The 272,832-nt window shown below is 40.0% G+C and overlaps 1 protein-coding gene and 3 long non-coding RNA genes across 5 annotated transcripts; 1 reads left to right on the forward strand and 3 right to left on the reverse strand.

Moving 5' to 3' along the window:
* Positions 1 to 19,607: 19,607 nt before the first annotated feature.
* tsnare1 (T-SNARE Domain Containing 1) lies at positions 19,608 to 202,259 on the reverse strand. The gene is made up of 12 exons (XM_038712303.1): positions 202,156 to 202,259; positions 167,852 to 167,973; positions 136,208 to 136,285; positions 135,053 to 135,122; positions 114,881 to 114,971; positions 114,699 to 114,773; positions 114,418 to 114,474; positions 110,353 to 110,508; positions 90,912 to 90,984; positions 84,073 to 84,155; positions 60,075 to 60,184; positions 19,608 to 20,247 (listed from the first exon to the last, which is right to left on the reverse strand). Exons 2-11 carry the CDS (start codon positions 167,934 to 167,936, stop codon positions 60,089 to 60,091), a joined length of 864 nt encoding a protein of 287 aa, XP_038568231.1. The 5' UTR covers positions 167,937 to 167,973; positions 202,156 to 202,259; the 3' UTR covers positions 19,608 to 20,247; positions 60,075 to 60,088.
* Positions 37,276 to 38,058, forward strand: LOC119898134. The gene is made up of 3 exons (XR_005443493.1): positions 37,276 to 37,318; positions 37,691 to 37,793; positions 37,895 to 38,058. It is a non-coding gene; the product is annotated as an uncharacterized LOC119898134 (long non-coding RNA).
* Positions 202,260 to 209,304: 7,045 nt separating the features above from the next.
* On the reverse strand, positions 209,305 to 210,411 carry LOC119896879. Its single transcript, XR_005443308.1, has 3 exons — positions 210,243 to 210,411; positions 209,881 to 209,972; positions 209,305 to 209,780 (listed from the first exon to the last, which is right to left on the reverse strand). It is a non-coding gene; the product is annotated as an uncharacterized LOC119896879 (long non-coding RNA).
* A 7,962-nt stretch (positions 210,412 to 218,373) lies between these two features.
* On the reverse strand, positions 218,374 to 226,076 carry LOC119896880. 2 transcript variants are annotated; one of them, XR_005443309.1, is made up of 2 exons: positions 225,958 to 226,076; positions 218,374 to 218,573 (listed from the first exon to the last, which is right to left on the reverse strand). It is a non-coding gene; the product is annotated as an uncharacterized LOC119896880 (long non-coding RNA). The 2 variants fall into 2 exon arrangements; XR_005443310.1 differs by having other exon boundaries at positions 225,844 to 226,076.
* Positions 226,077 to 272,832: the final 46,756 nt, after the last annotated feature.

A 272,832-nucleotide genomic window follows, 5' to 3' on the forward strand; every position in this document is an offset into this window, starting at 1 on the left:
TCCAGCTAGGTGTCGTGCCAGGTAAGCTGGCAACATAACTGGGCTCAGCAGCCTCTATGGACATAATGTTAACTAATGGCAGAGGCAAAGAGACCGAAGAAGACACTGACGACAGACAGTGTGACAAAGCAAGAGGCTTCTGGATGTTGGTGATAACTTTGTAAATAAAAGATAGGTGCCGAGCTGGCATTCTTTCTGTGGGACTAGTAAGTAATAACTTATTATATGAAGAAAATACTTGTATTCTGGGAACGGCCAAGGGGTGAAATGGGATTTAGCCTTAACCTACGGCTAACGACTTAACAATCCAGAGGGGAATGGATGTCTGGCCTCTCCTTAAGAAGCGGTAGGAATGGCTGATCCGGCATAGGTGTGTGATTCCCCTTTTGCATCATTTATTGACGTTAAGGTCTCCGTAGTCAAGTTAGCAGCACTTTGCAACAATACATATGCAACGTACGCTTAGACTTTCAAAATAAAACGCTGGCCTTTTGAAACATCACCATTTTGAAACGGCACGTTATTAAAGTCGTGAAACATTGCAGTTTGGTTTAGGCACAGAAAGTACTTGGTTATGGTTAGGAAAAGATCTTGATTTAGATTAAAATAACTACGTCAGTTAACACGTAAGTTAACTATCATCACTTACTCAATTTACTGAACTTGTGTAAATAAAAATATTTAATGCTGACTTTTTGTTTCAAGCGGGACAAAGTCGGGGTTCTGGCCCTCGATCCACCACCTCACTCAGTCTTTTCTGTTAAATATCTACTCAGGCGCATAAAATGACATTGACCTCAATGACCTTACCATGGTGCTGTAACAATCAAGTTTATGTTCTTGCATTCATTAGAGTTTATTTTTCATTTTAATCTCTCAAGGTTATTTGCATCTGGTTCGGCGCTGAAAATGTCAAATAATGTGGTTTTTGGGAATCTACATAGACAGCAAGCAGAATTATCTACAGACTTCACTGATCTAAAGGCATCAAAGGAATTTTGATACAAAATTCTGTTTTGAAATTTTCATGTACATAAATTAATCAAATAATATCGGATTTGTATTTGACCCCACCTTGATTAAAAAGTAAGTCTAGATTGAGTCTAAATTAAAGCAATGTATCCATTATTGGTTTGGGTGGAAATGAATAGTGGAAATAGAACAGGAGGTTTTAACAGTGAAGCAATACAAGTTAGAATTGCATTTGGCTACACTGCATTATTTTTAGTACAAACTGGAGGTTGGTCATATAATGTGAATGGGCCCAGATTAGTTAGTTTTAAAGTTACAATTTAAAAAGCTTAAATGCTCCCTTAGGCCATTAGAAAGCAGTTTGGAGATTCAGCTTGTCCAGTCACGAAGGTGCCACCAGGCTTCAATATCCAATCATGAGGTAAATATGGAACACTGGTCAAGCTTTATCCAGCACTGCTCAATTAATGGGTAAAAACTGATGAAAATGTACTGAAGAGGAATCTCACAGCATGTGTCAATGTCATACTGAAAACTTTAAAACTCTTTAGCCTAAAACCTATTTGTTCACATGTTGGGAAGTCTGTACCATGTGATGATTGATTGGATTGAATGATTTCTTTCATTACCAAAGAAAAGGTCTGAATGTGATTTGACAATTAAGTGCTGCATACATTATTTGACCATACCTGACAAAAAGGCCAATATTTTTATTTCATTTCACAGACACACACACACTTACAGTATAAGACATGTCAGTGGCAGAGCACCCTGTTAGCTGGAGTCATACAGAGGGTCACTGATAGAAATCCAGGGAAACCACAAGGAAGATGAAAAGAATTCCAAATGAGGGACATCCACACAGGGAAATGTTTACCCTTAGAGAAAGCAGACGCCTGTAAGTATGACATGAAATTGGAACATCTTTGATGTTGTGAGTAACAATAATATCTTTTTTTGGAACCACTTCCATTTCTTTTAAAAGTCTGACCCTGGCACTTAGTAGCTGGAAGCTCTATCGTAATGATGTAGCCTTGTGCGGAGGAACCTGATGGATGAAAAGACCTGGACAGCCCATTAATGCTGACCGCTGAACCACAGAGACCTTTAATGTGCTGTCGCCAGCTAGCTGCACAGCTTTGTCTTGCCAGCAATTTCTCAGGAAAGATATCACTCTAATTGTGTAAAGCAGATCGATGTGCAATGATATGGCTGAATTAAGTGGCAATCCATCATGTGTTTGTGCATGTAGACGGTTGTAATTCCTGCATTGTTTTGGTTTTATTTTGCCTTCATAATCATTTCTTTAATGCTGTGTTAGTGTGTCGATTACGATTGAGTTTCTGTATTTGGCACTCATTTCTTGCTTCTGTTCATGCTGGATCCTCACTTCTTATTTGTTTAATGCTATTCCAAACTAACTGGACACACAAATTAAATATTTTTCTTTACACTAAAGTTCTGTTTACTTCAAAAAAAGCAGCTTTTCCGCATTACCAAAATGTAGGAGATTTTTTGCTAAATGTATGCAGCTTGTTGTGTCGTCTTCTAGTGATTTCAACAGTGAATGTGAAGATTTAATGTTTAACGGTGTTGCTCCACAATGCACTGATGGGTGTTTGGAACAATTCAGTATTCATATACAGTACACCTCTGCGTTGTAGGGATTTCGTTTACATGCTCATTCACCAATTGCCACCCCAGCATCCACTGACCCCACAGTTTCCGTGGACAGCTCCCCAGCCTATGCAGGCCCAGGTTTTGAATGTGCTCCAAGAGCAGAGCCACATGATGGTGGCATTGCTCCTCGGACACGACACAGACCAGCCAAGCTTCAAGGTAATTGATAATCCTGAGCTCTTGCTGTGTTATGGGTGCAAAGACTGCATCCACACATTGGATGTATGGCCGAGGAGCCAGTGATATGCTGATTGGCAAGACCTGAAACTTGGAGTAATCTGCCATGTAAGCTTAACCTCAGGAAACCCCAGTGTCCCTGCTCGATGGGTATTTGGAAGTACACATCCCCTGCAGTGATGGCCTGTCTCACCTTGGGGACCGTCAACATTCTGTATATCCGGCGTTGAAGTTACTTGTGGAGGCCCCTGAGATCCTGAAAGGGATGAAGTCCCCATCCCACTTGGGGACCAAGAAATAGCAGAAGTAAACGTTTATCCAAAAGGGTGGACAGTTCTGGCACTGGACTAACTGGGACAAAAAGTGCTCTGCAGTCGTCAGCAGCGAAATAGGGGTGCAATGCAATCTGTCCACTAAAGTGCTTGTTTTTTTTCCATTGAGTGGAGAAAATTATCCTATTAACCATCATATTAATCATACCAATACCTTATTAAACCCATTGGCATATTTCTCTGTTACCTTTTGAACAACCATATTCTGACTCCAATCTAATATTTGACATTGTGGAAATTCAGGCTGTCCACTCCAATGACTTTTCACATTTATTAAATTGAGTTGTGAGCAACCATATACTAAAACACATGACAGAATGTTTCTAAGATAAAAGGAAAAAGCAATCCATTGTGAAAATATGTATGTTAAAATAGCATAGCTTTAAATATTGGAATATAGAGAAAAAAAATTATTTCAAAATTATGAATAAATAATACCTCCAAAAGATAATATTTTAACTTAATAGGAACATGTTATTCCCACAAGTCAGCTGCACCATGTCTTTTATTGATGATTGAAGCTAAAACCCTTTCATTTTTCTTAATCTGATAATAATCAACAGTGCCTATACAGTAAAAAATCTTATTTTATATGTTTTGCAGATGATTGTTTTTAATTAAATGTTCCTTCTGAACTAAACTTCTGTCTTTGGATATACCATATGTCGTTGCTCTTTTAAAAGAGGACTGGAGAATGTGTAAGTCAGTGTGTCTGGGACAAGGCTGGCAGGCAGGAATCACAGTGGCAAAACTAATGCTAATTTCCTACTTCCCCTTCCATATTTAAACCAGTGTTCAAACAGTGGTTTAAATAGCTGCAGTAGTACATCATTAGCTCCTCTCCAGGCTCAATGTGCAGAGCTGTAGGAAAGGGAAATAAATCAACATTTTATAGCTCCTAGGGGCTCCGTGGATCAGACTAAGCTCTGCAGTGAGAAATTAAAGGCTTCTTAATGGGCCACACAGCTGAAACATATTACTGTATCTGAGAACACAGTGACGTCCTCTTATATTCTCATACGTAAAAACATAAGAGAGTTCTTTTGTCAGAACAGACAAATGTAAAGCTACCAACATCTACAAAATAGAGATGTAGTGAATAGTAATTTGTGAAATACTGTTTTAGTTCAGCTAGGAAGACCCTCTCTCCCTATCAGATTTTCCCACAGCACAGCCAATCATGTAGAAACTATTCAACTTTAAAAGCCGTTCTCTCCTCTGCTATCAGTTGTTATTCAGTGTGAATCACTGTGACCCTCCTCTACCCCATTCACCTCCTGCTCATCAGATCCAGGCCCAGTTCAAGCTCAGCAGAAGTCACCTCCTCATCACATCCAGATCCTTAGCATTTTCTTCATGCCATCATCACCTCCACCAGTGTCGAGACTCCATCGGAGGGGAGTTCTAAACCTCTACGGCTTCACCGCCCCCTTGAAACACCTTGTTATCACAATGGCGTCAAATCACTAAAGGCTTTTCACATCCTCATATATATGTCAATAAATTGTTGTTTTTCACTCAGTCACAGTCTTTGGCTTCACTTACCATCAAGCGATCAATTGCAATTCAGATAAGCAGTCACACGAAGCCGGTTGTCAATTTGGTAATTCAGACATGAGCACGTTCACACAGAAGAGGCGATGTTAGCAGCAGATGACCAATCACAAACGTGGACAGGTCTACTGGCAGCAGAGTGGCTTATCTTACAAACAGAGATAACTGTAATATTAGACAAATAGACATTGTTTAAGTAGCACAGCTGCAGCTGATACATGCAGGAAGACAGAAAATCAGAGACAGAGTGAATGCCTAAATGAACAGGCGTAAAATGTGAATGTGTTGATTTGATGTGTTCTCATGGTGTGTATGACAATTTTAGCCTTATTCTTTCAGCTCGGCTGTGTGTTGAAAATCCTCTGGCACTCAAAAAGGGTCGGTCCAAATGACTTAAGAACTTCAACCTACAACAAGTAGTAGCCTACAAGGCTTTAGTATCCTCAGTTTCTGTAGGATGATATTGCTGTACAAAAGTTTCTCTGCGTCAACATAAAAGCAGCCTATAAAATAGTCTGTGGTAGCTTACGGATGGTGATGTCATTTCTGGTGGTGATGACAAAAGAGCTGATTGGTAAGTAAGCAGTGTTTTAAGAGTATCTCTTGTTTGTAACATAACTGCTCGCTGTGGTACTGAAAACCCAGGGTTAACCCCGAAGTTATCTCGATAAGCTCAGATCCTCCTTCGTGCTACAGGCCTCTAGTGATAAGTGAAAATCCTTTATTCACTAACTCAAGTGTTAACATGTGAATGAAATGAAATAATTGCGGTATGAATACAAATAAAATGCAAGAGATCAAGATACAGACTATTAGGGTTTGAATGGCAAGTTAGGAACTGTTCTGTTTGGCTACAGTGTGACGCTCCTCCCACTGTCTTGGAGGTTGTCTTGGCCAACCTCAGTGGGCAATTGGCTTGGGAGGGTCATCAGCTGATTGAGTTCATCTGAGCCCATGGGCTATAAAAGCTGGCCCATGCATTCAGTCCAGGCTCTGCCTTTCTGCAGCTTACATCCATGCTGTAGCACCTTCTTTTACACTTGTCTTTACTTTAGTTTAATAAATTATACTTGTCTTAAGTAAGTACTTCCTGTGGACTCCCTCCATGTCACATTCCCTGGGCCAGTTTGTTCACAATACTGAAAGGGACTAACTGATTTCAGGTATTATGAGTAACAAATGGATGCAGATCAGATATATTCTTTAAGTACTAAACCTAGACCTAGCATAAGCGCAGGTAGCGTGGGTGCATGGGGGTGGCCAATCCAGGGCCCTGGCTGATAGGGGGGCCCTTACATGTGAATGAAATTTAGCTCAGATGATTTTTGTGCTGTACCGGGGAAAATCAGCAGCTCTCCACCACAAGAATGACAATTAACGTTACCAACAAAAACCACTATATTCTAAGGAGATACGTTTACTCCCTTCACTCTCATGCATCATGGGAATTCTGAGGGACGGACGTAGGCTGCGTGTGCGCAGTGGTTATATTTACAGTGTCAATGGAAGCCTCTCAGAAGTGTTTCAGCAGCGGAGCGTGTAGCTGCCCCGCGTTAATGACTTGTTTTTAATATGTCCTTTTTGTGCTTCTACTACCTTCTTCACTGCTCTCTGTGGCCCACTTTAGTTCCTTGTCTTGATGGGTCCATCTAGCAACTACCACAGGGAGCATTTCAGAATAAGAGTGTTTGCCAACACGTTTAGATTTTGTTGATTTGGTGATTAGTGCTTTCTTTTTGTACCTCTACTTATGAGTAGGCTACGTAGTTAAATTGTTTCTCTTCTGTTTGATTTAACTGTGTTTATTCTTGATATACGATCAGAAGTCTGTCCCAGATATTTTATTTAGAAAATTGACAGGGTTTTCTGCCGTTTCTGTGTCTGACTTCCTGCCCGGTTCATCTGCTCTGTGCTGCTTGACGCTTGCATCTGAGCTACTGTGCTGCGATCAGCTCCGACAGCAGCGACGCAGACGGACTCAGCGGACTTCTGGTCATGTAAACTTACTTGTTCAGCTCACATTTATTTACATGTCCGCTCTGGTTTAATCATTTCAGACTTCAACTGTAACTACAGACAAATGGCTCGCAGATATTTTTAAAATACACTATACTATATACATATACACTATAAACACTATAGTTTAACTGCTCATTACCACGTTAGCGCTCCTCCACTGATAAACACGGCATTAGCTTTGTGTCTAATTTAGCAACAGGCAGCGTTAGCTGCTGTAAGCAATGTTAGGGAATATTTAGAAGTGATGAACTAGGGAGAAATGAGAGGACCGTTCACTAGAACTGCCACAATGTTTCAGAAATAAATCTACAATCATGTCAACAGCGTAGTCTCCACCACTCAACTAATGTAACATTAAACATAATGCTACTGCTGTGAACCAGGAGGAAGACGAGAGAGTGCAATGAAAAACAGGAGAGTTATCAGGTCATGAATTTTTTTAGGAGAGGAGAAGTGCTGGGGCTGTTTTTATTATAATTTAAGTCATGTGATTAATGTGACAAATGACCAACTCACCAGTAAAACAGCCACTCTACCGGTTGTTTCTACAGGCTCCGGTAGGCTCCGGTCAGCTGATAACTTCCACACCTACGATATGTTTTAGCGTGTCTGGCTGTGACAATAGCCAGTTACTGTTTGTGCCGCTGTGCGCATGACATGAAACACTGCGCAGCGCTCTATGGCAGTGCAGCGTGCATGTAATATTCAATGTGACAGGCAAATCTTTGGGTCACTGACCGATTAAGCTGAAAACCAGCCTATTCCAGTCCCCAGCCTTAGCTATTGTGGGTAACTTTGGCCTACTATTAAACAAACTATGTAATGTTATATTAGCTAACATAATGGACTCATGGAAAAATACATTGGTTATGATGATTTTTTGTCATGATTAATTTAGTAATGCATAAGCATCATCCGACCCCCCAGACTCCCCTGCGATTTCCGCCTTTGACTGTATGCCAGTAATGATGCTGGAGACGAGTCTGTCCACTGTTGTAAGTACAAATTCTTTCTCTGGGTTTTTCTGCTGTAAAAAACCTTCGTTAACATTCCAGACATTGACCAGAGGTGATAACCACTCCACCTGGCATTGAAATTCCCCTCAGCCTGCATTTCCTGGGAGCTTTATCCCCTTGTTCATGCTGTATTTACAGAGGTAGCAGCCTATCAGACAGTAAACCGCTGTGAGCAATCAAGACTATGGTTAAGTTTGTCCAGCAACCTGAACAGAATTAAATCTAGATTCAGCACCTTAAGGTGGGAAAACCTGATTGCTTTTTTATAAATGTTTCAGAATGTTTTGAACTGCTATTTTCCTATTGTTACTATTACTGCATTTTCAATGAATTGATAAATGTGGGCAATATAACCATATATATATATATAATATATATACTTTTTCCACAATAACAATGCAAAAGGACCTGAGACCAAAGGACCAATACAAGCTTTCCCCTTTTGTTTCATATCTTTGTTTCATTTCTTTGTCTATTAAAAATCCAAAGCTTGAGCGCCGGTGAGTCACTATGATTTAAGGGAAATATTACTGATTGAAGTGCGTAGGTACTTTCAGAACCAAATAATTCCAAAACATCGTGAAAGAGATCAGCAATGATGGACAAATCTGACAGAAAAAGCTAACATTTTTAGCACCACTGGTGGTGCTCCCCATGCTAGAAATGTGATGCAATGCTCCAGGCAACCAAAAACATGTAACGTATGGGTCACATTTTCTCTGCTTTGATGAGTGTGAATCTATGAGTGTGCATTTGCGTAGACAAGTGACTAAAAAAAGTCAGCTGCACAATATTCTCATGAATCAGAATACAGGGAGGAGATGGAAAAGAAACCATGGTGAGAGAATCATTTCTGAGCAAAATAAAATACAGCGATGTAGACAGTATGTAGAACTACTACCACCTACTACCACCATGAGACATTCAGGAACTCAATACAGTGGAAACGGCCCAGACAATGGCTTCACCTTGAGTTACTTGTCCTGTTGCAGAGAGAGTGGGATCGGCAGCTGCCGGTGCTTCCTTCAGGGCAGCCAACCTGTTATCTGGGTGAGAACTGATCTGGAGCAAGTCTCTCATTATCTCCTTTTGATTTATTCTGTCAACCTCCTACTGCTGGTGAAGCCCTTCTGTTCATTTAACGATACTGACGGTTAAATGTCATCACCTGTAAATGTAAAAGAAAATCTGCACCCAGCACACTTGCCTACTAAGCAGCGCATAAAAATGACGACGTTTATTCTCGTGTCGCCTTTTGAATTATGTATATCCAGCAAGTTCTGGTCTGTAAAACACAGTACAAAACCAAGAACCAAGACCATAGAAGCTCTTATGCGTTTATGTTATGGGAAGCTCGGGGGTTACAGGTCATTAAGTTCTTGTAGTGGAAAAGAGCTAAATTGTAAGTAAATAATATAGTAACACTTTAAACTGGGAAGTTAAATTTATGCTTGACACAACGATAGTCCTGCTGTTGATACCCATGCTGTACGTTCTGATTTATGTCAGTATAGGATTTTTTGTTACACATTATAAGCACCACCACAACACTAGAGGCCTTTCTCATTTCTAGGTTTGTACCTTCTTGCCTGCTCGCCTTAAATCCCTTCCGCCAAACAGGAGGAGCTGAGGCTGAGGGCGGAGTGGCGACAAAGAAGCTGCTGTCAGTCTTTTTTATGTTTCCATGTGTGCAGTAATATAACATATTACAACAATACTTTGGGGCTTTTAAGCAGCAAAACTAAAAACTGTGATTATAAACATGACAGGACAGAGGAAACTCTTCGGATGGACCAGAATTCAACTTTTAGCTTCTGAAAGATAGTTTTAGCTGTGATGGAGCTCAGGATTGATCAGAAGGACGGCTGCAATTTCTCTGTATGAATCCGGGCTGTGTGTGAGACCTCTGAATTACATTTACAGTACAAAAAAGTACACAGGTACATTTACAGTAATTACATTACCATTACATTAACATGAATTAACATTAGATTTGTCCAATCCTGTTGGGAGATTTAAATAATAAATGAAGTCACTCTGCTGTGCCCCGTGCGTAAATGCATGCAGCCTCTCTCTTAATGAGGAAATGCTATTTCACTCACCTGCAGCCCACCATACCTCTTATACTTCATGGGTGCCGAAAAGACTTACACAAAGCATACACTAGTGAATCCTCGCTGATAGCGCCTACGGTAAGCCTCCTCCCTCCTCTCTTTCTGGGTCACCGGCAGGAGGACAGAGGAGACAGGAGAAGAGAAGGCACAAAATAGAGAAATGAGAAGATGTACAGCATGTCTACAATCTAATTATATTGTATTATATTCTCCACAATAAATGTGTTTATGTCCATTCATTCAATTGTGATATAGAGTGTTACAACCCTGGCTCAAGTGAAGCAACATAAAAGATAAAACACAAATAAACAAACCAAATTCTGAGTTTATTAAATCAACTAAAAAAAAGAGTGGACAAAGTGGTGTGCTCCTGCAGAGTCTGCTGGCTGAGAGAGAGAGAGAAAGAGAGAGCGAGACTGCTGCTAGCTGAAAGAGGCTTTTGAAGGTGTGGCTGCACAATTGGTTCACCTGCAACCAAAAAGAACAAACAAAGGACTGATGTCTTTGCTACGTGTGTTTTTGTTGTTACGTGTGCCACTGAAAATGAGGTTACTGAACCTTTGTTCAAACTGTTTTTCACCAGAAAATTGAAAAAACACAAACAACCCAAGTTGACCAATCACAGTTCTTGTTGTCCCCAGCGTGGTAGCTCTATAGTTGCCGTAGCCCCAATATATGTTTATATTTTTGAGGAGGCACTTGTCAGGTGTAGCTGAGGCTGTGTGTAGTCTCTTTAGCACCATAACCACCTAATGCAAATCTATAAATCTTCCTTAAATCCCTTTTGGATTCATAATTTTCCTTATTTATGTGCTGATTCTATATATATAATTACATATAATTATATATAAAGATGTATAATGAAGTACTGATTTCTGAGTAAATTATATTCACTGCCTTGCTTAGATCTTAATACAAATGCATGAACTTGATTAATCTAGGCCATCATAAATGAAAGGAACACTCAATATGCTGTCTTACCCACATGTCTCCTAAGGTAGAAACACACTAGGCCAGACAAAAATTCATATCGATCTTCTCAACTGACTCTAGTATAGATAGTTACTGAGCATATGTCTCAATTTTGTGACTTCTCTTTAAAGTTTCTAATAGGCTATTGACTGCTGCCCCAAATTCAAACAGAGAGGTCTCGGCAAAACTTGACCTCTGCTACAAAATCACATCAGAGCCTCAACACTCAGCTATGGGGCTTGCTATGTGAGAAAAAATGGTAAAAGGTCTGTGCTCTTGAATTCAGGCTTCTTCAGCTGTGCAGAGCCAAGGTAAACACACCCATCACATGAAGAAAGAAATGCCCGCGTACTGAGAAACGACTTTAAGAGGCTAGAAACGTGAACAAAAGTCACATAATATTTAGTGAATATTTCAGTCTTAAGACCATCGTCAGCACTATTTACAACCAAAATACTTTAAACACATCTCAGGCTCAACTTTTGTACCTTAACACAGACACTGTCTGCCAATAGTAACACTTTGTCAGTCATTATAAAATGGCCGTAACAAGAAGTAGCATTACAGGTAGTGTCATAGTGTCAGTAATGTCTTTGTAAAAGTATATTTTATTTATTTAAGGAGCATAAACCAAATTCCATTACAAAAACAATGTCTTTTCTTAGTTGCATGGATTGTGCTACCTTACAGTAAACGTCACAGAAATTAATCAGAAATGCTGCAATACGCTTTAACAAATTTCCCCTAGAGGACCAATAAAGTATTTCTGATTCTGAATAAACTTTATTATAATTCCAAGTGCACAAAATGAATGTAATGTAATCCCAGTAATACAATAGAAAAAAACCCTCAGACTGGGCCAGAGGCCTTGTCAGGTGTAGCTGAGACGATGAAATTGACACATTTGTTAAATAGTGTGACACCAACCATCTAATTTTAAACACCCAAAAATACAGGAGATGGTCTCTGACCCGAGGCAAGTTAACCAGGAAGTAACTCAGGTGTCCTCATACAAATATTTAGGTGTCCACATTGACAGTCTTCTTTGCTGGAATACACATGTTGACAACTTGGGTAACAAATTGCAGCAGAGGCTTTATTTTTTAAGGCTTCTAAGGTTGTATGGTGTGCAATCTTAGAGAGTGTCATCAGACATGGAATTACATCATGGCAATTTAACAGTTGAGTTGAAAAACAAGCTTGCCAAAATGCACAAACCAGCCATAAAAATGATAGGGAGGAGAGACGACAAGCCTATACAGAGCCTGTATGACCAGGCAGTTATCACACAGGCTAGGAGAATTAAATCAGACCCTCAACATCCCCTCTTCCCTGAATACGAAACCCTGCCATCAGGAAGAAGACTCCGTGTACCAAATTGCAAACCCAATCGCCTAAAATTATTATTTGTGCCAGCCTCCATTAAGCTGCTGAACAATGTAAAATAGTGCTGTATCAAATAAATATGTAAGCACTTCAGCCCTTCAATTGTTATCTCAGTGCAATAGGGCAACATGCAATAAACATACTAGCACCTTAGCATATGCACTTGACACAAACTTCAGTTCAGTAATGTGCAACAACCACACTAGCAGTTTAGCACTTGCACTTTAATCCATGGAACTATGTTTTTCTTCTGTGTTTATATTTAAGTACAACATGTCAATGCTTCTCGTGTTCTTGTTGATGTCTTTTGTGATGTTTTTTATGAAGCAACACTGCACTGTGCCCAAGCAGAATATCCTCTTGTGGACAATAAAGTTACCTAACTTAACCAAATGCATGAACCAATCTGTTGGTCAACATGAACACATGCACACAGGTTTGTGTGCTGTATCACATGTTGACCTTCAGAGTTGCAGCCTCCTCACAAGGACCCCTTTGTGTTTATAAAGTGAGTCTTCTTCCCTTATCAGGCTCTCCTTACCCGGGCCTTCTATGTTTATAAATCCTAGTTTACTCCTATTGATCCTGGCTCCAGGTGCTATCAACTTTATGTGAGAATCCAACAAGGCCTCATTGTCTCCCGTTTTGGATGTCTAATTACTTTTGAATCATGGTCGTCACCCTAACTTCCCCTCCGACAGTGCACGGCTGCTCTTCTGGCTTCGAGGGAGACCACCCTGTGCCTTTCTTCATCTTTCTGAGGGGACTGCCAAAAACCTATACTCGTAATACCATGGTACAGCCTTCACTCAATGGCCATGCTGTCCACACAAGGTTGTGGGCTTATGATGCAATATTTTGTTCAGTATGAAATCTAGGCAGACATGCTAACACACGCATGCAATGCAAACACACACTTACCCTCTCTCTTTCTCTCTCTCTCTCTTTACTGGTAGAAGCAATCCTCTCTGTCATTAGTAAGTGTTTTGTGGAGTCATGCTGTTTGTTGACGTGGAAAAAAACACAGTAGCAAGAGATAGTATTGCAGTTTTACTGGTATGTAGCCTCCAGTAGTGCTCCCAATGTTTACATACAACAACCAAAAACCCTGGTTCACAGCGAATCTCAGGCAGCTTCGTCAGGCCAAGGAGGAGGCCTTCAGAAGTGGGGACAGAGTCCTGTACAACAAGGCCAGGAACACGCTGACTAAGGAGATCAAAGTAGCAAAGAGGCGCTATGCTGAAAAGCTAAATAACAGCTTTGCAGCCAACGACCCTGCGTCAGTGTGGAGAGGCCTACGGACACTCACCAACTATAGGAGACCATCCCCCAACACTGCTGGTACCCAACGACTGGCAGACGAGCTGAATGGCTTTTATTGTAGGTTTGAAAAGCCCACAGTCACACCTCTCCCCCACTCCAACACCATCTTCAAACAGTCACCTTCCCCCTCTGACACATTGCCACCCCACCCCTCTGATCCCTCACCTGCACTAAAGATCGGTGAAGAGGACGTGAGCCACCTCTTCCAAAGGCAGAAGATCAGGAAGGCTCCTGGCCCAGACGGTGTGTTTTCCATCATGCTTGAAAATCTGTGCAGACCAGCTGGCCCCCATCTTCACACAGATCTTCAACAGATCACTGGAGCTGTGTGAAGTTCCCTCCTGCTTCAAACGCTCCACAATCATCCCAGTCCCCAAAAAACCCTCCATCTCTGGACTAAATGACTATAGGCCTGTCGTCCTGACATCTGTAGTCATGAAGTCCTTTGAAAGACTGGTGTTGGCCCACCTGAACAACATTACAGGCCCCTTGCTGGACCCCCTGCAGTTTGCCAAACAGGGTTAACAGGTCAGTGGATATTGCAGTCAACATGGGACTGCATTACATCCTGCAACAACTCGACGCTCCAGGGACATATGCAAGGATCCTGTTTGTGGACTTCAGCTCAGCGTTCAACACCATCATCCTGTACATCCTCAGCACCAAACTCACCCAGCTCACTGTGCCAGCCTCCACCTGTCAGTGGATCACAAACTTCCTGACTGACAGGAGTCAGCAGGTGAGGCTGGGGAACATCACATCCAGCACCTGGACTATCAGCACTGGCGCCCCCCAGGGTGCGTGCTCTCACTACTGCTCTTCTCCCTCTACACCAACAACTGCACCTCAAGAGACCCATCTGTCAAACTCCTGAAGTTTGCTGACGACACAACGGTCATCGGTCTCATCCGGGACGGTGATGAGTCGGCCTACAGACATTGATCAGCTGGCTCTCTGGTGCGGTCAGAACAACCTGGAGCTTATCACACTCAAAACTGTGGAGATGATTGTGGACTTCAGGAGGAGCCCCCCCCCCACTCTGCCCCCCATCACCATACTCAACAGCCCTGTGTCTGCTGTGGAATCCTTCAGGTTTCTGGGATCCACTATTTCCCAGGACCTGAAGTGGGAGCCCAACGCAGACACCATCATCAAGAAGGCCCAGCAGAGGATGTACTTCCTGCGTCAGCTCAGGAAGCTCAACCTGCCTAAGGAGCTGCTGATCCACTTCTACACAGCCATCATCCAGTCTGTCCTCTGCACGTCCATCACTGTCTGGTTTGGATCTGCCACCAAAAAGGAAAGGAGCAGACTACAACGGACAGTCAGGACTACAGAAAAGATCATCGGTGCCAACCTGCCCTCCATTCAGGACTTGTACATTTCCAGAGTGAGGAAACGGGCAGGAAACATCATTGCAGATCCATCTCACCCCGGACACAACCTGTTCTAGCTTCTTCCCTCTGGTAGGCGCTACAGAGCACTGTACGCCAAAACCAACAGACTCAGGAACAGTTTCTTCCCACAAGCCATCACTCTGATGAACAGCTGACTTCTGACTCACAGTGTCAGGAGCAATTCTTGTGCAATAACCCAGTAACTCTGCTTCAAATCAGCCACCTGTTTACTGGTCACCACTTATTATTTAGTCACCATTCTCTATTTCACTGCTGTTCATACTGTTATATTGTCATATTGTAGATACTGTATACCAAATCCACCTACCTCATGTCATGTCATTACTCCTGCACAAAATACTTATTCCAGCATCCTTTGCACTATGCTTCATTGCTCTGTGTACATGTACTGTGTATGCACTTGTAAATCACATCCACCTCCGACATGTACATACTCCTGCATCCTTTGCACTCTGCTCACTGCACTATTTGTCAATTTGTCTATATTGTTTTTGTTCATAGTGTGTATATTTGTGTTGTCTACACTGAAGTCTGTGTCTGATTTTATTTTATTTTTATTATTGTGATTTTGTATTTTTGTATGAGTAAGCACATCGTGAGCAATGTACAATCCAGAATCAAATTCCTCGTATGTGTACACACACCTGGCAATAAAAGCTGATTCTGATATAAATTCTGGTCAAATCTGTGGTTAAAAGGTGGGATATTTCAAGGATAACTATCCCAGTTGTTTACAACAAGAATAACACCAAACTAATAAAATAGTATGGTTATTAAATACTTACACAACTCTATACAGTAACATATTGTATATTTCTATTTCTTGTTATTATATAGGCTAATATATAAATATTTATGCTCTGTGATGTCTATAATGTTGAATTGGCTTGTTCCCAGAAATTGTTTGGTTGCTCCCAGTCAGTGCACTCCTTCAAATAAAAGCTATATATTTGTCTTTTTAAGAAAAAAGGCCAACTATCCCATTTAAAGAACAATTAATTGCCTAACACATGCAGGTACATAACATATTAAAACAGGATTTTATGGAACTCAAAATGTTAACTGAACTGGTTTGCACGGGGACATTTTCTGGGGGCGACACCGTCAATATGACGGTGGCTTGTGTCAAGCTGTGTCTGTGGGCTTTCCCGAAACTAGACCCTCGCCACTTCCACTCCAACAGGGAGTGAACTCTGGTTGGAGTAACCAAGCCAAATCGAGCTCCCTGCGTAGGGTTTAAATACAGTGAGAACCTTCGGACAAACTACCCTTTCTCCCCAGCATAAATAGGATCTGGCGTTACCGCTGCACTCACTGCTATAATGCGTGTATCAAATAAACAACAGTGGTATTAAGATTCAGGATTGATGTTGAGGAAAAATGTGTTTTTTGCAATAACGAAACTGAAAGAATTTGTCATTCATTTTGTGTTTGTGTCGAATATTTCTTTAAGAACATTACTTTTATATTATATTCTTTTATGAAAAGATATGAAAATACATAATCATAATCATACATTATATTGAAGCATTATAGGCTATAGTATGGAGAATTAAATATATAAAGACTTAGGCTAACTATTTTTCTTTAATGCCTTTGTTGCTTGTTACGTAGCCTAATCCCCCTGTGTATCCCGTTGTGTCGTTCTATTATTAAAATTTTCGTGTAAGATGAATACGATTCAATAAAAATAACCTTTGTATTGTCTATCAGACAAGAGCATTTTTTTTATTAAACACAATATAACCTCAACCTGTCCAGGGTGTACCCCGCCTTTCGCCCGATGTAAGCTGGGATTGGCTCCAGCCCCCCACGACCCTGTACGCAGGATAAGCGGTTGATGATGGATGGATGGATGGATGGACAATATAACCTTTGGGCTACGTTGTTAACCTGTAAATGGTGATGTGACATGCAATGTTAGTGTAGTTTCAAAATAAAAATCCTACATGTTAACCGGCGAAGTCACACGGAACGCAAATTGAAAGAAAGGTCCCCCGTAGTCCAGCAAAGGGTGTTACACACCTTCAACAATCCACTACCACTCCGCCCTCATTGGTTTCGGATGGCACTCAATGTGGCGGACCCTCCGCTTGAACGCGCAAACGGAGAGGAAGTAAGTAGGGAGAGGGAGTAGCGAGCAGTTTCGGAAAGGCCTTGTGTGTGTAGGAGACGCTAAGCCCCGCCCTCGCTGAGAGGACAGAAGCAGCGCCTGTAATGTTAAACAACAGAACAACTTTCCACAACTACAGTTAAAATTAATTGAACTTTTGAGGTGACGAGTGAGAAGCGAATTGCCTGCGTGTGTTAAAAAATAGCCTAATTATATATTTTTGCCATTTTTTCAGGAGGGGCGAGGGGTCGTTTTGGGTAGACGGGCCGCCCCCTTAAAACAAGGTCACTCATCACCCTCCAGACGTTATGCACGTGTTGTCATCACAACCTGGCCAAGCAGTTATAAAGAAAACCCCGCCATCCTGCCTGACAATGCCTTAAGGAGCCCGAGCCCCTGGAAGCTCCACAGGAGGAAGTCAGTTAACCACAGTTCTCTGTGGGACTAAATGCATCCGAGCATGCCTCAGAGCACCCCACAGAGAAACAGCATGCTTCTCTTCCCAAAATCCAAAGCAACTTCTCCCCTGGTCAACTATAACTGATAATAGGATGAAAAGGAGACATACGGTATTTCACTCAAGCTGGCCGCAGCATAGCAGGTGGCTGTTAGGAGGAGAGCCCCATGTAACATTAGGGGGGGGGCTAACTTGGTCAGGGAGACCCAGGTAGGGATGGGCTGTGTAGTTGGTGAGATTTGAACATGTTTTCTATTATCTTTTTTACATACGTGTGCACAAAATAATATGAATGCAACAACTGTATTGAGTTATGTTTTGTTTAGTTTGGGTTGCAGGTAGTGAGCCGCTGTCTTGGTGGTTTTCTTTTCCTTGTTTTGTTCTGTTCTGATGGTCTGGCTTAGTGCTCATCCTGCCTGCGTGATAAACTTGCTCCTAATACATTGATTGTGAGCTCCCCTTGCACTGAGTTAACGTGTCTGCTGGTCATTATATTTACTGTTTTATGGGCTCATTAATATCTCAGCCAACCTGTCTCTTTGTGCTTCACGTTGTTTTAATACCTAGTTTTTGATTAATAAAGGTTTAGATTTTAATATAACTGCTTTCCAGTCGTACTTGCCTTCAGCATGGCAAGAGACTGTACTTGTATTTTATGTTTTGTGAAAAAACTAAACTGAACTGAACTCGGTGGAAATCTTGCAGCGATAAAGACTACAACTAACACTAAGCATTTTCAAAAAAAAAAAAAAAAACTAAACTAGCAAACCCACGTTAAAAACCTATTAAAACTAAACTGAAATTGAAAAAGAAAAGTCAGAACTAATGAAAAATCCAAAACTATAATAACCTTGGTTGTGTGTCTAGTAAGTAGTTTAATAAACATTTAATTTATAAAGAACTTGCTTATTTTAAGGTTTGTTTGTATGGAGAGTAGACGAGAAATCTAGCAACTTCAAATTGAGACTAAATTGATAAATTGGCTTTTGATTTTGCCTTCTGTGAAGGGACGGTGCCCTGAGGGGTATTTAACATGAGTTAAATTCAGTTATCTTTCAATGTGAATATTTATTTCTTCTCATAGCCAAAGGTGAGTGTGAATCTGCTTCTTTCTCTGACCACATTAAAGGTCACTCGTTGTGACCAGTTAAAATGCATGTTAGTGTTTAGTATAGAGGCAGATTACTACAGTTCAGATCATTTTCATACATTTCTAAAAGTTCAAATGTTACACCATGGTGCTATCTTAAGCGTCAGACTAATGTGATTGTGCAATTTAAATTAAATGTGTTTTATGTCAGAAAGGAGATCATCTGATAAACTGGAGATGTCAGTTCACAGGAGCCATATGAATTCACTCCCACCCATCCAGTATATATATATATAATTTGTCAGTAATTTAGGCAGGTGGACACAAGTGAAACTTCATTTGAGTGAAAGATAAGTCACAGACAAAGCAAACAAATAAGTTTCATGGCATAATAAGTTAGGCCTATTTTATTAAAATGTTATGTACAGTTGTAACAAAACAGATATTTTTTGTGATCTGAATTATTTTTAATTCAGATCACAGCAGTTGTCTGAACTGGAAAATCTCAAATCTTGCAACATTTTCTGAGAATGGGGGGGTGCTCTCTGAGCTAGTAACCCCGGTTAGCATGCAAGCTTACTGTTAGTTAACTGTCTGCAAGCATTGCTCTTTTGCTGACAGAGAAGGTGAAGTTAAGTTGGATGTTGACACAGCTAATAGGTTATTATAGCTTCCTCTGTTTTAGACTTTTTGGAATACAGTTTCACTTTGTCCCCATGAGCACTTATCTCTGGGGATTCCATTGAAATGAAATGATTTTACGACATGACATTTCACAGTTTTAAATGTGAGGCATGACTGGGCCTTTAAGGTACGGTATCATACATCCAGATTAGCTGCAGTTTAGCTGTGCTCATTTTAACAGATCAATCAGGTTAAACTTAACATGCAGCTGCGTTCAAACACCTTAAAGTTCTGGTTGTAGAGTAGTAGAGTTGAACTATTAATATTTTGTCCTGACAAAACACAGACACAGCCAGGACATTCTGTTGCTCTTCAACTTGGACTTTTATTTGGGAAGATATACTTGGTCAAACAATATTTACCAATATCAACAAACGCTACATTTTAATACTGATTCAATTACACTACAAGCTGATAAATATTAAGTTAATTTCAGTAAAAGGAAAGAGAGCATACAGTACAGCAGTGAAGACAGTAAAGCTCTAGCTGCCTTGTCTCACTCTGAATCTTCTGCTCCACCATCATCTGGTTTTCACCACACTTAGGAACTGAAAGTGTGTGATATACAACAGTAATCCCTCACACCCAAGACGGAAAACACCCCAGCTTGTGCCTCTGATGTAATCACTAAATTCACATTTGTGACTTCAGCTGTGATAATAACATTCGAGTCACAGAACAGCCATGGCAAAAAATAATAAATAAATGAATAAACATAACAAGGATTACATGAGAGGCTCAGACCGGGGCTTCCTCCTGACAAATTGGTATGCGGAAAAAAGGCCCCCATGACCATAATGATGCGCATGTAAACAGAGGCAGGGATGATGGAGTAGAGATATTGTTGCAAGGCAGCACCCTCCCACTGGAAGCCAGCTGCTCAGGTCAGGGATCAGACTGGGCAGGAGCACAGCGGTGACACTGTAATGACAGCAGCTACCTGTAAAACACAAGCAGAGCAGACAACAGGCATCAATCACCCAGCAGACAACCACCTCCACCGCCGCACGCTTAGCAATGGCGCTGTCAGCCTTCACAAAGCACATGGAGGATGCAGGACTCTTATAGGAGCCCTGCCTCGGGCTTGTTATTCCCTTTCATTTGTGAATTATTAATTGGTAAGAAACCAATTTGTTCTTTTTATTCTGAAAATGTCACAGGTTGTGGGAAGTAATTTATGATTGGTGGTCAACGGCTGAGTTTTAATTAAGTCCGGGCCAGAGTTCACAGTGCTGGAGATGGAAGTGGTTCATTAATCACCAACTAGCAGACTAGCCCAGTACATGAAAGGCCAAAGCGCATCACTTTTATCTGAATTACAGTTAATAGTCAGCCAACAGGAAACATGCAAGTGAATTAAGCCCTGCGAAGGAAGAGGATAATGAGGATCATGTTGGCGTTTCATGAACAGACATAGGTTGAAAACTGATCAAAATATGGATTTAGAATCAATTCAGGGGCTTTCCAATCTGAGTATTAATTAATATGTCATCAGCAAACAGAAAGAGACTAACTGTTTGACTCTCAAATTGAAGGTTAATTGGTTTATTGATTCAATCCTTGACAAGGAATAAATGCAAGGAAACTTCTAAGGATCAAAGTGCTGTATTTGAAAGGTTTTAGTTCAAGTCAATGGATTTAAAGTCCTCTAAAACTCAAGTAAGCATTAATGTCAGTTAATACAAAATGCTGTCAAGAGTTAAAAGGAAACAGTTGTTAGCCAGAAAAAAAAGCCCCCCAAAAATACAACACTGAGACTTGAAGAGCATCAAACGTGTTGTGAAATGGCAATATTTGGAGCCTGAGAAATTATTTTCCTTTTCATCAAACTAGCTGTAGAATCAGTGGACTTTACATTAAGTTCACCCAAACTAGTTTATCAAACCTAACAGGACCAAAACCTTTTAGCGATCCTGTCTTCTTCAGGAGGTTGTCTGAGGCTGTTTCTGATTTCCTTTTTTAGTCCATTCAAGTCCACTGATCAGTCATGTGATAGATAAATAACCATATGTTCAAGGTATACATCATCATTTTCTTAAAAAATACTATTTACAATGCACCATTACTCTTAATGGATGCAATCATTTACAAGAGAAATCTAAATTACCATAAATACAAAACATTTGACAAAAAGCTATATTTGGTTAATTATAATGCATTTACACAAATATTTAAAACGTTTTAGAGTACAGGCCAGTAAAGACCAACAGTGTAAATTGTTTGCTCCTGTCCTATGTTTGTCAGCATGGAATGAGCTTGAGTGTTGTATGTATGCAGTTGCAGAAAAAGCACAAGAAAAGAAGAATCAATAAGTCAGTGAACTGACTCGGTAATGTCAGTTACACAACACTATTATCTAAACCAAGGAAGGTTAAAATCAAGGGCAACTTCTATGGCAACCGGCAGCGCTTGCAGAAGCAGCAGCCGGTAGCTCCTTCAAACTTTGCTACACTTTGTTCTTCATTTTGTTTTGTTTTTTCCAGCTTTATTGCCGAAACACGTGTTACCTCTGATATAAATAGAGTCATTGGAAGACGAAGACGGGGTTTTTGGATTGAAAGAACAGTGGACCACGATCCACCCAGAATTGTTTTATTTTATGTTAACATAATTTATTATACACTTAATTATATGTTGTGTGTGTAGCATAAAGGGACTACACATTTTGTTATGCAGCAATGTGCTGTATAATAACAAATTAACAACCTTGTACCTTGTAACTGGATGTGGTTGAAGGTAGGGTAGGGAATCCCAGCCATTTAACCTCTTGGTTTGTTAGTGCTCATGGATGTTGTAATGACAGTTGCTGTGGTCTTGAGGTTAAGTCTGAATGACGGTCATTAGTCACATGAGGCCAAATAAACTGAAAAAGCCCTGATGAAAGTTTGCTAACATTAGCCACCAGAAGTTACAGGTCATACCAGATAATGTAAGGCGGTAGCAACAAAACCCCTGAGGGTGTTGGATTGAGCAAGTGTGTGGTCTTTTTTGCTTTTTGAAGTCAACTGTTCATTGATAAAAAGTACAGGTTTGTTATCCCCTCTTTCAGAAGTTACATATAGTCTATAAAGTTGGAAAAATCATCTTCCTCCACTCTGTCTGACTTTATATGTTGTGTAACAGTTTGTTCCAATCCTGTGGATTGAGGCTACTGGATGATTACACTGAGTGAACACTGAGTGAAATATTCAAACACAAGTAACAAGACTCTAGTTTTTGTTTTGTGTATGTCAAAGTCACTTCTGACGAATAATAACTATGGTTTAGTATCTCAGTCTAGTCAAGCCCCACAAAGCATAAATTAAATAACAAAACCAATAGAAGCCAAATCAAATTTCAGTAATTAAATACATGGCAACCAGAATCAGCACAATGATGCAGCAATAAGCAAACAGACAATAATTCAGTTCAAATGACACACAACACAATTGGATGTCTACTTGTAAATCTGATATCTCCTCTGACCAAACGTCACTGATGGCTCTGAGTCATAGTAATATTCCTAGAGCAGTGTTAACACATAGGAAACTGTAGGAAACATCAATAAACCATTCACAGCAGTGACCCAATTCTAACATCTAAGAATAATTCGGCCACAATGTCTTGCTTATCAATTTACCCAAAGTTCCCCAAAAATCAGTGTGACACATTGACATGTTGTCTTTGGAACATTTTGGATCTTCACTCACTCACACACAGTGGATCAATTACAGTTTTTATGATTGCTTAAGCCCGATTTTGGAGACATTTTGTCAAGGATTTGGTTTAGGGAAGGACGAGTATGGTGGGAGGTACTGGAGTGAAAATTGTGGATAATGATGAAACCAGTTTTGGACCAGGGTAATGGTCTCATTTCTAAATGGTGCGTACGTACGTCACTTCCCAAGCAAAGGTTGTGATCTATAAAAAAATTTAAACTTGATGGGAGAATGTGCAGTCCTCCAATCAAACTCTGAACCATGCGTACGCACATAACGAGGAAAAATGAGAAAAGGCGACTCACATGGCAGAAGGATGAAATGATTTGAAATGAACAGGCCTACTATTGTGTAAAATAAATCGAATTACCTCTGAGTATTGTAGGCTTAAAGCTTTTCTGAATAAACAAACACCCGTTTGATTGATTTTCCCTGAAGTGTGCACAAAAAACATAATTTAAGATCATTTGCAGTGCACACAAACATGCAGTGCAATTTATTGTTATAAATAAGGTGAACGGGAGGAAAAATTACATTTATATTGATGCCGTTTTCAGTGTGTCAGTCAAGCAAATACCAGAGCATAGTTCTATATATTGTTATCACATGTTCGTTGCCTTATTGAGGCAAACGCTGTGCGCCAGCATGTGGATGTGATGCGCTGCTTGTAAAAACATGGAAAATATAACACTATTTTATTAAGTAAATCTTTCAGCTTATGTCACATAAAACAAGTCATATTTCTTTTAACTCATTGGCAGCTTCTTTAAGTGAGTGGACTGTTTGTGTAGCCTAAATAAATGTTTAAACACAGGTGGAATGCATTTGGTTTACTCTCTTTTCAAATGGGAATCCAAATTAGTACCTGTGTCATCCCGTCTTGCATGTGTGTCCCCCTACAGCCAGTGACGTCTCTACTCAGGAGGGATACCCTTCCTGCAGATCGGTTTAAGGGGGTGGAGCTCCGGTGCACAAGCGTTGCATGAAAGTGTGTTTTTTACCCACTAAACAACTTCAGTTTCACCAAAAGGAACGTCAGTGTTAAATTTCGTTTTGTAGCTTTTCTCTCAAAATTAGCCCCCTTTTCTTCTGAATTCAGGACTTATTAATATTAATGAGGGGCATTTCACTGACCGTTTATAGGCAACTATGGGCGTTTGAAGGGTCGGACATGGAGCTCCCTCACATGCGCCATATTTCAAGTTGATTGTGATTTATAAAGGGAACATTAGTTCAAAGTATGCATACGCACGGTTTTATAAGTCTGAATATTTTTTGCTTTTGGGCGTACATACACTTTTAGTGATGATTCTACGTGCAGTTTTATAAATGAGGCCCCTAATCAGTGGAAAGATACAGTGTCCCAAATGACAATGTATCTCATCTACTCATCCATGGAGATAAGTTCATGTTGGAGTGCATTCTCTTCCTTTTGTAAAACTTTATGTAGGCCTAGTATGAATGTACATCTAAAATGTTCTGTGTGCCATGCACAAAACTGAAGCGTACATTTCTTACCTCCACATACTCATGCCACAGGTCTTTTACTCTCTCAGAATTTCTTTTAAAGGGCAAATGGTAGTGTTGTCATCAGTCCATTATGTTTTTCAAAGTTTCTCCCCAGTGTTGCATGACAGACCTGATGGACATTATTTAAATCTGTGTGGTCAATAAGAATGTTGAATTTCTCTTAGACTTATCATGTTATTGGCCAAAACCATGTTTAAAATAGCTCTGTCTTGTTCCTCTGAAGATATGTGGCCTCTTCCTCCTTGACATTCTTGACCCTTAATCCTACGTAGACTGATCAACATATAAAATGTTTTTGATTCGATTTGATTACGATTATCTTGTCTTCGATTCGATATTTCAATGCATCCCGATGTGTCACCTCTAGGCATGGGAATTTCTAGGCACCTCATTACGATGCGATTGTAAAACAAATAGCATAAAGATGTATTTTTCTCACTGTGTGCCTACTTGGTACGTTTATAGCAAAGTCACGTAGCTGTCCTTTGAAGAAGGAGGAGCTAGCTAAGCGTTACCTTGCTGCACAGTGTGCAGGTGAAAATCTTCAATCTTAGTTGCGTGTTGATTTTATTGATCATGTGAAAGTTTAGTAGTGGCAGTCATTCAACAGCTGCCTGCCTTGCCGAACAGGGAGACACGGCATTTCAGAGTTTCGCCTCTGTTGTTCCATCAACATTACGTTGTCAACTAACCTCTGGATAATCGATTCTTGACATTTGTGAATCGATTCAGAATCATCCAAGTCTGCATCACAATGCATCTAAGAATCAATTATTTTCCACACCCCTAGAATGGGTACCAAACAGTACTGATGTAGTGCAAGTAGGCTACATTGTACTGATTTTAGACTGATCTAGACAGTAGAGAAAAGTGGTTTTTCACCTGTGCTCGAGTTGAAATGTTTGTCGTGAAATGAGCAGAATGCTATCAAGCACGGTGCCAAGTGTCATTGCTGGTCTAAAGTCAATGTCTCAGTATTTCCCTGCTATTTAAAGTGTGCATGATTTCCAAGAGGAAGATGCTCCCCATTAAGAGACACTGTGTGCATTTACGCACGAGGCAAAGCAACGTAACTTCACTGGTTATTTAAATGTCCTGACGCTCTGACAGGATCGGTCAAGATGCACTGACAGCCTCTCTAATCATTAAGGTAAATTGTTAAAGAAAACACTCGGACGTCAATACAACACACAGTAAATTAATCCCCTGGAAGACAGATATAGGCTAATAGTGCAGAACAGTGAGGATAGAGACGTCTGTCTGTCTCTGTTAACAATGACTCCAGTCTGCAGTGTAGTTCCTACTCTTCACTGATAAACCACAGAACTGGATAGTAACATTAGCCTTCATGATCAAAAAAAGATTTTTTTTTATCACGTCCACACTTCAGTCATACTCGCACTCACTGTCTCTTGTTTGTCCACATGAGCTCTCTCTCGCTTCTGCGAGTATGCAGACATTTTTTAAATTTATTTCTAATTTATTATGGTTTTTATAGTGCGCCATTAATACGTAATTTAAATAGCAATGCGGCAGGTGAAAACACAAAGCCAAGATCGGATCATTTATAATCCGGATACAGATCGCATTTTAGGGTCCTCGCTAAGCAGCTATGGTTGATGGCGATCTACTGTATCATATAATCAACCTAAAACTTTGTGTGATACATTTTACACTCTTTTTTTCTTCAGCCTATAATCTCCAATCAGACACTTCCAGATCACTCCAATCACTGAATGAGCCGCCTGCAGCAACGACTCATCTTTTATCACTGTGGGTTTGTGTGGTCAGTCTCAGACAGTTACAGACCTCAGCAGCACACACTTATAAAATGAAAGAGAGAGAGCTAGAGGGAGAGGTGCCGCAAAAACAGACAACCACATGCGTTATATTGTAAAGTATTTTTTATGTAGCAGATATTTTCATTTTTATTTCGATACTGAGAACAAAAAGCAACAAAACTATTAAACAATACTGCTAAAGCCTACTCCCATACAAACAGACATAATGCAACTAGACAAACCAACAGGCTGGTAGATTGTATCAAAAATCCTCTCAAATACCAGACACATGGCTTTCATTTAGTTTTCATCTGCAGCTATCATAGACAGAGACTGTTAGGGGAATATATAAAATAATTATCGAACCATCGAAGTGAGAGGGGATCACTGAGAGTGACCCAGGAAAGGTAAGTATGAGGAAGGGAAAATGCAGCGAGAGGGAGCGAATAGAGAGAGAAAGAGTGATGAGAGGACTATGAAGTTTGACAGCAGGATGAACATGACTACACTGCAGAGCTCGTCAATGAAAAGACCTAAGGCGTCCGTCAGAGCGCTGATTCTGTGCCCATCTGCACAATGTTCCAATCCTGACCAACTGGAAGGACGCCAGTTTAGGAGGAGAGGAGGTGGATAGAGCTGATTTATATCAAGGAAGATATGCGCGCGCGCGTGTGTGTGTGTGTGTGTGTGTGTGTGTGTGTGTGTGTGTGTGTGTGTGTGTGTGTGTGTATATATATAAAAATAAGAGAGAGAGAGAGATGGAAATACTTGGATTAATCACTTTTGTGAATTATACAGTAATATTACAAAAATGATGATCAGTACAAGATATTCACAAAATGGAAAACTCTGGAGGTGGTGATAAAAAACAACCAAAACCCTCTAGATTACCCTGTAACAGAACAAGAATTAACAGAAGTCATCCAGTCCTTGAAAGGTATGGAGGCTTGTGATATTGATGGAATCCTCAATGAAATGATCAAATACTCAGATCATAAAATCAGATTGGCTATACTAAAACTATTCAATACTATTCTAGCAACTGGAACTTTTTCAGACATCTGGAACAAAGGTTTAATAACCCCAATTCATAAATCTGGAGATAAATTTGACCCAGATAACTACAGAGGAATATGTGTATCCAGTAACCTGGGAATAAAATATTCTGCAACATCATAAATAAATGACTTGTCAACTTTCTTGATGACCTCAATATTCTGCATAAATGCCAAATATTTTCTTTTGCCAAATTGCTGCACAACGGACCATATATTTACCCTCCAGACTTTAATTGATCAAGAATTAAACATTAAGAAAAGAAAGGTATATGCCTGTTTTGTTGACTTACAAAAAGCCTTTGATTCCATCTGGCACAAGGGCCTTTTCTATAGGCTACTTCAGAACAGCGTTCTTCTCCCAGGGCCGGGGAGTGAGGCAGGGATGCAATCTCAGTCCAATTCTCTTCAATCTATATATCAATGAATTTGTGAACCAATTAGAGCATTCCACAGCACCTGACCTCATCCTGAACGACACAGAGATCAGAGGTCTGCTGTATGCAGATGACTTAGTGTTGCTCTCACCTACTAAAGAAGGTTTGCAGCAGCACCTTAATCTCCTACAGAGATTCTGTCAGACCTGGGCCCTGACAGTAAAGACAGCAAAGACTAAGATAATGATCTTTCAGAAACAATACAGAAATCAGGTTACGCACAATTTCTATTCAGACACCACTAAATTACAACATACAAAAAACTACACTTACCTTTGCCTTAACATTACATACATAGGAAACCTCAACATGGCTGTGAAAGATCTGAGGGACAATACAAAGAGCTTTCTATGCAATAAAAAGAAACATTAAAATCTATATTCCAATTGAAATCTGGCTTCCAGTTTGTACTAGAACCAATAATTCTATATGGTAGCGAAATTTGGGGGCCAAAACTAAATAATGAATTTGACAAATGGGAGAAAACAATCATAGAATCTTTCCATACCGAGTTCTGTAAGAGCATCCTGCAGGTGCAGAGAAAGACACCAAATAACCTGTGCAGAGCAGAGCTCGGCCAATACACCCTCTTACTAAAAATACAGAAAAGATCAATTACATTTTACAGTCACTTAAAATCAGTTAACCCCAGACATACCATCACAAAGCCGTAACATACCAGGATCTGAAACCAGAGAAGAGTCCCCTCAGCCAGCTGACCCTGAGGCTCTCTGCAGTAACAAGTCCCCAACAACCTCAGGACAGCAAGCAGACCAAACCAAATGATCAACAAGCAGAAAGAGAAATATATTGAATACTGGAAAGAAACGACCAAAACACAAAATAAATTCCAATGTTATCTAACCCTAAAAAGAGAATTCACACTAGCAAACTATCTGAGCATAATAAAATGTCCTAAACTAAGAAAAATGTTGACAACATACAGACTGAGTGAACACAGCCTGGCCATAGAAAGGGTCGCCCCAGACAGAGCTGGCTACCACAAGAGGAGAGACTCTGCTCCCAGTGTGACACAGGACAGGTAGAGACAGAGCTGCACTTTCTAACCTCATGCCCTAAATATAAAACACTAAGACAAAAACACTTTGCAAACATTTCCCAAATATACCCCGAATTCAAATTTATATCAGACAGACAGAAAATTATTATTTTTTAATCAATTAATGAATTTTTTATTTTTTGTCTATTAATATACACACACACACGTTTACGGTATTATTTATTTTATTGTTTAATTTTTTTTTACACACACACACACACACACACACACACACACACGCTTACTGTTTTATTTATTTATTGTATTTTTAATATATTTAAATTTTTTTACACACACACACACACACACACACACGCTTACTGTTTTATTTATTTATTTATGCCATTTGAATGTTTTTTTTTTTTTAACACAAACACACACGATTTAATTAATTCACGCTTTAATTTGTTGTTTAATGAAATGTATGGGGTTGATTGTTTTTATGTAGTTTGATGCTTTGGCAATATTGTTGTTACACATTCATGTCAATAAAGCTAATTTGAATTGAATTGGGGAGAGAGAGAGAGAGAGCTAGAGAGAGAGCGAGATGTAAAGGTAGTTCTTTGTAGATATCAGAGGCTGTGTCTGCTTGGCTCACACAGTCAGAGAGTGTTGCCAGTCATGGCCACATCAAAGCTCTGCCACCACAGAGAGCATCCCCCTCTGCATCCGGAACACACACACACACACACACACACACACACACACTTGTATGTCTACATTTATTCAGCAGCCCATAATCTTGCTGTCAACCTTGGACCACTATTGGATCTTTGTCCTTTACCTTAGTCATGATGCCTTTAATACAGCTTATTTTCAAAGTTTTGAACATCATTTCTATCAGTTATGACATCTGGGCAAGAAACCCAAACAGTCAGATGATCAGACAGGCTATAAACAAGCCAACATTTCTCCAGATTATCTAAACAACTTTATGTGAAAGCGAAACTCCTGCGACAGTTACGTTACCAACAAAGCTAGCCAATCTAGCACTAGCGTTACACCTTTTATTTGTCTTTCACATAAGTTTAGACTAACTTTTGATTAGTCTTTTACTATATTTAGACTTGACTCTTACAAAATGATTCATTGACAAAAGAAAACTTTCAAGATTGCGACATCGATTTTTACAATTCTCCTTTATCCTTTGATGAATCATAATGAGCAACTGCCAGCCACAGGTGTGTGACATCTGTGTGACTTTTGTTGCCAGTAGTTTGGACATTAATGGCTATGTGATGTGTTATTTTGAGGGGACAGCAAATTTCCACTGTTATACAAGCTGTACACTCACTACTTTACATTGTAGCAAAGTGTCATTTCTTCTGTGTTGTCACATGAAAAAATATAATCAAACATTTACAACAATGTGAGGGGTGTACTCACTTTTTTGAGATACTGTAAATGCTCAGTTGTTTGGCAAGAATATGAATATTGAATTTCTTCCTGGAGCTTGGCAAAGCTAGTTCTGTGATTTAAAACAAATGTGGCCAGTGGCGTAAAGTGTGTGTGTGTGTGTGTGTGTGTGTGTGTGTGTGTGTGTGTGTGTGTGTGTGTGTGTGTGTGTGTGTGTGTGTGTGTGTGTGTGGTGTGGGGGGGGGGGGGGTCAATGGTCCCTTCTCTTCTTTTGCACTTCTTGCCTCAGATCACACCCATTTTCGAACTCTGCCTTCATTTTGATCTAATATACACACCTGTTTCATGCACAGCGTCCAGATGCAGTGAGCTAATAGCCCATATCAATCACAGCCAAAACCGGCTGTGACGGAAATGGGCTATTCACCAAACTCTCTATAAGTTGCAAATTACTCATTTCACTTATTCACAAAAGTGTTTCCAAAGAGTATAAAGAATGTCACACCAAACTCCACATAAAACTTAAAATCCAGCTTCAGCAGACAAAAAAATATTAAATGCAACAGTATTTGGGAAACCAACAAAATGTGAATTTATTAATACAGCTGTCAACAAGTCATCAAAGCTAAGCATTGTGAGAGAAACTGTAAAGAGCATTTTCCTAACAACTGAACTGTAGCCTATATGTTTCCATGTCAAAATAGGGCTATGCCAAGTAATTCAATCACCTTGCAGTATATTGGCAAGCCATGATCATGATGCTGAAGTGAATATTCATTTTGCTTCATCTTGCAATATTCATTCAAGTTTATTTTAGTTAGTTTTTTATCTTATCCTGTCCTATCTTAGATGATTTTCATTCTAGAGTCAAACAAGTGTTTTTTGGAAAGAACACTGGAAAGAAACAACCAAAACACAATGTAAATTCCAATGTTATCTGACCCTAAAAAGAGAATTCACACTGGCAAACTACCTGAGCACAACAAAATGTCCTAAACTAAGAAAAATGTAAAGGTAGTTCAAAGGTAGTTTGACAACATACAGACTGAGTGGAACACAGCATGGCCATAGAAAAGGGTTCGCCACAGACAGAGCTGGCTATCACAAGAGGAGAGACTCTGCTCCCAGTGTGACACAGGACAGGTAGAGACAGAGCTGCACTTTCTAACCTCATGCCCTAAATATAAAACACTAAGACAAAAACACTTTGCAAACATTTCCCAAATTTAAATTTGTATCAGACACACAGAAACTCTCCTATATACTGGGAGAAATGCCCATGCCCAAATGTCAAATAATTGCTGCAAAATATCTCCTCATGCCATGAAGTGAGGACAACCAGTGGAAACTCAAGGCAAGGCAAGTTTATTTGTATAGCACATTTTAACAACAGGGTAATTCAATATGCTTTACATAAAACATAAAAGCAACAGGGAAATATGTAAAAGTTTAAAAGCAACATAAAATATAATAGTTACAGTGTTACAATCAGGGTTAAAAGAGTTAAATGGAAAATAAAAACAGGCTGAGGGGTTGAGCAAATAATTAAGTTACAATGAAAAACTCAGACTGATAAATAATTGTACTCATTTTCAAATTATTATTATTTAGATTTTTTTATATTTTAGTAACTTGTTTTTTTAGTCTTTTTCAAAATTTCCCCCCTATTAATACACACATATATACAGTTTTATCTATTCATTTTATTTAAATTTTTTATATATTTTTATAATAACACACATTACTGTGTCATTTACTGAAATTTTAATTTTATTTTTTTTATACACACACACACACACACACACACACACACACACACTGTTTTATTTATTTACTTTTTTATATTTCTTTATATTTTATATATTATTTTATTTTGTATTAACACACACAAACAACTTGCTGTTTTATTTTCTTATCTAATGAAACATATGAAATTAATTGTCCTTATGTACTTTATATATAGCTTTGGCAATATTGTTGCTATACATTCATGCCAATAAAGATCATTTGAATTTGGTACCCACAACAATGAGAAAGATCTTTAGGAGATCTTTTATTCCCTCCTCTGTCATCTTACCAAACAAATTACTTTTTAGTAGATATACTGCTATCATTATGTCTATTTAAGATACAGTATGTATTTATGGTTATTATTTTAGTACTTTCATCCCAACCGTTTGTTATTACAGGCCCACTTCTTGTCTTTATCTCATGTATTTTAAGTGTATAAATTTCTGTGAAGCCAAAGACGAATTTACATGTGAGTGGAGATTGTATTCTATGAGTGGCTCTTGCATGAGGCAAATTAGAACACATTTGCAAAACACAATACCTAGTTTATAGTTGTTCACATTAAGGAGTTCTGAGAAGTAGTGAGTCACATAATCGCCCAATCAGTACCCCTAAGTTCTCGAGACCTTTAATAGGCTACATCAAAAATTCTAATACTAAACATTTTGATTCACTGTATATCTGAGTGAGATAGTTACAGTGGTTTGTCCAGAGTGTTGGGAGATTTAGAGGTTTCAATGTAGTCTAGATCAATACAGACTCATTGGGTGGGTCAGCACTGCCCTGCCCCATTTCCAGAAGACAGCGTCCAGATGAAGGAAGCTAATAGCCCGTATCATCTTATCAATCACAGGCAAAACCAGTTCTATGGCACTGCCATTGATTGTCAGTCAGTTACAGGATGAATGGCATCTCTGTAATCATGTGGAAACCAAGCCAGCAGGGTCTGTGTAGTAGAGTAGTGAACTGTCTAGGGGACTGAAAGCTTTATTGGTGAATGTGTATCCTTAATCAATCACAATAAGTATTTCAAAGGACTAGTATAGTAGGATGTATAAAAAACAAAAACCCTCATAAACAACGTTTATTTTGGAAGATGTAATGAGTGTTTCTGTTCTAATTATTCTGAACTATACACAAAGGTGTTCCTATTATTTAGTCTACTATTGGCTTCATTGATTTTTGAAATGGGGCAGAAAAATAGAGTAATAGAAAGATGTATCAGTAAAGGTAAGCTCTTACCATTCCTGTGAAATTAATTTTAAACACTTATTCAAGGTATATCCAAAGTTAATTGAATGCAGTTCTTGAACCATTTGGAATAAATGCATGGTTTTGGGGCTTCTCTGAAAGATAAAACTCTGAAGTGTCTAACCCAAAAGTCAGAATCACTGTTACTTGAATTGCTACTGGAATTGATTAATATAAGTTTAAACACACTAAAAGTAATATATTCTTCGTTTCCCCTTGAAAAAGCTCGCTAACAAATGCCTGCAGATAACTATAGCTGGGACTTATTAGCTGGAAAACACTGTGGGGCCACAGGATAAAGCCTTCCTTAGTCAAATTTTTAATTTTATATCAATACCATGAGAAATTAATATTTTACACATGTTTTTCTAAGGGTACATTTCAGCATTTTTTTTTTTCCAAAAACAGCACTACCCCTTCACGGCAAGGGGCAGCTGCTGCATCAGTCTATGATCACACCATAGACTGACACAGATGTGTTTGTTTGTTAGTAGATCATGAACTTCCTACTTAAAGCTGGATATCGTTATTTCCAGAATTTTATTGGCTACACAAAGTGCCAGTCATTGGCATAATTGGTTGCAATTGGCTAGACCCACCCACTAAGTAGGGGCTGGCCCTTCCGTACAGCGCGGGCTCTCGTTGGCTGTTGTAGGCTGTGTATGGGACATGTAAGCTCCTATTGGGTCGAATTAGCTGTCAGTCGAAAGGTCAGAGTTCAGCCGCTTATTTTAATACAAGATATCACATTTGTTTACATCCAAATCTGAGTTATTACTGTTATAATGACAAATTAGCTACGTCTGCTGGCAAATATGAAACAATGCCTCTGCAGTCCCTGGGGATTTATTGATGGAACAATGTGTTTTGGACTAAATGTTTTTACTGGATTGGATCATCTGGACCTTTGACAAAGTAACAAGACCATTTTAGTTGGAATTTAATCGATCGATGGATTAAGTTACTATGAGGCTTTCAGTGGCTTTTTGAGTGTTTTAGCTTTAATACGGTGTAGCAGTTATAGGCACATAACAAGAGCTGTCATCAGGACCTGTTAAGAGGTTTTCACATAAAGTTACAAACTGCAGCCAAACAACTGGGTGTAGCTTAAACTTAACGTTAGCTTTCTATGCATTCGACAAGCCTATGATTAAGCTAAAAAGCTAACTTATGACGCATTAAGTTGGATGTTGTGGTGGTCGTGTCGCTGATTTTTGAGCTGCAGACCTTGCACACCGCTGTTCTTTTCTTCCTAACGTCATGACAACATAATCCTTCAATATATGTGTTGTACTAGCATTACACGTAACGGTCTTTTTCATAGTTACGGAGATCCGGACTGCTATGTGAAAGCACACATGGTTGCAGGATTATCCGCAAATGTTGGAATGAGCGAATGCAAGTATTTAATAAAAAAAAAATCAAGTCATTTTCAGGTCATCTGTCTCAAGTCTAAATGAAGTCTCAAGTCATGAACACCAAGTCAAAGTCAAGTAGAGATATTTGTCTGTTTTAGTCAAGCAAGTCTCAAGTCTTCAAATTTGCGACTTGAGTCTGACTAGAGTCAAGTCATGTGACTCGAGTCCCCCACCTCTGCTATCAAGTGTTGATGTAATTAATTCTAAACTGTCTGCTGACCACCCAATCAGTAATGTAAAAAAACTGTAAACATACGAAACGTCCCTTCTTTAGTTGCCATCTGCAACTTTATCCAAAGTGCTTCTTCGGAAATCAGGAAAACTCATAACACTATTAAGTGTATGATTTGCGATGGCAAATGGCTGTCAGTTCCAAATCAATATCTTCCTTCATTCACTGTGCGGTCTGTTGCCAAGATACAACTCAAAAAACAGTAACACCTTATTACAGTGATCTCAGAAGCATTCTGCGTTGAGCCAGCATTTATGAAATCTCTTATTTCAACAGCCAGTGCCTCTCTTTGTCACTTCAAATACACATATAAACAGTTACAGACTGAACGACTAAACTGTAATCACAACTGTCATTATTTTCACCACCCACATGCCCCATCTTAGCCATTCTGTCTCTGTCTGCTGGTTACTGTTTTTCTTGTTTCTGTGTTGCTAATACCTGATCTCATGTCGCATTCTTTGTCACTTATTGTTTTGGATCTGTGAAGTGCTTTGATGTCTGAAGAAAAGGAGCGTGGTATTGTGAGAAAAAAAAGATTTTTTAATTAACTAAGCTGGCCTTTTAACATGTTTATTTTACCTGTCCCTTTTGTACATAAACTGAAACTTAACTGAAACAAATGGCAAAAACTGGTAGAAAACATTTAAACAATAGTGGAAAGTGCTTTCGCTTTTTAATTCTCAGGACCTCAGGGCAGCACATTGTCAGGTCAGACCCGAGTGTCAGTTTGAGCTTCGAAGCTTCGACAGTAATTAACAGCGAATAATTGAAGCTTCAACGGCGGCTTACAGCTGCTTACGCCAACTGTAAGCAGGATGAAATTTCATGAGATACAGCTATGTATTTCATAGATTGAAGCAGAACAGGAGAATTAATGCCCAAGAAGTTCTGGCAATGACATGAGTGAGGGTGAAACCTGACGGGGGAAGAGATAAGGGCGGTCTCTGACTATGTGTGCGTATGTGAGAGAGAGAGCGGCCCGTTTCTTTATTTACACATGTAGGCTGTATAATAACAGCATGTTATTATTACCAAAAGGTTGTGTTTAACTTCTCTCGCGGCTAGGCTATTAGTCCCACGTGCAGGACTAAGAGAGGGAGGAGACTGAAGATAGATAAAAAAGGATATTTATCGTGGTGTTGAAGTGATCGGAAATTGATCCAGGGAAGAGCGAGGCAGACTGGAAGACTAGATGCTGCAGGCCAGGTTGGTGGCTGCTGACAGTGGCGGAAACACATTATTATGTAATATTCGTTTTTACCTTTTTTTTAGAGCCTCCTAAATGTTCTTAAACCCCATAACTGCCCCACTGCCATTGTCATCACTCAGTTTAAAGTGCTCCCACAGAGCTGAAGGCCTCATTTTGTTTTCCCTTTGATGTGAACTGGAGCGTTAAGTTCACCGCTGTGAGGTCAGGCGTGCAAACCCCCCCCCCCCAAAAAAAACAAAATCAATAAAATAATCAATATTCCAATCCCAAAACTGAAAATCGAATGTGTACCCAACGTTCGAATATCTACCTCGTAGACAGACCATCATTGAAAGGATTCATTCTCTGGAGAGCATGCATGTGCTCAGCAAAGAGGACAGGTCACTGTTACTTTGTGATTGTGAAGCAGGGCATTCTTGTAAAAGGAGCATTCATTGTTAGTGAAACTGCGCTAGACAAAGAATTATTAATTAAAAAAAAAAGTGCTTGCACAGTGACCTTAAGCAAAAGTAATTTTTTTCTAAGAATATTATTTCCATATCATGTACTTAAATGAAACATTCTCTGTTGCAATGGTGTGGATTCCACCATAGTCCTGGGCAGAGACAGTCCTGCCTGCATTCTTCCCTTAATCACACTGTAATCTTTAGCCCCATAGGGGCAGGAGACGTGGACTCAGGAGCTCTTCACCTGGTGCTTCAATTTATTTCTTCAGACACGTGGAAAGCGCAGTAGTGCAAGTGTGAATTATCACAAAAATATTTCAAAAACAAACAACAAGGAAACTAAGTACAAACTGATATTAAACAACACCAAAAGAAAAACCCTATATCAGGCCCTGACTATTGAGCTCTAGTACATGTTCTGCCAAGAGGAACCGCTGCCTCCTTCCTTTATACCAGAAGCCCCTCCTACAAGACAAACCAAAGTTAATTGGAAAAATATTTCCAATTATATCCAAAATATTTCTGGCTACATCAATATACAATATATCAACTATAAAACCAGAAATGAAATGTTACATGCTGAACAAAGCTTCTCAAAACAGCAACTTTAGATACTGCAGTACACCCCTCAATACTGGCTCACACTTGGACCATTACAGGTCTTCCCCCCTATAAATTACTCCACACTCCATCACTTCTTGTTTGCCACTTTGACCCAGATGCCTGCTTGAGGATGAGAACAGGTGAATGAAACACACAGTTCATTTCAAGTCATTTATTTTAGCTTATTGGATTTATTTATTTTTTTAAGATCATCCAAATGTTTGTATAAGTGTTGTATTTATCTAATCCTGATTTCAACTCTTTCGACTAGTACTTAAATGAACTGAAATGAAATGACATGAAATGACAAGCCATGTGTCCGTTGATGCTAGCCCATATGCTAAGGTAATGCTAAAAGTCCTATGCTAATGCTCAGCTAAGGTTAGCTTAGCATGCTAAGACCAATGCTACCGCTGGCTTAAATGGGGTAGCCCCATGACACACAATTTGTCATAGTTCAGTACTTCCCACTGTCTTTTCTGTCTGTTTCCCCTGTGTGTGCTTGGTTTTAGCTGGGCGTGTTCTTTTCCTTGGCTCCTGCGCTGAGGTTATCCACACACCTGCATCTCATCACAATCACCTGCCTGCAGAAAATCAACCCTGAGTATCAATATGGTACACGTCACGGCCAAACTAGTTTCCTAGAGAGAGCGATCCTAATTGTGTATTTTTTTCCCTCCACATATAGCCCTTGTTTGTTTTTCCTTGTTCCCCAGGATTTTGGACACCCCTGCCCACCTGCCTGCCTCGCTCTGGTCTGCTCTCAACATAGCCACTAGCTGCCTGGATTGGATTCACTTCTCTGGCCCCCAACACTCCGAAGAGGATTGTACATTCCATCTCTGTAATAAAACTCACTTTTGAAACACATATTTTTAAACAGTGACCTGTAATTAGGGAAAGCACAGAAAATGTTTTATGTAACACCAGCTTGATGATGGGGTTTAAGTAAATTGTCTAGACAACTATTAGATAGAGATTCATGTTCCCACAGGATGAATATTAATAACTTTGGTGATACTCTCATTTGTCCTCCAGCGTCATCATCGGGTCAAAATGTCACTCAAAAACTTCCAACCTCTTACTAGAAAACGTACAGTGGAATGTCGCTCACTGCAAAAACTAAACTCTTAGTAAGATTAATTATGTTAATTGAAGGCAAAATATACTTGTTTTTGGTGTATTTCTTCTTACCAGGTGGCATTTGTTAGAGATTTTCACTTCACTTCAAGTTTATTTGGCTTTAAGTGAAATATTCTTGTTCTGTTGGCAGATAATTTTAAGTAAAATTTCCCCCATTTTAATGCTTTTTTCCCTTGTTTTTGAGAGCTCAGTTTTTGCAATGCTCAAAGTCCCATTTGTGAATCCATCTACTGACTTTATGAAGAGGCAATTGTCTGATATCACAACAATTGCAGCACTCATGGAAGCGTATATTGGAAATGGTAAACCAACTAAAAGGCAACATAGTATATTTGCCTGTTTTTAAATTAATAATACATCCTACAGTAAAACCTGTTCTGTATGTAAAAGTATTTTAACATGTCACCAATGTTATAAAGGTGGGAAAAATTGTCACTTGTCGTCATTAAAACGGCTATATTAATTAACACCAAGGGCACTGCTGAGGGTTCAATTGTGTATACATGTGACAAATATACATACAAATGTCAGTTTGTCAGGGTCAGCAATGTGTTTTGTTCACATATGGCATCTTGCACCTGAAATGCTTTGAGGTCGCAAGTCAGAAATTTACACTAGGGTATTCCAATCTCCAACTGTGACTGGAACACAGAAGTAATCAACACTTATTTCAGTTTTGTCAGTGTGGTGGGTCAGTCAAAATTACTTTATCCAGACCAAGGTTATTATAGTTTCAGATTTTCCATTAGTTTTTATTTTAATTTCGTTTTGACTTTTTGCTTTAAATTTCAGTTTAGTTTTAATTACTTTTTAACATGGGTTTGCTAGTTTAGTTTCTTTTTTGAAAATGCTTAGTTTTAGTCTTTGTCGCTGCAGGATGCCGAGCTCAGTCCAGTTTAGTTTTTTCACAAAACATTAAAAACAAGTACAATCATTAGAAATAATGCAGATTTGTGAAAAGGAACCCCCTTTTTAAGCTATCTGAAGCTTGTGCACAGGGGCCCAAACACTAAGTGCTAACACACTGTCTAAATAAATACTACAAATAAATGAAGCAAATGCAATCTACAGTATCATATCTATGTTACATACAGAAACCCTAAAAGCAAAATACCCTAATCCTCCTACCCAATGGTCCCAAGAAATTCATTACATCAGTCTCTAGCTCTATCATTCTTAGTTAAATAGGTGAAATACAATTGATGGACAGCTAAGAAATTGGATTGGAAAAGATTGTGGCTCCAACGGGGCCTACAATAACAGGTCCTTAACACCCCGAAGGCAAGTACGACTGGAAAGCAGTTATATTCAAATCTAAACCTTAAAAAAAAAAACTACGTATTAAAACAAAGAGACAGGTTGGCTGAGATATCAACGAGCCCATAAAACACATACTGGCTGACATCCAGTAAATATAATGACCAGCAGACACGTTAACTCAGCGCAAGGGGAGCTCACAATCAATGTACATGGGGCAAGTTCATCACACAGGCAGGATGAGCACTAAGACAGAACAAAACAAGGAAAAGAAAACCACCAAGACAGCGGCTCACTACCTGCAACACAACTCTATACAGTTGTTGCATTCCTATTATTTTGTACACGTATGTATAAAAGATAACAGAAAACATTTTCAACCAGCAGCTACGCAGCCGATCACTACCTGAGTAAGTTAGCCATTACTTAACAGTAATTCTGTGGTATTTCACTCAAATTCTCTTGTTGACTACCATGACTGCTGTGATCCTTTTTGTCGAGTCAGTCAGTGCATAACTGTAAAAAGCACTAAAACATTTTCAAACACCTCCAATATGTCACTGAGTTGAGTCCCATGACAGTCCTGATGTGACCCAGCACTAAGCCCTCCACTAGAGGATGGCACTCATTTAACCTGTTAAGGAAATCAGTCAGCTTTAGGTAAAGTCAGATCTTCTGGAGAGCTGTTAGCAGTGCATGCTGGGAGCTGAGCAGACAAACAGGCAGTGGGGTGTTTGCTTGTGTTCTGCAGTGGAGGGAAGTGTGGCATTTTGATTTGATTGGGGATTAAAGGTCATGAGGAAGTATTTAAACGCTCCTGCTCAACTTTGGGCTAATCATTCCCCCACAGCTGTGACTTGGAAGAGTCGGCAGCGCTCTCAGATCACCGTTGTCACAGTGTGTTGTCTCCCACTTTGCGGTGACAGAGCCATACCCACCCAGCCAGTAATCCCCTGCAGCAAAGTTGGAGTAAGCTGACGGCATGGAAAAAGATAAATACGGATTTTCATTTTTTACCCTGTAATGAAAAATTGCATGGCACTTCCTCTCCCCGCTGCATTTATCTCTAATACAGTTTTCGATATTGCTGTAATTTACCACAATGCACAAAAACTTTTCAGCTTGGGTTTTTAACAGCCCAAACAACTGAAACTTATTTAAGATAATTATTTCTTACTTCCAGACTAATCATACAGACATTTAACATCTGCTAAGCTTACCAGCTATTTCACCAGCGCCAGGCTGAGTAAGTAACACATCTATACGCAGAAGAAACTTCTCCCACTTAGAGAAGAGAGATTGAGGACGTCAGTGACAAATGTCTTGCATTAACTTTGTTGTTTATTTTCCCCCCGGAAGATGTGAAATAACCCTATTAAATCAAGTAGTCACTTGGCCATTAATCTCAATGCAGCTGACTAGTCCCTCAAAGCAAATGGGGTTTAGAATTTGCATGAGGCAAGTTTACCCACAAAGCTTTGCCTAAGAGGATTGCTGTTCAGACAGAGAGCTTATTGTCACACTTGTTCATAGACATGGATTAACGATACCAGGCCCAAAGAACTCCACTAACTGTGGCAGCAACGCACAAGTTCCCCTTCACTGGCTCAGATCTCTGTTTCAGAGGGACAGAGATTCAGACAATCTGAAGCATGCATGGCAAAATACCTCATATTTTTTAATTTAAACAAACACTTGTCCAGTTCCAGTTTGTTAAGCATCCACCAAAATAACGCCCTCAAGCATATAATGCTCGTTAAAGCTATAACAGTACAGAGAAAGCCAAATATGATTATTGTTTTTACATTCCTGTTTGAAATTATTCCCTAAAACTTACCTTCCTGCTTTTTAAATATGCTTCTCTTTCAATATTTATTTTTTTGTCATAACATCACAGAGTTGCAGAGCTCCTGAATTCCCGCTCTGTGTTGTCAACTTAGCTTTTTACATCATTTGAATAAGCCTCTTTCAGTGTGAGCATGTGTGCTGTGTTTCATAGTGACTAAAGCAGCTTTGGAGTCTAAATATAGCATGTATCCACTGCATTAATTCATTAATATTTATCAGAGGCGGGAAAAAAGGTGCTTGAAATATGGCATATATCTGTGTTTAAAATTCAGTAAGAAAACAACGAAAAGAAAAAAAAAATGTTGTACTCAACTTCTGACACAGTTTGATCAACACAAACACACACTGCACCTCCAGGACAGCACAAATCCTTCAATATCCTTTTGGAGAAAAAAAAAACACTATCTTGTCTGCCACTGCCCACATTGTGTTACTGATCCACAGTGTGAATTACAATAGCAATCTGAGCACTGACTCTCACTTGTATGATAGCTGCTCAAGAGTGACAACAGGCTGTTAAGCTACATCAAAACTGCAGTTTATCCCCTTGGGTAAAGTGGCGTGTCAGGGATGTGTAGCACATCATAGCCACAGTGTAATCCAACTCTGCAGTTAATATACAGATAGAGTTGTGAGGTGACAGCATTTGAAGGCAGAGAGCTAAGGAACAACTTTTGTGTCTCACTTTGCTGTAGGTGAAGAAGAGCTTTGAGATGGAGAGCACCTACTGTAGAGACGACACGTAACAGATTGTTAAATCTGCTTCTGAGACCATGGGACAGTTACACTTTGAACCCTGGGCTGTTGTATGGAATAGTTACTACTAGGTGTGGGAATCACCAGAGGCCCCACGATACAATATTATCAAGATACGATATTTTACAATATATGAAATTTATTACCTTTTTTCCAATTTCAAATTGTGTCCCCAAAGAAAAAACGAGGACTGAAAAATCAACTGACCTTATTATTATAGTACCAAAAGTAAAATTCTCATGTACAATTTATAAAAGATCGATATTTGGCGTCCGTGTATCGATACGATATTGTCATATAAAATATCGCGATACTATGCTGTATCTAGTTACTACATGTCTTAACTTTAGGATCTTATCTAATCTTTAGGATAAGTTGTGTCACTTGGAAATGTCATCAAATGGCATGTGAGGGGTACTATACATGTTTGGGCACAGGTTTTATGAACAAACGTTTTAGAGAGTTTTACCTCTTGACTTTTAGTTTTTACCTGTTTTTCTACCAGTTTTCAACACACCAAAAATGTCTGTATACATTATGATGCCCTCCTCCCGAATCCCATTCTGAAACGTGTCAAAAACAAACAAAAAACTCATGATTTTGTCCCTGTTATTGTTTGTTTTTTTTTGTTTTTTTACCTCTGTTTGGAATAAACTAGCTCAAAATGTGGCTTCGGTTATACAAAAAAAAGCATTTTGTTGCCACGAAGCCCTGTTATTTTAAGTCTATGTGTGTTTACATTTTGGCAAACCTGCACAATAAAAACTCATGCCATGTTTTGTATTAACTCTGGTGAAATAAGAATCTCTTATCTGTTTAAACCCATGTTCTTGACCAGTTAATCACCTTAAGAAACTATCGCCTTTCAGAGCAAAAAAAGTTTAGAACTATACTGCTATATGATTCTCATATGTTGAAAATGTTTGAATTGCAGTGCTGAAGATCTATTTACAGTGTGTGTGAGAAAAGAACAGTTTGTTAGCAGTGCCTGTACTCCTCCTTTTATGCTGAGGAAAAAGTCCATTAACTTCCTTAAACCTTTGCCACTATGTTGGAAGAACACTATTGTCAAGATTATTATTGTAGTAATTGTAGATTTCCTCAAATAGGAACCATAAAAGGTCCGTTTCTATCCACCAATTTTTAGAGACTGAGTAGAAACGTTGAAAATTGAACATCTCAAAAATATCATAAAAACATTTTTACGCTTGGCTGATGTGGAAAAAGTTGGTTTATTGGTAAAAGCAAAATGCGACAACATGCAATGGAAACCAACTTATTTAATTATATCAATCTTCTTGTTGCTTCCTCATCTTATGCAATGGTTTAATGGTATCCAACTGGAAAATCAGTGCCACCAGCTGTTTCTCTCAACAAACCATTTCCTAATAATGGCATAAAGGCAGTGGAGGAAAACATTATTTATTTGCATTTGCATGTACATTTGCATTTGTGGACTGCCATGACAAATTAGTGAGATTGACATTCAAGCTATCAGGGAATGAACTTGTAGAATTTTAATGAACCTATGTTTTTTCCTGTAGCGCCAACCTCAGGCCAAATGTCCCATATTCAGCCACACTACCGGTAAGGCTCTGTGAATAACACAGTTGTCAGTATGTTGGTCAGTCTAACACTGTAACACTTATGGGCTGCAATATGAATATTAGAACATCTTGTGGCCACTAACAGTGCTTAATGTATCAAATTAATTGTGATATCTGTATGTTTCCTTAAACACACGATGCCAGTGTGATGACAGTAACCTTGTGTCACTGATATTTCGGTCTTCTGTTCCTCCACATTAAGACTATTACTCATCTCACACTCATATTCATACTTCTTTTACATTACTGCATGGATTTCCTGAGATGTGGAGAATCTAAAGACCTTTGACCACTGTCTATCCCTGTTACAATGACATGATATCTTTAGGTCACACAATTTGAGGACTAGCGGTCACCAAATGTCTATTGAAGTCTGTGGGCTGAATACTTCAGGCAGGTTAAATATTTCTGAAAGAATTTAAGACTCGACCAGAAAATCAGACGGTTAAAGTGTCTGGTGTATACACCAAAGTGTGTCCTGTAACTGTAGGCTACTAAATGGACAGTATGTAAGAGGATGACTGACAAAGTGTGTAGCATATGTGTCCCTTATTTGAACACTTTGATTATGGGTTGAGGAGCTCACCCATTATCTTCTATCCTCTAATATGTGTGAAGCCAGGTATGTACTCAAATCTCTGGTCTTGTTTTAATAGCGTGTGTTAAGTCCATACACAGAACCCTCAGGTTTCTGGATTAATGGATGCTTATGCTACTGGAGAGCAAACTCTGCTCCTGATGCTAGTCCAGTCAGAGACACGCGTGTAAAATAATAAATTAATTCAAATGAATTGACCAATACAATTTTTCTGGTGAAGTCTCCAAAGAAAGTGCAACAATAAAAAATAAAAGCCATAATGTTCACCTAAACACTGGTGTCTTTTTATAAAATATACCATCAAATTTGCAGATCTTACTTACTTAGTCAGCCCATGTGCATCATATTGTACTTGTAGTTTTGTGTGCCAGCTTGAGTTAAATTAAAATATTTGGCATTAACAAGTTCTTCTTTAAATGTGATGCATCTGTCTCTGAAATGGTCACATCACCCAAATCAAAGAATAACTAACACTTTTTCCCATTAACCCCTAGCAGCGTCCAGTCATGCAGATACTTTTTTTACTATAGATTTTTAACAGTAAAAGAAATTAAATATGACATTTGAAAAAGCAACATGCCTCTAATAACTCTAAGTCATATAACTGTTGCTTCTAACTGCTTACCATACTAAACAAGGCAATGTATCAGAATAGTTTTGTTCTATTCTTGTACTTAAATGGAAATCATACATGTGGTCGACATTATGATGCCCTCCTCCTGACTCCCCAGTTGTACTTCTCTGCTTAAATTATGTAACTTTTAAATGTACAAAAGTAAATTAGAGTTAGATGAATGTACCACACACACACACACACACACAAACTTCTGTTAATGATGGTGTTCCTCTTTCATTGTTTTAGTGTTACGGAAATGCTCTATATTTGTATATAGAGCACATATGTATATGTATTTGTCTTTGCAGCCACTGAAAGCGCTTTCGCATTCACCATTCACACACACATTCATACACGGACCCTAAAGCTTGATTTATACTCCTGCGTAGGGTCAGCCAGGCATTTATACTTGTGCGTCAGTGTGTCCGTCAATATGTAATTAAACCCCCAAACGCTAGTTGGCGGTAGCGCTACAGTGTCCACTTTGTTGACTTTTGCCGGCTGGGCCGGCTAACTTCCAGTTTTGCCCTCCGTTAAGGTGAATGGGGGTAAAATTGTAAACGTATGGCTGGTGCGGGCTTTTCAAATGTTATCGATTACATTTGAGGAGGTGCACGTCAGGGTACGCCGTAGGTGACGGCATAGGGTAGGGGGCTACGCAGAGGCTACACCATCGATTCGAAGTATAAGGGGGCTTTCACACCTGAAAGTCCGCACCAAGGTCCGAACCAAAGTTCATGTTTTGATACATTCGGTTAGTTTTGGTTTGGTTTCACACTGCAATTCTGCGACCGCACTTCAGGACTTTACATGACACACTTGTGTCCTGTCGTCATCATCTATGTGGGCTGCGTCTCCCTATACTTGACATTGATTGGTTTATTAAATCGTTGAGCGGGTACCTTTGACAAGAATGAATGAAGAAAAAATGAACATATGCATATTTGCCACCACTATATTGTTATTATTATGGCATTACTACCTACAGCACCAACGATATTGAAGGCTAGTCGAAATTAAATATTCTCGTTGTGCGAACATTATAACGTCGCCGACAGGACAGGAGGAGAAGACGGCAAGCAATCCTTCTGCTCCTACATTTGAGGAGAGACCAAAGGGATGGGTGGCAGTGTGCTTCTATAATGGCCCTCTGTTTGAAAAGAGGATCTGTCACGAGAGATTTATAATTGTGTCCTCATTTCTCCGTGCATTTGTTTGTTTCCGGTTTATACGGCAAACGCTGAACTTCCTGTAAATGGTCTGAAAGTCCGAACCATCCAAAAAATGCTTTCACACCAGAAATGAACCCAACCACGGTTCGGTTTGATCCGGAACCGAGACTACCTTTTTTCATCGGACCAAATTTCATCTGTTTGATCCGGACTGTGGTCCAGGGGAGGTTTCGCACCTGTATTTTTGGTTCGGACCAAACTGAAAAGTCCGAAAGTCCGGACCAAACGAGGTAGGTGTGAAAGCCCCCTTAATTGCACTTAAGGGCTCAGTGTGGAACAGCCACCAGGGGCAATTCGGGGTTCAGTATCATGCCCAAGGACACTTCAACATGCAGCCTGGAAGAGCCAGAGATTGAACCGCCAATCTTCTGATTAACAGCCAACCCGCTCTACCTTCTGAGCCACAGCCGCCCCTAATGACATAAAACCTTTGTAGATTGTATCCATTCACTGCTGGCCAAAATCCACATGCTAGTGGATAGAAGTTGACTATTACACCTGATTCACAGTATGAAAGCATTAGGAGTAAACCTTTGTTCCCCAGGTTTTGTCTCAGGCTGCATATAGTCTGTCCTACCTTCTGATTAATAGAGGTTGTCACTGCAGGCTGAGTGTAAGACCTGCAGGAACTACTTTGACCTTGTAAAATTACTGCCAACTCCTATAAACATTTTTCAGAGGAAAAAAAAGTATTTATATGTATCATTTTTCGTCAGTATTCTCCTAAAAATTGAAAAATCAAAGATAAGACATTACATCTTCGTATTAGCAAAAACAATCCCCCCACACATCTGAAACAAAACATCTAACCTTGGCCGCTACAGCCCATTTTTCTAAAGTGATTGCGTGCCGGTTGAAAGTAGCATAACATCCGTGTTCCTAAGCAACAAGATGTAAACAAAAGGTTCTGAGTGAAAAGCACTAAAGACACACTCCATAGCAGTGGGTTCAGTAGTGAGTCACTTCATTGTTTGCCAGCCACCATAAAACAAAATGAACAAGAAGAAAAGTGACCATCCACCAGAGCGTTACAAGCAAGAAGAAAAGATCAGAGGGTCAGCATACCAGAAACGAAAATGACAAACAACAGTGTAAGACAACAATAACCCTTGGTCCAACAATCACATTATGGAAAGAAGCAATGCAACAGCTGGGTTCCTGAAAAGACTCGGAAATGGCGTCTGCTTTACTCGACTGGTAACTTCAATCATGGGCTTCTGCTCTACTATGTTAAAGTGCTACAAAGTAAATTAACATTATAGCTAGTAGTTAGTAGTAGTTTTATTCTGTGGAAGCACAGGTAACACTAAGCTCCACATACTACCTCTTAGTCTAGCATAGCCCAGTTTATTATTTGTCACAATATTAATACTGACCAAGTCAAGACAAAGGCTACTGAATCCACTTGCGTGGTGTTATGGCTGCGTCGTGGTTGCTGAAGCTAATGGCGGCTATTCCAGTCACCACCACGCCGCCCCAGGTATATATCATATTAGGCTTTTATAACCCCCCTTTGCCCCAGTCAGGTAATAGCTGGGCTGGGATGACTCAGGACTGAAGAGTCTTAATGGAGATTCTACTTTGTAAAAATCATTAGGTGAACAAAAGTGGCACAATTCAAATCTACTGATTTTGAAATGTGACGGGTTATTATTTCAACCTTTACAGTGGACATAGTTTTTCTGTGCTGTCACTTATAAGAACAGGAAACCCAGCAACCCCAACACAGTGCATAGTGTGTAGTTTTAGCACATGTCACTGACATGCATATAGAGAAATCTCACTCCCCAAATGACTTTGTAAACAAGATGTGAGGGCAGTGCCAGTAACATAATTCGTATAGGAATAAGTGTCAGGGTGCAGTTATTGCATTATTTAGAGTGCCATAAAGAGCCAGGCTATTGATGTGAGAGCAGAAGCGGCTGAGCAGTTATTTCTGTCATTGTCACCCTCATTAAACTGATTTATGGGACTTGCTGCTCTCCTTTCTGCCCCTCTTACTTCTGTTCTCCATCGCTCTTTCACTTACTTTTTATGCACTCTGTCTGGCTGGATGTCTGTTCTGGAAAAAAAAAAATAGCGAGGAACACACTTGTTGCCATTAACAGCGATTTAAACTGTGTATTTGGATCACTGATGAAAGATATGTGCAACACCTTTCACAATTCTTGATATCCCTTTGCTAGTTAGTTACCTCTGCTATTGAACATGTATACTACCCATATTACACTGCTCAAAAAAAATAAAAGGAACACTTAAACAACACAATGTAACTCCAAGTCAGTCACACTCCTGTGAAATCAAACTGTCCATTTAGGAAGCAACACTGATTGACAATCAGTTTCACATGCTGTTGTGCAAATGGAATAGACAGTAGGTGGAAATTATAGGCAATTAGCAAGACACCCCAAATAAAGGAGTGGTTCTGCAGGTGGTGACCACTGACTGAATCCAACTGAGCACATCTGGGACATCATGTCTCGCTCCATCCACCAACGCCACGTTGCACCACAGACTGTCCAGGAGTTGGCGGATGCTTTAGTCCAGGTCTGGGAGGAGATCCCTCAGGAGACCATCCGCCACCTCATCAGGAGCATGCCCAGGCGTTGTAGGGAGGTCATACAGGCACGTGGAGGCCACACACACTACTGAGCCTCATTTTGACTTGTTTTAAGGACATTACATCAAAGTTGGATCGGCCTGTAGTCTGGTTTTCCACTTTGATTTTGAGAGTGACTCCAAATCCAGACCTCCATGGTTTGATAAATTTGATTTCCATTGATAATTTTTGTGTGATTCTGTTGTCAGCACATTCAACTATGTAAAGAAAGGAGTATTTAATGAGATCATTTCATTCATTCAGATCTAGAATGTGTTATTTTAGTGTTCCTTTTATTTTTTGGAGCAGTGTATTTTAGTTAAGTTAAATATTAAACACAAAGCTGAGTCTAAAAGGAATGTTGTGTTTTGCCTGTGTTTGATCATTTAATCATTAATGTATTACAGGCAATTGAAATTTTGATGATGCAAGGTGAAAAGTCAGGGGATCACCAAAGTCATTAGGGATCAATAATTGCTGAGATATTTCACTCAGGACAGGAGTGGTGGACAGACCGACCAATCGACTGACTGACAGACCCACACTGCCATCCCATGAGCCCCGCCACTCTCATGGATAACAGTGTCAATGCTTGATATTGATAATAAATTGATATTGACCACCTCATATTAAGTCAAACAGCTCTGAGTAATGCTGCGGTCAGAGTGGGTTTATTTTGATCCCATTTGAATTGTGCCCTGAATTACACACATGTTTGTGTCAGGGTCGAGGGTGCGCAAAGCAGGAGAGAGCCCACGACACTGAGAGCAGAAAATACAGTTCCAGGGTCTTTAATCCAAATACACCAGGCAAAACAGACCTCACGGGTACAGGAAACAGGTAATATCCAACATGCAGCAACTGGTAGTCCATAGGGCTGGGCGGTATGAGGTATACCGATATAATTTCTAAAGATTAGACAATACCGTTTATACCAATAGTTTGATGTTAAGTTAATTAATGTTTCCGTAAAGTCCTGCCAGCGTTTGCTCCTCTCTTTCTCTCAGCCCCACCCTCTGCATCTGCACGCCGCTGTCTACTCACAAAGTCTCTAACAAGATGGAGGGAGACACAGTGATGGTCGACACTGTTAAAGACCTGGCTTGTAAAAAGAAAAACACGGTTCATTCAGTGTTTCCCCACATGTAGACTTTACTTCGGTGGTCCGCCCAGGTTAGGCGACACATAGTAGCATTTATCAGAGAAACACAGTGATTATGTTACTAAGACACTGTGGATATTTTACAAGAGAGGACCGGGTAAAGCGACAGTGAACACACACCAGTCAGATGTTATTCGTTAGCTAGCTAGGGGAGAGAGAGAGAGAAAAAAAAGCCCCTTTTCAACTGCACGGTACCAGCTTGACTCGCCTCGACTCTATTGGCCTTTTTTAGATTTTCCATAGTGTAAAAGTTGTACTAGTTTTTTTTCGTATCACCTCCATCTTATCCGTCTTTACATTCTGAGTAATGTTGAAACGTTTTAACTTAAATCAAGAGACAGCTGTGTGTGGTTTGCATCTCTGTTTTCCATTGCAGATGGTACACAGAGGATGGCCAAACCAAGTCAAGGCGAGCTGAGCTGGCACTGGCGGGGAATGCGGACGTGTTTGCAGCAGAGGTACGTTAGGTCTGTGAGTATGAAGAGAACTGAAGGAGGCAAATTTAAGTGAGTGATACTTAAGATGAAGAATAAAGTACAATTAAAAACAGTGAAAAAAGAAATAAGCTACGTTACTAAAAATAGTAAAAACAGAAACCCCAGCCACTTAGCTAAAAATACCGATATTTTATTTATCTGCCTGACAGTACTGGGATATGACTTTTTGGCCATATAGCCCAGCCCTATTACACACACACACACACACACACACACACACACGACAATGACCAGACGGGGACTAAACAGAAACACCAAACATATATACACACAGGGACTAACTAGCAGGGTGGGAGCAACGCAGGTGACAGGGATCAGGACTAATGAGGCACAGGCAGGCAGAGAGACAACAGGGGAAAACAGAGGGAGACAGTGAGGCAGATGGATTACTGGGGGAACAGACAGAAAACCTGTTACAAAATATCAACCGAGACAAAAACAGACAAAACCTAAACAGAACTAGTCCACAGAGGAGCGAGTAGAAATCATCATAACGGGGCAAGGCAGGACTAAAACTAGGATTAGACAGAACACCAGACAATTACAGAATAAGACAGGAACTAAGGCAAGCACAAATCAAAACCAAAAGACAGGTAACAGTAAATAAACTAACGCTGGGCAGAACACAAGACAGGACTGAACACCAAAACAGAGACCTTACTGACAGATACAGAACTGACAAATAAATAAACTCAGAGAAACTCAGGACATCTCAGGATTGTAACAGTTTGTCAGTTTAAATGAGTCAGTTTGTTGTAAAACTGTCAAAGTATAGGCCTGTGAAAATACGTCATTAGATGGAGTCTAAAACCCAAACGTTGCATATTTGACGTTGCATAACTTTTTCTCTAAGTGACAAAAAGCTAACTTTACTGAACGCCTGTCTAAACGGAACACTATCATGCCAGTGTGTTGTGTACCACAATGTAAACATACAAGCAAGGGGCCTTGCTTCTTTCGCTTTATGGCTGATGAAAGGACAAGGAGTAGAGACTTGTAATGATTTTAACCATCAGCTGGTGAGATAAATATTATGTGTGGTCTTCCATTTGTCATAATTTCACTTCTTTTCTTACTTCTAATAAACCAGATGACGATAACTACTATTACAATTACTACTACTACTACTACTTCCTTCTGCTTCGTACATATTCAACATAGTGACAAAACAAGCTCTGCAGAGCAGTTTGTTTGGGATACTGTAGAAACATGGCAGCGCAACATGGCATCGTCCATGTAAGAGGACCTGCGGTGTATGTACATAGAAATGGCTCATTCTGAGATAATAAAAACAATGTTTCATTATGTAAGGTCTTTATACACCACTGAAAACATAGTTATGGATCTTATATTGCATTTCTATCAATAGATCCTCCTAAATATTACTCACAGAACCTTGCAGCCTAAAATATCATATTTCTTTGGCCACTTGGGGGTAGCAGAAAAAAGTTGTGATCACAACACTGATACGTCATGACAAGCTGAACCTGTTGTTGCTTATTTTCACATCCAGCAGATCCAGTGCAACATTGTGATTTATTTTAAGTCATGTTTCTGGCCTGTCATTGTAGGATTCTGGCTGTGACACCCACTTAGCCAACTGTAATATGCTGTCAATCAAAGACTGCAGTTTCTAACTAGAGGCTGCATCTACTAAATAACATGATTGACCCATGATTGACTTCCGCAAAGCAATGAACATTTTTACAGGTTTCATACACTTTAACTGTTCCATTTATGTGAGGCTGTAATATGCCCTTTTGGCTACACAGTTGGAGTCCTCAGAGTTAAACTAAATTCAAATAAAATAAGAGCCAATAAAAGGAAAGATCACTGCTTACTTAATGAACTGTACATTGAAAGTAGCGATATGCAAGTCTCCTCAAATGAGCATTTTACCATCAGATCATTTACTGCTCACAAGTTTACTGTTTTGATTCACTCTCAGGCTTCTCATCGGCCTCGTTTCTTGGCTCCAACAGGAAGCAGTTTTCAGTGAAAAAGCACCAGACAGCTGACAGACAAAGTTAGTCACTCGCTAGTGAACACAGAGAAGCATTTATGGATGGAAATTGATAATCTTAGATTAGAGTGGTACGCAAAGAACAACCTACGGCTCAACATCAGCAAAACTAAAGGAGCTGATCCTTGATTTAAGGAAAAAAGGAGATAAAGACACACTCCTGTCAACATCAGTGGAGCTGAGGTGGAACCGTTTCAGGTTCCTGTGAATAAGCATCACAGAGACCCTGACATGGTCATCTCACATCTCCACACTGGTGAAGAAAGAAACGCCTGTATTTCTTGAGGAAGGTTAAGAAGTCCAAATTTCCGTGCGAAGTTCTTGTCAGCTTTTACAGAGGAGCAATAACATCACTAACTGTTTCAGACCACTGCAGACAGTTTTGGAGATGTTCTGAGCCAGTTCTCAGGCCATCACAATTTGGCCTTTCTCAAAGTCGCTCAAATCCTTACTGTTGCCCATTTCTCCAGCTTTTGAGGACTTATTGTACACTTTGTGTCTAATATGTTTCACACACGGCTGTGTTATTATCTTCACCTGTGTTACGACCCAGCTCGTTAAGGTAAGGCAGTAACAAGTGATTTGGGATTGAAATGAAGGTGGTAAAGGACAACTAACAGGGTACGCAACCGACAGCAAGGCGAACTGATCACTGGCTCACATTCACCCCAAACTGTGGACACACAAACTATTTGTAGTCCAGCTGGTGTTGATTGGAGAATCCTGGTTGGCAGGTTCGGTCGAGTCACAGCCACACCAATCACCGACGCCAGCGAGCAGCAACCAAGAAGTAGGCGGTCCCAGCTCCAGAGGAACCAATCCTCAACAGGGACTCACACAGCTGGGATTTGCATGACTGTCAGAAGCACTCAGGAACACAATAATTACTTTAAGGCAGCCAACGGCGGCCGTAACACCTGTCATTGGTCATAATGTTATGGCTGATCAGTTTAAATGCCAATAGCTTGTGTCCATGTCCAATCTGCCACTGAGAAATTTAACTTGATGGTAATTGTCATCACGAGTCAAGACAAGATCTGGATGACCAATGACAGTCTTTGCTGGTAAATCTGCTCATTAAAAGGTGGACTTACTATGTTATAACATTATAATATATGGTTTTATCACATATGGTGCATCAGTATTGTCTTATTAAAAATCATTTTACCTAATGTATAATTTCAAAGACACTGTAATCACATAATTTCATCACTCATCCACAAGGTTGAACAACCTCATGGATGACTCCAACCTGACCTATCACCTGCCTTTGACACAGTCAATCACATTGTGGCGGTTCTGGTTTTAATATACACAACAACTCAGCGTCAGTCAACTCGCCTGTCAGTCAAGGCAGCTCCGGACGGCTTACACGAGATTTGCGGAGCCATACTTCCGATCCACCGATCACGTCATTTTCCCTCAACAGACAAATGATGGGAGGTCAGACTGTCACAACATGATCCTGCTATCCACACTCTCAGCAATGGGCATATGGGGCAAAGCACTCCTGTGGTTCAAATCCTCTTGCGGCGCCTACAATGTTTTGTGGCAATGACAATTATCTTCCTCCCACTGCCTCTCCATAGTGGTGCCCCAAGGCTCGGTGCAAGGGCCCCTTCTCTCCTCAATTTACACCACCTCACTGGGGCCAATCATTTGCTCGCATAGCTTCTCTTACCACTGCTATGCAGACGACATGCAACTCTACCTATCCTTCCCGCCAGACGCCCCCACCGTCTCGGCGCGGATCATGGACTGTCTCTCGAACATATTCACATGGATGAAGGCTTGCCCCCTTCAACTAAACCTCTCTAAGACTGAACTCTTGGTCATTCCAGCCAAGCACTTTTTCTTTGGAACAAGCTACCACACACCATCAGAGCAGGGGTGTCCCTATCTAACTCCAAGAAGCTCATGAACTCATCTCTTCAGAGAACACTTTCTCTTTCACCTCTAACCCCTAACCTCTAACATGCACTTCCTGTGCTCTTCTTCTTCTATCCCCTTACAATTCTCTTGTATTGATTGCACTTTTTTGTTAACCCTTACTTCCTTCCCTAGGTATTTACCCCATTAATGCCATATTAGCTCTTACTAGTATTTATTGCTACCCTTCCTCAAATGTAAGTGGCTTTGGATAAAAGTGTCTGCCAAATGAGTATGTAAATGTAAATGTAATGTTTTAATGCTAGCATGAGCTACACAGGTACTTCACTGGAATGATTTCATATAAGAGCAATCACTGTATCCAAATACACAATTAGGTCATCATTCTTTTTTCATTATTATTTTTCTTATTTCTCTACTAAAGTAATTAGATAAACAGTCATTGAAATCAGTCAATTTATGGTGAACTTGTTTATTCCTCTATTAGTCATTTACCAGTATTTATTCCCATCCTATTCTTCTCTCATTCACCAATTCTTCCATCATTATATATGGCCAACTATCTTTCTGCCTTTGTTCCTTGAACCAATGGGATGCTGCTCTCTAAAGCTAGTTTGACATTTTGTGGAATACGCTTATTTGCTCTCTTGCTGAGAGTAAAATGGGAACCTACACAACCTCTGCACCACCATATAACCTTCAGGATGTTCAGAGAAATTCAACTGAGAAGTCTTGGGAAATCTTTTACTGACGTTACCTCAATATGGTAAATAGCTCAACACTTCTAATTGATCTTTCCTTTTTAAAATAAAGCAAAGAGACATCTGTCTCTGTTTACTGCATGGCTTATGTGACTTCCTGTTTTTTCTCCCCATCTGTCCATTCTGTTTGCTGCTGTGGATGGTGACACCCTCCCTTAAAGAAAATGGGCAAAAATTTGACGCTGTTGAGGCTGTTTTACTGTTATGCTTGCAACTGTAAATGTTATGTATTAGTTATGTATAAATATTTTATAGGAAAGGCGATACAATACTTTATATATTAAAATATTTATCTGTGCCAATATGTGTTTTATAGAAGAGGACAGTCACTTCAACTTAAATAACCTAAATAATTAGAAAATGGTTGGGCAGTTGAGTTTTTTCAGACAGCAAAATGTTTGATGTAGCTGAAGCCAAGTGTTTTCATTTAGATCTTTAGTACAAGAACTTGTTGACTTTGCTAGGCTTATGACTGCTCTGCTGTGAACAAATAAAACCACTATCTACTTTTAAACTCAAATAGTATAGTACTATAATTGTATTTCTCTACAGTGGGAATAAGGATAGTTAGTCATTCATACACATACGCACAAAGAACGGTTAGCAATCCTTCCTCATCTGCTAAAACAAAGATTTTGGTTTATTTCCATAAACATGAAAAGCTACTACTCTGAGATCCGAGTAAATATAGTAGAGGGATATTTCTGCTGGAAATGTATGCATGTGCCAGAAAGTAATCTACAACAGGGATACAACATTATATCTGATGGGTTTTTTTCCTAGTGGACAATAAAATTCAAAAAGTCAGAGGAAATATATAATTGGGTAAGGCCAGGTTAATGTTGTGAGATCAGCTATACAGATATTTAAAATGAGTGATGACAGAGAAGGTTAGAAGCAACGAAAGGCTCATATACAAGTGCGCCCACAAAGCATCTGTTTCCATCTAATTGACCTTCAAATGTGTAATTATGCTTGTAAAACACAACAAATGTCAGCAAACCAACTCTAAACTATGTTACAGATGTAGTTGCTGAAGGACAACTGGGTCTCTGCTTCCAAAACGTTTCCAGTAGACATCAAAACCATGACAGAACTGTGTTTAAGTTAAAGTGAAGGGAACACAAAAGTTGATAGGATTAATTCTTTGGGGATAAGGATGTGTTGTGTACTCTCCACCTAAGTCATACTCATAAGTATCTGCTGCTAACCGCTGAGTTAGCTCAGTTAGCTGACCAGCTACCTTAGCGGTCCTGTTAGCTGAGTCCTGAAGGGCAACACGACTGGAGCTGGCTGAGCAAGCAATGGAACCGGCCTCCCAATGATCCAAGACCGAATATACCCTTTAAGACCGACGGAAGCCAATCTGAAAACAGGTAATACTATAATTCCAGACCTATGGTCTAAATTGGGTATTTGAGGCTGTTATGTTAATTGTGTGAAGGCCTTGCATATATTGTCAACGTGTTTTTTTTGTTTGTTCCCCCCAAAGAGCATCATTTATCAATGTATATTATCGTTGTAAAAATTTGTGTTTATTGTGGGTGAAAGTGAAATTAAGTTAAAGTTAATTAAACTTGACCACTTCACTTTTCTGATAATTATATTGTAGCTTTCTTTTAACCTTTAGGTTATGAACTTACAGTATATATGGCAGCTTGACATGAAGACATAGTCAAACCAGCTTTCTAAGGCAAATGCAAGCTACAATGTGTTTTTTAAATGTATTTTCAATAAACTATTAATTAAACATGTTGGATTTATGTACTGATTTCAATACTCAATTCATTCTTCATGCTCTTGAAAACAAAAAGAACTTCAAATTTGCAGTAATTTGGACAGAACAATGGCCAGTTTCTTTTTTTAGCACTGAGACTGTCTTGTTGTGGTAACTGATAGTGTCTAGCCACTTGAGCACTGACCGCCAACTGCTGAGCCTCAACATGGGCCAGTCGCCATGGGAGCATTGATTCAGCCTGCTGTTTTATGAATAGAACGCTTTGTTCCAAAGGATTTCCATTTTCCTTCCCCGAGAGGAAAATAGGTGACGATCAATACTTTATGCAAGCAGAGACATCTTGTATTGATCATCAGGAGAGCTTTTTTCAGCCATGAGTGAAATAAGTTGTAAAACCTGTAGGGATGTCAATGAAGACAAAAACCACCAAATTTAAAATAAAATAAACATTCTTAGGATTCTCCTTTTAAGAAATTAATTGTATCACTTTTTAAGAGGAATTCAAGTTGTCTGCTTGCCAACTTTACACCAGAGGTTTCCCCATCTCTCACTTATCTTCTTTACTGCTTCCAATTAGAAATGGGAAATCCAACCAGTTACCAGAGAATTGGACATATGACTGTGTCTGACAGGCAGAAAGCATCCAAATTTAGTAGTGACCTCCATCAACTTGAAGTAAATGGAAATGTAACGCAATAAATAATAATTCCATCAATAGATTGGGGGAAACATGGATATAATGTATAACATGATCCTCATATAGGACAACTTTCTGAGGTAGTCATATTTGTGGCTGAGCGTAGTCTAGGTGGTTCGCGGAAATGCTACCAACCTGTGAACTGTGATGGATTGAAATTACTCAAGCAAACATGACCCCAAAGCACTTCTCTTTTTATCTGTAAGGATCTGTATCTTCTTAATGGGAAAGCAATTCTAAAAAATTGCCACAAAAGCACACGGGAGCTGAAATGATCAAACTGTGGTATTTTTAAAAGAATATGTATTTACTTAGCCACTAGTCAGTGTTGTGATTACCAATTGATTTTTACCAGTGTCATTTGGAGTGCTGACTCAAGGTGACATCTTGTTTACTAGCCCACTTCGTCAAGTTAACACTCTCTCACTCCTAATACTCTGCAGAGTACAGGCTCACATAGACATTGCTAATTATTTGAACTTAGTTGGTGTCAGTACAATAGATTTCCTTACTTCCTTAAATGCACCTTTTTGTTTCGATGCTTGGAACTGGAAATTCTCTTGTCTTCAAATATATACCAATATGAAAGAGTGCAGAGTGATATGATTCAGTCTTGATCAGAAAGGTAGCCAGCATGAGATCACCAAACATCCACAAACTATAAAGATTTTATCATAAACAAATTGTTGATGACATGTTTAAAATTACAAACAACAACTGAGACAGTGAGTCTATGAGCAGAATGATATACTTGACACTCCTCACCAAGTTTTACACAATTTTCATAAAGCCAGTGAACATTTGCAGAGAACTCAGCTGGACTTGACTGATATACACCAGTGTAAACCCTGCAACTGCTGAATGACTGAAACTAAGCAGGTTTGGGCTTGGCCAGCACCTGGATGGGAGACCTCCTGGGAAAACTAAGTTCCTGTTGGTGGGCCAACGGGGGCAATCTTCCCTCTTGTCCTAATAATAAGAACCCAGTGCAGTGATGGGAACACTGCGCTGTAGGAGATGCCGTCCTTCAGATGAGACGTTAAACGTCATTAAACATCCCATGGCACTTGTCGCAAAGAGTAGGGATTCCATGGTGTCATGGCAAAATTCACAACCTGGTTTTTGCCATCTAATCATCCCCAGTAGTAATTGGCTCAATGTTTCTCTGCCTCAAGCTTATGTGTGGTGAGTGTTCTGGCGCTAAATGGCTGCCGTGCATCACCCAGGTGGGTGCTACACATTGGTGGTGGTTGGGGTGAGGCCCCCCCACTTCACTGTGAAGTGCTTTGGGTTTCAATGATAAAGCGCTATATAAATGTAATGCATTATTATTATTAGTAGTAGGGTTTATGGCCTCTTGAAGCCACTTTCATAATTTTAAGATTTTGGCAAACAAAACGGCACAGTGTAAATCTGTCTTAAATCACATGAGAGAAAAAGAGTTATTAAAGTTTTATTGGAATAAGGATTTGGAAACAAATTGAAATCATATATCTTAAATCCTGGACATTCAGCTGAATTTGCAAAGATTTGTATTACGATTTATAAACTATCAATAATTTGAACAATCACAAATTTATCTCCATCGTTGTGCTGCAGTCACATGAACATGCCTAGGAAGGCTGTCTACACTGTAGTACCAAAAACAAGGTACTAGACTGACAAATTGCTCTCAAATTAAAGAACTCAACAACAGCACACCCAAAATTCATACTACATACATGCTACTCCATATGTATGCAGTATGCATCCAGTACTTTGTACTATACTAAAAGCATACATAGCTACTCTCTCAGTCAAGATACATAGCGCAAGTTCACCTTTCCCTGCCGTGTTTGGCCAGTTGTGTGTTGTGTTTTTTTTATTACTATTTATTTGAACAATTAAAATCCTATAACACCACAGTGGAGCGGAAACAGTAAAAAGTAGCAGTCAATTGGCAGCAAATTATATATATATATATATGCTTTTCTCTGTTTTATATATTGGTAAACCAAATATTGTTGGGTTTTGGAAAAGAAAAAACAAGACATTTGACAATGTCACACTGAGTATTTTTCACTATTTTCTTATGATTTATAAAAAATAAGTTGAGTAATCAAAAAATAATAGATTAATTGTTCATGAAAATAATCATGAGCTGCCACCACAGATTATATGATGTTACCTCCTAACTGTGCACACTGGGCCCAACCAGTCGTCATGCCAAAATCATGTGTTCGGTTCAACGTGGGTGTCCTTCCCATTGATCCAAAGTGTCAGACGGTGTGTGTGTTTATTGTTTGCCCTACTGTACTATATGTAGTGACATTCCAGCTGGATGACACTGCCTGGTTGATATTCCAACTTTATTAAAAAGGATTTCAGCTCTGTACATTGCCAAACTATATTTTGTCCAATCATAGCACTAATACTATTAAAAACAATATAGAACTGCACATGTCGTGTTGTTTTGTGGATGATGGATCTTACCACAATGGCCAGTCTCATTTTCTTGCTGAAACAGCAATGATGATGATGAGGATGGTGAGGACGATGGCTCCAGCCACCAAGAGGTAGCACTTCCTCTTCCTCAGTTGCCTCTGTGGGAAGAAAGGATTCAGTGGGTCGGAGACGTTAAATCATTAGACACCACACACTGTTTGCTGTGTAAGCCCAGGCAAGTTATCAATAAGTAATAATAAGAAAAGTAAGTAAGAAAATAATGATGGTGCTTTAATTCGTTGCATGATAGGTTTTCCATTAAATACATTGTGTATATGTCTCTGTGTCCACTTGCGGCATGGATTTAACCCATGATGCATCACATCATGAGAGGTAAAATATTCAGCTCCAACCCCCAATTTTTGCATACATGAAAGCAAATGCCACCCCAAGTGCCCTATTTTGTTGTTTTTTTAACTAATTCAATGCAACCCCACGGTACACATTTACATGCATTCACAATTTGCACACACAATCACAATCCAAACTTATTCATTCTGACGATGTGGGGCTATCAGTTAAGTATCTTGTTTCATGTTACAAAACAAAGAAAAAGAGTGACTTACGCAGGTTTACCCTCCATATTACAAAGCTCTCAATCCTCTCTGAGTATGTAAAAAGCACTCACTCTAGTTAGGTAATTTTCAAAAACACACCAGAAGTGGTTTTTAGTTAAAATGCTTTTTGCAATGTATTTAGCCTACTTTACATGTTGCACTTTGCACATGTTTATTAAATGTACAATGCTTTACATGTTGTACATTGTTTTTTGCTTTTGTATTAATTTAAAGCTTTAAAACTTGTAATTAGGTTTGTCAGAATGTCATTAAAGTTATACATTGTATATATTTTTTTTTTACAAGTTCTATATTGTTTGTACACATATACCTTTACTGTATACTGTACATTTTCTTTATTAAATTATATATTGTACATTTAATTGATTTTGTACTTTACAACTTTACAAGCTTTTGTAATTAATGCCAATATAAAGTGTCTACGGTAAAAGATATTTAATTTAACAGGTTGTACATTGTATGTGCATATTCTGACACATTAATTTTACAAGATGTACATTCTACATGTACTTTTGTTTAACTTTATAAGTTGTACGTTGCACACATTTATTGCTTTTGCATTTATTTTGTAATTAGTTTCCCCGAGGAATAGGGGTTTTGTCAGAATCAAAAATTAATTTATAAGGTTATATAAGGTTTATTGTATCTGTTTTATACATTATACATGCACTTAATTCTTTGCTTTGCAAGTCGTTCACACGTTCACACTGACTTTACAGTGTGAAATGTATATGTTGTTTATTAGAACCAATATACAGTGTGATGTACCAGTTTCCAAAAGGGAGACATTATGTGAGAATTAGATAGAACAACTTTAAGTTATTTATTGCTGTGTATATGTATTTTATTTTGTACTTTACAAGGTGTACATTGTAAAAACAACAAAAAAAGCCTATATAATAACAATTTGTAATTAGTGCCATTGTTTTTTCTTTAAAGTTTGTTTGAGACTCATGTTACCTTTATACCTTTTCATTGTAATGAAGGTTTAATTAGCTGTTTTACTAATGAAATGTGTGAGCAAGATGGCAGTCAAGAGATACACAGTCAGGTGGTACAGAGAAATTAAGCAAAACTGCTTGATCATAGAAAACTTAGAAACATGTAAAACTACACAATTGCATATAGTCACTTGTATTCAGTCAGTGATTTTGAGTGCTTATAGCTCTTAAATGGTTTAACACTATTTTCTGTTTCATGTCTAATACTGCTTGTGGTATAATTTAGATTTCAAATGCTTCAAACATTTCCTCCACACAGCACATGAGCTTTAATCGTCCATGTCAATTACTTTCCATGTCCGAAAATAATGAAAAAAGTGTTCACTGTGTTAGGCAAAAATATGAAAGTAAAGTGAGTGAAGAGTATGGGTTAGGGAATATTTATATTTCCTAGTCTCCTCAGGCAGTGACGACGTGTTGGAGCACAGAATCTGTGTTGTTTTGAAATGCCTTTTCTGTTTTTTTTTCCAGCCTGTTTTCTGCTACAAAGGCAGCGAGAGCAGCGGCGTTAGACCAGAGCCGAGGCTGGAGTCTTTAAATCCTGACGCGCTTCAAAGCACGGAGAGAGCAATTCATCTTCTTATCTGAGACTCAAAACAGGCTTTCTGTGTGGAAGAGAGAGGGAGAGGGGGAGAGGGAAGAGGGAGAAAAAAAAAATGCTGTCGAGTAATTTTCCGTTTAAACGTTCCACTCCACAACAATTTGCATAAGCAGCCCTGCGTCTGTGATAAGAAGATTGGTAATTTTCAAAGGCTCTGTGGGGATTGAGAATTAAAAGCCTTTCTCCGCTATCTCCCCTCTTGCAGCTGGCCACCACAGATTCCCCAGCTTCTCTCACGCGTTTCCTCCTAAACTACGCCTTATAAACTTTCTCTACCATCCTCTTCTTCTCTCTGCTCGCTCTGACAGTGTCAGAGTCGCTCCCTCTCTCTATATACTGTATTCCCTCCCTCCCCTCTCTCTTCCATGCACTCTTTCCCCTTCTTTTTCTACTTCTCCTGCTCGCTCATCCTGGCACTGCTGTTATTTGGGGAGAACAAGAAAATAAATAAGGTAGAGGGGGAACAAAAAAGGGCTTAGTATAACAAAGGAAGTGTTGCAGTATTTTTAAACCAGAATTTTCCAGATTGCAGGGCAGGCTGAAAGGCGGGACAGAGACACTCGCAGAGGGAGAGACAGAGGAGGATACAGGAGGGATGCTCTTATCACTAGTGACTTAATCTGCCAGAGAATGTGTCCTTAGTGCTAGCACTTCAGGGCCTATGGGTGGTGCAAGCCCTCAGGGAGAACATATCTCCCTGACACCTTTTTTTTAAATTCACTTTTAATGTCTAATATGAAGAGAGTAGTTCATATTTAAGGTGGAATATAACGAATATGGCTCGTTAAAGATTGACATCCACACTGATATTTTCCAAATTAGGCTTCCAGACACTAAACAGGTAAAAAAAGCTCAGGAGGTCTCAGGACAGCGAGGCATTGAGTGCTGTTCCAAACGGATGGAACGATCTTTTCCTGACTCGTAAGATGCCTTTAACTGCCCCAGTTAAGGTCAGTTTGAAGGCAGCATCGACTGACTTGATGCTGCCTATTACCCATAAGTGTGTGTGGCAGTGGTAGCTTACGAAAAATGTTTAAAATGGTAGATAAACAATTAGTCTACAAATATACGTTTTTAAAAGTTTTTACTAGTTTTCTCGCTTCGATTTTTGAAAAGTTAGCGAGAACTTAACACTGAACTATCATATTAGCCCGTGACAGTAGGTAGCAACCAGTGTTGGGCAGTAGCGTCGCTACAAGCAGCGCCGTTACTAGTTTAACTACATTTCTCAGTAGCTTGGTGGTAGCGTCGCTATTTTCTGAATCAAATAGCTTTTCAGTAACGAAGCTCTTTTATTGACCGAGTAGCGCGGTAGCTTCCACACACGCTACGTTTTGCCAAGCATTTCTGAAGGATCAGTTAGAGACGCTGGTGACATCACGTACCGATCCTTGGGCTGATGTCTGCGACTTTGCTGCAGGTGAATAAAGACACGCGCGATTGAGTTAACTTTCTATTCTGTTATTGTAACACCTCTTGTGAGAAGGATCATGGTCCAGCCTGGACAGATCTTCCTCTAGTGAGGAGGAAACTTTGATATGTAGTGGCAGAAACTTGTTTCCATGAGATGAGATCTCTCTCTCTCTCTCTCTCTCTCTCTCTCTCTCTCTCGCCTATTGCCATGAATGTTTAGGTTGTTTAGGTTGCAATGTTGCCAGAGCACAAATTCATATTTAAACAATAAAAAATATAATTAAGTAATAATGTGATAATTAAGTAACTTTATACAAACAACAATGGTTCTCCGTTTGTTGCATGAGGAAATACATTTAACTGCAATGATATGGCAATAAGTAGGAGAGTTTCTGTGTCTGATTTAGCTCTCTTTCGCACACACACACATTTGGAGCAGGTTTTTAGTCTTTCTTCTATTGCTACTGTGGAATGAAGTTAATTGAATATAAACTAGTCCTATTCTGTGTGTGTGAGTGTGTGTATATATATATATGACTAACTAAAATATTAAAAAATTAAAAGTAGCTTAGATGTAACTAAGCTACTTTTGCCACATTGCTGTAGCTTAGCTTGCTACATTTCACTGGGGGGGGGGTAGCTTCTGTGTAGTGAAGCTTCATTTAATGTAGAGTAGCTAGTAGCTTAGCTCACTACATTTCCCAAGTAGCTTGCCCAACACTGACGCTACGGCTAGTGACTGACAGGCAGAAGAGACGCAAGACAGCGTGCTGATTTCACACGTTGCCATAAGTGCTGCCCTAAAAGGCTGTTCGAAACCAATGTTCATAGAGATGTTCATAGCCTTCACTTGAAAGTGATGCCTTCTGAGGCACCTGTCTATTATGGTAGCGAGGCAGCAAGGCTGCCAGTGTGGAAAATCCTCTTACAAAGCAGCCTATTCCATAGAAGTTTTTTAAATATCACAAAAAGGGTTTAAGCTTGGTTGAGGAGTTTCCTGGTGTATCAATAAAAACACAGTGCGACAAAGTGCAATGGAAGCAGACTTGGTGAATAAGTAATGACAAACATGAAGCATGAGTGACTTGAACGTCACGGCCTGACTTGAATGTCACTCAAGCTTCAACTGAAGAGACAGAAAATTGCAGCAGATGAAATCGTCAGATCTATGTGGAGCGATGAGGATACTGTAACCTTCCTCAAATTACTACATGAAACAAACAAATGTCATTTTTCCATCAGGTTTTCTGTGTTGGCCAGTGCTGGGGCTCTGTTTTTTTTTCTGTTTCTCCCGTGTTCCCCCTCCCTTTTTGTCTGTGTGTGTGTGTGTGTGTATGTGTGTTATGGGCGTGACAGCATGGGCACCTGGCGGAGCTACACACCAGTCCTAAATGTCCCAATTAACCCATGGCTTAAATACTCCAGGCTTCCTGTGACTTGTCAACAGATTATTTCTTACCCCATGTGGGGAAGTATCTCAGGCCATCACTTGTTGCCCTTGTCTCTGGTTCATCCTGTGTTGTGTGATTACTAGCTTCCTCAGCAACACTTTTTGTTTCTCTTTTCCCTACCTCAAGATTCCTGTGTGTTCACCAGCGAAGCCACAAAGGCTCTCGGAAATGGATCTTGTTAATGGCAACCTGTCTGTTTCTTGCTCACGCCAAGCTACACATGCTCTTTTTTTAATTGTTTCATGTGCTCTGTGTCTGCTCCTGGGCCCGCCTGAACACTAGCCGTAGCATTCTACATTGTTTTCCATCATTTGAGGTCTAAATTATGTAATGTCATTGTGTTGTCTTTTTCTGTAATGGTTTAAGGTCACTAGACAGGAGTACTAGTACCTCCAACTATTTATCAACTCCTAATATTAGAGCAGTTGTGTATTAGCAAATATCAAAAGTATTTAGTAATATTAATGCAGTTATTAATATCACAAAAATATTAATACAGATCAGGTAATACAGGACACCACCCTGGAATCAAGGACCAATAACCAAATGTGAAAACCATCTCAAAAATTTGCCCATCTAGAAATGTCAATTTTCAACACTATTCTACATTAATGAGGTAGACAGTACAGTAAGGAAGCTTAAGTAGAGGGTTAAACTACACGCTGTGGGTTCATACATACTTGCTCTAAATCGCTAAAATATATTCTCAGACATCCAGTGCAGAATAAAATACATATAATCAGCTAAAGGTTATATGAAAGGTAGGACAAAAAAGTTCAACATTTATCACAAGACTAACTAAGACTTTCTTTGGCTCCTTTTCCAGGTCCACGTTGCTGAGGGAGCAAACTAAACTGGCATCCCCAGACACATCCCTCCACCTCCTCCTGGGGTATCCTGGGGCCTTTTCAGACAAGCAGATATATAAAATCTGTCCACCATGTTCTGGATCTGCCCCAAGGTCCTCTCACCAGTTGGATGGGAGGTGTCTTGGGACACATCCTGATCAAGTGCCCGATTCTCCTCAACTTGCTCCTTTCAGCAAACATTTGCTGAATCTTGACAAGCTACAGGAGCTCATTCCTGTATCCTTAAGGGGGAGCCCAGAAATCACGTCAAAGACACAGTATTTGGCTGCTTGTAGCTATGATCTTATCCTTCCAGTCAGTACCCAAAGCTTATGACCATGGGTAAAGGTAGTATTGTAAATTGAGCTCAGCTGCATCAGTCTTATTTCTCATTTGTGAGAAAAACCCTGGGACTCTTAAAATCCTTCAATACGGACATTGGCTCCCTCGTACCCTGTAGGGAACAATTCATCTTTTTCTGACAGAGAATACTGGCCCCAGACTTGGAGCTAACGCTCATCCTGGCTGTTTTACACTTGACTTGCCAACCGAAGTCAATGCACAGTGGAGGTCACAGGCTGACAAAGCCAGCAGAACATCACTGGCAAAAAGCAGAGATGCAAGCCTGAGGTCATCAAAGTAGACCCTCCTGCCCTTTGCTGCACCTTAAAATTCTCTTCATTAAATTCACAAATAGAAAAGGTTACAAATGGCAACGGTGGCGAAGCACAACACCCACACAAAATGTCCAAGATAGAAATCCACGTTTGCAACAGGCCCAGGACTTTAGAATGGAAGCACCCCACAAAAGACCTCCAGAGACACGTTCATTAGCCTTCTCCAAGTCTACAAACACCCATGAGCCCTGCAGTATTTCTGTAAAGGTAAAGAGGAAATCCAAGGCCTTGAAATGCATTTTACAAGAGCACATTGTTTCTGTCCACAGGGACTGTCCCCAACTTCCCTCGGATGAAGTTATGTTAGTCACAGACAACAGATCGACAAAATTCTGTACCCTCAGCAGCTAAGGGTGATCTTCATGCACCGTGCCTCTGTAGAGCTTTTAACTATATAAGTGACCTGTTTCAGGGAGATGGGAAAGGATTCCCCCGAGTCCTCCATCACTTCCTTGTCCAACCTGCTTCATACAAAGCCATTTAGTGCGTTTCCTTCCTCTTTGAACTCTAACCCTTGCCTTTACTCTTCATCATTTTCCGCTCTAACAATCAATATTTTAAACAGCACCAACAATTAAATGTTTTGAATATTGAGGACTTTAATACCCTGAAATGTTTTAAGGTCATGGCTAGGGCTGTACATCGATTATTTTTCAAATCGATTAATCTAACAATTATTTTTTTGACTAACGACTAATTTTGTTTATTCTAAAGAAAGAAAAGTTGCCCATTACTCAGTTAACATACCAATTTATCCAAAATAAATATCAAAAACATGTCTAATCTATATTTTATTCAATCATCCTGATGAAGCACTTTAAAATAATGACAATAGTAGCAAATCTTAAAATGAATCAAATTTCCACCTCACTGATGTGTGTGATGTGTAATAATAACAATAACAGACATTAATTAGGCTACTTTACTTAAAACTTTAAATGTTTCTGACATGGATTCATTTCAATATTGAGTAATGCAGTATGATAATAAAATGTATTTCTGCATCAGTGAACACCTGAAAGGACTCAGACTGTACAGTCAGTCACAGATTGTCTGCAATTAGATTCAGCAGTTTTCTCGCTCATACGTGGCCGTTAAACAAACAGAAAATATGAAATAGCCGAACATTAGATGACACGCGGTGTAACGTTACGTTACCATAACAGCAGCGGGGCATAAATTACTTTTAACATGAAGGCAATGCAGAAGCTCACGGAGCAGCACGTTGTTAAGTGTTTGTCTGAAATACTCCAAACTGTCTTGTAGCTGGAGCTTGTCCGGGAGAATCCCACACTGGATGCAGTGACGTATTTACGTAATCGATTATGTCGACGAATCGCCCTAGTCATGGCTAAAGAGTGATACCAAAGAAAAAAAGGTAAAGGCTCTGAAAATGAGCTTCGTCGTTAAGACACCTGAAGTTCAGTTATTATTTTCTATGCGGAGAGCAATTCGCCACACCAACATCTCTAGGCAGATGGGCTGCTTGTACAGTAGGCATAAGGATAGCATAGTCTTCTCTAGTGCAGCATAATTCTTTTTAAATAGAAGTCTTGTTTTCACAGCTTTAAGACTTGACATTGTTTTGCCTCTCTTCCAGCCCAATCGTGAACTGTCCTGTTCAAGAAATATATGAAGGTCAGCGGTGCTGGTCAACTGCAAGGAAGAGGCACGAGTTACAGAAAAGAGGAGAGCAGAAATGGCGTGTTCATCTTTCCCTTTTTCAATATTGAACTAACACCCTCTGAGACTACTGGAACTACTACTATAAAAAACAAAACCATTTAAAAGCACCATTTTCTCCAAGGGGAGAAAGCAGAAATGTTGAATTATAACCATTTAAGAAGATGGGACTGCCATACAAACTCCACTCTAAATCCATCTAAACTCCACCTCCAATACATGGAAAACAAACCTGCTGTGTCTCTGGGGAAAAAAACTACTTATCTTGTGTGACATGAGAAATATCCTCATAATACAACAGTAATACAATGCAGTGATAATGGCCACAATATTATTTTCCCTTTATCACATCTGGTTTGGAAAATTGGAAGTCCATAAAATAAATAATGTTTACAGCAGAACTGCCTCACTTGTAATCGGCTTATATGCAATTTACATAAAACTCAGAGTCCCATGCAGTCACCCTGATTATGATATTTAAGAGGAGCAGCAAATAAACACAGACTTTATGGCCAATCCTGGCATCCTGCGTGGAAGCCCTTTGACAACCATTGTCAACAATGGAACAAAAATACTCACCAACATCAGCATATTTGACCAATTATTAAAGATTGATTGGCCTTTTGTTAAAATCAGCATAACAGCCAGCCAGCCACATTGTCTACTTCTGACATGTTGGGCATTCCTCTCTTTCAGAACCTGCTGACTTACATACCAACGCAACATTAGCCATGATTCTACAATGACCATCGTATGTGGTGACACAAATGAGGAAATATGAATTTGAAGTGATTTTTCAGTACAAAGTATCAAAAGCAAAAGCTGAACCTGGTTGAAATGTAGAGCAGTATGTTTGGAAAAGTATAGAAGCATTTGGGAGGCATTCTCACCCAGGGAGTAGCATATGTCAGGTTTTCTTATGGATGTATTTTCCTCCAACATGCACTCACTGTGCAAAAAACTAGATGAACAGTTTCTGGTGGGGAAAAGACATCAACTCTTATTAATCTTCTGTTTCATGTTTCCTAGAGACTCTGCGTTGCAGCTGGCAGGCTTCCTACTCTTCAGAGCGGATCGCGACACAGAACTTAACGGCATAGGTGGAGCTATCTGTTTTTTTTCCAACAGTGGCTGGTGTAACGATATGACACGCTGCAATGGGACACTCTAATCACTTCATGGTCCACCTGATTCCTGCATATAGGCAGAAATTAAAGCTCTCTAAACCTGTTATGAGGATATCAAAGCACTGGACCAGTGAAGCTATGGAGGACCTTCGGGGTGTGCTGGCAGTGACGGTATTTCAGGACTGCTACCAACAGTGTGGATGAGTTCACAAAGGATGTGATGTACTATATTAGCTTGTTCACAGCTAAACTCAGACAGCTAAGATTGGAAAAAGAAGAAGCGTTTAGGAGTGGAGACAGGGCCAGGTTCAGGGAGTCAAAGTACAGGTTTAGTAAGGTGCTAAGAGTAGCTAAATGACTCAGCCAATGACTCTGCTTCTGTTTGGAGGGGGCTCAGACAGATCACAAGTTACAAACCTAAAGCCCCCCACTCCATTAACAACTTTCAACTTGTCAACACTTGTGAATGAGTTCTACTGTGGCTTCGAAAGACAATAGGATAGTTCTGACACCACCCACTATGACACTATCGACCAGCTCCCGTCCACCTGCCCCATCTCAGCAAGAGCTAACGTTTGTGATGAAGTCATTTCAGCTCCTTGTGTTGTCCCAACTCAAATCCATCACAGACCCACTCCTGGATCACCTGCAGTTCACCTACAGAGCCAACAGATGTGTAGACAATATATTATTAACAATAAACAATAAATATGGCCCTTCATTTGATACAACCCTTATTGGGCTCATCTGTTGTGGGGATGTCCGCCTACAGGTGGGAGATTAACTATCTGGTGACCTGCTGCAGTCAGAACAAGCTGGAGCTTAACGCTCTTAAGACAGTGGAGATGGTTGTGGATTTCAGAAAGAGCCCAGCCCCACCCACCTCCATCACCCGTGGAGTGCTTCCACTTCCTGGGAACCATCATCACCCAGAACCTCAAGGGGCTCCTGGAGAAGTTCAACCCGCCAAAGACAATGATGGTGCACTTCTAAACCACCATCGCTGAGTCCATCCTCACCTCCTCCATCACCATCTGATACGCTGTTGCTACCGCTAGGGACAAGGGCAAATTGCAGCGTATCAATTGCTCAGCAGAGAAGGTGATTCGCTGCAATCTGACATCCCTCTTGGACCAGGGTTCCTCCAGGAAAGATTGTGGCTGACCCCTCCCACCCTGGACACCTCTGGCAGGAGGCTGCAGTCAATCAGGACCATAACCTCATGCCAGAAGAACAGTTCCTTTCCAACAAGGCGTCCAATTGGACGTATTTGAATAGCTCAATCAATCAAAGATGTGGGCAGTGATTTAAAGGTCTGGAACCAGGATACTGTACACACTGCTAGCAAATATTTGCCACAGTGCAAACATAATGTGAACAGCCCAACAAAAAGAATGGATCTTGGCAATAAATTTGACATTATTATTGTTTATGACCTTCCATTCCAACCACGCTCAATTAAAATAAATTCCTGCTTGTCTAGTGTAAAAAGTTCATTTTGTGTGCACTAATGGTCAAATTTAATTCCTTGTAGAATATCCACATCGACCTAACACCCTGAAGAAATCAAGCTTTTACAGAATCAAATGAGGTTGTTGAGTTACAAATACAATTGCCCCACCTTTGACGAACTGTTTCAGATTTCATTGTTTAAAGAGAAAACAAAGACGTTCATTATGATGTGATTCATTCATCCAAGCTCTTAAGACACTACAATGGAAACAGATTAAAGCTTTTTAGACTCACAAAGGTATCGTCATTGCTGCTATTGTGGGTTAATCTAGAGCAAGAAAGGCAAACTAAATTTAGAGTGGTGTGTACAATCATGCTGGAATCATTAAGGAAAGCCTTGCTTTATAGAGCCTTTCACATCAAGTATCTGAATGTGTTTGTGAGTGTGCGAGGGAGTCAAAGAAAGTGAAGCACCAGCAGTATAGTGTAACCTGGGTTTGACCAATCGGCTGACCCGACAACCCTAAGTTACATATATCTACAATGAATTTGTTATTGCAAATGTAATGCAAGCTACTGACAGTCTCCTATAATAGGGCGGCAAGTGAGGATCATCACCTTTGTTTGAATCAAAACTGGCAACCAATGACATACATCTGTCCACATGCAGATCGGAGGAGCCGGGGATCAATCCACCAACCCTCTGAGTAGCGCGCGACTCACTCTACCTCCTGAGCCACAGCCGCCCGAAGGTAATGTCAGGCAGGTTGGGAGTACATATTTACCAGATGATGGATGTTAAGCGACAACACTGTTTTTTAATAAGACACTGTTATGTTAAGGTTGGTGACAAGAATCACAGTTTTCAGATTAATCGGCCGCTTAACTCAAGAGAGAAAGTAGCTTGACGCTGTGTGGCCATAACCTATCAGTGCTGAGATTGTCCAGACGTCACCGGCTGCTTCAGAGCGTTGTTTGGAGAGGACCAGGCAGAGCCGAGGGAGGGATCTCCGCTGGCAATCAGACTGCTGCTGAGCTACGGGGAGACGTACAAGAGAGCCGGCACAGTGCTGCAGCTTTTGGACATATAAACACCCGTAGTCGGACTGGATTCTGCTATGACAATTATGCTGTTTACCTGCGGGAGGAGCTCAGAGTTGACTGCTTTTATTAAATTAAATTTTTACTAAAATTTTTGGGATTAAATCTTTTATCTTCATTCACGCATCTCAGCAGAGAGCTACCCTGTGTTTCCAGTTCCACCATTGTTGTTAGCGCCAGTGTGCACCCAAAGCTCTACTACTACTTCGTATTTATATAAAAACTGGACAAAACTGGACACTGTAGACTGAGAAAAGTAAGCAAGAAAGTTGAATGAGGAAGTTAGTTGATTCCATCTATCGCTTTACTTTACTATGAACAAGTTAGCATAGCATAGCCCTGATCAATCCGAACATCGTTCAGAAAACGAACATTTTAAAAGTTGTTGTCCTGCTGACTTACTGACAGACATGCATGAATTCATATGTTTAACAAATCGGCATCATGTTGTAGTTATTTCGGCATCCTTCATTGCAATTAAATCACAGCAAAATGTTTACTTTGAGTTTATATAGCTGTAGTAACCGTGGGTTGTGTTTATTCGCATTATCTATTCTAGCAAGAAAACCCCCCACGAGGAAAGTGTCATGAGGATTTAATTCACATTCCAAAATAAGCCGTGTTTCAGTACACCGACTTTACTTGGGTGGACTGCATTGGGATATTAATGGTCGCCAATGTATATTTGGCAGAGAAACAGAGAGAGAGAGATGTTAACTTGTATTACATTGGAAAATGCGGACACAGTGGATATTTTACAAGAATGGACCAGTAAAGCAACACTGAACACATCTGTTGGTGCCAATGTCATTCAGGACCACAGCCGTCAATTCGAAAGGCTACATCATTAACAACAAGCTTATTTTAAGATGTGTGAGTGAAAGAAGGTCTTGTCCTGCAATAAATGTCAATGTTTTATTATGGACATACAATTGAATAGATCCTAGAAAGAATAGCCAATGCTTATGCTGGTGCTAATTGCAGTTATAGACTGCAGCATGCTGTGTCGCCACGTCCCAGCTGTCTGTAAGGCCTTTTCACAGGGAAAAGTAATGTATTTTGTTTGTGTGTCAATGTAAACTAGGGTTGGGCGATGTCTACAATGAAACATCGGGAAAGATGATGACATCAGGTGTGGCGCGGGTGTGTGTGTGTGTGTGTGTGTGTGTGTGGGCGGGGTCTTATGTGCACATGTTCACTCGCACAGACTTCCCTCTGTAAGAAACTTGGTACCCTATATCACGGACGGACCAGGTAAAGCAACAATATTGCTACAGTGCAGATGTTGGTTTCGGTTGCCGGGTCGCGAGTGGAAAAAGACAGAAAATAGAGGAGTGTCTTTTAGGCGACTATAAAACATATTGCTGATGGAGAAAGGGGAGCAGACGGGGGGGAGAGACACGGAGAGAGGCGGGGCAAGACGGTTTACAGTGAGAGGGTGCGTGCAATCGCCCTGTAGTTCCCTGCTAAGTGGACTGCACAGGGTATTCGGCCATTTTAAGTGAGATTCCAAACCACAGGGAGCACAACATGTTCAGTTCAAAGGGCAATGTGAACTGTGTAGGGAAGAAGGGAACAACGGTTCATTACTTCGCAGGAAGTTGACAAGAAAGATTAGCCATAAGCCTTACGCCTTATAGGAGCAGCAAAAACTAACAATGGAGCAGACCACAGAGTTTGTATCTCTGTAATTATTGTTATTGTAACTAATTATCATTATTAATAGATTATTTTAGAGGTTAGGTTACCTAAAAACAACAATGCTCATATGAATCTTTTTAAGGATGACGCTGCATATCTGAAAATTAATCAATCACATTAATTCACAAGTACATACATTAGAAATTATAAAAGAAGAAGAAGTTATAAAAATAAGTGTTGTAATTTTATCAAGTTTGTTTTAATATATATTCAATATTTAATTTCAGTAAATGTCCACTGTAGCAGCCGGTATCCGAGGTGTTTACGTTACCAGAGTAACACATGGCGGAACAATAGTTATGTATTGTTACTCCAGATTCTATGAGTATAGGTGCAGACCTCTAAGGCCATCGCTATTGGGTTTACTCCTACGCGCGCCTGCGGGGCACTGATAACTTTTGTCTACGCCCACCCACAGCGGGACCTCTCCTACGTCCGCACCTTATATATATACACACAACGGTGGGACATAGCCATCTGCTCCCATAGTGCCTTTTCTTCCAAAAACCAAGGCCCAGTGAGGCCCAGTGCTTAGAGGGCTGTGCCTGTACTCATACTCATAGAATCTGGAGTACAATACTTAACTATCATTCTATTTCGTAGCGGTTGTACTGATACTGGACGTAGTTGCTATTTAGTTTTATGTACAGACTGAGCAGAATTGTGCTGTCTTCTCACAGTTTGGATTTGCAGCAAATAAATAGTAAAGTAGTTAGACAGATAACGTGATGTATCACTTTAGATTGTTAAGCGATATATCGATTATTGCAGAATTGCTGTATCGTGATATTATCGTTATCATATCATGAGGTACCCTGCGATTCCCCCCCACTGTACACTGATAGCCTGTGTTGCAGCCAATAAAAAATATCTTTTAATTTTTAGATATGTTATTAATATACACTGTCCTTGTCAAAAAAGTCAAACAAAATCTAAACTAAATCACAATTCAGAGTTGTCTTGTTCTCCTCATGGCCACTGGCCAATTACATCTATTGTGTTTACTAGTGGTTTGTTGTTGTTTTGCACTTTACATGGGTAATTTTTTTATACTGTTTCATTAATATCTTGATGTATAGATAATACTGTAAAAAAATTATCTGTCAGCTAGAGTAAATGTTTTAATCCTTTAGGTTTGGAACCACCTCTTTATATACAGTATATTGAACAAACACAGGTAATGCAGTTTTTTAATTTTAAACAATAAGCATATAGACAAAAACAAAGTAGAAGTAAAAGTGCAGTCAGTCAGTTTTACTTTGAGTGTTTCAGTGTATTTAATTGGCAGTAAAGAACTGCGGCCCATCATGATGCCAGAGGTATACATAAAATGCATTAAGGGTATAATTGTGTATGGTAGGTAGCTGGTTTTATGATTACTTCACTGTGTATCCACAGGGCTGGCCTTACACATACACAAAATAGAAATATCAAATGACTCCATACAAACATGATTTTAGTTTCAGCATGTGTGCACCATAAAGGCGACCAAACACAACCTTTCATGTACATGTTCCGTCTCGGCCTAATGACCATCGCATGTTCTTTTTAGTTTGTCCTCAAACGTTGTCACTCAGACCTCATTTCTGTTCTTGCACTGCACCTTCAACACATCACTTGTCAATCAAACAGCAGGACTGCTTCTGTGATTACTTTTTTCTTGGCCTTTCTGATGGTTTTCTTTTTTGATTAATCAAGTTCCTGTAGCTGGCACTTTGTGCCCACTCTAAATATACAGTTTGTGACATATTCCAAATTCCAGACTGGAAACAAGTTGCATAACTCTGTGTTTAATGAATGGGTCTACCAGATATATATTTAATAAATGGAAATTCTTTGATGACCTGACTATATCTATAAAATAGACATTCACCCGTATGACAATGTCAAAAGTTATTAATATAAAGTAGCAAGATTTTTGTTCTTTCATGATACTATGACAATGATGGTGCAATGGATAAGAAACATGCCTTTGGTGAGAGAGACCCGCTTTCAATCCCCCACTGTGACCCTGAGCAAGACACTTAACCCCTAGTTAAGCCCCTAGTTGCTCCAGAGGCACGCAACCTCTGATGTATAGCAATTGTAAGTCGCTTTGGATAAAAGCAATGAATAAATGTAAATGATCTACAGTATAGTCAAAATTGAAATGTCATGAATCTTCCACAAATAAACAGCAACACACATCCTTTAACAAGGTAGTACACAAACACTCACACTGTCATCAAATGAGATGCACTGTGGTAGTGTAAATAACCATATGCATGTTTTGTATGTTATGAATGTTACGTGGTAGATATTGTATTCGGCATCAAGCATACATGCTGCAACTATTACCATAGTTCAGGATGTTTTTGTTCATATTTTTTGTCCACACCTAACACCAACTCCAATTGAAACCTTAAAGACTGCACATTCTTCCATTTTACAAATAAAAACTTGAAATCATAAGCAATAAAACGCACCCCATCTCAATTTAATACATGTAGGATTTTGTATATATGTAAATGTATATTTTTTATTAATATGTATTTATATCAATATATATTTACCCTAACTGCATTTTCTCTTTGAGAATAAATAGTACAATCTGCCTGCCTGCCTATCTATTTGCAGTGCTATTAAAATAACCAAATTTGTGCTGATTGTTCCATCCGACACTTAACAAAAAAAGTGGTCTTAAGAGACATCTGAGAAATGTATCCATGTTTTATTTGAAGTCAGGTTTACTCTTTCCTCTTCAACATGCTTAGTCCAGCTGTGGCTGATGGGTGCAGAGTCAGAGGAGTGTCACTGACATCAACCTGGGTAACTTCAAACATGGTTATTTCCACTCCACATCCTTCAAAGTAGCATAAAGAATCCAGAGGGGCTGGAGGAAGAGTGATTGAACAGTAAGTCAGTTTTCCTGCAATCTGTCAGAGTTAGCCCATCCCCCCAGTCCGAGTACTGTGATCAGTCAGAGCTTTAGCACTGTGATTAGGTTTTTCTTTTTCATTATCTTATTTGTCAGAAGGGCAAAAATTGTCTGTGCCTATGTGTGGATGGGTCCATTCATCCGTGTACCCATTCATTTACAAGCCGTCTTCCTTTTTTGTCTTCTTTCCCTTCCCCTCCTTCTTCCTTTTGTTCCTTTCATAAACACAATAGGCAGTGTTTTATATTATCTTCAATTAAGTCAGAGGAAAATGGTGTTACATAGATTTTTTTGAGACTCAGAAGGATTTAGTAGCTCACTTGGAGATCAATTTCAGTTCGGAAAATAGATGGACTTAACATCAAATCAAATCAAGTATAAATTCAGTTACTTCTACTTATGAAAAGGATACTGCTTTTGCTCACTGTATTGCTAGAACATCTGTGTTTTAATGGTAATTATAAACTATCTTGTTTAGATAACAATCAACAATCAGAGTTCAGCGTGGTCCACTGAACACAGATGAGGTGATCAAACATCACAGCAACTAGAGAAACTTGCAGAAAGTAATCTGCCTCCAGATAATGGATTATAGATTCAATTTATTTTCAATGTAAAGTGAGTAGACAAGGCAGGGCACGAGAAGAAAATGACATCCGCTCTTAATTGACCATTGGTGGAGATGTGCAGTGGTGCATGTAGAGTGTTCAAGGCTACATCAGTGCTTAGACTTGCTGCCAAGTGTTCAATCTGTTCTTTCAAGCCCCTCTCCCCTCCCCCCAAATCTGTTCTATTGAATTTTTATGTGGTCGCCACAGTGCTATTAAGTTCACGCTACATTCACTTCAAATTGGGTAAATACAAGCTAGCGACTGGTAAAATTGTTCACATCAGCTCCTAGTGGCAATCAAAGAAGATGTAGAGGTCTTACAGCAGATCAAACACCCAAACAACTGACACCTGAGTGAACCTGAACAAGATCTCGGGTGTACACATCTATAGTTCCAGATTGGCCCTAATTTAAAATCAACATGGTCCTCAGGTGATTTTGTCTGGACATGGCAGCATCAGAGAGAGTACGTATCTCTGATCTCACTGATCAACACTGAAGGCCTTTTTACAAATGTTTGTTTGGTGTTTATGTCCAACCCTGCCACTGAAACAAATTCAGAGCTTTGTAGCCCTTGCTGGAAATTGCAGTTCTACAAAGGTTCAAATATCTTAATGTGAATTATTTGCTTATGAAATAAGTTAATGCTGAACCTAAAACACACCAGACCTTTGACTACGTCCAGACCAAAACGCCCAATCCCAAGACCTAAAATGAAGAAAACCCCGTTTTTATTTTAAAACTCCAGGGTAGTCTTTTAGTGCAGACAGGCGAAAATGGGGACTTTAAAAACGATGACTCTCACTTTTAGCTTCCTGATTGGGTGTTATCAGTTAAGTTTTAGTTATTAGTTAGTTTAGTTTTTTTTGGTATTTTTAGTAAAATATTTTGTACCGTGCAAATAACACTTCACAGCGAGCAATAGCCATCATTTCAATCTCTCGGTTAACTATAGACCCAGTTTAGTCCAGCTATGAGTAACCCACTTCTAGCCACAATAACCTTAAATTTGGTTACATGACGTTTTTGCCAAAATAAGGTGCAAAGTGTATGATATTCCATCATATAAGCAAAGTCAACAGTGATGACAAGGTTTCTGGTTTCATTTCTTTCACATGTTCTGTGCGTAACCGCGATTTTTCTCGTAGTCAGACCGGCTGTTTGTAGCCCACTTTTAGTCAAAATGTCCAAAACTGATTAATTATGGTTGCCCAAGAGCAAGTGAAATGGCTGATTCCCATTATTTTCGCAATGTCAATAATAACTACAAGATATCAAGTGTCATTTAATTGACATGGTCTATCTGTGGCCACGATTTAGCTCTGAATTGGACAGGCTACATGTAGTCTGTGTTTAGCCCACACAGCGAAATCGAGGCAGTCAGTGGTCTAATTTTAACGGCTTGGCTATTCACCTTAACTCATCTTTTCAGTATATTGACTCACCATATAATGTGCTGTACCAGAAGTAATTGTTGTTTTCAAGGAGCTGCAAGACACAGCATCTTCAGATTAATTTACAAACTTGTGGACAGAGAGTTCTTTCCTTTAAGGTTTAAGGGGAATCTATAGAGCTCACCTTGTTTAGTTCTAAACAGTATTTACTGACAGGTAATGTGGTGTCCGAACGATAATGCTGCGATGATGTGTTGAGAAGAAATCCGCTTGACACTGTTCTTGATTATAAAGTTTATTACATCAAAGAATTCAGCATCAATTACAAGCTCTGCAGCAGCTTGGAGAGTGACCCAGCCTGATGGCCACTCTGTCTCTCTGTACATTGAACACAGCTTATATAAGACATGTTTAGGTCTCTGCTAAATACCATATAAGGGCACAGTGCTGTAGACTAAGTGTAACCATCTGTTAGACACCACTTCCCCTAACACTGTGTCTCTCTCCAGCTCTGGGTCAGGGGTCAAATTCTATAGGAGGGTTCACTCTTGGTTCACCCATCAATCATTACTTCCTCATAAGGGTTCACTGTTCCTTTCACCAGCTGCAGAGCATTATATTAAACTGTAATGGTCAAATGCACATATGTTATACACCACATATTCCCCCCTACGAGACTTAATTGAGTCTCGAAAAACAAAAAGAGATCAATTTCTCCAACACATACTTCTTACAATATTATTTTTAGCAGCATATCAACTTTATGGAGTGTGAGAACGAAAAACCCGTCCGGCAGCCTTCATTCCAAATTCCCTCCAAGACAATCTAGACAGGAAAATTTTCTCACGGCCCCTCTGCCTTAGGCGGCCACGCATGGTACTCCAGTCCAATTAATAAACGACATCATTATCAATCAATACAGAAATACGGTTTAGCCAATACATGTGAAAACCTCAGGAAATAAAACAAATCAAAACCATGTCCGAATTCAGGCTGGTCAACCCATCGGACCCTCCAACGGACCTTTCCCTGCCTAGACCCTATATCCCTAAGCATCAAGAAAAAGAAAAAAACCTGAGGTCCCCAAATATTAACTCCCTAAGTGTCTAAGTCTTTACACAGTTAACACAAAAAGAATATAATTGTTAATTAAGTATTATTCATTCACATATGTATTCATATCTATATCAAAGTAGACATAGGAAGGTATTCCACTGCAGCTCCTCAGCAGTGTCGATGCAATCCAGACGTTTCCACACCGTCCTTGTCCAGAGTCCATTCATACTGTCCTTGTTTGAGTATTTGAATCCCCATCTGTACATCCCCATATACTCTGGAAGAACTGTAATGGTCAAATGCACATATGTTATACACCACAGTAACATCTGGTCACATTGTGAAGGTTTAAAAAGAATAACTGACAAAGGTGGTTGTTCCTCAGTAGAGTTTTATGTACAAGGCAGCCGGCTCAACACATTGTGTTCCTATATCAGATGTAGGTGTGTTCAGGTTGAGTGGTGATTGAGTGGTGTAGCTGTGGTCAGAGACAGATGGATCCTCCCATTTTGTTTCCGCATCACAGTGCGTAGGCATGTGGATGTGGTCATCCTCACAGTTCTCTACTGCATCTGTAGAAATAAACCATAAACATAATTTTACATTACTTAAAACTTAAAATACATCATGAGTTTCATATATCATGGCAACCACAATTATACAGAACAGTGTGTGTGAGACAGGTGTATTAAAAACTAGACAGTATTCACACAATCTCTAATTCATTTATTAATACTTAGCTCAATATCAACATCTGAATGAGAGATGTGAGAGAGGTAGCCGGCCGGCTAACATGATATATGATGGTGATATGTAAACAGGAATAACGTGCTACTGTTAGACTGTAATGGAGGAGATCATAATATCTTATAACACCTTAATGTCAAATATGAAATACACAGCGTTAGGCAACAGTAATCATGCAAAATTCATTGTATTTAGTTACTTTAGTTACCTGCTCATTACTGATCTTTAAATGTATTTATAGAAGGGACATAACAAACATAACGTTATGCAATGAACACATATATAGCTAGCTTACCTGAATCTGACAAGTTGTTCAGAACCCGATGTGGCTTATTTACTGGAGCATCTTAGCCGAGGAGTTCATCAGTCGGCTTCCTGTTCATGAAATGGTATGAACACACGGGCGCAGTGTGCTTCAAGTGTAGCGCCGTCAGCCACAAGTAAACGTTAGCGTCAAGTTCTCCTCAACTTTAGGTGGAATGGTATAAGTTGTAAAATGCACGACAACACTCCGACCTCTTCACATTATACTCGTAACGAGTGTGCAGTTGTTCTCGCCTCTTGAAACTGAAAATATAATACTTAACATCTTTTCTCGGTTATTGTCTAACGTTACAGCTAGCAGCTAGCTGAAGTCCCGCTCAACCGAAAGTTGTGGCCCTGCTCTGCCGGAAGAAATGAGACAAAACGAACGCAATGGCGTCGCCCTTGCCGGTGTGGAAATAAGGTGAATATATAGCCCTACTGAGACATGACTACTGGCAATGCGAGACTTGAAAGTTAGCAGACAGCGTTGTTGGCAGATCTTGCAATAAACACTTTCGCTTTACACATTTTTCTTAACGAGAGTTACCTGTCGGAGAGCAACGGGCGAGAGTACGACCGCAGACGTTCGAAGCGAAAGGAAATTTACTTTGGTCTTGTAAGTATCTGTGTCTTTGTTCTGACATGTCTTCATTATTTATCTACATTATTTGTTATCATGTGTAGGAACCCTGTAAGCCATATTGTGGTTAGCTTATGGTGGTTATTATTATATATTATTATAATTTATTATGAAAGCCACCAATATGTTTTAACAGCATACAGTCAACAAAGCACGACAAAAATATACCTACATTCACAGCACATTGCTCACAAAGAAGAAAGAATGGGTCAGTGATAAAGACGGGCATTAAGTTAAGAAAAAAGGGTTTTAAAATGAAAATAAAAAGTTTTGACCTTTAATAAAATAACAGTTAGAAATATACAGTATGGTTTCATTTCAAATCATACGATGATAGTAGTCAGACATGTCTTATGGGAGAACAGTAAATACATAGTCAGTTATAATGTTTACTATTATTATCATATTCAATAGTTATGGATCCCAATTACCTAAGAGACTGGCACTGTTGGTGCTCTTGCTGCATCGTGCACTTGGATGAATATCTAGATTTGGATGTAGCCTAACCCATTTATATTGCCATTATTTATATTTTTGTCATAATCTATATATGTATATAATTGTATTTATAATATTTATAACAAGTTGTCTATGGTGTAATCCTTTTTCTTAATAAAATCTTGATATTTAATTTGTTTGGATGGATTGCTATTTATGAGAACCTGTTATATTTGAGTAAAAAGAATCTTTAGCCATTATTTTGTTATGTGTTTGATGTATATACAGTAATCAGTCAAAAGCTGTCTAATTGATGACTAGACCATTCTTTGGCTATGGTTAGACGTTACTTTCATTAACAGTTCGACTTATTGAAAGCTCTCAAATATCAGTTAAAAAGTAACAGATAAAAGCAGCTGAAATGTCAGTTGACATGTAACCACTCTTGTAAGTTGAAGTAGAAGGAATGGTGACTGTTCAAATGTGTGCTTTGTAAGCAGATGAAGTGTCCCTTTCAATGTAAGCACAGACAGCAACATAAATATCAATTGAACTGAATCTACTGAGGTGTGAGTTGATGTGAAGATGCTGAACACAGGTGGGAATGTCACTTTAAGTGAAAACACTTACTTGGGGCTGCAAAGATATTAATATTAGTTTCAGTTGAAGAGTAGACACAGAAAACCACTAAAATGTCAGTTAACGAGCAAGCAATGAAATATATTGAGTTGTAACTGCTGAAGCAGTCAGCAGTTGAAATGTGAAGTTGGATCAGAAATGCTGGAGATGCTCACTGTGAACGACTGAAGAGTCGGCTGGTAAAACTACTGACAGCAGGTAAGATGTCTGTTAAACATACAATTTCCCTTTCACACACACACTGTAGCTTTAATGAAGTGTTGGAACACTTATATGGTATGTAACAGCTATAAAATCTGTAACTTACAACAATGTTTTGCACTAAAAAGTGTGGTCAGGTTTGATGTCAACATGGGACTGTGTAGAGTCTGGACTTGTCTCTCTCCAGGTTCATCATGCTGTCTGTCTGTTTGACTGACTTTGTGTCTGTCTGTCTTTCTTTTGTTGTTTTTCTTCCATTCAGCTGCTCTGCTTCTGTAAAGACAGCAGCTGTCTGGATTGGTGGAGAGCTAAATTGCTCAGTGTGAGCTCAGTCACGGCTCAGCTCTCCTTGAGATAATGAAATGACAATTAATGGGAAAGCTGTTGCCATTTGCTCATTTGTTCACTCACTAGTAGAGCAGCAGCATGGAGGGGGGGCAGAAACCACTGCAATCATGAGAGACTGCTGATATGATGTTGAAAATCCATGCAAATATTAAAAAGTATGATTTAGCGAAAAGATTTTTTTTTTTTTGTATCAGTTTAAAATGGTTTCCATAGCTGCTTAAATATGAAGTTCTATCTTTACTGGCGCTTTATTTAATAGACAGATGTCACTGATGAATAAATCAATATATTTTTCATGGCTGTCAAAAGGCATTGCAGGTAAAGAGTTCAGATGCAGCTCTGAAGCTATGTAACTCATGTAAAAAAAAGTATATCCTTTATTAACCCAGTGACACTTATGTCAATACATTATTTACCATAGCCAGGGGCCTATACAGCACAGAGCCACTCTGAGCTCTGGCCTACTGAGATAGTCCTTGACAGAATGGCAGAAGACACATATATTTCCTTGAAAAGAAAAAGCGAAAGCAGACCCCTGGGCATCTCATAAAACGTCTCTCCAATATGTGCTGTGAAGTGGAAATTCTAGCCACCCCAAAAACCACACAAAGAGAAAAAACATTTTCTATTTAATTTCTGGCTGCAGTTGTGCAGTTGCAGTTGTCCCATTACTTCATTTTCTTCTCTAAGTCAATAAACTTGTAGGATATAATTGCAAATGTGTAACCATTATCTCAGTATGAGTAAGACATACATGGAATTGGAAATGTGGTTTTGTTTTTTATAAGACTCCAGACAAGAATTTTATATTTTCTGTGTCTAAATACAATTAATTTAACTGCAGGCAAAAGCTAGTAAAGTATGACATGAAATTACATCATTTCTGTTATTAAGCTGTGTAATCTAGTTAGCAAAGTCCCTGTTTGCATGGCTGATCAAGCTAAGCTTCTTGTGACTGTGTTACAATGAAAAAGCTCAGTCAAGTAGACGAAATTAAAACAGAACAAAGTGAATGCAAAGCGTGGAGGACACTGTAGTACAGGGCAGTTCACTGTACCTGGTATTGGTTGGCCTTTGCAAGCTCCTGATTGGCTGATTCCACGTTAGAAGATGCGGTCTGAATGTAATCTTCAATGCTGTCTAAGGAAACACAGAGCAGAATGACAGTATGGTCAGGTGGCACGTTGTCACAGCCATTGATTCCAGTTCATGTCAAACAAATCCACTAAACCTATTTTCAGAGTGGTTCACTTTATCGGGTTAAGATTTGATTTAATAGCTAAGGCTAGAGTAAAAGTTTAATTTACTAAACAGACTCCACAGATTTAGTATGGTGGGTGTATAGAAACACAGTCAAGTAGAAGCAGCAAAGGCAGATACCCTAAATTTTAGTCCCTGGTATTAGTCAAGCTCCAAAAACACTGGATCCTACACTTCCCATAATGCCTCTCAATATTGTTTTTCATGAGACACTTCCTGCCAAATAACCACCCACATCTTTTAAACTCAATGCTCCCAGGTTGTAAACACAGATTAACACAGTTAAAAATATTTAGACCCCAAGCTGAAGCCAAGATAGCTGCCGGTACCGTTTCTATCCGCCCAGCACTTCTGTCTCCAGCTATAGTGCGGGTTGCCAGATACTATTGGGGAGCACAGGTGGTGTAAGTCTTTGTCCAGACACAATGGTAAAAAAAAAAACAGCAACTGGATCCAGCTGCTGAAAAAAAAAGCTCCAGCACACAACTCCTATAATAGTTATCTTCATCAGAAACACCTGACATATAAATCTCATTAACCTGGTTACCTTTGCCTTTGCTAGATTTAAATTAATACTTTTAGTAACATCCAGTCAAGATGTGAGGAAGGTTTACAAAGTGAAACGTTCCCAATTTTGGGTAAAAAAAAGAGAAAAGAAATCAGTTTTTTATCAAATACTTGTGGAAATAATTAGGAGAACAACAGCACATACAGTATCCACTCTGTCCTTATTCATGAGAAATACAACAGTAAATGTGCTCTTCTCTAATCATTGTCTTACCCAACTTGCTGAATCATCGTAATATTGTTACTCTGCACACGCAGCCTTGACAGCCCACCAATGTTTCAAAAACAAAGAAACCTCATATTGGCACTAAATAAAAATTTACCATGCTATAGTTAAGGCATTTTTTATTTAAACTGATTTCAGTTTCTGTTACAAACATTTGAACAAATCTACACTTTTCTGGGGTAAATACGCTATTACGGTAGAAATATTATTTACTAGTCCAACTGTGTACACAGAAAGCTGCTCCGCCATGTCGTTTCGCGAGCGACGGTGACGGCTCTGTCGGTCATGAGGCTCTTGGGCCGAGTACATCTCTGGCATGTTGAACAAAGGGGCGCATATCATGTCGAGGGGAGGCCCTCGTCCGGACTAAGAGAATGCTCAGTGTGCCTTTGGTTTTCACTGAGCCGGCGGGACGTTCCCCCACTGGGAGTGGAGAGCAGAAATATAGAGGCCACACCACAAGATGCAAAGCACTCATCAGCAGGAAGATTCGGAAGGCCAGATTGAAATTTGCAAAGAAGCACAGAGATGAGCCGCAAAAGTTCTGGAACACAATCCTATGGACTGATGAGACCAAGATCAATCTCTAGCAAAGTGATGGAAAGGCCAATGTGTGGAGAAAGAAAGGAATTGCTTATCATCTGAAGCATACAAGCTCATCAGTGAAGCCTGGTGGAGGTGATGTCATGGCTTGGGCGTGCATGGCTGCTTCTGGAACAGGCTCATTAATATTTATTGATGATGTAACTGATGATGGTAGCAGCAGAATGAATTCAGAAGCGGAAACATTTTTTCTGCCAATTTACAGAGAAATGCATTGAAACTAATGGGGAGGAAGTTGATCGTGCAGCAGGACAATGACCCAAAGCACAACAACAAAACAAAGGACTTCATCAGGGGAAAAAGTGGAAGGTTTTAGACTGGCCAAGTCAATCAGCTGATCTTAACCCAACAGAGCTGCATTTCACCTCCTTAAGAGGAGACTGAAGGGAGAAACACCCACGAAACAAACTAGAACTGAAAGAAGCTGCGGTAAAAGCCGGGAATAGCATCACAAATGAAGAATGCAACAGTTTGGTGATGTCGGTGTGTCGCAGGCTTAAGGCAGTTATTGAAACAAGGGTTATGCCACCAAATATTAAATGTTATTTACTTTAAGATTATTTGTTCCTTTACTTTGCTCACCTAAGAATGCTGTGGTCTAATAAATACGGTGATATGTCCTAAGTTGTTTAACACATCTAGATGTGAATACCAGGAAATGAGAGCTGAAATTCTGAACTCTTGTCTCATCCTCATCTGTTGATCTTAAACACATGTGTCTTCAGTCAAAACAAAAACAAAGGAATTTCCTTACCTTTCCAATACTTTTGGAGGGACTGTAGGGGAGAAACCATTTTAGGACCCTATGAGATTTCTAGTGCCACCTTCTGGTAAAAATCATTCAAAATTCTGAATACCAGAATAATAAATAAACTCGTGTCCAATCCAGAATGTTTTAATCACCCCGAAAAACAAAAAAGGATGTACTCTTTTGATCTCTACAAATGAATATGTTTTTACACCTCTTTTGTGTGGTGTGCCAGAGTTTGTGTTTGCCTGCTGAACCAACCTTGTTGATTGTGTATCTCGACTCAGAGGGTTTAATATAGTGTGTCCTTAGCCAGCATGAATAGGCCATAAAAGCACTAATCCTTCCTTCTTGAGCCTATTCATTTCTTTGTATTACGTGCTGCTTTTGCAACAAACGCCTCCACAGCACAATCACATATTATTCAGATCCGCCACTACACCAAACAAGCCTTGTTCAAAAAGACCCAAGGCAAATTCAGTGCATCTCTTTTTATTGGGGAGAGGTCCATTACTGCACTCTGTAATGATCAGATTGAACTTCTGCTGAGGTATAAAGTTGATAACTCTGCAGTCTTCCACAGAATCCTCTTCTAACTTGCTGTTCGCCCATTTAGTAGGAATACACTGTGTTCCTTTACCTTCCATGTCCACAATACCATATCAACTGTCTTTCACATGCAAATGACAAAATGGCTGAAAAGCTCAGTTTGATTATGCTGACAAGCACGGGATGTAGCAGAATTCACAAAAGAATGTAGAACCAAGATTCCTGAATGTGATGGAAGAAAGTGTTTAATTTACTCTATATCTGACTGAGGAAATGACACAGAATGTTTAATTGCAAACATAGGTGTAATGGGTTCCATCTTTTTTTTTTCATTTCTGAATTAAAACGTAACTAACGTTAGCTAAGTTGTGGGTTAGCAAACCGTCGCTACTGTTGCTGCTGCGAAGCTAACATGCAGACAGGATGGGCCACCCCAGAGCCAGCACAGCAGCTCCAGACAGCGAACAGATTGCAACTCGCCTCTCACGAGATCCCATAGCAAGAGCTGTCCTTGAGCGAGACTTCTGTTTCTGGTTAAAGCCTGTCAGTGGCAAAAAGCAGCACTTTTTGTGGATGTTATTTTGACGGAAGGAAGGAATACGTTGCAGCCACTGCAGCCAGTTCACAGCTACCAGCTACAGCCATCTACTGCATGGATTCCAAAACATTTTGTACCTACTAGTAGGGCTGCCCAATTATGGCCAAAATGATAATCACGATTATTTTGATCTATATTGAGATCATAATCATTTATCACGATTATTCATTGATTTTAGGGACAGCATTTTTTTTTATTGTACTTTCAAATTTCAATAAATAAGCAACTGTTTTCACATCCATGTTGTGCTGCATTTCTGCTAATGTACAAATCTTTGCATTAAAATAAGACTGGTCCTTAAAGTGCATCATCTTATAAAAATATAAAAAATATTTTACCCACTGCGCTACGGTTTTGTCCCATCCTCTGCTCAGCATTAACTTCCACTGGAAGCGTCTCAGTCACATTTCAGGAGCTTAGCACATTGTTGGCTTGTTGTTATTTTGTGCTTTTTGTGCAACGGCTCTCTGCGACCTGGTTTTGTTTGGTTGTATGCATGGCTGCATATCCCACAGGGAGCACTTCAGAATCAGAGCGTTTTGCCTGCCTGATTTTGCTGACATGTTTAGATTTTGTTGATTTGGTAATCAGTGCTTGATTTTTGTGCTTCTTCTATGATTAAGTATGCAATGTGGTGAAATGGTTCATTTTTGTCTGTTATAACTGTGTTTTTGTTGATTTATGATCGGGATATGCACGCCTTTCTGTGTCTGACTTCATACCCAGTTTGATCTGCTCTGTGCTGCTTGACAGGGCTTCCCATCAAAAAATGACTGTATTTTTCGCAGAGCCGACAGCTGCATCTGAGACGCGCTGCATCTGATGGACTCCTAAGCATTGACTAGAAGGGCCGGGACCAGCTCTGGCAGCCACGGTGCAGCGGACATATGTAGACTCCTGGACTTTGCTGTCTTCTCTGGACTGTAGCAGCAGGAGGGTGCACACACTGCCACATCACCCCCTTGGCTGTAAGTATAGGAAGCGCTTGATTTGATATGCAGCAGAGTTTTTCATGAGCGGAGCAAGCATTTTAAATGGCAATATCGCAGTCGATCATGTTCATTCAATTGTGGGAAACTAAAATCATGATCCAGGCTGCCCCCCTGACCCCCCATTTTGCAGGTGTCTTCGCTTTCAGCAATTGGTGTATTTTCTCTGTTTCTTGTTGTCACCACCTAACCCCCACCCCGTTCTCTTGCAGGTGCTGTCCTTTGTCTATGGTGTCTGTCTGTATGATGTTTGTGCCCCCCACCCCCATTTCCGCTCCTGTGTCCAGCCTGGTGACAAATATATACACATACATAATTAAATAAATAGTAAAGATGAAGGACTACATTAAAACTCCTTTGTTAAAGCAAAATCTGTCTGGCACATCATGGTATCCAGCTCCTCATACTGCATACAGGCTGCAGGGGAGGACAGAGGACTGCTGTTCAATATGGCCCAGGGACTCCAAACCCCTAACAGCTGAAGAAAAACTTAAATTTATTAAAGCACTGGAAAAACAAAATACCATTTCACCCTGTATGTGCATAATTTATTGCTCTAAATGTTAACCATCCTGATTAAGAAGTGTATTGGAGAAAAAGACAAAAGGAAAAGCAGGTATTCCATTCTTCTAGAATTTGGGTAATCCAGTCTGACTCAGCCTGACTCTAAAGGGTATTTAAAGGGCGTCTACATTAGCTTGATTGAAGGCAGCAGACAAAAGGACACTCTACAACAAAAAGGCAGCAATTAGCAAAAGTTATTGCTTCCCATTCCTTCCAAAAAAAAATAAAAAATCATCTCACTCACACACACTAACAGTTTTTCACCACAAAGCTGAAATGTGCATAAAGCATTTGTAACTACACCATTAATCTACAGTATTCATTAAACCCAGCTTTGCTATTGTCTACTTGTTTTACGTTTTCTGCCCACCTTTTGCTGTATCATTCTCTGACTCAGCCAAATATATCTAAATATTTCTATATATATTATTAGAATGCTCTTAGTATGTAAATGAGCCTTGTGTGTTCAACATAGGTTAAGGTAAAAAAAACAAACACATCTTGTCAACGCCAGTATGATAATTAGTATTAGCATAGTGATTGATTATTACAGTTTAAGAGGTTAGCAAAGCACCTGTGTCCTAGTGTTGGTTTATTACAAAGGCATGTTGATTTGATTTAAAACACGTTAACTGTTTTAAAGTTTATAAAGTGAACTTTTAAGTACAGAATTACAGTGTGTGTGTAAAAGTGTAAAATGATAAGCAGAAAGACTCTTGATTTAAAGGTGCAGTCATACAAAATGTGACAATTTAATTAGATTCACTATAACTTCTATCATGTTTAAGTGAATCAATGGGACTACGTTCCATTATCATGCAATATAAACAAAATTCAGGGTGAGTATTTTTAAATTTAAATGACAATAATATGTATATTTTCCATATAGTCAAGAAAAAAACAACAATGAATGATGCATATATTTCATTCCTCTGTCCACAGCTGAAAATAGTCCCCAACAAATGCACTATTTCCTACTGTTTGAGTAAAGTGTGCCAAAAACTACAGTGCCCATGTGTTTTTAAAGTTTCCATCTTCAGTGGGAACCTGTGGGCTCTGGGCTGGGTGCCACACACAGGGTCAGACAAGTATTGAGAGACGGACTAACGCATTGTTTTGTTTAATGTGAGATTTGTAGCCAATAAGAACAATAAAGAATAAGCTTTATCTTTATTGGAGTCATTGGGTTATGCTAAAAGTGGAAAAGGTTAAATTAGCCTCCCAGTGATTTATTTGTCTAAATAAGCTAAAAACCAAACTATAAATGAACTGACTCTCCTCCAGTCACAGCTAAATGTGTTTTTCACCAGCGACTACAGCTCAAGACATTCACCCCAATTTGGAAAGTCATCTGCCTTATCAATCCCATCAGAACAATATCTCCAGGTATGTCTCTTTGTCTACATGGTTGTTGGACATTATTAAGTAACAGCCAATTCTCTAGTGAATGTTCATGATGGAGCCAGACATAGCTGATGGCAGATTCATGACCTAGCAGCAAAGCTTCTGTATCTGCCCTATATCTGTGTGCTAAGTTTCATTTGCCAAGTCTAAATCACTGCAGGGTGTGGAGAGCCGTTTACAGATATCAGGGTGTCTAAATGGATTTTCTCTAACAGCCCACTGTTTGTATAAACCCAGAGCATTTTGCTTCTCATCAAAGAATCTTAACAGCATGGCAGCGAGGTGGAGGTTAAAAAGTTTGTTTTGCCCCCGCAGAATTTTCAAGCTCGTGTTGTTAATCGGACTACAAGAAAACACAGACACACTCACCACAGACACACTAGCTTACCTATGGCGTCTCCTTGTTCGTGGACCATACTGGCCAGGTCCTTCATGATTTGACTGACGTCCAGCATGTCTCTCTATGGAAAAGAAACACAGTGTATGTTACACCACTATTCAACTGAGCGTCAGTCACTGCCACTGGCTGGCTCAGAACACATTATAGATACAGCAAACTCAAAAACATGTCAATTATGAAAATGGTCTTCCCATCGACTATCTCAGTAACAAGTAATTGCTCTTATGTTTAATGTTCATTTTTTAAATCTTCTTTATTTCCTGGTATGGGTTGTTAAACATGTGCAAAGTGTTTCATCATATGTTCAAATATGGAATACTGCTCTTCACTGGGTGTCGCCTTTGATGTGTGATTTGCAGGCGATTATGAAAATTAGCTACTTTAAAGAAACCTCCACTAATTTAGCAAATAACTTAGTCGGACTCACAATGGACAGATTAAAAAAAGGATCAAAAATCGATGCAGCAGAAGCCGTGACACTGTCTTTTGTATTCCATGCATCCTGGCGCCTACGTTAGCCACAACTTGTGTCGACAGTTCTGTCGGAGATTTGGGTGTGTTATGCTTGTAGCGGCTAATGTAGCCTCGAGCCACTAGCCTTCAGCAGAGATGAGGAGCGGACTAAAGAGGTCTGGTAAGTTCCCTTCTTTCCAACTCCACATCTGCACACAGATTTTTTTTTCTTTTTCCAACTGATGCTCAAGCGACATCAGTGAGGACATTTATCAGACTTCCCACAGCTCACTCTAGAGACAATAAAGGTTTCATACAGCTTTTTTCCCCACATATGCAGCAACTGGAAACACACTTTGATGTGTAAAAATCAGCAGCGTTCCAAGGTGTGTTCAGCCTGCAAGCAAAGCAAATTTTATTAACAAAGTCAATTGAAGGATGCAAGTGTGTTCAAGAGTCTCAGAGGCTTCCATGTCTGCAACAGGATGCTGCAGATGTTCTATCAGTCTGTGGTGGCCAGCACCAGTTTATATACTTTTTAACTTGTAATTACATCCAGTTTGCACAAACATGAATACTTTTAACTCTTATTTTTCGTACTTGTGTTTTTATATTTGTTCTTTTGCACTATTCTTTTGCAGTTCAGTTAATTCACGTGCTTACGTCGGTCTGTCTATACACAAAATTCTACCAAAATGACCTGAGCTAAGACGATGACGCATCCACTGAGATGAAAATGTCTGACCAAAACTTTTAGAATCTACTGTTATATAGCGCAACAAACAGACACACAAGGGACAGAGTTTAGAGGGAAATAACACAAATAACTGAAGTTCCTAATGAATTCAGAGAGCATCAGTAGTGGCATCTAATGCATTTCCCCGAGAAATGTCAGACTAAACTACAGTGGTTTCTGATTATTTGATGTCCTGTGCATGGATTTGTAAAAAAACAAATTCTAAAACAAGTTCCCTTTAATTGACAAATTCAGTGGATTTGTTTTTAATCCTAAATGTTGTGTGCTTGGCTTGACTGAAAGTGGAAAAAAAATAAAGCAGTTCAAAGTTTTTGTTCAATTATTTCTCTGTCAGGGCAGAGCAAACTAGTGCAGCTATGGTTGACCGCAGCTAATTCTCCACAGTCTCCGAGCTTTGAATCTGCTCTCAATGTTTCAGCTCAAAGCAATATGAAAGCTTATAAAACCTCTGTCTATCTCCTGCTCACAGGTCCCCCCCTTTCCTCCATTATGGCTCCATGCAATCACAGCTGCGTTTGTGTAGCCTAACCCACTGGGCCATCCATCACAGGTGGCGGAGATTGCTGTGGAAACTGGCAGCCATCCTGCCACTTGGCAAAAACCATTTTAATGGAGCCAAAATGGCCCCTGGCAAACCTTGTGATGCTAAAGACTTTTTTTTTTTGCATTTATCTTTGAGCAACCCTGTCTATCATGCTGTAATAGAATAACAAATTTATTTTACCTGGCAAAGCACTGGGCAATCAGGGCTCATTTCATCATAATGACAGAGAAGTGTGTAACCAATTTAGCAAATAGTGTGTGGAAGTGAATCGGCAGAGAGAGAGACACACACACAGGGAGAAGGCAGAGATGTGATGGGTTGGGACCCCTGCCTGAGGGCTGAGTGGGTGGCCAGGCTTCGGGCCAACACTGTGCTCTTTTCCATATTTCATGGGCTTTAAATTCTGCTCATGGCCAATCTAGCAGCCACTGGATACTGGCACAGGGCTGGGGACCAGGACTGGAGATTTTTCTGTTTCCAACAGAAGATTTAATGCTAGGGGTGGGGGGGGGGAAATCGATTCAGCATAGTATTGTGATATTTGCCATGGCAATACTGTATCGATACACGGACGCCAAGTATCGATATTTTAGTATATAAATTGCAGATGGGAGTTTTACCTTTTTGGTACTTGAATAACAAAATCTATAGCTTTTTTAGTCCACTAGAAAACTTAACAGGACAATATAGAGGACTGAAAAAGTGATATGAACAAACAGAGAAATGTATCTTTTTAGATAAAAAGATGTTGACAAAGGGACCTAATTGGAAAAAGGTAATAAATTGCAATATATCTCAATATATTTAAAATCGCAATAAAATCAAATCGCAACATAAATATCGTGATAATATTGTATCGTGGGGCCTCTGGTGATTCCCACCCTTATTTAATACAGGAGGTTTTCTCATCATCCAGGTCAAGTATATCTGCCCTGTTCGATAGTTTCTGCTGCAGTTCCTCTACAGACCTGACCAGGTGCAGGGGAAGAAGTCAAAGTCTTGGGTTGCTTTCACGCCTACTTAGTTTGGTTTACTTCATCGGACTGAACACAAAAAGACAATGAATCAGTTCAGTCCGTTTGGTCTTCACACATGGCGTGTCCCAAAACTACATATCAGTAGTACTGAGATCTTTTACTTAAAGGTCCAGTGTGTAAGGATCTACTGACAGAAATGCAATATAAGATGCAAAACTATGTTTTCAGTGCTGTATAAAGATCTTAAATAATGAACCGTTATGTTTTTATTATTTTAAAATGAGCCATTTCTATCTACAGAACAGCGGGCCCCCTTACATGGAAGTTGCCATGTTGCGCCGTCATGTTTCTACAGTTGCTCAAAACTGACAAACAACGCTACAGAGTGCATTTTGTCACGTTCTTCTTCTTCTTGTAGATTTCTGGCAGTGTAGATGCTCATCACTATATTGAATACATATGTTCAAAGAAGAACAAGTAATCCATAATCACCAAGAGAAGTAACATGTTTCATTTGTCAATGTTTGTATAAATTTCATCTATTATGTGGTTTGAAATGGACTGTGGTGCAGAAACAGTGACAGTGTTTCACACTCTTGGTTTACATTTTCCATGTTGTCTGTCAGTGGTCAAGTCACAATAACATGGTTTTACTGAATAATTAAGAACATATAAAATCTTGATTTTTTTTAACATATAGATTCTTGTCCTGTGTCAGCTGCCGTAGCTATCCTACGCCCTTTAAAGAGTGGTAGACTAGACAGTTGGTTGCAACTGTCTAGTCTACCACTAGATGCCAGTAAATCTGACATACTGAACCTTTAAGGGAAAGTATCAACACCACAGTGTAGAAATAATCTGTTACAAGTGAAAGTCCTGAGTTCAAAGTTTCACTTAAGCAAAAGTACAAAAATATTAGCATCAGAATATTCTTAAAATACCAAAAGTAAATGCAATCATCAGGCACAATTGCTCATGTTATAATAATGCTTACTATAGTATTGGATTAAAATCATTAATGCATTAATGGATATTCCCTTTGATGAAGATGTAACCAAGTGCAACTTACTTCTGGCTAGACTAATCTTTAATAATACGTCATCATTTATTAGTTGTTTATATTGTGTTTGTAGTACCTCACAATTGTACAGTACTTGAGCAAATGTATTTCGTTCCTTTCGTTGCAACATACTGTACTAATTCTAAGCAGGGTTTGAGTCTGAAGATCACATTGAAAAAGTGAAAGTAGTATCATATGGACTGTAATGTTATGGGGTTACTTTTCACTAAATTTTCACCTTATTATGTTTCAGAAATAATTCTCACCCTCACATACATGGACGTTACCATGGATCTTTCATACTTATATAGGATATTGCTTCCTTCCCTATGGCTGAAGAGCAGATAGACTGTGTAAAGTCAATAGTATTTCAGTTTGTGAAATGATTACATTTATGTTTAAATAAAAATACAATCAATTCAGCTGCAAGAGCTGTACACAGTTTGTGTCACAGGTTTCACTAACAAATAGTTACAAATATGTAACGTGATATAACAAGGCTGTTAATTTAGTATTCACTTTCAAGACAAACAACAAGGAAAACCATCTCAAAATAATGCAGTTCAGACTAACAGGCGGTTTTCCCATTGTTTCAAGTTCAGCTGAATTTTCTTAGCACTGTAAGAAATTCTCTGTCACATTTTTCCTCAGCATGCCATGTTTTCCATCAAAATGAAGGTGAATTGGCAAGAAAAACTTTATTGTAATACACCATGAATCTGTTAGCAGCTACAAGGGGCAGTCCTCTATAGCTGACCCTGACCTCACCTGCCTGTGAGGGACACGTGCAAAAAATGAACTTCCTGTACAGCGATCAATAAAGTGTCACAGAAACATTTGTTGCATTTCACAAATTGTTATTATGGTAGCCAATGAGTCACACTCGTCCTCAGCGCTGACGCTCACCTCTGCTGGTAATCTGATGCCTCCCGTAAAACCTGCCGCTGGTGTTATTGTGTGTGACTGATGAAAAGAACATACTTGAACAAATGAAAGGCTCCAAGGGTCTGAATATTTAAAGACTAAAATGTCAGACTGCAATTCAGACATCTGTTCCATCTGACACTGGGGCCACTGCAGAGACAGCAAAAACACAATTAAACTTGAGGCCAGGATTTAAAAGAAAGTCACTAAAACAAGCCTGCTGGCAGCATTTGATTGACAACTCAGTCAACAGTGCAGCATGCCTCGCATTTCTCCAGTCATAAGGATCTGCCTGATACTGGCTGACATGAACAATTGTGGGAGGGATTGCAGCTCGATCAAAAGCTTTGCAACCTGCAGATTCTCTGATAGAAAATGAGCAAAAAAAGGAATAAGTGACTCCTCTCTCTTCTTTCATGCTCATGATACCTAACGATTCTTCTGTTCATCCACACAGAAATCAGTTGCAGCCTCAATGAGCATGTGTAATTACTTTAATCTGTGTCTTGAAAACAATGCTTTATTCAAAGCAAAATTAGCTGCACGCAGTTTGATACCTTACAAGGTATCAGCACAATGGTTATGATTTACAATCCAAGATATGAAAGTGAGCAGCAGGGATTAGATGAAGTGTTTCATGCAAAGTTTGCAATTCATGGAGGCCAGCAGCATGGTAATATGCGAGTCTTAAACTGCAAAGCTGTGATGAGACAAATGTCTGTGCGTGGAGGTCTCCTCTTGTGCCTGCAGAGGGAAGTGTGGCACAGCAGAGTGCTCCCATCAGCCTCTTTAAGGTGAACGGGCTTCAGTAATAAGAGCTGATTAAGTATGCAAGTCAGCCACGAGGACGGAAAGCGCTGATAGACAGCACGGCCCCTGAAGAGGCGTCTGCGAGATTTATGGCGTTTTCACACCTTGTTCGCTCCGAGAAGTTACTTGGAACTCTGAAGTGTTCCTCACTCCCACTTAGTTTTGCTTCTCGTGGCTAAATGAGAGCACAGCAATCAGAGCGAGACCTCGCTGAGAGAAAAGTCTCTCTCACTACATTCCCAAAGCAAACCGACGCCCCTTCTGTACTCTGAACGTGATCTGACTGAGATCAAAGTCCACCCGTCACCATACACCGGCTGTTCATGTGACTACTTTCATTCACATAAAATAAGCGTGGTGCGAGCCGTGTGACAGATCTTGAACTGATAAGAGGATTTCTCTGCTGCCTCTGGCCTGTGACCCTGTTTTTAGGTTCTGCTTATGATACATATTTCAGCATTGTCAGCTGGGAAATTCAATGCAATGAAGATCAATAAAAACTGAACAGTTTGTAGGAGTCAGACGTGGTAGGTCAGTTATCATGTAAACTGAAGTATGGTGTACTTTAATTAAATCAATGAAAATGTAATTGCATTGTAATATCTCAAGCAAATATCAGCACTACTGAAACATCTTCTTCAACCCTGTGCCCTGTAAAGTGACCCCCTCCCAACACCATGGTTGAGAAACACCAAATTAATTGTGTGTATACAGATTAGAAACTAGAAAACAAATATAAGTTATATTCAAGTATTAAATCAATAAGTGCTTTCAACTGATATGTACCAAATTATGAATTACGAAGGGACATTCCACAGATTTCACACATAATATTCAGGTTATTAGTTGTGGGGAGTACTACTCAGCCTGTGAAAACAGTTGTTTAATGTATTTTACTGCGGCTCTAGAGGAGCTTTGCCACGACCCTGCTGACGCTATTGTTGGCATTATGGGACATGTAGGACCCAGTGTTTTGGATCATACTCTAAAATATAAGTTTATGTAAATGCAACACAAAATGTTTGGCACCCAAGACCCCAGCTAATAAACAGCTATGTATAGCACAGTGTAAATATAATAGTAAATATTGACTCTATACTCAAATTAATCAGCTGTTATCCAACGAGGGTTAAAATGAAGGGGCAACTGGACTTGGTTGAAGATACTGGAAGACGTTTCGTCCCTTATCCAAAGGACTTCTTCAGTTCTGACTGACTGGCAGGGAAACTCAGCTATTTAACCTCAGTGGGGTCGTTGGCCCGGGTCATCGATACCGCTGGTTTGTTAGTGTTCCTTGTTGCTGTGACGACAGTCGTTACAGTTGTTAAGACTACCTGAGGCCAAGACTGAACGACCATCGTTGGTATCTTCACCTGAGGCCAATAGGTTACGTTTGTTGAGTTTCCTGGGAAGTGATGAAAGGACAGCATTGTAAGTGGGGGATAAGTGGTGGCGTAGACCCCCTCCCCTGTTCAATGACGGCTTCTCCACCCTGGTGTAGATGCTTCCTTTCAAACCATCCATCTTCTCTGTCTAAAATGTGCACCTGGTGGTCCTCAAACGAGTGTCCTCTGTCCTTCAGATGTAAGTAGACTGCAGAGTCTTGACCTGAGGAGTTGGCCCTTCTGTGTTGAGCCATGCGTTTGTGTAGTGGTTGTTTAGTCTCCCCAATATACAGGTCTGTGCATTCCTCAGCTGTTGTTTCATTCAGTCTCCTGAAAATCCCAGACTTATGAAGAAAATACTTCAGATTTGGTGGAACCTTTACTCACTGCTCCTGGCCTTTTATTATGGAGTTTAGATACACTGGCACAATGTTAGCAACCGTGTAACTGAGGCAACAGAAAATTCCTATTGGTTCTTAACAAACCTACAATTTCAACAATGTATCAAAAGCTCTCAGACATCATTGCAGATGGTAATATTTTGGGAACAATCACTGAGGTAATGCCATGGCACAGAGACCTGGTAACCAGGTGGTCAGAATATTGGCAAAGTGGTGGTTTAATTTCTGCAGTAGTGTTACAATGAGACAGAACATTTTAATCATTAAAACCTGTGAATCATTAAAGCAGCAGCCGGTAACAAATGAAAATACAATGCAAAACCCTTCAGCGACTCTCTCTGCTGCTCCTATCACTTCGCTAAGCCCCGCCCACCAAACCCACAAGCAGGAACCCTTCGAAACCCGATTAAGACGCCCCTCCGATTCATCACAGCACTTCAAACGAGATAAAAATATTAGTCTTGCCATTGACTACCGTACATATTTTTTCCGAAGTAAGGTTCCATGGCGGTCTACCGGAAGGGGAGGGACTTAGGCTCTTTATTAGGAGCAGTAGGAGGAGCCAGAGGAACCAGATTGTTTTTCACAGATTAATTGTCTCATGTATCATGTCAGGATCCAGTTTTTGCAAATATGACAAAAAGTTTGCACGGCTGCAGCTTTAAGCGAGTATTATTGTTCACAACAATATTGTGATGACAGACAATAATTAGGTTATTTCTGAAACTACTGTACCAGAGTATTTAAAGTTTAACACTGCAATGTCGGTGCTGTGTTAACAAAGCAGGACAGTGTAACGTACGCTGTACTGTGTTTAGGAGGACATGGTGTTGTGTATCTCAGGTGTAGACTGGTTTAGGGAGCACACCAACTGACTCTGCCATGTCAATTGTGATTTGACAGCATTCAGTGACTTATCCTCTCTCCACAGGCACATTAGTCATCATTCGCTGTCAACACTTGTCATTTCAAGTCCCTTCTGTTGCTGCTGCATACTGGCAAATCCATAGCCCGCAAGGAAGGAAACAATTTCTTTACTATGTGTCGAGCCGCTCAGTGCAACTCTGTGCTCCCAATCAGCCGTGAATATAGATCAGTCTGCAGCCTTAGAGGAACTCTGGTTGAACGAACCAACATGTTTTATGTAAAAACCCAGACTGCAGCACAGTTGAGTGTTCCAACCATACTGAGTTAGATGCTGTAGATACATACACACTATAGCACATAACACTTGTATTCAGATGATTTCTGACAAGAAATCCTCACAACACAGGGAGGTGTGGAGTCAAAACAAAGGTCTCACCATCTCCTTAGCACAGGCAAGTGAGCGCTCCATGCTGAGAGAGATGGACATCTTTGTCACATTCACCCCCCCCGACATACAGTATGAAGGGCCTCCAATCTGATTTCTTTGCATTATAAACTATCTGTGTTATGAAACGCCTCAAGCAGATTATATTTAAAAGCTACCTCAACTCACCGGCATCTTAATTTCCTTATAGTTCTCCACCTGGTGTATCTGACCTGCTGCCTTTGCAATTTAAAACAAGTAAGAGGATCATCCAAACATGACATAACATGTTTCCATGGAAGTACACAAACTTAATTAACCTTCTATACTGCAGGTGCTGGATATTGTTATGTGGATTACTGCCATAGCTATCTGTAGCTCATATCAGCTTTAAAAAAATAATACTTTATAAGTACATTCTCAACAAAAACGGAACTTCAGTTAATGGATTTCAGTTTCATGGATGTGTTGAGGTCAACTGAAATTAGTATGCGTGTATACACACACACACATATATATATATTAGAAATATATATAGAATAACATATAGAAATGACTGCAGATGAAATATTGTAATTTGGTAAGGAGTATTTTGAAAAGTCCACCACTGATTCACCACCGACAAATTTGTGCCCCAATGACCAATATTCAAATATTACTTTTTTCATACTAAATGAAGTAGCGTGTTAAAGGTTTAATGCTGACATCTAATTAAAAAGGTTTTACCATCTGTACAGTGTAACCATGGCACAGAATATAAAAAACAGAGTTATGTTAAGATATGGATGATCAAATTGTCTTTGGCAAAGGACAAATGTCTCTCTCATGCTCAGTCAATCCCCCTCCCCCCACCTTGGTCTCACTCTCTTTGGTACGCACGCTTAATGCTGATATGATATTCTCCCCACATCTCCCACCCGAGCCCAAAGGCATTGGGCAACAGGACACAGTGTCACTGCCACAGCAGAAAACGCGTTAAGCAGATTTACTCGCACGCTTACTGGTGAGAAAAGGGGAGGGGGGGGGGGGGGGTGACATTTTTCCCACAACGACTGCATGAAAGACATCTCTTTTTTGCCCTTACTGAATAAACGGTTTATAAATGTAAAATCATGTTTCCTCTCTGGCGGTAGCCCAAGGATCTAACACCCCTGAATATGATAACGCCATGCCAACAGCCGGGCCTGAAGGGCAGCGAGAAGGCTGAGCTAGAGGTTAACTTCTGCTGAGGCTAAACCTGCTTCCTCTTTTGTGTTTTTTTTTCATGTCTTTTCAACATAAATGTGTCCCAGGTGTGTCTAAACACCCCCAAAGTATGAAAAAAAAAAATAAACTCCTCTCTCTTATTTCTCCTGCTCGGTCTTTCAGTCAATGTGTATGCAAACACGGCGTTTGAATTTGACGTCATGGAGTGATCTGTGTAGCATAGGACCTCATCCAACCCTACAGTGCAGTAGACGCCCCGCCCACTAACACGTTGTGAATACACCGCTCTCAGCTCCACCCTCCAACACAACACCAAGCGGTCATTCCATCGGGCTAGAGCTGGAGGTTGTTTGGTATGTATAATATAAATATCTCAACAAATACCAAATCGTCCAGCATTGAATTTTATATGCATTGAATCCTACTGACTTGGATTATACTCTGATTCCTAGTGCCACCAGTTGACTTTTTTTTTTGTCAAACATGTCTAAAACATGTCTTGACGGATTAAGCAAACCATGAAATTTTGGCCATTCATGTCCCCCTCAGGATGAGCTGTACTAACTTTGATTATCCTCTGACTTTCCCTCTCGCACCACCAGCAGGTCAAAATGTGTTCAAAGACTAAATAGCTGCACTAATGACATTCCCATAACTCTCAGTTGTGCTTTCTGTTTAGTGCTAATTTGGGAAAAGTTAGCATGCTAACATGCTAAACTAAGATCTTGAACATGGTAACTATACCTTATAACATGGTGTTTTGCCATGCTGACATCAGTATTTAGCTTTTGTACTGCTGAATGGAAAAAACAGAACGGAAACTGGACAAATGTAAATTGATTGTGTTGTATTAATGGTGGCAGTCCATCAGGCAGAAAAAGAGAAAGATTCACTTCCTTTGATTTTAATTAACATGTAATTAAACCTCCATCATCTCAATATTTTTATGTTGCAAATGAAATAAAGTTAATAATCTTCCTAAATTAAAAAACTATAACTGAGTTATCTCTTATTGAAAAGATTTTAACACCAATTCTTTTACCTCTACTTCATTTAAATTTTGACAAAATGTCCAAGCTCATTAGAAGGATATTTTAACACAGTTAGCATGATTGCACCTACGGTTCAGCAACTTCACTGTATATAATACTTTAATTTACCGATTGGACCTATTTTTCTTGTCTGTGTCTTACTTTTGCAGTAATGAAACTGTATCAAAAAAAGAATTAACGTGTGAACAGTGTCAATCAATAGTTGGAACCCAAAGCCTGCATTACTAAGCTTTAGTGGATAATCAAGTTTGACTGGAATATCAGCATTTGGATTTCACAGAAAGCTGATATTTTCATTATCTTGAGGGAGCCAGCAAGCAGTACGTGATCTGCCATCATACTAATAGCTTCAGTGTGTAAAGAGAGGAAAATCAATATGGTTTTGATCACCAGGGTTATTAACAAACGCTTTTGCTAATAAACCACTTTCTCTAAGATCTTTTTTTTGCTGAGGTGTAAAAGTCTTTTTTGTATTGTTTTCTTTCTGGATTTATTTATCTGGTGGTGTTTCCCACTATACCTGTCTTAACTCAAGGGTAAACTCTGTGGATAGATTGTCCGGAGGATACATTGGTAGGACAGACACGCTTTGCTGTGGGCCTTTTTTTCTCTTTATACTGGGCCAGGTGTTGTATTCAGATTCCCCTTGAAAGCTGTCCTCTGTTATGCCCTAAGCTTTTTTTTTTTTTATGAATTCCTTTTTGATGAAATGATCTGCTGTGCCAAAGCATATAAAGTGCAGCTGGGAGGTGACAGTGTAAGGGGGGGTTGCAATGTGCAAAAAGTGCTGCAGAGGCTTGCTACTAATATTCTGACTTCTATCTGTTGTCAGAACATGTGGCATAACATAACGATACTCAAGGACGATATGTCCAAAAATTCAATTACTGGGCCCTGGGGGGGCTCAAAGCTGTCCAGTGTCCTGTTTCTCAAACATGACTTAACTTTTAATGCCTAACATTAAGTTAGCTAGATAAAAATATCTTGTTTATTCTAATCAGGCTAACTTGGTAGATTTGTTAATCTTGGTCAATTAGTTAAGTTCTGATCATAATGTTGCGATATTGATTCACTGGAATGGCCCTGGGGGTACACACATCCCATTTTTATTGTTGCTTCAGAGTATTTAATTTAAAGTTGAGGAATCATTTTAGTGTTTTTTATATGAAAACAATGTATGTTTGCAGGTTAATTGGACTGATAACAATCATTAACTTTTAGTTGAATATATTTCATGCTTTGCTCAATATACAGTATGTTGCAGTGGGTCTGTCTTTCTTTATGTGTGTATGTATTGATTTTTGCATATTAAAATTAGACATTTATTTTTCCACTAAAACAATAATAAGTATAACATCATAAAGGCACTAAGTGTGTAATATTCATTCTTCAGGATGACAAGGATTAAATGGATTAGGTAAAAAGCGCCTCTAACTGTGTGTGTTAGTCTTATTATTACAGCCTACACCTTTCTACAGGTCATGTTGAGAAGTAGATTATTGCTTAAATGTGGCCCATTTCAGACTGCAGTGTGAACTGTCCGCGGCCTAAAAGCGACCCGCATGTGCAGAAGAATAACAAGACATCACACGTCAAGTTAGCTTCGGTTAGCTCCCACTTGCTAACGCTCCCAATTTTAATTGGAGACTCCCATATTTCATTGCCCTCTCATGGGTGAATCACATGGGTGTTCACAACTTTCTGTTTGTTTCATCAAGGTTTCTGGCACTATACAACGCATCTGCCACACAACTCTGTCTCCCTCTCTCTCTCCACTGTGTGGCACAGACACGAGTAGCAAGCATCAATTCCGACCTGAGTGTCCGGACAGTTTAAAAAGATCTGATCTGTATCGTATTTGGACCACATGTGAACATGTGGCCCAAATCCAAACTGGAAAAGATCAGATTCCATGTGACTTGGCCTGTTCACACTGTTATAAAAAGATCAGATCTGAGTCACATATGGGCAAAAAAAATAAATAAATCAGATTTGGGTCACTTTGGCCTGCAGTCTGCAGCCTTAGAGAGGGGGTCCTTGCAAATGCAAACTCATCACAACATTTCAAACTCTAAACAAGTTGAAAATCACTGATGCAGCCTATTTTGTCATGCATAAATATTTAATTCTTGATTGTGAAAAAAACAATTGTGATTCTTAAGCCACTAGATGTTGATAATTTCTTATCTAAAATCACAATTACGTATATCACCATTTTTGTGTTCGTGCCTGAAAGAAGAGAGGCCATTTTTATCTTAATACTTGCTCACGCTTCAGTGAACTGAAATATAGGTGTGCTTAAAATCCTCAACAAGCTAACTCAGTTATCCACATACAAAGAACAGAGCCCCAGGACTGGTCTTGGAGAGGACTTTAGGAAATCACGATGAGGTGCAGGAATGTGTGTGGTAAGTTTCTGTAAACTCTGTAAACCCCAGAGAGGCTAATGTTACTTACAGTCACTGCACAATGACTTGCCACCCCAGCTGCAGCCAGGAAGCCTTGGCAGAGTTCACACATATATCCAGTCTCTGAGGACGGCAAAATTAACCTCAGAACCACATCAAACCTTTTTCTGGCGAGAGAGGGGCTGATAATGATGACAGACACTAGGCTCTCTTGGTCCTCTGGGAGGAGATCAGTGAAGAAAAGTGAGACGTGTTAGGACTCACAGCAAACACTGCTGATTTAGTGGTATGACGGGATGAGTGGGTGTTTGGACGGCAAGAATGGAGGTGGCGGGGAAGGGGGGGTATGAAAAAGCACATTGTCAGATACTATCACTCTCCCCAAAGGAACAACGTCATGTCCCTCAGCACCTGCCTGAGCGCTGACAATGACATTTATCCATGCTGCTATGACTAAAGCACAGGCCAGACGACCCTGTCTGAACACCAATCCACCGACTGGCCCATCTAGGCGGCTGCGCTGAAATGAAGCTGTCATTCGTGCCATGGCTCTTTCACTGTGTCACTCTGTAGGGAGAGATTGATGCTCTTCCCTTTTTTCGCTCCTATTCATCGCAGCTCCTGCGGTGGGATTAGCTGATTTGAAACGTTGATGAAGTTCAGACAGCTCCAGCTGGGCACAGAGATACATCTTCATTAAGCTGCAAAGTGCTCCTAAAACATTATCATTAGTCTTCAAACCGCTGGATGGCAAGCTGCGGTCCAGAGCTGGACTGCCACATATAGGCTTGTCATTTTAAAAGCAGACTGTGGCAACATGTGTCAGGCTTCTCTCTGCTTTGATTAAGCCATATGGTTCTGAGATGGGTGATGAACTTTTACAATATGCCTTCAGAAGTTTCATCAGTACATATTTCACAAGCGCAGTGGCATGTTCAGTAAAATTCAGACATCAGGAGTGCTGTCAAGATCGTACACGTTAGAGCTAGTGTACACGAGAAAGGGAATGCTGCTTTCACATACCCTGTCTTATCAAAATTATGTTTATATAATACTGATTTGTTTTCCCAGTTCCAATTTTAGTCAAAGATATTCCTTGGTTGGATTATGTTCCCTGACAGCGTTTTCATGTAGATTTGTACATTTATGTACTGCACATTAGTCATAGGTAGGGTGGTGGGTGGATGGTGGGCGGACAAAACTCAAGCTTCAAGATCTAGATATTTCCTTTAGGAGCTGGTAGAGACCGAAAACAGAGCTAAAAGTGAGCAAATATTGGACATGAATCAGGTGGATGTAAACACGACTCAACTCAAATGCTAATATTGGCATGTAATTGCTAGTTGTGTAAATAAGCAACTGTTTGCAGGCTTTAACATCATCAGTTCACACTACAATGAAACATTAAGCTGAGCAGCAAGAGCGGGGATTATCGATACTTACTCCCCCCTCTTAGTTAAGGTGGACTCAGAGCCTACAAGTGGATGCTGAGTAGGGCTGGGTAACATTTCAGTTTTGTCCATTCCAATTCCCCTTATCGAATCCAGTTCTTATCAAATCTTGTTTCCGATTCCAATAGGTATAAACAGTCAACTTTAAACAGCGAGGTTCATTTTAGTGCTCATTTAGCGGACGCTTTTTATCCAAAGCGACTTACAATTGCTATACATGTCAAAGGTCGCACGCCTCTGGAGAAACTAGGGGTTAAGTGTCTTGCTCAGGGACACAATAGTGGATGGGTCACAGTGGGGGATTGAACCCGGGTCTCTCACACCAAAGGCATAGTCTTATCCATTGCGCCATCGCCATTTTAACTTAATGTATAAAAATAAATATGACTGACCAGTGTGATCAGAGATCTTTATGCTGTTTCTGATGTGCTATAACTCCTAAAGTCCAAGGATATTTTTATAGCAGTAGTATCTACTGTATAATGCATTTTACTAAACGGAGGAGACTCAGCCGTAGCAAGGGGATGTAACCACTTCACCACAAACCTTGTCACCACTCGGTGATATTCATCCACTTTCTCCTTGCTCATATTCCCCTTCATGGCTAAAGTGAAAGGAGGAGTGTCTCTGGGGCCTCGTCTCTAAGAAAAATATATATTGGAAGCATTTGTAGACATCATTCGTTTCCCTTCAGTATAAAAGGTGAATGTCAGCTCACCTGTGTTTTGTACTTGAACGTGAGATGTTGCTACTGTTAGCGTTAGCTGTATCTGGGGAGTCATTGTAGCTGGAACACATTGAACACGGTGCGTTCCTTCAGATTCACGCCGTGCTGAAGTAAACGTTTCCTCCATCGCACCAAACCTCCTTACTGCAGGTGTTGCATTTTGCTGTGTCGTTCTCTTTTTTAGTGAAGCTAAGCCAAACTTTTGAGTGTTTGCTGCTGTGGTCCAAGAATGGAAACAGAAGATAAGTGAAACAATTATGGACTGTAAAATGCTCACTACAGAACAGCTGGGATCGCCAGTGAAATATACAAAAATGAAGGTGGGTACATGAGCAGCAGCAGCAGCAGCAGCAGAAGTGGCAGCAAGCAGTAGCATCACTTTTAGATGAGGTGTGACAGCAGGCATGCAGCAGTGAGAAGAGCACTGACGGCTTAGGTAAACTGCCACGGTTAACAGGGTGCATTGGATTTGTGATACAGTGGGTGGAGTATGCCATGTGAGTCTGGCACCTACTTGAGTTGGGCTGCCTGAACTGGCTTCATGGACTGCAGGTTTAAGAGATTAAGAATCACCATTTTAGGAACTTGCATACTATAATACCACAGGATAACTGGGGTTAACTTTATGGATACTGTGTTCTGATAACCTTCAGTGGCCATAATCAGTATTTTCATATTAACAATGTGTCACATGACTTCTTATATTTTATAAAGTGTCCCCACCTGACAGCGACTGCAGGGGCGGGGTGTAAAAACACTGCCGTCAAGTTGGACACATTCTACTTCCTGCTGAGTGCGTGAGCTTAGAACAATTACTGATCTCTTTGCCTTTGCACATGCAACTGCTGCCCCACAAGTGGCCAAAAATACAGTTAATGCATTCACAGAGTAATCTTTACAGACCATCGACGTAGGCATCCATCTGACATATCATCTGTATCACGTTAGAGATGTGTCAGAAATGATTTTACAGTATTTAACAGTATGATATGGTTTTACATACTGACTTTGAAAGTAAAGTCTGGGAACATTATGATTCCGTACACACTTTATCCAGGTAAAGGAACAAACAAGTCTATAAAAGCACCTTAGTAATTGGGTAGCATTCAATATCCTGCAGCAGCATGGGGGTACTGTGACAAAATACTAATAAGCTTTTGGAGTCAGGAGAAGAAGACAATGCATGTCTGAGTTTCTAGTTACTAACGTCGTAGGTGTTGGCCTCCTGGGAGGCAGTATTTGAAGAAAACAAATACCTAGTTTGTTTTTCTTCTTTCTTTTTTGGAGTGTGTTTCAAATTCAGGTGTTTTCTGCCTCAGTTGCCTGACTGTTTTAAAGGTAAATGGCCAGGGCTTTCTCTTTGTTGTGTATAACATAGAACAGCTTTATGTACATGAAAACACAGGTTCCCATTTCTTCTCAGTGCAAGCAACTTAGTAAATGTGGCCCTGAGAGAATTTCTGTTAACAGGCTTAAAATCACATGGTTGCTGGTTTGGATTTTGTAGGCTGGCTGGGAATACATGAGTGGGGGAAGTGAAACATAAGTGGCAAATCTTTGGCTTCTGGGACATGTGTGGAATATACACTTTATTAAGTACACCTGTTCAGTTGCTTGTTAACACAAATAGCTGATCAGCCAATCACATGGCAGAAACTCAATGCATTTAGGAACGTGGTCAGTTTAACTTGCTGAAGTTCAAACAGAGCATCAGAATGGTTGTTGGTGCCAGACGGGCTGGTCTGAGTATTTCAGAAAGTCCTGATCTACTTGAACATGACAATGAGTTCCACTGTACTTCAGTGGCCTCCAGAGTCACCAGATCTCAATCCAATAGAGCACCTTTGGGATGTGGAGGAACGGGAGATTCTCATCATGGATGTGCAGCCGACAAATCTGCAGCAACTGCGTGATGCTATCATGTCAATATGGACCAAAGTCTCTGCGGAATGTTTCCAACACCTTGTTAAGGCAGTTCTGAAGGCAAAGGGGGTCCAACCCAGTACTAGCAAGGTGTACCTAATAAAGTGGCCGGTCAGTGTATCTGCAGAGGGACATTTTATGGTAAATGCAACACAAGAAAATTATATTATTAACAACAAGAAAATAATGTCTGGCTTAGGGTCACTGACCGAGGGGTCCAAGGGATTTGGGGGCCCTAACCGCATCTCCTTTGTGGAAACTGACTGTTATGAAAGGATAAGTCAGAGTTAAGATGTACAATCTTTTTTTATTAAAAAATGTTCAGTGGTCATTGGTTCCTGCTAAAGACATAAATCTTTAAAAACAGCTAATAGATATGGCTCAGTCATTTCCAAAATCAGCAGGTCACTGTAGTTTTTAACAAACATTACTTTAACAGCAGGACATTGTGATGGTTTTGGTTTTGAGTATGCTTATATCCTATTTTATTTTGGTCTTTCTGTGTTTTCCCATTCTCTGTATTAGATCTTGTTTGTCTTTCATTTATTTAGTCTTTATTCTGTGGTAGTCTCATTCTGTGTTTCCTGTTTTACTTTGTTACTTACCTCTCCTCACGTTTCTGATCACTTCACTTCCTACCCTAGTGTATTTTTACCGCTTGTTTGATTGTCAGATCTGCCCTAATGAGTTTCACCTGTGCCACGTGATTTTTGGACTTTGGATTATTTGCCTGTCCTTTGCTGGATTTGTTTGCCTTTGTTCTGGATAGCTTACCTATGTTTTGTTATTTTTTTACCACTGCCAGCTACATCTACCAAGGCCTGTACCCTTTGGTTTCTTTATAATTAAAACCAAGTATAACTGGGTACAGGGGCATGTCCTACAAAGCAGGTTAGTGAGTTAACTTCAGGGTTATAACTGGGTTTTCAGTCCTACAATGGTGGTTCACTTCTTACATCGTCATGGTAACTTGCGCTGACCTGCTTTTATTTGTCATATTACAGTTTGGTCTTCATTTGTAAAATATGCCGCTCTGCTGCCAGTAGATTTGTCCATGTTGACAACAGGACAGTGTATGTGGGATAGAGTCCATATAAACTACAATGTTTGCAACAGTGTTGTTCATTGATGTGGTTTACTTAACACACACACACACACACACACACTACTCATTACAGATGGGTTTTGACAATAAGAAAAGTAAAAAGCAGTGATATCCTGTTCATGCTATTTTGATTCCTGATCCAAGTTCTTTCATCTAGATTATGTGCCTGTGACATGACATTTACTTTTATTTAAAATTATTCCCACATTACCTGCAAAGTACACACTAAGACACACACACACACACACACAGTATGCCTACTATACTGTACATTAAAATCAGTAAGGCGGTTTGTATGTCTGACAGCTAATGAGCTCTGCTTTAAGAACATATAACCTGCATCACAGGTTTCCTTTGATAGTTTCCTATAATTTAGTCTAGTGGCGTATAAAATGTTGTACATATTGGTGGAGATAAGTGTCAGTGTGGATCAGCTGTGGCATATTGGAAAGGAGCTAGACATCCTCTATTCATCTCCAGTGTGAACAAAATAAAGAGATTAGGTCAGCACAACAGCAGAACTTTACAGCTATAGTCAACCTGCAAAATATTGCTAGAAAAGATGCAATACAGGAGGGCTGCTGCTATATGAAAAGGGAGGACGTAAAGGTGTCTTTGCCCAAGGGCCCATTCTCCCACCTCTGTGATCATTATAACCTGAAACAAGCACAATGAACCTGTATCGACTGGGGCAACTGTCTACTGACTTTATAGAGTTTCATTTTTTCTAAGGAGCGTGGTGCAATTACAGACAATATGGCCTTAAGCCAAGCTTCTAAACTCCAGCTGCACCTGTGGAGCCACTCACTGGCAACCAACAGGACACTAGGGATGTTCTGGTTAGAAATTGTACTGGACAACGGTGTGATCTCGGTCCATAATGAATTCACTTGTTCAAATGAAAATGCGTAAAAAAAATACATGCATAAAGCTGAACTGATGTCACTGTTCTTACTTCGATCTGCAGCAGTGCATCCTCTCTTTGGCGGAGCACTTCCACGTCCTCCTCACTGATCTCAGACAGGAACGCCTGAGCTCCTCCCTCTGAGCCTACTGCTTCTCCAAACAGTGGGCCCTCCTCGATCTGCTCTGTGGATGGGGTCTGGGGACTCTGTAGCAGCACACATAAACACACAAACAAACTCTAGGTTAGATTTGATACTAGACTATAGTTACAGTGGTAGTAGATACAGCAACAGTAAAGTTACTTTTCTGAGCGATGCCTGGCAATGTTGGTGTTCTGCGTTTTGATTGATTGATTGGCCCAGACTAAATAGTTAACTTTGAACCTAACCGTTTTTTGTTAACTGATCTGTTCACTAGTTGTAAAGAGGCATATTATTCAGGGTACTCATCCACTAGTAGAATTAGCCTAAGCGGAGGTTCTGTGGTTGCCATGGTCACATGTCAAGCTGCGGCAGCAAGTTGAAAAAAGTTTAACAATCATCAACTCAGAGCATGTGGCAAATAGTAGTGCATGAGAGCAGCAACTGCTCACTGTCTGAAAGTACCTCAACAGAACAGTGTTAGTAGTAATACAATACTAACAACAACAGTAGCAGCAGTATTAGAAGTATTAGAAGTACTAATGATGCAGTAATAGAACGGGACCATACCTATCAAGATTGTAATGAATATGAAGTAATTTAGGTCAGGTGGGTCACAGATAGGAACCAGGAGCACCAGAAGACCTCTAGTAGTAAGGGATCTATTTTTTCACAAGTTTTGTACCACGTTTTTGCCATAAATGTAAACAGTCTTGTGGCAAGATGACTGGTCATTTGCACTCAGTTTTCTTTTTAGACTTAAAAATATAATATGGGTTATCTAAATTTTGTGCACTCATATTCAGTATCCAGTGGTGAAAATATATATATATAAAGTGCATTTCCTCAAGTAGTGTACTCCAGTACTAACCTGACCTACTTTGCTCAAGTATTTCCATGTTTTCACTAGAGTTTAAGGGTCGGTGTTGTACTTTTTATTCTACTACATTTATTTGACAATTGTAGTGACTTGGTACTTGGCAGATTTTATAAACAAACCTTTATTGATGCACTCTTCTTGATTAAACTACTTAAGTGTGTATGGAGTAGTTAGCTTTACCATAACCAGCTACGACATTAAAAGCGTTGCCAAGCCCACACTTGTGGCCCTTGCGTCTATGCATAAAAATATAAAAATCTAGCGGTTGGGTGAGGGTGTAAATTCGCACACATGGTGCTGCATGTGCAAACAGAAGCACAGGGAAGGGAAGGAACATAATAGTCAGAGAAATGCCTAGTTGAATTTTTGCATTGCTAATGTGCTCCACCTTTTCGTGGCTGACTGTGCAGCTAATTCATGGTAGAGGGGCCAGTGTGGGTTAAAGCACAAGGACTAACCCGGGCTGAGTCACAGCGCTCTGTCTACTGACCACAATATGACTCACCAGTCCTCAACAAACTCTGCAACATTGTGCTCACTCCTCCGCAAACATATGCTCAGGAATATATTAGTACATTACCCAAATGGGAAAGACTCTAAAGTCAATTATTCTGACATTTTATTGTGTTGCAAGTTCACATGCTGTTAAAAAGTTTGCTCAGTTTCTCGAGTTTCCAGCTGTCGATTCTAGTTGACTGATGACGCAAATTTAAACATGTGGGTGGAAAGCAGTCAGCATTTGCGTTGATCTGCAAAATGTATGTCTAAATGCATATATAAAGCATTCCAAACGTCAGGACGCCTCTCATCATTTGCTTTTCATGAACTGAAAAAGCCCTCCAGTTCATCTACAGCAGAAGATACAGACTCTTCCTACTGCCACTGTTCATACTAGGTGTAGCAGTAGTTTCACCAATTTGTTCTCACTGAACGCACTCACTGATTAGTGAACTGCTATGCATCGAGGGTAGACAGAGTTATATAATGTAGCATCCACCTCACCGCCCCCAAAGCCCTTTACCACTAACGCTTGCAGTATAAAAGACCCTGACAATATGCCTTCAGAGGGATATAAAACTGTAATATGTTCAACTCTCCCCTCTATGAAAAAGATGGATTTTTAGAGGCTCTTTGTGAGCAAAATGGTTCTTGACAGGATTGTTACTGTCCAGCCAGTTGAAGCTGTAAATGATTTTCCATTCAGTCTAGCAGCAAGGTGGTGTTCAAGATGGTGTCCTTCAATCAAAGGAGTCAAACCGCCACCCCACTGAAGTACTATTGAGTGAGACACACCCAATGTGCTGTTCTGAGCTGAACTCACAACCGTCTCCATAGTGATGCAGGTGACAACATTGGTAAACTTATTTGGTTATTATTGCCAAGAGTTAGATGAGAAGATTAATGCCACTCCTGTGCCTGCATGCAAAATATGAAGCTACAGCCAGCAGCTAGCTGACCACAAACACTGGAAAGAGTTAGCCTGGCTATATCCAAAGGTGCATACCAACACCTCTAAAGCTCACTAATTAAAGGAGACCTATTATACTGCATTTCCAGTTCTATATAGTTGTTCTGTGACTCCTGAATGGCAGCTTTAGTAGCCTCTGTCTGAAACAAGCTGTAGATGCTCCTGTCTCTTTAAGCCCCCCCCCCTCTCAAAGCCCACTGTCTTCTGATTGGCCAAGACCTGAAGTATTTTACCACGCTGTTGTTGCTGCTGAGCGGTACAGACTGATTGTACGTAGCTGTACGGAGCAAATGACCATATATGGAACACCGGCTCCGTCTAGCTCCGTATGTCGTAGAATGGAGCCTTTGGTAGAAAAAGCAGTTGAAAACAGGAACAGACTGTTCTCATCTCGGGGCGTCCAATACCAACGCTTTCAGAAAAAGTGACAAAGTGTAGTTATTTGACGCTAAAGGTACCCTTCAGTGCTCTGGGGCGTCTTGTACAGACCGAAGTGCTAGCCAGCTAGTTACGTTTATGTTAAAGGTGTTGACAGCCCTCAAAAGCCCGCTACCCTTACCATAACAATCAGAAATGTTAGTGCCTAAACCTAAGCCACTGACTTTATGCATATTGACTGGCTAGCCTCCTTTGTGTAGCTGCGACGCAGCAAATGGTGGCGTTTCAAACCGACACAGAACCTTTAGCGTCAAATAAGTACGCTTTGTCACGCTGTCTGAAAGCGCACTGAGATGAGAACGTGTTGAGTGTTCAGGAGGAAATCTGAGGTTTTTGGCTCACAGGGATTTCTTTTAAATACTTTTACCTCATTATTTGAGGCTTTGGCCATGTCTAACATGAACATCCAACATTGTAACGTTGTAGATAAGTCATAAAATATGGAAAAGCATAATAGGTCTCCTTAAACATATTGTATCTTGTTTCGATACAAAAACAGCAGTGTGAAATGACAAATTGCAAGATCAAAGTTTGCACCACTAACCTCCTGGATTCTCCGTTGGTCCCAACCAAGAAATAGTCCAGGAATAACATAAAAATCCAGAATTTTGACACTGCATGCTTCAGAAAATGTGGTTGTGTTTATTCCACTTTGCAAAGTGTTTTTATAAATGCTGTATGTGTTGTTAAATTGGTGAAGATGTTTTCTGAAACTAAATCCATACTACATACACTCTTAATGTACTGTCTTGACCTAAAGTATATTATAAATTCATAGATATGTTGCATTTCTTCCTGTTATATTTATTACTGTTGCTGCTGCAATCATCCCATTTACAAACAGAGATCAAGTTTTATTTTGTGTTATATTGTTTAAGTAATCTAAAATAAGACCTCATCACATGCAGTCGGTCTGTAACAAGGATGTACTTTCATTTGTTAAACACAAATACTGATTATAAGCAGGCCTACATAGTGAAAATAAAAAATCTATTTCCAGCTGCGCATAAGAGTTGGATGTGATGAATGAAGTCCACTGTAATATAACAGAGTGGAAAAGACTAGACAGAGCTTCAAAGGAGCCCTTGTGAGGATGCGATCGAGCAGAGAAATGCCATCTCATCATCCTGCTCTTTTATGAATGACAGTGAAACAAAAGGCGGCTTTTCACCCTGCATATCAGCTCACCTTCCTTTTGTCTGTCTGTGCTGGAGGGAGCAAGGCTCTTGAGCGCTCTGCAATTTTCTGAAAGAGAAGCAAATGAAGAGACAGGGTCAAGAAGTATATTCATATTCCTTATTAAAGAGCCCAGACGTTTTATTTTGCCTGCATGTGCAACAAGTAGCACTTCAGATGTACAAATTTCTGCCAATGTAGCACCTCCATCTATTTAACACTTATTAATAAGGATTCAATGACCATACCAATGAACTGATGAAAGCAAATGGAGATATTTTATTCATGGGTACCTTCTGCAGATCCCCATAGCGCTGCACCGACTCTGAGAGTTCAGTCTTTAGTCTGGTCAGGCGCAGACGGTCTTGCTGTGCAACAAAACAAGATTAGCTTTAATTAGTTTAAATGTTGTTTAATCTGCTGTTTATTTTTTCAAAATGACAATAAATGAGGGAGGAAGGGGAGCATAGCATACCCGTGAAGAGCCACTGATTATATCAGAGAGCTGTTTGATGAGTTGGCTTGTGCTGGTGATGACTTTGTTGGTTTGCTGCTGCATGGAGTGTCTGGGAAAAAGGGAGTAGATGAAAGACAGAGAGAAATTGAGAGAGAGACACACACACACACAAAGACAGCATTAATAGCCAATATGCCAATAATTCTACACAAAATTTGAGCTGATTTTGATCAATTCAATATTTTAATAATATTTTATACATTGTACCATTTTCAAAAATGACAAGCTCTAAGTGTAACAGGATTGACTGATTGACAAATTTTTCAGTTTGGCCCTAAATTCTGGAATAGTATGCCACTTACAATTAGATCTCTCCCTCCACTGATACCTTTAAAACCCGTCTAAAGATCATTTATTTTCTTTAGCCTCTTCATTGCCATCATGAGACATGCCTGACCACACTGATTTTTATTTGTTTATATTTTATCTGTTGTTTGTTTGTGCAATGCTGTTTGTGTTGATTTTATCAAGATATTCTATGCTTTTGTGCATATACTTATATCCTTCTATTTATGTCTGTGTTTTTATTTGGTCATGTTTGTGTTTATATTTCATCCTTCGTGTGTTTTTGTTTAATCTCTCTGTGAAGCACTTTGGTCAACATTTGTTGATTTTAAATGCACTCTGCTTGTTGACCTGACTAGACAATTCTAACAACAACTTGATTTGTATTTTTAAAGAGTGGAATTATTTCACCCAGTTGGCAGATTGTTTTCACGTGTTTTAAGAAAAGAAGATTTTAGAATGAAATAATATGGAACGTTGGATATTTTTAATGCCCCTAAGTGTACAATATGAACATATCCAAGTTTGACACCTCACAGTGGTAGTATTAAAAAGACACTGTGGCAGACATCACTATACATCACTAGTCCCAGTCGGCCCCTCCACATAGCCAACCCAGGGACACTAACGGAGATGGTTTGAAAGCAACACATGGACTGCACCAATGCTCCAGTTTACTCTTTGTACTTCCTTTAAGACATGTGCCATCAAAATGATTTGGAAGCACTGCTGAAACCAGCTACGGGTGGCACATATTAACATTTTTCTTCACCTCTGTGGACAACATCTAGATGTAGTTGCTCCACTGATCATCAGCACTACTAGGTTAGGTTTTGCTTAAATACACTAAGATACCCTGGTTAGTAAATTTTTTCTTGATTTTTTTTGTGTAGCTGCCTATGAATTTTGTGCTGCGACAACTGAACAATATTTATCTTAATGAAAAGCAAAATTTATTGGAAACAGCTTATCAACGTGCTGTTTAAATGCTCTGAGAAATAAGACATTGCACTGCAGTGCCCGCAGTGGCATAACCAAAGTCTACTTGAGCTATGAAGCTGATTGGACTATGATATTCAGAGGCTTTACAAACTGGAACAATTGACAACTGAAAATGTATATAATTAACAAATTATAAAAAAGATGATAGTAATAAATTGAATTTATCTTTTTTTGTCGGAGGGCCCACCAATCTCACAGTCTATTGGCCAGCCGCCCTGCTTTCATCCCTACTTCACGCAGTGATTGGTCAGCTGTGTGGATGTGACAAAGGAGTCAGGGTTTGAACTGAAATCGCTCTAGCTCTCTTTTTTCATTTTTGACCCTGTTATGGTCAGCGGTACCTTCCCTCCATTTCCTTGTGTTTCTGTCTGGTTCCCCTGTCTGTCTTCTGTGTGTGTGTGTGTGTGTGTGTGTGTGTGTGTGTGTGTGTGTGTGTGTGTGTGTATCTGGGTATGGCACAATCATGGGGAAGACTGCTGACTTGACAGCTCTCCACGACCATTGACACCTTGCACAAGGAGGGCAAGACACAAAAGGTCACTGCTAAAGAGGCTGGCTGTTCACAGAGCTCTGTGTCCAAGCACATTAATAGAGAGGCGAAGGGAAGGAAAAGATGTGGTAGAAAAAAGTGTACAAGCAATAGGGATAACAGCACCCTGGAGAGGATTGTGAAACAAAAGCCATTCAAAAATGTGGGGGAGATTCACAAAGAGTGGACTGCAGCTGGAGTCAGTGCTTCAAGAACCACCACGCACAAACGTATGGAAGACATGGGTTTCAGCTGTCGCATTCCTTGTGTCAAGCCACTCTTGAACAAGACACAGCGTCAGAAGCGTTTCATCTGGGCTAAAGACAAAAAGGACTGGACTGCTGCTGAGTGGTCCAAAGTTATGTTCTCTGATGAAAGTAAATTTGCATTTCCTTTGGAAATCAAGGTCCCAGAGTCTGGAGGAAGAGAGGAGAGGCACAGAATCCACGTTGCTTGAAGTCCAGTGTAAAGTTTCCACAGTCAGTGATGGTTTGGGGTGCCGTGTCATCTGCTGGTGTTGGTCCACTGTGTTTTCTGAGGTCCAAGGTCAACGCAGCCGTCTACCAGGAAGTTTTAGAGCACTTCATGCTTCCTGCTGCTGACCAACTTTATGGAGATGCAGATTTCATTTTCCAACAGGACTTGGCACCTGCACACAGTGCCAAAGCTACCAGTACCTGGTTCAAGGACCATGGTATCCCTGTTCTTAATTGGCCAGCAAACTCGCCTGACCTTAACCCTATAGAAAATCTATGGGGTATTGTGAAGAGGAAGATGCAATACGCCAGACCAAACAATGCAGAAGAGCTGAAGGCCACTATCAGAGCAACCTGGGCTCTCATAACACCTGAGCAGTGCCACAGACTGACTCCATGCCACGCCGCATTGCTGCAGTAATTCAGGCAAAAAGAGCCCCAACTAAGTACTGAGTGCTGTACAAGCTCATACTTTTCAGTTGGCCAACATTTCTAAAAATCCTTTTTTTGCATTGGTCTTAAGTAATATTCAAATTTTTGGAGGTACTGAATTTGGGATTTTCATTAGTTGTCATTTTTTAATCATCACAATTAAATGAAATAAACATTTGAAATGTATCAGTCTGTGTAGAATGAATGTATACATTATACAAGTTTCACTTTTTGAATGGAATTACTGAAATAAATCAACTTTTTGATATTGTAATTATATGACCAGCACCTGGTAAATGTTCATTTCTGTCTCTGATGAGCAGTTGGCACCTTAGCCTCTACCATCAGTGTGCAAATGTGAAAGTGCATGAATGGTCGGGAGACTAGAAAAGCACTATAGAATTACAGACCATTTAGTAACGCTTTAGTCTGTATTGTGCACTTGGGCTAACAGACACAACAATGTCACTTTTTACATGTAAAACCAAGTACAAAACACAATGAAAGTCTTCCATGAACAGAGATCTGGAAATGTGCACCATAATACCCATATTTTAAACAATATCCTGTTATCCCTTCTCCATCTTTTCATTCTACCTTCCAGTGTTGTAATAAACACTTTTGCCTAACTAAAACCAAACTACTTTCCACACTGGTTATTTTCTACCATGACCCGAACCTTACTGTCAATCAGGTACAAAGCTAGCTATCTAGATGTATGCTCCTACTACCAACCTTAATTAAAAGAAATGAGTTTTCACCCTTAAGTGGATTTGACATTGGGCATTTTGGGAACCTTGGGAAATCACTGGAAAGATGTTTTTGCCAAAAAAGTACAACACTACATCTTAAAAATAAATAAATAAATAAAAAAGCTAACCTTTGCAGGACTCTTTGGGCTAGCCTTTCTATCAGGTATGTATGGCTGAGATTACATTTGACCAGCTGAGTGACTGAGTGCTAACAGCTGTCTGAAGCAGGTGTATAGTGAAACACAGCCAAATCCTCTCTGTTTTTACTCTGCCAGGATGAAAGGTTGAAGGTGCAGCCATATTCATAACTCTCCAGCATATCCACTGAAAGTCAGGGTTAAGACAGTTATTAAATATCTATGCTGTCAGGTCATGCTGACAGGCTTACAGGAGCCTCGCTTCCCCCAAAGGCCGACTCCCATCCTCCAGACTTGACACTACAACAGGCTGCCCCACAGAGATAGGCAGCCACACAAACACACTTCGGCTGCTGCATACCCTACTCAAATATTGATCTACGTTTAGCTGGTAGCAGGAGGAGCAGACAGAACATAGTGCACTGGGGCTAGAAGGAGCATGTCACTATAATTCTGTGTCTGTTGTGGAAAAAAGCCAAAGTGTCACAGTGGAAAATACCTGAAAAACATCAACATCCTATCTGTGCAGAGCAGGGTTAAAGAGTGGAAGAGTCAGGGAAGTAGACAGGGTAGAAGTTAATTTTGCTGCTAGAAATAAAAGTTTTACTGTAAGGAAATAATTAAATTGGACTGCAGCCAGTGTGTCTCCCAGGCCAAAGTCATAACAGACAGAAATAGTGTCTTCTATGTGAAGAAGTTTTACACTTATAATCTAATCACTATTTAAGGCTTTAAATAGCCAGAACGCTGTCTTACATCACAGCTATAAGGTGATGGAAAATCTGTATGTGCTTGAGATCAGTTAGTGTGATAATATAAATTGAACATTCCAAAGAATGGAGTTTTGTATTTTACTTACTTGGCTAACTTCTCCTGGGCTAAGTATTGTACATACTGTAATTTGCCTATATGAGCAGGCATTAAAGTAAAGAATGCTGCATGATCAGGAATGCATTCTGCTCCCAGACACACCAGTCTCTGACTGAATGTGTGTGCGCACTCACAGCAGAAAGATTAACAAGTGCTAAACCTCAGTCTGATGTGTCATCGTTTAGCTTCACAGCTAAACGATGACGCATCACATGTCTTCACAACATGAAGGATTACTTTGAAATCACAGCCAGCTAATGCTCCACCACGTTACCCACTAAAATTACACAGCGGAGTACAGACTGTACGGTTGGCTCTCTGCATTAGGGATATGGAGGACTGACAAATAGAACTGAATGTGAATGTCTTGCTGTGATGCACAATGTGAAACATATGGAGACTTTGATTTTAGAAACACCTTTTTAATGCATCACACAATCATCGAGTCATTCAAATAGTTGCCCCCCCCATGACAGAATCCCACTCATGAACCATGATGAATATGTAACCTTGTTTTTATTGTTGCAACCAACTTATAGGGTAACCATAGGTGTCATTTACAGTAATTTTGCCTAAGCACTCACAGTTCTTTCCATCTTTTAGTGACTGCTGTTCAATCTCATTGTTGTTCAAAAGTTGTAGCTAACACTACAGTACTTTAGCTCAGCAGCTAGCGATGGTGTCTCCTTCTCGCTCTCCTACTTTCTCCTGCTTGGTGTGCCAGATGTTCAGTTATTCGTCATTCTGCCGCTGGTTGTCGAGGTGGTGTCCAGCAAGTTTATTAGTGGACCAAATCCATGACAACCCAGAGTTGAGACCAGGAGGCAGAGTCGCAGTCTAACACACTTCTCTGCTCCTCCATTTCGGGAGTTACTTAGTGAAAACCCTTTAGTGACGGTGTCTGCCCCCCCCCCACCATCGAAATTATTTAAATCAAAGGTAAACAGAAGAGGAGCTGTACATAAAAACCTCATAAATTAAAACCACAAGTGCAATAATGCAAACGAATAGGAAAATTAAATGTGGATTCTTAAACATCAGATCTCTCTCTTCTAAAGGTGTGCTAGTAAATGAACTAATATCAGATTATGATATTGATTTATTTTGTCTTACTGAAACCTGGCTGGGTGATGGAGAATATGTTAGCCTAAATGAATCCACCCCTCCCAGTCATATTAATACTCACATCCCTCGAGGCACAGGCCGAGGAGGTGGAGTTGCAGCTATCTTCGACTCTAGCCTACTAATCAGCTCTAAACCTAAACTAAACTATAACTCATTTGAAAGTCTTGTTCTTAGTCTTTCACACCCAAGTTGGAAATCACTGCAACAATTTCTATTTGTTATAGTGTACCGAGTACCTGGTCCGTGCTCTGAATTCTTATCTGAATTTGCAGAGTTTTTGTCAACTTTAGTCCTTAAAACGGACAAAGTTATTATTGTAAGGGATTTTAATATTCATGTGGACGTTGAGAATGACAGGTTCAGTACTGCGTTTATCTCTCTTGGATTCCATTGGCTTCTCTCAGGGTGTTCATGAACCGACTCACTGTTTTAACCACACCCTCGACCTTGTTTTAGTGTTCCCACAGAATCCCTCTTTATCTGACCACTGTTTGATAACTTTTGAGTTTGTATTGCTGAATTACACGCCATTGGGCAAATTTTCTGTCTGTCTGATAGTGGTGTAGCTAAATTTAAGGATGCGATTCCATCAGCTCTAAATTCATTATCAAGTAACAGAGGACTCCTATACTAATTTCAGTCCCTCCCAAATCGATCGTCTTGTTGATAGTGCAGCAGGCTCGCTGCGAATGACACTCGACTCTGTTGCCCCTCTAAAAAAGAAAATAATAAAACAAAGACGGTTAGCTCCATGGTATAATACTGAAACTCGCAAATTAAAGGAAATATCGCAGAAACTTGAGAGGAATTGGCGTTCCACCAAACTGGAAAATTCTCGTTTAATTTGGCAAACTTATAGGAAGGCCCTCCGTAATGCCAGAGCAGCGTACTACTCGTCATTAACAGAGGACAATAGGAACAACCCCAGGTTTCTTTTCAGCACTGTAGCCAGGCTGACAGAGAGTCACAGCTCTATTGAGCCAAGTATTCCCATAGCTCTCAGTAGTTACGACTTCATGAGCTTCTTTAATGATAAAATTCTAACTATTAGAAACAAAATTCACCAAGACCTGCCCTTAACTGGCACCAACTTATCTCTAAACTCAAGAACCTTAGAAACAGCTGTAGAACCAGATACATGTTTAGACTGTTTTGCTTCCCTCAACCTTTACTAACTTCAATAATTTCTTCATCTAAACCATCAACCTGCCTCTTAGACCCCATCCCGACTAATTTGCTTAAAGAAGTTTTACCGTTAGTCAGCACTTCTATACTAGATATGATCAATCTATCTCTATCAACAGGCTATGTACCACAGTACTTTAAAGTAGCTGTGATTAAACCTCTTCTGAAAAAGCCCAAAGTTGATCCAGATGTTTTAGCCAACTATAGACCTTTATCTAACCTTCCATTTCTCTCTAAGATCCTGGAGAAAGCAGTTGCTAAACAGCTGTGTGACTTTCTACAGAGCAATAGTTTATTTAAGGATTTTCAGTCAGGATTTAGAGTTCATCATAGCACAGAGACAGCACTAGTGAAAATTATGACCTCCTTATTGCATCAGACAAAGGACTTGTCTCTGTACTGGTTTTATTAGATCTTAGTGCTGCATTTGATACCACTGACCATCAGATCCTATTTATCAGATCGATTTCAGTTTGTACAAGTTAGTCATGGAGTTCCTCAAGGATCTGTCCTCGGACCAATCCTCTTCACTTTATATATGCTTCCCTTAGACAATATTATCAGGAAATATTCCATAAACTTTCATTGTTATGCAAATGATACTCAGTTATATCTATCGATCAAGCCAGATGAAACTCATCAGTTAGCTAAACTTCAAATGTGCCTTCAGGATGTTAAAACCTGGATGACCTGTAATTTTTTAATGTTAAACTCAGATAAAACTGAAGTTATTGTTCTGGGGCCCAAGCACCTCCATGACGCATTATCTAAAGATATAGTTTCCCTTGATGGCATCGCCCTGGCCTCCAGCACCACTGTGAGGAATCTTGGAGTTATCTTTGATCAGGACATGTCGTTTAAGTCTCACATTAAGCATATTTCAAGGACCGCCTTTTTTCACCTACGTAATATTGCGAAAATCAGGAATATTCTGTCTAAAAATGATGCAGGAAAAACTAGTCCATGCATTTACACATCTAGGCTGGATTACTGCAATTCGTTATTATCAGGCTGCTAGAAAAAGTCCGTTAAGACTCTTCAGCTGATCCAGAATGCTGCAGCACGTGTTCTGACAGGAACCAGGAAAAGAGATCACATTTCTCCTGTCTTAGCTTCTCTGCATTGCCTTCCAGTAAGCACCATCTTACCTTAAAAAGCTCATAGTACCTTGCTACCCCACCAGAGCACTGCGCTCCCAGAATGCAGGGTTACTTGTGGTTCCTAGAGTCTCCCAAAGTAGAATGGGAGCCAGAGCGTTCAGCTATCAAGCTCCTCTCCTGTAGAACCAGGTTCCAGTTTGGGTTCAGGAGGCTGACACCATCTCCACATTTAAGAGTAGGCTTAAGACTTTCCTCTTTGATAAAGCTTATAGTTAGGGCTGGCTCAGGTGAGTCCTGAACCATCCCTTAGTTATGCTGCTATAGGCCTAGACTGCCGGGGGATTTCCCATGATGCACTGAGCTCCTCTCTCCTCTACTTTCTCTCCCTCTGTATGCAACCTCATCCCATTATACTATAATCATTAACATTACGATTATTATCATTAACATTACTATACATATCTATAGCATTTTTCATTTAATCTATAGCAACATCACCTTTACTGTCTGTACCTCTGTGTGCCCCCCGACCCCCCCCCCCCATTCATATATTTCAGCATTTAATATTTCCTCAAAACTGTGTTAAAATTTTCTCATCATCTTTTTGACCATTGTCAAGCCTCGTGACACACTTCTGAGCCTTTATGAACTACAGAGATTAATGTTGTACTTATATAAATTGGGGTACTTGTGAGACACATAAAAAGTGGTTAAAATATGTGTGGCAGAGGTCCAGATATCGTGACTTTTATTACCTAGAATGGGTCACGCTCCAAAAACATTGGATCATACTGGACTGGAACCTGGACCCCGCTGGGTCTGCATTTTGGGGCCTATAGAGTATCAGCATTACAGTCCGCCTCTGACTGAGCGGCTAACTCCCCACCAACATGAATCGCATGAAGATTGTTAACTGACACAGCTCTTTGAGACTTCTTATTAGAGGCTTAAACATGATTTTCAAAGAATCCCATCAAGTGTTTTTAATACCTAGAACTCGTCCATTGTTTTACAGCTATCTCTTCAACAACTGTGTATAGGAACAATTGTGACTGCTCCTGCTATGCTAAAAGTCACCTCACCGCATAGTAGAAAACTGTACTACTTGTAGAAAACCTAATGTACCTTAAATATGGCTTAATGGTTGTACAGTCTGTCAACAGCAACTTTCTATAAACAGATGGAAAATTATGTTAAGTAGGTAGAAGTAGCAAAGGGAATCCTTCAAAAGTTGCAGTCTAAAAATACAATCTGAGCTGTGCTTCAGTGCTGATGAGCTCTGATGGATCATCCATGAGTCAGTGGAAGCCCCGCCCACCACTGCCCCACTGTTACCAAACAATAGGAGTTCGCCCACTACTGAGCACCCCCGAGAAGACCTCTGCAGTATCACCGCACAGTGATACATCTGCTCGTCACACTCTTCCCCCACAACTAGCTCGAGAGCCAGGCACCCAGAAACGGCATGCAAAAGATTGGAATTGCTCACACTGTGAATTTCAATCAGTCACCTCTGCTGTATGTTTCTCCTGCCTGCTCTGTGTTTGGTATTCCTTTGAGGTCTGGTTGGCCCTGGTGAAGGAGAACTGAGGAGTCTGGAAGCAGCTGGCTGCAGGGGGAGGTGTGAAGGATGGAGTGGGTAGGGTGTGGGGATGACACTGTGGTGGTGGTGAGGGGTGCTGTTCTGACTGCAATCATAGTTTCAGGGCTTTACAGGATGTCGTGGCGCTTATACTGGGCTCTGATAACAAACAAACACAGGACTTTAGCCAAGGAGACTTTGTGGAACTAAAAGTAAATGATTTCTTTTAGGTTGGTTATGTAAATGAACATAGGTTATGTCAGTGATGTAACTGAACTCTTTTACTGAAAGTAGTTTTAGTGCCTAAACATAATCAAAGTGTGACTCTTCTGTATGGAGGTTTAGGTCCCCTTATTGAAATATATTCCATGTTGTGTGTCACAGTGGCAAATGATGCAGCAGCTTGGACAGCTCCTTGGAGTCCCATCAAAAAAATTGCATTTTATTTCCTTGCCTTCTCTCACCTAAGACCACTACAACGATGTCTGCCGTGACACTGACCCATAGAAGCACAGAACGCTCTTGAACCATAAATATGGCAAGACCGGTAACCATCACCTACGTTGTGTTTGGTCTGTGCTCTTGTTGCTGTGTCAGTAACAACACTAGGGTTGGAAAATACCCACAATCCAGCATCATAAAGATACTACTGAAAATGATATTGGCTTGTCAGCCATAGCTGGAGAAAATAGCTCTTCAGTGTAATTTCAAGGCAGCACTCCACTTTATATTCTCAGTATGGTACCGTAGAAGATATATGCTATGGCAACCGGCAGCGCGGGTAGAAGCAGCAGCCGGTATCTCCTTCGAACATCTCTACACTTCTGTTTTTTTATCTGTTTTTCCAGCTTAATTGCAAAAACATGATGAAGACGGGGTTTTTGGATTCAAGACTGTTGTGCCCACATCGTTACAGAGACCTGCCCCAAGCACTCGGCAGGTGGTCCATGTTCCGAGCTGTCAGCGCAGGACTCCGGCAAGATAAGAGGAAGTGTTTTACATCGATGTGCTTAGTGCTCGAAAGCAGTCAAGATGGACTTTAATGTCAGACTGTTTATTGTGAAGATGAAACTTTCATATTATCATGTGGTTGCTACTGTTTACATTCACTCAGATGCAAATTCAACAAATCCTGACTGATATACATGGTGTGGACACATTTTTAGCAACATCCGTATATACATCTACATCAGTATAGCAACAGTTCAACAAAACCAGTCTTCAAAATAACAATAAAGATGTGTCAACACCAGTTCTCAAACAGTTAGTTACAGTGGAGTAGCCCTCTATTTATAACTTACTAACACTTCTAAATACATTAAATACAAGACTCAATCGCTTATTATGAAGTGACAAACTCAGCACCCTTTACTAATGACTTAGTGACCCTCTATTAAACCATAGAATCTGTGGTTATAAATAAATGTCAGTAAATCTTTCGTGTTTAATGAAAGAATATTCCTACTATATATGAATAATCAGTAATTGTGTCCTTTTCAATAAACAGAACATATTTGTAAGTTGAAAAGGCATGACCTTGATTTTGTAATGAATTCATTCCAATGCAGGAGGCATCTGCTGCCAATGTTAAGACAATGTTATTTGCTATACAGGCCAGATGACGTCACAATGATAACAACAGCTATGCTTTGTGAAAAGTAATTCTACTTATGGAATGGAATAATAAACAAATGCATGAATGTGTCTCAAACACAGCACAGTTTTAATCAGCTGCTCAAATCATCCGGTATGATGGTAAATAGAACTGGCATTTGTGTCAAAGACAAGCCACCTTAAGAGCTGAACCAGTGTGTATATATGAGGTTTCCTCAGGTTCACGCCATTCCTCTGAATGCCAATGGCAATGCGCCACATAAGTTCAAGAATAAACAGCCATGCACAGATGAAAATCAGTTTTGTAAATGTTTTATCTGGAAGGAAATGCATTCATCATCTTTGTTAGGCCTCAAGGATACACATAATGCATCTAAGTAACAATGAACTTAACTGGGCTTGTGTACAAGAAAAAATTGCAATGTGCCCGACATGCTGATGCAGCGCCTGATCCAAACCACACTTGACATTATATATTTTCATTAACAGGGACATATTTCAGGGGCTTATCTAAAGAGACTTCCATTGAGAGCAACAGGAAAGTAGAGTTTTATTCCCAGATCACCAACACCGTAAAGATTATACCCATATGAACACACACACGTGCGCACACACAGCTGCAGTTTTAAAATCCATCTGACATTTAAATGTGAATCTCCAACCGAATATACACCTACTGTTAGTTCGCACATACACATGGCTGTATGAGAGTGGTGCATTAACGTGGGTTTGAGAGGCAGAGTGAGGCCTGCTTGTTGTGTAAGAGTGGAGGAGGACGAGGTGGAGAGGCGTGTATACGCACAGTCATGATCGGAGTCTGAAAATATGGCTTTGAAATTTTTAACTGACTTGTGCTGAGTTTGTGATGAATGTTGATTCCTCTGCTTTCTAGGAATTGCTTATACAGTTGTGAAGTGATTAAACATTCCAATAATTACTAGTTCTCTGAGACCTCTGTCCACTTTTGGAATCTAAATTTTGCTCTGGTCCACAATTGTGGGTATATTTGTTGTGGGAATGACAAAATAGGTCAAAGTGGCAATGTGAGGTTGTATTTTGGCACAGCAGTTGAGCTAAATTCTGCACACCCAAGTATTTTGCACATTCCATCCTATTCTTTTAAAACACTGTACAGCTCTTAATATTTTAAAAACAGATATATCTGTCATTTTTTATTGTACATTTTAGTTTTATGTATAAGTCTTGGGTATTTTACTACTTTTTATGATGATGATGATTATTATTATGCACCAAAATACCAAAAAAATGACTTCCTCGTTAAAGCTGCCAACTTTGTTGACTCAACCATCCACTCTGACACCCTCCCCAAGAGCTTTTGCAGGAAGACGACGACGACGACGACGACATTTATTTATTTTGCGGGGACCGTCTAATATTGAACATATATTCTTCCCAAGTATGTGGGAAGCCTCTGGATAGACACAGACAGTCTCTCTATAATATCATCCTGATATTGTATGAGAGAAATATCAGAACATTACTGTTGAGGTTCCCAAATGTTTCAATCCACAGCACCTCTTCATATAGATGCCACAAAGCATGTTGCTTTGCTATGACAACCATAAATGTATATATATATAATAGGGTTTTTAATGCAGTGGTTTTGATGTTTATGCTAATTTCTTTAATTTAGGTAACTGAAAAATATAGTTAATGTAAATTCTGACTTTTTTTATGTGGTGAACAATTATTCAGTCTCTTATCACTGGCTTTGCCTTACACCATTGCAATATTACCACCGTAGCACACAGTGATGATATCAATATGTGGAAGTAACATACTCTAATAACATATGTCTAATTAGGTTACAGGAAAAGGTTTTTTTTCCATAGCCTTTCTCCATTATTTTTTATAATTAATTAGTGCAAAATGACAGAAGGTGGAAATTGACATGATACAAACTAACAAACAGGATAACTACAACAACGCCGCTTTCTAACTTTTCTCTATTCTGTTGATAGTTTCTCCCCACACATTCTTCTTTTTTCAGACATAACTGCTGGCTTATGTTGGTTTAGGGAATGATAAACTTCACACCTCATCAGCTTTGTGTTTTTATAATTGGGAAATTAGTTTATTTCTGGCAGCACACGCGGCAACGTAGTCAAATTCTGAGTTTGTTTACTGACACTTTAATCTGTCTGACACAACATTTTGTTCCTTAACAAAGGAAACACAGTGAAATTAATAGCTAATAGCTGATGAGCTACTTGACTGTAATAAACTGGAATCACAAACATCATAAAACAGTACAGAGTTGACAGATCAATAGAAATGTGTCAAAATGTAATCCTGGAAAGAAGAAACAATTCTAACTTTTAGAAAGTTTTAGCAAATCAGTCAGTTGAACTTCATTAATGATTTCATGAACATGCTTTACGATCCAGTGGGTGTAAGAAGGGCAGTGAAGTTAGTGCCTCAAAACCAATAAAACCATTGGATTCACGAGTGATTGGCTCAGTAGTCAAGAATGGCCTATTGTTAGAGAGCAGAGTATTTCAGCAACTTCATTACAGTCTTTTAAGAAAGAGAAAATATGAAATTGTCTAATTTTAGCCATTTCCAGAGCCACTGGTTCAGTCCAACAGATGGCGACACCATCAAGTCCGATAAATCATAGGATTTTGAAAAATTAGTTCCCAGTTATAATTAGTTTCCATCCATCGTCAACCGCTTATCCTGCAAACAGGGTCGCGAGGTAATTATTTTCTAGCTTTTGTTTATAGTGTGTATATGTGTTCTCTACACTGTAGCCTGTGTCTAATTTTATTATTGAATAAGTAGGCACATCGTGAGCAACGTACAATCCAGAGTCAAATTCCTCGTATGTACACATACCTGGCAAATCAAGCTGATTCTGATTACAACTTAGATATTGATATGAATGTTATTTACAAGTCACCTTACAGTAACTCTGATATGACATGAACATGACACAGTACAAATATATGTCATACCTTATCAAAAATTTCTAAAAATTTCCCATTGAACAATGTAAAAGAACTATATAATATATTGTAATTGGCAATTTACTGCATTAAACATTACATTAAAGTATTGTAGACAGTTAATTCATAAGACATTTAGTTAATTTATAACCAGTTCCAAAGGAATTTTCTTGAAAGAACTACTCTCACATATATTAGCTACTCCCTACACTATATATATATATATATATATATATATATATATTCACAGCAGTAATTTAACAATGTATGAATGTCAGGTATAAACTTCAAAATGTTGTGAAATTCCTCAAGAAAATATAATACATTGCAATAAAACCCCTTCTGTTTTTAGCAGCTATATACTTCTATGAGAAATTTGAGCACATATTTAAAAAGACCTGGTTTAAAGAGAGTGGTGGTAATGTTAACTTGTGGAAGAAGTATTCGAGTAGATCAGACCAGTTGACTTCGAATATCAGAATGCACTTATATTACTTCAATGGAAATTATTTTCTTTCAAGAAAATAAGACTTTAAGGTCTCAAAAACTGACAAAAGATAGTATGATAGAATGAAGAAATTTGCCCTGTGTAAAATATTAATCTGATTAAAGTACAATTTTTGTTTCTGAAATGTATGAAAATACCATACTTAGTTACTAAACTAGTTAAATTTTTATTTTTTTTTAGTTCAAGTTCAAGCAATTGTTTGCCATAGCATTTGTTTCACTTGCTATCTGTCATTATGATGTACTGTAGCATATTGTGTCTACAAAAAGGCCGTCAGTCAGTCAGGGGCACTCTCCTCCAAACACAGCCTGTGCCCTCTGGCAGGTTACAGCCAGAAAACCAGTGAATGCCTAATGCGCTAACAAAGACAATGACACTCAGAGGGTGCCGGCCATTAATCCACTTAGACTTTTTGCCGTGTGCATTTCCACGATTACAGGGGCGGGTCAAATTCTATTAACCATGAGATTTGAGCTTTTTGCCTGAAGACCCGCAGGCAGATGGTGGGTTACCATTCTAATCACGGGCACAAACAGGATATTTCCCAAAACTCAAGTCTTCCTTGCAAAGGAACACGTGTGTGACGATAGTGCAGCATATGCATGTATATGGCTTTTTCAGTGTGCCTGGATGGCGATCAGAGAGTGTAGTCCTCCGTATGTTACTGCAGTTGGTGATGAAGGGGATAAGGCACAGGAAGAGGGAAGCAGAGAGTATGAAATGAAAATGATCTGTCTTGATTAACATCTAGTGTAGTCAAAGGTTCATTCACTTCAAATGTTATCATGCAGTCACATCAAAACTTCATGGGCAGCACTTCCCCTCAGTCTGCGTACAAATCCTGCCACCAGCATAGGAACTGGCAGAATTTAACCCCAACCATGGCCCTTATTTCCAACCTTAACAATCCCCAGTATAACCTAAACCTAAGTATTAATTGGTGAAGCCTGTTGGGGGCTGAGCATAGTAGGACGCTCTACAGTAGGTATTTGAGTGTGGAGGTTTATTGTTGATCTTGGCAACACATATCTCTGATAAAACATTCTAAACCCAAGTTGCACTTATTAGCTTTTTCAGGAGCTTTAGTCCATATCCTAATGCTCAGGTGTCATCACGTGACCCAAGTATGTAAGATAATTGTTGTCGTCTTGTATGACACATCACTGTGAATGTTAGGCTACCACTCTGATGGAAGGATAACCAATGGATGTGTCAGTGACAAGCTTGTAATGGATGGACTGTGAAACTTCAATTAATAGAACCCTTCCTTTCCCACAAAACTCTTGCTCAGCAAAGATGGAAAATAGGCTACTATTAAAGTGTTAAGGTCGTACTCACACTATGCAATCCGTACCGTGCCCGAGCATGTTTAACCCCCAAAGTTCATTTGACCAGTGTGATCGCTCTGTGCAGTACGCTTAACATAGCTATCCTTAATAGCTAGGCTCTTTACAGGCTTGCTCATAACTTATTTTAAAGTGGGTCTCCAACATTGACAGCTTTATGTCGTGTGCATAGACTGTATATAAACAGTGCAGCAGTGTTCATGAGAGAGAAAGAGGGAGCGAGTGAGACAAGGTGCTGAGCGAATGTGCTCTGCACGCAATATATGGGAAACACCGGAGTGATGACGGGAACATGCTCGGATCGTTAGGCGCAGTCTGAGCGCAGACCAGCGAGGGAGTGGGGCGGGGGGCGGCAATCATGCTTGGGCACAATACAAGGCAACCGGCCCGAGTTTGAGTACGCCCTAATTGAGACCTGCGTTTATTTGTAATTGTGTAGCCAAAACAGCCAGTAAAAGGCGTTGGCATCCAATTGGACTTCAGGATATATGTAGGGTGCATAGTATAAATGCAGATTGATTGAAGTGGTCTGACTCTTGACTTATTGTCCCAGCTACCTCTGAAACCAAACATAACACTCTTCACACTTCATACTGCGAAATTTAGAAGTCTTCTCAATAAGTGATCTGTTAATGGGCACTGAGCCCATACAAGTGACAATGATTTGAAGGAGGGGCGGAGCGGTGGCCCAGTGAATAGCACTGTGGCCTCGCAGCAACATGGTCTGTCAGTGTGGAGTTTACATGTTCTCCCCCCAGCTTCCTCCCACCGTCCAAAGACATGCAGGTATGTTAATTGGTGACTCTAAATTGCCCTTAGCTGTGAGTGTGAGTGTGTATGGTTGTTTGTCTCTACGTATCAGCTCTGTGGTGTGCCCCGCCTCTGGGAGAAGTTATTTTGGGTGTCCGGGGTTCCGGCTGTAAAAGGTCATTTATTTTCTGCATTGACAATGTTAGATGACTGATAGTTGGAGCACATATGAGGCTTAGATAGACATGGAACTCTCCTGTTTGAATCATAAGCAAAATATTAGTAATAATTGATAAATTACATTTTAAGGGTGAAAGTGCACTCTTTAGAAACAGCCTCACCATAGTAATAGTAACTCTGGAAGTTTTGTAGGAGAAATACCTTCTTGATCGGATCAGCATCTACAATCCCATGACCACTGGGCAAACTACATCGGCTGATGAGGATCATGTGATATGACTGAATGCTCTAAAAGATATACTAAAGGGACCTTTTAATGAGCTTCTTCATTATGAATGGAAAAATACAGCATCTCATCCAACTCCATTACTTCAGTATTGTGTAACTGAAGCTGCAGAAATATCCACCATTTGGTGCCAATTGTCTTTAAAACTGACCATTTTCATACTAACCTTACAGGTACTGGCTTTATTCAAACAGCATTTCAGTCAATACACCCTCAAAAATGAAACAACAGCCCAGTCAATAGACATTTACAAAGAAAATAAATGACAGATCAGTAAATATACCCTCATTAAGAACTCTCGAGGTTGGTTCTTTCAATCAGCAGGGTGCTTTGTTTTGTCACCAAACCACTGTAGAGGTACAAGCGATTGTTATATTCTTGTCTTATGTGTTTTTGTGTCTGGAATTTTATTCTTGTCGGACTAGAAAAGCCTTGGAATCTGCTTATACCATATTGGAAAATTTTACTATTCACTTATAATTGTTGGATATGTGTCTTGAAATTTTGTCATAAGAATCAGTTCAGGTGAACGTTCATCACAGGTGACAAGAGGAAACGGTTGCAACTGCAAAATATTATGTTCAAAACAAAAGCCTCTGTTAATGAGTCACCATTAAATTCTTGAATCAGGAAGCCTCCTGACTGTTTTCTGGAACAATCCCTGAAAAACACTGAGAACTGCTGAATAAAACAAAGAATCATGCTGGATGTAATTTGCATCAGTCAGAGGCACTGGATGTGTTGTTTGCATCCACCATCAATACTGCTGAAGGAAAATGGGCAGTTAAAAATAAAAGCAGCCAAGCATTGTCAGTAAGTTTCCAAGGCGATCATAAAAAATGTTCAATAGAATTGATGACATGCCAGCCAACACAGTGGGATGTAATGCATTTTAAACAGATGCAATCATCTTAAATTGGCCACTTTGTCATCAGCTTGAATCTGGTAATTGCTGGCAGCTCAATGAAAAAAAAAAAATCAATATGAAAGAGGGTGATGAAACAAAGAGAAAATAAGCAATTTTCTAGAAAGCAGAGATAAATGTAGCCCTTACACCAAAGCGTCCTCCCGAAAACACGGCAGTATAGGTTGTCCGTGCAAGCATCTTATTACGAACCATATTTATGTTTATTGTTTGGCAGCGACCTCTAGTGGCAGTAGTAGTTACAATGGGAGCAAAGAAAGAAGTCTGCAGTCTTGAAGGACCGCTGTCCCGTATGAGACCAAAAGTCAGCGTTGACTCATTTTAACTTAAGAAATGTCACGTGACTTACTTAAATAATTTGTGTAACTAATAGGGGTGTGACGAGACACTTAACCCACGAGATGAGACACGATATTGGGTTCACGAGATTGAGACGAGATTTTAACACTATTTTTAAGAAATGTCCAATGCACCAATTTATGGTGGAAATATTTTTATTTATGTAAAGGCAAACACAAAATTTAGGCGGCAGGTGACAATTTAAAATATAAAACTCTAACAGAATAGAATGCAGTGCAGTTCTCAGGCATTCTGGGATGCTTTCAGATATGTTTCTCCTGTACATCAACCTTTCTCATGTAATATCATCCCTGCTGAGTCAACACGTCATGATTTAATCTGTTTTGGGAAGTTATCTCTTGAAATGTGCACCTTTTTCACCTCAATGATAAATTCAATAATATTAATTCTGTTATAAACTTAGAATCTCTCCCACATATCTGTGTTTTCTGACATGTTGAGAAAAAAAAGTCTAACATTATCATTTCATGAGAGCTACCTGCCCTATACTCTGCTGTTCATTACGTTACAACTGTTTGGGACTGCATGTTGCATGTGAAACCGAAACTAACGGAAACACTTCGGGCAGAAATCTCACCACAAATCCACACGTTTACATCAGCATATCTGATAAAGAGCAGCTCACAGTCTGAAAAAGACAAACAAGTTTGCACCTCAGGTTTTACATGTTTTTATATTACAAACCTCTACCAGCTACGTTACCACTCATCACAACTGTCTGGACTCACAGCGCTACAGCAGGTTGACTTGATTACTATCACGGCGGTTATCAGTTACACATTTGTTTTTCACTGCATGAGAAATATATCGGCCGGGGACTTGTGAGTATCCCCACACCCGCCTTGCGCCTCACTCCAGAGAAGAATAGTGTCCATCCCCTATCAAGGAGTACGGTTCCAGAACCGAGACTGTGCGTGGAGGTCAGCCCCACCAGATCTAATTGGTAGCGCTCCATCTCCCGCACAAGTTCCGGCTCCTTCCCCCACAGAGAGGTGACGTTCCACGTCCCCAGAGCCAGCCTCTGCCGCCCGGGTCTGGTCCGTTGAGGTCCCTGACCTTCACTGCCACCCATGTGGCAGCGCACCCGACCCCTGCGGATCTTCCGATGGATGGTGGGTCCAATGGATTAAGTGTCCTATTATATATAATTACTCATGCATTAATGTTTAAGCAGGAGTTTTTTTTTTTGTCTGTTTCATACGGCTGCAGCTAATAATTTTTTTTTCATTCATCAACATTCATCTATGTATTGGTTGGTTTGTAAAACGTAACCAAAAAGTGAGAAATCCATCACAATTATCCTGAGGTTTAAGTAACACCTTCAAATGTCAGCCCACCCAAACCTCAAAATGAAAAAGTTTATTCTAATTTAAGACAAAGAAAATCCACAAATCTTCACATTTGAGAAGGTGAAACTATTAAATAATCAGTTATGATTCACATATCATCACATTTTTATAAGAACTAATTGATTTATTGATTAATTGTTTAAGCACATTATATTGGTTGGTAATTACATGTCTTATTATGCTTCGTCATTTTAAAAGTTCTTCATATGTTGTGTTTGTATCTCTGCAATGTAGTAGAGTAGAAGTATAACGAGTCATGAAGTGGGACAACTCAGTTAAAGTGTGGATACCTCAAATTTGTCTTCAAGTGCAGTAAATGAGCAAATGAAATGTTTGAGCATTTGACGACTGGTGTGTGAGTTACTCACAGACTCTGTCGTAGCTCTGCTGTATCTCTAGATGTTCCGAGTGACTGAAGATTCTTCTCTAGTGTGACAACTGGAGAAACAATTGAAGAATACAAACATTAAGAGCGTACTGGACTCACAAACACGCCCACACTCATGCACTTCCATTCATTCTGTAATCCTACTGTGAAACTAAGTAAAGCCTTAATTAAACTAAAATCATAATTTAAAATTACTTTAACTCTAATCTAAAGCAGTTTAAAGGACCTCTCACAACATTTCATCCTTTGTGAAATGGGTGAAGAGACATAAAGAGGAATGACAACAATAGTGGGACACATAAGAAGATCAAGAATTGATCCTTAAGTTATCAAAGCCCTATCTTAGGGTTTAGTGCTGATTTCAATCTTATGAAACCCAAAACAAAATTTTAATTTACTGCTAACCCCTAAAACTGAACTTGCCTCCAACCTACTGTAATAATCAAATACCCTAAACTCAACCCTAAATCTTGAACTAACCGTAAACATTAATTTAAATATTAGAAAACACTACTTCTAAAACTATTTAACCCTAGACCTATCTTACTTAACTTATCCAATATTTAAAACTAGTTTTAACACAAACTCCTAAACCAGCCATAAACATTTAAGTTTAGTACTACTTTTAACCATAAATCCAAAACATTATGCTAAACGAACTGTAACTCAAATTTAAACCTAGTATTAACAATAAGCTGCCCTTAAACTCATCCTTAAATCTCACACTAAATTTAAGCTAAGTACTATTATTATAAGTAGTATTATTATCATGTTAACCACAGACCCGTGTCTTAATTCTAGACCAACTCTAGTACTGATTTTGATCATAACCATTAACTCAAAACCTAAACCGGTTTGAACCCTATTGTAAAATAATAACCACTCAAGTCTCATGCGTAAACTACAGATTTAATCTGAAAGTACTCTAAACCTCAATTTTATCCTAGTACTTCTACTCGTATACCACAATCCAAACACAAATCTTGAAACTACTTTTACCCTGACTTACTTTAATTCCTAATAAGCTTAGAATCCATTTGAAGAGAGAAAGACTGGCCAAAATGTCCTTGGTTTCAAAATATTTATGTTAGGACAGGAGCACAAGGACAAATGCACACTCAGTTGGTCTTTTTACCGTTGGAGTTGATCTGGAAGATGCTGGAGGAGGTCTCCTGAAACACATCTTGCAGTTCTGAGGGGCTGACCTGTGTGGCTTTAGAGAAAACATGACATCAGCAAACACTTCTCAGCCCAGTGGAGCGTGACACTGCAGCAGACCGAGAGCTGACCACACAGTGACAGCCTGTAGTGACTACACTGTGACTACGCTGTGATAAAACAAAAGCAATAGAAATATCCAGTTTTGAACATTTTCACAAGTGTCTATATAGTTGCAGTTGTTTGTCCTTCGCTTTTGATATCTCAAAGGTCAAAAAGGTTATTTATCCTTTTGGCCAGATTCTGATTTGCCAAAAGGAGAAAAGCATCTTTGCTGGGGGACGACACGACAGCCATTACCATGCTAAGCTGCTGGCTAACTGAAAGCCACCATGTATGTCGTTATATTTATTTATTTCATTCCTCCTTTGTACTGTGTTTTTTCTCTCTAGTGAATTTCCCTAATTTCCACATACTTTGAAGCTGCATTTATCAATATTTTTAGATTAACAATGGATCAAAACACTGTAATGTGAAAGTGGCCAATGCAGAGAATTCCCACCCAACTGTGCAGTTTCTCTAAGCAATATAAGGCCTTTTAGCTTTTTTGTTCATTGTTTTGGTTTTCTGGGACAAAAGCGCCTACTCTAGTCTCAGTACACCTTTCCAACTTACCAACTTTCAATTGCGCAACTACTTGCAATATTCCACAGAGAAGTATTACCTAGAAAAGGTTTTTTGCTGATACAACAGATGGCTTATTTACATAGTAATTATGTGTGGCAGCCACCACAACCACACGATAATGCAATTTCCTTAAGATGCACCACTAATGGCCAATACCTAAGCATTTCTATGGAAGCCCAGTATTCATGTGAACTGATGTGGACCTATCACAATGTCCTGCAGTGGGTATCAGGCTGTGCAGTCATAAATCTAATGGGCTCCATGACAGACGACACTGAAGACATTCAAAAACCTCTCTCTAAATTGCTAATTAAATATTATGCCCTACTAGCATTACTTCTTATTTGCATCTTAGTGAACATTTTGAAAAGTACTGTTTCATTACAGCTGGCTGCTGCATGCTCATCCCTCCTCTTCCCCCTCCTCCACTATTTGCTCAAACTTGTATTATCTGGCTCCAAAAGCTGACAGAGATGGCGCTGAACAGTAATACCACATCCAAGCTAAAAAAACCTGCTATGGATTTTACTGGCTTTACAGAGCTGCTGGCATGGCTGTAGTCTGTGCTTAAACTCTTCATTGAAATACATAACCAGTAAAGCAGTATTGTAAAGATTACCTTTTAGCGATCTCACAAAATTTCTGCCATAACAATGCTTTGCATCCCCCCCGTGGGCTAATGGTGCTTGAAGTTCAGTAAATTTTGCCCAGATCAAAGGAAAACTGCATATACACTGTTGCATTTTAATTCTCCTCTGGTTCATGTTCCCACAGTTTACAAACAAACCAAGATGAACACATACAGACTAAGAGGTAACTCATTGATTGGACAATTGTGGCGCGGTCATCCTGCATCATTAGGACCTTCGTGGGAACCACAAGTTATGCAGCACTTTAATACTTCCACTGTGTATATTTATCTTCTCTGTTGTCACATAAATAACCAATTATGAGCATTAATAGTATTGTTAATGCAAATGTTATAAATAATGACAAACCGGTAGAGAGAAAAGTCAAAGAGGTTATGTGTGTATGTGTCTGTGTGGGGGATGGGGGGGATCACATCATGTCACACTTTAATGGACTAATGAACTGCACAGATTAGGGTCACATTATCTAAAAATTAGAAGGTCTGCTTAGAAATGGACTGAGACCGCCTGAAAAGAAGGGTCTATGATTGTTTGGTCTGCACCACAGCTTGATTGACAGCTTTCACACCAAGCCAAACGAACCACACTAACCTGGCAAACGCACCAGGGTTCCTTTTATTCGAACCAAACAGGTTAGGTATGAAAGTTACCTAAGAAGCCCGAATGCAAATGTTTTGCAAGTGCATTGATATAGTGGTCACAAGTTGGATGTGTTATTCATACAAGGCAGCTGACTTGTACATGGATAACCAATAATAGCAAGGCACTTGCTGGTGAAATAGATTCTGCATGCTGATTTGTTGTTCCATTTAAAATTTTACTGAATTCTTTTCTATTCATGGAATTTTGGCAGGTGAGGTTTTTGTAGCGGCAGCATATAATTTAAGGAGTGCTGCTGCATTTAAAATCTCTGTGCAGGACCAATCTGTGCTTGGATGGCACTATTTTATTTGACTTCTCAGTCTAACTAATGCTGCTAATGCAATATAGCCCAAATCTGCTTTTTAAAATTCAAACAATTGTGAAATGTCAAACACATCAGACCGAGCTGACAAAGTGAGTTCTAAAGGATATGTGTAAAGACTGACACATCAAAGTTACATTAATTAGTGATAGCAGATAGTAGGGAAATTGACATTTACAGTAATTATATTGAAATACTGTGTATTGTTATGATAATGAATAGATGTGGAAATGAATGGACATCAAAGGCTGTGGGAGCCTCTAATGTAGAATCTAACTGCAGTGATGATGATAGAGTAGACGGGGAAAATGGCATGGCACTAAGCCACAGGCTGGCAGCAGGAGTGGTGAGTCCGCTGTATAAGTTATGTGGGCAGCGCCGTTTTCCTTTTTCAAAAGCACATGTCATTGCAAATGACAGGGAGGGTTAATGGCCTGAAGCCATTACAGCAGGCTGAGATCAACATCACGACCTGTAGAAGCTGCACGCACAGCCATCTTCTGCATCCAGAAATGACTGCAATTGGCATTTTGTCTGACATGGTCAAAAGTACAGCAGTATAGATAAAATGTAGAGGTGTGAAAACGCTCAAAGGTCCCCGTATTTAAGGCATGAAATAAAGAGAGACATAAAAGGTGATGCAGAGACAAAGCAGAGCTCCGTGGTGTGGGCTGGAGGAAGAAGCGTCAGACCTCCACTGTACATCACAAGTCATTAACTTTACTCACTGAGCTATACTGACAAATCGTCCAGGTAATAACATGATTGCATGCAGTCAGTTGAGCAGCATTACAAGATTGTGATACATTTGGAAATTAGTAATTTTTCAAATGAAAGACCTTTAGTGAATTTTTATGTTATCTCAGCATGCACACATCTTTAGCACACGCTTTGTCCACCTTTCATTTACCATGATGGATGGGTATCTGGTGTGCATGCTCCAGTGGAGGTGGCCATGCCTGTCAAAGGATGGGCTTGGATGGGGGTATGACCAAAGTGTACGTTTTCAGTACTAGGATCCCACTAGGATATTCTTACTTGGCACGGTATTATAAAATAAATAATATATATTGACCACATCACAACACTAAATCTACCTTTACCATGAGGTAACTCTCACTGGTTCTGTTATTTGTGTAGCATGTTTGTATTTCTTTGAATGTATTGTGATGATACTGGATGAGTGTTGAGGGTCGTGCAGACTCTGTGCACTGCATTTTTTATATATATATTAAAGAATGAATTATGTGAGGTTAATATGTGGTTGGTGGATGGATAGATTTACAGTACATTCAAATGCATACTAGGTTAAATACTAGTTTAAGGTCAACATTAAATCCACTTTTTCAAGCTAATAAATTACATTTGGGCGGTGATGGCGCAATGGATAAGACACATGCCGTTGGTGTAAGAGACTTGGGTTCAATCCCCCTCTGTGACCCATCCACCATTGTGTCCCTGAGCAAGACACTTAACCCCTAGTTGCTCCAAAGGCGTGCGACCTCTGACATGTATAGCAACTGTAAGTCGCTTTGGATAAAAGCGTCAGCTAAATTAATACATGTAAAGTCACTCATTCATGTCCTCTATTCAGTCACTCTGCACCTCTGCTTCTTCCCTGTTAAACTAAGAGGTAAACATCTTAAAAACACTTCCTTCGTGGAGATTCGGGGGTGGGGTCTGAAGTTCCGGTTTTTGCTTTCAGTTTTTGTCCACAAGAAACAGTTCAGGCTGCAACCAATGAAACGCGGGCCGTTACTGGCTCGTTATGACGTTAAAACGAGAGTTACATAATGTATTACGGTTCCATAAATTATGGGTGACCGCCAGATGTAACATCTAGGCATTCTAACATCTGAAAGGCTGGAGCGTCAGTGGCCACAGGGAACCACAAGGGAAGGTGGAACGTGTTTGTCAGGGTTCAAATGCATTTTGTTTATTTGTGAAGGGGGCATGTTCAAGCTAAAACAGGGTGTTAAGCATGACATTCATTTTTATCATTGATTGATTGTATTTTGTAATGATGTAATGAACCTTAAACTTCAACCAAATTGTTTAAATGGCTGCCATTGAAGGTCCTGTCTAACGAAAATGTTTTGTTAGACACAGCTGGATGGTAATGTCTATCAACAAATTTGTTGGCACAACCCTTTTATCCACAGCAAAGGATCTGTGGCTAGATTGCCATTTAATTAGGTATTAGATATTCATGGTTCCCAGAGTGTGATTCTTAATTATTTGGTGAACGCTTGATCTTTTTGCGGTGCCACTACCAGGTCATGTCAAGGATGTACATTTTAAATGGAAATACAAGAGATCAAAGTACTAGTGTGATTTGGGTCACTATTGACTTCATAAAAGGTAAAGTCCACTGTTCCACTGCTGTTCTCTCTCCTCCCAGGGTATGTGAAAATGCCAGCCTGATGGAGTGAACACAGTGGACTTACATCTGATCTGCATGAAGTACTGCTACATAAGACCTGACACGGGGCTGTTATGAGAGATTATGCATGTCTGAAAAGCAGTGCAAAAGAAAAAACTAGATTTTATTATTGGTGAACTTAAAATACTGGTTGAAGAGAAAAACTTGGAACTGCATCCATCCTACAAGGAAATAGCTGATGTGAGGAAAAAATAGTTTAGAAGCCTGATTTCAGCTCAACAAAAATATCAGTGATTGAATGACGTCTAAAAAAATGTATCAGTGTATTTTTCAACTCCTTTCACTAAATTATTTCTTGTTTCTGTAAACAGATAACATGACGGCTTACTTATTACTGGCTGCTTCAATCATTGCGCTGGACTGGAGCTGCTGTGAGCCATCAAAGGTCTGTAAGGGACCACACAGAACCTAAAGCTAAAGTTGTGTGGGGGGAAAAAAAGGATTGTTGCGCTCCCATCTTGTGTTGTGTGGAACTTGTGATTTAAAATAGAACATTGCTTTAACGGAGCTCTATTTATAGTCTCTCTCCCTTGTTTGTGTCTGTTAAAACATTGCAGCAGACATTACACCTGCTTTTCCCAGATGTGATTTCCTCTGCAGTGGTCAGTCTGCAGTGATTAATCACTATCACGGCTACTCATATAAAAGACTATTCCTTCCTGCCATATTTTGCTCCTTTACAAAGTAAATATTGCATGCAATTTTCAGTGGAGCTGCCTTTCTTTCATTTTACCTGTGTACAACCTTAGTGCAGTCCTTTGGTAACTAAGGACAAACACAACTTGAGTGCTCCTAAAAACAGGTTGCAAATCTGTAGTAAATATCTCCCAAGGTGAGCTGCCACAGATATTTTCATAGGCTATTTTTACAGGTGTTGAGTCTATTCAGTTGCTGAGGCAGAAACTCCTCTTCCAAATCAACCAAGAGCAAAGTCCAGTAAAGAGTGGAGCGCCTGCAAAATAATACTACTGTGCACAGGCACATCCACAGCTACAAGGCTCTCCTGCAGTCTCCTCCTGTCTCTACTCTTACCTCCTCTTTCCTCATTCACAGAATATACAATTGGAAAACATGAATTAAAGTATCAAGCACAGCATTGCAAATAGTCTGTGGAATAACTATAGACAGTGTATCATGACTACTACTGTGCTAATTTCATAACATTTTAGGATATTAAATCCACCCTCATCCAAAGATCCTCTGTTTTGTATACATTTTATCCCTTTGACAAATGGGTGAAAACTGTATGCTATTGTTACACAATCCTTTTCCAGTGGAGTAACATCATTTTTTACATCAGAACCCACAACACATAATCTGCACTTATGATTTCATGCTCATTTCACAAACTCCCTGGAAGGTTGAGGGATCCATAGAGGGTTATTTCACAACCAGTGTTTGGTAAATGGCTTGGATCATCTCAGCAGCCTTTTATCTTTTCACACTTGAAACTTTTCTCTCACATTAACATGTCGACACTTTAACATGCTCATATCAGCATGCCACTTCAAAGCTGTACTGATATGCACTGCCTTCAGAAAATCACTCTTGACAAATTCAGTCTCTCTGTGGTTTGAGCAGTGTGTCTGATACAGTCATAACTTAGATTTTGTCCTTTATAATGTCCCTGCGGAGGCATTTTGGAAATGCTTATGAGTGGTGTGAGAAAAAGACATTTTATTTTAAATGTTAATAAGACTTAGAGGCCACAGCTAAATGGCTAGATGCTAATATCAACATGCTAGAATGATTACAATGACAGTATTAACATCATGATGTTGGTCACATCTTAATTTAGCTTTTCAGCATGGAAATCTTTGTTAATTTTCATTAAACAGTGTGTTCATGTCAGCTTTTACAGAGGAGCAAAACAAAGCATCCTGACTGGCATGGGGTGTGCACGGCCCAGGACCAGAGGGCTCTGCAGTGGGTGATTAAAACTGCTCAGAAGATCATTGGTACCCATCTCCCGAGCATCAGTGATGTCAAAGGATTTAAAGGACAGTACCCACCCAGCCACAGCCTGCTCACCCTGCTGCCTTCTGGGAAGAGATATAGAAGTATCTGCTGCCACACCACCAGACTGCAGAGCAGCTTTTCCCCCCAAGCTATCAGACTCTTAAACTCTAATTCATCCTCAGCACTGCTCCAGTGATGATAGTTTATTTCTGTTTAACATTTTCCATAATTGATTCTTTATTAATGTATACTGTCTGCCATGTAGCAGAAGGGAGTTACATAACTCAATTTCACTCTATAACTTGTTATATTGTGACAATAAACCTACCTACCTACCAAAAAAATAAAATAAAAAAGAATGTCTTAAATATCCAGGTTTTCAGTCATTAACCAATATCGAATAGTTGTGAAGACATTTCACCAAATCACAAATATCAGCCCTATAAAGTAACTACTTTGCTAAGGTTAGCGGAGCTTCGTCATCGTAGCACCAACAATACCCACGTGGTTAAGATTCATGAACAAATAATATACATACATGCAGTATCTCACAAAAGTGAGTACACCCCTCACATTTGTGTAAATATTTGATTATATCCTTTCATGTGACAACACTGAAGAAATGACACTTTGCTCCAATGTAAAGTAGTGAGTGTGCAGCTTGTATAACAGTGTAAATTTGCTGTCCCCTCAAAATGTCTAAACCGCTGGCAACAAAAGTGAGGACACCCCTAAGTGAAAATGTCCAAATTGGGCCCAAAGTGTCAATATTTTGTGTGGCCACCATTATTTTCCTGCACTGCCTTAACCCTCTTGGACATGGAGTTCAGCAGAGCTTCACAGGTTGGAGTCCTCTTCCACTCCTCCATGACGACATCACGGAGATGGTGGATGTTAGAGACTTTGCGCTCCTCCACCTTCCGTTTGAGGACGTCCCACAGATGCTCAGTAGGGTTCAGGTCTGGAGACACGCTTGGCCAGTCCGTCACCTTTACCCTCAGCTTCAATAGCGAGGCAGTGGTTGTCTTGGAGGTGTGTTTGGGGTCGTTATCATGTTGGAATACTGCCCTGCGGTCCGAAGGGAGGGGATCCTGCTCTGCTTCAGTACGTCACAGTACATGTTGGCATTCATGGTTCTCCAGTGAACTGTAGCTCCCCAGTGCCGGCAGCACTCATTCAGCCCCAGACCAGGACACTCCCATCCCATCAGTCGGAACCAAAGTGGTGGACAGACCCATCAGCATCGCCATAGTTCCATTGCATGCATGGCTAAAAATACATGGATTTGTCTACAGGTCCTTACACGGCTGCAGACTCTTCACACTAGTCATTGTTAAGTATGCTGACATTTTGAATGTAGTTAATCTTTGCTAAAAAGTCTTTATATACTACAGAATTGGGTGATTTAAAATTTGAAAAACTACAGAATTTTTTTTTTTATCAATTAATCTAATTGGCCTTATTGTTTATTGTCTTTTTCATTTTTTTAAAGAATGGTGTATCAAATCAGTTGACAATTTAACTGGGAATGCAAAAGACAATATTTGCTTTGCTTTATAAGTCCTTGATAGGATTTTTAGTTCTCAGCATTTGCTCTACATACAGTTTCATAGCTGTCAAAATAAGAAATAAGTGTCTAAAGTGGAATAAGAAAAAAGAAAGCCCCAGGGCAGAGACTCATTTTGCATATTCCCAGTTGCCAATGATAAAGCCCAGTGAACTGATTATAGATGATGATCAGTTTGGCAGTGTGGTTGATTTTCTTTTTCTCCTTTTTAAGCACTGAATAATCAATACAAAGTGCTCATACTATAATGAGTGACTCCTGAGTAGACCGGGGGATGAATTACCATCATGCCCTCACAGAGTAGCTTGTCGATAGCACAAATGTGCTATCTGCAACATGTTCAATTATACACTCAAATCAGAGAGGGACTTAATCAAGAGCTCCCATCTCATTAAGCCTGAGGTCAGTGGCTGTCTCTCCTCAGTGAGGGGGGACAGATTTTACTCTTCCCAAAAATATGAAAATTAGCCACTGAGCAGCTGACTGAGAGAATGAGAACCTGGCCTGATCCCAACAGCTGGCACTGCAGGTGGAGCCGACATGGTTTGATTTTTGTCCTCAGTAGGATTTGACCAATATCCATACCTAGAGTCTGTAAGAATAAGCCAATCTTAGCAGCTCACCCTGAAAACTAAACCCGTTTGGAGTAAATCAGAGCATTTAGTTCAGTTAGTTTCTGGTTTACATTCCTTTGTCAAAAGGACAAGAAGTGACAACAATGTGTCGTTACCTCAACTGAGAGTAACAGAGATCTCTTGAACATCTTAATAAATATCCTCAAAAAGGCATATAAGATGCTTTATTAGATGCCATTAGACTTGTGAAATGGTCAGTTTACCTTGTGTATAGATTGATAAATACCATATTTGTATTTTTCGCCTTATGTATGTGTCATATATAGTTGTTTTAATCAGGGTTTATTAGGGAGGGCAGTTTATATATCAGGGTTTTTGCAAGTTTCATGTAGTTAAATTTACGACTTTTTAAGACCATTATGGATGAAATTTAAGAACTATATAACATCAAAAAAAGAAAACATACAAAAGGAAATGCATTTAAAAAATTACTTGCAGAGCAAATAAAGCATGAGTTAGTGGATGCGAGAGTGTGTGTGTGCATGCACGCGTGTGTGGTTTTCCAATAAAGAAATATGCTATTCCATATAATTTTGGAACATTATTATATCATTATCATTAATATTATTACCACATCTGTGAATAATAAGATCTAGAGTAGATTTTGAATAAACTACACCCCCAAAAGCTAAACTTGCTAAAGTCTACTGGGTAGGAATTATAACCATTAGATCTGGGAAAAGTCATGTTAGTTTTGATGCTCTCCACAATGGCACAGCATTAATGGCACAGAACCAAGCAGTTTTGAGCCTCACCACCTAATTTAATGACAGGAAAACTCTGTTAATATGACCTCAGATTATTACAGTTAGGATTATTCATGTTTGACTTTTGCGTCTTAATTTAGTGCTCTTTACGTTTGTAGAAATTACTCCCTGCCACTCTCTCCCTCACCTTCACTCGTCCTTTGAAGAATGAGGAGAGGGAGACATACGTTCTGTGTGTGTCTGTGTGTACATACAGTACATTTATATGCAACCATATCTATAGATATTGATATAGATATATATTAGTGTTGACTAAAATATAATAATTTTTGTATACGTATTGATTCTGAATATTTCAAATGGTTTTAAAATTCATTTTCCACAGTATCAATCCTGAAAATGCGCATCTCCCCGACAGCGAGCTGATTCACACATCGCTGCAGTTCCCACACAGTCCCGCCTCCTGTCACTCACAGCGCTCATCTCATTTGCTCCGTCTGAATTGCGTTACTTTCCCTGCCAGAGTTTTGACAAGTCCTGCCCTACTGTGCTGTGATTGGCTAGTACTCGACACTTGGGATTGGATGCTGGCATAGGATACAAGCAAGCCCATATGAATGTGACGTTACAGAGCTGTGCGAACGAGCAGAGCACCTGCAGGACTGACACACTGTCCTTTATAAAGAACCCGGAGAGGTTGGAGACATCGCTCCTGTCAACATCTCAAAAGTATTAAACAAGATGGCCCCGTAAACTGTTGTTAAGATAGTTGTCCTGTTGTTTGCCCAACAGATATTTATAATTCTCAAAAAGCTAGTCCCCCCTCTGAGCTATCAGACCTCAGGAATCTCAGACAGCAGTTGATGGGAAATACTTTGACTCAGGACAGAAGTATATTAACTGATGCTGTTCTGCTTAACATGCAGAACTATTAACTTTACTCACTAAGATGAGTTGCTAAGATAATTTAGTAATTATATTCAATAATTTAATCAATTGTGTCAATTCTCAACCATGGTATCAAAAACGGTATCGGATATTGATATTTTTCAAGGCACTGTATCGAAGTTAGAAATTCCAGTATCGTGACAACAGTAATATTTCCCCTATATTCATTCGGGAGCCGCAGGACGCCGCTACAAAACACACAATTACAATTACACAATTATTACTATAAGTGCGCTATTAATTATTTTCACACACTTTGCAAGCACAGTAACACTTGGCTAGCTTACTCTCCTCATTCTCCAAAGGACATCTCAGCTGCTGTTATGAGAGCAGTCAAACTCATTTAAGGAATTAGGAAGTAAGTAGGGAGTGGTTGATTGTCCGAGAGAAAGTGACGGTGAATGCAAGAGGAGGAAAACATTCTGCCAGTAAATGTATCGTGTTGGCTACAGTGTGTCAGGTAATACATGCATTAGCTTCTCAAGCAACACATACTCACTCCTGACATCTTTTACAAGTTTGGGCTCTGCTAATGTAACTTGATTAACAGTAGCTCAATTTATAGGAAGTAAGTAGTAGCAGCATTTAGCATTTAGCTTAGACAAAACTAATGTAGCCTCTGTCCGTACACATACTGGTTGGATAGGAAAAGAAAGGACAGCATGCAAACTAGTACTTTAAAGCTAATGAGGAGGTGTTTCTTTTGGATTTTAATGTACAAATGCTTGGTGATTATACAAAAGGTAGGTGCTTCTCATCTCACACCCTATTTTTGTTAAATTACTACAGATAAACGTCAAAAGCTGTAAAATTAAGACACAGAAGGCAAACATAAACAATCGTATCTATAATTACTGAGATCATATTAACAGGTTTTTCCTGCAGTTATAAGGCTTAGGTGGTGATTCCCAAAACAGCTTGGGTGCTGTGTCGTGAATGTAAAATCAATGTGGAGAGCATCAAAACTAACTAAATTATATTTCCCAAATGGTTGTAGTTCCTCCCTAGTGGACTTCTTTAGCAGGTTCAGTCCACAAGCTTATTCGATGTTGTTTATTTATTATCTGCTCTCGCTTTTCCAACTATTTACTCACAGATATGGTAAAAATAAAGGAGGACGCCCAAACCCCCATCCCCACAAAAGACAAGCATTTAAGGCTCACATAAGCCTATAGGAAACATTGAAGTTTTAAGCTGATCTGATAGGCATGAACACAACAGCACTGCTGCTGAGACATGTTGGATTGGGGTTTTATATTTTATAGCATGCACATTATCCACACATAAAAAGTTCCTTCACCTCTCGCTCTCTCTCGGGTTGGACCCCCTTTTGCCTTCAGAACTGCCTTAATTCTTCGTGGCACACTTTCAACATGGTTTTTGGAAACATTCCACAGAGAGTTTGGTCCATACTGACATGATAGCATCCAACAGTTGCGGCAGATTTGTCGGCTGCACATCCGTGATGAGAATCTCCATTCCACCACATCTCAAATGTACTCTATTGGACTGAGATCTGGTGACGGCCACTGGAGTACAGTGAACTCAGTGTCATGTTCAAGAAACCAGTTTGAGCTTTGTGACATGGTGCATTATCCTGCTGGAAGTAGCCATCAGAAGATGGGTACACTATGTTCATAAAGGGATGGCCACTGTGGCGTTTAAACAATGCTCAATTGGTACTAAGGGGCCCAAAGTGTGGCAAGAAAATATCCCCCACACCATTACACCACCACCACCAGCCTGAACCGCTGATACGAGGCAGGATGGATCCATGCTTTCATGTTGTTTACGCCAAATTCTGACCCTACCACCTGAATGTCTGTTATGAGTTGGCTCAAAAGGCCACAAAAAAAAGGAAGACACACCATGGTAGAGGTTTAACAAAATGTTTATTTAAACCAAAATTTACCAAATTAAGAGGTATTTCAAACTAACATAATTAAAGTATGAGGTATGTAGTCTGTGGTTTCAGTAGAGATCACGTGCGGGATGATGGTTGCATGAATGTATATGTGTGAAAGTGTTGTAGTATGCAAAAACAAGTAATAAATTCCACAAAGCAATAGTCCAAAACCAAACTAAAGGGGAAACCGGGGAGCCGGACCACAGGGAGGTCTGACCTGGCCTTGACAGCAGCCTCTTGCAGAATGAGAAGACAGCGTTACAAATACTCTACAGGGCAATTAGCCCAGGTGCCCAGAGCGTTCAGAGATGGTAATCTGCATACCTTGGCTGTAACGAGTGGTCATTTAATTTACTGTTGTCTTTCTGTCATCTGGAACCAGTCTGCCCATTCTCCTCTGACCTCTGACATCAACAAGGCATTTTCGTCCACACATCTGCCGCTCACTGAATATTTTCTGTTTTTTTCGGACCATTCTCTGTAAACCCTAGAGATGGCTGTACGTGAAAATCCCAGTAGATCAGCAGTTTCAGAAATACTCAGACCAGCCTGTTTGAACTTAATGCATATGAGTTGCTGCCATGTGATTAGCTGATTAGCTATTTGTGTAAACAAGCAATCGATCAGGTGTACCAAAGAAAATGGCCGGTGAGTGTATCTACGTTATATAGACGTGAAAGCACGTTCTAAGGATTTGTGAGTGTTTACAGTCAACTCGTCCTGCTCCTTATTTATTTAATGATCAAAGGTTTTCTTTTTAAAATGGAGGGAAAGTGGCATCAGTGAAAACACTCTTTTGTGCTTTATTACACTCTAGACATGCGCATCACCCATCAAGACAGCCCTATCTTATTTAGCTTTAATATGTAAGTTTTGCACATCTTACTGTAGTTTGTGACAGGCTTAGATAATAATCATTGACAACTGGGGTAGTCTATGGGGGGTATTTACTATTTTTTTAAAAGAAGTGGTAACTGCAGTTTCACTGCTAGATACCACTAAATCCTACACACTGCTTATTTAATTTACTTTTTGCACCTTGTCGAGTTCATTTTAAAACAACAAACCTTTTGGGAAGAAACAAAATATACGGGTTTTCTAACTTACATGTACGTATGTAATGTTTAATGTATGTCAGCCACATAATTAATACCACAACAGTTGACTTTTAGCATCACTTTTTTAATTTTTCCATGATGTAACCCTGGAAGTGAATTAAATGGTTACCTATTTTGTTGAGCTGTAATTTGTTCATAACTACAAAATGTAAAGACTTGAAAGCTGAAAGAAAATCTAAAATGTTCTTGAAAATTAAGTAAATAAACTAACAATTGCCTATTGGGTGGTATAATTCTTAAATGAAATAGAAAAAAATAAAAAAGGAGGTGGACAACAAATAACTGAACAATAAGATATGTCAGGAGACATTCTATCAAATCCACAGAGCATTTTTAATCAACTTTAGAGAGGTTTTTTTTTCCATCTTTCAGCTCATTGTTTTGGTTTACAGATCAACTTTACTTTTTTGGTTCAGTGTCAGTGCTTTCATTCATTGTTTCCAGCTGCAGACAGCTGCTTTCAATTTAAAAGCTCTTATAAACCCACTGGCTACCTTCCCAGCACCAAATGGCAGACAGATTAAGTTAGCAACTAGCTGGTGAACAGAGGAGTATTTAGCAGCTAAAGGGCTGCAAAAGCAGGGTTCAGCCTTGTTTCTGAAGAGTGAATATTTCCCTTGCTTGGGGACCATAAGCATGACATCAAATGAATTCTAATATTGCTCCGTGTCTGTTGGGTGTGTTCATAAAAAAAAAAAAAAAAAGATTGTTCAGCTTTTAAGATGACACTTTGTTATGGTTGTGGATACAGCTTATTGCAATGCCTGCCAGTGCCCAAATGTCAGTTCATGTAGGTTTAAAGAATAGTGGAACTACTATGATTTACATCAGAATTCTTCAATATTGCTTTGATAATTAGTGCAGAACATTTTATTTTACCTAATTATGTAGTAATTGCTTTCAATCGGTTTAAACGTGTAGTTCAAAACAACACATAAATAGCGTACTGTATATCAGTATAGCATGCAATTAAGTAACGCTGGCAGTTTTTTGTGATGCTACAGTAAGTTCAGCCTGGACAAACGGATATTTTTAGCATATGACTTGATGGCTTTGGATAACCATGAGAAAGTGAACAAACCACAGGAATTCAAGATTAACCTTGACTTCACCGGGGGCAGGCGTACATAACCCCCCACCCCCCAAACACACACATACTGTACACAGACACATACTATACACACACACACACCGCTACATGCAGCGCTCTAGAGGTAATCTGTTCTGTTTGGTGAGCCATCACGTTGCCCGCAGTCTAGTGTTGTAGTACTCGAGACTGGTTTTAAGACCACTTTTTGATGGTCTTGGTCTCGTCTCAGACTCAACCGTATTTGTACTCGGTCTTGTCTCGGTCTCGGACATTGAGGACTCGGGATTTTATTTATATATATAAGACCAGTCAAGACCATAACTATGGGAATGTCAATAAATTGCTTTTGCATTGTCCGATTTATTTGATAACGTAATTTCTTTGATTGGATGTAAAATGTGCTGCTTCAAATGCAACTAATAACCCTATTTTAAAATGTGTTGTTACCATGTAAACATGGAAAAGGAGTGCTGAATAAAGATGCTTACGTTGATTTCAGCTCTTAGTGTTTGTATGTGGGTGTTTTAATGGGAATGTGGCTCTTTCAGGTCAATTTGAGAAATACCTGTGATCTTGTTCTACATTTTATTGCTTGTCATGTAATGTGGGGAACTGGTCTCAGTCTCGCCTCGGTCTCGTCCTCCATCGGTCTTGGTCTCGACTTGGTCTCAGCCCCTAAAAGACTTGGTCTTGTCTCCGTCTCGATAAATTTTAGTCTTGGTCTTGACTTGGTCTCGGTTTGGGTGGTCTTGACTACAACACTACCGCAGTCAGAACACACAGAAAATGCAGACCAATGTTAAATCATTACCATGAAAAGCTCTGTTCTGCTCTGACTGAACGGCATGCTGTTCGGATGCTGCAATTTGGCTGGATATTGTTGTTTCTTTGATGAAAGCCTCCTTGTTATTTTGCCTCACTCCTCTGCTCAGTGGGAGATGGACTATTTGCAAACAGTGCAAGGGAAGATTGGCAAAGATAACAAACATTAAGACACCAAATTGATCAAGCGTTAACGTTTAGAAAAGGGGCATCAATTATGTGATTTCTACTTAATAAAATCTGAGTTTGTGCTCAACTTGATTAAACCTTTTCCCTGGAATGCAATTCAGACTATAAATTATTGTTAACAGAAAAATAAAGCAACAAAACAAAAAATTCCCCGAACGAAAACAAAAAGCACTTAACACTGTCAAATCAAAGGAGAGATATTTTTGGTTTCAACATTTTTTTTTCTGTTTAAACCGGATTGAGCATCCCCACTGTCACAACGCTGTCAGGCCAGTGTAATTACTGTCATTGGGCTTCATTCTTACTGTGGGCATCAAAAACTAACAAACTGTGCAGAATTTGATCTAAAACAAGACAAGTTTCCACATAACAAATATAGCTGTATGCAAGACAAATAATATATTAAGAGTACTTTAATGAAAGAAAAAGAAAGTCTGCAAAAGACAAATACATTTGATAAAATGCATTCTTTAATGTCAACAGCTTGATCAGGGAAAAGCAGGAGAGCGAGTTTACTGACACGTCATATGTCACCAAATTTGGAATTTACATTGGGTTCATTCTCTAATGGATTTATCATGTGGGGAGCATGAATGTTCTGTGAAAATTTAAGTGCAATCTGCCCTTTGGATTTGAGCAATTATTGTGTATAATTGAGTAGAAGAGGAAAGCACTGATTATGACTATACATAGAAAAATTCATGGCAATGTGATCAGTAAATGTCAAAATACAGTATATTGCTTTCAAAGAAAGTGTTAGATGGATGAACTGAATAATGTGGCCATTACAAGCCCGTAACCCAACACAACCTCTCTAGTGGTTATTAGTGTTGTCCAACCCCAGTTTGATAGAACACTGGTAGTTTGATCGATTGCGTCATCTTTGTAAATCTTTTCATACTGCATTTTTTTCCACACACGTAAGATCCAAAGGGGAAAGTCAATTCTTGGAACAGTTAGCTTTTCTTTATTTTCTGTCATATATATGTTCTGTATTATATACAGTATGTTACATAATAAACACGACCAAACATTCAGTTGATGAGGTAAATGAATGTAAAAGTAATCCCTGTGAGCAAAAAACTCAGGCTTCAGCTTGCTCTGAATACTGGGTTTCTAATGTTTTTGTCTACTTTCATGCTGAGCTGACGTCAGCTTGGTCATCTGCTCCAGGCGCATACCACCCACGAAGTACAGGGATGCGCCCATCCGCTTTCTCAGTCTGTCTCAGTATTCCACCATTTTGCTCACAGTGCTTTCTCCAGCTAAAACAAAGTGTGGCGATATGTCTGGCTATGCAAGAATACTTTTTATGTGTTTGGTGGTTGTTCACTAGAGTGATATCAGGCAACTTGGGCCACTTTTTGGTCAATGGCTTCGGACAATAACAAAAAAACCTTCCAAATCAAAAATTCTCCTCATCACCTACAAAGATCTCAGTAACCTCGCCCCTTCCTACCTCACCAACCTCCTTCAGTCATATTCCCAATTTCCGCAACCTCAGATCCACAGACGGCAACCTCCCTTAACCTCTTTACTATTTTGTATTGTTTGTTTACCTTGTAAAGTACCTTTTAAAAATGGGCCAGTCAAGCTGCAAAGTCAAACAGAGAGATTTCGGATAAAACTAATTTATTTAATTTTCAATCAAGATTTTTGATCTTCTTATTGAAGATTTGCAAGTGTAACAAATGTGCAAATCTGAATGGTCATTACAGAAATATGAAATGAACATGGGTATATATAAACAGCAGCTGGCACCAATGTACCTAGGTAGACTGGCCTGATATATAGAAATAAAAGGGTGTTAGAATGTTGGGCAATGTGTTGGGCAAGTTAGTAAGAAATTGTAATAAGGTATTAGTTACTCACTTATAATTACTTATATATTACTGGGTGAAAAAGTAACTAGTTACGTTACTTATTACGTTACTATAGTACTTTCACTACAACCAACACTTTGCATCTTAGACTGACCAGCCGTGCAGTCGCGTATTCACGTCACACAGTAACGCAGCGTTTTTTGGATTAGTTACAGTAATATTATTACTGTTTTGGAAATGGTAATCCCTTACACTACTAGTTACTGGGAAAGTTATCATATTACAACACTGGTAAGAATGCGCAAATAAAAATACATAAAATAATCCCTCCCCAGTCACTTCCAGTGTATTAGATATTGCACATGCTCACTGTCACACAAAAAAGCTTTAGCTAGGAATGAGTAAAGAGTGTGCCGCGTAGTAAAGCTGCACCTTAAGTCAAGCCTTCACACGGTCTGGAATGCATTTAGGAAAGGAATTTCCCATTTGATTGATGAAGTGAGTGTCAAATTTTCTCCAGTTTTAAGCAGGACATGATGTCCTCCAGCCATTGTGCATGCGTGGGAGGGGAGGAATCCCTTCTCCTGCGCAGAATTACTCGCCAAGCAAGAAGGGAGGCAAAGGATAAGGTGCGTCATGTTTATTTAGTTTACTCTTCTTAGAGTAACAGAGAGTAATAGAGCGAGGGAAGCGGGAGTTAGGATCCAAGAAATGCAAGAATTGACAGATTATCATCTTACTGTAGCTACACTGCTACCCAGTCAGTAGTAGTTAGTATGTTAGTAGAACATTAGGCCTGCAAGAGGCACATTCACCTTTTCACCTTTTTAGGCGATAACAGTAATACAGGCTTCTGTAAATGATGGAGGAAGACAACCTTGCCTGCAAGATTCAGAAAGAGCTAAACATAATAATGGGGAAATCTCGGAATATCAAGGCCTCTTAAAAATTGCATTGTAATTCGTCTGAGCTTTCCAAGGTGTATAACTGGTTGTAGAAGTCCCTGAATGCTTCATTAATTTGCAAGTGATCTGCAGTTATGTGCCCATTTGGTAACCAGATCTTAGAAATATTTTGTTTTGCTTTATATCCTTTGACTTAATTGGCCAACATTTTTTCAGATTTGTCTATAGATACTCTTTCAAAGTGATCATTCAATTGAATTAGTGGTGAGCAGGTCAAATTTTGGTTCCATCTGTTTTTTATAAAGATTCGGACAATTCAGGAAATAACAACTCCTCCTGTCTCACACTAAACTAACCGTTGCTTCCATCTGATAAACATAGGGCGATTCAGCACCTCAAGAAACACATGTAGGCTCAAGCAAATAGCCCTCAACAAAGGTAAATTTTGAAAACAAATACGATATTTGATAAGATTACAGATAACATAAAGCATGAAGAAATTCCAGGCCTTAATAATTCAGTTTTAGGCAGATTACTTGTGCAAAGTGTCAAAGCAACTTTGTTAGAACATTGGTAGCTGGCCAACATGGCGCTGACCATGCAGAAAGGCAGGACCAAGAACGGTGCTGCACTTCCTCTGTTCCTCTGTGAGTCGTTAAACAGTCCCATTATAAAGATGACATGAGGAGGTTCATGATGTACTTGAGTGCCTCGTCCACAGAGCTAATCCACTTTCTGGCTCCACTGGACAGCGTTACACGGAGCTGGGCAAGTTAGAGCAGAGCCAGCTTCAGCCCAGTTTATAGAAGAACTCAGTGGGACATCCACTTTAAGTAGACTCTCGTATACCAAGAACACTTATGTACAGCATAAGATCTTATGATCTTCGTTTCTCTTTGATTTTTCTTACCTTGCTCCCCCCAAGCTCGGTGGAAAATCTCTGCTTTTGGGAGCCTCTGGCCTGCCATCGGTCTTCCTCCCCTCCTGAACCCAGTGATGTTTCAGGCTTTAAAAGAATGCTTTATCTGCAGGCTTCAAAGCATGGGTGGTGTGCAGAGGTACTGTAGCACATGATGTGGACATTCTTGCTCTTCATAAGGTTGAGGAATTTTGGATTTTAACATGACTACTGCTCCCATCCAAGTGTAGAAGGTGGGGTTGTGGGTCCTCCTTTCGAAGTGCCTGGAGGAACATATGACCTCCAAAGAGGTCAGCATATATCCATCGATTCTTGTACAACCTCACAGACATTTTCTTTGGGCATCCAGAGAGCCATTTGCAACACAGCTGCTTCACATTGATTATGACCAAGGCTCGCTTGTATATCCCTACGGCATCGAATGCTGCCAAACACGTAGTCATCTCTTCCTTTTTTGCAGTGGTGTGGAGGAGTACTAATCTTGATGACCTGTTTCATCACAACCCATGTGATGGGTTGTCCTCAATGCTGAGTTCCTTCAATAATTTTTCATATTGATGAAATCATTGGGTCACCACTTGCTCATTCAGTCCTGCAGCTCTTGGAGCTGACAGAACGTCTGGCATCTTGATGCTTAGATTTGCATTGTGTTCAAAAAGTTTTGGAACCAATAGTAACCTGGTTTGCTGGTTGCCTGTGAAAACCCACTGATGTTATTCTCTTTGGCGTACTGGAAGGCTAGCTGCTGGACATCCCTTTTGGTAAGTGGAAACCCTCTCTTGGACATTTGCTTCTGCACTGTGGATAGCTCTTTTTCAGTTGCTTCTGGGAGGATTGGCATTTTTTGCTCCTTCCCTGTCAGACATCCTTTCTATTTCCTTTCTGATCCTTTCTGTCTGACATGCTGTCTGTAGTATAAGTTTAAGATTACTACAAACATAGTCGAGCACAGATAAACACACATCACACACAAACACATTTAGTAGGAAAAATGTGAAAACGGTATGTCACAAATGCAATAACATATACTAATAAAATTAACACTTTTTATTAGAGGAACCACCAGATGTTTAACTTTACCTAATGGCCCATTTTATTTAACATATTCAAGAAGTCATATTGTGCTCATTTTCAGGTTCATAATTTTATTTATGGGTTGTCCCAGAACGGGTTAAGATGGTTTCTTTTTCAAAAACCACCATATTTGTGTCATACTGCACATTGCTGCAGCTCCTCTTTTCACCCTGTGGGTTGAACGCTCCGTTTTAGCTACCGAGTGAGGCATCTCACTTCTATTTGATCTTTGTTGGGAGTTCTTAGTTAAGGACTACTAGCCAATCAGAAGCAGAGAAGGGGCGGGTCAGTGAGAAGCTGGTAAACACGGCTTCAGTTCAGGTGTACATCCTCTTACCAGCTTGGCAACATGGACTGGAGCAAGAGTTTCAGAGCGGTGAGTTATTAATCTGTATCCATAAAGTTTTAACTGAGCTCTGTCTCTACATCACAGGAACAACTTTATGTCCACTGACTGCCTGGAGGGTAGCTAGTGTTTGGAAGGGAGAAGAGAGCTGTGTGCTGCAGCTCAGTGTTTTCCACTGGTGTTTTTGAGGGCATGTCGGACTAGCCACTAGGTGAGCGTTATGAACCGTGTTTTCTGGTGACATCACATGGAAGCGGAAGTAAAATCTGGGCTACAAACAAGCTGTTTTCAGAGGGAAAAAGCCAAAAAGGATAATATGACCTCTTTAAGGTAAACTAGTTCAGATACAAAAATTTATTATAAAAATCTGGATTATTTAGAAAAATATCAGCATTTTATGTGACAGGCCATAAAGACATGGGTTATGAATCTCTATTTCTAAATGTCCATTGGTTTATTGATTTATCAACCTTATTATTGAGAAATAAGATTTGATATGTCATTTCACTAACCATGCTTTTTTCTGGCGTGGTCTCAACATAAGGCATTGCCTTTTCCTTGATGAAGTTAAAGAATTTATTGTATCAAATAATTTTTTGTACAGATATCAGGGATGCCCCAAGCAGATCTGCTAGGACACCAGCACCCAGGGACAAATACCGCTCTGGCCAACCTTATACTTGGTGGTCTGATAAATAGTAAATACATCCATTCAGGGCGGCTGCGGCTCAGGAGGTAGAGAGGGTTGGCCGTTAATCGGAAGGTCTGCGGTTCAATCCCTGGCTCCCTCTGGTTGCATGTCAAAGTGTCCTTGGGCAAGATACTGAACCCCTGGTGGCTGTTCCGCCAGTGTATGAATGTGTGTGAATGTTAGTTTCTGTTTGAGCACTTAGGCTCAGTGTATGAATGTGTGTGACTGGACTAAAAGCGCTTTGAGTGGTCGAAAGACAATATAGAGACGTATACAAATACGGTACCCAAGTTAAGATACTGTAGCTGTCAGTTTATAAGCAGGGCCTTCGAAAAGACTAGAAAGGCGCTATACAAATACAGAGCATTTACATATCACTATTTCCCAAGTTAAGTTACTCTAGCTGTCATTTGCCCTCGAGTTTAAAAGCAGGGCATGACGGGCTGTGAAGTCAGACACAGAAACAGCACAGAGAATCCGGTAATTGAACCATGAATGTATTGAATTTTATATTACTGAATACTAGACCCAAAGATGGCGCCTATTCAGAGTTCCTATAGGCCCGCCCGACCTATAGACTTTACATTTTTCTCTGCTCAAGGAAGGTTTTACAAATATAAAGTGGGCTTTCAGGGATTGAGGCCTTAAGGAGCTAAAACGGTTCGTTTCAGACAGAGGACAATCTGTGGGGCTGCATAAAGAAGAAGCCAGTAGAAGTAGTAGTAATGTTACTGGCCTTCGAAAAAAAAAAAACTCTATTCCACAATGTGGAACACTTCAAACTGTGACGCTCTACAGACCACTACCTCTAGCGTCAGCTTTGTCAAGTTAGCAAAATTATTTGGAAACGTCCAGTTAGAGTTTCAAAATAATACATGTGGTAAACATTGTGAAATGTTGCGGTTAGGTCTAGGCACCAAAACTACTTGGTTAAGTTTACAAAAAATCAGTTAGTTATAGTAATTAAGTTACATAACTATGCCCCTTGACCAAACTGCTGCATTTGGGGTTGACAGCCCAGAAACCAGGGAAATGTTGAGTGTATTATTTTTAATAGTTTTTTTTTTATTTATAACTAGAAGCACCTCGAAATCTATTGTGAAAAAGTGAAAGTGTGAACGTGAAAAAGCACATTGACGTAGGGAGCTTGAACCACTGCATGATAACAAAAGTGTGATACTCTATGCTGTGTATTTCATGTCTCTATTGGCTAGGACAGGTAGTAATGCGAGCATTGTAGCGGACAGTTGTGGTGAAGTGGGAGCATCACAACAGAGTTGACAGTGTTCCAGTTAACAACAAAACATCTCTCTGCCAGCTGTTGTTTACAGCTAGCCAGGTTAGCTATTGTTACGCCGGTTGATTGTGCGGTATCTACGCTTACTAAACACTGTAGCAACACCTCCACAGACAGGAGATGGACAGCACTTTGAGAACGAAAATTTATATGAGACGCAAGAACACAGAAGTGCTAATAAACAGTATAAACTACAGCTTTCACTAACTGTTGATACTCAGAGCGGCCATCTTGGATCATGAAGTTGGAGTAGTGCGGTTCTCCCGACTTTCCAAGACGGAAATCTGACTTAAGGGGGCGTTCCCTTTGAAATTTCTGACTTTGAACTCAGAAATTCAGACTTCCTGTGTCAAATGGATCCCACCATATGAGATAAGGTGAGGAGCTCAGACACCCGGGGGAAGTTCGAGGTAGAGCAACTGCCGCTTGGCGCGGAAAGGAGCCAGTTGAGGTGTTAGGGGGATCTGATTCTGATGCCTCCTGGGTGCCTTCCTTTGAAAGTTTTCCCGGGCATGTCCAACTGGGAGGAGATCCCGGGGTAGACCCAAAACTCAGTGGAGGCATAACACATCTCATCTTTGCCTGGGAATGCTTTAGGATCCCCAATGCCTTCTGCCACCTGTTTTTTTCATAATTTAAGAGACAGCCTGTATTTATTCAAAAATCTGTTGTATCACTGAAAAAACTTCACTTTATATATAATTTTTTTTCTGTTTTTGCTTCTTTCTATATGCACTATGCAGTTAATAATGATATTTTCTGCAATTCCAAACATTGTTTAATAAGTGCTGTGTGATTTGTTTTGCAGAGAGAAACTGAAGATTCAAGCTGTCTGGAAAAACTAGTATGCTTTTTTAGCTTCATAATCATAACATTAATTAACATGACATAACTTGTTTATTGTAGAAAACTAATCACATGTGTTTTCCAGAGACAGGTATTCTGAAAGTTCCAAAATGATTGAAGAGGACTGTGTTAGCTTTCACTGTAAGATACTACTGTATAACAAGCTATTCTTTTTTTTTTGCTTTTTACCAAACATGCAGGTTTACAAAGCACAACAGACTGTGCTGCCACCTAGTGGTATCAACTCCAGAACTATTTAGAGAGACGGTGTAAAGAGCACAGTGAAGCCAAAAGTCAACAGAAGTGCTCATAAGAGGATGCAGGGTCACAGCAAGCTGGACTTGAGATCAATGGCGTCTCAGTTGGTTTATTAATCCATGCGTGGCTGTCTCACACATGTTCCACTTTGGCCACTTACTGTCCATCAGCAGTGCATGGAGCTGTAGGAGCAAGTACTCATCACAGCCCTGTCACATCCAGCCCACCCTCTCGCTTCATTCAAGCTTAATGAGCAGGACGATGTCTCCAGAGAGCTCATCACAGGGAACTAACAATCTGGACTCTTCCATGGGTCAGGTCTAACACCTAGCACTCTGCTGTCTGCTGCAGATAACCAGGTGGGACTTTAACTGTGATGAGAGATGTGGGAGGGATGGGATGCTGTTGTCAAGCAATGGCAAGGATTTATGCTATCACCAGGTCATAACTGTACTAACAAGGAAAAGAAATCCCCCTTTATATGTAGCAGTGTCCAAACAACAAGGTTGATTAATTATTTCAATCATTTTAGGAAATAATGGATTTGCTGCTTCTCGTTGTTGTATATGAAAAGAATATTTTATCTGCAAAGTTCTTTTGACATTTCATAGACTACATGATTAACAGATTAATCAAAAAAACAAAGGCAGATTAATGGGTAACACAAAATGTATCCCTCCTTTCCATACACCTCATATCTGTTGGCAGTCCTGCAAAGCAAGTGGCTGAATAGCTAAGATAAAAATGAAAGGATGACAACCATAATGATTTCCCCAAATATAAAGTTATGGGTTTTGAATATCTAGCGTTTGTTGAGACTGGATCTATTGTAGCCTACAGAGGGAAAGGTATGAATAATAAATCACCCATTCCATTAATAGATATCTATTTACTAGGGCTGACCCCGAATAGTCGAAGATTCGATGCTTTGATGGGCATATGGGGGTGCTCAATGTCTGATTTTACATAGAACTACCAGTTTTCTCCAAATAAGTTAATATACAGCCTATTACAATACACATTTCAACGTTTAATGATGTAAATAAACATGTAAAAAGAAAAAAAAACTTTCAATAAATATTTCTAAAGTGCGTGAATGAATCCAAAATTGTCACCCTAACCCTGGGCCGTCGGTGCGCATGTGTAGGCGTTGCGTGTATGTGTGTAGTGGCAGGAACACTTGCTGAAGAGACGGAGCTCCAGCTTCACTGGTGATAAATATTTTATCGTTTTTAAACAGCCACCACTTGAAATAAACCCGCGAGGAACCGTGACGTGCGTGCGGTTGTCGGCAGCACGGCATGCACACAAAACTTTCTGATTCGACGATGTAAATCCTTAGTTGGGGACAGCCCTACTATTTACAAAATACACTTGGTCAGGATTGTTCTTCTGCACATCCAAAAAGGTCTCAAACACAGGTTCATACAGTGAAACTGTTTGGAGTAAAGCAGCCGTCCTCCTGATAAATCCTGAGCTCCATCAGAATTATATTATATATATTTATTATATATATATTATATATATAAATTATATTAGAAGGTAAAAGTTGAATTCTGTTTGCACTGGGGAGTTTCCTCTATTCTGTCCTGCAACATTTATAACTACAGTTTCTTTTGTTTTGCTGCTTAAATTCCCTCTTTTGTTCTTTGTGACTTTATTGCGCCAAGATACAAGTACACCTGACTTTTAAAGGGAATGGGAGATGGCGCTACTATGATTGTTTTATTGCATGTTGCACCCAAAACACACTCATGACTAATTCACAGCCTGGCACACAAACAATTTTTTCCGCCATCAAACTAGCAAAATTGGAGTTGGACATGCCCCAAACGCAACTGCATCACACGCAATACCAATTCAAGGCAGGTTCCAATAAGCCAAAGTGTTTACTGGGAATACATTTTATTCAACTACCAGCATGTAACATTATAGTGTCTCAAAATCACAAATTATCTTACTTTCTAGTTAGTGGATCAACTCTGCCTTTTCCCAGTGTTGGTCAGCTGAGCTTAACAACAGTCCAAACTGTTAATATAATATGTTAATATAATCCACGAGCAACTTTAAACAGGTACCAATGCAATGCTGTTTCAACAATGCAATGGCATCCCGAAATCACTGGTGATTTTAAGAAGCTCTCCAACTGTATTGCCTTATTTCTTCCATACTGACCATGCTGAACACATTGCTGTCTCTTGTCCTGCTGGCGCAAGTCATTATGAGTATCTACATCTACTTGGAACACATGACAAGTAACACAGACAATTGGCAGAGTCACAAGAGAAAGAGACAGAGATAGTTTAACTCTTAAGTTGCATTTGAAAATAATCCAACCTGAAAAAGACTCCCGTCACAAACGCGACCTGACACACGACACGTTGTCAGGACCTGCTATGTTTGGGTCATGTTCCTCAACTCACATGTGAAATGGCTGTGTTGTCAGTTACAACTAAATTAAATTGATAAATTGTGTAGTACATATTAGGCTACTCTTCCATTCGAGATGCTGTCATGCATAAAATAAAATAGTGAGCTTTAGCACCCTTTCATTTTCAGTATTTATTGAAAACAACATGTGGCGTGTCAATATGTGTTGATACTGAAGCTGTGTTGTCCCGTCATCCTGAATGAGACACGGCTGTGCTAGAAGTGACATGCCGCCTCTCAGTGCGCAGGGTGGAGGGTTGAGAGCTTTTGCCGCGAGAGGGAGGAGAGAGATTAGCCTAAAAGACAGCTCTATTAGAGACTTAACCTGGGCTTTGATCATTTCCTGAGCTCCCCTTCAGATCAGCCTGAGCAACAGACGGGAAATCTGACAGGCTCCTGCTCTACCCCTCACCCCCACCACTACCATTCATATCCCTTATAATGTACCCAGGCTTCACTGTGATCAAAGACCCCCTTTTTGGTGACTGAGGCTCCCATCTGTTTGCCCACAATAGAGAAGACAGAGAGAGAAACTGACTGTCAGACTGAGTGAAAGGGAGTATTTCAGGGCACACATAAGAGTACAGTATGTTGGAGTCCAGAGATAAAAAGCATATGGGATGTTTGTTTTTTTTCCCCCATGACACATCCTCCCTTCCTCCTTCACTGTGTATCTGACTTGCAGCATAATGACTTGTGCCATTTACTCCCCTTGAGGGTCAAACGTGATTGGTATGAACATACATTCTGTATACACCGTTATAAATGAACAGTACAGGGCAGACAGATAAGGGCATATTCATTTGGCACTGACCGGCCAAATAGGGAACATTCGACAGGAAAAAAAAGACCTGAGGCCTTATTCATAAAGCTCAACACTAACGGCTGTGGATTGAGCTAAATTCGCTGCTCAGTGATTTGAGCTTTTTCATAAATTGAAGGTTGTGATTGCCTGAAACACACTGCTGCATACACACTCTCAGTGACAAACAATAAAAAAATCTACGGCCACACTGATTGTACACCGAACAGCCATAACATTATGACCACTGACAAGTAAAATGACACTGATTATCTCGTTAAATGTCAGTGGGTGGGATATATTAGGCAGCAAGTGAACATTTTGTCCTCAGAGTTGATGTGTTAGAAGCAGGAAAAATCCAACAGACAAGCTATTGAAGGTCAGATTGCTGAAAAAGTTGATACTGGCTCTGATAGAAAGATGTCAGAACACAGTGCATCTGATGGGGCTGTGTAGCCGCAGACCAGTCAGGGTGCGCATGCTGATCCATAGTCACTGTTGAAAGTTGTCTACAAAGGGCATGTGAGCATCAGAACTGGACCGTGGAGCAATGGAAGAAGGTGGCCTGGTCTGATGGACCACGTTTTATTTTATATCACACGGTGCATGTGCATCACTCACCTGGGGAACACATGGCAAGCCAGCGGACATTGTTCTGCTGGGAAACCTTGGGTCCTGTCATTCATGGGGATGTTACTTTGACACGTACCACGGCAAATTTGCCTTCAAAATAACACAGAAACTTTTTACATAACTTAATTGTTCCTGATGGAATCTGTTTTTATTTGTAGTAATATCCTACATTGTCGTAGTCACCAAAATCAGAAATCACATGGGGCATTTAAAGAGATTATGCAGCATTTTTACTACAAGATGAGTCTACAGCCATGCTAGTGGCTATGTGGGGCTGTACTTTGGCACAGTGGCGCTTTGAGCTAAATACAAATGTGAACAGACTGACATTCTCAGAATGAAAATGCTGATGTTAAGCAGGTGTAAAGTTTGGAATCTTAATTTAGCATGCTAACATATGCTAATTAGCACTTAACCCAAAGCACAACTAGGGTTGACGAATGTTTAAGTTGAAGTTGATTTGTCACGTATTATCTATCATACAGGGTACAATCATAGTGAAACGTATGTCCACAAGCTTCTACAATCGAGCATTAATAAATGTAAAATTGAATAAAGTATACAAATAGATATTTATTGATAATATAACTTCTTGCATAGTAGTCAGGGGGACAGTCATTAGTTTTGTAGTCAAAAAACAAAGTATTAGGTAAATTGATGGCACTAGATGAAAAGTTCAGGGATCACCAAAGTGATTATGATTCATCTTGAGGGAAACATGAATGTCTAAACCAAATTTTATGACAATTCATCCACTAGTTGTTGAAACATTTCACTCAAAACCAAAACTGTTAACTTCATGGTGGTCCTAGATGTAAAGTCAGGGAATCAACACAGTCAGTAGGATTCATCCTCTTGGGAACACAAATGTCTATACCAAATTTCATGGCAACTGATCCAAAGTGGTGGACTGAACAACCAGCTGACACTGCCATGTGTGGGCATCATGGCAGTCACTGACTTCAATCTCGAGGTTGGATGTTTGCTGTGCTGGTAGTCAGAGCAAAGAAGCCAAGTCCCTGCTGGAAAGGCAAGGAGGCTGGCTGTCACTAAAAGCACATTGCAGCCCCTATTAGAGAGAGTCCTGTACTGGCTAAATCTCTCAGATCAGATCTCTGTGCACAAAATCTGATTTGGACAGCGTGAGATAAAAAAAACGAGAGCAGATCTTGCAAATTCACCATTTCACTTTCACACTAATGTATGTTTATTTTTCTTGATGACGTAGTAGAATCATTAGTACACTCAAATATCTTAAATTCAAGATAGATTAAAATGGGCTTTACTGGCATTGGAAACAGAAATTTACATTGCCAAACATCACAAATGTACAAAATCACTGAAATTAACCATTTCTAAATGAACCCTCCCTCTATTCATTTCATTAACAGGCTGTAGCACTGATCCTGCCCAAAATCCCTTCATACAGTCTCAAATGAAAAGTATTTCAGTCATTACTTTCACATGACATTCTGCATAGGCCTGTTCGAAATGTACACAGACAGTAGGGAATGCGGTTCCCTTTCCTTTGCTTTAAATAATCTGTTAAATTGATACAATATTCTATTCTATGATCAGTGGGCACCATTTGAAATGATTTGGAATATTCCTTTGTGTAATTTGAGGTGAGGTGGCTTGTCTTTGTCACTACAGCCGATGATGTCATGGGTTTTTGGATGCAATAATAAAAAAAAATCCAAGAGAATTTCTCAGGTTCTCCTTAATGCACATGAATATTGTTGAGTTACACAAATGGATCTTTTCACACAACATGAAACATTAGTTCATTGTCCTTGGCATCTATTCATCTCAAACTCTCTCTGTGCTAAGTCTCTCTCCATCTGTCTATCTTTCTCTCTCACACGCACGTGCACAGACACACGCACACACACACACACACACACACACACACACACACACACCACTCCAGTTTGGCTGTGAACAGGTTTAACCTCAGCAGCTCTGTCTTGCTCCTACCCCATTACTAGGCTAATGAAAGCAGTGAAAGGATAAAATCCAATGAAGCTGCTTTTCACACTGCTTAACCCTTAAGAAAACCTTTGACCTTTGTGCAAGAGCACACACACAACACAAGTATACACGTGGATGATTGATACACAATGGAGCAAGTGGTGAGTTCATTCACATTAATATGAAAACAAAGAGACAACTTTCACAGGGGTTTGTGCAGCACGTGTTTGTGTAAAATGTTCCATGTAATTGTTGTATTTGTGTGTGTTTTTTCAGCAGGTATATGTAGTGTTGATTGCTTGAATTATTCATTTTTTTATGAATAATAAATGTGTTGTGATGACTGGAACACCTGACTCTGATTACCTGCTCAGAAGTAGGAAAGTGGGTGACTACTAAAACTCATGCGAACTTTCATAGAGCCACAGTGTTGACATGCAACTGGTATTAATAACACTTGCTGCTGCTATTTACAATTAAGATAAGTTGATGATGAAGTTTGCGCAAAACTTCAAGACAGAAGTTTTATTCCTCTAACTCTTCCTTTTTTATTCTTTGTTGTCAATCTTAACCATAAATTAATCTTAATTCAAAAATGATCTATAGCTTAAATATATACTTCATACATCATCTGTGGAAATCTGCGTGCCACACAGAGAAAATAGATTCACTGCTAAAACTGTTGCTGCAGTCCTGCGAGCTGTCGGTGTAGGGTCTCCAAAAAGAATGATTGCAATTGATTTGTAATACTTTTCGGAAGATACTTTAATGCAGCCCTAATTACTCATTTTATGTACCAAAATAGGAGAAAACATAATAATATAATATATAACAGTTCCCTGCCCATGCAAAGAGTTTGTATTGAACATACAGCATTTACAGAGAGCTTTACTCTCAATGTGTTTAATTTGTTTCCCTGCAATATATCCTCCCAGCGATGCATTAACCATGCATAACATTTTTATGGTTAAGGAAAAGTCCACATGTCCCCTCTCAGTCAGTGTTGACTTTCCATATTTAACCAGGGTCACTACCTGTTGGGTCACCCTAACATTAAAGCTGCACTAATTATATGAACAATGGGTCAATTCACCCAACTCAGTTCCTCTCAGCTCTATAGAGCTTTAAGCATCTTTGAGCTAAGTGTTTGGCTTTACGGCCCCCGACATCACTGTTTTTGTTCTGCTTCACAGCTCTCATCAACTACGTTTCTAGCAGCAGCAGACAGCTGTTTTCAGTAAAGAAGCTCTGATAAACCCACTGTACACGGCCCACCCATGAAAACTGTTCACATGTTCAACTGTACAAGGTGACAATATATTAATGTTTTGTTTATAGCTGCTCAGCTGCTCCGAAGTGGCAAAGATATCATTATAAAAATCTGAAAAAGTGTGTCCTGTCATGTGCTTCAAGTCAGAATTGGCTTTGTACTGACAAACAAGTGTTTGCACTGATGAGCCTGGGTGAACTGAATTTGCTTTGAGATAATTCTGACTTGTCTAAATCTATTCTGCACTTTCTCAGATCTGCACTGAGATCTTTGGAATTTCCCACTGTGATGTCTGTGGCTCAATCTCATGTGTGTAGTCAAACAGGCCCTATTTAATTAAAGCCACATATAAGTTACAAGTATAGCTGCAGTAAATCATAACCACTGACAGGAAGCTAAGAGGCATTCATAAAGTTTAATGACATTTTAAAACGCTCTTTGCCCCCAATATTTATAATAAACTGTACTGTAACTTGCTCTATGTATATGTTTGACAAATGTATAAGAATACAAGAAACCAAACGTACTACATCTGTTTTGTGACTCTAGTGACAAATAATTAACAAAAGTTATAAGTACTGTTTTTGGTAAATATGATTGTTGTAAAATGCTACATGTAGGACATTTTAAAGGGCAGCATAACACAACATTTTTCCAACATTTGTCCTTACCTACTGGCTGGTAGCCCTGCCTTGTTGGACCTCCAAATGGGTTGCGACTGCCAAAAGAGCCTCCATCAATAGACCCATACGACATTCTGCCTGATGGTTGGTGGCGTGTCAGCTGCAGGCACCTAGGGAAGGAACAATAACGAGAATCCAATAAAACACAATTGGTTTTCCATTTCTCTGCCAGTCTAAAAATGTATGCACAGACAGTGCTGACAGTAAGTGAATAAAGTGAGCATGATTTTTATTTCTTTGTAGACATTTGCCCTGTAAAGATGGGCTTTACTAGAAGAGGGCTGGTAATAGAGTTTTACCAGAGCTCATTCCAAGCAAAGACCTACTTGTACTCATCACATCATTTAAAACAAACATGTAAAACCCATTACATCATCTTTAGTTTTCTGAAGGGCCTTGGCAGGGTCTCAAGCTTAAATTCAGGTGAAGCTTGAATTCGTTAATTGCTAATTTGTTCAAGGCAACCAATTTAGAAACATTTTTGGAGCAGCTGCCATGACTTTGATTCGCTGAAACAACTATCAACCAAGCAATTATGCCAGAAAATCCACTTCTCTTTAAGCCTTAAAAACAATGAAACAATGTAACATTTTGCACTTCGAAACTAGCTAAATGAGACTGGATCCTCTTTTGTGAAATAATTATCTTGTGAATTAATTGTCTTGTATTATAAGAGAGAATTTGGCACACATTTTGGTAGACTTCATCTCAGCCCACTGTTGTTTGTGCATTTACATTATATATATATATATATATATATATATATATATATATATATATATATACATACATACACATACATACATACACACACAACACACACACACACACACACAGTATATATATATCTCAATATTTTAGATAAAATCAAAATGACACCATATGAAAGTGTTGCTCGTAGTGCCAAGACCAAAGGGAAGTAGCAGCCAACCTCACAGATCAGAATCAGAATACACATACGAGGAATTTGACTCTGGATTGTACATTGCTCATGATGGGCTTACTTAGACAATAATAAAATCAAAAACAGACTACAGTATCGAGAATACATATATACACACTACATATGTATGATTTAGTTTCATTGCTCTCATCAAAATCCAAAGCATTCATAGCTCCAGAAGGAGACAGACAAAGTTATTGACTAGATGAACATTTATTAGATAAAGAAACAGCTATTATTATATTATATTATAGATATTTCTTGGGAGCTGGTGGAGACTATATCATAGCTAAAAGGAGAGTAAATACTCAACTTAAATAATTGTTTGCTAACACACTGGTATTGACCCTGGACATTTCCACACATGTTTTAAATAATTCTGTCTAAAAAGACCTCTGCTTAGGTTGAAGGTACGTGAAACTACACTGGGAATTACAGGATAATCAATAAGGATAATACATTTGTAATTTGTCCTAACAAGTGCAACAAAACTAACAGGAGAGCAAGGGAGATGTCAAACAAGCCCAGTCTGTACACACCCACACAGTCCTGAGAAGAGGTATAATCAGCTGAAAGAGGTGAAATAAAGTGTGTGGGTGTACAATAGGTGAGCAGGGCCTATTATAAGCAGGGGATATGGTGGTGGTGTATCTGTAACCTGCATATGTGTTTGCTTGCCTGTTTCCGATGGATGAGTGGGCGGGGAAATGTGTGCAAACATGTAATAATAACTTAACAGGGTGGCATTAAGGCATGATGGAGAAAACTTTCTCCAACAAAAACTCATCTCAACTCATCATTTGTTAACTCTAATACCCCCCATATTGAATAAAATTGTCCATTAATGGTACATCAAATAAAACATACTTGGTACAGTAAAATGATTACTCTTTGAATGTATACAAACCCACAGACACAGAAATCCACATAGAATCACTCATCAAAGATTATGCTAATGTCAGCGTGGCATCTACTCTAATTTAGGCTGATAGAAAAACTATGGTGTATTACAAATCTATTGTGACATCACTGAAAATAACAAACACAAGTAGTCAGAAAATCTGACAGGTTGTAAGAAAGCAAACAGATAATTTAAAGGAGAAAAAAAGGCATCCAGTAAAATTACCCACAGTAAGTGCAATAAAATATTATTAGCAACATTCATGTGTGTTGACATTTGGTTTTATTTCCCAATAAAGTTGAGGTTAATCTGATAAATAACCTCTGTTCGTTGCTATGTTGTCATATTGTCCGAGATTTGGCAGTGTGTTCCAAGATCTAAGCAATTACTTTGGGTACAACATTATCATAAACTCATGATAAGGGAAGAAAAGAGTACTGTAGCAACAAAAGAGAAAAATGTGTACACATGGAGAATGTGGGACAATCTACCAATCATATGCTGCCATCCAACACCTTTAAAGACTATTAGGATGTTGTATCATGTTGGTTTAATCACCAGAAATAAAAACAATAATGTGTGATTTTACCTGCTGTAACTGTTTATCAGTACGTCCGGTGCTTTTTATGTAGTGTTTCCATCTATATTGTTTGCCCATAAATTCTTCTAGCAGGAAACGTCACCTACATCCAAAATGTTATATTTTTTTACTTTCCTGTTTGTCTACAGATTGAAAAACATGATGAAACATGTTAATTAGTGAGCTTGAGAGGTGTTGGTGGATGCTTTTTAATATCTTCTCGTGTCATTCATGAAAAGAAAGAATACCGGTATGCATATTTCCCAAAATGCTGAGCTATTCCTTTAAGTCTTACACCTGCTAAGGCTCTTTGAGCCTCTTTCTGTCCTTTTCGACTGTGGTATAATAAACATTATAGTGGCATATCTACACAGAAGTCATTTCAGTCGCACTCTCGTTTAAATTAATCCAGCGTCTACACAGGCCGCATAACATTTCACATTTCATTCACGCTATATGTGTGTAAATAACCTGAAGTATATTTTTATGCTTCAAGTCTATTTTCTTCAAATTAACACGCATAACTACAGTGATTGTGTATTGGGCTTTGAGCACAGCCAAAACATGAACCTGAACGCATCCTGTGTAGCCACAGATGGAGGTCTACAGCCGCTGCTGCTGCTTTGCTAACATGCTGCTCACACTAAGCCTCCTGTGTACAGATGGTGTAAGGGCCGCTGCAGGGGCCTAAACATTTTGTACTTTTAAGGTTTGAGCATGTCTAGGTCAGAATCAGACATGACAAATATGTTAAATAATTGAGCCTTACTCTCTAACATATATTTGTTTCCTGTGAGGGCACTGTTATTATGTAAACCAGCCTCTTTAGCCGTAACCCACTTATATGATGAGAGGTGAGGAGGATACAGAATACTCTTCTGAATACTGCTGAAAAGGTCAAATCATCATGTGAACATGTGTTTCACCTGCGGCCAGAGACACACAGACGAAACTCTAATCAACAAATCTCTCTCAGCACTCTATCAAAGGTCAGAATTTGATAGTGGTCAAGTAGCCAATACTCTTTCCCCACCGTGAAAGACAAGAACTCAGACAAGCAGGACAATGTGATTACATTGTGCAGGCCCTTGTTGTGATGAAGCCAGTGAATCTGGCCTGTAGGACTGGCATTATGTGCTACAAGGCAGGGCAAAGGAGCAGCCAGAGATCCAGCGTCCGCGCATAACAGGCAGACTGATTCACTGGGCCACGAAAACATTTAATCCGATTAATTTTCATAGAGAAGGGAGATTAATTACTGTTGGCAGTCTATAAACAATCTTCCCTCTGCTTGATTTCAAGCCCAGTGACTGCGCCTTACATCCCTCTGAAGTGTGGACATGCACCGCCTCTATCTGCACACAACATGCACACTCGTGGATGCACATCAATGTCTGCACACACAAACACACACACACACACAACCATACCCTTCACCACAGTGTAGAGTTATAAATCCCCCAGGTTGTTCACGTAGTTGCCCATACATGTGAAAATTTAGGTCATTAGAGTGTTGATGAAGATTAAAAATAGGTATACCTCTGTGTCATTTCTCATGCACACAGTGGCATCATCCCTGGAAATGCTTTCAGAGCTTGTCCTGTCCTCTGTATCCCAACCCTCTGTCAAACCATCATCCCACACTTGTAATGGAAGGGGAAATGTACAGCCTCTAACTACTCATTTTTGCATAACTGTATGTGAAATATAATATTTAAATTAAAGTAAATTGGAGGAAAAAATGCATCAAAAGAGCAGGGGTTAAACATCTGGGGAGCAGTGACTGACCATAACCACTCAGGGTATAGATGGTGATATGCTTCGCCACAGTGCGGTAGTGAGAACTAACCAGCCATGAGCAGCTACTATCAGACTCTCTGCTTCTCTGCTGAAAGACAGGTATATATGAAAGTTGCGACTGTCACTAGAAGCACATTTATGTGTTGTCTTGTAGCTAGGACAGCAGGTCTAATACGAGAGGTCCTCCCAGTGGGTTTGGGGGAATGCCGGTGCATAGTTGTAGCCCTGCTGTTTATTATGGTTAAATTAATGTTACTGTTCATCAGCCCTAAACATATAAAGTCAGTGAAGCTGAATATAGCACAGTTATCCGAGGCCTCATTTGTTGTGTTTACTGCCACAGAAGAGAAATTAATCTCGTGTTGGGGACCAACGGGGTCTCCTCACCGGCATCCGTGAATGCTTGTTAACATTAGCAGCCATGTTACCTTGCCAGGCTAAATTAGCTTCAAACTAGAGGTCTCCACAGTTCTGACAAACTAATAGTACAAAAGCCACTCAAAACAGATTAATAATGATGGGAGTAAATACTGACTGAAGCCCAAAAAAACTACATTTGGGGGTAGTTGGTCTACAAATTGATCACTTTGTGTGAAATCTGACAATCAAAGATGACCCGTCTCTTCTGTTCAATGCAATTCAATGTGTTTTTTTGTTTAAAGCTCAGTAACAACTGACAATGCCCATCACAGTTTCCCAGGGCACAAGGATGCTTCTTCTGTCTGACCACCAAACCAGAATATTTGGTTTACAATGATAAAAAACATCCACGTCTTTGAGAAGATGGAAATAGCATCTGTTTAGCATTTTGCTCGTTAAGTGACTTGAACAATCCATTGATTTCAAGCAATGTCGTTGCCGATCGATCAGTCAACCTTCAGCACAAGTTTTTTTTGCACTAATTAAACTGGAAACTGGTCTTCTGTAAACTGTGTTGATGTTTTGTAAAGATGTTTTATATGTCATGACTGAATCTAATTCATTGCACATACTCTGGAATCATATTCACAATCACTGACAATGCTGTCCTCTCATCACTTCCCAGGAAACTTAAGAGATGTTCCCTTTTGGCCTCAGGTGAAGATGCCAACGATGGTTGTTTCAGACTTGGCCTCAGGCCTCAGCTACCATCATAATAGAATTGCAGTCTTACGATAACAATGAAGTTAAATATATAATACAGCACCTAAATTTACCTGTTTAACTTTTATACTATCTACAAATATAAACCAAAGTGTCTCATTACTGACAATGCAGTTTATAGAAGGACAAAAAATTCATCACAAAAGACGACCTGTTAATGGTCCTTCATCACAACCCTGAAATGTAAGAATCCGGCAATTCCCCTCTTAACTCCTGCTTGGATAACGTGCATTTTCTTAAAGCAAAATACATGTCTTTCAAAGCAATTTTACAGCAAGCTAAACTATACAAAAATGTCCGGTTGGTGAAAGATTTTTGTAGCACATGAAATGCCACTGTTGAATGAAGAGAGTCCTCGCTTATAGAGAAAAATAGGCCCTTACACTGGTAAACAGAGTAGAAGTGAGGTAGAGCAGCGTGCACCCCTGTGTGGCACTGCAGGACACAGAAGGATGGTAAATACAGGCCTGGCAGGGCCGAGTGACTGGATCCACAGCTACTCACCACCCCCACTGGTTTTCATTCAGTCCCCCACTCTTTTCACAGCTGTCATTATCAGCAACACAAGGCTTAGCTTAGCCAGAGCAGGCAACTGAGCAGAAATAAGCCTACACCCTGTACACAAATGCAGCATTTATCACATACAAGCAAGGGCCAACCTGAGGTGGGACTGTGTGTGAGCATTATGTGAGCATGTGTGTGTGGGGGGGGGGGGTGTTGAAGCCTCATTTCAGTTTTTCCAGAGTAAAGAGACCATATTTTTGTTTGTTATTCAATACTTTTCAGCCATTTTCTCATCAACACAAATCCATATGCATGTACATATATATTTACAAAAAGGGTGAAAGGGTGAAGTAAGTGTACTTGATTGTGAGGAAAAAACTCTAAATAGCTTAAAGTCAATGTCAACTTCTAAATGACATATACTGAATAGTTTTTATGCAGACAGCATATCAGGACTTCTAATGGCAGAACGTCAGGTGACGTAGTATAAAGAGCTACAAAGTTCGCGCAAGGAGGTGGTGGGGTGGATGGATGAGTGAAGTAAACTCAGGACTTTCACTCAGGAGACTGATTTTAGAGTCCCGTGTTAAAGAACAGTTGACATGTTTTAAGTTAAATACCGTTTTGTAGATGACTTGCATCACGTGACTTACATAATGTACTTATTTGAACCCAAACCACCATCTTCTCCTAAACCTAACCAATTGGTTTTGTTGCATAATACCTAACCAATCAGTCACACACTACAAAACTGTTTTGCAGTTTAGTGTTCAAGTTTGTATTACATACATGAAGCATGCGACTTAAAATCATCACATTTCTGTGTAGACTGATGAGGAGACAGTGCTCAAATTAATGATTGTTTTCCACATGATTTTCATTTGTTTTAGCTTTGACTGGAGCTCTTAACTACATTGTTTCTTCTTCTTCTTCAGTGGACTGGAGAATTAGGTCTACCAAGTGTTTATCGTCACGAACCAACTCCCTATATACAGTATGATGGTTACATTTCTGCTCACAATTCTCCAAAGCCCGCAGAAGGATTTAGATTATTGTTGTCCTTGGTAGCCAACTTGCAGGTGTGTCAGTCTCCTAATACAGGAAATGGTATTTTGGTCTTTTTCAGGAGGTTTCCTGTAGAGACTGAACAATTACAGTCTAATTACAGTGAAAAAAAAAAAAACAGGTTGGCACAGTTGATAAGTACCCCTGATTTACTGGAGGTTCAAAGAAAGCCTTGAAATTATACTTGCAAAGAAAATGGATGGGGTCATGTTGTGTCAAGTTTATCCAATTATGAGTTCAGAATTTTGCTCTTCCCTCAAGTGAAATATTTTAGGAATTAACAGCTTCTTATGCACTTCAACAACCTGACCTCTTCCATTTTCATAAAATCTGATGTTTGTTTCTTCAAAAGCTGCCACTGTTTTCTCCCCCAATATTGAGTACGCAAATTAAGGGACCAGACCATCTCCTGCTAACCCCAAATTACCAGAAATCCTGAGACAGCTAAGGGACCTGGGCCCCTATTTATCAAGCTTCTCAGAATTACTCATAAGAACTGACTTAAGCTCAAAGCTGTGCTTAAAAGTTAGTTATCAAGCATCGTAGTCCTAATTTGAGTGAAGTGTAGCACTAAATCTTAAGTGTCAGTCTTAGTGCTGATTCACGACACTTTGATTTTCACAGATTTTGGATGACAATGTCGCCAAGGACCAATCACTGAAGAGATTTCCTTATTTAAGAATATTCTCAGATAAATTCACATTGAATGGTGAAATTCCTAAGAGGAGTTTATATTCAACACACATTTAACAATAAAGAATTTTCAAGATAATACATTATGATATACTGTAGGTCTACACATTAATAAATGAAAGATAAAAAAGTTTATCGTTAGATGAGCGCCATCAAAGGCGCCTGCTGCTCCTGTATTGTGGCTATTTGCATGAACTGTGTTTGCTTCTGTCGGATTACGGTGGGTGTTGTTAGGAAGTCGATGAAACACGTGACAGTTTGTGGAGCTGTAGCCTAAGTGCCATAATTGTTTCCATGACTATTCTGCTTATTGATGGTTATGACGGCCGCAATCATCAGCATTGCTGTTTTTTTCATGTGGCAAATAAACGAAGCGTCATCTCCACCTTCAATTTAACTGGAAACGCATTACTGCATAAAGTCTGCATAAAGCCAACTTGCTGTCAAAGTTTATGCCCGCGCTGTCCGACCCCGTCTTATTAACTGCGAGTCGTCAGAATTCTTCCTCTTCTCTCCGCATGTCTCTGTCTCCACAGCGCCATCATAAGCCCTACTGGCTGCTCCTAACCACTTGAGAGACCTCTCGAGCAGCAATAACTGGGAGAGTAAGAATGATTCTTAGCTTTGAGAAATTTGATAACTTGCTTTTATTCTTAAGTTTAAAAGTAGGAGTAAATTTCATGAATTCTCAGCACTTAAGACTAAAACGGCACTTTGAGAAGCTTGATAAATACCGGTGCTGGTCTGTAAAGCACTACCAAAAGTTACTGGTCCACCGCCAGTAACTCTCTAACCTCTGATTTTGACACATTTCAAGTTGTCAAAATAGTTTTGTCTCACAACTCATTACTGCTACAATGAGGCATGTAAATGTAATGGTTTGGTGTGATGGATTACAAATTTCAATATGAAATCTATTAATTCCATGACACACTTGTCACATTCGCCCCAGTAATTAATACAATTGTATCTATTTAAATACACCAGTACTGTAAGATTCTTCGTTTTTGCAGCGGAGCTCTAAACTGTGTAAAATCTGTTTGACATCTTGTGCAATTATCAAAAAAAGTAAATCATAACTATATAAGAGGTTCAAAGTTTCTTCACATTGGAAACAGACGTTGAGAAACATATCTTACCACAAGGTCCATTTAGTTCGTCATCAAGCTTTTGATCATGCCACATGATCTTCAGCAGCAGATGGAGTTTGATCAGTACAATAGATTTCAATAGTACATTTATGTCTTTGATGAGCTAATTCCATCTGTGGCACATTGCAAGCGTTTTAGGGTATGGATAGTAATATTAACAAATGCTTGTGTGACAGACTGCTGCATCTAAAATATGCTCTTAGTTCAGAAAGCAATTTTCTGTCATTCTGTCATTCAGATCATGTAGGACGTCAACACTTTTTCCTACAAATTACTTTTAGTTATGGAATGAAGCTATGAAGGACCATGTTTTCCAGTCCAATAATTATTACATTCTTCTGTGGCACAGAAGAAGGGAGGGGTTCTGGGTGTGTGGATGGTGTACAAAGCACAGTGCTCTGTTCTACAGTAGAGGGGTAATAATCAGAGACAAAACTCTTCCAGGATTACAGTTGTAAATTTACGGGGGGGGGGGGGGGACACAATTCTACAAATAAAATAATTAAATATTATCTGACATTATAGTCATCAATTTAAGACATTTTATTGTAAATGATTATTGAAAAATTGTGTTTTTTTGTCAAGGAACCACATCGCTTCACTTTGCAAAGCTGCAACATCACATCGCAGGTGCCGCTGCTTGCTGTGTATTATGGCTCCAGTGGAAGATTTTATTATGTTTAGTAATAAGAAAATACTTGTGATTTTTATTCATTATCATATGCATCAGGACGTTAGAGACATTGCAGTGATTTAGATTGTTTTCTCATAATTGTGGGACTTTAATCTCAGAGAATTTCTGAGTTTTGTTCTTGTAAACCACTTTCATCTCGGAAGTAAATTGCCATGACAGCAAACCTCGGCTAAAACGTATCCTTATTTTGTAGTACAGATTAATCAGGAAGTTACTCCTGAAGTTTCCTGGATAAGCCAGTTACCTCGCTTCGTGGTCCTGACTATTAATACACACCACTTGATAAAATACGTTTAGATTTCATCCTGACTTGTTCCACTGCGGTTGCAACACATTCTTAACACAATAGCATTGGGTTCATACAGCAGGCTCTGTAGCCTCTGTGATTTTAGGGAGGAGGTTAGGCTATAATTGAATTATCCGATTCATATTTTGATAAACCATTTTACGTGTCCAAAAAATACGGAGCCAGGGTGGTGGGTTAATAAACAGAGAAGAAAATTCCAAGATGAAAGTGGTAAATTTACTAAAACAAAACTCGGAAATTCCTTGAAATTAAAGTCACAAAAAAATCCAAATCACTATGGTGTTTTTTTCTGAATACGCACAATCCACAGCAAAGTCTCCAAGGTGCATGATAATATAGTGATTGAGGGCTAAACTCAAGAGTATTTCCTCACAAACATAATGCACGGCAGAGGTGTGTGTGTGCAATGTTGCAGCCTTGCAAAGTGACATTTCTCTCATAAATGGATGACTATACTGTCTATATAGAGAATATATAAGTTTTTTACTTGTAGATTTATCTTGGAAATTATAATTTTATTCTCGGATTATTACCCCTCTCTACTCACTCCATTTTTTTTTTTTATTACATTGGACCTTATGTGCAGTTGTATCTTTACATCTTAATCATATTACACATAAAAGAAGAGTCAATAAAATACTAAATAGAGAATTAGCCTACAATAAGAACACGGTGAAGATAATTAGGCTACAGATTTACTCTATGCGACGCCAACAAGCCTCCTTGGCTTTGTCGGCCGCCACGTTGTTAGATTTAGGTGTTCATGTGTCTTTAAACTCCTCATATCCCGACACTATAGTATTATTTTAAAAAAATACTGAGCATGCGCCATTGCGAAAAAAATCTGCCCACACGGCCGAACACTCCCCTTGTATGTGTTAAGTTTAAGGTAACAGCGACTCAACTAACCAACATCGCATTCACTGTCGTAGTACCATTTTACACCAGTGTAGGCAGTCAACCCTTTTGAACTCCCTTTGTAGTACAGGCCACAGGCCTCTGGACTGGTCATGACATGCTTGTGTTTGAGGTGATGGAAAAAAATCACAGTATTTGCGTTTAGCTTTTTTTAATGTGTATGTTGACTGAAGCCAAGGTGGGAACTCATCAGAATTTCCACTGTTGACTCCACTTCTGTACTAAACATACACAAAAGACATGCTGACTGGTTTATTTACTGCCATTTTTCAAAGCATAGTGATATGAACTGAAACTAGTGGCTTCTAAGAAGAACCATACCTGTTCCTTTACATGGGAAAATTTGGGATACACTGCTGCCTTTAAATAAGAACAATAAAAATAAAAGGCCATGGCAGACCCATATACAGTGTCAATGTATCCATGCTGTCTTTATTATACTTTATATTAATGCATTTCTTCACCAAAAGCTCGAGTAGTATACTGACTCTAAAGCCACTGACTCGATGATGAAATGACATTTTAAAACGCAAGACTGACCTAAGGCCCATTTTACTGTAGCCACGTTACTGTCAGCGGTCCGGAATCAAGTTAGTGAGACATGATGACCATTAACACTGTGATGTTGTTTCTTCAAGATGGGACTGACCCTAATCAGCCAGGGTTCTTTTGCCCAATCTGCTCCTTCTGACGTACAAGACATCCTGATTCCAAACTAGCTCCCTGTCTAATTATCTCTCACACACAATTCAATTGAGTGACTCTATCAGGTTAATGGATATATAAATGTGTTAGATATGATTCATTTACCAACCCAGAAATGTCTGTTGGAATTATTCCATATTCTACAGTGTTCTGTAATGGTTCTCATTTACCCTAATGTTTATCCGTAGCCTTAGGCAGGCGGGACAACTCTGTAATAGTGGTGTGGAGAAACAGAAACAGCCAAGAAACTTATATCTTCTGTTAACAAACATGGATGGACAATTGACATAACTATAACTACTTATTTCATTTTCATATAGTTGTCTGACATCGTCTGTATTGGGAGATCTGCCGTAATGAAAGACAAAATATATAGTCATAAGAAGTTGGAGGAAAAATATAGTTCTTTATATATAGTATATAGTTCCTTTATTATTGACCATACCACATTTACACAATAAATGCAGACACGTAAAGTTCACCTTGACCTTTATTGACTTACTAACATAATAACGGCAGACTTTGTGGCTTATCAGAAAGTCAAGACAAAGTTCTACATTTATTCATTTTAGCTGATGCTTTTGTCCAAAGCGACTTACAATTGTTATTTATGTCAGAGGTCGCACGCCTCTGGAGCAACTAGGGGTTAAGTGTCTTGCTCAGGGACACATTGGTAGATGTGTCACAGTGGGGGATTGAACCCTGGTCTCCCAAACCAGAGGCAGGCACCATCAATCTGCTAGCAGCTAGGGTTCACCTCCTATGCGTCGGTGCGGTCTCCATGTGTCTTTGTCATGTGACGTATGTGATTTATGTACCCCAGGTCTGGTCGGGAAACAGAGTTTGAAATTGTAGCTTTAGGAGGCATGGACAAAGGCCACGCTTAGGGGCGCTAGCATAGGATACTCTTAAATGAGTCGTATTTGGAGGTTGGTTAAAATGACTTATGTTGTCATTTAGGTTAGAGGACTTGTTGGAGCGTTTATTAAACCTATGTTACCTATGTTAACATAATAATTAATACCAAGTAAAAAAAAACAAACACCAGCCAAAGGAGTTTTCACAACCTGTTAGGCCAAAACGGCTCCTAACTTATCCATAAAATGTCAATAAATATATACGTTTAAATTAAAAAAACGCTTACGAAGGATATCTTAGTAGAATTTGGTACCACTATGTCTTGAGAAATTGCTCATTTCTGACTTATTTTTAAGATTTAGAATTAATTTATAAATCAAAGCAAACAGATGGGTTTATTTTGGTTATTTGGTTATTTCTTGTATGGAGAGGAAATCGCAAAATCCCTTCCCTTGAAAATCTATATTTTCCATTTTGCCTCATTATGGGCAAACTCAATTGTTGGTGTCCCCTGGTAAATTCAGCATACATTTGGTTCCTCGTGTTCTAATGTTCCTCAACTAGTCAACCAATCAATTGCATTCATTGTCAATTTGTTCTGGAATTTCCCCCCTCCATTGATTGTCCATTATACATTTTTCAGTCCAAAACTTGGTATTTGGTGAAATTTAACCCAAAGTAGCATCTTCTACATGCAAATAACAACAGCACTATCTACAGCTAGTGTTGTAGTACTCGAGACCGGTCTTGGTCTTAAGACCACTTTTTGATGGTCTTGTCTCTGTCTCAGACATTGAGGACTCGGGATTTTATTTCAAGCCCAGTCAAGACCATAACTTTGGGAATATCAATAATTTGCTTTTACATTGTCTGATGTATTTGTTAACATCCTAACTTTGATTGGAAGTAAAACATATTGCTATGCATATTCAAATGCAACCAATAACCCTGATTAACGACTCCCCGCGATGCTTACGCTGATTTCAGCTCTTAGTGTTTGTATGTGGGTGTTTTAATGTGGATCTTTCAGATCAATTTGTGAAGAACCTATGATCTCGTTCCACATTTTATTGCGTGCCATGCAATGCAGGGAACTGGTCTTGGTCTCGACTGCTCTCAGCCCCTAAAATGTCAATGTCAATTTTATTTCTATAGCACATTACACATTTACAGTTGACCAAAGTTCTGAACAGGGTCGATGTCAAATACATAAATAACAAGTGTAAAAATTACTACAACCAAAATGAATCACAGGGAAAACAACAACACTTTAAAACATCAGAAACCTGGTTTAACGGTTAAAAGCTACTGCAGAAAGGTACGTCTTAAGCAGCTATTTGAACGTTTGTAGGGTCTGTGCAGCTTTAATATGCACGGGGAGACTGTTCCATAGGATGGGGGCACCCACTACAAAGGCTCTATCTATCAAAGTCTTTGTCTTGTCTCGGTCTCGATAAACTCAGGTCTTGGTCTTGACTTGGTCTCAGTTTGGGCGGTCTTGACTACAACACTATCTACAGCTGCTTAGGTCCTGAAAAACCCTGAATGCAGCTTTTTGTGACATTGATGCCAAATCCCTATAGCAACATATTATAGGCCATATGCCCGCTTGTAATTTGATATTAAAATGAAAGGATGTTTTGCCAATACCTCATAGAGAAGCGAGTACTTGCTGGTTTGATTGCAAGCTTTTTGATGTGCATACTCAGAGATACTGATATGCAGCCACATGGTAGATTTGTATGACAGGATCAAAGGAAAGGATGAAAATCAAAAGGCAGTGTGTTTTGAGGCTCAGCCCTCTACAGTAACCTCTTCAGAAAAGAAAATAAAGATGAACTCAAAACCAGTGTCTTTCCCTCCAGTGGGAAAGTAGCTCTGCTAAATCCCCTCTCTTTATTGTCACCCCTTCAGCTGACACAGCCAAACTTAAGGATTGCTCATGTGTGTTTACTAAAGCCTCCTCCCTTGTCCCCAGTGTGATCTTTCCAGGTCATTCCATCAGCACAGCCTCCCTTTGAAAACAACCTTCAGCCTGGGGAGGAAGAGAGGAGAAAAACACCTCTGGGCAGTGAAATTGCCTTGTCACACAAAAAGGAGTCATTATTATTCTATTCCATAACTAAACTCTGCCTCAGCTTACCTTCCAGTGGCACCTGCCATCCAGGCTGAGCTATCACATGTACTCTCCCGACTGAAACTCTGTCTGCCAGGAGGATTCAGTACTGCCTCTGGTTGGTTTGGTTTGGTTTGACAGTGTGATCTACACAAAAAAAAATGTTCATTGAACGGCTAAGGCCGAAAGCTAACAATAACTGTTAAAAACAAGACAGCTAAGTATGCTGCAGAAGCCAGTGTCTGAATGTTGTGTTACCGAATCCTTCAAAAGATATTCACTAAAAAATATTCCTATGCACAAAAAGCAGAATAATCCATCTGCATGATTCTTAGATATATGAAACATGTGTAATGTTTTTTGTCATTGTGAAATTGTGCAGACATGCACAGTCTTGATTTCCACTCCCACATTCTTAAACGGCTTGCATAAAAACACCTCCATTAGTGGCATGGCCCTCCTCACACCCTTTATGACAGCAACATGAAAACAATAAATGGATGGAATTATCAGCCTCATTCAGTGAGTTCTATGTTGCCCCTGAAAGCTCAACACAATGCAACTTTAGAATACTTAAAATAAACAAAACAAAACACACACACAAACATAACTGTAGCTAAACCCAAATTTAATAGATAGGGTGATGTATTGTCAACACTGTATTTTAATCCACCGAAAAATTTCCATCCATCCATCCATCCATCCATCGCCAACCGCTTATCCTGCGTACAGGGTCGCGGGGTGCTGGAGCCAATCCCAGCTGGCATCGGGCGAAAGGCGGGGTACACCCTGGACAGGTCGTCAGTCCATCGCAGGGCCCACCAACAAATTTATAAAATATAATACTGAAAAGATCAGTGCCCTCAGGGGCACCAGTGGATGTCTGACCTAGGGAAGCAAAATGTGTCTAGATCCGGCCCTGTTTGGCGTGATGCCATTCATTGTGAATTGAACCTCATAAAACATGCTGGCGCCACCCACCACTACTCAAAGACTCAAACGGCACCTAGCAGCTACTGAAAGTAGAGAAATGTTCACTTTAAGCCATTGTCCTCGGACATGCAGTATTTAAAAGAAAAGAGGAAAAGTGTTGACAAGCTACTGGGTCTTGAAACAAAAAATAATGCCTGTAAATATCTGCTTTGTTGAGAGCCAGTATAGTGGTTCAACAACTGTTCAATCTGAGAATGTATGTGAAGTATGTGAATAACATAATCTCTAAAATGCACATCAGCACGTTTCCAGTGATTACAAGTAATGACACCACTGCTGCTCCAAAGCAAACTAGCTAATGGTAACATACAGTGATAATGTGGAGCAGTTAGCAGCGTGACCCCGTCTTTATTTTCCTCACTTAACACTTCATGTCATCACACAAACAAAATCTTGTGATCTACGACAGCCATTTTTCTTCTTCAATAGCATGTGTGGATTGGCAGGGACAAAGCAAACGGTTAGTGGGGAGGTTCTGATGGAACACAAAGCATGTGTTATCTGTATTTGCTCTCTGTCACAGCTTTGGCCTTAGGAAGGCAAACACTAGCAGGAGTCTGGCTCAATACATAGTGCTGTGCTTCTGTGTGTATTTGTTACTGATGTTATATTGATTGCATATGAATTTCAGCCCAAGTGTTAGCATACTAATCCATGTACATTATCATGCCATCGCCACAAACATCATCATAATAATACACCCACAAACAACTACAACCATTTTGTCACATATTCTGACAGTGTGTCTCTCTGGAATGCCAATTTGGCAGTCGCTCCAACATGTGGGCAGAATGAAACACTGTTACGCTCATACAGCAGTGTCTGCTGTTTAGATGACTGTCTAGACACGATGAATTAAGAGACAAAAGTACAACAATCTGACAGTTTAGGGACTGGAGGGGGTTGCTAGCCTACTGGGTGAGGCCAGGGCCTTCGTGCTCTTACTCATCACACCCGAGCTCTCTCTGCTCTCTAATTGGAACATCCTTTTTTAATTGGGTTTGGAAACCATGGAGACGGCCACTCCGTCTGGGAGCTGATAAGCTGAAAGAGACACCTTCAACAGAGGAAATGCCGCTGAGTGAGGTGGCACTGGCCTTGCAGTAACCGAGACGTCTCACCGCTATAAAGAACAGAAGCAGATGTGACTGACAGGGAAGTGTTGCATCACTGCCGAATACTGCTGGTCAATAACACAAGTTTAAAGACAACCAGATATATCAATACAACAAAGTTTTTCAGAGAACAACTTGTACTGTGGGGAGGTATGTGGATGTGTGACAGTAGTGGATCATTTATTTTCCTTGTCAAGTAATAGTCGGGTTAAGGTTTAAATATCATTTATTTAAAAAAATAGGTATAAACCCACCTGTTTGCAAGTTTAAAAAAAGTGGACACTTGAGCTAAAAACATATCCCAAAAAAGACATTTATGCTCTTCTGCTCATTATTTCAGGTGCTACCCTGATCATATAGATTTATTTATATGGGAATGGGGTAAATCTCATGTTTTTCCATTGTGCAATGCGTTTGAGATCAGTGCTGCCACACACATGCCCACACAGCCTCTGATTGGTCAACATGTGAAAACAACACCACTGATTGGTTGTCAGACTAAACCAAATGCATCATGGGATTGCCAGTGGGCCTCTAGCAAGCATGCTAACAACAATAACAATTTTTACTGAGGAAAGATTGTTAAATTATCACAGATTGCATCTTTATGGATACAAAGTCTCCAAAAAGACGCTGCACTTCAAGGTGGGATTACAACGCTTCTGAGAGGGATATAATCGAAGCACTTGTTAAAACGGCGCAACAGTAACCTAACCTAAGTCTCTAGCATGCAGCGTTCCAGAGATATTAAGGATGACTTAATACTATGCTTTGATGTCAGATCCGACATCGTCGACCTGGCAGTGTTAAACAATAAGATGATAAGCTTAAAAATAAAATAAAAAGCTTGATAAAGATTAAACTTTTCGTTCAAAACCATTTGGCTTGTGACCTCTTACAAAAACAGCCTGTTCGGGTCTTTTGGTTATGTTTCGGATGTCTGTCAGTTGTTAGTCTTTCGAGCAAAGAAACTTTTTTCATTTAAACTTAAAAAAAAGGCACCTGAGTACTTCTTCCACCCCTGAATATCAGTACCCAGAAGTGAGACATATTTGTAAAATTAGGTCTCATGAGGATGCTATGCTAGAAGGTTAAAAATGATCCTTTAATAAATCAATTATGAATAAATAATTAAGAAAAAGAATTACTTCAAGTCTACATTTCCTAACTTGTTGTTTTGTGCTTTCTTTAACAAATTCATGTGATGATAAACAGGCCCTCCATTTTACATATGGAATTCTGTTTACTCATCATGGTTGGTACTACTCAGCCTGTGAAAACACTTGTATTAGTCTTCTGTGGCAGTCTGAGAATATATTCTTGATGATGTCATAGTGAAGTCATCAGGGGGTGTGGAGTTTGAAAGATATCGACATTTACCAGGCAGGGAGTGTCTATTGTGGGAGAGGCTTGCTGCTCCTCCACAAAATCCCGATCGTTTGGCTCCACAATGGTGGAACGAGCATGTAGCACTTCAAGCAGTTCAGCATATTTGATGAAATTGATCTACTTGCATGATTAATGCAATGTTTGGGTTGGATCTATATATATATTTATTTATGAATGCACTTCTTATAAGTCAATTTGAATAAAAGTGTCAGCTACATAAATGTAATGTACAAAAAAGTGCTTGTAATTGCTGATATTCATCCATCTTGACATCTTGCTCATGTTGATGGAATATGATGAAATTCAACTCTAGGTCCAGTGCTTCTCCCATTTGTGTAATGTTTTTTATGTCTGACATAGTGTACATTTTCTTTGATAAGGTTAAAATGTCCTTTTCTAACATACACAGAAAAACTGTAGCTTTAGGCTTCACCCACTTAGCTTAAACTCAACCATGAAATGTATTTCTCCTTCCACATAAGGTTTGCTTGCACCAAATTTTTGTAGAAATTAAACTGAAACACTCTAATGAATAAATGCATTTCTATAGAAAACATTAAATGTGTGGTTTTTAGCTCGGACTTTGCACAGAAGTGCATCCCCTGTCTCTCAGCCTGCTGATTGCCATATCACTGAACCCAACACCAGCTAGTATCCAAGCCACCTGCATCCACTGGGACATCATGGGGAAAAAATCTTCAAAAATTGCCTTTATTCTGGCTCTTAAAGAACCAAAATTGTTTTTTGAAAAGAAGTAACCTTTATTTGTTCAAAAAGAGAATGGTGATGATAAAAAAAGATGATATTCAATTTCTCTGACAGTCTTATGATTGCCAGAGGCACCTGAGGTACAGAGTTGGTTAGAATAGTCAAATATTAAAGAAATATATTTTTTAAAGCATTCAGAAAGTCAAATTGTATACATTTTTATAAGAAAACACTTTCCTTTATGTATGGAGGGAAACGTTCACTCACAGTATCTGCAAAGGTAATGAAATATAACTAATCTCAGGGGGGGAAATGGTACAGAGATAAATGCCATCTGCATAGCACTCCTGCATGCCCACCCATCACATCTGGATAGGCTTGAGAGGGCAATCACTCAAAGACAGAGATCACCTACAGAAGAAGTAACATCATCATGTTGCCTGGCGAAGCAAAGTTATAACTTGCAGAAAGACTGGTGGTTGTTGTACAGCTGCTTTTGTTCTTTCGCTATCAAAATCAAATACTAAAAATACATAATAAGAATAAGGTAAGAATCCTTTATTGTACACAAAAACTGTATGTGCGTAACTTCAGAAAACAGGCTGCATCAGTATTTCCCCAACCTCTTGCCTTTGTTTTCTCTCTAAAATAAGTTTGGCTAACCTGGGGATTTGTTAACAACCTCTCTGACTGCTTGTGTTTCTTGGCCCAACATCAGACTTCTGTTTAGCAATGTTCTCAGCAATTAACTTTGTGACAGTGATGTTATTATTCCTGGGAGGAAAAATGGGCCAACCTATGAAAATAAGACCTAAGTTGCACGAAACTGGACATATCCTTTGGGCATTAGGTCAGATCATCATACTGATTCTGAAGCTGTTGTTCTCTCTGAAAGGAACCAGCTATATCTCCTTTAGTGAGGCAGGTGTTCAGGCACAACACACCCAGTTCAGCCATACGATTATCAATAACGCTTTACAGAAAGGGAGCCCAGATGTCCCACAGTGAGACAGGAACACTTTAGTGAAAGGTGACCTTGAGTCAGAGGGCTAAAGTGCTACGCCGCTTTCATTTGTTTGAAAGGACCAACAAGGTTGTCCTCTCTGCACTTATTTGATTGGACTTTCAATGGCAGGATGATAGTTTTCTGCCACACATCACTGCCTTGCATGCATATGAATGCAGCGTGGAGCAGGTGATGGTCCTAAGGGGAAACTGTTCATTATTCCACAAACTCCTCTCACTAATCTGTGCATAAGAACTGATCTGTTCTCTTTTTCTTCCTGCATCCCTCTTGCTCCCAATCTAGCTGTGGCCTTTCTCTAAAGGACACCGGAGCGTGCAGCAGACTTTATCTGGCCTCCTTTTCCTCTGACCTTTGAAAAAAGTACCTATTATTTTACCTCAGGGTTGTGTAACGCGCACCCACATACCTACAGAAATATCTCAAGTCAGGCTATTCAACAGCTATCTCAGCTGATTGTATTTTTAGAATGGTGGCCCTTGAAAGAGAGAAAAAAGCAAATAAGAAAATAACCAGAGGGTGCATGTTGAATAATAGTTAAGGCTGGAACATAATAACACAACTCGTATGTCAGTTTTTGGTTCAGCAGAAGCACAAAGACGTCAGACACAGGATGTGAAGCCATGTTACAACAACTGCTGCTGGACTAGTCTACTCTTCTTCCTTAAAGGGCATGTTTTTAGAGATGTGCCATTACCACCCCAAGAAACGCTGATATTTAGAAAGTGTACTGTTTGCAATGTTCATCATCTTAGATTAGCGTGGTAGCATTCTAACATTTGCTAATTAGCATAAACACACAGTACAGCTGAGGCTGATGGGAATGTCATTCGTATTGCAGGTGATGATGCTGCCAGAGAGAAAGTCAGATTACCCGAGTTTTTACAGGCCATCATCTGGGAACCATCGATGTCTGTACAAGAGTTTGTGCTCTGGTGACCGTGGGTTTCTATATTAAATATATGTATGGTACCTTCAACATGGAAAATGAATGCCTTTTACAATAACAAAAGGAACCACACAAAATTATTGTCCCTAAAGATATCCTAAAATAGTATTTTTTCAGCCTGTACATTATGTTATTATACTGAGTCAGCTGTGAGTTTGTCTATGTCACGAAATTCAAGAGTACTCTGATCATTTTATTTAATTTACAGTATACTAGAGCCAACAGAAGTACAGATATTTTCCCAACAGTAACATGACACCAGCAGTGGAATGCCAATAGGACTCCTCAAGCTTGTGGACAGGCCTACATAATGCAGGCTGGTAATGGGCTCCCTGTTTGGAGTGGAGTGGAGCAGCCCGAGGACTTGGCCCGAGATGAGGAGGAGTAATGATCTTTGGCCGATGAGTGAGCCATGCTGTGGCCGCTTCCACTCTAGCAGTCTCATTCTGCACACGAACAAATGCGCCGCACGGAGTCATCGCTCCAGTCGAGGATGTTTTCTAGAAGTCCCACAGCTAGCGTCTGAAGCTCAGTCTCTGGGATGTTCAGAGGAGCTCCCGGGGGAAACGGGCGCTGTCCCGGGCCCTGGCATTTGAAAATGCCGTTCTTCCTGTGTCGTTTCTGGGGGGCTTCCTGGCCCTGGCTGCAGGACCACAACAGATGGCCAACTGGACATCCACGATGCGGCCTTCTGGTGCCATCCTCATGCCACATATGCTTCACCCCGCGGCTATGACTTCCTGGAGATAGCTTTCTCACAGTCCCTCACAGCCGTCACCATGGCTACAAAATCCCAACTGTGGGGAACAGACCTCAGCGTACACACACACAAACTCACACACAAGTATTAAAACCCTTTTGAAGCCCTAAATCACCACATGCGAGGCATTCCTAAGCCACTGTCAGATATTATTTATCAGCCTTCACATACTGGTAATGCTAGACAGTGGGCAACTGCCATCACTTTCTCTTAATATTCCTTAATATTCAGATTTTACATGTCATGAAGCCAAATTGTTGGTACTAGATGATAAGACGTTTCTCAGTCAAGCCTCAACAAAAGCAGACTCTTGAGTGAATGGATTTCACTCTCTGGTTATGACGAGATAATCAGAGGCATTTCCAAACACAATGCCGAGCAGTCATCTGGTCATGCTTTGGGAAACAATCGGCCAGCTTTGGCTGGCTGATAAGCTAAGGCTAATCTGTGGAATACTTTGAAAGCAAACACGATTGATTATTTTGCAATCAAACTGGCTCCGCAGACAAAGTAAATCTATCAGGAGCATTGCATTGAAGCAATAGTTGAACCAGGTTCCACTTTTATGCAGGAGCCCTAATCATCAGCACACATGCTATAGTATACCAATGCAGTCCCTTCCCTGAAATAATTGAGGGGATTGAGTTTTTCACACAGCGCTGATTTCGAACAAAGTCTTCAGCCATTGGCTACACTAACTAAGGTCAGCTCCGCAGCTCAGGTTCAGAGTTCAACAAATTTAAAATTCTAGCACAGCGCATCTCTCTACAGTGAACAGAACAAAACAGACCATATACACAATAACAGAGAATCCAAAGATGGTTTTACATAAGCAAGATAAAATGAGTAAATTGTATGTTTTTGTTACTTTTTTCCCCTGAGAAAACTAGGAGAGCAGTTCCCCCTGCTTCCAGACATTGTACTAAGCTTAGCCAAACATGACTCTGTCTTAACTCTGCAATGGACAGAGATGAAAATAACGTTGAAAGTAATTGACCCCCCCTAATTATGGCTTGGACCCCCCCAAAAGAGGCAAAAACAACAGTTCAGGGGGGTGTTTCTTACCTGTCATTATAAATATTACAAAATATTTCCCATACTCTGCCTTAAATTCAAGAATTTAGAAATACGATTTCTGACACCCCTAAAATGGACCGTACCATTTCCTAACCTTGACGTTAGTTGAACGTCTTCTCCATCTGCATCAGTCCAGTGCATCACACGCTAATGGAGACGCTGCAAGTTAATGCCAGTAGTGAGCTATCTAGCTGCTTTAATACACTTAACTTTCCTACCTTCAGAGTTTTGTAATTAGCATTTATTTTACTTTAAATGAGCTATCTGATGTTAGCTAGCTGAGAGCCCATCCTGTCATTTCATTACCATTAAATCATTTCATATTTTATGTAACTGTTAGCCAACACTGAAACTGAGGATTAGTTATTACAATAATATACAATCAATATAAAGTTTATCATTTCATTTTAAGTATTTTCTACAATAATCCCTCAATATTTGTTTTCACTGTGGAATTCAGGAGTTTTACCAGGTTAGGTAAATGTTAAAATCCAGGTTTATTATTTCAAATGTATTCAGTTTTATCTATATAGCGCCAATTCATAACAAAAGGCTTCTCATTGCACTTTTTATATAAAGAAGGTCTAGACAGTACTCTGTTCAATATTATTTACAGAGACCAAAAATTCCCAGTTCCCCAACTTTGCATGATAACTGTTTTATTGAACGCAGATTACATTTCATTCTCATTCAACATGAGCAGGAGGAAAGGAGATATTTGCTAAAAAAAGTTGAAACTTAAAAGTTGAAATGATAAGAATCAGGAATTAGATATGATAATGCAGACTGCATTTAATGATAGTGTCTTTGGTTCTGGTTTAACATTGTGTGGGTCTGTTTTGAGTGGTCCTGATGGTCTGCTGTTGTGTGTCTGACCTGCTGGCAGGTTTGCTACAGAATAGTGACCTCTGACTACAAACGTTGTCTTGTGGTATGGGGCACCATGAACTGGTGTAATGAATTTGATTCATCATCATCAACAGACTGCACACAGGATTTTGTAAGCATTGTAAGATTTTAGTTTACTGAAGCCCGCACCTGCGCTGTACTGGGTTTACTTTTTGACCGGGAGAAAAGCTGACCCTCCTGGTTGTCGCTGTATAATTCGTACCCTGCACCAGGCTCTAGGAATAACCAGGTCTGGGCAAAATGGACAAGTGCCCCAGAGCTGTAAACCCTCTTAAGGCCCCAAACGCCCAATGTTTAAAGCATGGCACGTGGTTGTGGGTAATTTTTAGAGGGTGCTGAATTTAAATCTAGTTTTGTGTGTGTGTAGGACCCAACAGCAACATTTTCCCTCCCAAAAAACCCCGATAGGTTAATCTGGCTATGGGTAAAATAGCACACAAGAACAGTTCTACCAATCAATGCTTATTCTGAGGAATAAATGACAATTTATAGAGTAACACAGCAACATGAACAACAGCAAAATCTGTTAAATGATTCGATATGGTGAGAAGAATGGAAACACACAATCCAAAATTATTCCATCACCTTGTGTCCACAGTAACGCTGTGGACAATACACAAACTGTTGGAAGTAGAACTTTTCATGTCCTCATCTTTATATTTTGGTCAGACACATGAGTAATTACAGAGATACAACACGGACACAGTAGCTCATTATCTGCATTCTGTTGTTCTATCACTCCATTCTCTGGGGAGAGTAAACCATGGCATCTCTATGCCCTTGCCAATACTTTGTGGAACAAACAAAGTTGTGAGGCAGAACCAGGAACTAATTTCATTAGCGGCTGCCATTTGTGACTGATTACAGGCTGTTCTCAGTGGCTGGCAAGCAGGTCCAAAGTTCTGGGAGGTTAATAACCAGTAACAATCAATTACTTAACAAATCTGATATGATCAATGGGGTTTCCAATCCGGTAGACAGCAAGATGACTAACGGAATACGATAAAAGCTCAAACATGCTGAATGCTCTCCAGCAGCAATTGTTCAAAATCTCAAAAATCTCAACTGCATGAGCAGAATGAAACTAAAACTTATTTTTCTAAAAGAAATTGCTCATGCTAAACTGTCTAACAGAGCACCACCACAACAGAGCACAAACCACATCGGGAACATGGAAGTCCATTGGATAAATAACTGAAGATGAATGAAATCTAATGGCCATAATAGGATGAAACAATGAGCTATATTAAAACAAAACTCCTAGGTTGGATCACAGAACATCTTTGTTGTCAAAAAAAATTAACAGTGCACCACCAGCATCTTAATTAGTATACTATCAGCCATCAGTAAGCCTCCCCTGTATTCCCGTGCATCTTCATCCACATCAGGACTGATTATTCTAATGATGTCTAAACCTCTGTCCGGCCATTATTCACACATCACAGAGCCCAGCCTTGTTATCTCTGACGGCAAGGCCTCTTGTCTCACTGAATCCACAAATTACATCCAGAAAAACGTTCCCTCTCCCTTTCGTCTCTGTCCTTACTAAAAGGGTCTCAGTTGCCATCATGCATTCAAGTCACCTAAGCTATTAGGGGAGCTACAATACTAATTTTCAACAGAATTTATGTGACTGGCAGGAAGAAAATGACTGCATTCCCATAGCATCTTGTGTGTCCTAACAAGACTAAAGGTGCAAAGCTCTGCGAGAGGCTAAAATCTGAATTAAATCCTGCAACATTACAGTGTTGTACACAACAAAAATACATATATACATGTTTGCTATCCTGGGAGCCCGAGTACCTGGTGCAGGAAGGCAACATATGTTTAATAATAATATTAATGACAATCTACCAGATAGTGTACCATGTAGCTATTTTGGCCTTAAGAAGAAAGCTCATTGAGTGTCCAAATTAGGACCACGCTACAGCAAAGCATGAATTGTGCTCAGTAATTCATAAAATAATCTCCCACATACAGCTAAATCTGTTTATACTCCCACCCCTTTGTTTGTCTTCCATGCTCTTATTAAAAATGCATTGCTATTTCTCTTAGGTTGTTTTGAGGTTTATATATATATATGATTAACATAATATTATGTATGTACATACAGTATGTATGTATGCATGCATGTAGAGTATCTCACAAAAGTGAGTACACCCCGGACATTTTTGTAAATATTTGAATATATCTTTTCATGTGACTGAAGAAATGACACTTTGCTACAAAGTAGTGAGTGTATAGCTTGTATTAACGGTATAAATTTGCTGTCCCCTCAATATAACCCATCACACAGACATTAATGTCTAAATCGCTGGCAACAAAAGTGAGTACACCCCTAAGAGAAAATGTCCAAATTGGGACCTCACATCGGCAGAGTTTTGCATGCCTGCCACGCGGCTGACAACTGCATGCACGTCGCGGTTCCTCGCAGGTCTATTTCAAGTAACGATACAATATTCTTTGTGTGGTTCATCAATGGTGATAAACTATAATGGTGACAACTCGGCACAACGCCAGCTCAGCTGGTGTGCTGTCTCTCTGCCTGACCACACACATACACATGCGCACCGACGCCCTCTTCCTTAAGCGTTTAATTAATAATTTAAAAAAAAATTATTTACAGCATTAGGCTATATGTTGACTTTTAATACATAACAGTCTGTATATTAACTCATTGGGAGAAAACTGGTAGTTCTATGTAAAATCAGACATTGAGCACCCCCATATCGCAAAAATGGTTTGATCCACATTTCATAACGCCGCTGTGAGGATTCGGCGGTGAGATTGGCAGTTGAATCAGGCTCCGCCCATCGATTCTTCGACTAGTCGGGGTCAGCCCTAATACATACATATATGAATGAATGACAATATATACACAGGCTGTAGTAGAATGGGCACATCAGCAGAGCAGCAGCAGCGTCAGTGCAACACGTTCTCAGTTGTCACATATGACGCTTGGTCAGGGGACCTTAGTGTTACATTTTAACCAGTGCTTAATTTGTGTTGGAGCGGCGCTCTGGCACCTCTAAAAGTGCGCTCCATCACAGCACTGCCCTTCTACACAAATAAAATCCAAGATTTCATCGAGCCTAATAGGGTAAGTCTAATGGATTTCCTTATTTAGTATTACATTTGGTACCTAATAATGTTTTTTCAGAGGATGGCACATTTGACGCGGTCCGGCACCTAATAATTTACAAATTAAGCACTGTTTTCAACTCACTGGGTACCCCTTTTCCTGGGTATCACCATTTCTGGAACGCGCAGAGCTCTGTGGTCGAGTTAACAACAGTAAATATGCAACACCTGGTCAAGTTGGCAATAATAAATAAAAAACAGTTAGACTTTCAAAATAAACGGGGTTAACGTTGTGAAATGCGTGCACTTTGAGGTTAAGACACCACAGCTATTAAATAGCTATAAAATAACTGTTAGTCACACAAGTTAGTTAAGTAAATTATGCATGTTATGTAGTTTGTGTGTGTTATGTAACTTAAGTTAAAAAGAAGTAAATGGTGACTGCTGGATTTGTCCAGTGTTTGACCGTCTCATCCTCCCACACCAGCTCCTTATGCCGACTTTATCGTTCTTCATGCCAGGTCACCAGACACATACCTGACATATTACGATTGTAGCATTGAAAAATTCTGCTAAAGGGATACCTAGTGCTTTAAAAAGTGACGCCAAGGGGTTTTGACCAAGCGTCCATATGTGGGAGTGAGAACGGCTTGGTCAGGGCACAATACCCGGGTCATAACCAGGAATAGTCGTACCTAATCTAAAAGGTAATCTGGAAAGTTTGAAAAAATGATCTTAACAGTCTTTGTTTGCATAGTTGTCAAACACTGACCTATTGTGATGAAGTCTGAAGATATCGGAGTTATCTCCATGAGAACTGAGCAAACTCAATCTGCTGAGGAAGACCCTCAAATGCTGTGAAATATACTGTTGGGACCACAGGGACTTCACAGATGAAGCTGTTGATCTGTATCATAGCTGAAATTTTATCATGCGAGTCACTGAACTCCTCCAGAAAGTCTCACTTAGGTGTAAAGTCAGCCCATGAACCCAGCTGCAACTACAACTGGTCAGTGTCCTTTGACCTCTGACCCATGACGTCAGCTCATCAACAAAAAAATGCAACACAACTTTCCCCTCTTTTCTCTTCTCCGCTCTTTCCCTGGACACATGGCGGGACCCGGCGGCTGCAGCGGTCTTCCGGTGTAGCCTGCTCGCAGCAGATACACAAACAATCTCTGATCTTACAGCCGCAACATGACATCCAACTTAAGATCCCTGCAACCAGCTCAGTTAGCCTCAGCCAACTTTGAGGAGAACAGACTGAGAGGCCAGACCATCAGACCCTCAGCCTGGCTGAATCCACAACAGACGTGCCAGCTAACATCTAGCACGCCAAAGCAACTCTCATCCTTTATGGACTGGTAACGTATCTGGGCATTATAGAGCTTTTATTATAGAACTGTAGCGTTACTTGGCTAAACACAGGACAGCTTTTGATCAATGTGCAGTGATGTGTTTTTCATTGGGGTTTTATTGTTGTGATCACTGAACTTGAGGTTTATTGTGTAACTAGTTCTCAGCCAACGCTAAAATGTTAATAATGTTATGTTTCACACAGACACAGTCTTCACATGCTAACTGACCCCTTTGACTTGGCACTGTTACACAGATCACATAAACATACATACAGAGAGAAACTTACAGTTCCTGCTGCACATTGCTTTCTTTGTCTGACCAAGTGCGTTCAGGCTCGTGGATTCGGGACATACAGGCGGAAGAACATAGACACACACACACACACACACACACAAATCTCTGTGTCCGGTTTAGTACCCTTTTAGTTAGTTCATCTGGGGCCGTATTACAGAAACTTCCTAACCTGCAGATCCTCATCATAACTGCTTGGTAACCATGGTAATAAGGGTAAGGAACTGATTTAGGAATAAGGTCATTACAGATTAACAGTTAGGTAACTAACTGCTTGGTAACAGACATAAAAGTTGATAACCGATGTTGGATTGAGTATTTAGGATTTCCTAACCTGAGATGAGATAGGATGAAGTAAGATAAGACAGGATCCCTAAAGTTAATTTGCTTCTGTAATGCCAAATAGGGAAAAATAAGACAGGAACTTTCTGTAATACGGCCCGTGGTGTGTTTTGCTTTGTTCATCTAGTTAAATAAATGTTTGTGTGTATACATTAGGGCTGAACGATTTTGGAAAATAATCTAATTGCATTTTTTTCCCCCACCAATATTGCGATTTAATATGTTTTTTTAACCTCTTTACCTTCTGTATTATTCAAAACGGTCAAGCAATAAATCAGTGCATAGTATGACCAACACAGTCTTCGATAGATTAAACATACACTGTTCTTTCTTATAGAAAGTTATGGTGAAATTAGGTGATGCATGAATTATTATTGTGAACAATGGTGGAGAAGATGTATTAAATGATAGTAATTTCAGAGAAAGATGATTTAAGAGTCAACTCATGGCATTAAATAATATTATAATATCAGCAGTTAGGCCTACCTACAGATGACAAGAAAAACAAAGTTCACCACAGTGCATTACACAGTAGGCGCCCAATATAAAAACCCATAGTTCAACCACCAGTTAATGAGTCCGCAAGACGCAATTCAGCACATGAACATGGGGGCAGTATGTCACTGACAGGCAGGTCAGCAGCGATCTACTGTTCCACACACCAGCCCATGTGGTGGTGGAATGTAGTTGGTTTGCCAACTTCCATTAAACATAAAAGAAGGTCAGCAGGAGACCAAAAGGGATGATCTGGTCCTGATCTGCCCCCTAGTGGATTAATGTTTAATCCTCCAGGTACACCAAAGTATGCAGGGAAGTATGTGAACAATGCCGTTTTAGTCGCCAACGCCAGTCTACGCCTATGCATTGTTAAAAAGCAAGTTTGGTTTGAAACGCCATCACAGATATTCCCTGAGCTGACTGGTGGCTGTGTGTGTGTGTGTGTGTGTGTGTGTGTGTGTGTGTGTGTGTGAGATGCAGGCGCTTACGCTAATCGCCACAGTATGCTAACCTTACTACACGTCTTTTTGTTGTGCATTTTCCCTGTCCGACGAGTTCACCCGCCACCACCACTAATTTATCCGCAGGTGGTAGGTGATAATTTCATTCCCTGTTTGACACTAGAGTTTCTGCTATGTTAAGCTTAAGGCCATTGTACCAACACATGCGAAGTTGATGCTTCCTCTGCAGACTGATTTACTCCAGTGTGTCATGTGACCAGAGAGTAATCGCAGCCTTTGCGATGCATGTGAAAATCTCGTTTTATCATATCGCGATAATCAACTCCAATCCCCAACAATACATTGGCACTGAGAGAATGTTTGCTGCTGCCTGTATGATGGCTGGTGGATAGTAAAGTTGTTCTTAGTGTTATCACTGCTGAAATAATCACACAATACCAAGCAAAGGCAAATTATCAACAATGTGTGACTGTGACTGTCTGCCAAAGGATGATCGTTGTACAAACACCACAGCAGATGGCAGTTCTGAATGGGAGCCATATGTAAACATTATTCACAAATGTGACGGAGGCTGTGGATCTCATGTCATGCTGACACAGCTGAGTGTCAGGGTGTGTCTCTGTGAGATTTCAGTACTACACCCTTTAAACCACATAAACTGTCACTTCAGTTTACCTCAAAAGATATGACAAGAAATACTCCATATTTGCTGTGGTCAGGAGAATTTGGGGACCCTAAAAAAAGGGTCAGAGCACATAGAAGGCTGACAAAACCCAGTATACTGTTGTATGTGCTGCTGAGGAGCCGAATTTATTGCATGGTTTGAGCAAAGCAATACAGACAGTATCACGATGCAAGGGGCACCTCCAAGTTTGTAGTTAAAACTGCGTAACCTTAATGTATACAAGATACTGCCACCAGGGTGTACAGGTGTGCACTTTTTCTATTAGTAGCACTGAATAAATCTGTCTATAAGAGCTGAGAGAGAACTAAAGCAGTGAAGTTGTGGGCATAAAAGCAAAACAATGAACTAAAAGACGCTAAAACTGCTGAGGGGAAATGTTGAGTTTGGTCATTATTTGTCACATAACTGACTCAATCAACTATTTCACATTATGCATAGTCTTTGATCCTTTGTTATAAACATATTTGTGCTTGTAAACTTCTCAACTAATAACATTAATAATAGCCAACGCGTTCTCATCTCAATGCGTCATAACTGACGCTTTCAGACAGCGTACCCTTCAGCGTCCGTATGAAACGCCCCCATTTTCTACATTGCAGCAACACAAGGGAGGCTAATCCTACCTGCTAGCACGCAGCTGTAGGGTTAGCCGGTCGACATGCACACATTAAGTGACTTGGGTTTAGGTACTTCTGATGGTTGTAGTAAGGGTAGGGGCTTCGGGGGGCTGTCAACACCTTTATCACGAACGTAGCTACCTAGCTAGCTACCGCTAGCTAGCTAGCACCTCTGGTCTGCACGGGACGCCCCAGAGCGTCTCATAGAGACACTTCCGGAAGCGACTCATGGAGACGCACCCGGTGCAGTACCCTAAAGGGTACCTTTAGCGTCAAATACCTACGCTTTGTCACCCTTTCTCAAATCGGCGGTATATGACGCCCTGAGATGAGAACAGGCTCTAATAGCAGCTTTCAATTTGGTATGCCAGTACTTGAGCCCTGGTATTGTGCATGTTTGCCAGCAACCCAAAAAATACCCAGCATGAAAAATACCCTTTAGGAACAGCAACACACTCATCACCAAGTTTTGCTATGACACTTGAACAGCGAAAGAATATATTCTAGCTAAACATTAAGTGGCCCATGACCCTATTATAAGCCCCTAAATTGTCAGTGTCAGTATGAAACAAATACCACAGCTGTTCAATGGTCAGACTGGGGCAAGTTATACATGTACACTCTAATACCTATGTTATAGGGCTGGAAGATTAATTGAAAAGTAATTGAAACCAAAATTCAGAGCCTCTAGCAGACGTAATTTCCCCACGATGGTTATTTTGGTTATTTATCCTGTTAATATTGTATTCATGTAGCCTACTTTCCCCTTAAAACATCCTACCGCGTGTGTGGTAACGTGACTCCACCCCGTCCAGTCCTGCGCAGCCTCCTGACCGGAGTCTGAAGCACAGGGAGATGTTGGCTAGTGCTAACCGGCTTCACTTTCCAGCAGTTGTAGAAACAACAGACAGACACACAGTGACCTACACTGTACATTTACTGCCAAACTGACAACTTATTACTCGCTCGATTCAGCTTCACTTTCTGCCGCCCTCTCTCTCTCTCATTCACTCGTCCACTCACTCCCTACACAAACACACTGCACTGCAGTTAACATTTAGAAATTAGAAACTGGTGAAATCTGTGAATAAATAAACCCAGCTTTAATAGTTGAGGATATTTACAGTACAAATCTTGTCAGTGAAAAATTAAAACAACTACAAAAAGCGACATTCAAAAACAAAATAATCATTCAATAATGGTAATAATCAAAGTGAAATGTTCAATTAATTGTGATTTTGATTTTAGGTGAAATCGTCCAGCCCTACTATGCAAAGTGTTTGTTTACCAATGTGTAAAACCATTTAAAAATCATTAACAGTGTCACTTCTGAAGATTCCCCCTGTGACCATTTTAACTCCACATTAGTTCCCAACTCTTAAAAGGGTTGCTCTAGTATATTCTCTCATACTGTGATAGTTAATCATTGCTGAATAATAATAACCGACAGCATATAATCAAATAACAACTACAATAATAAACAGGAAGATGAAAAAAGTGAGTGCGGTAAGAGAGCAGTCTGCTGTCCAGATCGGCTAGATGAGCAATGAGTCATGCAGAAAACACCCACCATTCAACATCCTGTTACATATACTCTGGCTAACACACCACAGAGTAAGAATTCATTTCAGACATGCCAAAGAAGAGAGTACAGATGATATCAGTACATTTAATATAACACTCGCCTGCTTTCTAACTCCTACAAGTTGTGTGTAAAGGCCACATTTGATAATGTGAATCTCCTTTGCTTAACACAACTGTACACCTGCACACACTGCAGGGCCTTCTGTATACATTACAGTTTCATTCAAAGAATCTTTTTTTTCTTCTGTTCTTGGATTAATATACATGATATGTTTTAGGATGTCTATAAAGCTCCATGAGGAGTCTCCATGGAACAAAGAGCAAGTTGAAAGTAACCTTATGTTAGGATATCTGTTTGAATCATACGGTATATGGAGAGAGAGTGAAGTTGACCAGCAGACATATCGCACCCCTTCATTCACATACAGTGCACCACTCTCAGCAACAACTACCTAATGCATCCTTTACAATCACTACAAGCATCTCCACAACCAACATTACTCCTGCTCAATTAGCATTTAAACCAGCCCTGTCTCCACCTAACCATCCACCTGTAGGTTTTGAAGAAAGGGGTTGATTCACTCCTCCAATCACCCCACTTACGTCTATGCTGCAAAAAGCTCTCAAGCATTAATTGTACACTGTCTGCACGTTCTTACCAATTTTCAGTCCCTCCTGGATTAGGCGATGTCGTGATTGGAACTATTAACAAAAATTCAACGTGACTTACTTACTTATTTCGACCAATGACCGCAACTTTTCCGCAAATCTGACCTATCATCGCTGTTTCCCGCAAAACGTTGACATACGTCAGCTTGTCACTTCCTTGTTTACAAGTCGCAGCGGACATGTGCGATAGCAACATGTCAGATTTGGAGACAAAACTCTGAAAAACAGCATTGTTCTTCTTAACCAAAGCAATTGTAAAATGTGCAGTACGGTGGTTGAACGGAAAAGGAAATCTAATTGACACAGAGTGGCAGAAATGTATCAGGACATGTTGAGGACATCAGAGGAGACAAATTACTGTGACACAGGCTGTTGCATCCGGGTCAGTTGCAAGCGCTGAAAGAATCAAGGTGAGCGGGCTTAAATAAGCCGGGTTAGGGTTAAGTCCGCGAAATCCTGGAGGGACTGTTTAATGAATTTACTATAATTCTAAAGTAAAAAAACCTACCTTTGCAGTTTTCACTTATTCCCACAATTTCATCGCAAAAAAAATGCCCCAGCACAAACAAAATTGGGCATTTTAGGCTGCAACAATCACAAAAAAGGCCTGCAAAATACTGGAGGAACCGAATTATCAGTTCTATATCATAAATATTTGTTTTCTTTATAGATGCAAATCAGAGAGACCTATAGAGAAAACCTTCAAGAATTATTCATGTTTTTCCACCTTGTAGACATAATCACATATATTCTTGTTGGCATATGATTTAATCCAGCTTATTTTTCTAACAAAATTAATGGTCTACCGATGATGGCTAACCTAAAACACTAACCTAAAACTTCATAATATCTGTGATATGAGCTGAACATGTACAGCACACATAGTTTTGACCTTGTATCAATCACATACCCAAATGAGCTGCTGATAGAAACCGTCCACGCCCTCACTTCACTGACATGTTTGCATCCAATTAAAAGCCCAACCTGGTTTTCAAACCTTCGACCTCTTAAACCATAAACCCACTTTCCTGAGACTTGAGTGGAATGGAAAGGAGAATAGGAGGAGAATAGAAAACAAGAGTCATCCATCCATGTTTTGCCTCCTGCCAGGAGAACATATAGCAGGAATTGGTTATATACACATATCCCAAACACCTACTGCTCATTCACGACCTCGAGCACAATATGTTTAAAATAGACAGATTTCCACACTACAAACATCTGTGCTTCCTTGTTGTCTAGAGAAAGCAACGGAGAGGCATCCCTGATGGCCTCCCATCCCCCTCATCCCTGCCTTCCATCTCCTCCCTCTCCTCCTCCTCCCTCTCCTCTGTCTCTGTGTGGGTTTGCAGCACAAAGGCAGAAAAACACAGTGTGAAAAGGAGGGAATCCTCCAGCTTTACCTTTCAGCGTAGGGAGTGATGTGGGCTGTGATTTAGCTCAGATGTTGCTGCTCCTCAGCCTCAAGCTAACAACATCATATGACCAAGAAGCACCTGATCCTGCTGCCTGGTCATATGACCAGATTAATCCCTGGCAAGGATTTCTGGGAATTGTAGTTGAAGGGATGGACAGGCTGGGATGTCAATGCAAATAAGATCCTGTGTGGTGGTTAAAAAGCATAACAGAAAATATATGAGAGGTGTGAATTAATTCATTCAGTCCTTTAACTCGATTGCTGTAGCTCAGATCTTTGATCTGTGACAAATATTTCAAGATATGTTAATAATATTTAATGAAAAAAAGATGTGACACGTTAAAAATCAGTCATTTAATGACATAAGTAACATCCTCTACTGCAGATAGTGCACAAACCATGAAGAGCCACAGTAGGGCACTGAGCCCGCTGCTGACATTTGTGGGATAAAAACTATAGCCAAGACTTCATAACATGTTGGGACGAGAGCATTAAGGTCACGAGCCATCTCCATGTACAGGCTGTTGTTGGCTTGGCAGGAGTATAATCAGTAGCTTTATCCCCTTGCAAACATGGACAAGTTTCAATTGATTTAGTTTGATCTACGGATCTTGGAATGAATTGTGGTGACATACTTCAGTCACTTGCAGTTGGGCATGGAGTGACTCTTAGAAAGACTAATGCAGCTGCAAACAATATGCTGTCACTCCTCTGTTGCATTTTTTAAATATGCAGGAAGGGTTCTAGTATAATTTGAATATAGGGTATGCGCATGATGTCACAATGCAGTTACGCTCACTGAGTGGCAGAAAGTCGAGCAGCAGTGTTAGCTTGAATCAGCTAAAACATAAACAACACATCTAAAATGGGAAAGAGCCAGACCACTTGGTCTTTGGTAAGCAGTAAGGATCACTGTCGAGTACGACTGCCTTTAATTTGAGCAAATAATCACTTGTTTTAATATCTGTTTGCTAAACGCAGCCATGGTAACAGATGTGCCACTTAGTCCAGCGTGTTCCAGAAGGGGAAGTGACATCAACGCTTACCCTCTATATTTAGTTAACCCTTATTAAAACCAATCAAAATGTAAAACAATAACTTCCGGGTAGAAAACCCCTGCCTCTGTACATACACTTTAATGGCAGAAACAAATTGGTAGTTCTTTCCTTTTTGTTATTATGTTATTCACACAGTGTAAAAACCTCATTCATCTAAAATGCAAATAAGCACAGCAGAAACTAACTACATACACGATCAGCCATAACATTATGACCACTGACAGATGAGGTGAAAAATATCTTGTTCCCATGGCACCTGTCAGTGGGTGGGATATATTAGGCACTAAGTGAACATTGTGTCCTCAAAGTTGATGTGTTAGAAGCAGGAAAAATGGGCAAGCGTAAGGATGTGAGCGACTCTGACAAGGGCCAAACTGTTATTGCTAGACGACTGGGTCAGAGCATCTCCAAAACTGCAGCACTTTTGGGGTGTTCCTGGTCTGCAGTGTTCAGTACCTGTCAAAAGTGGTCCAAGGAAGGAAAACTGGTAAACCGGTTACCGGGTCAGGGGGCCCAAAGCTCATTGATGCGTGTGGGGAGCGAAGGCTGGCCCATGTGGTCTGATCAACAGATGAGCTACTGTAGGTCACATTGCTGAAAAAGTTGATGCTGGTTGTGATAGAAAGGTGTCAGAACACACAGTAGATTTTTAATTTATTGAATTATTTTTACCCTGTCCTGCCCAGCAGCCTGGTATGCAGTATGAGGAGCTGGATACAATGTTGTACCAGACAGATTTTACTTTTAAGAGGTGATATTATGCCCCTTTTCTGGTTCAAAATCTTATTTAGGGGTTGTACCAGAGCAGGTTTACATGGTTAAATTTTCAAAAAACACCATATTTTTTTCATATTGCACATTGCTGCAGCTCCTCTTTTCACCCTGTGTTGAAGGCTTCCTTTTAGCTGTGGATTGATACATCTGGTCTCTAAATGATCTTTGTTGGGAGTTGCACATAGTTCCTGCCTGGAGGGTAGCTAGTGAGTGTTTGGAAGGGAGAGGAGAGGTGTGTGCTGCAGCTCAGTGTTTTTCCACCGTGTTTTTGAGGGCGTGTCGGAGTAGCCGCTTCACGAGCGTTATATGAGGCGCATTTAGCTTTCATCCCTGTGACGTCACAGGGATGAAAGGGAAGCGGCTGGACTACAAGCGAGCTGTTTTCAGTTCAGAGCAGAGTTTTCTGTGGGAGATGGGAACTCCCTTTGGGCTTTGTTGTTGTGTTTGTTGTGGATGGGGCTGCATAGTTAGGGTTCCCATGCTGAGCCCTGTCCACTGCTAAAATCACATTTTCTTTACATCGCGTGGAGGTCCAGGTGCTGTGCGTCTCTTACCTGGGGAACACATGGCATCAGGATACAATATGGAAAGAAGGCAAACCAGCGGAGGCAGAGTGATGCTTTGCACAATGTTCTGCTGGGAAACCTTGGGTCCTGCCATTCATGTGGATGTTACTTTGACACGTACCACATACCAAAGCATTGTTGCAGACCATGTACACCCTTTCATGGAAACAGTATTCCCTGATGGCAGTGGCCTCTTTCAGCAGGATTATGTCCCCTGCCACAAAGCAAAAATGGTTCAGGAATGGTTTGAGGAATGAATTCAAGGTGTTGATTTGGCTATTGGATTGACTTTCAATCTAATAGACAGAGCATCTATGGGATGTGCTGGACAAACAAGTCAGATCCATGGAGACCCCACCTCACACCTTACAGGATTGAAAGGATCTGCTGCTAACGTCTTGGTGTCAGATACCACAGCACACCTTCAAGGGTCTGGTGTCCATGTCTCGAAAGATCAGGGCTGTTTTGGCAGCAAAAGGGGGGCCTTCACAATATTAGGCAGATGGTTATAATGTTATGGCTGATCAGTGGATCTTTAAATGTTACAGTAACGGCTGAAAAAGAAACATAAATAAACAAAAAGGCAGACTTTACTTATCTCCTCCTCCTTAATTTAAATCAACTGCTAGTTGTCTACCCGGAAGTGAATATTGTTGTTAGCACGACGTCAAGGTCATTCGGCCTATGGTTCAGAAAATAATTACACAATAAAAATGTAAATTGGCAATATATTTTGGGTAAGTGTTGAATGACATGACGAAGGTCTGAATTTTCAGAAGCCAGGGCTTAGTATTGTATGTGTAAGCACAGTAAGTATCACAATTTTATATTTCCGATGGTAAGGTTTTCTAAATTAGAGAAGCTTTAACAGAGATGCAAGACTGGCTGGAGGACGGATTACTGCCTCCTCTCAGAGCAGACCTTGTTCCCCAGTTGTTTGATCTTTTCTGCTTAATAAAAGCACTGGGAGAGCATGCCATTTAGAAACTTAAACATCAGGGCAGCGTTTTCCATGAGAAGCACATGCATCATTGATTTGCCTTGTGCTCTGCTGGGAGATGATCATTCACAGGAACAGTGCACATATAGAATATTGTTTAAGTTTTCTATTTTATGGGATTTCAATGGTTTGTCAGCCCCCTCCACCCAGACAATGTTGCAGCATTATTATTGTTATCAGTGTTAATGTTATTATTATTATTCCATGTTTGCAGACAACAGAAGTAGTGCAGGGATACAAATGCAGAAAGTAGGACACTCAGGCCAGTTTGGCTTAAGGCCACGCCACTGGGCACAGACTCAAGACGGAGCTTAAGACTGACAGTGAACGCAGTTGGATGGCAGATCTGAGCCAAATCTGACCATTCTCACACTAGATCTGGGACACTCCCTTTTTTGTTTTCTTTTTGCCATGCCTGTTTACAGGAGACATGTAGTGCAACTTAAATGCTTTCACCGTTGCTGCTACTGCCAGGACAGTGCAATCCATATCTTTCATGTCTTAACCATCACACTCAGACACATGAAACACCTTCAGACTGTCATACAAACATCAAAGAAAATAATATGAAACTTAAATGATGCACTGTGAGGAACCCTCCCGGCCTCAGTTACTGTGATCCTGACTCTGCTGTCAGTAGAGGTGGCCGTCACACTTGTACAGTGAGGTTACTTTTAAGGAGGTCATAAAGCCACGTTCTGTATGCAATTTACTTTGGGTTTGGTGAGGCCCTGTGAACCAATGGTTACTGGCGAATACGCCTTGGGCACTGGGAATATGTAAATTACACGCAGAAAGCTTTGGCAGTGATGTTGTCTGAAAGCCAAACCATACTAGCTAGTTAGCCCCTGAATGTGCAGCTCATATAGCAAGTGTTGTGAGGAACCAGAACAGGAACAGTATCCAACGTCATCTAGAGCTTTTGTTGGGATTTGTTTTGTTTCTCAGTGCATTATATGGACTGTGGACAAACAATAGTCACACGGAGAGTGCCAATGATGTTAGAACCAAAGTTGGTGTTTCTGGAAACAAAATAAAACATGCTAAACCACCTCTTAGTGCTTATTTTCTATATACCTATAAACAGAGGCTGCTACATAAACAGTATTTTGAGAATTAAAATTTTATCTATTCACAAGAGATTCCCCTTCACATTTATTTCATCAAATACGTGCCGGTTTTGTTTTGAAAGGTTTAGGCGGAAGCTTCTGTCTGGTAATGACACTCCCCTCAGCTATGGGCTACTCTGTGTTGTGCAGTTGAACCCTGCTCTGACTGCTGCAGCTCTTTTAACCACAAACTGGGATCTCTCCAAGGGCATGTGTCAACAGAGACATCTGCCTCCCTGACACCACAGTGGCCTTCATGCCCTCCCACTGTCTGATCAGTATGGTGCATATGGCGAGAAAAACTGCGGAAACTGTGGCCAGCTGTCCTGTCCACAGCAAGACTGATATATCTAGTAATCGTGCTGTTAATGACATCTTTGGATCTCAGCCAGTCAGTGTTATATGTTTCTGGTGATTCTCCTGACTTTACTCAATCTTCATGTTGTCAGTGTGTAAAACAAGCTGCCCCATTCTGCCTTAAAAAGAACAACAAAAAAACATTTTCCAACGTAATTCTGCAGGCTTTAGCTTGTAGAGAGGGCGCATGCTCATGCAGTGACCAGCAGCAAGGCACGTCTGGTTTTATGTTTGTTCATTGTTTTGTTCATTTGTATGCACTGAATGTAACGGCCTGAGAGAGTGAGAAGAATACTACTTCTTCCTTATACTGCTTTGTTGGAAAACAAATAGCATGGAGTGGACAGCTTTGTTTTTATTGTGGATGGCGTCCCACCTCGTGGAAACTCTGAATGAGTTGCCCAACCCATCGCACATCCGATACAGCAGGGACTTTCTCCTAAAATGGAGTAATATTCAGGTCAACAACCCTCTCTCGGATTTAATCTTCCCTAATCTCAACTGTTTCACTGATCAATCAAGAGGAAAAGGGTAATTTACTGGCGAGCTACCCTGCAAGACCAGGAAGCGAGATAAGAGGGGTGGCGTACTCCAAAAACGGAGAAAACAATCTTTCTCCCGGTTTCCCCTATTATTATTCTATCAAATGCCCAGTCCCTTCGAAATAAAACTGACGAGTAGCAAGCCCATGAACGTTTCCAACATGATTTTAGAGATACATGTTTACTGGTGATTACAGAGACATGGCTCTTGGGCAGTGATCTGGACTCGGAACTGGCCATTGACGGGTTTGGTGTACCCGTGCGCCCGGACCGAGATACGAGTGTGTCAAAGTCTGTGCACTAAAGATGTTGAACTATTGGCAGTGTCTTTGCGCCTCCAAATATTTGTTACAGTTTTGCACATTCACCCAAGAGCAAATGCGGATAAAGCCTCTGAGTCAATATTGCAAGTAACGTGTCGAACTAGCCATGATGACGTGTGTTTCGCTGTGACGTCACAGCAAAGCGGAAGAAAAGGTTCAGAGCAGAGTTTTCTGTGGGAGACGGGAACTCCCTTTGGGCTGGACTTCGGGTCTTTTACTTTGCAATCCTATTACATGCACAAAAAAAACTCAATAAAAGGAGAGGGAAAAAGCCAAAAGCATAATATGACCTCTTTAATTGTTACGTTTTTACGGCCCCATGACTACTGTGTTGGTTCAGTCTCACCGATCTTGTTTCTAGCTATTTTCCTCAGGAGTTGGTGGAGACCAAAACAGAACAAAAAGGAAAGTTAAAATTGGACTTACATGAGATCAGAGACACAGTTTTAAATTGATGCTATTGTATAAATTTGCAACCGTTGGCATCCAAATGCATTAATAATTTTATTAGACTTTTGCCGATGCTACAAAACGTCACCGTGTCACATGACATTAAAACCTTGCAGGAGTAAGGTGGCTGCAGTTTTCTGAGTCAGGTGAATGCACTTGCTTTTCTCCAGCTGCATCAAGTTGGAACTACCTTTTGGCTGATGAAAGTAACACCAAACAGAGGTGACCAGAAACACAGGGAATAACCCAAATGTCCAAACACAAAACACATGACTACCTTCACAGTGAAGCACAATGAACACGCAACGGAAGGAATATACAACAGAAAGGGGTGAACATAATGACACACAGGTGAAACCACTAGGGCAATCAGAGGCTGTATTGTTAATTTCACTCCAGAATATGAAGATATACAACAATATATTGACAATTATGCAATTCTAAAGTTGCATTCAGATTGAATGTGAAGGTAATTTTCCCCTTTCATGGTTTATTGATTGCTGGATTGTTTTTGCAGTCTTCGTTATTCAGTCCAAACCACCAATGTGTGGACCTTAGCGCTTTCTTTGAACTCTACTTATCTCAGTTATTTTCCTCCATCCCACTCTGCGCTCCTTCAGATTTATGACTGCAATTCATGAACGTACAAAGAGAAGAAGAAAAGCAAACTATTTGCTCAAGTTGATACATTTTAAACTTGTGCTACCTAGAGCAAATGTATTTCTGTTTGTGTACACACACATCTGTGTATTCAGTTTATATCCAATATATGTGTTGTCAGAATTTCATTTTTGTACTCACAGCACTGAAACATTCCAAATTAAGCTGCATGTCCATGTTACTCTGGATAATCCACACATCCTCCTGAAAACTGTTGACCTCTTATGGGGAAAAAGCTGCGTTTGTATGTGTATGTATACTTGTACAGAGAAAGCATGTATACATGGATTAGAGATTTACTAGTTTATTAAGATTGCCATTTAACGGTGCATTCATGCAGCAGACACTCCAGGGCAGCATTGTGTTTCTGTAAGATCCAGACAAAGACATCAGACTTTCCATACCGTGAAGTAATGCCATTACATAAAGGAATTAACACCATTCAGTCAGCCTGAAATGACTGTGTGACAAACAAAAATGTTATGTGTGACATTGAAGGGCAATTCGGAGAAGACGGCTGAGACGGTGCATCACTCACACAAACTGTACAATTATTTCACTTGGCTAAAAGAACAGTGTGGAGAATCATGGCAGCATATGCCAAACACAAAGTGCGTGAGCGGTGAGGAGCAGCAGTGGGGAGAGGCAGCACAGACAGGAACAGACGGACATTTAACAGGACAGATGCTTCAGACATTACCACAGTTCAACACTGCACAGGACGTCAAAGGAGCTCCAAGGAGGACTGAAGGAAAGGTTCTGAAAGCACCAACTGTTAAAATAAAAATTCATCCCAAATTGTGTTTTACACAAATATTTGCTCTTTTAATTAATGATAGTTTTTTTAAATTATGTCTTCATAAAATACTCACATGCCATATGTAAACTGAGACAGTTATGGTTGCTGTAATCCTTCCTCATGCCCATACTGGCCATGAAGTGATCCCCTCCAAATGTATATCCACTGTAAGAGATGGGGGACAAAATTCACTGTCCTTGTTCTGTGTAAAAATGCATCCCATAGTTTGGCAAAGCGAATCTTAGGCTTCAGCAGTCTGAGTTAGCAAAATCAAGTTAGTGGTAGTTCATCCTGGTAGTGGCACCGGAGGGTATGTTTATTGTTGTTGTTGTGTTCTGGCAACAAACCTACGAGTGACTACCACAACGTAATCACAGATCAACAAGGAAACACTGTCAGGGTAATACAATGATTTTTGTACTGAAAACACTGTACCTTTGGGCATCCACTCAAAGTCTGGCAGCAGATGTTTGAATATGCTGGAGATGATTTATTAAAGACTAAAGTAAGACAGTTTGCTACAGTAGACTAACCAATAAGCTACAAAGGCATAGATGATGTTCTTAGTATCATGAGGTGAAAGGATGGATGTAATTATTGCAATATACAGTGTGCTGAGGGAAGCATGAGTGCATCGGTTTTGTGTTGTGCCTGTTAAAACAGATGAGTCACAGCTAAATTCTTGTGTCACGTCCTCCTGTGGTTAAGCCCAGGGGGAGGGGGGGTGTAACACTTAAAAAGGAAACCGGGCCAAAAGAAACCAGTGGCATGTACTACAAAGTGAGGAGGGACTTTGTGACGTCGTCAGGTGTAACTTCCCGATTAACCCGTGCTACGAAAGGTGGATAGGTTTTACCCGAGGTATGCTGCCATGGCAATTTACGCTGCAGCTCTGAACTGCTCCGAGCAGGATATGTTTGTGGTAAACTCAACACGGTGGTTAACTACACACCACATCTGTGCTCGTTGTTAATGATGAGAAGTAGGCCATTAATACACGCCACTTGGTAAAATATTTTCATCCTGACTTGTTCCACTGTGGTTGCAGCTGAAATTAAGTTCTTCTGAACACTACAGCATTACGTTCATACAGAGCCCTGCAGCCTCTGTGATTTTAGGGTGGCGATCTTAATTAAATAGCAGGCCAGTTTCTGAGATGTCGCTCATCTGTAGGCTATAATTGAATTATCCTAAATGTTTTCACATATTTAGATTGAATATTTTACGTGATAGTGATGGAAATTCCCTGAAATTAAAGTCACGAAAAATCCCTCCAATCACTCTGGTGCTTTATTCTGGAAACGCCCAATTCACGGCAAAGTCTCTAAAGGTGATGATGCACGGAGCAACTTTTACAGCAATTCTACCGTAACCCCCTTCCCCACACCACCAGTCGGACTTGACACCAGCAACATTGCCCAGCAACATTGCTCAAAAGTTGCCCGTGTAAGGTGCATGATAATATGATTGTAGGCTGAATCATGAATATTTCCTCACTTCTAAATCCGATTGTGTTGTCCAATATAATTTTCCACTGCATGCCTAATGCATGGCAGAAGTGTGTGTGTGTTGCAGCCTTGCAAAGTGAAGCAATGTTCCTTGAAGAAAAAAAACAAATATAACCTTAGTTTGCTTGATAACCCTGTGTTAAAATTGAGTGGGTTCAACTCCCTTCGTAAAGTCACAGTTCAAACCAGTAAGCTATTAATTAATAGATTGTTTTGCAGTGGAAAATTTCTCTATAGGTTTAAATTAACTTTGGGATGTCTATTTCACATTTATTTAATGAAATACTTTAAAAACACATTAAGAGTGTAAGCAGCTCATATTCAAAAACTCACTTTTAAAATAGGCTACATTTATTTGTTTTAGCTGCACCACAGTCATCCTCACTCCATTTCCAGCATGATAACTACTAGCTAATTCTATCTTTTTTTTTTACTCTACTGCAAATGATGTGATCTGTATGTGCTGTGATATCAACACTAGGAATGAGGAAATGAAACAGTGTGTCAGCAGGAGTGGTGGAGTCAGAGAGAAACTGATTGGTCAGTATGCAATGTTTTTCAGAGAGAGTTGAGGCAGAGGACAATATTTACCATCCATCCATCAACCGCTTATCCGACAGGGTCGCGGGGGAAAATATTTACCTTTCCTTCATAATCATAAAAGTGCTTTCTGTAAGACATACTGAACAACCTCCAGCTCTTTTTTTTCCCTCATAGTTTGGGGGTCTTGGTGGTCACGTGTTTAGGTTGAAAAGACATGCGAAAGTGCAATTCCTGGCCACATGCTCCAAACAAATAGGAGGCAGCATTTCACCTCTTTCGAGCCTCTGACTCCCCCTCAGCCAGGCTACTCTCCAAGCCAGGGGTTCTTAACCTTTCTGGCAGTCCGACCCCTTTCTGAAGTTCAAAATATTTCGCCCCTGCGTGTTTGTACACCTCACACACTCAAAACAGTGCCAGAGCAGGCGCCCTCCCTGTGTCTGTGTTTTTTAAAGCAGATATTTTTAGCAATAAAAGACACAGACCTGTGAGTTGTGATGAAGTTTCTGCTAATATGACCGTTATTACTTAGCAGCAAACCAAAGTTTAAAGATCGCTGGCGCTATAATCTTTGATTAGACTGACAGGACAGCTGATTCGGTGGTTGCCTAGCAACATAAAAAAAAACGCAGCGCTCTTTTTCCAAATTCAACCACGCTCTAGTCCCGACCCCCAGGTTAAGAACCACTGCTCTAAGCGATTCTGCTCCCCTGCTCTCGTTTAATCACAAGTGACGTTAGATCTTATCTTTATAATAATGTCATGAATTATGCTTTTTGTCTTCCAGGATTAGTGGGCGTCTCTTCTTCTGCAACAGTGAAGTTAAAGGACCATGGCTTTGTGTTTTATGTCTGTGGGGAGGGGCTGCCAATGTGTGTCTGCTCCTCTCTGACTCTGTTTAAACACAACTGAGAAATATGTGTAATAAGTTAGTAATAAAAAACAAATTTAACAAACAGCAGTGATAGTATTTCTATTAAGTAGCTATATTGGATGAACAGATTTGATATTTCATTGTGGGAATTGAAACTCCAGCAGAACAGCCAGGAGAGGGACAGAGAAATCAAAAGGATTGACAAGCATGAGACACATCATCAATTTACATCATATGTATCATTTATATTATTTATAGTAGATTATCGTTGTGTTTTCTTGCCAGATTTGCTTGCAGCTATACCTATACTGACTTGTCTGTGTTAACAGCCCAATTGGTTAACATGAGTGCAGAAAGGAGGCAGGCAGTGCTTTGGGGCGCTTCCTCCTCCTGTGTGGACAACGCCAATTTCACAGCCAGTCTGCCCAGTCAGACACAGGGAATAGAGGTAGTGGAGGAACGAGAGGTCGGGGAGCGCGAGGAAGAACAGCTCGTGCAATGAAAGACAATCCCTTGGGGTAACTCTACGTTTTTATCCTCTCATGTTGGACAGAGGGCAGACTGGATGCTGCAGTGACTCACTATCACATCTTAAGGCACAAGTGGTATTACAAGACAGCCGGGACTAGCTAGTTAGCATGCTAACTTAATACAACATAACACACAGACGTCTTTGACATTATGTCAGAACTGTTCATTTTTAAACTAAAATTCTGGCCGTGTCTTACATATTGTACCTTAATCATAATTCGAATCATGAAGACACAAATTTATTTTTTAATTTTTAGTCACATACAGAATTTGATAGTCATTTAGGATTGTTACTAATGTTCAAGTGGGTGTTGTCTGCATAAAAACGGTCAGAAATATTGTCCTGGCAATTGGTTTAACCAAAGAGTAAAATATAAATACAAAACAGTATAGGACCATTGATGGATCTTTGCCCCCCCCCCCCGGTAACGACCAATATGGAGCAGACAACTGCTGGGCCAGTGAGACAAATAGGAGGCAGCATTTCACCTCTTTCGAGCCTCTGACTCCCCCTCAGCCAGGCTACTCTCCAAGCCAGGGGTTCTTAACCTTTCTGGCAGTCCGACCCCTTTCTGAAGTTCAAAATATTTCGCCCCTGCGTGTTTGTACACCTCACACACTCAAAACAGTGCCAGAGCAGGCGCCCTCCCTGTGTCTGTGTTTTTTAAAGCAGATATTTTTAGCAATAAAAGACACAGACCTGTGAGTTGTGATGAAGTTTCTGCTAATATGACCGTTATTACTTAGCAGCAAACCAAAGTTTAAAGATCGCTGGCGCTATAATCTTTGATTAGACTGACAGGACAGCTGATTCGGTGGTTGCCTATCAACATTAAAAAAAAACGCAGCGCTCTTTTTCCAAATTCAACCACGCTCTAGTCCCGACCCCCAGGTTAAGAACCACTGCTCTAAGCGATTCTGCTCCCCTGCTCTCGTTTAATCACAAGTGACGTTAGATCTTATCTTTATAATAATGTCATGAATTATGCTTTTTGTCTTCCAGGATTAGTGGGCGTCTCTTCTTCTGCAACAGTGAAGTTAAAGGACCATGGCTTTGTGTTTTATGTCTGTGGGGAGGGGCTGCCAATGTGTGTCTGCTCCTCTCTGACTCTGTTTAAACACAACTGAGAAATATGTGTAATAAGTTAGTAATAAAAAACAAATTTAACAAACAGCAGTGATAGTATTTCTATTAAGTAGCTATATTGGATGAACAGATTTGATATTTCATTGTGGGAATTGAAACTCCAGCAGAACAGCCAGGAGAGGGACAGAGAAATCAAAAGGATTGACAAGCATGAGACACATCATCAATTTACATCATATGTATCATTTATATTATTTATAGTAGATTATCGTTGTGTTTTCTTGCCAGATTTGCTTGCAGCTATACCTATACTGACTTGTCTGTGTTAACAGCCCAATTGGTTAACATGAGTGCAGAAAGGAGGCAGGCAGTGCTTCGGGGCGCTTCCTCCTCCTGTGTGGACAACGCCAATTTCACAGCCAGTCTGCCCAGTCAGACACAGGGAATAGAGGTAGTGGAGGAACGAGAGGTCGGGGAGCGCGAGGAAGAACAGCTCGTGCAATGAAAGACAATCCCTTGGGGTAACTCTACGTTTTTATCCTCTCATGTTGGACAGAGGGCAGACTGGATGCTGCAGTGACTCACTATCACATCTTAAGGCACAAGTGGTATTACAAGACAGCCGGGACTAGCTAGTTAGCATGCTAACTTAATACAACATAACACACAGACGTCTTTGACATTATGTCAGAACTGTTCATTTTTAAACTAAAATTCTGGCCGTGTCTTACATATTGTACCTTAATCATAATTCGAATCATGAAGACACAAATTTATTTTTTAATTTTTAGTCACATACAGAATTTGATAGTCATTTAGGATTGTTACTAATGTTCAAGTGGGTGTTGTCTGCATAAAAACGGTCAGAAATATTGTCCTGGCAATTGGTTTAACCAAAGAGTAAAATATAAATACAAAACAGTATAGGACCATTGATGGACCTTTGCCCCCCCCCCCCGGTAACGACCAATATGGAGCAGACAACTGCTGGGCCAGTGAGAGATGACAACTTGAAGCCCCTGCTTCTCCTCTGTAGCTAAATTCTGCTTTGTCTTTCTTTGGGAACAGTGATGAGACAGGAAGAAAAACAGCATGAAACTGCCTCCAGATTGAATTATGCATGCCTCCATCTGCTGACAGAGGACAAGTCTGTCAGGCCTCCTCAGCGTCACTACACACAAACAGATACATACACAGCTCACTTTACTCACGCAGGTTTATAGTTCATTAGCCCGCTGTGTCTATAACAAACGTAATCCCTCAGGTTAACTGTGCCACTCACTCTGCTGCAATGTTGATCCACATGGAATTGGCTGATTGAAGAGCAAACACCAAGCACGCATCAGTTTTCCCAGCAGGATGCTGTTCCTGAATATCCACTGTACTTCTATCTTACTGTGGTCCAATCAGATATTTCAAAGCTGATAGTGGCTGATATTTCATACATTTTCTTTTTCTTCTAACAGGATAGAGAAGCAATCGATCTAGGTGGAGAAAGGTCAAGGAGCAGCACTTGAACCTCCTTCATTGCCATATAGGAAATATAAGAAAACATGGGCTATATTGTCGTCCAGTGGGCTACTGGCTGTGCAAAATGCAGCACCAGAGCACACAAAAAAGAAATGTTGACAGACAGAGGAAAGAAAAATAAATTAAAAATTATTATTTTTAAAAAAGGTATTACAGAAACAAACGTGAGAGAGCTTGGGGTATGTTATGGTATGTATCAGGTTTTCATACAAGCTTTATGATGTAAATAACTGCATATAACAATTGTAAATTGTATATCTTAATATGCAGAGACAGTTCTGTTTTTGGATCAATAAGAAAACACATTTATTAAAGTATAACTTCTGTATTTTTCAATCTTTTTTTGCTGTGTGACTAATTGGGACAACATTTTTTAAAACTGGTCCAGTATTGAGTGAGCGCGCTGCAGTCGGCAGCAGTGAAACAGGGCTACAGTGTAATCCTTGTGGGCAGTTGCACCCCGTCAACATACACCCACTAAAAGTGCTTGTTTTTGCAACTGAAATAATTAAAACAAAAACAAACAAACACTCATGTGTACCCACGGCTTTTATAACTCTAAATCATTGCTGAATCGGGATTATGTGAGCCTGAGTCCTCTTTCCACTTCCAAATTTTACCATAAATACATATAAACACTTCCATGACTCAGTCAAATCTGAACACAAAGCCGTGATACACATGCAAATAAATGTTAATAAATCCACCCAGAAAAAAAGCTCTTTGTACTGCCAGAACTTGCCTGAGAATCATAACATTTATACATTTTCTTCAGCATCAAAGTAATCCAGTTGTCTGTACATCCATGGGTACATAGCGATGGAAACCGCTTTTAGGTAACTCAGCATACTTGCCAAAATATAAACAAACAGTGACAAAAAAATAAATAGTGCCAGAACTAACCGAGTCCATGGCAACATCCCCAAAGCCCCCAAATTATATGAACTTATTTACAAAACTTAAGCCTGATCAGTGTTAGACCTGAAGACTGCTGATTTCTACAGTTTATAAAGCTCAACCTGAAACAGATATCACAAAAACTACTGCAAAACAAAAAACAGTCAGCAATATTGGTTTAAAACCTAAACCAACAACAATTTATAACCAGATTCCATCTCTCACCTTACTTTTCATCTCCATCTTGACATATCACCCCTGGAATGCTCTAAAAACGCTTGTCCTTCTGGTCTCACCACAAAATCTGTTTTTATTAAAACCAGTTTATGTAGGCGAGCACATACAGGTGCTCGCCTCTATGTGCTCTAACTGTACTCCTGGTCTACTGAGAACCCATAATCTTATTCAACAGACTGACTGAGACCCATTATCATTTTAGTCTCGTGTATGACCTATTTGGTGGAAACAACTAAAATCTGTCATATTTATTCATGAACATGAATAATGGTAAAATCTTTCTTATCAAGAGTTTGACTTTAAACTAACCAAATCCATTTGTGTGTTAGCGTGTGTTAAAGCATGACTGTATCCACAATATCAGCCATAACAAAGCACCATGTGTTCACTAATGCAACAACTTTGTCACATGTTAAACATAATGACTGATGGCCTTGTACATAGACCAGGATTATAAATTATTATTATGTTTATTATTATTCTATAATTTACATAATGTCACAAACAGAAATTAAACATTTTGAAACATAACTCACTCACCTATTAAAAATGAAATAAAGTCAGAATAATAATGTATATGTGATATAGTAGTAGTAGTAGTAGTAGTAGTAGTAGTAGTATACTATATTGTCCTCGAAAGGAAATTTGTTTTGGACTGCATGGTTGCTGCATGTACATAAAAATATACAATATACAAGTATAAAAAGTATAGAAAGAGGAAAGACAATTAATTTACAAATTTAAAAGTAATAAGATAGACTGTTATTCAACATACGTGTAGACACAGGAACAAAAGAATTTTTATACCGGTTTAGTTTGCACAGTGGAACTCTATATCTTCTGCCGGAGGGGAGCAATTCATACTGAGAGTGCAGAAAGTGAGTTTGGTCCCCCACAATTTTCTGCACCTGATTTAAAATGCTATTCTCAAATAACTGTTGGAGATTCAAAGATTCCTCATTTCCAACTGTTTTAAGTGCTATCAACACCAGATGTGACAATTTGGATTTTAGCTGTATAGATAGGTTCCCAAACCATACTGTAACACCATACTTAACAATACTTTCTAAAACAGCCTTGTAGAACAGCATCATAATTTTCTTATTCACCCCATAAAAACGTAATCTACGTAAAAAATATAGTTTCTGGTGCAGCCGTGTGCAAACCCATTCCGTGTGAGTTTTCCAAGTAAGTGAGCTGTCTATATAAACACCCAAATACTTGTAAGTCTATATATACAAATTAGAATGAAAAAGTTATAAAATGCATCCTACAGAAAGTGGTCTAGCATGCAGACATGCTTTGGAAAAACTGAATAGAGAACTACAATTGTGTCTTCTAAATGATGATGTGCCAAACCTCTGTATTTAACATGGTTGTATTTATTTACAGTTCGTGGTTCTCAGCTGCTCCATCTATGTTACAGTGGCTCATGCATGGGTTGCTGCGTGATTCTGTGGGCTGCAGATGGTCTGGCGGTGAGAAGGCTGCGTACGCCAGTCCTCCTACCCAGATGGTAACGAGTGTAGAAATCACTCACACAGTAATCATCCTGGAGACACCTGGAGAACCAGAGCAAGAGTAAAGACAGGAAATGTAAACTAAGCGTTAAGTGAACCACTCAGTCAGCCTAATAAGGACCCGAATTTTCGTGTGAATGAAGGATGCACTCACTGTCTCTCCCACTCTGCAGAATGCAGCCAATACATTATAAAGGTTCCGCTGTGTTGAATATAGAACTGCATTAAACCATCAAGCCACTGCAATGTCATTTGATTGATCTAACACATTTTGTACTCCATTTAATGATAGCTGTCTATACCATGCTGCATGCAGGTTAATATGGGTACAGGCACAGTCAATTTGTATCCATCATTACAATGACTGTGTCTGAGCACATGTACAATTCATATTTAATGCAATGGACCTCCTCAAAAAAAAGAAACATCTCTCAACGTGGCTGTCTATCTGCCAGTAGCTGCTTCTCTGGCGGTAACTTGGCACAGAAGAACTACCAAACAACCCAACCTAGCCTGTGAATGAATGACACAGCCCAGCAGAATATAAAACTGGTCTTTGATAACACTGAACATATTTCCCAAGGGGTAAGGACAGCCCCCTGAGGGACCTCCAGGAGGTCCCCAGCTGAATGGAGAGTGTAGAGGCTTTGCAGTTGGGTCATAGGTCTCCTAATAACCACATGGATATTTGCTATGGAAAAATAATGTCTAAATATTAATCGATTTGAAACGTCCAGCTCTCTTCACCCTGCAGTCCTTAATCACTAATTACTCTTTTGTTCGACATCAAAGAGTAAAAAAAAAAAATTATGAATTCAGAGATTGAAATCATGCTTTCTGGGATCCATAAAAGAAAGTATCATTCTTAACAGCGTCAGTGAATTAAGGCGAAAGAGTTGGATCAGTGTGTCTATCTGCAGAGTTGCGGATCTAACAAGTTTCAAATTGCAGATATACAGTATATATCTGCACGCTGTCACCCTCTTTCAAGGGCTTGACACGCTAAGGCATCTGAAAGATTACACTATACATTTATAGAGACAAATCTACCTTCGATTAGTGTATGATTTAAGTTGCATATTGTAGAGTTATACAATAGCATTGGTGGAACCTCAATTTCTTTGGAAAAAAGTATCTATTACCTGCAGAAGAAAGATACAGATTCCATATACAGAGGACCAGCTGTGCCGGTGAACCTGCCACCAGCACAGTGTCCTATAGTCAGAATCCAAGCCATAAAGGACACTGTCTTATTATCTAAACAAACGCTATACTTTAACCACTCATTAGTGTAAACACTATTCCCCTGATACACATAGCATTAACTAGCTTTGTGGATAATCTGTGCAGCATTAGCTGCTTTAAGTGTTGTTAGAGAAAGTATTGCAGTGATGAACTAGGGAGAAATGAGGACAGTTCACTAAAACTGCCACACTGTTTCAGAAATAAATCTACAATCTTGCTGTCGACAGCGTAGCCTTCACCACTCAATGTAACATTAAACGTAATGTTACTGCTGTGAGCCGGGAGAGGGCAGTGAAAAGAGAGGGTTAGCAAGTCATGAATGTTTTCGGGAGAGGACAAGGGCTATTTTCATTAGTATTTAAGTCTGGTATTTCACGTGACGAATGACCAACTCACTGGTAACACAGCCACCGTTGTCTCCCGGAGGACCCCGGTCAGCTGAATTTTCTGTGGTGTTGCAGTGTTGTTAACAGGGGAGCTGCAGAGCGCTCTCTGGTGGGCAAACTTTGCCGCACTCGTGACATAAGTGAAGGATCCGACTCATTCTTTAATAGTCATAAATCGGCTGTTATAATCGCTGATACAGATTTATCTGCAATTAGCTCATACCAGCCAATAGTATCTTCATAACAATAAATTGGTCAGGCTCTAGTGCTCATGCCAGATGTCTGTTGCTAGAAGTCATTAACAAAACAAAAGTAATTATATTTCATAACAAACTCTGCCAAAGTAAGTATGAACTAATTACGGGGATTGACAGTATTGTCAATTCTGTAAAAAGAAGTCATGTGGTATGTTTGTGTAAAGGCTAGTCACATCTAATGTTAATAAAATAGCAAAATCTGAAATATCATAAAGATGATAGAAGACCCAAACACAGACAGAATGTGAAGACTGCTACTTTTAAACCAAACGAGGATTTTGGATACTTTGATTTTATTATCCAATGTTTGCATATAAACCAGTAAAAAGTAGTTACTGTCCATTATAGTTTGGGAAATGTACATTTTTGATGGTGAAATATGCATTCTAATTGGCAAAATATCCAGTCAGTGGGACGATTGCCTGGGGCGGCTGAGGCTCAGGAGATAGAGCGGGTTGGCTGTTAATCGGAAGGTCGGCGGTTCAATCCCGGCTCCCCCAGGCTGCATGTCGAAGTGTCCTTGGGCAAGATACCGAACCCCCAATTACCCCAGATTGCAGTGTGTGTGAATGTTAGTTTCTGTTTGAGCACTTAGGCTCAGTGAGTGAATGCTGATGTAGTGTACAAGTATGGAGCATTTACAAGTCATGGTTCCTGGCTGTCCTCATTTAGAACCACAACTGTTCCTCCTTTCTTGGCAGTCCTCCAACAATATAATTATCAGTGGACAAACTATCAGGTGCTTGACGCTCTTTTAAGGATAAAGTGAAGAGACCTTTATTCTTGTCAGTTCTGAACAAGGATGAGATCTCCTGGACTATTAACCTATAGAAAGTGGCCACTGAGGAATGGGACTGGGAGAGTAAAGATACTTTTGAATTTCAAATTAGGCATAATATGTATAGCGTCAACAGGTGAATGAGGGGCATGCTGCATAGGAAGGGATGGGGAAGGTATTTTCTCAAGAAACTCTAGTTTAACAGATCCATCCATCCATCCATCCACCGTCAACTGCTTATCCTGCGTACAGGGTCGCGGGGGCTGGAGCCAATCCCAGCTGACAAAAGGCAGGGTACACCCTGGACAGGTCGCCAGTCCATCGCAGGGCAGTTTAACAGATCTAAAAGGATCAAAATATAAATCCTTCAACAATACTGATCATCAGGAGTCAGGAGCCATTGAGAGGTTGAAGACATTCAAGTCCTTCGCCGCCATCTGAATTTGGTGCATTTGATCCTTCTTGCCGCCCCTCCGCGTTGGGCATCTCTGCGTTGGGCGGTGGCTCTGGTTAAGTGGTGGGGCATGTCTACAAAAGAGTGAAAACTAGATGTAGCAGCTGGGCCTCCATTGCCTGAGTCCTCTGTGGACAGATTGAATGAAGATGATGAAACCTCTCATCTGTGTGGACAGCTGTGTGGCCTGACAGCCATGTTTAGACATTGGTCTGAATAAAGTCCTTGACTCTACATTAAGATGTCCTCAGTGGATCAATGAGAACATAACCGCGGGCAGAGCAGTTGGCGCCGGTAATGTTTTTATAAACAGTCATGAACCTTTCGGCAGTATTTCTGAATAATGTGACATTCCCAGAGCAGGAAAAGAAGACTCCCTTCAACACTGCAGCACTTCCAACAACCTTGATACCCTCGTAACAAATATGATCCAGAGATGCTCACAAGTCTTTGAGCTAGAGTCCAAGTCAAGTCTCTGGTGGTTATTACGAATGCTGTATCACCTGCTGCGTTCCAGGTTGCTAATAAAACTGCATGGCTATAAGGAATTCTGTAACTGTAACCTGTTTTTCATTTACAGAGCACAACCATGTAATGTGCAATGCAATTATTGACAGCTTAATACTGTAAGTCAACGCACTCCCCAGACTCTTAAATCCAGTATAATGTTAACTAAATAAAACTGACGTTGCATAGTCAACAATAAACCTGTAACCTGTTTTTAACTTACAGCTCAACACAACCATGTAGCCTAATGTACAATGTGTCTAAACTACTGTAAGTCAACAAACCCTGTTGACTCTCAAACCCAGTGTAAGTTATGACTAAATAAAACTTAAAAGTTACATGGTCAACAATAAACCTGTAACCTCTTTCTAGCCAACGGCAATAATTAAGCTGACGTAATGATTACGTTAATCGACCACCACAGGTTTGGCAAGTGAACAAACGCTCATTCATCTTTTCATAACGAACAACAGTCGTAGTTTAGGCTACCTCTCGCCGGTCGTAGCTGAAGCAAGAAGCAAGCTAACGTTAGATGGCCAATGCTGAGCTAAACATGTTTACTCACCACAGGTTACTGACCTATTTGCATTCAGCACGTCTTTGTTTGGGTCTTGTTGTATGAAGTTTTAAAGCCAAAGTTTATGATGAATGGCGGAGCAGCTGCCGGTGTTTGTTGTCCTCTCACGTGCGGCCGCGCACAGCAGATGCTACGTGTTACGTAGGCAGGTTATGGCAACAGACGGAGGGGAATAACGGCAAGCTCATCAGATGTTCCCTAAAAATAAACATTGTCCACGAGTCCCGCACCTCGAGTCTGAAGTCTTTTGATTACAAGTCTCAAGTCGAGTCTGGAGTCACTGTGTGTGCGCGACTTAAGTCGCACTCAAGTCCGAGTCTCTAACTCGAGTCCCCATCTCTGATATGATCACACTCTCTCTGTGATATCAATGTTTAATGTTGTCGAGTTAACTTCAAAGCATAAGATACGGTAACTTTTGCTGCTGGAAAATCATTGCATAATAAATAGACACTTCATGTCCAGACCCATTATCTTTGTTGTCTGAGAGAGAAGATCTGACTGTTGAGGTGAGATTTTCCCAGACTAGCAAGTGTGGGAGTTGCATGTAGGCTACTTCCAGAAACTATACTTTTGAACAGATTGATTCAGTAACCAACCTCTCAAATTACTTCAGACCAAACCCTCATATCTGCTAATATTAGATCCTTTTTCTAACCAGACCTTCCATAAAAATGGTTATTCCAAATAAAGGCTTTAAGATAAACATTTACATGATAAGCTTGAGAATCCGTGTTGATTATTTTGTTTTTTAATTTTAAAAACGCAAAACAGATGAACAACAACAAAATAATAACATCGGTTTTGGTTTTTCTGTTTTAAAGCCAAAATGGAAAATATTGATTTTGATATTTAATGTGTCCCATTTGTGTAGCTTTGTGTGTTAAACAAACCTGCAGCAGATAATATGGCGAGGGCGTTGCTGATTAAATGTAATTAAGATGAGCTTGATCATCAACATAAGTGCGTTTTTAGTTAGAAGAAAAAACAAAATAAAAACAAAAACACAATAGGAGGCTCAGCATTCAATTTGTACCTCACTAGCGACTGGAACAGGAACTCCTCCGAAGTTGCCTGAGAATCCTCAGGTTTTTAAGATTTCTTCAGTATTAAATTAGTTTATTGTTGGTGATTCAGTGATAGCTGTCAGTACATCCAATGGTACACAGCAAACATGAACTGGAATTAGTTAATTCGGCGAGCTGTAAATGAACAAATCAAATTTTTAAACTGGGTAATTTTGTTCATTATTTAAATACCACACCATGCTGGGCTCTTTGTTGGGGGGTTGTTTGCTCGTGCCTCAAAGAGGGGGCTGACTGTGCCTCTTGCTGCGTAGTTCACACCCTGGCCGTGGCCTCGAGAAAAAAAACCTTGATAAACATATCGGGTATTTTCTTAGATCGCTCAGGTAACCAGCTGCTTCAGATCAGCCCAAAATAAAATGCTACTGGATGCTGACAAACGTAATTAGTAGTTGACTGGAAATAAAAGAATTGAGTGTTTGAGTGGCTTGCTGGCAAAGCAACGCACCTCAAAGAGGAACTGTTTTTGCCCTAGTGAGTTCGAACCCAGCTTGACATGATCTTGCTAAAACGTAGCCTACATTTTCTTTCATTTCTATTTATTATATAGTGCTCACTTCTACAATCATATTCACCGCAGTCACTACGAGATTAGGGTTGGGTCGATAGACGACACCATTGTCATCTGTTTTTTGTTTACCATTTTGTCAAACGTCTTGTTTTTTCTGATTTGGTTTTGAAACGAAATAATCAAAGAACGAACCATACACGGATTTGTGAGATCTTCTTCCATACAATGTAGAGGTTGACTACGGTTGGGTGAGGTTATTTTGCTAGATGGAGCATTTATAGGGGCAAGTGGGGAGTTCACTCATACTAGGGAGGTGCCCTTCCACGTCAAGTTGGCAATGTCGATTGAGCTATATGTCTAAGGCAGAATCTTACAATACTAGTTAAGCGAGTCCCATGCCATCCTTAATGATAAGATAAATGGTGACTACCTTTACCTACCAATTACTTTACTAATTTGACTAGGAAAGATAATAGCAAGACATTTTATACCAGCCTGAAATAAAGTTTTTGGTAAGTAACATGTCAGTGGTAGAGCCTCTGACTAAGACTAATTAACCTTATATTCAAACAGCTTGGAGAATGATTCAGTTTTATCCAAAAGCACTGGAACAGACACAGAGCATAAGCACACACACCTATGGTACCACCAAAGATAAATTCTGCTATGGGGCCATCAGACCTGACTTGTGAGCCATGTAAACAATTTGTCAATGCTGCACCGTCACACCTGACACTGCAGTGCTCTAACAACTACCTCTCCTTTAAAACAGTCGGTCTCTGTAATATGCCTGAATGGAAACCTCTTCTAGAACACACTATTGCTGATTTTAATGGACCTCTGCGCACTAACTCAACCCTCCATTAGGGTTTGAGCTGCTTGTATCTGATGCTGCCTGTAGACGTCTGGCTGAGGCTGCTTGTGTTTCACTTGGGTCTGTATGACCTTCGAGTGGCCTTTTATTGTGACCAGCCTAAGGCCTTTTATTGTGACCAGCCTAAGGCACACCTGTGCAATATCCACGCTGTCTGATCAGCATCTTGATATACCACACCTGTGAGGTGGATGGATTATCCCTGCAAAGGAGAAGTGCTCACTAACACAAATTTTGACAGATTTGTGAACAAGATTTGAGAGAAATAGTGTACATGTGTGTACATAGAGAAAGTTCAGCTCATGATGAATGGGGGCAGAAACAAGTGTTCCATTGTTAATTTTGTTCAGTGCAAAAACGTCTGGACTGGGTCTGTGCTAGTCCTGGATTTTGATTATCTGTGCTTGTACTGGCTTATGATCCAGCATCTACTCTACTGACAAACTTCAGCATAGTCCCTGTAAATTATAAATATCAATACGTGCAAGATATTAATGTTTTCAGCTGCATCAAGCCCTGCGGTTTATAAATATCGTTGCACGTCGGCTGCTCCGCTGGTTTGGCAAGACAGGGAGAGATTCAATGCAGATACACATGCTGTTCACATCTGACTTTGAGAGGAGAGAACACAAGTTTACCTGATCGCTTGTTTGCGGTGTGGAGAAGGCTGGAGGACCCAAATGCAGGACGCCTAGCAGAGGAGGTATAGTACAAAAGGTTTATTTCAACGAACAAAAGGCGAGCACACTTACTGGCAGAGTGGCTGATAAACAGGGTCCAAAAACCAAGGTAATCCAAACAGAAATCCAAATCCACAGAAACAGGGTGACATGACGAGCAGGTCAGGCAAAACGATACAACGCGAGACAGAGCGTCTACACGCTACAATGACCGGACAAGGGCTGAACAGAAAGACCACACATATATACCAGGGATAATGACTAGGTCGGGAGCAACACAGGTGAAAGACCTGAGGCTAACGAGACACAGAGGAACACAGAGGGAACTAATAAAACCATAGGGAAACTAATAACCAGGAAGAAACAGATATAAATAACTGATCCAGAACACAAGCAGACAGATCACAAATATACCAATAAACTCCAACTAAGAGGGACAACAGACTGAACTGAGATTAAACAGAACACAGATCAGACAAGGGTAAAATAACACAGAAGTACATAGACCAAAAGTAAACACTAAACATGAACTAAATGAGAGAAACAGAGGCAAAACAGAAGGATACATGAAGCAATGGCAAAACCCAGAAACCCACAGGGGAAAAAATACAACTCATAACACCGCTATTCTCAAAAGTAACTCTCATTGAGTTATTTTCTTTTTGTGCCTAGGATAGTCCCTCGTAGTCCTCTCATCAACGTTGTAAATACTCGCTTTCAACATTGATTAGTTTTTTGCAATGTTTAATTTCTTAACAACGGGGGTTTTGAGGCTAGCACGCTGCATATAGCTGGCAGTCAAAATCCACTGCACACGCTCACATTGTCTACGTCGTCTAATCTGTTATCCAGTATCTTACATAGCAGTTGACAATAAACTGAGATCAAACTTATATACCTGAGGTCTTCAGCATAGCATTTGAAGAATTCAACCCTAAAGCTGTCCTGACCAGGGGATTTGCCTGTTGGAAGGGCCTTGACCACTTCAATTATCTCCTGTAACTTATAGGTGAATCTATGCCCTCTTGTTGTGCAACACTTAGAGAGGATTAAATTGTTGAAAAATTATTTTATGTCTTGCCTGTGGCAGATGTAAGTAGATTTATATAGAATTTCTTGAATCTGTAATTTATCACACTAGACTTAGTAAATTCCTGCCACTAGACCTCACCGCTGCTAAAGAAGATTTGAGCTTTCTGTTTGATGTACCAAGCCAGAAATGTTCCCTCTTTATCCCCTGATTGTAAAATAGTCTGCCTGGCCTTAAACAAAAGAAACCCTTTTCTTGGATAGTATACTCAAACTCAAGGTGAGTCAAATATGTGAACTTAGTAACATTAGCCTTCTTTTTTTAGATCCATGATTTCAGATTGCATTTTGCACCTGTGCCCCTGATACAGTGTTTAAGATTTGCTGTTACTTTTCACTATTATCTACACACAAAAGAAAACAATGCACATTAAAAAATGCAGTCACAGTTTAAAATCCCCTTACTTATTTTGAGTCATGTCATCTGTTCTTTTACATGCCTGAGATTTTCATTTTAAACAGCCACCCATCGTCAACCGCTTATCCTGCATACAGAGTTGGGGGGCCAATCCCAGCTTACATCGGGCGAAAGGCGGGGTACACCCTGGACAGGTGTACAGTCCATCGCAGGGCCACACATAGACAAACACCCAGTCACACTCACTCACACCTAAGGACAATTTAGGGTCACCAATTAACCTAGCCTGCATGTCTTTGGATGGTGGGAGGAAGCCGGAGTACACGGAGAGAACCCACGTGGAAACTCCACACTGAAAGGCCGGGCAAACAGGGTTTGAACCCACAACCTTCTTACTGTGAGGTGACAGTGCTAACAACTGCACCACCACAAAAAAAAAAATATGTATGCATAACTTGCATGAGTGAAAAAATCAAGAATAGACTGGCGAGGAGGGCAAATTATATTTACCTTTCCTCCCTTAGTTCAGCAATCACTTTTATCATGTTTTAATAGTACTGTATTGTCTAACTCAAAGAAAGAGTAACAGATGTTGAGGTTTGCGGCTGTCAAGCAACATGCTTCCTCATTGAGATACATGTCATGTTTCATTTCATGGTAACATTGACTAACATCCCAGCATATGCATGGCATGGATACATGGAACTCCTTTTACTGTACAGAATGAGTATAAATGGAGGTAGCTGCTGTCTCCCTGCAGGTGTATGGGATGGCAGTGTCACTAAGGGGTCTCCTGGGTGAGTGTGTGTGTGGAGCCTTATCAGCGTCTCACTGTAGCTGTCTGTCCGTCCATCCTTTAATTACACTTCACTTCACACTATGACAGCACACTTCAGTGTTGTCATAGCTTCACTGCAGTCTAAATGTCTATGGTCTTCACTGTTCACTCATTGTGCAACACTCCCTCATACCTAAGCAACATAATGGTTGTTTTACAATGACTGCCAAAACAACGGCCGTTGGAGAAAATAACATGACCATTGGTACCAATGAAAGCCCGTGGTTACACAGGTTAAGTTATATCACGTAACTAATCTTACGTAACCATGGCGACGTAGGCTGCAGCTTGGTTTTGTCGCTGACATCCAGCCATTGTTCACAACTAGCCAGGTTAGCTATTGTTACTCAAGTTGATAAAAGAAATTGCATTGTGTGGTATTTACTCATACTGAACACTGTAGCAACACGTCCACTGACAGCAGCTGGACAGCACTTTGTGTACAAACATTTCTATGAGACACAAATACACAGAAGTGCTAATAAACAGTTTAAACTACAGCTTTCACTAACTGTGAACACAGAGCAGCCATCTTTGCCATCTATTTCCGAGTTTGAACCCATGTCAAATGGAATGCACCCTTACAGGCCTGCGACAGCCACAGATACTGGATTTAAAGAAAAAATCCTAGTAGATTTGATGTATTGATTGCTGCCGGGATGTAAAGAGAATTACAACAAAAATCCTTCTGAAATAATTTGCCAACCCCAGCTTTATAACTTAATTCTTACTTTTTTTCAGTTAAATTACATTTAAAGTCAGAAGTAAGTCCCAAGTCAACCTTAGACTTTGTGTGCCTTTCTGTGTGGAGTTTGCATGTTCTCCCCGTGTCTGCGTGGGTTCTCTCCGGGTGCTCCAGCTTCCTCCCACCATCCAAAGACATGCAGGCTACGTTAATGGGTGACTCTACATTGCCCTTAGGTGTGAATGTGATTGTGAGTGGTTGTTCGTGTCTGTGTGCCATGTCATGGACTGGTGACCTGTCCAGGGTGTACCCCGCCCCCCTCGATGCCAGCTGGGAATTGAGTGGATATATATAAAAGACATTTCAACCATAAAATGTGTTCTTGGGTTTAAAAAAACACAGGGAAACCCAAGAACACACTAAGACAGATGCTGGTCCACCCCAAAGACCGCACACCCAAACACAAGAAAAGCAATCTAGTGTATGCAGTCCAATGCAGTGAGGAATGCACAGACCTGTATATTGGGGAGACTAAACAGCCACTACACAAACGCATGGCTCAACACAGAAGGGCCAACTCCTCAGGTCAAGACTCTGCAGTCTACTTACATCTGAAGGACAGAGGACACTCGTTTGAGGACCACCAGGTGCACATTTTAGACAGAGAAGATGGATGGTTTGAAAGAGGTGTCAAGGAAGCATCTACACCAGGGTGGAGAAGCCGTCATTGAACAGGGGAGGGGGTCTACGCCACCACTTATCCCCCACTTACAATGCTGTCCTTTCATCACTTCCCAGGAAACTCAACAAACGTAACCTATTGGCCTCAGGTGAAGATACCAACGATGGTCGTTCAGTCTTGGCCACAGGTAGTCTTAACGACTGTAACGACAGTCGTCACAGCAACAAGGAACACTAACGAAACAGCGGTATCGATGACCCGGGCCAACGACCCCACTGAGGTTAAATAGCTGAGTTTCCCTGCCAGTCAGTCAGAACTGAAGAAGTCCTTTGGATGAGGGATGAAACGTCTTCCAGTATCTTCAACCAAGTCCAGTTGCCCTTGATTTTAACCTTCGTTGGATAACTATGACCTGGATGACTGAGAATCTTCATAGACATAAATGGAATAGTCATTAATGAAAGGACTGAAATTCCAAACCAATTTAATAGATTCTTTATCCAATCAACTGAGGAATTGGCTGCCAGTTTCCTACCAGTTCAGTTACAACACACTGACAGACCAGTCAATCTTCTTGTATAAAAGGGGTAGACCAAAGTGAGACTGCTGAAGTTTTTAGGCAGTTACGGCAATCTAAGGCCAAGGATTATTTTGGCTTGGATACCGCTTTTATTAAAAAACACAGCTCTCTCCTCTTAATGCCAGATACACATTTCTAATGAATTTCTTCAGCACTGGAAAATGGCTATTATAACTCCAGTCCCTAAGTCTGGAGCATCTGACCAGGTCTCGAATTATAGACCAATTAAGTTTTACCTGCACTCTCAAAGGTTCCCGAAAAAACAGTTTCCAAACAACTTGTTGATTATCTTAAAAGTAATCATCTCCTACACCTCAAAAAATTGGGGTTTAGAACACGGCACTCAACAGAGTTATCATTAGACGAGAGTCATTATATGAAGGCAATGAAGTGGGGTAGAATAAAGATTGACGAGAAGGAGATAGATGAGGTACATGAATTCAAAACAAACAACAATTACACCCATTAGATCATTATACTGTATAAACAGGCACAAAAATAATGGAAATCAGTAATCTGTAAGATGGCACCACTGCCTCATTCTACGGAAACATAATATATTGAGTTTTGACAGTTTTGTAAATTTAAATCTTTCATTCAAGTGTGTGAACAACCTTGCACCAGAAATGCTCTGTCAACTAGTAGAGAAACAAAATAGCAGAATACGAACTAGAGGCAGCAAAATGTAAAGCAGCATTTGGTCAGATAATATAATAATAATAATCCTTATTTGTAGAGCACTTTTCAAAAACAAGTTACAAAGTGCTTTAACAAGTGTAAAGAATAATACAAAAAACAAGATAAGAGCATGAAAAATTAATATAAAAAGACATAGTTTTCAGGAAGAGGCATACATTTGTGGAATGCTTTACCACCCGAAATTACAATACTGACAGAACTCAAGATTTTTAATATACATTTAAAGCAATGGGTGAAACTGAAACAACTCTGTGACCATTGACTGTACAGGATCCAATACAATACACAAACATAAGGTTGCTTGTGTGTGCATGCACAGACATATGCACGCTTCTTATTTTGTGTTCTTGTATTATTAAATATTGTTAAAAATGTTCTATTTCTACTTCTATTTAGGCCCGTATCTTCTTTCAGGATGTATTTATTATATGTATTTAATGGTTGTAACATTTTAAACTCAGGGACAGGGGTTGCAAATTAGTCATGGCTAGAAACCTGTATGCATGGCATCTACTTTGTATTCTTTATAAAGCAATGTTTCATGCATTTCGTCATCTAAACACTAAATGAAATAAAAATAAACAGCTCAGGGTTACAACCGCTCAACTTGGGACACAGTTTTGTCTTTAAATGAAGTCTGTGTGGTAATTCATATAATACAAGGCATGGATTATTACATGAAAATAGGATTATTTTATGCATTTTAAAGCAGTGCTACTTTATTATTTTTATGCATTTTTAAAGGATGCATTGCATGCAGTTTTCCTTCAATTGAGATATGGCTCAGTCCTCATGTGAACAGTGCATCATGTAAGTTATTTTGCCTCTTCTGTTCCTAAGTCATCTTTCTGATGCACTGTTTGACAATTGTGAATGACATTTTGTCTTTTGTCAGTAAAGAGTGACAGGGTAACAAAGCAGTCAAGATCCCTCAGTGTACAATTCATTCACACGGAATGCCAACAGGACAGGCTGTTTTGGGAGAGTAGGTGAAGGTCATATAGGAGTCGCGGCTGCCTCCTGTCCTGTTCAGACACCAGGGATAACGAGGGGGCGATGACTCCATTACCGGCCTTCCCTACTCTCAAGATCTCTTCTGGTTTGGAGCATCACAGCAGGCAGCAGCAAATCGATACGCAAAACACAGGAATCCTGGCAAGACGAATGGACTGGGAACAAGGACGTGAAGTGGGAAATTGATTTTTAAGTCACCCTGTGAAGAATTTGCAAGTGGCATTTAAAACAGAGGGAGATGGAGTGAGAGAGAAGGTGCTCAGTCTCAGCTGGACTCTTGAATGTCTATTACCAGTAACACCATGAGCTTTTGTGCTTTCTTGTCCATTCCTCTCCTCTCTCCTTCTGTCACTTTCTGCAGTTGTTTCTACCTTCAGAGCTGTAGAGTCTGGAGCTGTGGTTGCAAGACACCTACTGCCCCCATGTTCCTGCTCGATACCTGCTGCCATCCATCCATCGTCAACTGCTTATCCCAGCCAATCCCAGCTGACATCGGGCGAAAGGCGGGGCACACCCTGGACAGGTCGCCAATCCATCGCAGGGCCTCGATACCTACTGCTACAATTAGAATTATTAGTCCTATTATTATTTATTATTATTATTATTATTATTATTATTATTGAATCATTATTGGTACTATTGTATAATCTGTACCACTACCACCATTACTATTGCTTGCGTTAACTGTAATTTTAAAAGGGCTGACAATTTTGTCTAGCGTTTTATGTAGGCTACTATTGTTTAGAGTTTCGTATAAGATAAATTCGATTCAATAAAAAATTGTCTATCAGACAATAGCATTTTTAAACAATATAACCTTTAGGCAAAATTTTTTACCTAATGATAGAGAAATGTTAGTGTAGTTTTGGAATTTACTGTAAAGTTTACAGGCGTATGGTGTCCCATGGAACTCACATTTGAAAGGGTCCTTCATCGTGCAGCAAGTCCAACATCAGTTCTCATTTGGCATGGGAGGGTATTATAACCCACTATCACTCCACACTAATTGGTTTCAGACAGCGCTCAACGTGGCGGTTCCACCACGTGAATGTGCAAATGGAGTGGAAGTAGGTAGGGGAGGGAGTAGCGAGAACTTTCAGAAAGGCCCATAGAGAGAGAGACAGACAATACTAAAACACATCGAGCATGCCACATTCACCCAAAAGGAAAAGCCACATGCGTTGCACTGATAAATTTTGTCTATGCCCACCCACAGTGTGGGCCTCTCCTATGTCCACAACTTGTATGTATACAGAACGGTGAGACCGAGCTTTGGGCTCACATAGTGCCTTTTCTTCAGCACTGAGAACAACAGGTCCAGTGAGGCCCACAAGTTAGAGGGCTGCACTTATACTCATAGAATCTGGAGTTACAATGCGTAACCACCATTCTACGTTGTATAGGCTTCGCCCTCTAAGGCTATCGGTATTGAATTAGAGGCGAAGCAGGAGGTCAACGCCTCACTGGGCCATGCGCTACCACCAAGCACAGACCCACCAGACCAGAGCAAACATGATAAACCACCCAGTCCCCCGCAGCATTCGTGGTGGCATACGCGCAACCACGATGGCGCAACATGGGGGAGATTGAACAGCGTGGATGCAGGTCCCGTGGTAGGACGAAGCCCGTGTCCAAGATGCCACACACCGGACGGATGTAGCGGCGTCCCACCCCGCACTGGCCGACTTGCTAGAAGACTTCGGTGGTAGCTGGTGGTCTTCTGCGCTTTAAACAGCTCAGTGCAAAAGAAAAAAGGGAGCCAATGGCCAGGTCTCACCATTGTACTGTATATACAGTATATGAGGACGTAAGAGAGGCGTAGACATATGCATGTGACACTCTCAGGAGTCACGGCAGGGGGGTCATGGCACATTACTATCTAAACCACAATACTGACTGCAACTAACACATATCTTCATTTTGAAATGGGTGACAAATGATTACTGTTATATGATAACTTGTTTAAAACATGTTTTTATTAATTTATGATAATGAGGGTGGCTTTCATGCATCTATATCACGGTCTCTCCTGGCTCTCATTAGCTGATCAATGTCTGGGGTTGTTGCAGTGATGGCAGCATACAAACAGAGGCAGTCACTTACTAACATAGCTAGAAAGGAATACGAAGGAAAGGAAACTTTAATGTTTTGGGAAATATGCAACCAACCCAGCTATTTGACCTGCATGCTTTTTGGGAGCTTGGGAGGCGGAGATGTAACAGAGGCATGCAGATCGACACCATGTGAAGAACCATCTCAAATACAGCTGCTTGATTTACACTGGGCTCATGCTGTTCACATTAGCAATTTTTGCTCAAAGCTGTCTCCACTTTCCTAAGTATGAGTTCCTGTGTGTGTGTGTGTGTGTGTGTGTGTGTGTGTGTGTGTGTGTGTGTTTGTGCAAATATGTATACTGTGTGCCTACAAGTGTGTGTGCTGTCATTAAATGGAATCACACAATATGTTTTGCCAATCTTTATTAGTTGTAACCCACAGTGCGACAGTCCATATATTTGCACCATGATCCATAAATATTTCACTATCCACAATACATATGTATTTTCCATTTGTGTTGTGTAAAATAATATTCACAAAAATAGATTGAGAGTGATTTGTACATGTGAAACAGGTTTTACAAAATTTGTGGATCACTTCCTGTAAATTTGTGCGTCACGTTACATTTCCACTTCCCTTTTATTTATTTGTGGAATTTTGTAGGAAAAAAAATGAGTACTGGGCAGCGATTTAATAATTTAATCGCAGTTAACAGCATAATTTTCTGCAAATACTGTAAAACTTTGATTAATAGCCCGGGTTTTTATTTGCTAAAATCACTGAATTGACTGTGCCTTTATTTGGGACAGGCGTCAGTATGGGAGAGGCCTTTAATTCCTCTTTCACAAAATTGAAATAGGCTACTATGAAATAGTTCATTGATTTCAAACAGAATATTACTTGATAAAAATTATCCAATAATATCAAATACACGTCATTCATTTGATCTAGCTCAGACAGACAGCTTATGTGCTTTTATTTTGAAGGCAGCAACGTAATGAAAACCACAACAGGGTGCAGGATGAGAGAAGTGTGGCAGAAGTTAGCAGACAGAGAGAGATCGACTTCACATGACAGGATTCAACAACTTGGTTTCATTCTTATGAAAAGCTGTTTTGATTCTTTTGATCGGTGGACCCTTACAGACTGAAGGAATATAAATAATCAAGGAATGGACACATACGGACTCAATGAGTTTGGGGCTTATTTTGTTAAATGAACTGAACGATTGAATTGTGGAGAATCTAACCGACCTAACGATGTGTTGCATGTCCATACTGACATATTGATTATACGTTTAAACATTAGTGTTTGTATTAATGATCTAAGCAGCTTAGATGCAGCAAAGCAGGCAACCCCGCTGGGTTTAAGAGGTTTTATACATCCAAAAGAACTTCTATAAAAACCAGACCGTTTAATGGAGACCTAATGACACCAGGCCAGTAAACGGGGTAGGCGGCTATTTGGGATTCGGCAATAAATTTAAGTTTTACGGTAATCGCGTAGTTATGCGCAAAACTGAATAATGAATTCTAAAGTAGTGTATTGTGCACTTTAATTTAAATGTACTGCTATATATACAAAAGTGTATTTGCACCCCATTGAAAAGATCCTGGAGCCACCACTGCTTGAAGACATTAGATGAAGAGAAAGGCATGAGATGACAAGTCTTCCTTTGTTCTCTCAAATCCTAATGTTTAACTCAGAAGTTTCTTCTCTTAAAAGTAAAACAGCAGGCAACATGATGTTCACATTTAACTTATTTATTATTAGCAAACTTCTCATGCATGAAACGCTCATAAAGTTTTAATTTTTGTACATTTAACAAAAGTTGGAAAAGAAGGAGCTTGTTAAATATTAATAAAGACAGAGTTCCCTATTTAAAACAATTCAAAGCACCACCACCTCTACATTAAAACACAGACACAAGCACTTATACATACGTGCATGCACACATTTACCTTTTCCACTACATCTCCCACAATCACACATGCACACTTCATTTTCGTTTATCGCACGTAAACCCCATGCCCTGGCAGGATATTTCAGCTTCTCCTTTCCCTGGACCTCATCCATTATCACACACCTACAGGAATACAATCCCAGTTAGTAGTGCTCTTATCCTGGCTCTGTCTGCTCCAAGCTATCTCTACAGGATGGCCCCCAAATGTTGGTCATTTCACACACACACACACACACACACACACACACACACACACACGGGATCCTTTTAAGCTGTATGATCAGGTAAAGTAGTGTCACTGCTGGCAACCCCTACCCATTTTTTTATTTCTTTTAATTAATGTCATCTAATTTCCTCCTGTCCATTTTCTCTATGGTGTCAGCATTCTTTAGAAAAATTAGTACGAAGCCCAGTCTCCCTAAGAAATACATTAATCGGCCGATTATGCAGTTCAAAATTTATTTCCACTAACCAATGGTCAGTGCCAGTGAAGGATACAGCTTATGGTGTGCGAAAAGTGAAGACCAAGACCGGAGATGCACACAAGCAATTTTTTGCAAGTCCAAGTCAAGTCTCAAGTTTCTTGTGGTTGTAATGAGGGTTGTTAGTCGAACAATCACCAGCTCTTGCTGGTCAAAATAAGTCATTCAAGTCTGCTTAGAGCACTGCATAAGTATATCTAATGTACTGCATGTATTTTCATCACTCATTTATCTAGCAGCAGACAGTATCAGCATTGATTAGTTGTATGGTATATTATCACTTTTAACAGGCTATAGCAATGCAATATGAAAAAAATAAATCAGACAAGTAAAGTTTCCTTTAATGTATTTTAAAAACAGTTAAGAGCAAAACCGCCTCTCAAACCCAGTGTAATGGTATGGATATGTCTGATGTGCCGAATGTCATTCCCTTCCCTCATTATCATGCGTAACCTTATGCATCTGGTGTGCGCAACAACACAATGGCAAGCGCACCTGCTGCTGCTGCTGTGTCATTTGTCACAATATATGGCTATAATAACTTCACACAAGGCCCAAACAAATATAATGTCTGTGGTATCACAATAAAGGATGCTGGATCGAGCACATCGAACTTCATCAGGCAACTGAAAATGCACCTGGTGAGTCACCTGAACAGTTAGCAAACACGTTTAAACTACCTCAACATCAGCCTTCTCAGGTTGGCTTGCCACTAGTTTTGTAGCTAAGGGAGTCTCATTAGATTAGCGTTCGCTGAATATTTTGAAAAGATTAGATTGTTCTGTGACAGTTTATACAATACTGCTGCTAAAATTTCTCACACAATCATTATTATATCAACGCGCTACTAATTTTCACTCACACACTATGCGAGCACTGTAACACTCATTTCTTGGATCGCTTCCTCATTTTGAAAGGACATCTACGAGACAGGTGCTTTCAGCCTATAAGAGCAATGTAACTCTGAATCGGGAGGCGAGCGTTTGGTTGTCCGAGCGGCAGAGCAGTGCAACAAATTTTATTTGTTATAGTGTACCGAGCACCTGGTCCGTATTCTGAATCCTTATCTGAATTTGCAGAGTTTTTGTCAACTTTAGTCCTTAAAACGGACAAAGTTATTATTGTAGGGGATTTTAATATTCATGTGGACGTTGAGAATGACAGCTTTAGTACTGCGTTTATCTCTCTGTTAGATTCCATTGGCTTCTCTCAGAGTGTTCATGAACCGACTCACTGTTTTAACCACACCCTCGACCTTGTTTTGGTTTACGGTATTGAAATTGAACATTTTATAGTGTTCCCACAGAATCCCTCTTTATCTAACCACTGTTTGATAACTTTTGAGTTTGTATTGCTGAACTACACGCCATTGGGCAAAATTTTTTATACAAGATGTCTGTCTGATAGTGCTATAGCTAAATTTAAGGATGCGATTCCATCAGCTCTAAATACATTATCTAGTCACAAAGTAACGGAGGACTCCTATGCTAATTTCAGTCCCTCCGAAGTCGATAGTTCTTGTTGATAGTGCTGCAGGCTCGCTGCGAATGACAGAAATAAATATCTTTACTAGGTTGTGGATCACCTGGCAGACAGGCAAATGTGCTCACGCTTTTTAGTTCCAGTTAGAAGTCGAGCTGCTGCATTTTGAACTAACTGTAACCAATGGAGAGATGACTGATCCACTCCAAAATACAGAGAATTAAAGTAGTCTAGTTGAGACGTTATAAATGCATGGATTACTCTTTCAAAGTCTTTGCGCAGCAGGTAGGGCTTGACTTTAGCCAACAGTCCCAGCTGAAAAAATGGCTTTTATAATAGAACTAATTTAAAAGCACATTCAAAGATCACACCTAGATTATTGGTAAGGGAGTCAACAGGTTAAACACATCAGGATAATCAGACAACAGGAAACAAAGCTGGACACAAAGAAAAGATACAGACATGTTAATACTAGAACGGGAAACAGGACATGCATGCTGATTCATGAACCAAACTCGCAGAAACACGGACCCAACAGACAATGGCAAATAAAACAGAACAAACTGAGACAAAGATCAAAAACACAGAAACACATTGCAGACAAGCCAAACCGTGACATGGGAAGCCTGAGCTATACTATCGGACTTTCACCGCTTGAGGTACAAAGTGGTATTGTGAGACAGGAGGAGGTAGGGATAGCTAGTTAGCATGCTAACTTCAGTAGACATCTTTGACATAACATCGGAACTGTTACGTCTTTGCACTCTGTTTTTAAACTAAAATTCTGGCCATATTTACACATTGCAAGTTTAAAAATGTTTATAATACTTACTGTACCTATTTGTCAGAGCTATCTTAAAACTACTTGGATTAAGACCTTTATATAAGGCCTACTCTGATTTGGAAGTACTATGCACGGCACCTGCCATGGGAAATATGCCATGAACGAAACATCAGGTAGTTAACCTGGTTAACAAAGACTATGAATCATGCACAAGCTAGATCTTTAGATTATGTCTTGATGATTACATACATCGCAGCGAACCGGCGTATTGGCACAATAATACCGGAAATAAAGGCACTGTGACAGCGGCTATAGAAAGACTGGGAGACGCTTCACACACAACACACACACACACACACAGGTTGCAGTATTGGATATTATGTGGCTCATGTTACTGCGATGGACTGGCGACCTGTCCAGGGTGCACCCCGCCTTTCGCCCAATGTCAGCTCTCGATAGTCTCCAGCCCCCCGCGACCTGTACGCAGGATAAGCGGTTGACGAGGCTCATGTTAGTTACAGTGACTGAGACGGTGGAGAAGCTGTGCACCTGAGTATCTGTAAAATGACAACAAATCTAAATTGAACGTTACAAAGCAAACAGCGGTAGATCCATGTTAATGCAAGCTGGCTGCCCGCCGCTGCAATGCATCGCTACAGGGTAGTAAGCAAATCTCTCCACATTTGCTTTCTACAGTTGCATCATTTCTTGCAGGCATCAACACTTTGACAAAATACCAGTGGTACACAGTGTAGTAATGTGGATCACGCTAGCACGTTAATGTGGAAAGCCATAACGTTACATATATTCATTGCACCTGATAATGTTAGCAACTGCTCGGCATTAGCCAGAGAGCTAACGTGACTCTCTCCTTGACTCCAGCCTTTCTGATGTTCACTGTGTTTTCGCCGACATCATCTGATTCTCTTTGGCCTGACAGGCTTCAGAACATAAAACTTTATAGTTGTTTCGTATCCTTACGTGGAGTTTATGTTGGAGTCTCTGTTGTGCTGGGAGCCGGGTTTTTTTATGGTGTTAGTGTATCCACTGTAGTTGGAGTGATGCTCGGTAGCACGCACAGGGCTACATCCCGACCCAGTGCCTTCACATTAAAAGCAGAATAGGATGTTGCAAGCAACAGGCGTGCACTTCATTTCTAAGTGAGGTTACAGCCCACTGATAATAAGGCAATAAAAATTTTATGTGATAAGTGTTTTCATTGAAAAACTACATAAAGCCCCTTTAATGGCTTCTGCAGCGATGTCGCCCTCAGCGAGTTTCTTTCCTAACAGCACTGTTTGTATGGGTTAAAAACTGGAATCTGGAAGGTTTAGGAATCTGTTGTTGGATGACACAACAGATGAAAGTGTCTCACCTCAAAATAACTGTCAAACTGATTCATACAGTGAGCTCTAACAGTATCTGACAATATATTAGCAGCTTAGACAGGCGGTACAGGGTGCAGATCAAATGCTCGGAGGAGAGCTTAGAGGAGAATTCAACACTTTAAAAGATGTATTTGGGGTGGCCTCGGGCAAGCATTATACTTTAGTGTCAGTATGTCTTTATTATTTAAACTCCATAGAAAACTGTAGTAAATTCCTATAGGCTTTTCTAAACATATACAATCTTCATTAAAGTTTAATGGAGTGGTATTTATTTATGATGCTGAGTATGATCTACTGCAGCTTGTATATTTAAATAGCATACACATAAGAGACCATATACTCATTTTTTTTTTTTTACTGTATGGACAGCTAAACAGTGGGTTGTAGTATGAGCAATTTAATCTATATAAAATGCACTAAACACATGCTGAGGAGATTAATTTCCAACTTTACCATACAATGACTGCATATACACATTCTGGAACATGGTAAATAATAACTACCTGTAAACCTTTTTTTGAATTTGAATGACATGACAGATTGGCTGTATGTGCTCTCTAGTTGATCTGTTGTCTTACTGTTACTGCAGACAGGATTACCTGCTGGACAAAACAGACAACTGCCTTTGGGGCCCAGATCTCCAGGAACTCCAGGTTTACTGCATTTCAAATGTTGTAGATAATTTTAAAGGAGACGTATTACCTATTATTTTGCATATTTTATGACTTCTCATGTTACAATGTTGGATGTTCATGTTAAAAATGGCCATAGCTTCAAATAATAAGGTTAAGTATTTAAAAGAAATCTCTGTGAGCAAAAACCTCAGATTTCCTCCCGTTCTAAATGCTCCGTTTTGAACGGCTCCGTTTGACGACACACAGAGCGAGACAGAGCCGGTGTTCCTTAAATGGTCATTTGCTCCGCACAGCTACGCTCGGTCTGTCTGGACGCTCAGCGACAACAACATCCTGATAACATGCTTCAGGTCTTGGCCAGAAGACAGAGGGCTTTTTGGTCTTCTTATGAAAATATTTGGCTATTTAGACACTTAATGCTCCACCAGCTGGTCTGTAACATAGTCTGTCTAGTGCTGAGTAGGTAGTATGCAGTGGGTTTTTAGAGCTGTTTCACTCAACAGCTGCCTGCTGTGTCCAAGACTCGCTATAAACACCCCAAAAAGCCAGGAGGATCTGAGTTGAGCTGCATATTCAGTTGAAAATATCAATAATTATGAGAAGGTCCAGACTGGCCATCGGTATCACTGGGAGAATTCTTGTTGCCTGTCTAGCTGATTGGCTTAGAGAGTCAAGCAACTGTTTATAATGCAAAATATATTGTGCAAATCAAAGTGAAACTGACACTGATACAGGCGGGAAAGACAGAAGGGCAGGAAGTGTGGTGAGAAGAAACGAGAGGAGGGGTGAGTAACAAAGTAAAACAGGAAACCCAGAATGAATGAATGAAAATCACAAGGAAAAACACAACCTAATACGCAGTGCGGACAAACACAAAAACAGAAAGTGAAGTTAACAAAGACACATGAGGAAGGATTTCGCCAAATTAAAATAGAAAACAGACAATAAAAATCCCAAAGCATGACAAGTACAGTCACTCAGAATTGTACACTGTCAGCCCCCCTGCCTGTTTTTAACTAGAAAAGAAACTGAAAAGCAGCAATCTGCCTCTCCTTCCCTCCTACAAGCCACATTTCAAACACATTCATTCACTTATTCACCAAATGTCCTCTGTCTTTCCTGTCCACATCACCTGACTGCACCACCCAACTACACACGGATGTATCCAAATTGAGGCACAGCTTTGGCATACTCCACCCTCTTACCCATTTCCACTTTCCCTGGTCAGCCCTGCAGATACTTAATTGGACTATTCCCACTCACTCCTTTTCAGATTGTCACAGTTATTATGAACCTCATTCCTTTGCCTTCAAACCTGATCCCGTATTCTGCTCCTGAACGTGTTTGACCATTTTGCCTGATAAATGGATTTGGATTCTTGTCGACTCCTTTTGACTTTGTTTGGCTGTGTTGGACTGATGCCTTCTGGTTTTGACACTTGCCTGCCTCACTATCCCATAAGCCTGTTATACCTTGATTTTTGCTAATAAATGAATAAACTGATCCTGTCTGCCTGCTTCTGTCCATATTTGGGTCCTATTCCCGTGCACACTGGTCTTGACAGTTAGTGCATGGAGTGCACGTGGCCGAGCAGAGTGGATAAAAAAATAGACTGCAAAGGAGAAGGAACCAGAGGGAGCACATAGAAGTCTGGAGGAAATTGCATCTAAATCCTGCAAAATCATAAATATATTCCAAGCAAGGGATAATGTTAGCGTTTAAAAAAATACATGCTAGCAATGCCGCTGTCAGCGTGTCATAATATCATAACTACCCTTTGAGATTGATTCTGTTTTAGAAAACTAACGAATGGAATCAACAATTAATCATGCTGTAGGAAAGCAGGACATGTGCATGCAATGAAAAACATTTAAAATAAAGAGCTGTATATTCTTGTCAGGTGGAAATACCTCCAGTTACTAAGAACTACCAGAGCTTCATGACGATCAACACAAGTCCAGTCAGAGCTCTGAGGAATTCCAGGTGCTAAACAAACACTCCAAAAGTAAAATATATATATTTATTTGTTCCTGTAGCCTTAATTGTGAAAGTGCAATTGATTAACGTGTGTGTAGTAATACAACTAAATCATATGTTATTGGCATAGAGCAATTTCAATAAAATATTTCTACTAAAAAATTGCAGATAATCCTAGACCTTGGGAACATAGAAACCTATAAATTAAGATGCATCTTTATAGGTTAATTTTCTTGATTCTCAGGGGAAAATTCTGAAGCTATCCAGCAGTATATAAATTCATTAACATTCCCCTCACCCTTACACATTAATGCATCAATGATAATCATCGAAATAATCAAGGAGGAAATCTTCAGGCAGGCATTGGAGGGACCGGCCAGCTATATATCCTCATCGGCCACCTTACTAGGCACATCTTGCTGGTACCGGGTTGGATTTTAGTGAGCCTGTGTGAATTGTAGCCTCAGTTTCCTGTTCTTCGCTGACAGGAGTGGCACCCGGTGTGGTCTTCTGCTGTTGCAAACGAGTGGTGATTTGAGTTACTGTTGCCTTTCTGTCCTCTCGCACCAGACTGCCCATTCTCCGCTGACCTCTGACATCAAAAAGACATTTTCATTCACACAACTGCCGCTCACCCTTAAAAATCCCTGTAGATCAGCAGCCTCTGAAATACTCAGACCAGCCCGTCTGACACCAACAACCATGCCATGTTCAGTCAATTATATCCCCTTTCTTCCTCTTCCTGATGCTCGTTTTGAAAATTACACTACAGTACATGCCTAACAGATTCACCGATTCATTAATAAAGTTATTATTCAATTCAGTTCTTTTTCTCATCTCTTCTGTCCTCTTTTTTTCTCTTCGCAAATAAAAATTCTTGACTTTTTTTCTCTTAAACATACATTTTAACTTTTACCTTTGTACAGCAATTCCACACATGTACATACATTTAGTAGTTATCTATACTGTATGTGTGTGTGAAGGCTTGCTTGCTGCTCTGGAGGCCAGTATTGAGCACCACAGCAGCATCTCTATGGCCTTGATGAAATATAAAGCAGGAGTGTTTTCCCCGAATCAGCATGCTGGTAATTGCATGCGACAGAAATGGATTTCCTGTCACTCCTGGGCTTTATGAAGAGGGCTGAGCCACTTGTTTTCTCACAACATGTGTTTTGATTTCCCGCATCGTGAAAGTTGATAAATTGGCAGACACTTTTATTGTCCGTCAACTCAGACATGACAGAATCGATCACAGCTCCAAAATAAGACAGTCCATGATGGGGAACGCTGCCTTACAACACTTCTGTTTTGTTTTCTGTTGTTTTGGGGTATTTGTGTCCAGAAGAACCTTGGTGCCATAATATATTCCCATTTAAGTAATGAAAGTGGAATAAATTGCTGTTTGATGAGTGCTTGACTTGGCATTAGAATCTGATGAGAGAAGCATTTATAGAAACACATCTAAAAAGTTTCTGGTAAGGAAAAGAGTGCTACCCTAGATCAATATGGTTCCACCAGAACAATTTTTCATTTTCTAAGTCATAAAACAACATTTCATATTTAAGCTTTATTTCAGATGTTTGTGAACAGACAAGAGGAGGGGGAAATGAAGCAGAAACTTTGAGGGATGAGAACGTGCGTGTGAAATGCTTGCATGTACAGTATTCTTCCAGCCAACTAATTTCATCCCATTCACACACTCAGCCTTGCATGACTGACCCTTTGAAGGGTCAGTTATTGAATCGTGACTGGTGCTTCCAGAGCAGCTGGGCTTCCTTGGGTTAGTGCAACTGAAACTAATATAATTTAAAAACGTAATAGATCTTTAAATGTACCATACCAATGTAGCATCAACATAACGCCCCCTTCAACAACCCTCATTAAGCCATCACCATAGAATAAATAAAATATTAAACACAAATATCAAATTATGGTTTTAGTGGGAATTTTTTTTTGTCCAGTTTTTAAAGGTTCAAATGTCAATGTGTGATGTACAATGTGTTGCTCATAGTGGTGAAGTCATGGGGAAAATCATCATATTATACTGTTTTGCAAACTCCACTCTCATCCAAATGATTGTGCTCATTTGTGTGGATCTGGGGAGCTCTTGGATTAATGGCCTCAGTATTTCTAACATCAGTGCCACAGTCCTGCTAGTAATTATGTTCAACTGATCTGTAGATTAAGTGTTCTCAGAAATTGTCCCCAAAAAAAGAAAGTGACGTCAAAACACTGTTACAAATACTTATTTTAAAAAAACAAACAACAAAACTTGAGACTTGAGAATGAAAAACTTATTCATTTTGTATTGTCACAATATAGAAGCTTAAACCTGCAAATGGTTTGCATTTTCATTTTACAAATCACTCTGGATCAATTTTTTAATTTTTTTTTGGGCACGTGGGGGTAGTGTAAAAATCCTACATTGGTGTTCCCAAAACTCACTATAAGTTTTTATTCCTTTGTGTTGCCAGAAAGATAGTCCCCCCTCATCCTCATTAAAATTGTGAATATTGACACTCAGTTTGAGAGGGGAGTAAGGCGGTGCCCTACGCACAGTCTGTTCAATTATATTAAGGCTTAAAATTATGCATAATTGAAGGCAGATGCCGTCACAGGTGGGTAGCCACTAGGTGGTTCAGCAACCAGGCTTCATTTGGCCCACCTCAGCTCCACAACTTCGCCGGTTTTTGGATTAGCCGGGGTCAGGGAAGGCCAAGATGGCGACGTGGCCACTGCCCTCCACATTGAGTTTCACAATGGTGTGTCATCACGGACACTACCTTCTTGTTTTATACTGTCCATGGTTTGGTCTCGTGCCTGAAAAACAGATCTGGCTATTTAGCTTTGGCTAGTTAATAACTTTGCATGTCTGCCATGTGGTGCTGGGAAAGTAGTGTGGAGTAAAAATATCTACTGTCCTTCTGAAAACAAGGTTCATGAGAGCACAGACTGAACAAAAACAGCTGTGGGCTGTAAAAACAACAAGCTGAAAAGAGGCTAAAAACACTCAGCAAAGAAGGGGATGGATTGAGGAGTTGGTGCTAATTCTTTGTGGGTTTGTGCCCACAAGTGACCCCTTTCCCATTACATGTATTAATTTGATTGTTATTAATCAACTTGTTAATCTTTTGATTGATGAAAGAGTTACAACATTGATAATTACCTTTTGTACTGAATGGTAAACCTCTTTATTCTATAAAAGATATAAAAAAATTGACTAGCTAGTATTTCACTATACTGCATGTCCATCCAATTTAAGCTACTGTAAAACTTTGATTAATAGCCGGGGCTTATATTTGCTAAAATCATTGAAGTGACCCTGCCTATATTTGGGACAGGCGTCCATATGGCACAGGCCTTTAACGGAGACCTTTTTCCACATTTTATGACTTATCTACGATGTTATAATGTTGATGTTCATGTTAAGTATTTATAAGAAATCCCTGTGAGCAACAACCTCAGATTTCCTCCTGTGCTGAACGCTCTGTTTTGAACTGCTGTTTCTACCAAGGGCTCCGTTTTATGTATTACCAAGCCAGACGGAGCCAGTGTTCCATATATGGTCATGTGTTCCCCTCACTAAGGGCAGGGCAACGCTCAGTCTGCCTCTTTCACCCAGCAACGACAACAGCCTGGTAACATGCTTCAGGTCTTGGACAATCAGAAGACTGTGGGCTTTGAAAAGGGGGGGGGGGGGGCTTAAAGAGACTGCAGCATCTACAGCTTGTTTCAGACAGAGGCTGAAATGAAGGCCTACATGAAGAGTCAGTATAAGAAAAAAATAGTTTTTTTTTACTTTGAATCATGCAAAGCTGCAGGAGTCACAGAACTACAATATAGGAATTGAAAAGCAGTATAATTGGTGTCCTTTAATTCCTTTTGCACAAAACTGAAAATAAGCTACCCAAATTTGTTTTTTTCAAAAAGAATATTACTTGTATAAAAATGATCAAATAACATCAAATACAAGTCATTCATTTGATCTAGCTCCGACAGACGGCTTATGCGCTTTTATTTTGTAAGCAGCAACGTAACAAACAACCACAGGGTGCAGGATGAGAGAAGTGTGGCAGAAGTCAGCAGACAGAGAGAGATGCACTTGGATTCACAACTTGCGTTTTGATTACAGACTACAGAATTTAGTAATCACGGAACAGACAAATTGGGACTTAACAAGCGCTTCAAAGGTAAAAGGAGTCTGCGCTTTTTTTTTTATCACTTGTAACATGCAGGTTACACCGGTAAATCTGTATGAATTAGACTCTGGGGCTTGTTGTTTCATTAAATGAACTGAACAATTGAATTGTGGAGAATCTAACCAATCAAAACGATTGCGGGCGACCCGGCAGGGCTTTAGAAGCTTTATATATCCAAATGGGGACCTGCGTTTATTTGTCAAAATGTGTTCCCACACCAGGCCAGTAAACGGGGTAGGCGGTTATTTTGAACTCGGCCATTAAATGAAGTTTTACTGTACTTAAAAGTGTACAGACTGGCAGGCAGGTTTGGCAGTGGGTTCCTGATTTTACTATAACTTAAATCCTTTATTTTATATAGTTTTAGGGTTCCTTCATATGATAATTTAAGTAATTTAGACACACACACACACACACACTCTTATCAGTCAATAAACTAAGCTCCATGAATCACCCACTAAGAATTCCTATATGTGCTGTGGTAGTGTGTGTGTGGATGTGCTATCGTTCATTGACTTGATGTTTGCATTTCAAAACACCTCTCTGATATGCAGCACTACCTTAAAGCTATCAAAACTATTTGCAATGCTGCTGAGTAGAAACACCATTTGACCCTGAAGTGACCCTAAATTGATGCAGGAGTGGACATGCCTGAATGAATGTGATGGCTCGGTAATAACTGCTTTTAAGATGGCTGCAACATTACAGCAACATAAAAGGGAAGATTTTAAGCACGGCGGCTTTCTCCTGCCGGCCTTATTAAGAGGGGAACATCAGACACTCCACTGGGAGATAATCCCAACCAGTTTTCAGCACTCAGGCTTTTAGCAATAATCAAAGAATACAGGTAGATGCAGAAGAAATTAATCCTGCAGATTAGTGGGAGTGCATAAAAATGAAGGAAGAGGATGGGAGTGGAAGGAAGAAGCAAAACACTTCAGAACATGGTGAATCAGAAAAAAGTAGTGAGCTTTAAGAACCGAGAGAGGAGAGGCTTCCAGGTCAATACCACAGTGATCCATACCTCAATACACAACTCAATACTCATTTGGTGTCAGTACCTATTAGAAAGTATTGATCGTATAATGTTTTACTCAGTCACAAGGCTCTCACAAATGAACTTTCTGCTCTAAAACAGCTTTATGTTGTTGCTTGTGAACAGACCCAAGTGACAGAAGAATCCCACAAGCTCACAGCACAGGCTTCCTCCTTCAGACTGCTGTTGTGAACAATGCAGTTAGAAAGAGTTGACAGTAGTAATACAACAGCCAACAGATGAATTACAAATTCAATGAAAAGCAAATATAAAGTGAGATGTGTGATTTTGGGGCACCGCGAGCATGAGGCACTAATATTCTTCCTTAGGGAGGCCAAAACATACATTTCTATAAAAGCCAATTACCTGTCTAAAAGTTTGTCATATCATCACATAATAACAGGTTTATTTATCAGTCATAGAAACCACCTCAACACCGAACATGAACAATTAACAAAACTACCACCAACAAAGTAAAATCAATACCAAAGGGAAAAATCACTTTGGGTTTGGGTCATTGGCTTCTGACAAACATTTGCACAGCCAGGCCCGACACACACACAGCCCAACAATTACAGACACGCACAAAGGTTGTATTGGTATATAAGAGGCTGTTTAAACAAGCGACAAAGTAATGCAATCATCGATATTTGAGAAAAACACTCCAGAGGTGAAACGATTAGTTAATTAATCAATTAGTCTAAGAACATAGAATTATTTCAACCATATTGATTATCAGTTAATGGTTTGAGTCATTTTTATAGCAAAAATGCCAAACATTATTTAGTTCCATCATCCCAATTGTGAGGATTTGCTGGTTTCCTGTCTTGTGTTATTATCAATGTAATATCTTTGGGTTTTGGATTGTTGGTTTGGTAAAACGAAACAGTCGAGGACTTACTCCGGTGTCCAGTATACTTGCATTGCTCGTAAATGCAAATAATTACATTTCCTTTTTATGTTTTATCACAAACACATCAGTTTTCAACAGGGCCCTGTTTTAGAAAGCAGGCTTAACAAACTCTGAGCCTGACCCTGAGCTCTGAGATGAGAAACCTAGAGTTTTTGGCTCCAGAACAGCTGATCAGAATTAGTTCCATCTGTTTGTTTATTATGTTCACTCTGAGTTAAGCGCATGCATTGGGATGAAAAAAAGCCTCCTCAATGGAGCTCCAACACTACGATTCAACGCGGCAACGGGTAAATAAAGAGCATAGAGTCACGATCCCCAGGCCTTGACCCCCTGCCCTTGGCTCTTGGTATGTGAATGAGTGAGTTGATTATTTTTCCCTTTTGGTGTGACTGCAGGATGCTTGGTGTGTTTTGGTTTTGTCTGTCTGTGTTCTCCCCTCTCCTCGCACAGTCTGCGAAAGGGAGGCGTGTCCACGGTTCTGGGTCACTCACTCACCTGCTCGTCATCAAGCAATATACTCTTAAACCGCCTCCAGCCATCCAGTCTCCGCCGGATCGTTGTGTCATTCTGTGTATGCACTCGCACTAACCAGCTTCGAGCTTCGTATTAACTTGCGTGTTGAGTTAGTTATTTCGGCTCCTTTGTAACTTCGTTTCTCTCTGTTTCTAGACTCCTGCACCTGCCTTCGGTTTATGATCTCTGGACCATCCACCTTTTGTTCACACCAATAAACATGCTCTCTGTCTCCGGTCTGCTTCTGGGTTCTGTTTAGGAAATCCAGTGTGCGAGTGGAGACAGAAGTCAATAAGTCAGCAATTTTACATTTTATTCAGTGTAGTCTGCTCATGACAAAGTGCTGGAATCATTCTGTGTGTTAAGTTCGATTTTTAAATATACTCATTAAGCTGTAACCTGAGAGGACAAAATGCCGGTGGCAATACCTGCAGATGACGATATGGATTTGGAAGAGAAACAACACAGTTTACTTATGGACCTGTGATTGTGAAGTCTGACCCCGTAATAATTACTTTTGTTGATTCGCAGTTGAAAATGTGTCTGTTCAAACTCTACATTTTTAGACGACTATTTTTTATTTAAAAAATCTTGCTCATTTCAGATTAAATGTTCAAAACCACTTTTTAGTCATTTCAGCTGCACCACAATAATCATCATTTCCAACATGATAGCTATGATAGGAATATTCCATCAGTGTGACCAATCACAACATTTAAACAGTGATTACTGCAGGACCGTAGCCCACAGAAAATGTTACAGTGCAACTGTTAACAACCTGACAGCTGCCTTAATATCCACAGAGTCACACAGTGTTATAAAGAAGGACAGTGGACATCGATGACAGATTCATAAAGGAAGCATCATGTGAAAGATCATGTTTGGGTAACGAACTAATATCTAACCTGGATTTAGATGTTTCCCGAGATGTAAACTTCTGCAAATCAGTGCGTTCCATATGTGCTATGATATTGACTGTATGAATGAGGAAGGTATGTCAGACAGGACTGTTAAACTGATACAACTCACTGCTTTCACCCTGTCCAGACCTCAGTTTCTCTTGATTGGATGACATTACTGTCGCATGTGCTCACAGGAGTCCAAGCTACCAAGCAGCCGTGTGATTGACACCTATGACCACAAGCCTCCAGAACAGCTTCAGTGCTGCTTGTAGACATTGGAGGGATGAATAGCACCTAAGGATAGTAAACATGGAAGTTTCATCAGTATAGTCTTTCATCGTAGGATAAAGGCAATCACTCAGAATAAGCACAAATACAGAGTTGTCTCTTGTGTGGCCTGTCCAGTTCTCCAAGGTGGGCAGGAGGTTGTGTGGCCTAGGTCCTATCTGTTCGGTGACACCTGAACCCTCACGTCCTCCCGGATCCATTCCTCACACTGTATACATTAATTAACACTCTATTTAGACTTTTGTCTGTAAATCTGTAATTTATTATGTTGCTTTTGTCTGTACATACGACATCTATTGCATGTCTGATCATCTTGGCAGAGGAATCTGGTGGTCAGGTTTCTTCTACTTTTATTCCTCATGGGGGGGTTGGGTGTTTATCCAAAATGAGGGTTTAAGAACAGAGGGTGTTATGTGCTGTAAAAATTGTAAACCACCTTCTGGTAAATTTGTGATATTGGGCTATATAAATAAAATTGATTTGACATGACTTAATTTTCAAAGTGTTTAATTTATTTAGTGTATTCTAAGGCTTCTGTACCAACTAATAATTATAATTCCAATAGAGCTGATATCATTATCTTCAAAACACACACCTAATATTGAAAATATGGTTACTTGAACTACATGTATCCAAACTGAATTGGAGCTTGTATTCTGCCTAAGGTCCAAGATGTTCAACCCATTACATCATCCCAACCACATTTTTATTATCTAACTAACTATTTCCCCTCAATTTCTTGAGGCACTGTACACTGTATTTACCTTTATAAGCCCTCCGTCAGTAGACAGACATGGCTATTTAATGCAGGTTGAGATAAATATGCTAAATAAGCTGAATGTATTGTTGTTTTTTTGTGTGGTTTTAAATGTCTTCAGTGTTCAACTGAATGTAACAATGAAAAGTCAAATGACAAATCGCCCTGAAGAACGCAATGAAGAAACAAACATTTGAAACAAATGGCACAGGAGAATACTTCGCTGACTTCTATTTATTTCAATGGATATAATTGCCTATATGCCTGCATCTCACTGTGTGTGCACTCTTTGATGTGTTATTCAGCTAAATGTCAACAGAAGCTGTGCCAGCTTGAGAAAACAGTTTTATGTGATTACAGTATAATCATTTTTTTTTATTAACATGAGATGGAAACATTTTTTAGTGTGTGGTTACATACCAAGCTGCTGCGTAAATGTTTCAATCTCTTGATATTTAAAATTTTGCATCCGACTTTCTACATAATGTCAATAAAAAAACTGCAAAACCATTAAGGTTGTTGTCGTCAGGCCATTCGATGGCTTTGATGTCTCTACTGTATGTTTATACCAAGGTGTGTGCTTTATTAAAGCTCTGGACCACTGCATGTAGAAATAAATCTGACACGGGTGTTTACATGACCTGTGATCACACAGTGAACCAGCTTAATGCTTACTCTGATTAGAACAATTAAGGTAAGCAGGTACCGTAAAGGCGTTTACATGACAGCTCTGGCAGTCAGGAGTATTTACTTAATCAGAGTAGGATTGAGTGATTAGTGTCCAAATGTGCACACTGATCTCCAGCCAAAAAACAATTTCTCCCCTTTGTCTTGCCTGAAAATCCTGGCAAACAATTGGATGAGATCCCTAAACCTTTGGCTGTACAGTGTCTGCAGAGACCTGTCGAGGTTGTTGTAAGTCCTTCTGGTCCGACATACAGGTTAGTAAAAGTCAGATTGGTATGGTAACACTATATATCCATGACTATGTGTATCATACCCCTTCAAATTAGTGAGTTAAGCTGCCTCAGCCATACTAATTACTAACAGGTGAATACAATTAGGCAGATAGCCAGGCAAAATCCAATGATCAATATTAGCACTAGAATGGGTCATACCGAAGAACTGCTGCTATTGTTAAGTGGAAACAACAGCAGCTCAGCAGCAAAGCAATAGGCCACACAAGATCGACGAACAAAAATGTGTTTATCCTTGGTTGCAACACTCACAAAGCAAGATCCGCGCAACCACAGTGTGTTAGGCTTCATGAGATGGGTTTCCATGGCTGAGCAGCGGCACACAAGCCTAAAGGTGCTTTCACACAGCAAGAGCGCAGCTGCCTCCATTGTTTCAAAACCAGCGTCAGCGGCAGTGGCCAGGAAAAGGAGCATGGCTATGTATCACTGTCGTCTGAGTTAATGATGGTTCAACTTTTTCAACTTGCTGCTATGGTTGGCCATGTGACCATGGCAACCAGAGAAACTACTGTGAGGGACACGACACAGGAACAGGTTTAACTGTAGGCTATCTGACATGCCTGAATTATACACTTTTTTTTACCAGCGAAGGCCACATGTTAATGGAGAGAAATTGTGTGAAAAGCACTTTAAGATCACCATGCACAGTTTCAAACATTGGTATGCCAATTGTAAGCCAGGCCTTCATTAGTGTTGACCCTAACTTGCTGTTGTGGCTGAATGGGAGCAAATTCTGACAAATTCTGAATTCCTAAGGACCTGCTGATCCACTTTTACACAGCTATCCAGTCTGTCCTCTGCACGTCCATCCAATTTAAGCTACCGTAAAACTTTGATTAAAAGCCTGGGCTTTTATTTGCTAAAAATCACTGAATTGACCCTACCTATATTTGGGACAGGTTTTTAATTCCTCTCGCACAAAACTGAAATAGGCCTCTATGAAACAATTTATTTCAAACAGAATACTGCTGTTAAAAATTAAAATATATCAAATAACACCAAACATTGTTCATTTGATCTAGCTCCGACAGACGGCTTATGCACTTTTATTTTGTAGGTAGCAACGTAACGAAAACAACAACAGGGTGCAGGATGAGAAAAGTGTGGCAGAAGTCAGCAGGCAGAGAGAGATGGACTTCACATGACAGGATTCTTAACTTGGATTATATAATTATAACTTGGATAATAACTTGGATTGATTTTTATGAAGTTTTGATTCTTTTGATTGGTGGACCCTTACAGACTAAAGGAATAATAATCAAGGAGCGGACACATTCGGACTTAACAAGGGCATCAAATGTAAGGGGAGTCGGCACTTCTTTTCTTTTCTTTTTCCATCTCCTGTACCATGCAGGTTACACTGGTAAATCTATAGTTTTTAATTTTGAGGCACGTTGTTTTGTTAAATGAACTGAACGATTGAATTGTGGAGAATCTAACCGATCTAATGATGTATATTGATCATACGTTAAAACATTTGTATTCACGATCTAAGCAGCTTAGAAGCAGCTAAAGTGGGCGACCCCTCTGGGGTCTTTGGTTTTATACATCCAAAGAACTTCTATATAAACCAGACCAGGCCTGTTATGGGGAACTGCGTTTATTTGTCAAAAAGTGTTCCCACAGCAGGCCAGTAAACAGGGTAGGCGGCTATTTGGGACTCGGCTATTAATTGAAGTTTTACGGGATAACGATTTAGAGGTCACAAAGCTTACTTTCAAGGCCCTTTTGACCAGTGAGTCCAGGAGGTAGACCATAAGATTATGACCACAGCATCAGCGGAGGAAGGGAGAGGCCACATAACTACACCAGGCTTTGAGCTGATATAACCTGGAGGAGCCACAGAGACCAGGTGCCAATGCAGAAGACTCAATTATGATGAACACTCTACAAACTAAGTGGATGTGTGAGCTTCCCAAATGTTCATGAGATTAGCTGAACAGTTGGCATGTACCTTATGTACCATGTACCAGCTTGGTGTTACTGACTTAATTGGACAGTTTTGTCTTATTGCTTTAATATCTATCATCATCTCTCTCTTTGGAGTTTATATAGATAATGCACCTCTGTAAACCCTGACATATCTTACATACCTGTCACCAGTTGCCTTGCCAGTCTTACCTGTTTCCACTGCTAATTAACCCCCAGTTTATATAGCAGCCCCCCTGCGTTAATACTTTGCCAGATTGCCGGTGTTGCTGATAGCCGCCATTTATGTCTGGCCATTTCTGCCTGATTGCTGTCTGGGTTCTGCACCTATGTATCGGCATCTTGCCTGCTTTTCTGGTTCTGTTTGCCTGTTTGTACTGCCCTACATAGCTGTCTTTAAGCCTGTATTTGACCACAGTTACGCTTCTGCCAAGTCTCTGTTAAGTCTGTGTCTGATTTGGGTGCATACCCGGCTTACCTGAACTGTGACAGATGTGGGAGGTATCACTTACTAGAACCAGGAGGTTGTTTGCCAGTGCCTAGCACTTGCTTTTTCAACACAAACCAGACAAAAAATCAGACACTAGTTTTAAAAGCGTAGTAATGCCACAGAGCTATTTCTTTAGAAATAGAGGCCCAGCGTTTGTAGAAACATGTTTGTACACCTTTTATGGACTGCTTTACAGCCTGCTACAGTGGGCTAGAAGGTATGTGAGTGTATTCTTTCATCTTATAATTAAGCTAGACAACAAGTTTCTACCTCTGTCTGTTGTGCTAACCATACCAGGAAGAATGATTACAGTTGCATGTGGATATTGTATTAACATTGACTTGGAAAGAATCTGAATCTGTCGCTTCACCTGATTTAAAGTAACTGATAATACAGTATTTGCAATTGTCACACTATGCCATGCCAAATAAAAACTAACCACAACTCCACTCCATGCCAGAAAACATATGCCAAGCTATATATTTGTTTCAGCAGTCCAGCCCAGACCTATGACAGTAAAAAATGTATTCCATGTTAGAGTGTGGGTGTAATCAAATAAAAATGTCCACTACACAGCATGATTTTATGATTGATTTACAATGTATCGCATGCAGCAGGTGAAAATTTGAGGCAGACATGCACTGGTAACACAGAAACACAAGAAAAGCAACATCATAAAACCCCCTTGTAATACACCCTAATAAAACCCTTGTGAAAGCAGTTGAGAAAACTCACTACATGGTAGTGAGCTAGTAGCTTTCTATTATTTAACATTTTCTTCACCAGCAGTTAGTTTCCCTAATTATCATGAAATTGTAGATGTTACAATGTAGATTATAAAATTTCTATTAGCTTATAAGCACAGGCTTAAAAACTGAGATTGAAATTCCATGAAATTTTCTGATAAGATCGAAAGCTTTTGCTCCACTGGAGAGACTAAAAATGGCAGCAGATGAAGCATCAGGGGTCTCATTTAAACTTAAACTGTGCGTAGAATCCTCACTAAAAGTGTACGTACTCCCAAAAGCCAAAAATGGCGTATGCCAAAAAATATTCAGACTCATAAAACCATGCAAACGCACATCTGTGAGCAAGTTCCTTTTATTAATTTACGATCAACTCGAAATGTGGCGCATGTGAGGGAGCTCCATGTCCGACCCTTCAAACGCCCATAGTTGCCTATAAACGGTCAGAGAAACGCCCCTCATTAATATTAATAAGTCCTGACTGCAGGAAGAAAAGGAGGCAAATTCTGACAGCTATAAAATGAAATTTAACTCAGTGTGACACCGACGTTCCTTTTGGTGAAGCTGAAGTTGTTTGGTGGGTAAAAAACGCACTTTCACTCAACGCTTGTGCACCAGAGGAAAGGGGGCTCCAGAGCTCCACCCCTTTATAATTGATCTGCAGGATGGGACGTCCCTCTTTAGTAGTGATGTCACTGGCTGGACGGGGACACGCATCCGCAAGACGGGATGACACAGGTACTAATTTGGATTCTACACAAACAGTCCACTCACTTAAAGAGGCTGCTGATGAGTTAAAAGAAATATGACTTGTTTTATGTGACATAAGCTGAAAGATTTACTTAATAAAAGTGTTATATTTTCCATAACGTGTTTTTACAAGCAGCGCATCACATCCACACGCTGGCGCACAGCGTTTGTCTCTAAGGCAACGAACATGTGAGAACAATATATGAAACTATGCTCTTGTATTTGCTCGACAGACACACTGAAAACAGCATTAATTTAAATGTAATTTGTCCTCCTGCTCACCTTATTTATGAGAATAAATTGCACTGCATGCAAGTAGCCTATTAATTAATATGATTCCTGATTAAACTGTACAACATATTTGAGGCGTTCCTTTGCAGAAATAGATATCTCTGTGTTTCTGGATCTTTTTGAATACGCTGCAAATGATCTTAAATTATGTTTTTTGCACACTTCAAGGTAAATCAATCAAATGGGTGTCTGTTTATTCAGAAAGGCTTTAAGCCTATACTCAGAGGTAATATTTCTATTCTGCTATGTGAGCTGCCATTGAGTTGCCAGATTGCCAGGCGTACGCATGGCTCAGAGTTTGCGTGGACCGCACATGTCAGGTTTGTTTTTTTATTGATCACAACTTTTACTTGGGAAGTGGCATACACATAATTTCCAGCCCTGTTTTGTATGTACGCACCGTTTATAAATGAGACCCCAGACTTGTGTGACTAGAACCGCATTTGTATTTTCTTTTGCAGATTTTCTCAATTCAGTTGTTTTAACATATTCCAGTCTATCCCTGTGTCACTCCAGCTAGTTAACTGAATAGCTGGATGATATGATGGCAAAAACAAGTGTGAATAATATGACAGCTGGAATCAAATGTTTTCTATATGCTGTAAGATATCACGTGTGTGTGTGTGTGTGTGTGTGTGTGTGTGTGTGTGTGTGTGTGTGTGTGTGTGTGTGTGCGTGTGCGTGTGCGTGTGCGTGTGTGTGCGTGCCATTTAAAGTACAGTCCATGTTTGAGTCTACCCTTCTGATCTCAGCTGCTGTCATATGATGACATACTTAGCATGTGACAGGGGAGGTGGGGAGTACAGCATCCAATCATCAGTTTATTCTGACCTCTGAGAACCTTCTATCCACAACAGATACAGGAAAATTAGCTTTCTACATCTTGCCCATAGACTGTATAAAAGTAGTGGACGTAGCCATCATGACGTTGCCCACTGGTTTGTCGACTACTGTTTTGAAGCCTTGGGTTTGGCATTTTGGCCGTCTACAAAGTCCAGTTGCCTTTGACCTCAACCTTCGTTTGATAACTATGACCTGGGTGACTGAGAACCTTCACAGACTGCAAGCTTTTTCGTAGGTGCAAATGTACACAGTGCAGGGAATGTTATAAACTGTGCACAGAAAGATGATGGGGTCAGGGCATTCAAAAACACCTACATCACTTACATAATGTCACAAATTATTCAATATGATGGATCAAGGCCTGGAAAATGCCCTTGAAATCCCTTTAGCTGTCCACTCAAAAGGCCCATCTATCTATAGGGGGAACCTTAAAAACTGAGGCTGCAACTCATTATCACAAGGATTAATGCTTTGCAAGGCGGACTGCCTTCCTGCAACTTCATGTTGTGCTACCTCCTAAGTACAGCTGAGAAAAGGAATAAATTAATTTAACAGTATGAAGGCTGTCTCCAGTCATAACTGAACGAGTACTCAGTGTTTTGGGGCACAGGCAACAAATGTCTCAAAAGAGCAGACAAGAGTTTGTTGATTGTTCTTAAATTTATCTCCATGTAGTTGCATAAAAAGGTGTGTCCTTTGTGAGTAATAATCACAGTCATTGTTCTGTCTGCATGAAGGCAAACTTGTGATCTTGATTCTGAGTGGAAAAACTTGTTCTCCCAAAATAGTGCATCAAACTATTTTGTGAACCATTCCAGTAATCAAAGGTGAAAAGGAGCATACCAAAATGTTTTTAATGTGTCAACCCATTTGTTTTGTGTACAGAAACCTTCTATGTAGTAAACTGCACATGTACTCTGCATGTTACAGGCACTGAGGCATGCACAGGCAGGACCATGCATATAATCCATGGTCTTATGGCATGGAGCAGGCACCTTGAAATGAGAGCAAATTCCCTTCTAAGAGACCTTCAAAGCACCTTGGGAAATGATCATCTATTCAAAAGAGGTGTTGCAGTATCCAGACTGGAAGCAGACACTGATGAAAAAAATGTAGCAGTAATAATCAAAAGAGGCAAAGCTCTCAAGGACATAAACAGCCCACCTAATGTGACCCAGCAGGCATGGTGATTGATTGGGGAGAGTGCAGGAATCAGCCAATGTGATGGTGCCAATACCAGTCTAAACTATTATTGTTATTAAACATAAAAACTTCATATTAAACCAGCCCTGAAAAGTGGTATCAGAGATGTATGTACAGTGTTTAGGTGCAGATTTCACCAACGAATGCTGGTGGCAGAGCAAAGGTACATGGGTGGTGACTTCTGACACTATATTTCAGTGTTTGTTTTTGGCAGGTCATCACATCAAATGTTTTTCAGTATTAAAGGAGTTGTTAGAGAGCTGATTGTCTTTGGCCCCCGACCTCACAGGGGATCCAAAAGCCCCAGAATCACTGTGAGGCAACTGGTGGGGATTTGATCTGTAACTTGTTTTGGGGATACTAGGCTGGTGATATTCTTTACATTTGAAAAACATTTCTTAACAAAAACTATGGTGCCAATTTTTTTTGGGGAGAAATTATATGTCAACCATTTTTTAAATATTAACATCTCCAGTAGGTCCCAATTGGCTTGGAGCTGAGAACCACAGAAAGGGCAAGAAAAGAGAAAAGTCCTAACAGCAGATAGGCCCTTCTTTTTCACCTAATTTAAGGCATTCATTAATCAGCTGATATTGTCCTCATGTGGTGCATATACATAAATAATTTTTTAGTAAATTACCACAGGGCATACCTGGGGACAAGTCAGAGTCAGCAGCAACAACGTCTAACAGTGGGATGACAGGCTAGCACACCACTGCCCCCCCCCCCCAAAGTTATTCTCCACTGTTTGTCATCATGCCCTCAAATGCCGAGTCAGCACCGATGCTGGTTTGTTGAAGGTGTGTAACACTCTTTGCTCCACGATGGGGGACCTTTCTTTCAATATGTAGGATTTTTTATTTCGAAACTACACTAACATTGTCACGTAACCATTCAGAGGTTAACAACGTATTCCACATAATTTATATATTTAATGTTGTATTTGTGAATGTAACATTTTTCATATAGGCTAAGATAAAGAGGTTCAAAATATATATAGGCTTTTCTTTACAATGATTATCAATCTTTTCATATATTAATTTTTCGTAAATATATAAAGTCATGTTCTTAAAGAAATATTCGACAGGAACACAAACACAAAATGAATGACAAATGCTTTCAGTTTTGTTATTGCAAAAAACAGACTTTTCCTCAACATCAATCCTGAATCTTAATACCACTGTTGTTTATTTGATACACGCATTATAGCAGTGAGTGCAGCGGTAACGCCAGATCCTATTTATGCTGGGCAGAAAGGGTAGTTTGTCCGAAAGTTCTCGCTGTATTTAAACCCTACGCGGGTTAGGGAGCTCGATTTGGCCTGGAAGGTGACTTCGACCAAAGTTCACTCCGTGTCGGAGTGGAAGTGGCGAGGGTCTAGTTTCGGAAAGGCCCAATGTGTGCACGAGCAGTGACTGGCACTGTGTTAGAGACTGCCCCTGGCTCTGATTGGTTGTTTTCTTCAGGGAGAGTTGGATTCTTGCAAATGGCATTAGGAGCAGTAGTTTAGTTTTACAGATTATTGGTCTCATGTACTACTGTAGGGATATTGTGACAATTTTAGCAAATATGACGAAGATGAGAAGTTATTTTTGAAAGAATTCCCTACTGCAACTTTAATGTAGTTGTAGCACAAACACTGCATGAAAACTTATCCCCTTTCGCATCAAACTTACTTCTTTTCAGACTGCAGCTGACTGCGAGCATTGGTTTCTCGTTTGTGCCTGTGATCGCTAATTTGCATCATACCTGAATTTTTATATTTATATATGTTCTATTGACAAATTAACTATCTCCACTAAATTTAGCATCAGCTTGAAAGCAAATGAAAACAAAATAAATTTAATTGTAAATAAATTCAGACATCAAGCGGTAATTGAAACCAGATGATGTAGACGGAAGCAATTTCTTTTACCCATTTTCCCTTTTCATACTCAAACTTGAAAGAAAATGGCAAATATCTTCCACTTTCATCTTGGCTGATGCTATCATGTTGATTGAATTATTAACCTTTACAGTCACCTATGAATCCCCACATTCTAACATTGTAGGAATGGTAGCACCAAGAGGCCAACACATCCCTGCAGTCGTAACTATGTTTATGCTCGTCTTCATTCAGCGCATGAGTGCAGACCATTCACAATCTTTCCACACACACGCTGGTGCAATCACAATATTCACTGTGCGCTCCATAAGCTGACACATGTTCACATGTCTGGCGCCCCTTTCTTCCTCTCTCAGTAGAAACACGGCTGGGGGGATGAGATGTGAGCAGCGATGATTTCTTTGGCTTGGATGGTCCCAGCCTCCCCCGCACAGTTAACACCACCTCAGCCCAGTGGAACTGGACTTGGGCCAGATCCCAGCTCAGCACGCTGGGTTCAACATGGCCTGAATGTATCCAGCCACTGAGGATCAGTGCATCACTTAAAATAAGCCCTATACAAAAGTCGGCCTTTTAAAAATAGCACTGTGTGATGTGTGATTAAAGACACAGGGAATGTAGCTGCATCCATATTTAAAAAGGTTATTAGGCTTGTGTAAGGTTTGGACAATTTGGCATATATTAGGCAGGGACAAAAGCTAATTTATGAATAGTTACTGAGCAGACTCATGAAGAAAAAGATGAGGGGCCGCCTTTCCTTGAGTCCTTTAGATAAACGCAGCTAAAAAGGTCACACTCAAATTGGGGTTTAATGTCCCTGACAGTGTTATCCAGCATGAGCTGTACAAATCCAAATGACATGGGGCTGCATCTAGAGATTAGATAGCAACTAGAGTTCACAGAAAACAAACAATTTAGGCAAAACAGCAACGGAAAACCCAGGAAGATTACATGTGTACACAGAGGATGATGGGCCACAATGGGTCACATAGTGGCATTTCTCTGTATAAAGTTCACATGCATTTATTAAATGCCACTAGAAATTTGACCAGGGGCACAGCTCAAAGACAACAAGAACAAGCCCTGAGAGCTTGAATGTATTCAGGTAAGGTAGAAGCCCCAAGCTTTCAGTGCTTTTCTGCATAAATGCTGCACAGGAACAGCTAGTGTGAGGTGGGTGGATGGTCTGTGTTATTAAATATTTAATTGCACATTTATAGTCTTTTGGCCACGTGCTGAATTAGTCATGTCTGATAATGGTGTGCAATGCAGATGACAGAGCTCTGCAGTCTCCAGAGCCCTGCAGCACAACCTGCTTGTCCACATTACCAAACAGAAGAGAGGAGTTATGTGGTCGTTTCTGTAATAAAACACAACCAGGATTGAACATGAAAGCTTGAAGTGTGATTCTAGCCATATTTAAATTAAATCTGCTTGTTTGCTGCAAAATCTGGTCACAAAAAGAAAATCTATATCAATTTAATATGTATGTGTCCAGTACAGCGATAGCTCCAGGAAGTGTTCAGCCTGTAGGAGCCTAGCAGATAAGCTGGAGGCAGGGAGACCTGGTAGTCTTGCTAGTCATTCAAATGCTAAAAAAGTAACTACCAAAATTTATACCAATACCAAAATTGACACAGGCAGTCTCTAGATGGTAGATGTCAAGTGTTTCAAATGGTGTTCCAATTGGTCCAATTTTACTGTTATAAGTGTTTTATGTTTAAACAGACTTAAGTACTCCAGGCCGGCACTTGTGAGAAGGTGTGTGGAACTCACATCTCCCCAGTGGTTCAAATGGCAAGTTATCTTTCCTGGGGATACGAAGGTACAGGGTTCAAATCCCCAGACAGCGAAGTCCGACTGGCCAATGTGGCAATTTATACATGAGGTGGGCCTTTTCAAGTGTTCAATGAGGTCATACCAAAGCTCGGGTAGGCAACTTTGGAGAAAAATTTTGTAGGTGTCCTACTGAAAAAAAATCCCATCCTCCCCTTCAGGCCTCCCTCCAAAGCCACTCCCCAAAATACATTATCATGCACAATAGGTGCAGGTCAGTAGGTAGGCCAGCCACTGAGCTTATTACAATCCTGCAACAGATACCAGATTTATTTGTGTCTTATTTTTTACATTTCTGTTTCTGTACATGTGTCATACATAAGACACAACATGGTATTAAGCTTTGCAGTTTCTAGGCTGACAGTTTCCCCTTGCCCCCAGATTTTGTGCAAAGCGAGGTTTAAGACACCAATGGGTGACATGTAAAAGGACAAACCAATATAAAGTGTCTCAGTAAGGTGTTGTTTCACAATGAGCCTCCAGAACAGCTTCAGTGCTCCTTGTTATAGAGAGTGTAGAAATCTGCTGGGGGGATGCAGCAGTCTTCTAAAAGATATTTCTTAATTTAGTGTTTTGTTGATAGTGTTGGAGAGTGCTATCTAACGCTCCAACATCTCCCACAGGTCACATATCTGGTGACTGTGAAGGCCACAGCATGTGTACATCATTTTCATACTCATTAAACCACTGACTGAGCCCTCATCTGTATGGAAGACTCTGCATTTGGGTGAGGCTTATCCCCTCATTTATTCATGTATTTCATTCAATTCATCGCCCATCTGTATATCTCTACTGGATGCCAAGAGATCCAGTTCATTATGTTTATCAATATATTTCTGAAATATATTATTTATGATTGTGTATTGATAAGAAATGCAATGCAGAGATTTCTGATGCTTATATGCATGGCCAGACTAACCTGAAAGGAGACCCCGTGGGAAAACATTTCATTGTGCTACCGACCGTCCCCCCAGACACACACCATGTTTCATGTTTTATCTTTGTTGCATTTTAGATCCCTAAACACATTTGATATTCCTGAAATTACGTACAGCCTATTGACATGCAGTGAACCTGGGGCTCTTGGGGTCCCTGGGGTCTTAGGTACCTGGGTGGTAATCCAGATTGAGGGATTTGAAAACACAAGACCAAATAAAAACTGAGACACTTTCAACCATGGTGTGAACACAGCCTATGAAATGGAGGCCCATATCTATCCACAGTAGCAAAAACATTACCACATCACCACAATGAGGTCGTAAAATCATGTCACAACATGAAGCATGTTGGCAATTAAAGCCCAAAATTACAACTTCATTTTATCTGCAAAAGACGGGAAACATTTACATCCTGGCTTTTGTCCCTCTTTAAATGATGTTGAATAGCAATATTCATTCATACCAAGCATTAATGAATTCCTGGGAACGTAGCAATCGCTCTTTCCTCCGTGTCAGTGTGAAGCATTAGGAGACAGGGTATTTCTTTTTAAATGCTCTTTTATTAGTTCAGCTGCTAACACAGCTGTTTTCCCCTCATACTCATCCCTGTGCGCTCTCTGTGCTCTTGGACTCTAGCTGAACATAATTCCAACACAAAGAGCCACAGAAAATGCACTCTCAGCCTCCTGTAAATGCAATTCATGACGAGGCTGCATAAGACTTTGATTGTGCCAGGAATTTGATTGCTTCATGGATGCAGCAAAAATAGGGAGTGTTGGGAAGCATTTCAGGATACATTGTGATATATTCTGCAGCATGAAAAGAAAATGACCAAAAATGTGTCTGCAAACATGATCAGACATCACAATTCTAATAAAAAAGGTTTGGAGGCATCCAGTTCAACCCTAAAATGAAATATTCATATGTGAAACAGCTTGCTCATATGTACCCCAGACAACACTGTTTGCTAAGTGGTCTGGAGATGGATTTCTATGTGCGTGTGTCCTTACAGGCACTTGTATGTGCCTGTTTGTATTTGATTGAAGTGGAGACAATGACAGTGAGAGAGGGACAATGTATTTGTTTGTGCTCTCGCCTCTAGAAGCCTTTCAGATCTCTTTGGGCTTCACATCAGAAAGGTTTCCCAGCTGTGTGGCAGTGCCCAGTGGCAAAGCAAAGACTGTGTATGTGTATGGCTGTGTGTGGAGGAAGGGCAATGCCTGGATACTTATAATTTGCAGAGAGAGAGCTTGAGACTGAGGTCCTGCAGTGGGCGCTAACTACTGTTGTAGTAGCCCTGACATGAGACAGCTAAAACTTCACTGAAAGCAGTTCTACCGTTTGGCTTTAGCTCTGCTTTGCTTTTGGAAAGTGATATCAGTGGGTCATAATGTTTGCTTTAGATTTTCAGATAATTTATGATGATTTCCATCAGGGATGACAGAGTACATAAATTATCTGTATCGGTACTCTGAATGGGTGGGGCTTAACCTGGACGTGGGCGGGACTAACCAGAAGTTAGGTATTTAAGCTCGAACTTGGTATGGGTTGATCCGAAGTTGCAATATTTATTAGAAAATGTTTTGTATAACAGCCTCAGAATTGAGCTTCAGAGCAATGTTTTTGATTAAATAGTAAGAGAACCTTTTTTTTTTAAAAGGTTCCTATATTTATTGCCTGCTGGTGGTGCTAGATAAAGTTAGTAGGACTCATCTTCTGGGGAGCATGAATATTTGTACAAAATTACAACCAACCAACCAACTGACCAGCCAGTTTTGCCTTCCCTATTGCCCTTCCACTGATGTGGCTCAAACTGAGGGCAACATTTAAGGATATGAACTGTGGCATGGATTGTCATCCGTTCATTCATTCTGTGTTAGCATAATGAGTTTTTTTATTGCTATTTGTTCTGTGGTTATTTATCAACTGTTTGAACTACTATGTGTTGAATTGTTACTGTAGACTGGCTACAGCTATTTCAGTTGTTTGATAGTCGGAGACAGCAGCCTTGAGTCGAGAGCTGGCAGTAAGATTTGCTTTTGGCACTTTGGCTGCTGTCCTTGGTGCTGACCAAAGGCTGCAGATTTGCAATTGTGTGTACGTGAACGTGCTTTTTGGGGCGAGGGACACAAGAAAAATATTTGCACTGGGGTCAGTCAGGGTTATGTTACGCTGCTGAGCTGTGGATATTCGTTTGCCCCACAGAATGAACCATAATGTTGTGGTTACACCACCTAGCCAGTTGATAATATTTTTAGGGCAGACAGGCAAGAGGCTGGTCCAAAAAAACAACTCGGCTCAGGAAGGCAGGCTGGGCTCTCAGAACTGAAGTGGGTATCTGGAGCAGGAGCAAAAAACAGATAAAGTCAGACAAAGATCAATATAAGAGATTCACAAGGCAGACTAGGCCAGAAAAACTCTAAAGCTGGCCAGTGAACAGACGATCTGGCAGAGACTGGTTGGAAAGCCAGGGTTTAAGACAGGAGAGGTGATTGCAGAGTCTGCTTCAGGTGAGTAGGAAGCCACAGGTGTCCTGATGAGGAGAGAGAGAATCAGGAGTGCCACGCCCACACAACACACAGGACAGACAACAAAAACACAAGGGAGAGGGAAAACAGACAAAACACACTAGGACTCGGGAGGCAGCAAGCCAAATCATGACAGTTTAATGCTTTATTCCATGCTTCAGCCATAGCTTTACAGTGTTTCTAACCATAAAAGCATTTAGGAGGTGCTTTAATACGGATACAAGAGGGGACTTGGAAAATTATAGGCATTGTACACCCACACGGGTATTTTTACCTACATATATTCTGTGTGATTATACCTCTATGAAGGTTCAAGTTGGGCAGAGGTAAAGAGGGAAGTATTGGCATTTACCCAACTACATGTACTAACAACATTTTTAAACCACACTGAACAAAATTATAAACGCAACACTTCTGTTTTTGCCCCCATTCATCATGAGCTGAACTCAAAGATCTAAGACTTTCTCTATGTACACAAAAGGCCTATTTCTCTCAAATATTGTTCACAAATCTGTCAGAATCTGTGTTAGTGAGCACTTCTCCTTTGCAGAGATAATCTATCCACCTCACAGGTGTGGCATATCAAGATGCTGACCAGACAGCATGGGGATTGCACAGGTGTGCCTTAGGCTGGCCACAATAAAAGGCCACAATAAAAGGCCAAAATTAAATCAAAGTTCATTCATAACATTGGAAATAGAAGTTTGACAAAACAATGACAACTGATAAGACAGTGACAATATAGACAGTGACAACTAAGCACAGTTCATCTACTGACACACTGTCCAAGGTCAAGAATCAACTTTAATGCTTAGATTAGTCAAACATTTTAGCTGGCAAACTAACCTCCCTTCTGTGCCTTACTTTAACAGCATTTCAAAACTGGGGCTACAAATATATGTCACAGTCCAGGGGTTTCATTTACAAACTGTGCGTATGTACAAAACAGGGCTGGAAACGTGCCTATGCCACATCCCAAGCAAAGGTTGTGATCTATAAAAAACAAAGTTTACAAAGTTGAAAATGTGTGTCCTGTAAGCAAACTCTGAACCATGCGTACACACATAAAGAGGAGAAAAGAGAAACGGTGACTTACATGGCAGAAGGATGAAACTGTTTGAAATGAAGAGGCCTACTGTTGTGTAAAATAAATCGAAATATTACCTCTGAGTATTGTAGGCTTAAAGCTTTTCTGAATAAACAAACACCCGTGCGCAAAAAAACATAATTTAAGGTCATTTGCAGCAAAAAGATCCAGATTCAGGATGATAAACACAAACGGAGATATCTGTTTCTGCAAAAGAACGCCTCTCATATGTTGTACAGTTTAATCAGGAATCATTAATTAGTATTTGCATACAGTGCAATTTATTCTCATAAATAAGGTGAACAAGAAGACAAATTACATTTAAATTGATGCCATTTTCAGTGCGTCAGTTGAGCAAATAGGAGCATAGTTTCATGTAGCCTTTTGTTATCACATGTTGTCTTATCGAGCCAAACGCTGTGTGGATGTGATGCGCTGCTTGTAAAAATACATTATGGAAAAATAACCCTATTTTATTGTAATTTACAACAAGTCCATTAACTCATCAGCAGCCTTGTTAAATGAGTGGAGTGTTTGTGTTGCCTAAATAAATGTTTCCCCTCCTCCCTTGTGTGTCCGTGTGTATGTGTGTGTAATGTGGGCGTGGCTTACCATTCTTGGTAAATATGCCAGTTCTCCTGCTGCTCGATGCCAGTATCTGCTGTCCTGTCAGTGGTATAACAACAATTGGCCAAGCTGAAGTTGTGCGATCGTGATCATTGTCTAGTGCCTTTTTGGTTTTGGCTGTCTAGGCCTTTTTACACACCTCGAATCACCTAACCTAACACCAGCCACACCAAACCACCCCCCACCTGCCTGCCTGCCTTCTGCCTTTGTCAGGCCTGCCAGCCACCTCACCTACAGACTGTTTGTTAATGAAAACTTTAACTTATACTAACTTATATATATATATATATATATATATATATATATATATATATATATATATATATATATATAAATATATTTCAGAATTAAACTTAAGAATTAATAAGATGTAACTCTGTTTTAATTATTGGCAAATCTAATAATCTCTTAATGGGTCCACTTATTTATTCCAAAATGTACAGTTTTAAAATTTTTAACTCCTCCTTGGTGTTAGAGTTAGAAGAAAAATGACCTCACAGTAATAATATTAGCTTGTCAAATGAAAATATAAAAATCAGATAAAGGTGATAAAAGTTCACTGGGATGAATGACACTTCTTAAGCAAATTGCAGATCTCTGCAAGACTTCTGTCAGAGTTCTCTGTGATCCGGATCCTGTGGTTGTCAGCACCCATAGAGCTGTCCTGGATGCTCTCCCCTGTCCACACCAGTGCATTGGTTACTGCCAGTGGGAAGTTCCAGATAATCACTTGCTATATTTAACCACTGTCGAGACTTGTAGATTAGGATAGGTTATTGATTAAACTTCCCTTAGTAGTATCTACAGTTTCATGCCTCTAACTGTGGTTGGTTTCTCAAGTTCATTTGCATAAAGTAAAGTGAAATGAAGTGCAAATAGTGGGAGCATGGAAAGTAAGTCAGTCTCTGTCAGAAATGGTTAAGAGTTATGTATACATAATTCAGTGTTTAGGACTAAAACATGCACTTCAATCTTGCCAGTCTGTAACGACTGAAGTTGAAAGTCTCCTGCAGCAGGCTCACACCATTCAAATAAAACCTTTTCACATCAGACAATGTGACAAATGTCAAAGCACAAAAAGCACAGGTGGCATTAATAGCTGTATATAATTTATGTGAGCTAGTTCCAGGGTTTGATACTGTACACGCTGGCTCATCCGACTGGCTTCCTGGGACACTTAACAGAACGGAGGAATCATTACTGTTAGTTCCACCTGTGGGTTTCCTACTATGAGTCAAAATATCTGCAGTGAAAAAGGTCTGTTAGAGGAGACAATAATGGACCAATGAGAACAATGTGCCAGTGAATGGTTGAATCCATTCTAATCTTATTGGTCAAAATACACATTTCAACATTTTTGTCCTGATTAACAGTGTATTTGAAAACAAAATAATGAAAGCTAAATAATAATGTTATGCTAAATTGTACTGATGATTGTTGTTTCTTCACACTGACAGGAGACTTAGACCTTCAAACAGTTGCCCAGTGCACAGTAAGCAGGAATCTATCTACTGGAGAGCAGGACAGAGGTGGCTTTCCATTTACACCTCTGGGCTATATGGCAGCACATGATGTAACACTGACTGTCTCTTATGACAGTAATCGCACTTCTGTTCACGGTGAGATTCAAATCACTTCACATTACTTACACTACATAGAAGTCGATGCAAGCAGGTTTGCATTGCTAAAAGGACTATGTCTAAGCCTCTTTTTAACATTTTATTTGTACATTTATCCCATTTCAACTTGTACATTTTCAAACTAAGTGTTTTCCACTGTACATCGTAGGAAAACCCCAAATAAGTGATTTTTTTTTTATTAAATAAGACAACATCCAGTCCAAGTCTCATACCCAACCTGGAAAAAAAATCAAACAATGTTTCCAAAGGACAATGAAAGCAACCACTATTGAAAATCTGGGGTCAATAATCTAATGTCAAGGCAAAGTTTCCCCTAAAAAAAATGTAAGTACTCTAACATTACAGAACAAAGCACAACCAACAAAGAAAAATGTAACAATAGTGGCTTTTGTTATACTATTACAATTGATAGAGTTCAGTGGATTTGGAACAACTTCAACAAAACACGTTTACACGTCTGTTTACAGGCCAAGTGATGTCAGTTCAGTCAGCATCGGCTGGGGCTGAAGACCACAAGTTTGAAAATGAAAAAAATAAAATCTGGAGTTGGAGAAGTGAGACCTCTGCAGCTAGAGGCTCCAGGCTATTGCATAACACAGCCCAATCTCGAATGAACTTTTGACGGTCACGCTGCATTGTGGGTAAATGATGGGTTTTAAAGTAACATTATGTAAGATGTTTTTTTATGCGTTTCAGAGTGTATTTCAGGACAGCTGTACACGGGCATTTGCTATGATTACATTATGATCAAAAACTAGCAAGCTGCCAACTTTGCTAACACAGCAAACATCAAGCAAATGCGTCAACACAACACAAAGCAATGTTACTTGCAAGTCCAACAGAAAGAACGCCAGCTCAGCGTCTGTCCTGCAGCCTTTTATTTCATGAAGCTCTCACTAACATCCGCCAGCCTTTTCGGTCAATGTTCTCTCCGGTCTCTTCGCTCTGCCATAAGCTAACGTTACGTCCATGGATGAGGTTGAGCCCGGTTATGTTGCCCGCTCGCATGGCTCTGGCTCCGCCCCTGGCGGCACTCTCCACCAGCAGCAGCATAAAGTTGCTTGAAACTTGGGTGGCAAGGTAGCCAACAAAGCAGCAACTGACGCAAGAGTAACGTTACCAATGTCCGAGAGTGTGTCATCTAGCAAGTTTGCTTACATCAAGCCGAGATTTATAGCTAGCGGCTAAACATCTGTCTGTGAAACCTCTGGCTGATTTTGCTCAAGTCGACAGCTTTGCTAACTCAGGCAATAGGGATGGTAAGATTCAACGATTCGCATCGGTGCACCGGCATAAAAGTCCAACGATTGGCCCGATTAAAAAAGTGTGCACCGGTTACAATTTGGGATGAACTCAAGATCTTTTCTAACATCTTTGCATTGGTAAAATCTGATTTATTTATGTACAATTATTAGAAGAGTCTTTATGCCTTTATTATTTAGTCAGTCATTTGGTATCAAGTTGGTCACATTTCATTTAGATTAATTCCCCCTGAATTGTTTCTCTCATCTCAATATGATCAAATAAAATCTAACTCTCGGTACCATATTGAAGTGTATATGCTTATTCTTTTGCACCAGGTTGTATCACATTGAATCACATCGTGTTAAATATAGTCGAATCACAATAGGGGTGAATCGTATCGTTCTGCATTGGTAGTTGCTTCATATGTACGTTTAATGTATTGCATCTGCCTCAGTGATAGAGATGCACATCCCTAATAGGCAAACATCAAACAAGCTCAACAACACATGACACAGCGAGCCAGTTAATAAGTTGTTACTTACTAGTCCAACAGCAACAAGGCCAGCTCGGCATCTGTCTTGCACCCATTCAGCTCTTTAGCTCACGCCAACGCATAAAACCCAGTCCGATATTTACTGTTCTCTGGTCACTCTCTCCTTTTCTCTTCCTCGCTTTCTCCAATGTCTTCTTTGGTCTCTAGGTAACCAGCACCCCGGACCGGTGTGGTCATGTCAGAGACTCCATTCACCCTATTACAAGACAGTGTACCCATCAAATTTTAAATTAAAATGACTACATAATGTTGCTTTAACTAGCAAAAGGAATGCATAGAATATTTTTTTAAACTGTCCATCGTGTGTCGGACAACATTATAGGAGTGCTATGTTGGTGAAGTAGTCCTTGAAAAACAACTTCATTGTCAGACTGATGCATTTTGGCTTGAGGCATTCAGCAGGGTTCTTTTCACATCAGGGCCCAAGTTTTAGTCAGCCAGGGATCTCTTCCCTAGCAAAGCAAGTCTGTGTATCTAGTTTTATTAACTTCCATCACTAAAATATGCTCAGCGTTGTTCAAACCTTATTCATTCACAAACTCTCTCTTCCTGTGTCTCTAAGCAGCTGACTGTGAGCGTTCACTCTTAAGTTTAGCAATCAGATTTTGCCATAATCTCCGTCAGCCCACCATGTAATCGCTGTCAAACTTTAAAATCTGTTCTCCTCTCCTCTTTTCAGTACGAAATGGATCCTCCACCCTATTCCCCTCCTGCTCATCAGATCCAGGCCCAGTTCAAGACCAGCAGAAGTCCTCTACTCATCACATCCAGATATCAGCATTTCTTCCCCCCTCCATCACCACCACCACCACCAGTGTCTAGACTCCATTGGGGGTGTTTTCCATACCACTATGGCTTCACCACCCTCTTTAACACCCAATCATCATGATGGGGCCCGATAGCTGAAAACTTTTCACATTTCTCATATAGTGCATGTTGTATACATGTCAATAAAGTATGATTTTCCAGTCAAACAAAGTCTCCCCTCATTGAAATACACACATTAAAGGGTCACTGACAAATAATGAAGGCTATAACTTAATATTAACTGCATATGCTAATAAAGCAGCTGCTGAATGAACATAACACACATGTGAAGACCTCTGTCCACTCCTTTACAGAATAAACTAACCCTAAACCTTTTTACACCCTGAACAGTTTAAGTGGGTACAGTAATGGATGAATGGAATATAATCTGGTTATAATTTCTTTCTTTCAATGATTTTGTTTTTGTCTATAAACAATCAGACCTAAAGATATTTCATATCAGCGTTTAGAAGCCACCATGAGTGATTTAAATCTGCTGACTGTTACAACCCCCTAATTCTCACACACAATACTGAGGACATGACCTCAGGTGTCTTCAGCAGTACCTGCGGCCATGCACACCGCTATATTTTTATCTCATTGTTGGTGAGTTAAGATTTTGACAATTAGGGGAAATTAGCTGATGTTGTGTTGCACATCTTTCTGGTGCATCACTGAATTAGTTAAATTTCCTGAATATTTTTTTTCTATAACCTGCAGAACCCGCCAGTGTTGTGGCTATTCATTCTGAACATTTCCTCTTTGTGCAGAAAATGTAGGTGGTGCCACAGACCTGACACAACATCCAATTGAAGCTGTTTGACTCCAGAAGAGGGGGCTGGTGGGTGGATTTTCTATTGAGAGGAACCCCCTCAGCTTTGAACACAGTAAAGGCAGAACCTGGTAGGAAATTGAGCAGTTGTCCTTTCAGAATAAAATCAGTCCCAAGGGAGGGGTAGCCTCTATTTATTGGATGTTTTTTCATTATTGTTTTTTAGTACTACTGTAATCTACAAAAACACAAAAAACGAATTCTCTACCAAAAAAGTAATATATTAAAATTGTTTCATAAAACACCTAACTGAAATGCAAGAGCACATGTGACATTTTAAACACGTGACATTGTCCAGCTGAAAGTATGAGCTGCAGTATGACTATGTGTATGTTTTACAAGTATTATTGGTTATGAATACATATATACATACATATGGTAAGTCTACTGCAAAAGAATACATAATAACAACACCACATTT

This window comes from Micropterus salmoides, unplaced genomic scaffold (assembly GCF_014851395.1).
Source record: "Micropterus salmoides isolate LMB-PRFRI ecotype aquatic unplaced genomic scaffold, ASM1485139v1 Ms_hic_scaffold_11, whole genome shotgun sequence".
In the NCBI taxonomy this organism is placed as follows: Eukaryota; Metazoa; Chordata; class Actinopteri; order Centrarchiformes; family Centrarchidae; genus Micropterus; species Micropterus salmoides.

What these genes read in the sequence shown, in the direction of transcription:
- tsnare1 (XM_038712303.1), bottom strand. Translation starts at nt 167,936, where the DNA reads ATGTCGTATGGGTCTATTGATGGAGGCTCTTTTGGCAGTCGCAACCCA. An exon ending in GCAGGGCTACCAGCCAGTAG is followed by an intron (nt 136,286 to 167,851) that starts GTAAGGACAAAT and finishes TTTTCTCTAAAG; the next exon opens with CCACACAGGTCAGCCCCTCA. An exon ending in CTTCCAGATCAACTCCAACG is followed by an intron (nt 135,123 to 136,207) that starts GTAAAAAGACCA and finishes TTGTTTCTCCAG; the next exon opens with TTGTCACACTAGAGAAGAAT.